The sequence below is a fragment of the Bufo gargarizans genome, chromosome 10 (assembly GCF_014858855.1).
Source record: "Bufo gargarizans isolate SCDJY-AF-19 chromosome 10, ASM1485885v1, whole genome shotgun sequence".
NCBI classification, from domain to species: Eukaryota; Metazoa; Chordata; class Amphibia; order Anura; family Bufonidae; genus Bufo; species Bufo gargarizans.
The window spans coordinates 77,213,953-77,502,310 of record NC_058089.1 but is presented as its reverse complement, the minus strand read 5'-3'; the positions used below and the strand labels follow the sequence as shown (position 1 = coordinate 77,502,310).

At 44.1% G+C, this 288,358-nt stretch overlaps 1 protein-coding gene across 4 annotated transcripts; it reads left to right on the top strand.

Moving 5' to 3' along the window:
• The first annotated feature begins 50,205 nt into the window (after positions 1-50,205).
• On the top strand, positions 50,206-174,686 carry EHBP1L1 (EH domain binding protein 1 like 1). 4 transcript variants are annotated; one of them, XM_044269617.1, is made up of 20 exons: positions 50,206-50,839; positions 107,240-107,297; positions 116,942-117,037; positions 119,820-119,873; positions 136,629-136,807; positions 138,983-139,122; positions 140,621-140,659; positions 140,786-140,845; positions 141,056-141,188; positions 146,399-151,724; positions 155,699-155,844; positions 156,560-156,608; positions 156,692-157,534; positions 157,626-157,689; positions 159,375-159,457; positions 168,604-168,724; positions 168,950-169,049; positions 169,414-169,487; positions 170,177-170,291; positions 170,378-174,686. In XM_044269617.1, exons 1-20 carry the CDS (start codon positions 50,736-50,738, stop codon positions 170,463-170,465), a joined length of 7,872 nt encoding a protein of 2,623 aa, XP_044125552.1. In that variant the 5' UTR covers positions 50,206-50,735; the 3' UTR covers positions 170,466-174,686. The 4 variants fall into 4 exon arrangements, with proteins under 4 accessions (XP_044125552.1, XP_044125550.1, XP_044125553.1 ...); XM_044269615.1 differs by having other exon boundaries at positions 140,936-141,188; XM_044269618.1 differs by lacking the exon at positions 140,621-140,659.
• Positions 174,687-288,358: the final 113,672 nt, after the last annotated feature.

Sequence of the window (288,358 nt, the reverse complement as noted above, 5' to 3'; positions counted from 1 at the left end):
ATTAATATAGCAGCTTAATTCGATGCATTGCATTGCATCAAGATACTGCACAGTTTTAGTGAATGCATTGTACTGCAGTAATATAGCAGTTTCATTTCACGCAGTGTATTACAATTGCAAATTGTCAGTAATAGTGCGCAGTGTGTTTGTAGAAGGGGAGGAACGTTTAATTGAGCCTCTGTCTTTAAATTACAGAAAAACACTTGAATTTTGTTATTTTCATTTAATAATTGATGTAGAAAATCTGTGACTTTTTATTTATAGGGTGGCGCAGGGCCAAGCCTAACCAGTTTGTCAGAAAACTGGTATAAGTTATACCTAAAATCTACACAAGCTCATGACTGCCATAGATTTCTGTTCAGGCTTGCTATCGCTTATACGTCTTGCTCCACATCCCATGTCGGACAGAAAACCGCAGCATGCTGCGGTTTGCTCTCCGGTATGAGGACGCAAACCAAACCAAACGAAATGCATTTTGGAGCATTCCGTTCTGTTCAGTTAAGTTTTGTCCTATAACGATTTCAACACCAGAAAATAGAAACGCTAGCGTGAAAGCAGCCTAAGCTGCACCACAATAATGAAGAGGCGTGTGCCTCTGATTGAGGGCAGAGTAAGACCATCATATAAAACATTGGTCTTAATAACTGTCCACCAAAGTCTTCAATATCTACATTCTCAAAAGTCCACCTGGTGCTTGATAATGCACCAGTGACTTCTTTTCTCTCTTCATTTTGTATCCTGTTTAGACACCGCACTTTGCTGATGTTGCTCATTGCACCAGTTTATTGCTATTAGGCTACATTCACACGTCAGTATTTTCCTATATCCCGATTTTCGGTCCGTTTTTTGTGGATCCGTTGTTCCTGAAAATGTTTCCGTATGTCATCCGTATGTCATCCGTTTTTTGCGGATCCGCAAAAAACGGAACCATGTATAAATTTCAATAATCAAATAAAGTTTTTGGATTTCTTTGAAAAAAAATTGAAAAAAAAATTAAAAAAAAAAAATTGTTATGTGTTTCCAGGAACGGATTCCGCAAAAAACGGATGACATACGGAATGACATCCGAATGTCTTCCGTTGTTTGCGGATCCATTGACTTTGTATTGTACCAGGATCCGAATTTTGCGGAAAAGAATAGGACATGTTTTATATTTAAACGGACATGCGGAACGGAACAACGGAAATGGACAGCACACATTGTGCTGTCCGATTTTTTCCAGGACCCATTGAAAATGAATGGTTCCAGATCTGGTCCTGATCTGTTCCGCAAAAAACGGAACAGATCAGGAAAGAAAAAACGGACGTGTGAATGGACCCTTACACTGGTTTTAATTTAAGAAGCTAGTTCATGCACCAGGTGAACTAGAATAGATTTTAATTCTGGCATAAGTTATAGTGAATCTTTTGGGTTGCAGGGGACCACACCTCCTCCACTAAGCCACTATTTTGTGAAAAAAATGAAAGAATTTACACATGGGGGAATTTACAAATTAAATTCTAGCAGAAATTGCAGCAAGAATCTTGCTTATATGCTTTGCACTGCTATTTAAGTGTTTTAGGCTGGGTTCACATGGGCTTTGTGGGAAAAGATGCAGGTGCGTTGCGGGAACATGCACAATTTTTCTGCGCGAATGTAAAGCGTTTTAATGCATTTTGCATGCGCGTGGGAAAAATCGGCATGTTTGGTACCCAGACCCGAACTTCTGTTTGGGATCAGTGTTGTGCAGATTTTATTATTTTCCTTCTAGCATGGTTATAAAATAAAAATTTAATAAAATTAAACTCACCTCATCCACTTGTTCGTACAGCCCGGCTTGTCTTCTTTCTTCTTCTTTCTTCTTCTTTCAGGACCTGGGGGGAAAAGGACCTCTGATGACATCACTGTGCTCATCACATGATGGTGATGGACCATGTGATGGATCATGGGATGAGCGCAGTGATGTCATCAAAGGTCCTTTAGCCAGGTCCTGAAGAAAGAAGAGGAGATCTGCTACGCGACCAAGTGGATGAGGTGAGTTAAATTTGTTTATTATTTTTAACCCCTCAATGGACATTTTACTAAGCATTCTGTATTAAGAATGCTATTATTTTCCCTTATAACCATGTTATAAGGGAAAATAATAAAGATTGGGACCCCATTCCGATCGTCACCTAGCAACCATGCATGAAAATCGCACCGCATCCGCACTTGCTTGCGGATGCTTGCGATTTTCACGCAGCCCCATTCACTTCTATAGGGCCTGCGTTGCGTGAAAAACGCACAATATAGAGCATGTGCAGGGATCAGGAAACAGGTACGCTGACACCACTTTAATGCAGTGGCTGGGTCAGGTGGATAATAGTCTGTATTTTGTTTGTGACGCCAATTTAAACGTGCGCAGAGTGCTATCACAGGGCCCTTCCAAGGTGTTATAATGCACATCCCAGGTTAGGAATGCCAGAGTGGTGCAATGTCCTATAATGTCTCTATAGGTGGTAGTAATTGTGTCAACGGTGTCTTTTAGCTGGGTACGGCTGGACTCCTGGCTCACTTGCAATAAATTGAGTGTAGTGATAGTAGGAGTAATAGAGGAATTTTGCAGCAGAAATTATGTCCAGACCTTTAGATGAATGTCAAACTTTTATTTACTGAAGATAACTTATATCCAAACAGTATGCAGCTTTGGTCTTTGGTCCCAGCAGGTTTTGGCAATCATTGGCAGGAATAAAAGCTTCTGCTTTATACTGTACCTTCTGCTTTGTGGACGCAGACTAGCTAAGGAGGAATGGCTTCTCCTAGGACTCTGGACTTGACTCAGTTATAGTCTCTGGGGATGCTTTATTCCTGGAACTGGAGGTTGTCTGCAACTTTCTGCTTCTTTTTATCCAGTTGAGCTGCAGGGCTCAGACTAGGAATTTGATCAAGTCTCAGAATGAGACTTGGTCCTTGCTGTCTTCCCTATGCAGGGGAAAATAGAACTAGATCTAACAGTTTTTTTCTCCCTTGCTGCAGGAAGATGGAATCCTCCACTTCTCTTCAGCAGAGGGGCAGAATAGAACAGGATTGTTCCACTCTAAATGGCCATAACATTAAAACTATCTCTACCAATGATGCTGCCACCTGCTGGTGGACCTGTAAAATTACAAGGAAACAATTGCATTTAAAGGGGTTATCCCACTTCGCATTTTCATACTTACCTGCTGCCAGCACGCCATTCATTTCCTGGATTCTGGCTGGGGGTGGGCTTCATCTTGATTAAAGTCTTCTGCCCGGCCGGGCCACACGCTGGACTGAATGTGCACACCACCGCGTATGCGCCATGGTGACTTATTCCTGGCCAGTATAGTACAGAGACGGCGTGTGTGTTCGCGGCTCTGTACTATTCTGGCCAGGAAGAAGTCACCATCGCGCATGCGTGGCAGCATGCGCATTCAGGACATTGAGCGGCCCAGCTGGGAGAAAAGAAGGAGTCTTCTGCGCAAACGCGGCCACCGAGATTCCGGAGAAGAGCGGTGACCGTAACCAGGGGAGACCGAATGACAACAATGAAGTAAGTGGGGATGAATTTTCTCCTAAACGGTGGGAATTGGTTAATCAAATATATTTACAAAAATGATCACTGTCAAATCATTAACAGATTTAACCCCTTTAACATGGTTTTACATGCACATTTGTGGAGACATAATACAAATTATATCTGATGACAATATAAAAGCTCTTAAAGGGCAGCAGTGGAGTAGAGGAGTGTAGTAACACAACTCTGGGGTGTTACATTCCCCCTTACTTTGAATCAAGTAGTCCTCGGCTTGTGCTGGGCATAAGAGGAATAAGCTCTGGGTTACCCAAATGAATACAAAGGGCTGCCTGAAATACACATAAGACATACAAAGACAAACATGAAACGGCTACCCTGAGGTTCCTGCCCACGTGAGTAGGGTGACCTAATTAACAGTTTCCCTCTCGGTATAACCAGTGAACTAAAGGTCTGCACTAAACAATCACTACTGACTGACTTTGAAGTATTTTGGATCTGAATACCAAAGAAAGCATGGGGGTGTCTTTACTAAGTAATCCCACCATGGTGTAATGAAATACTTGCAAATGGAAGGGTGGCTTTATCCTGTATTCCCTTCTCTGCATCAAAGTCAAAATCTAAGGCTTATAGCATGATCACTATGGTGACTATGGGTTGCAAAAAGGCTCTAAGGTGGAGGCGCCATACCTTAGGCAAAGGCACAGAAGAGGAAGTCATGAGCTTCTCCAAACGCTTCTGGCAGTTATAGGAGGAGGGCATAGTAATCTCATGGAACTCCTGGAAGACACACCAGGATGGGAGTTTAGTAGTCCCATTACCAATCCTGGCACATATAACAAACAGGAAGGAGGGGTATATTATTCCCCTAGCTGTTCCCGAAGCAGCGGGGTTACCCTTGCTGGACCTGCCTGGGACTTACCACTTGGTCCTACCTGGGTACCCGGGATATATGACTCCAGATGTAGGCCATTAGAATTAAGCGTCCGCAGATGCAGTCCGTATAAAGAGAACAGAGCTGTAAATCAAGGCACACAGAAGCAAGGTGTTACTGAACTAGCTAAAGGCAAAAGTTAGGGCAGTTTCACAAATAGTGCATAAATTCACATTGCGGCGTCTGTAAGAGTCCATACAATAGGCATGAGTACTTGAAAGTTACTCAACTTGTAAACATGTAAGCAAAATTAGTGTAAGATTGGAACAGTATAAGTCACAAAGAGCTCAGGTACACGTTTGAGTCCTTTCTTTTGGTGCAAGCTTGTAACGTTGCATAACTTGTAACAAGTAGAGAAAAAAACAATAGACAGTAGGCAATGTTTCTTACCAGTCAAAATGTGTCCATTGCTTGGCTCCCATTGTCTCAGTAGCTAAACACTGGTTTTAAAGAATTCTCGATAACGGGCAGGTGGTTTACCTTTATTGGTCTGTTGGAATCTCTGCAAGGGCAGTTCCGAGTCTCCAGGGGTAGAAGTAGAGTCCTAGACTTGTGCAGGAGGATCAGCTGTCTGACTTGGAGTAGTCTCAGCAACTGGCATCAGGACTCGAATTTGAGGTTGGAGTAACCACTGAAGGGGGTCAAGCATGGAAGGCAACTCTGTTGGAGTCTTACTTTCTGAAGACAATGGCAGCTCAGGTAATGTATCCTCTTCTTTTGGCTGCTGTCGAACAAGTTATAGGCATTTCTTGAGCCGGTTACAATGGACTCGCTGAGTACCTTTATCCTCTCTCTGGATTTCGTAGACCTCTGATGAGGGAATGGCCACTATTATATATGGCTCATGCTCCCAGTGACTATCCAGCTTGCTTACAGGGTTATTGTTTTTTAGCCAGACCTGGTCTCCAGGCTGTAAGGGCTCAGCATGCGCATGCATATCAAAGTCCTGTTTTAGTTTTTGTTGGGCCTTCTCTATTTTAGAGTCCACAATTTCTTTGGCGTCCTCTAGGTGCTTCTGATGCTCTTTAACCCACTCAGATTTGAGAAGGAGTGGTTTAGAGTCTGGTACAGGGACGTCAAGGGCAAGATCTGCAGGTAGACGGCCATGTCTTCCGAACATGAGGTAGTATGCAGTGTACCCAGTGGAGCAATAAGTTGTGTTGTTGTACAGGTACACTGGTTCAGGGAGGAGTAACGGCCATTCGGCCCTCTTGTGAGGCGGCACAGCCTTGAGCATGTTGATCAGTGTCTGGTTAATTTTTTCGCACAGCCCGTTCCCCTGAGTGTGGTATGCGGTAGTCCTCAGTTTTTTGCAGTTGTACAAGGCACAAAGTTCATAGAATAACTGAGACTCGAATGCAGATCCCTGATCTGTGAGTATCTTGTCAGGACACCCATATGGCAGAATGAAGCTCTTCCACATGGCAGTAGCTGTAGTTTTTGCAGTTAAGTCCTTTACAGGTACAGCCACAACAAACTTGGTATAGTGGTCTATGATTGTCAGAGCATAGACGTACCCAGATCTGCTGGGTTCCAGTTTCACGTGTTTGATTGTCACGAATTCAAGAGGACCTCTACTCACTATTGGATGAAGGGGGGCTCGCTGATCATGTCTTTCCCCTTTAGCCACAGCACAGGTGGGACACTGCTGACACCATGTTTCAATGTCACTTCTCATGCCAATTCAGTAGAAATGTCATCTGATGGTGACTTCCGTTTTTTGGGTTCCAAAGTGACCAGACCGGTTATGGTACATGTCCATCACCATCTTGGCATCTCTTCGGGGCACCACTATCTGGTGGAGGCGCTCATAGGTGACTGGATCAAGCATTCTCCTGAGGAGTAGGTCTCTTTATAGGAAGAGTAGTTTCCGATGTTGCCAGAGGCAAACTAGCTCTGAGTCAGCTCTCCGCCATCAGATTCTCTCCGTTATGCGTCTGCTGTAAAAAATAATCCAACAGTTCTCCAATGGCTCTGCTCTCTGATTGTAGTTTAATTATAGATCTCTTTCTCAACTGGAGGTGAGGGGTCACAGGTCTGTGGAAAACAAGCGACTTTAGAAGTCGGACGCCTAGTGTGTAAGGCCTCCTGCTGGGCAAATCGGGAGTAGAATATTGGCATTTCCACATCTTCCCACTGCTCATCGGTAGAAGCATTGTCATTAGATTTTCCAGTCCGGTACTTAATAGCGAAGTTGAAGTTCGTCAGTCTAGAGGCCCATCTTTGTTCTAGAGAGCTCCCAGACGTGCAGTGTTCAAGTAAGCTAGCGGATTATTGTTAGTGTAGACCGTGAAAGGTGTGGCAGCTAGGTAGTCCTTGAATTTCTCAGTTACAGCCCAGACCAAGGCTAGAAACTCCAGTTTGAACGAGCTGTAGTTATTGTCATTCTGCTCTGGCTCTCGTAAAGATCTGCTGGCATAGGGGATGACTCTTTCAATTCCAGCTTGTGTCTGAGATAATACAGCTTCCAAACCTTTCTTACTTGCATCAGTATAGAGGCAAAATGGTAGGCTGTAGTCATGGTAACCCAGGACTGGAGGTTCTGTAAGTTTTTTTTTCAACAGTTGGAAAGCAGCTTCTCTCTCTTCATTCCACTCCACCGGTATTTTGGAATTCTGACACCTTTAGGGTGACCTTTCACAAGCTCCTGGATAGGTTCCGCAATCTGAGCGAAGTACAGGATAAATCTCCGATAGTAACTTGCAAATCTGAGGAAGCTCTTGATCTCTTTGACCGTCTTGGGGGCCGGCCAGCTTTGTACTGCAGCTATCTTGTTGGGGTCCGGTCTCATGCCCTCTACACTCACAACATGTCCCAGATATTTCACTTGGGACTTTAGTAAGTGACACTTTGAAGGTTTCACTTTCAGTCCATGTTTGGTCAAAGTCTGGAACACTTCCGCCAAGTGCTGTAAATGCTCTTCGTAGGTCTTAGGATAGATGATCACATCGTCCAGGTACAGCAACACGGTCTCAAAGTTTTTGTGTCCAAGACATCTTTCCATGAGTCTCTGAAATGTCCCAGGGATGGTGCATAGCTCAAATGGTATGTAGTTGAACTCAAACAGACCCATTGGGGTGGCAAAAGCTGTTTTTTCTTTATCTTCTGATGCCATGGGGACTTACCATTAGCCACTGGTTAGATCCAGAGTTGAAAAGTAAGCAGCAGATCCCATAGCTGCCAGGGATTCTTCAATTCGTGGCAGGGGGTACGCATCCTTGTGCATAATGTTGTTGATCTTACGGTAGTCCACATAAAAATGGATGGTTCCATCCTTCTTCTTTACCAGGACTAAGGGGGTAGCCCAGGGGCTGTGACTATCCTGGATGACATTAGCTGTCTTCATATCCTGCACCCTCTTCTTCACCTGCTGGTACATGGCAGGAGGGACTGATCGGTAGAGATGGCCTTGCGGTTCACCTGGCAGTCGTTTCGCGGCGAACTTTGCGTGTTCGCGATTCGCCAAACATGCGAACATATGGAGAAATTTGCGCCTGTTTTACATTGTGAAGAACTTTGACCCATGACACATCCATCAGGTGGAACAGGACAGCCAATTGAGACATTTCAGCACATGGACGTACCCCCTACCTTATAAATAAACCTGATCTGGCCACCATTTTACATTCAGTGTTTTGCCAGTGTAGGGAGAGGTTGCTGTGTGGAGCAGGGACAGGCTGTTAGGGACACCAAACACTAGCTAATAGGGCCACAAAAGTCATTTCAAGCACTAGTATATATATACTTTCTATGTGGTAGTTGTGTGAAGTTCTGCTGCGATACTGCAGGTATATAGAGGGACAAGCGTTATTGGAACAAAAAATTTCTACTGGTGTGATATACCAGTCCCCCCAAAAAAAACTGATTTAAGCAGGGTGTTATATACCAATATACTTTCTTTATAGTGCATTTGGGTACTGTATAGTGCATTTGCGCATGCGCGTACGCGAAAATTATATTGCCAATATTTTGCATTGAAAACAAAAATGAATGGAGATCGCAAATTTGAATAATACATCTGGTATGTCACTGTCCATGTTGTGGGACTATTTGTGCACTTCTAGTAATTATTTATTGGCTGCAAATATGAGCTGAAGGTTTTTCAGGTTCGACTGCCATTAAAATGAATCGCGTGTGCGCGATCACGTTCGCGAACCGCCCCGGCAGATGTTCGTCTATCACTACTGGTCACGACCGCTAGAGGACACCAGGAGCTCAGGCCTCTTGAAGTGACCCCTGCTGCCACGCCACCTTACTCTGCTGCGACCTGTGCCTGCACCAGAAACATTTAGGCCTTTGTCCCTCCCCTGTGCACGGCCTAATTAATACACCCAAAAAAGGCAGTCATTTTCTCACTTCGCCACACAACGGCAAAGAATACTTTTTTTTGCCACTAATACAAGCCAAAAAAGGCTTTAGAACATAACTGCACCGCTGAATGGCAAATAATACTTTTCTTTGCCACTAATACACAACAAAAAAGGCTTTAGAACATATAACTGCGCTGCTGAATGACAAATAGTTTTTATTTGCCACTAATACACGCCAAAAAGGGCTGTAATTTTCTCACTTCACCAAACAGCGGCAAATAATACTTTCTTTTTGCCATTAATACATGCCAAAAAATGCTTTAGAACATATAACTGTACCGCTGAATGGCAAACAAGCCCTTTTTTTCTCCACTAATATACGCCAAAAAAGGCTTTAGAACCTACAGTATAACTGCACAGCACAAGGGCTAATAAGACGTATAAATATTTCCTAGTAATACACCCTGTTAATGGCTGTATGACACAGCACTTGCGCCCCAATAAAGAGAATGGTTTGCTGGAATTACAGAGGTATCATCTATTGCAAACCTTAAAGCAGCAGTATAATTGCAATTTGGATCCCCAGTCAGTGCAGCAAGGTGTACTAGGATTGTTCCTATTACCCAGGCTGTAAACTCCCCTATTGAACCCTGTTCTGCTTCAATACTGTGGAATAATTCCTCCCTATCCTTTCACTGAACTTCTATGCAGCAAAATAAAAGTTTTCAAGTCTTTCCTAGCACTGTCCCTAGCACCTCCTGACGTCTCTCCCTGCACTAAGTATACTGGAAAATGGCTGAATCTAAGATGGCGGAGGCTATTTATAGGGCTGTGACATCACAGGGCTGGCTGGCTGCTGATTGGCTGCATGCATGACATTGTGGGTAATCCCTCGTTCCCAGAGTTCTTTGCTCCATGTCCTAACATGTGCAGCAGCCATTTTAGGAAAAAAAATTATATTCTTTACCACAAAGCGTGAGGAAATTCGAATTCTGTGCGAATCAAATTTTTCCTGAAATTCAGATCGAATTCTGCTTTGTCAACTTCGATTTGCTCTTCTCTAGAGATCACCCATAATGCCGTGCAGATAGCCATTTAGCAGCTAGCCAGCCCCTATGATCTCACAGCCCTTTAAATGCCTCATCCTGCACGGTCTCCCCCATTTCCCTGTGAGCTGAGCTTAGGAAGAGATGTAACGAGCACTAGGGACAGTGTTGCTAAAAGATTTTGATTTTGGAATATTGGATAGGGAGACTGCAGGGACAGTGTTGGGAGAGTATTTATACACTGTAGGGAGAGCATAGGTAGAGTGCAGGGACATTGCAGGCTGTGTAATCTGAAGCTGAAGGGATCCATAGGAGACAGCACAGTTTGCATCAATCCCTATGTAGGGCACAGAGCTATCTAATTAAACAGTGTCCTCCTTGTTTAACCACCTCCGGACCGCCTAACGCAGATTCGCGTTCCGGAGGTGGCAGCCCTGCGCACAGTCACGCATATATGCGTCATCTCGCGAGACGCGAGATTTCCTGTGAACGCGCGCACACAGGCGCGCGCGCTCACAGGAACGGAAGGTAAGCGAGTGGATCTCCAGCCTGCCAGCGGCGATCGCTCGCTGGCAGGCTGGAGATCCGAATTTTTTAACCCCTAACAGGTATATTAGACGCTGTTTTCATAACAGCGTCTAATATACCTCCTACCTGGTCCTCTGGTGGTCCCTTTTGTTAGGATCGACCACCAGAGGACTCAGGTAGGTCAGTACAGTCGCACCAAACACCACACTACACTACACTACACCCCCCCGTCACTTATTAACCCCTTATAAACCCCTGATCACCCATGATCACCCCATATAAACTCCCTGATCACCCCCCTGTCATTGATCACCCCCCTGTCAGGCTCCGTTCAGACGTCCGTATGATTTTTACGGATCCACGGATACATGGATCGGATCCGCAAAACGCATACGGACGTCTAAATGGAGCCTTACAGGGGGGTGATCAATGACAGGCGGGTGATCACCCATATACACTCCCTGATCACCCCCTGTCATTGATCACCCCCCTGTCATTGATCACCCCCCTGTAAGGCTCCATTCAGACGTCCGCATGATTTTTACGGATCCATGGATACATGGATCGGATCCGCAAAACACATGCGGACGTCTGAATGGAGCCTTACAGGGGGGTGATCAATGACAGGCGGGTGATCACCCATATACACTCCCTAATCACCCCCTGTCATTGATCACCCCCCTGTCATTGATCACCCCCCTGTAAGGCTCCATTTAGACGTCCGCATGTGTTTTGTGGATCCGATCCATGTATCCATGGATCCGTAAAAATCATGCGGATGTCTGAATGGAGCCTTACAGGGGGGGTGATCAGTGACAGGGGGGTGATCACCCTGATCACCCTGATCACCCCCTGTCATTGATAACCCCCCTGTAAGGCTCCATTCAGACGTCCGCATGTGTTTTGTGGATCCGATCCATGTATCCATGGATCCGTAAAAAATCATGCGGATGTCTGAATGGAGCCTTACAGGGGGGGTGATCAGTGACAGGGGGGTGATCACCCTGATCACCCCCTGTCATTGATAACCCCCCTGTAAGGCTCCATTCAGACGTCCGCATGTGTTTTGTGGATCCGATCCATGTATCCATGGATCCGTAAAAAATCATGCGGATGTCTGAATGGAGCCTTACAGGGGGGGGGGTGATCAGTGACAGGGGGGTGATCACCCTGATCACCCCCTGTCATTGATAACCCCCCCTGTAAGGCTCCATTCAGACGTCCGCATGTGTTTTGTGGATCCGATCCATGTATCCATGGATCCGTAAAAAATCATGCGGATGTCTGAATGGAGCCTTACAGGGGGGTGATCAGTGACAGGGGGGTGATCACCCTGATCACCCCCTGTCATTGATAACCCCCCTGTAAGGCTCCATTCAGACGTCCGCATGTGTTTTGTGGATCCGATCCATGTATCCATGGATCCGTAAAAAATCATGCGGATGTCTGAATGGATCCTTACAGGGGGGGTGATCAGTGACAGGGGGGTGATCACCCTGATCACCCCCTGTCATTGATAACCCCCCTGTAAGGCTCCATTCAGACGTCCGCATGTGTTTTGTGGATCCGATCCATGTATCCATGGATCCGTAAAAAATCATGCGGATGTCTGAATGGATCCTTACAGGGGGGGTGATCAGTTACAGGGGGGTGATCACCCTGATCACCCCCTGTCATTGATAACCCCCCTGTAAGGCTCTATTCAGACGTCCGCATGTGTTTTGTGGATCCGATCCATGTATCCATGGATCCGTAAAAAATCATGCGGATGTCTGAATGGAGCCTTACAGGGGGGGTGATCAGTGACAGGGGGGTGATCACCCTGATCACCCTGATCACCCCCTGTCATTGATAACCCCCCTGTAAGGCTCCATTCAGACGTCCGCATGTGTTTTGTGTATCCGATCCATGTATCCGTAAAAAATCATGCGGATGTCTTGTTTGTTTTTGTTTTTGTTTTTTCTTACTAAGTCTCATATTCTACTAACTTGTGTCAAAAAATAAAATCTCACATGAACTCACCATACCCCTCACGGAATCCAAATGCGTAAACATTTTTAGACATTTATATTCCAGACTTCTTCTCACGCTTTAGGGCCCCTAAAAAGCCAGGGCAGTATAAATACCCCACATGTGACCCCATTTCGGAAAGAAGACACCCCAAGGTATTCGCTGAGGGGCATATTGAGTCCATGAAAGATTGAAATTTTTGTCCTAAGTTAGCGGAAAGTGAGACTTTGTGAGAAAAAAACAAAAAAAATCAATTTCCGCTAACTTATGCAAAAAATAAAAAATTTCTAGGAACTCGCCAGGCCCCTCATTGAATACCTTGGGGTGTCTTCTTTCCAAAGTGGGGTCACATGTGGGTTATTTATACTGCCCTGGCTTTTTAGGGGCCCGAAAGTGTGAGAAGAAGTCTGGGATCCAAATGTCTAAAAATGCCCTCCTAAAAGGAATTTGGGCCCCTTTGCGCATCTAGGCTGCAAAAAAGTGTCACACATCTGGTATCGACGTACTCAGGAGAAGAATTTTTTTATACAAAGTTGGCATTTGACCAAGATATTTTTCTCACCCAGCATGGGTATATGTAAAATGACACCTCAAAACACATTCCCCAACTTCTCCTGAGTACGGCGATACCAGATGTGTGACACTTTTTTGCTGCCAAGGTGGGCAAAGGGGCACATATTCCAAAGTGCACCTTTTGGATTTCACCGGTCATTTTTTACACATTTTGATTGCAAAGTTCTTCTCACACATTTGGGCCCCTAAATTGCCAGGGCAGTATAACTACGCCACAAGTGACCCCATTTTGGAAAGAAGACACCCCAAGGTATTCCGTAAGGGGCATGGCGAGTTCCTAGAATTTTTTATTTTTTGTCGCAAGTTAGTGGAATATGAGACTTTGTAAGAAAAAAATAAAAATAAAAAATCATCATCATTTTCCGCTAACTTGTGACAAAAAATAAAAAGTTCTATGAACTCACTATGCCCATCAGCGAATACCTTAGGGTGTCTACTTTCCGAAATGGGGTCATTTGTGGGGGTTTTCTACTGTTTGGGCATTGTAGAACCTCAGGAAACATGACAGGTGCTCAGAAAATCAGAGCTGCTTCAAAAAGCGGAAATTCACATTTTTGTACCATAGTTTGTAAATGCTATAACTTTTACCCAAACCATATTTTTTTTGCCCAAACATTTTTTTTTTATCAAAGACATGTAGAACAATAAATTTGGTGAAAAATGTATATATGGATGTCGTTTTTTTTGCAAAATTTTACAGCTGAAAGTGAAAAATGTCATTTTTTTGCAAAAAAATCGTTACATTTTGATTAATAACAAAAAAAGTAAAAATGTCAGCAGCAATAAAATACCACCAAATGAAAGCTCCATTAGTGAGAAGAAAAGGAGGTAAAATTCATTTGGGTGGTAAGTTGCATGACCGAGCGATAAACGGTGAAAGGAGTGTAGTGCCGAAGTGTAAAAAGTGCTCTGGTCATGAAGGGGGTTTCACCTAGCGGGGCTGAAGTGGTTAAAAGATAAGCAATTCTATTAAACCTTGCTTTATCCTACAAGTTTTGCATCATCTACAAAAACTGATACTTTACTATCCACAACATTATTGATAATTTGACCATATACAGATCCTTGTGGTACTGCTGACTTTAGTCCATTTTGAGCATGTGCCATTTACAATGACCCTTTGTTTTCTGTCCCATAACCAGTTCTTCACCCATGTGCATATATTATCTCCTAATCCCTACATTTGTAGCTTCAGCACAGGGCTCTTGTGTGGCACTGTATCAAATGATTTTCAAAATCCAGATATATCACATCTGCCCAGTGACCAACATCTAGATTTGCACTTGCCTCTGCACAGCATGTTTATTAGGCACAACCTGTTTTGCATGAATCCACGCTGTTACCATATGTTTATTCGCCGCTATATACTTTTTTAGCTCATCTCTTAGAATACCTTCAAATATTTTACATCTGAAGGCATTCTGACAGATGAACTGCAGGTATTAGGTATTAGAGGAAAAAAATGAATCTGTTCAGCATTTAGACTTCTGTCTGATTCTTTTTCTTCAGATGGCACGGCTACACTATTACAGTAATTCATATGACAATATAATAGACTCGGAGATAGCACAGGAAGGATTTGTATCTTCTCTCAGATCTCTAGTATCTTTATCTCCTGCAGAATATATTAATATATGCACCATAACGCTGACGCATTGCTGGCTCTGAGCTAGTCAGCTCCGACCTATAAGCTTGCTGTATAGAGCACTGGCGGTGAGTGACAGTGACAAAATTAGTGTCACCTCTAGGAATATCTTTCAGCTGTCAATGCCTATCAGTTCCCCTTTGATACATAATGACAATGACAGAGGGAGCAGTGTGACAGCTGAGGGAAGATAACATGGGGTGGGGGATATAGAAGGGCAGAGGGTGGAAGCACTTAACCCATTGTGCACTGCAGTGCTCTCTTGAGATGCCTGCCTTACATGTGTCCATTGCTAATAATAATTTGGACATTTGTGACTGAAATACAGTGCAAGCTATTTTAAAAGTGTCATTATGTGGATACATTGTTTGACATTTTACGCAAGTGGTTTAAGATGCCCCTTCTATATTTTTACTGGCCAGTGATGTCAGTTATAGAGCTCTGTTCACACTGGCATTTAGGTTGTGTGTGGCATCTAATGGGCAGAATAGTGTAGACCACTGTGCTCTTCAAAAAGGAAAAAATGCTGCAGTGGCGCGAATTCACTGATGGAAAGTGGAACTTCAAGTTGGATATTTTCTTTTTTTATGTAAAGTAAGCGCATGACCATATAAACAACACGTTTCGGGGACAGACAGTTCCCCTTCATCCCCCTCCCCTCTTCAGCAACTGTGCTCTTCAAGACACATTAAAAAGTAAATATCAGCTCACCACCATTGCTGTCCGAGGGTACTGGTCTGAAGGGGTATCCTGTGTGATGCCCAGATGAAAATCACTGAGCCAATTGCCAGGTATTCAGTGTCCAGAGCAATATGGATATTTCAGCACCAGCTATATATCCAATTAAAATCCACTTTTTGTAAGGCATCATGTTATGGTTTTCAAACCATGTTTGGGATCTTAAATAGTCAATCATTGAACACTTACAGCCATATGAGCCAATGACCCGTACAGGGTCTGAAATGCGTAAGCATTGTTGTTTGGGTATGGATGCACATTGTGACAGTTTTTTCCATGAAGCCAAAATAGAACTTGTTTAACCCTTTCAGGACCCTGCCATAATTCACCTTATGGACCAGGCCGTTTTGACATGTGTCACTTTATGTGGTAATATCTTTGGAATAGAGTTGAGCGAACACCTGGATGTTCGGGTTCGAGAAGTTCGGCCGAACATCCCGGAAATGTTCGGGTTCGGGATCCGAACCCGATCCGAACTTCGTCCCGAACCCGAACCCCATTGAAGTCAATGGGGACCCGAACTTTTCGGCACTAAAAAGGCTGTAAAACAGCCCAGGAAAGAGCTAGAGGGCTGCAAAAGGCAGCAACATGTAGGTAAATCCCCTGCAAACAAATGTGGATAGGGAAATGAATTAAAATAAAAATTAAATAAATAAAAATTAACCAAAATCAATTGGAGAGAGGTTCCATAGCAGAGAATCTGGCTTCCCGTCACCCACCACTGGAACAGTCCATTCTCAGATATTTAGGCCCCGGCACCCAGGCAGAGGAGAGAGGTCCCGTAACAGAGAATCTGTCTTCATGTCAGCAGAGAATTAGTCTGCATGTCATAGCAGAGAATGAGGCTTCACGTCAGCCACCACTGCAACAGTCCATTGGTATATATTTAGGCCCAGCACCCAGGCAGAGGAGGGAGGTCCCGTAACAGAGAATCTGTCTTCATGTCAGCAGAGAATTAGTCTGCATGTCATAGCAGAGAATGAGGCTTCACGTCAGCCACCACTGCAACAGTCCATTGGCATATATTTAGGCCCAGCACACACACAGGCAGAGGAGAGAGGTCCCGTAACAGAGAATCTGGCTTCATGTCAGCAGAGAATCAGTCTGCATGTCATAGCAGAGAATGAGGCTTCACGTCAGCCACCACTGCAACAGTCCATTGGCATATATTTAGGCCCAGCACACACACAGGCAGAGGAGAGAGGTCCCGTAACAGAGGATCTGGCTTCATGTCAGCAGAGAATCAGTCTGCATGTCATAGCAGAGAATCAGGCTTCACGTCAGCCACCACTGCAACAGTCCATTGTCATAAATTTAGGCCCAGCACCCAGGCAGAGGAGAGAGGTCCCGTAACAGACAATCTGGCTTCATGTCAGCAGAGAATTAGTCTGCATGTCATAGCAGAGAATGAGGCTTCACGTCAGCCACCACTGCAACAGTCCATTGGCATATATTTAGGCCTAGCACACAGGCAGAGGAGAGAGGTCCCGTAACAGACAATCTGGCTTCATGTCAGCAGAGAATCAGTCTGCATGTCATAGCAGAGAATGAGGCTTCACGTCACCCACCACTGCAACAGTCCATTGGCATATATTTAGGCCTAGCACACAGGCAGAGCAGAGAGGTCCCGTAACAGACAATCTGGCTTCATGACAGCAGAGAATCAGTCTGCATGTCATAGCAGAGAATGAGGCTTCACGTCACCCACCACTGCAACAGTCCATTGGCATATATTTAGGCCTAGCACACAGGCAGAGCAGAGAGGTCCCGTAACAGACGATCTGGCTTCATGTCAGCAGAGAATCAGTCTGCATGTCATAGCAGAGAATGAGGCTTCACGTCAGCCACCACTGCAACAGTCCATTGGCATATATTTAGGCCTAGCACACAGGCAGAGGAGAGAGGTCCCGTAACAGACAATCTGGCTTCATGTCAGCAGAGAATCAGTCTGCATGTCATAGCAGAGAATGAGGCTTCACGTCAGCCACCACTGCAACAGTCCATTGGCATATATTTAGGCCCAGCACCCAGGCAGAGGAGGGAGGTCCCGTAACAGACAATCTGGCTTCATGTCAGCAGAGAATCAGTCTGCATGTCATAGCAGAGAATGAGGCTTCACGTCACCCACCACTGCAACAGTCCATTGGCATATATTTAGGCCCAGCACCCAGGCAGAGGAGGGAGGTCCCGTAACAGAGAATCTGTCTTCATGTCAGCAGAGAATTAGTCTGCATGTCATAGCAGAGAATGAGGCTTCACGTCAGCCACCACTGCAACAGTCCATTGGCATATATTTAGGCCCAGCACCCAGGCAGAGGAGGGAGGTCCCGTAACAGAGAATCTGTCTTCATGTCAGCAGAGAATTAGTCTGCATGTCATAGCAGAGAATGAGGCTTCACGTCAGCCACCACTGCAACAGTCCATTGGCATATATTTAGGCCCAGCACACACACAGGCAGAGGAGAGAGGTCCCGTAACAGACAATCTGGCTTCATGTCAGCAGAGAATTAGTCTGCATGTCATAGCAGAGAATGAGGCTTCACGTCAGCCACCACTGCAACAGTCCATTGGCATATATTTAGGCCCAGCACACACACAGGCAGAGGAGAGAGGTCCCGTAACAGAGAATCTGTCTTCATGTCAGCAGAGAATTAGTCTGCATGTCATAGCAGAGAATGAGGCTTCACGTCAGCCACCACTGCAACAGTCCATTGGCATATATTTAGGCCCAGCACACACACAGGCAGAGGAGAGAGGTCCCGTAACAGACAATCTGGCTTCATGTCAGCAGAGAATTAGTCTGCATGTCATAGCAGAGAATGAGGCTTCACGTCAGCCACCACTGCAACAGTCCATTGGCATATATTTAGGCCCAGCACACACACAGGCAGAGGAGAGAGGTCCCGTAACAGAGAATCTGTCTTCATGTCAGCAGAGAATTAGTCTGCATGTCATAGCAGAGAATGAGGCTTCACGTCAGCCACCACTGCAACAGTCCATTGGCATATATTTAGGCCCAGCACACACACAGGCAGAGGAGAGAGGTCCCGTAACAGACAATCTGGCTTCATGTCAGCAGAGAATTAGTCTGCATGTCATAGCAGAGAATGAGGCTTCACGTCAGCCACCACTGCAACAGTCCATTGGCATATATTTAGGCCCAGCACACACACAGGCAGAGGAGAGAGGTCCCGTAACAGAGAATCTGTCTTCATGTCAGCAGAGAATTAGTCTGCATGTCATAGCAGAGAATCAGGCTTCACGTCACCCACCACTGCAACAGTCCATTGGCATATATTTAGGCCCAGCACCCAGGCAGAGGAGGGAGGTCCCGTAACAGAGAATCTGTCTTCATGTCAGCAGAGAATTAGTCTGCATGTCATAGCAGAGAATGAGGCTTCACGTCACCCACCACTGCAACAGTCCATTGGCATATATTTAGGCCTAGCACACAGGCAGAGGAGAGGTTCATTCAACTTTGGGTAGCCTCGCAATATAATGGTAAAATGAAAATAAAAATAGGATTGAATGAGGAAGTGCCCTGGAGTCCAATAATATATGGTTATGGGGAGGTAGTTAATGTCTAATCTGGACAAGGGACGGACAGGTCCTGTGGGATCCATGCCTGGTTCATTTTTATGAACGTCAGCTTGTCCACATTGGCTGTAGACAGGCGGCTGCGTTTGTCTGTAATGACGCCCCCTGCCGTGCTGAATACACGTTCAGACAAAACGCTGGCTGCCGGGCAGGCCAGCACCTCCAAGGCATAAAAGGCTAGCTCTGGCCACGTGGACAATTTAGAGACCCAGAAGTTGAATGGGGCCGAACCATCAGTCAGTACGTGGAGGGGTGTGCACACGTACTGTTCCACCATGTTAGTGAAATGTTGCCTCCTGCTAACACGTTGCGTATCAGGTGGTGGTGCAGTTAGCTGTGGCGTGTTGACAAAAGTTTTCCACATCTCTGCCATGCTAACCCTGCCCTCAGAGGAGCTGGCCGTGACACAGCTGCCTTGGCGACCTCTTGCTCCTCCTCTGCCTTGGCCTTGGGCTTCCACTTGTTCCCCTGTGACATTTGGGAATGCTCTCAGTAGCGCGTCTACCAACGTGCGCTTGTACTCGCGCATCTTCCTATCACGCTCCAGTGCAGGAAGTAAGGTGGGCACATTGTCTTTGTAGCGTGGATCCAGCAGGGTGGCAACCCAGTAGTCCGCACAGGTTAAAATGTGGGCAACTCTGCTGTCGTTGCGCAGGCACTGCAGCATGTAGTCGCTCATGTGTGCCAGGCTGCCCAGGGGTAAGGACAAGCTGTCCTCTGTGGGAGGCGTATCGTCATCGTCCTGCCTTTCCCCCCAGCCACGCACCAGTGATGGACCCGAGCTGCGTTGGGTGCCACCCCGCTGTGACCATGCTTCATCCTCATCCTCCTCCACCTCCTCCTCATCCTCGTCCTCCTCGTCCTCCAGTAGTGGGCCCTGGCTGGCCACATTTGTACCTGGCCTCTGCTGTTGCCAAAAACCTCCCTCTGAGTCACTTCGAAGAGACTGGCCTGAAAGTGCTAAAAATGACCCCTCTTCCTCCTCCTCCTCCTCCTCCTGGGCCACCTCCTCTTCCATCATCGCCCTAAGTGTTTTCTCAAGGAGACATAGAAGTGGTATTGTAACGCTGATAACGGTGTCATCGCCACTGGCCATGTTGGTGGAGTACTCGAAACAGCGCAACAGGGCACACAGGTCTCGCATGGAGGCCCAGTCATTGGTGGTGAAGTGGTGCTGTTCTGTAGTGCGACTGACCCGTGCGTGCTGCAGCTGAAACTCCACTATGGCCTGCTGCTGCTCGCACAGTCTGTCCAGCATGTGCAAGGTGGAGTTCCACCTGGTGGGCACGTCGCATATGAGGCGGTGAGCGGGAAGGCCGAAGTTACGCTGTAGCGCAATCAGGCGAGCAGCAGCAGGATGTGAACGCCGGAAGCGCGAACAGACGGCCCGCACTTTATGCAGCAGCTCTGACATGTCGGGGTAGTTGTGAATGAACTTCTGCACCACCAAATTCAGCACATGCGCCAAGCAAGGGATGTGCGTCAAATTGGCTAGTCCCAGAGCTGCAACGAGATTTCGCCCATTATCACACACCACCAGGCCGGGCTTGAGGCTCACCGGCAGCAACCACTCGTCGGTCTGTTGTTCTATACCCCGCCACAACTCCTGTGCGGTGTGGGGCCTGTCCCCCAAACATATGAGTTTCAGAATGGCCTGCTGACGTTTACCCCGGGCTGTGCTGAAGTTGGTGGTGAAGGTGTGTGGCTGACTGGATGAGCAGGTGGAAGAAGAGGAGGAGGAAGCCGAGAAGGAGGAGGTGGCAACAGGAGGCAAAGAATGTTGCCCTGCGATCCTTGGCGGCGGAAGGACGTGCGCCAAACAGCTCTCCGCCTGGGGCCCAGCTGCCACTACATTTACCCAGTGTGCAGTTAGGGAGATATAGCGTCCCTGGCCGTGCTTACTGGTCCACGTATCTGTGGTTAGGTGGACCTTGCCACAGATGGCGTTGCGCAGTGCACACTTGATTTTATCGGATACTTGGTTGTGCAGGGAAGGCACGGCTCTCTTGGAGAAGTAGTGCCGGCTGGGAACAACATACTGTGGGACAGCAAGCGACATGAGCTGTTTGAAGCTGTCTGTGTCCACCAGCCTAAATGACAGCATTTCATAGGCCAGTAGTTTAGAAATGCTGGCATTCAGGGCCAGGGATCGAGGGTGGCTAGGTGGGAATTTACGCTTTCTATCAAATGTTTGTGAGATGGAGAGCTGAACGCTGGCGTGTGACATGGTTGAGACGCTTGGTGACGGAGGTGGTGGTGGTGGTGTTGGTGGTACATCCCCTGTTTGCTGGGCGGCAGGTGCCAACGTTCCTCCAGAGGCGGAGGAAGAGGCCGAGGCGGCAGCAGCAGAATAGGCCGAGGCGGCAGCAGCAGAAGAGGTAGCAGGGGGAGCCTGAGTGACTTCCTTGGTTTTAAGGTGTTTACTCCACTGCAGTTCATGCTTTGCATGCAGGTGCCTGGTCATGCAGGTTGTGCTCAGGTTCAGAACGTTAATGCCTCGCTTCAGGCTCTGATGGCACAGCGTGCAAACCACTCGGGTCTTGTCGTCAGCACATTGTTTGAAGAAGTGCCATGCCAGGGAACTCCTTGAAGCTGCCTTTGGGGTGCTCGGTCCCAGATGGCGGCGGTCAGTAGCAGGCGGAGTCTCTTGGCGGCGGGTGTTCTGCTTTTGCCCACTGCTCCCTCTTTTGCTACGCTGTTGGCTCGGTCTCACCACTGCCTCTTCCTCCGAACTGTGAAAGTCAGTGGCACGACCTTCATTCCATGTGGGGTCTAGGACCTCATCGTCCCCTGCATCGTCTTCCACCCAGTCTTGATCCCTGACCTCCTGTTCAGTCTGCACACTGCAGAAAGACGCAGCAGTTGGCACCTGTGTTTCGTCATCATCAGAGACATGCTGAGGTGGTATTCCCATGTCCTCATCATCAGGAAACATAAGTGGTTGTGCGTCAGTGCATTCTATGTCTTTCACCGCTGGGGAAGGGCTAGGTGGATGCCCTTGGGAAACCCTGCCAGCGGAGTCTTCAAACAGCATAAGAGACTGCTGCATAACTTGAGGCTGAGACAGTTTCCCTGGTATGCATGGGGGTGATGTGACAGACTGATGGGGTTGGTTTTCAGGCGCCATCTGTGCGCTTTCTGCAGAAGACTGGGTGGGAGATAATGTGAACGTGCTGGATCCACTGTCGGCCACCCAATTGACTAATGCCTGTACCTGCTCAGGCCTTACCATCCTTAGAACGGCATTGGGCCCCACCATATATCGCTGTAAATTCTGGCGGCTACTGGGACCTGAGGTAGTTGGTACACTAGGACGTGTGGATGTGGCAGAACGGCCACGTCCTCTCCCAGCACCAGAGGGTCCACTAACACCACCACGACCATGTCCACGTCCGCGTCCCTTACTAGATGTTTTTCTCATTGTTATGGTTCACCACAACAACAAATATATTATTTGGCCCAATGTATTGTATTCAAATTCAGCGGGATATAAATTTGAGGCCTAGTATTTAGGCGCTGGGTGACCGGTATGGATTTAGTGACAGAATTAGACTTGGAAATGCACAGAAGCGTGTGTGTGAAGTTATTCTGAATGACCCTATGTGCACCTTCAATATGATCTACCCTTTTAGGGATAGATTTCAAATAGCTCTGATATAGCAGAAACGACTAAATTATGAAATTGCTAAATTGGGAATTGTATTTCAACCCAGAACAAAAAATGTGCTTTGACGGACACTAAATAACTTTCCCAGCCACAACAGGACAGCGGTAACGAGAGATTTAGCGGGATATAAATTTGAGGCCTAGTATTTAGGCGCTGGGTGACAGGTATGGGTTTAGTGACAGAATTAGATTTGGAAATGCACAGTAGCGGGTGTGTGAAGTTATTCTGAATGACCCTATGTGCACCTTGAATATTATATACCCTTTTAGGGATAGATTTCAAATAGCTCTGATATAGCAGAAACCACTAAATTATGAAATTGCTAAATTGGGAATTGTATTTCAACCCAGAACAAGAAATGTGCTTGAACGGACACTAAATAACTCGCCCAGCTACAGCACTAGGGACAGATTTAGCGGGATATAAATTTGAGGCCTAGTATTTAGGCGCTGGGTGACAGGTATGGGTTTAGTGCCAGAATTAGACTTGGAAATACACAGTAGCGGGTGTGTGTGAAGTTATTCTGAATGACCCAATGTGCACCTTGAATATTATATACCCTTTTAGGGATAGATTTCAAATAGCTCTGATATAGCAGAAACCACTAAATTATGAAATTGCTAAATTGGGAATTGTATTTCAACCCAGAACAAGAAATGTGCTTGAACGGACACTAAATAACTCGCCCAGCTACAGCACTAAGGACAGATTTAGCGGGATATAAATTTGAGGCCTAGTATTTAGGCGCTGGGTGACAGGTATGGGTTTAGTGACAGAATTTGACTTAGAAATACACAGTAGCGGGTGTGTGTGAAGTTATTCTGAATGACCCAATGTGCACCTTGAATATTATATACCCTTTTAGGGATAGATTTCAAATAGCTCTGATATAGCAGAAACCACTAAATTATGAAATTGCTAAATTGGGAATTGTATTTCAACCCAGAACAAGAAATGTGCTTGAACGGACACTAAATAACTCGCCCAGCTACAGCACTAAGGACAGATTTAGCGGGATATAAATTTGAGGCCTAGTATTTAGGCGCTGGGTGACAGGTATGGGTTTAGTGCCAGAATTAGACTTGGAAATACACAGTAGCGGGTGTGTGTGAAGTTATTCTGAATGACCCAATGTGCACCTTGAATATTATATACCCTTTTAGGGATAGATTTCAAATAGCTCTGATATAGCAGAAACCACTAAATTATGAAATTGCTAAATTGGGAATTGTATTTCAACCCAGAACAAGAAATGTGCTTGAACGGACACTAAATAACTCGCCCAGCTACAGCACTAGGGACAGATTTAGCTGGATATAAATTTGAGGCCTAGTATTTAGGCGCTGGGTGACAGGTATGGGTTTAGTGCCAGAATTAGACTTGGAAATACACAGTAGCGGGTGTGTGTGAAGTTATTCTGAATGACCCAATGTGCACCTTGAATATTATATACCCTTTTAGGGATAGATTTCAAATAGCTCTGATATAGCAGAAACCACTAAATTATGAAATTGCTAAATTGGGAATTGTATTTCAACCCAGAACAAGAAATGTGCTTGAACGGACACTAAATAACTCGCCCAGCTACAGCACTAGGGACAGATTTAGCTGGATATAAATTTGAGGCCTAGTATTTAGGCGCTGGGTGACAGGTATGGGTTTAGTGCCAGAATTAGACTTGGAAATACACAGTAGCGGGTGTGTGTGAAGTTATTCTGAATGACCCAATGTGCACCTTGAATATTATATACCCTTTTAGGGATAGATTTCAAATAGCTCTGATATAGCAGAAACCACTAAATTATGAAATTGCTAAATTGGGAATTGTATTTCAACCCAGAACAAGAAATGTGCTTGAACGGACACTAAATAACTCGCCCAGCTACAGCACTAACGACAGATTTAGCTGGATATGAATTTGAGGCCTAGTATTTAGGCGCTGGGTGACAGGTATGGGTTTAGTGACAGAATTAGACTTGGAAATGCACAGTAGCGGGTGTGTGAAGTTATTCTGAATGACCCTATGTGCACCTTGAATATTATATACCCTTTTAGGGATAGATTTCAAATAGCTCTGATACAGCAGAAACCACTAAATTTTTAAATTGCTAAATTGGGAATTGTATTTCAACCCAGAACAAAAAATGTGCTTTGACGGACACTAAATAACTTTCCCAGCCACAACAGGACAGCGGTAACGAGAGATTTAGCGGGATATAAATTTGAGGCCTAGTATTTAGGCGCTGGGTGACCGGTATGGATTTAGTGACAGAATTAGACTGGGATATGGCCAAAAAATAACCACACTATTGCTGGTTAAATGCACTTGGTGATGGGCGCAGCTTGCCCCTGATGTAGTATATGGCCAAAAAATGAACAGACTATTGCTGGTTAAATGCACTTGGTGTCACAGCTTGACCAACCACACTACTGAGGGTTAAATGCACTTGGTGACGGGCGCAGCTTGCCCCTGATGTAGTATATGGCCAAAAAATGAACAGACTATTGCTGGTTAAATGCACTTGGTGACGGGCGCAGCTTGCCCCTGATTTAGTATATGGCCAAAAAATGAACAGACTATTGCTGGTTAAATGCACTTGGTGTGATAGCTTGACCAACCACACTACTGAGGGTTAAATGCACTTGGTGACGGGCGCAGCTTGCCCCTGATGTAGTATATGGCCAAAAAATAAACAGACTATTGCTGGTTAAATGCACTTGGTGTGACAGCTTCACCCTGATGTAGGCTTTAGCCAAAAAACAAACGCACCATTGAGGGTTAAATGCACTTGGTGACAGGCGCAGCTTGCCCCTGATGTAGTATATGGCCAAAAAATAAACAGACTATTGCTGGTTAAATGCACTTGGTGTGACAGCTTCACCCTGATGTAGGCTTTAGCCAAAAAACAACCACACCATTGAGGGTTAAATGCACTTGGTCGCAGCTTGTGCTGGCGCACCACAAGACACAAAATGGCCGCCGATCACCCCAGAAAAATGTGACTGACAAACGGTCTGGGCAGCCTAAAAACAGTGAGCAATTGAGGATCAGCAGCTCAATGATCCACAGCTGCAGATCGATCAGTTAATCAAGTCCTTTGGAGGAGTTAATCTGCCTAATCTCGCCCTACTGTCGCAGCCGCAACCTCTCCCTACGCTAATCAGAGCAGAGTGACGGGCGGCGCTATGTGACTCCAGCTTAAATAGAGGCTGGGTCACATGGTGCTCTGGCCAATCACAGCCATGCCAATAGTAGGCATGGCTGTGATGGCCTCTTGGGGCAAGTAGTATGACGCTTGTTGATTGGCTGCTTTGCAGCCTTTCAAAAAGCGCCAAGAAAGCGTCACAAAAGCGCGAAGAAAGCGACGAACACCGAACCCGAACCCGGACTTTTACGAAAATGTCCGGGTTCGGGTCCGTGTCACGGACACCCCAAAATTCGGTACGAACCCGAACTATACAGTTCGAGTTCGCTCATCCCTACTTTGGAACGCTTTTACTTATCCAAGCCATTCTGAGATTGTTATCTTGTGATACATTGTACTTCATGATAGTGGTAAGTTTCAGTCAATATTTTTGTTTTATTTTTTTTATCTCAAATTTACCCAGAAATTTGAAACATTTGAAACTTTCCAATTTCTCTACTAGTGATACCTCATATAATAGTTATTACTTTACATTTCCCATATGTCATCATTTTGTGAATGCCATTTTATTTTTGGGCGACGTTAGAAGGCTTAGTTTAGAAGAAAATTTCCAAAACCCAATTATTAAGGACCAGTTCAGTTATGAAGTCACTTTGTGGGGTTTACATAGTAGAAACCACCTATAAATGACCTCATTTTAGAAACTACACCCCTCAAGGTATTCAAAACTGATTTTACAAACTTTGTTAACCCTTTAGATGTTCCACAAGAATTAAAGGAAAATGTAGATGAAATTTCAGAATTTCACTTTTTGGGCAGATTTTCTATTTTAATCCATTTTTTTTCGTTAACAAAGCAAGGGTTAACAGCCCAAAAAAATCTCAATATTTATTACCTGATTCTGTAGTTTACACCCCATTTGTGATTGTAAACCACTGTAAGGGTGCGCGACAGGGCGCAGAAGGAAAGGAATGCCATATGGTTTTTGGACGGCAGATTTCACTGGGATAATTTTAAGTTGCCATGTCACATTTGAAGACCCCCTGATACACCTCTAGAGTAGAAACTCCCAAAAAGTGACCCCATTTTTAAAACTACAGAATAAGGTGGCTTTGTTGGTACTATTTTAGGGTACATATGATTTTTGCTTGCTCTATATTACGCGTGTTGTAAGGTAAGGTTTTAGAACCGTTTTTATTTTTTGTTTTTTACAATGTTTATCTGACAAGTGAGATCATATGCTATTTTTATAGAGCAGGTTGTTACGGACGCGACAATACCAAATATGACAGCTTTATTTGGTTGGTTGTTTCAGTTTTACATAATAAAGCATTTTTGTGTCTCCATATTCTGAAAGACTTATGTTTTTTGGGGCCACTGTCTTTTGTAGAGTCTAATTTTTGTGGGATGAGCAGACAGTTTGATTGGTACTATTTTGAGGTGCGTATGACTTTTTGATCGTTTGGTAGTACACTTTTTGTGATGTAAGGTGAAAATTGCTTTTTTGACTTTTTTTTTTTACAGTGTTAACCTGAGGGGTTAGGTCATGTGATATTTTTATACAGCAGGTCGTTACGGACGCGGCGATACCCAATATGCTTAATCTTATTGAAGGCCCTGGTTGGGACCCTCGGGATAATTACAACAAGACACCAAACGGTCAACTAACCAAAAATAATCCCTTTAGGGGTCCTAACCTATTGTATATACAGTTGCAGGAAAAATTATGTGAACCCTTTGAAATTATATGGATTTCTGCACAAATTGGTAAAATGTGATCTGATCTTCATCTAAGTCACAACAATAGACAATCACAGTCTGCTTAAACTAATAACACACAAATAATTAAATCTTACCATGTTTTTATTGAACACACCATGTAAACATTCACAGTGCAGGTGGAAAATGTATGTGAACCCCTAGACTAATGACATCTCCAAGAGCTAATTGAAGTGAGGTGTCAGCCAACTGGATTCCAGTCAATGAGATGAGATTGGAGGTGTTGGTTACAGCTGCCCTGCCCTATAAAAAACACACACCAGTTCTGAGTTTGCTTTCACAAGAAGCATTGCCTGATGTGAATGATGCCTCAAACAAAAGAGCTCTCAGAAGACCTACGATTAAGAATTGTTGACTTGCATAAAGCTGGAAAGGGTTATAAAAGTATCTCCATCAGTCCACGGTAAGACAAATTGTATATAAATGGAGAAAGTTCAGCACTGCTGCTACTCTCCCTAGGAGTGGCCGTCCTGTAAAGATGACTGCAAGAGCACAGCACAGACTGCTCAATGAGGTGAAGAAGTATCCTAGAGTGTCAGCTAAAGACTTACAAAAGTCTCTGGCATATGCTAACATCCCTGTTAGCGAATCTACGATACGCAAAACACTAAACAAGAATGGATTTCATGGGAGGATACCACAGAGGAAGCCACTGCTGTCCAAAAAAAAAAACATTGCTGAATGTTTACAGTTTGCACAAGAGCACCTGGATGTTCCACAGCAGTACTGGCAAAATATTCTGTGGACAGATAAAACCAAAGTTCAGTTGTTTGGAAGAAACACACAACACTATGTGTGGAGAAAAAGAGGCACAGCATACCAACATCAAAACCTCATCCCAACTGTGAAGTATGGTGGTGGGGGCATCATGGTTTGGGGCTGCTTTGCTGCGTCAGGGCCTGGACGGATTGCTATTATCGTAGGAAAAATGAATTCCCAAGTTTATTAAGACATTTTGCAGGAGAACTTAAGGCCATCTGTCCACCAGCTGAAGCTCAACAGAAGATGGGTGTTGCAACAGGACAACGACCCAAAGCATAGAAGTAAATCAACAACAGAATGGATTAAACAGAAGAAAATATGCCTTCTGGAATGGCCCAGTCGGAGTCCTGACCTCAACCCGATTGAGATGCTGTGGCATGACCTCAAGAAAGTGATTCACACTAGACATCCCAAGAATATTGCTGAACTGAAACAGTTCTGTAAAGAGGAATGGTCAAGAATCACTCCTGACCGTTGTGCACGTCTGATCTGCAACTACAGGAAATGTTTGGTTGAAGTTATTGCTGCCAAAGGAGGTTCAACCAGTTATTAAATCCAAAGGTTCACATACTTTTTCCACCTGCACTGTGAATGTTTACATGGTGTGTTCAATAAAAACATGGTAACATTAAATTCTTTGTGTGTTATTAGTTTAAGCAGACTGTGATTGTCTATTGTTGTGACCTAAATGAAGATCAGATCACATTTTATGACCAATTTGTGCGGAAATCCATATCATTCCAAAGGGTTCACATACTTTTTCTGGCAACTGTAAATTAAACTACATCTTTATTTTATCATTTAAAACCTTACAAGTGTGAAAGATAGGAAAATCATGTGAAATTAAAACTATCAGAGGACTGTAGGACAGGGACACTACTGGTTGCTATTGGTTATCTGCAGGGATATCTGCGCATAGACTTTTTTGTGTGTTTAAATAAACACTAATTTTAGATTTAATTTATGTAATGTTATTATTAGTGTTTATCTACCCTTCCAGGGTACCCTGATCTCCCCTGACGAAGCCACATTAGTGGACGAAACATGTCGGTAGATGTGGCGTGGTGTGTTCTATTTTGGACAGAGGACATTTTAAACAGAGGACATCTTTTGTGTGTGTTTAACACTCTTTTTAGATTTAATTTATGTAATGTTATTATTATTATTAGTGTTTATCTACCCTTCCACTTCGTGAAATCTATTTGCATAATAATAAAGTGGGGGTGGATACACTAGACTATAAGCTATATTGTGCCTGAAATAAATGCTTTCAGTGCCATTGAATAGGTTTTTGCTCTTTAATCTCAATGTTGATCAATGTAACCACATTGTTGCTATCAGGTAGCTTCACTCTTCCTGTAAGCTACATTCACTTATCAGCTATCTTGTGAGTTCAGAATACACGCTGCTAAAGCTCACTCATCCACATTGCTCAGTTTAATACAATGTGGCTGACAATTCACACACACTGATACTTTGTATCTTTACTCCCTACACCGTTCAACAGTACAGGCACACTGATGTTTGAGTTCACCAAACATACATTCCTAGTTGCGCGATTGCCCTCACACTTTCCCTATAATCATAGATTTTTAATCCCTCTGTTGCCCTCTGTCTAAAATAGAACAAACCACGCCACCTCTACCGACATGTTTCGCCACTGATGTGGCTTCGTCAAGGGAGATCAGGGTACCTTGGGAGAGTAGATAAACACTAATAATAATAACATTACATAAATTAAATCTAAAAGTAGTGTTTATTTAAACACACAAAAAGTCTATGCGCAGATTTATTTATTTATTGCAATTATATAGCGCTACTATATTCCACAGCGCTTTACAGACATTAGCATCCAACTGTCCCCAATGGGGCACACAATCTAAGGTCCCTATCAGTATGTCTTGGGAGTGTGGGAGGAAATCCACGCAAACACAGGGATAACATACAAACTCCATGCAGATGTTGCCCTTGGTCGGATTTGAACCTAGGACCCCAGCACTGCAAGGCACCAGTGCTAACCACTGAGCCACCGTGCTGCAGATTCTTTTTGGTCAGTTGACCATTTGGTGTCTTGTGATACCTAATATGTATACTTTTTTTTATTTATTTGACGTATTTTTCGTCCCATAAGAAGCACCTAGGTTTTAAAGGAAAATAATAAGAAAAAAATATTTTTCATTAGATCTCAGGTCAGACCAGCAGTCAGAACCCCAATGTTAATCAGACCTCAGCTCACAGCCCCTATCAGACCCCCAATGTTAATAAGACCCCAGTAAGACCTCAGATCAGACCCCATTTAGACCTTAGATAAGAGCCCCATGCCTCTCATCAGCTCCCATATGCCTCATATCAGACCCCATTGCCTGTCATCAGCCACCATATGTGCCTGTCATCAGCCACCATATGTGCCTGTTATCAGCCACCATATGTGCCCGTTATCAGCCCCCATATGTGCCCATCATCAGCCCCCATGTGCCCGTCATCAGCCCCCATATGAGCCCGTCATCAGCCCCCATATGTGCCCCATTGCCTGTTAGCATTCCGAATGCCGCAGAAAACTTAAAATAAAAAACCCACTTACCTCTCCTGCTCCTGGATGCCGCCGCTCCTCAACGCCTGTCTTCCTCCTTCGTCTGCTGTGCAGTGAACTGGTGTGCACAGAGTGAGGTCACAGCGCACCCTTACACTGTGCGCAGCCTTCACAGTCGACAGCAGAGGACCAGAAAGCGGTGCGTACAGAGTACAGCAATAGATAAAGAAGCCACGGCACTCCAATGGATCAATTTCAATTCCTTTATTTGACCTTTTGTAGCGACGTTTCGACCAGACGGTCTTTATCAAGCTCACAATTGTGAACTTGATAAAGACTGTCTGGTCGAAACATCGCTACAAAAGGTGGAATAAAGGAATTGAAATTGATCCATTGGAGTACCGTGGCTTCTTTATCTATTGTTGGAAACTAAGGGAACCCCTGGACCGGGATCCAACGCTGCAGGCACCACCACAAACTGGAATACTGAACCAACAGTGAGTAGTGCTGGCCTATTACTATAGAGTAACGAGTACAAAGTCTTCACCGCTTCTCGGCCTCCGCTACTAATTAGCGCTTCCATAATGTTTGCCCGCCTCCTGCCCCTGGATTATGGCCCTTTAAGAACCATCTGGGGACATACTGTGGAGTTCTGAGGATATACTTGTTATGGGGTTATTGCATGTTTTGGGGTTCCTGTGATATGTTTTATAAAACTGTATTTCTCTGCCTTTGATAATTATATTACCCATTGTTTTCAGTAATCATATCACAGCCAGAGGGGAGGATTTTGTGTAGGAGTGTCTGTGTGTATTGTACAGATTGATTGGTTGTATTTCAAAACCCTGTGGGCTGTACTATGTTTGTGGATTGTGAATAAAAGAGGCTGTAGGCCCCAGGACAGGCGGTTCCTGTTTTTACCCTCAAGGTGAAGTGTCGTCTCATTCTTGGGGGAGGATTTATTGCATGCTGTCCCAGTTTGACTGCTAGGAGTGTAAACCTATTCGTATGGTTTCCTATTCAACTGTCTACAGCATTCATATGCTTGAAGAGGATTTATATGCTGCTTCGGTTCGGTGATTGTGGTGTCTGCCAGAGTGCTTGGAAACCTCAGGAAAACGCTAGGAGCATCCGTCAACGGAGGTACTCAGTCGGAGTGCCAGGTGATCCGTTACATTGGTGGCAGCAGTGGGATGGCGTCCTGGTGTGAGAGGAACAACACCCTGGAGACACAGGAATTATTATGGAGCGGCATAGAACCAGCGAGTCCCTGGACAACGCTCGAGGTAGGAAATGAATTTAACCGGAGGTTACAGAACCTCTTGGCACCACTGATCAAGCCAATAGGAGAGGCAACCAGGTTGGACTGCAGAGAGTGCACGACAAGAGATGTGGGAAGAAACCCTAGAAGGTGTCCAGCGTTGGCGAGGTGAGCGTCTTCCCAGCAAGGAGCAGCGGTTACAGGCCAGAGTGGCCCTACGGATACCTTTGCTGGGAGAACAGGCCCAGGAGGAATTGGTGATGCACCTTAATTCACTGGCATGGAGGGAACTGGGTCTCGATGATGCATACCAAGCGATACGTTGGTACGCGGTTCAGCGGGTTCCCGGAATGGCCAAATTTGACAAACCCGAGGGCAAGGATTATAATGGCCCTGGCTTATTATGGGGGACCTTTGCAGAACCGGATTTTGGGAGTGCGGCAGAGTCACGGCTTTGGGACATATTTGACTACAGAGAGGCCGTGCTGGATCTCCCTATGGCTGAAGACCTAAGACCAGACCTGATTGAACTAGCTGTCCAGGAATGGGAACTGGAGCAGGTCACCCTATACCCAGTCACCCTATACCCTGCAAGTACCACCAGAGCAGTGGGAGGTCGAACAGAATTATGCAGACTCATATAATCAAGTGACACCGCCTGTCTCTAACCTGATGGGGCTAATGGACTGTACACCATTAGGAGCGGTGAGTTTCGTTCCCCCTCCCCAACAACTAAGCCCGTCATCAGGAGACTTGCATTCGGTACCTCCTACTCCCCAACCAGCTCCAGAAATGAGGGACCTTATCGACTGGTCCTGGGAAGACCCACAGATGGCAGGTGGGGATGGAACTGCGGTCTCTCTACCGGCCCTACAGGGATGCTGGGCAGTTGGCCCAGATCCCCAGCGGCAGAATATTCCACCGGGAGGGGAGAGTCTCGTTCCCCCTCCCTAGCGGCAGCCTAGCCCACCCTTAGGAGAGGAGACAGTTGGTCCCTCTTCACAGCAGCCAAGTGAGTCCCAGGGAGCGGAAGGTACCGTCCTTGCTCCCCAGCCGCCTGATCAGCCCACCGTACATGCATGGCGCTGGTCCTTAAGTCATGTCCACCAGCGACGCACAGCGCGGGTCCTCTACGGGTTAATTGGAAATATAGTTGGCGCTGGAATATACCATATTGTTACCATATTGCTCTGCATTGTGCTATGCCAGGGTTTCTCAACTCCGGTCCTCGGGACCCACGTACCGGTCAGGATTTGAGAATGTTGTACAGAATGAATACCTGTGGGAAGTCCTAATGCATGGGCACTAATTATATTACCTGCTCAATACTAAGGAAATCCTGAAAACATGACTGGTAGGTGGGTCCCGAGGACCGGAGTAAACCCTGTGCTATGCTATCTGGCAACATAAAGCAGAAACTTGTTAGATTCCATATTACTCAATGAAATCCTACAGAACGCAATGATTTGCCAGTCTCATAGTTCCATATTTTATTCTTGATGGAACATGAAACACATATCACATGCTGAAAGTGAGACATCTTACCATTTAATGGAAAAATTATCTATTTAGAACTTGATGGCAGCAACACATCTCAAAAAGTTGTCACTGGGGCAACAAAAGGCTGAAAAAGTAAGTAGTGCTAAAAAAAACTGCTAGAGGAGCAATTTTCTACTAAGTCTTATGACTGGTATGAAAAGAGCATGTTAGAAAAATAAAGTCTTTAGGAAACAAAGTTGGACAGAGGCTCACCAATCTACGAAAAACTGTTCCTCAATGTAAAATTGTGAAGACAGCACTGGCATAATTCTGTTCTGGAAATGACGGCATGGGCTTAACAATACTTCCAGGAAACAGTGTCTGTGGGTACAGTCCACCATGCAATCCACCAATGAAAGTTAAAGCTGTGTCCTGCAAAGAAGAAGCCACATGTCAACATGATCCAGAAACACTGCTATCTTTAAAACAACATATGACCATCCAGACAATGAGGGACTTTTATTAAGCTAATTACGCCACTATTGTGGTGTAAAAAAAAGTTGCACATATTGGCACACATCATATGTGTGCCATAATTTGCAACTTTTTAGGCTTCCCATTACTTTTCCAAAGTGGCGTGAAAGAGGGTGGGGCTTAGTGAAAGAGGGTGGGGCTTCACGCTGCCCTGCCACATTTGCTATAAATTTCGCCAGAAAGTGGCGGAAGTTATAGCTGAAGTCTACGCCACGGCAAGACAGAGATGCGCCTGATTTGTTAAGAGGCTTCTGCCTCTTAATAAATTAGGAGGATCTCATGCCTGTGCAGGGAGATCAAGACTGGCGGATGGTTGCAGAAGTCTTGATATGTCTTTTTCAGGGAAGGCCTTGTGTATTTCAGCAAGACATTGCTAAACTATATACTGCATCCATAACATCATCATGGCTTCGCAAAAGCTGAGTCGGGGTACTGAACAGACTGCCTGCAGTCCAGACTTTTCACCAATAGAGAACATTTGGGCGACATCATGAAACGAAAAATCCAGCAAAGACCCAGGATTGTTGAGCAGCTAGAATCCTACATCAGACAAGAATGGGAGAACATTTCCCAAAATTCTAGCAATTCTTCTCCTCACTTCACATACATTTACAGCCTGCTGTTAGAAGAAAAGGGGATGCTACACAATGATAGACATGGCCATGGCCCAACTCATTGCTGCGATCAGGTTCTTAATGAGTTAAATGACATGCGGTCTATGATCTATTGTGAATAAAATATGGGTCTATGAGAAATCATTTAATTCTGTTTTTACATTTTGCGTAATGTCCCTACTTTTTTGGAATTGGGGTTATAAAGCAGATTATTCAGCTCTCTCATAATGGCAATGAACACAATTTTAAATTAGTTTCACACCTCTGGTGTGAAACTCCAGCATGGCTGTTCTGGCAGACAAGCGGAGAATCGGCTGGACACAAACCACAGCATGCATCGGTGTCACGCCGATTCTCTGTTGGTCTGCCGGAATGCGTACGGATGGGGCCAGCAGACATTTTGTTTGCATCCAGCAGTGTCAGATCCAGTGATTTCCGGGAGGCTGTTCTCTGCCAGAAATCACACCGGAGGTGTGGAAATAGCCTTAGAGTGGCTTTATACTCTTGGATATAATTTATGACTCAGCAGCTTGACCATTTGTTTGACTGTATCTACAGGTCATTTAAGAAGCATGTCTCTACATGTCATTAAGCAGAGCTATCAGTGGGCTGAGAGCTACACTTAAGATAGCGTGTCAACACCCAGGGCTGACAGCTCCTTTCTGTCTCAGCAAAAAGGATCCTCACTCCATGAACAGATTGCACGCCTTTCCGTTGCAGGTTGCTATTGGAAACTGCAGATTACTGCTGTCCCGATTTTTCACACACCGTGCTATCCTCAATAGAAAATAGTAGGGCACCAGCCTCCAATAGTAAAGTACGGCCGTGTTCACATATGCACTGGCAGAGGAACAGACTGCCGGAATTTACTGTATCCGGCGTGTATTCCGGCTTTCAACCAGATAAAAAATACTACATGGAGCATTTATTGTACGGCTGAAAGCTGGCATATATGCTAGAAACCAGCCGGATCCCATTACAGTCACCATTAACAATCGCCTGCCAAATTAGCCAGTGTGACATACAGTAGTAACATAGCTTATAAGGTTGAAAAAATACATCTGTCCATCCAGTTATCCGGCAAGTTGATCCAGAAGAAGGCAAAACAAAAAAAAAAGGTAGAAGCCAATTTGCTTTTAAACTTTTTCTTAGGACAAATTCATAGATTTCTTTCTTACAATTATTAAGTGTATAACAGAAATTGTATTCCAATAGAGGCTCATTCATACAACCGTATCTGTTTTGCGTCCGCAAATTGCATGGATAATGGTCAGCCCTATAATAGAAATGTCTATTCTTGTCTGCAATTGCAGACAAGAATAGGGCGTGTTCTATCTTTTTTTGCAGGGCCACGGAATGGAAGTATGTATGCTGTGGCAATGTGAACATTGAGGTATTGTTTCCCCAGGTTCCAGTCCAGGACTTAGGCTTGGTCTACAGGACGACATTTGTTGCGCAACATTTTGTTGCACTAATGTCGCGCAACAATTTTTATAATGGCAGTCTATGGTGTCGCACTGCAGCATGCAACATGCTGCAACTGCGATGCAACAGTCGCAGAAAATCCATTTGAGATGGATTTTTCTGCGACTATTGCGTCGCAGTCGCAGCATGTTGCATGTTGCAGTGCAACACCTTAGACTGCCATTATAAAAATTGTTGCGCGATATTGGTGCAACAAAATGTTGCACTACAAATGTTGTTGCGCAACAAATGTCGTCGTGTAGACCTAGCCTTAGGGCATGCTCATGTCCAGGGATCCTATTTAATCCTGCTACTGGATCTTGGGTTTGTCTCACTCTGAAGAGTCTGTGTGCAGCAGAGGCCTGGGAAGTCTCTGTACAGGTGGGCTCAGCCGAGCTGGCTGAGGGGCCACGGGGCTAGGTGTTAGCCTGAACTTTGGGGGGACTCCGTGAGATCTTGGAATCGACGGTCGCTAGGCCAGAGTCAGGAGGACTTCTGGGCCACAATCCCCCAAAAGGTACTGGACTTTGTTACAGCCTGGAAGTGCTGGATTGTTAGGCTGGGAAAAGCCGCATGTTCTTCCCGTGTGTGAACGGGGCTTTCAGTGAGGTAGGGAGTCCTCACGTTTAGTTAGAGCCCAGCCGGGCAGGTGTTTTATTTGTATTGTTTGTTTTGGTTTTGCTGAGGTGCCAAATAAAAGCAATGTTTGGCCCCTAGCCCTGTGGTCGATGAAGATCATTGTGAGAATGACCCCCGAATAAAAGGCGATCCCTTACAATGCGGACAGCGAATGGTGTGCTGTCTGCATCTTTTTCGGCCCCATTGAAATGAATGGGCCCTCATCTGTTGTGGAACAGATGCGGCACAAATGTACGGTCATCTGAATGAGCCCTAAATATGGCCTAAGCTCTAAGTAGCCTGATTACTTACATGGTAGTAATAAAAAGCCCAATGTTACCATTTTAGTACAGTATATTTGTTTTTACTAAATTATTGGCCCTTTATGAAGGCGTTTGAGTCACAGCCTGAGTTGTAGTCAGAACGTGGGCTTACTGACTCCACGGCCCTGGAAACAGCCAGCATGCCCTTTAGATGGCCATTGTCTCGGACAATGTGAGGAAGGAGAGGCCAACTAGGGGGATGTGCTGACAAGTTGTAGAGAGATAAGAAGTATAGATCCTTCTCTACCTGTATAACTGTACATGACACTAAAGGGGGGATAACACGGCTCCAGTGCATGTTATCACTTTCTCCTCCATATCAATCAGGGAAAATACTCTCTCTCTGACATGTAGGGAGTCTTTTTTTTTTCCAGAAAAGGAATGAGAAGATGGGAGATGAAAGCCTGCTCATCTAATCACCCCTTATACCCAATTAGGCCATTTACGAGTATTATGACCAAGACATTTATCAGCATCTGGATCGGGGTGTTAAATAAATTGCACTAGACCTAGATACTTGCACACTACAAACATCAATAAAGTTTACATTTTACATACCTGATCTTTAGTGTAAATTATGCTGACCACTTTTTCAATGATATCCATTCCACGCTACTGTAATAGCCATAATAAAACATTTCGCAAGACATAATTATCTATTACTGACAGATGGAAAAGATGATAAGATTTTTTTACAGTCAGAAAAGACCTTTTTGCTCACTCACTCGCCATCAATTATTATTTTCAATTGTTTTTAATTAGTTTTACATAAAAACCCAGTTTATCAGTTAAGTATAATACAGGGGATTCTTTGTACCCATCACCTGGAACCACCATGGTTTATCAGAACCAGAGTTCTAGCACTGTATTTCCAGTTCTGATAAATCACACTAGGTTCTAGTATAGTGTACATCATAGGCAAGCAATAAAGAACCCATATCACACCCATCTGAAGGTGGACATGGTATATGGTATATACTGCATGTACCGTATAACAGATTTGTGTATGACAGCCATATACTAATTGTGCTCTGTTTCAGTATTTTGTAGATCACATGCTTTTGTTTGGGATATTATATTTACATTGTTTTTTATGTGTAAAATTCAAGCTTGGATGTAAGATTTAGGTGTAAATGTTTGTTTTGGCACAAAGTTACATAATGGTAGAAATGGCTTGACAGTTTGTTAAGGCAACTGCATTATTAGGTTGTCTGCTTTCAGCTATAATACGAGAAAGATAAGAGAGAGATCTACAGTACAGACCAAAAGTTTGGACACACCTTCTCATTCAAAGAGTTTTCTTTATTTTCATGACTATGAAAATTGGAGATTCACACTGAAGGCATCAAAACTATGAATTAACACATGTGGAATTATATACATAACAAAAAAGTGTGAAACAACTGAAAATATGTCATATTCTAGGCTCTTCAAAGTAGCCACCTTTTGCTTTCATTACTGCTTTGCACACTCTTGGCATTCTCTTGATGAGCTTCAAGAGGTAGTCACCTGAAATGGTCTTCCAACAGTCTTGAAGGAGTTCCCAGAGATGCTTAGCACTTGTTGGCCCTTTTGCCTTCACTCTGCGGTCCAGTTCACCCCCAAACCATCTCGATTGGGTTCAGGTCCGGTGACTGTGGAGGCCAGGTCATCTGGCGCAGCACCTCATCACTCTCCTTCATGGTCAAATAGCCCTTACACAGCCTGGAGGTGTGTTTGGGGTCATTGTCCTGTTGAAAAATAAATGATGGTCCAACTAAACGCAAACCGGATGGAATAGCATGCCGCTGCAAAATGCTGTGGTAGCCATGCTGGTTCAGTATGCCTTCAATTTTGAAAAAATCCCCAACAGTGTCACCAGCAAAGCACCCCCACACCATCACACCTCCTCCTCCATGCTTCATGGTGGGAACCAGGCATGTAGAGTCCATCCGTTCAACTTTTCTGCGTCGCACAAAGACACGGTGGTTGGAACCAAAGATCTCAAATTTGGACTCATCAGACCAAAGCACAGATTTCCACTGGTCTAATGTCCATTCCTTGTGTTCTTTAGCCCAAACAAGTCTCTTCTGCTTGTTGCCTGTCCTTAGCAGTGGTTTCCTAGCAGATATTCTACCATGAAGGCCTGATTCACACAGTCTCCTCTTAACAGTTGTTCTAGAGATGTGTCTGCTGCTAGAACTCTGTGTGGCATTGACCTGGTCTCTAATCTGAGCTGCTGTTAACCTGCGATTTCTGAGGCTGGTGATTCGGATGAACTTGGTCTTCCTTTCCTGGGGCGGTCCGCTCGTGAGCCAGTTTCTTTGTAGCGCTTGATGGTTTTTGTGACTGCACTTGGGGACACTTTCAAAGTTTTCCCAATTTTTCGGACTGACTGACCTTCATTTCTTAAAGTAATGATGGCCACTCGTTTTTCTTTACTTAGCTGCTTTTTTCTTGCCATAATACAAATTCTAACAGTCTATTCAGTAGGACTATCAGCTGTGTATCCACCTGACTTCTCCACAACGCAACTGATGGTCCCAACCCCATTTATAAGGTAAGAAATCCAACTTATTATACCTGACAGGGCACACCTTTGAAGTGAAAACCATTTCAGATGACTACCTCTTGAAGCTCATGAAGAGAATGCCAAGAGTGTGCAAACCAGTAATCAAAGCAAAAGATGGCTACTTTGAAGAACCTAGAATATGACATATTTTCAGTTGTTTACTTTTTTGTTATGTATATAATTCCACATGTGTTAATTCATAGTTTTGATGCCTTCAGTGTGAATCTACAATTTTCATAGTCATGAAAATAAAGAAAACTCTTTGAATGAGAAGGTGTGTCCAAACTTTTGGTCTGTACTGTACATCTATCACTTCAGTTTCTTCAACAAGTACCAACAAATATTTAAACAGTAATGGTAATAAAGATAGGTACCCAATACGCTGAGGGAAGAAAACTTTTCACCCTGATACACAGGACCAGAAGAAGAAAATAACTCATTCAAAACATGAAGAGGGACGGTCATCTAATTTAAAGGTAATTAATCTATCTGAGGTGACATTGACAAAAAAACAAATTGAGGTACTAGGTCTTGGGTTGAGTTTCTGTCCCAGTACTAAATTGGATCATTTTACCTTAATAAAAGATCTACACTTATTCGGAAGGAAATTGGTTTTAATAGGCTTTTTAATAAGGAAATTGAAGCAAGGGACACTTTGGACTCGACACAGGAGCAAATGGCAGTGGAAGTTTTGGAGAGCCTCTAGGACGAACAACACTGCACATCGGATGGTGAGTACCCACATTCCTTATTACCCAAATCTACCAAATTTCACAACACCCTGAGATTTATTTATTTATTAGGTTGGTGTAAGCAGAAATTATGAATATACCAGGGGGCATTAGGAATGATAACCTGAACTCAGATCAGAGGGTAGCATTACAACAGCTACAAAAGATGAAGGATGTGATCTTCAAACCTTCTGATAAAGGTGGGAATGTGGTGGTATGTCCAGTTAAGATGTATGAGAAGAAGGTTTTAAGCCAACGGAGGGATCCATTATGTTATAAAAGATTAACTTTTAATACATTGTCTAGATTTATGGAAGAATTGTTGGGCATCCTGATGCAGGCAAAAGAAGATGGAATCATAGACGAGTGATGGCTGGCCTTGTGACAAATGAAAAAATATGGGGGATTCAGCCCGCACAACCCCTAGCAGGTGCAGATTGCTATGGCGAAATACATATACAAACGCAAAAACACAAAATGCAATCGCACTCTGCAACCAGCACTCTGCCCTGCCTTTATGCTGGATGTTGAATAAGGCATTGGTGTACATTTTGGCCAAAGCGTAATAAGCCACTCACCACGTCAAGGTCGCCCTAATGAGTGGTCCCTAACACTAGTTCCTACCTTTTATGAGCCATGACAGCCACACAAAGTCCAGGGAGCGCAGGTACAGCATGCACACCAAGCACACTCTGCTTTTAACCCCGTCCGGTGCCATTACAGCTTTCATCGGATCCAGGGATGCAAGTACCAACATGCATGCTGAGCCCACTATGTACTTCTCCTGGAGCCTAATGGCTACTGGTAGGTGCTATATAAGCAGACTCAGTTTTATACTGACTTTAAAACCAGCCTCCAGGGCATGGGGGGTTGGGGATTCAGCCCGCATGACCCCTAGCAGGTGCAGATTGCTATGGCGAAATACAGATACAAACGCAAAAACACAAAATGCAATCGCACTCTGCAACCAGCACTCTGCCCTGCCTTTATGCTGGATGTTGAATAAGGCATTGGTGTACATTTTGGCCAAAGCGTAATAAGCCACTCACCACGTCAAGGTCGCCTCAATGAGTGGTCCCTAACACTAGTTCCTACCTTTTATGGGCCATGACAGCCACACAAAGTCCAGGGAGCGTAGTATATATTGGAGGCGTGGCGATCTCCAAGCAGTCATGCACACCTGACCAGTTAGTATGCCCTGGAGGCTGGTTTTAAAGTCAGTATAAAACGGAGTCTGCTTATATAGCACCTACCAGTAGCCATTAGGCTCCAGGAGAAGTACATAGTGGGCTCAGCATGCATGTTGGTACTTGCATCCCTGGATCCGATGAAAGCTGTAATGGCACCGGACGGGGTTAAAAGCAGAGTGTGCTTGGCGTGCATGCTGTACCGGCGCTCCCTGGACTTTGTGTGGCTGTCATGGCCCATAAAAGGTAGGAACTAGTGTTAGGGACCACTCATTAGGGCAACCTTGACGTGGTGAGTGGCTTATTACGCTTTGGCCAAAATGTACACCAATGCCTTATTCAACATCCAGCATAAAGGCAAGGCAGAGTGCTGGTTGCAGAGTGCGATTGCATTTTGTGTTTTTGCGCTTGTGACAAATGAACCTATAATACCGGCTCTATACTTACTCCCAAAAATACATAGGAATATAAGCAGCCCCCAAGGTAGGGCTATTGTATCGGGAGTAGGGAGTATGATGGAACTATTGTGCCAGTTAATTGATTTCTATTTGAAACCCCTTGTAGAAACCATTCCTTCCTATACACAGTATAGCTCTGATCTATTGGGGAATATTAATGGCATTTATGTCCAATCTGATATGCTACTCGTAACATGCGATGTTTGAATCTTTATATCCGTCAATTAAACATGAGAATGGATTATGGCAGTATCAAGATTTTTATCGATGAGCAATCTGGACACCAAGACTTGTGAACTTTTGGTGAGTGCCACTAGATTCGGCTTAACCCACAATTTGTTTGTTTTCAAGGAAACGCAGATGACTCTTCTATCATACTGAGCAGTGACCTCAACATGGTGATGGACCCCTCCATTGACTCATCGACTGGTAAATCCTCGACTTCCTTAGTGTCCCAACTTCGACTTAAGAAAGACCTCTCGGCCCTTCACCTAGTAGACCTATGGTGGATGCTGCATCCAGGAGTCAGGGACTTTAGCTTCTATTCACAGGCCCATAACAGTTATAGCAGGCTAGACCACCTTTTAATTTCACAAAATTTACTAGACTCAGATCCACATTGCTTGATGGATGGGTTCCTTTGGTCTGACCATTCTCCCGTTTATGGGTTTTTAAGCCTCCGGTCTATAACCCACCTCCCATTTGTGCGAACGATTTGGCCTGTATGTCAGACATCCGAGCCGCCATCTCGGACTTCACCCTACACCACTAATTGGACCCTACCCCCCCCCCCCTCCGGTTAAATGGGAAGCGCTGAAATGAATACTCAGAGGCGTTGTTTATCTCCCATGGGTCAGACTTAAGAAAGAACGCGCTTTTAAACTCTCCTCATTGCTCACAGAATTAGATAGTAAAGAAGCCTTAAACAAAGCCTCCCCTACTGATCAGCTTAAAGCTGACGTATCCTCCAGATCCTAGATTAAAAAAAAAACACTTTGTCTCTGAGATCGAGTCAAATATGGCTTTTTTTATTATGGTTACAAAGGCGGGAAATGGCTAACTAGAGCTTTACACCCCTGTCTTTCCCAATCACATGTGTCGAACTTAAATACCTCTTCTGGGGGAATCGTGCACACCCCTTCTGAAATAACCTCTGAATTCCAAGCTTATTACAGGAAACTTTATAACCTCAATCCTGGGAGGGAGCCTGCTTCAGAATCGTATCTAACGGATACACGTAGTTATTTGCATCAGTTTGGTTCTGCACGTATTCCCACCGAAGATGCCTAGAGGAGGACTTCTCCCCCTCTGAACTCAAATGCATCATAACGGGCCTTAAGAATGGGAAGAGTCCGGGACCAGACGGTCTAACTTCTCGTTTTTACAAATTGCTGCGTGAAGAATTGTCCCCTATCATCCTTCAGGCCTTTAATTCCATCTCACAGGATACCCCTTTTCCATCTCAAACCCTGCAAGCCCACATTACTGTCATCCCTAAACCGGATAAAGACCCCTCCCAATGTGCCAATTATCGACTGATTTCCTTATTTAATGTGGACTTGAAAATTTACAACAAACTACTAGCTTTAAGACTTTCCCCACACATTCCCAAGTGTATACACAGGGAACAAGTTGGGTTTGTACCTGGTAGGGAGGCACAGGACAACACCCTAAAATCAATTGGCATAATAGCTAGATCTAGACACCCCGGGGGCTCCTCTGTGCCTCCTTTCAGTGGACGCAGAGAAGGCCTTTGATAGGGTTAATTGGCGTTTCCTATTACAAACCTTAGAATGTTTAGGACTGGGGTCTAAAATGATTAGCCGTATCATGGCGCTATATTCCTCGCCTTCAGCCCAAGTGCAGGTCAACAGTACACTATCGGCTTCATTTCATATAAGGAATGGGGCACGCCAAGGTTGCCCTCTATCCCCTTTCCTGTACATGCTAATGATGGAATCTCTAGCCAATGTCCTTCAGAATAATCTAACAATTAAAGGCATAAAAGTGGGGAATGTTGAACACAAACTTTCTCTTTTTATGGACGATCTTTTGATTTTTCTTTCCGACCCGAGGTTAGGGCTCCCTTCAGTACTTCGGAAATTTGAAAGATTTGGCCGTCTTAGTAATTTTAAAGTGAATATCCAGAAATCGGAAATCCTAAACATCTCCCTACCCCAACGAGAGGTTTCCCATATCAAAGATACATTTTCATTCAAGCTGGCTTCAAATTGCATCAAACACTTGGGAATATATCTCCCTACAAACCCTGCCCACCTTTTTAAACTAAACTATAAACCGCTGCTTTAATTTTTTGAAACAAATCTTCAGAAATGGTCCCCCCTACAAATTTCCTGATTTGGCAAAATCAACTCCCTTAGGCCCCTTTCACACGAGCGAGTATTCCGCGCGGATGCGATGCGTGAGTTGAACGCATTGCACCCGCACTGAATACCGACCCATTCATTTCTATGGGGCTGTTCACATAAGCAGTGATTTTCACGCATCACTTATGCGTTGCGTGAAAATCGCAGCATGCTCCTCTTTGTGCGTTGCGGTGCGATAATCCACGCAACGCAGGCCCCATAGAAGTGAATGGGGTTGCGTGAAAATTGCAAGCATCCGCAAGTACGGATGCGGTGCGATTTTCACGCACGGTTGCTAGGAGACGATCGGGATGGAGACCCGATCATTATTATTTTCCCTTATAACATGGTTATAAGGGAAAATAATAGCATTCTGAATACAGAATGCATAGTAAACTTGTGCTGGAAGGGTTAAAAAAAAATGTAACTCACCTTAATCCACTTGCTCGCGTAGCCCGGCATCTCCTTCTGTCTCCATCTGAGCTTTGTGCAGTAACAAGGACCTTGGGTGACGTCACAGTCATCACATGATCCATCACCATAGTAAAAGATCATGTGATGGATCATGTGATGACCGGAGTGACGTCATCACAGGTCCTGTACATGTATTTAATGCTCACCCCAGGTCCTATTCAACAAAGGAAACACAAGGAGATGCCGGGCTTCGCGATCAAGTGGACTAAGGTGAGTTACATTTTTTAAAAAAAAATTTAACCCTTCCAGCGCAATTTTACTATGCATTCTGTATTCAGAATGCTATTATTTTCCCTTATAACCATGTTATAAGGGAAAATAATACAATCTACAGAACATCGATCCTAAGCCTGAACTTCTGTGAAGAAGTTCAGGTTTGGGTACCAAACACGCGCGATTTTTCTCACGCGAGTGCAAAATGCATGACAATGTTTTGCACTCGCGCGGAAAAATCGCGGGTGTTCCCGCAACGCACCCGCACATTTTCCCGCAACGCCCGTGTGAAAGGGGCCTTAAAATGGACACTTTGCCCAAACTCCTATACCTGTTACAAACTGTCCCCTGTGATATTCCCTACACATTTTTCGCTCAACTTTGGAAATGGTCTGTTGGGCGCTGGGGAAATCGGGGACGGCTCACTAAAGGACCAGTTAAGTATAACTGGATTTGCCCCTGATTGGGAGAAAGAACTGGCAGTTTCCATAACTGCAGAACAATGGGGTAGATCTCTTCTATTTACTCACAAATCTACTGTATCTTGTTGCCTCCAGGAATTGAACTACAAAATCCTTACACGCTGGTATAGAACACCGGTAAAGTTACTTAGTTTTTATCCCTCTGTCCTTAACACCTGCTGGCGATGCCTAACGGCATTTGGGACAATGCTGGACATTTGGTGGGACTGCCCGGGAGTCTTTCCTTTATGGCAGGACATTTTTGCCTTGTACAATGCTCTATACCGATCGAATAGATCACCTTCCCCGTTGATAGCGTTATTATCTATTTATCCAGGAAGGATCCAACAAGTCAAGAGAGGTGCCCTCTGAACCTTCATGCAATCCATGAGACAGATAATTCTCCTTAATTGGAAGTCTACAGAGAATTACCTGGGTGTCTGCTATAGACGCCCTGGTTCGCATGGAAGAATTGGGAGCAGAGTCTCATAACCAATTGTCTGTTTTTACTCAGACTTGGGAACCCTGGTTACACTTTAGAAGCTCCTCCTGATTCTTGGATTGGCTTGCGAATGGCGTTATTTCCCCCTTGACGGCCTAGTGGCTTGCACACTGCATTTCTTCCTCCCTCCCCTCTCCTTCCTGCTGTGTCCCTGTTGTGCCCCCCCATTTCTTGTCTTGGTCTACCCACATGTTATGCTTGTTATTTGGACAATATAATGCATACTGAATGTTGACAAAATTCTGGTAGGATGTATCATCTTTCTTTCACTTGTGTTTTTTTTTTTTGCCCAATAAAATTGATTGAACCATAGATATACGTTGGTTAGCGATCATATGGCAGTGTAATGCTTCCACCGATTACCTGACCAACAAGCTTGTTCATCAGGAAATCATGATCTTTCATTATGCTTTTTAATCACAATCTGCTGCTGGCAAATAACTAGACAGCATTTCTATTGATCAGATTGGCGGGGGTGCCGGTAGTCAGGGCACCGCTGCCGATCAGCTGTTTGAATAGAAAGCAGCGCTCATACAAGCGCTGCCTTTCCTCTCTGTTTACCTGCTCGCCGCAGCAATTGCAGCGGAAAGCAGTGTCATTACAATTATGGCAACCTCATTAACTTCTGTGGGACGTCTCTGTCATATTCCCAGAACAGATGGGAGCTAATCGATTGAAATGAATGGGGACGCCATAGTTGTAATTACATTGCTTGCTGCTGCAATTGCTGCAGTGAGCAGGTAAACAATGAAGAGAAGGCAGCGCTTGTATAAGCACTGCTTTCTTTTCAAACAGCTGATCAGGGAGGGTGCCGGGTGTCGTCCCCTCATTGATCTTATATTGAGCAGAGGGAGTATTCTCATTCCTCAGCTTTGGTGACACCTGTTAACGGTGCAAAACTTTACTTGATGAAACAAATTGATTCTTAAAAATTGATTGGTTCATCTCTAATACCAATGAAAACTCATTATTATCCCGCAAAAAAACAAGTGCTCACACATTGCCATTGTGAAAAAATAAAAAAGTTATGGGTCTTGGAATGTAGCAACATGAAAACAAATTATGTTTTATTTCTATATAAAATGCACCTTGAGGCCGCTTGTTATTTAGGGATTCTTTCACCTTATAACTGTTTGTTTTTAATATTGATATTTAATAAATTCATTGCAAACTAGAATTTGTTTGTTTGTATTTTATCCTAAGGATACTTCACCATTCAGCAGGAGCGATGACGTCACCGCCTTGCGCCTGTTGTTGGGGAGAGCATGCGGTCCTTCATTTGTCGGGGGAATTGAATTAGTTGAGTGTTTAAAAAAATAAATAAAATTAACACACTGTAAAGAGGGCATAACTACTGCGTGGGGACACTATGGGTCCATAACTACTGCGTGGAGGCAATAAGGGGGCATAACTACTGTGTGGGGGCATAACTAATGTGTCGGGCACAAAGAGGACATAACTACTGTGTGGAGGCAGTAATGTGGAATAATAACTGTATGGGGGACACTAAGGGGATTAGATAAAGACATTGGGTGGACTTAGAGATGTGGCTTTGTGTCAAAAAGATTTGCTGTAGCGTGTCACTACTGTTGTCCATCCTTAGACTTTTCAAAAGTTGGGAAGTATGGGACAGGCCCAAGACACTCTGCTCCTAATGCTTTCTCTGCAACCCCTCCTTCTCCTTCACTTACAGGGCCCGGCGAGATGACGATACAGGAACCTAGTTGTGTCAATCAAGAAGTATAGGAGGGGGAACAGGAGTGCACAGAGTGGCTTGTTTCTGCCCTCAGTGCACTTAAAGTGTAACTACCATTTCACTACTAGTGTTGATCATGAATATTCGAATTGCGAATTTTAATCGCGAATATCGGCACTTCGAGAATTCGCGAATATTTCGAATATCGCAAAATATATTCGTAATTGCGAATATTTGATTTTTTGCATTTTTATGCGAAAATCTGTATGCAAATTTTATGTGCATTTTCGCAATTAAGAAAATAATGCCTGGAGATCATGAATTCGCGAATTCTCGAACATATGGCGAATATTCGCCCAAATATTCGCGAAATATCGCGAATTCAAATATTGCCCCTGCCGCTCATCACTATTCACTACCAAAAATGAAATTCCTAACATATGTGATGCTGAAGTTAAGATATTCATGAAGCTGCATTTTTCAGCTAATTTTACCTTTCTGATGTCTGTATTCAGCCCTTAGCAGCAATATTTATCTGTGCCTCTATTTCAGCAACTTCCTAACATGGCCTCTGCTTCTCTTCCTGTGATGATATTTGCCCTTCCTTGAGGCCATCCTGTATTTCCCTCACTTCCCATAAACCCTTGCTCCTCACATAAACTAGCAGGACCAATCAGAGCAGTGTGTATCCTCACATACAGCTAACCAGAGACAAGCCCTGTAATTACATTTAATCAGTAAGCATTTCTTTTAACCTCTTAATAGCCAGCTGTCCCTCATTCTCTTCCAGACTGACAGGGGGGGGGGGGGGGAGCTGCTTTAGCTGATTATATCTCTGGTATGTTACCAGCTAGAAATATGGGATGAGATTCCACGCTTTTTAGACAATACCAGAATGACATAAATCTTTTCAGTACAGGGGAAGATATCAATGATAGAAATTGGGATGCTGTGAATGAAGCTTAAAGTAAAAGCAGATTTTACGATTATTCCTGACTCTATTTCTAACAGTGATTTCTCCTATGTTGCTTGGACTGTCATTTGGATGTTCTTGTATGAAATACTGGACTGTCAGCTTTCAAACAAGACCAGTTGCATATTTCTAGCTGCTGCCATTGGGAAGATATCAGCATCTAAAGCAGCCCTCCCCCCTCCACTTTCTGCCTAAGCATAGCTCCAGGCTGTCCTCCCAGAGCTCAGCATATCCGTCTCTTGTTATAATACTGAGAAGACGGACTGCACATGGTAACGCTGTGAGATGAGAGCTGCTGAATAGGAAACTAGCATACATTTGTGGGAGTTGTTAGCAGGTAAAACAGAAAATGATCAAATTTTAAATCACAAAAGTACTTATACAGCAGGGTGTACTATACCATTAGGGAAAAAAAAATGAAACGGCAGTTACACTTCAACTATTCATTTGCATATGGATTAATAGTTTTCAAAAATGTATTAAAGGTTTTTCTAGAGAATGATGCAATGGATCACTAAGTGTTAGGTGTCATTACATTCAGCTGGGCTAGCACTACAAGACACTATGTATAATAGTGAATTTCCTTGAGACAGATTTGCTTGTCCTATTTATGTCTCAGATTGTATTAATAAGACAATGTTCTAAGCCATCTTACAACCAGTATGTCCACCATTACAACTCCCAGGATTAAAAGGGTTTTGCAGGATTTTTGAACTGATGACTAATGATGAGCAAAGTTTTGAAAAATTTTACTTGGCAGCTTCGCCATACATCGTCAAGAAATTCAATTCCTAGTAACATAGTATATAAGGCCGAAAAAAGACATTTGTCCATCCAGTTCGGCCTGTTATCCATTCTAAATTACTTTGTCATGAATGGCTTTTCATTGTCTGGAGGGGGCGCAATCATGGGGAATGGCGACTGCGTCGCCGCCTGTCATTTAACCCCTCAGATGCTGCGTCAAACGCTGATCAGGGCTTTTGAGACTTACATTCAGGTGCTTAGGGGGTTAATCCAGGGTTAAAAAAAAAATATATATATATATATATATATATATACATATATAAAATTGAGGATGAGCGAATCAGAAATTCAGTACCGCTTGGAACCGAAACCGCGACTTTTTTTTTTAGGCACAAACGCTCCAGAATCAGCGCCCAAAAATTCTGTGTAAACTTGCCCTTAATGGAAAGAGTGGTGCATGGGCATCATAAATATGGCGTTCAGCCCGGATGCAATGCTTTTCAATATATTTACACCAGGAGAAAATGCTGCTACATAGATATGGAAACAGCACATGAAATGACTGCTAAATATCTAACTGTGCCCAGTGCCTGCCTCTAATGATTTTCCATCCAGAGGAGCAAATTAAACAAAGTGTATGAACTGGTCTGCTGATTTATGATACTGGTGCAGGCGACGCAGACGGTTCTGTGTATACAGATAGATATATACAGTCACAGACACTCCCTCTGCCCTCCCTCCTCCTTCAAGTTTTACTTCTCCTAGCTGAGGGGAACAGGCTGTCTCTAACTCAGGGGGGTGAGATAAGAGACTAAAAAAACACATAAAGACACACAGAGCGAAAGAGACTGAGAGGAACTTCTAACCAGAGAGACACAGGGGTCAAAGAGACTGTCTAGAATCGCCCATTAGGCAAAGACGGGGAAGCTGTCAGAGGTAGACTGAAAGAGGCTTTACTACAGTGAAAGGGGCTGTCACTGACAGGCGAGGCTATTACAAGGAGGCACAGTGACTGTACTGTCTCTGACAGGCAAACACCCTGAAAAGTAAGGTAAAGTTTCAGCACAGACACCAGGATCTGCTCCTCTACTCAGAAGAGCCAGGACAAGGGGACAGGTTCAACAGACAAATGCTGTATTTTAAGAAAATGACAAGCACATGAACTGTGAGGCTGACTGAGAAAGCAACAGGAAGGGAGAGGCAAGAAGAGAGAGCTCAACTGAGTCACCAACAGCAAGGAAACATTTGTGTTCTGCACCCATAATCATGCTGGAGAGTGTCGGAGACTGTCACTGAAAGAGACAACCATGACTTCAGTATGGAAGAGACTTCAACGTACTGGCAAGAGAGCATCCCGCTTCCAGTTTGTGGCCTCTTACCAGGAACTGATATTAGAGTGCACCCAGAAATGGTGAGATGACCGCACTTTGACACATTATCTGAGAAGCCATAGTCCTGTGGTTCACAAATACTGCGCATGAAATATCTGTTGTGTGGAGCAATATGATACGCCTGAGCCTGTTTTGTGTGAGGTGAACGTGTGCCCTTGCTCTAGTTTCTCTGCCATGGAAATGGCAAAATGGACAGTCATTATCAAGCCAGTGTGTTCTATAATATGTGTCCATTTGTATCCGTCACATCCTGGTCTATGATGTAACAGCGACATGTGATGTCATTCCAAGTGTACAGCGACTATCACTAGATTGACCATACACAGACGTTTTACCAAGTTTCCGTCTATAAGGCTCCTTTTTATTGAGGGTCAATTTGTTGACCTTTTCTTGGGCCTCCGTTGTAGGTGTCAGATGTATAAGAGGATTGCTGTGATATGTTTTTTTATGGGACATGGTAACTTCGTGTTGTAGAAGGGTAACCCCAGTGATGGATGATGATAGTTCTGAGGCTGGCTGCAGCTTATCCTATAAAAATGATATGAAAAAGTAGATAGTACAAGGCGGTGTAGTCGCTTATATGTAATTAAATGCAAAATGGCCACCTCTGGTCATGTATCCCTAGGTTGACTGCTGTGTATGCTAGTCATGCTCGCCCGGTGATTATTTCACCACTGGGGGCACTACTACATTTGCTCTTGTTGTTATCTTCTCTGTCAACACAGCAGTCATTGCACCAACACACGCACCTTCTATGTAAAGTATAGACGGTGCCATCACACTCTTTACAATGGAGCACTTTATTAATATACAACACACATATGACCGACAAGTAAAGTTAATAGAAGTAGGCTATAAACAGATAGATGTCAGGCTGGAAATATAAACGATTGTCATATTACTTTGAACTTTATTTGTTGACCATCTTATCTTCAAACTATTCAAAGTCCTTTATTTACTCCAAATTCTGGAGGAGAACAGGTTTAGGTGACCTTTGTGTCCTTTGACCATTTTGTGGCCACCTTCTTAGGTCTCTGTGAGTAATCACCGAGAAAGCTGAAAACAAACGTGCTCTGGCATGGCCTCTGCTGCAGTCACACTGCCATCAGGAATGCAGTCCTTTTTTGGGGATTTTGAACTGTGTGAAATATTTAAGAATTTCCTTTACATTTTGCAAAATTACGAAATGCAGCTCTGAGCCTGGTACCTCATAAATCACCATAAAATGGGTTCTGTTAGATTTCCTGAAATGATATAACTGATTGTCACTATGTGGGGACATGTGGCAGCTCCCTAGACTGCAGCAGGTGACTGCATCCTAGAAGTAATATACTATAGCAGAGTCTGTAAGATGCTCGGAGACTTGGTGGTGGATCTTAAAGGGTGAAACTAGGGAGAAGTACACTTTTGCTTCCTTTATGTTAGGTTTCTGCCTTGTGGTTTCTTAAGAGCAGTGGTTCCTTTTTTCTGATTTACAGAAGCAGCTGAATATTTGCTTTGACTACCTCTCTTCATGGCCTACACGTGGTTATGCACCAAGGCCAGGGGTGAGGCTGCATACCTTGTACCCCTCATAGCCACTGCCAACCATGCAATGAGTTTCTACAACATGCAGCTTATCGTAAGTGACATTGGTAGATCATGTTGAAACGGCAAAGGGTGGCACTGCTTATAGCAACAAATGAGATGATTGCTTTCACTTTCCGAATTGCCCTTTTAAATTGATACTCTGGTAGGGGCTGGTGTGGCAACAAGGTTTTTTCGTCAGTTGTGGATCATACCATACGATAACATTTGTGCTGTCAGTCATGCTTGGAGTGCTGCCATGCTTTACAGTTTTAATCTTATATTAGGCACTAACGTTATGAATAGTAAAAAAGGATAGGGGAGGAAGAACATGGACACATTATAATAAATCGCCTTCCTCCCCATCAATAATCAGGAGTCATAAGCAGAAAGGGTAAAAACATGCATGCACTATAAATAATAGCTGTTTTTGAAGGCCAGAAAATAGAATCAGAGGAGCTTTCAAGAACCATTGAGGGTTTGGTCACACATTTAACTTTCCTGATGCCATTTTTAAAGCTAAAATCAGGAGTGAATAAAAAAAAAAAACGAGAAGTCATATCTGTCCTTTATACTTTCTCTCCTTTATGATCTACTCCCAATTTTGGCTTCAAAAACTTAATCAAGAAACCTGAACGTGTGAACTATACCCTGAGTAGGATTAATTCCCCACCACTAATCATTCCAAACTCTCAGGGTTACATACACTCCTTTGTATTTGTGTGCATTCTATAATGGCTTAAATATTGGCAGCCATGTATGCATGTCTGTGAACATGAAAGATATGAATAAGGCCAGAGCCTAAGGTTGGAAGTGTTGTCGTGGGACCTAAGGGTACACCCACATGATCAGGTTTCTGCATGCAGTTTTGGAAGCCAAAATCAGGAGTGGATTATAAAAGGAGAAAAAGTATAAAGGACAGATACCGCTTCTCTTCTTTCTTGAATTCACTCTTGATTTTGGACATCAAAACTACATGTAGAAGAAACCTGCTCATGTGGCCGTACCCTAATAGTACACCACCTTCAGGCTTGTGGCCTATAAACTGCAGCTCTAGCAATACAGCACGTATAATGTACGGTAATGGGCCTTCTACAGTATATCTTGCATCTTACTTCTTCAAACCTAGCAACTTTTGTGCCATAATTTCCTATGTCAGATTGCTACTTCCATTTATTGTGCAAGATTGCAAAAATTTAGCAGATATTGGGTAATCACCAGATTGATATTGCAGAGCGTGTGACCTAAAATGCATCAGCAAATGATTTCAGTCACTAGTGAAAGCGTACATGGCAAGATAGTAAAGAAAGTCGACACTGGCATGAAGAAAACGTTATGCAGCCATATGACCAATGCTGTTGAGATCTTGTTTAGTGTGCGCCTCTACGTGTATACTCCAAAGAGGAGATATAGTCAGCACTGGTGACCCAAAATAGTCAGAAAGTATGTGTCTCTGGGGCTATATGTGAGGGACTATGGGAGGCAATTACTAATCTATTTGCGCCCCTTTTGCTGAACCCAGACAACCCCTTTAAAGGGAACCTGTCACCGGGATTTTGTGTATAGAGCTGAGGACATGGGCTGCTAGATGGCCGCTAGCACATCCGCAATACCCAGTCCCCGTAGCTCTGTGTGCTTTTACTGTGGAAAAAAAACGATTTGATACATATGCAAATTAACCTGAGATGAGTCCTGTACGTGAGATGAGTCAGGGACAGGACTCAACTCAGGGTAATTTGCATATGTATCAAATCAGGTTTTTTACACAATAAAAGCACACAGAGCTATGGGGACTGGGTATTGCGGATGTGCTAGCGGCCATCTAGCAACCCATGTCCTCAGCTCTATACCCAAAATCCCGGTGACAGGTTCCCTTTAAGCTTGCCGCACAGCCTAACAGACGAAACACCAAACATATGTAATGGCCTGCGCCTCTACATAAATTTGGCACTTCCTTCAGCAGCGCAGAGGGACTTGAGACAGAGGTGGAAAACGTCAGTCTTAATAATTGTCCCCCTATGTTCTTGGGTCAGCAGCGCTGATTACCCCTCCTTTTTGCCCCTTGGAGGATATTGTTGCATAGGTGATGGTTTCACTATCTGATCGGGGGTGACTGCAGTTGATTACGACATATAAGCAGTTCCCAGTTCTTACCTGCTCAAGGTGCGAAATTATTTCTTATGTGTTGCTGGGGCTACTGCTCTATGTGGTACCATGCTTTTTTCCTCTGCTCTAGCTATATCTATGTGTATTGCCAGAGGATTGTTTTTTATCTTTGTAAGTACATGTAGAAGGAGCAATTTGTGTGTAGTCTATTTAATTAGCATATTCGTTACCAGGACCTTGCACTTAACAACAAGAAATTAACCCTGTAATTTCTGTTATAAAGTTGATGGCTGTCTCTGTCTTGTATACACATGCACTGGCTTCCTGTATGTGAATTAGGGCTTGTATTCATTGTTCCTCTGTCTGCAGCACTGCTAGGACTAATCCTCTACTGCTGTGTGAGATGCTGCAAACCATAGTCCTATTGCTAATCAGCTGCTCCTATCTATCTATCTATCTATCTATCTATACATATATATATATATATATATATATATATATAGATAGATCTTGCTGTTTCCTTTAGTCCTTGCATGTGCAATCAGTCTCTACAGATCTTGCTATGTCTCTCTAGTTTGCTAGAATCTGTAGAAAAACCATAATCCAGTCTGTCTGTTTCGTTATTGTTATTGTTCCTTACCTGTGCCTGTTCACTTTACTGTTCTGCTGCCCTGACCTTTGGATTGGTTCACGGATTAGCACCAACTCTGCCAGCCCTGGCCTCTGCCTATTTCCTGACTATGTGTTTTGCCTGTCCCATTGTTGCCATGTACCAGTGTCACTGATTCCTGTGGGTCAACAGCCAACCATGCCTGAGAGGTAGTGGCCTAGTGGCGTTCAGTAAAGTCCAGATCCCTGTATAGGGGTTAAAGGGTGAAACCCAGGGGACCGCCAGGATAATGCCCTTAGGTATAGCCCAAACTGATTGGTTGGTACAGTGGTTTTACAGCCATTGTCTGTAACAATGTCCCTGTCAAATGCAGCATTTTGTCTGTATATTTTCTGATCTAATGCTATTTCTGCCTGTCTTAAAACAGTCTGTATTTAGTTTGTCAGAATCTGGAAATACAGATATTTCCAGGTCTGTTTCCCATCTAGGGTCTTGTGGAACCTGGGTCTCCTTGGAACCTAGCCAGATTCTGACAACAAGAGCTGAGATACACTACTCCTATGTGAGTGGTTGCACAGAAAGGCCAGCAATAGCTTCAGTGATCTGTAGTGCTTGATATTAAACCAAGAAAGTTTGTTTCACTGAGAAAGGAAATGCTATATATAAATAGCTAATATAAGCAGTTGCATTCCACATTTAAAAAAGGACCTAGTCACTTTAATAGTATTTATCATTAAAGAAGTTGCCCACTTTGTGACAATCTGTACTTGTCAGAATAGTCCCCTGACAATATGATCAGAAAGTGTTCCCCGTTAAAGTCCTCAAGAAACCAATTGCAATCTGTGTGGAAACATCGGAGTAAGTGTTCATTTTTCTTGCAGTGCCTCCACAGGGCAAATTAAGCATTACACAGTGTCCATTGAAATCAATGAGTTGTCTCTAACTTCTGGAACCTTCCACATAGGTTGTCCTATTACAACAACGTATCCCCTATCCTGTGGATCAGTAGAACAGGGCCCTGTGTTTCCTACTTTGGATGAAACAACATACGCACATGCGCACTGCTGATACTTTTAACTCTTTGGGGCTGCAGGAGATAAAACATGACAGGGTACATGGAAATGAAGAAGCAGCTGTGATCTTAGAGCCAGGGAATGAGCAGTATACACCTCCTTGTGAGGAAAGTCTACCAGCCACAGCCATCACCTTTGCTCTATCTGTTATCTTGGTGTTTGTCTCCTTACGCCTTATTATATGCAGTGAACTTGTTTGTTCTCAAGGGCCAGGATTTAGATTCTTGTTACAGATACATGGAAAAATGAATGCCATGTATAGAATGAAATTAAGGCTAAGGCTAGTGTACTTACTTACTGCACCTCTATCAGTCACTTGACCCTTTGTCTAATGAATATGGTTCCCCGTTTTGACAAAGGATCTGTTGTGTGCACAGGTTTTATAAGAAGCTTGTAGTAAGTAAGACCTTGTTTAAGCACAACCGTGCACTGCATTTACAAGAAAATGACTAGAGAAAAGTAGACGTTATCTGATAACTATTAGGAACACTCTCGTATGTACTTAGGGACATGTTCAGGGTTTGTGTAGATGCCAGGGCTGTGGGCAATTTTCTAGATAACTATTTTAAATTCTGCTTGCAAATACCTTTTGATGAATGGAAAGGTGGTAGGATAATATAAATTCTTGTCTGGAAATACCCGCAAGGTATGTTTTAGGCCTCCTCCACTTGATACACTGCTACTATGTGTAATAGTTATTGGATAAGAGCATTTACAAAGTAACTAAAAACAATGGCGCACACTTACTGAATTGGGTTATATTCTGAGGCCAACGTTTGGTCAGATAATGTCACATCTCATTTTAGACAGATTTAATAACTGAGTTCCTTGCCAGCCACCTTTACGTGAAAGTGGGCATAAATGCCTTTCTTGTGACACATTTATTAAAGGTTTGGGCAGTTTTTTTGCCACAGATTTATTTTGCAATTTATACCAACTCTGCTTTGGTATGAAAATGTGCCTAGGTGTTTACCTTCTTGCAAAATGCATCAAATCTTGGTAGAAATTCTATCCGGGAGTATCTCAATGACAACCCAGATCAGCATGTCTTCATGAGAGATTAGGCTACTTTCACACCTGCACAGACGGATCTGCACCTCTAAATGCAAACGATGGTATCTATTCAGAACGGATCCGTCTGCATTCTATGTAAAAAAAAGTCCAAGTCTAATTGTTAGTCAGACGGATCCGTCCTGACTTTACATTGAAAGTCAATGGGGGACGGATCCGTTTGCAATTGCACCATATTGTGTCAACTTCAAACTGATCCGTCCCCATTGACTTACTGATCCGTTTGGCTCTGCACGGCCAGGCGGACACCAAAACGCTGCAAGCAGCGTTTTGGTGTCCGCCTCCAGAGCGGAATGGAGGTGGAACGGAGCCAAACTGATGCATTCTGAGCGGATTTGCATCCATTCAAAATGCATTGGGGCTAAACTGATCCGTTTGGGGCCGCTTGTGAGAGCCCTCAAACGGATCTTACAGGCGGACCCAGAAACGCTGGTGTGAAAGTAGCCTTAGGCAGAGTTCACACGAACGTGTGTGATCCGCGGGCCGCAATACACGGCCACAGTTCTGTGTGCATTCCGCATCACGGATGCGGACCCATTCACTTCAATGGGTCCGCAAATCCGGAATTGTGGAACAGCCGCACGGAACGGGACCCTACAGAGTGCTTCCGTGGGGTTGCGTCCCGTACTTCCGTTCCGCAAAAAGATGTTCTATCTTTTTGCGGAACAGGCGGATCGCGGACCCATTAAAGTGAATGGGTCCGCGATCCGATGCTGCTGACCTACGGCCGGCGATCGTGCATTGCGGTCAGCAATTTGCGGGCCACAGTACGGGCACGGGTCACACCCGTTCGTGTGAACTCTGCCTTAATTGTATCAAATAAGGAGGCAAAGTCTAGACAGGACCGGGGTGAGTCATTGGACGTCGTGTGTCCTGATTTTTCTAAAGCATTTGATATTATCTAACATAAAAGATTGGTAAATAAAATGGGAGTACGTGGACTGGGGGAAAAGTGTCCATGTTGGTATGTAAAGCTCAGTGATAGAAAACAGAGGGTGGGTATTAACGGTACATAGTGGGTCACTGTTACTAGTATTGTACCACACAGGTAATTTTGTCCCCCTCTTCTCAGGGGTGGGATTCAAATTTTTAACGACAATTTTCCTACCTAAGCAACATAATGCCCCCATGACGTCCTCATCACGCCGCCTGTGTCTTGGCAGGGCTGGGTTTAGACAAATAGTGGCCCTGTGTAAGTGCTGAAACCATTATACAATTATCACCACATAATACCACCATTGTTCCTGAATAAAAACCACTACACAAAGACCAGTATTAACACCATACAGTGACCAGCATGGTAGATGTTCGTTTTACACAGGTGCTCTGCAGACCATATAGCTGATAACAATGATATGCTGTTGCTTAAAGGTGACGCCTCTGATTGGAATTGTTTACCTTTCCCATATAATCCATTAGGCCCAGACACCATGACAGCGTCCTCCACCTATCACTTGTCTCTGCAGAATTTAAAACACAGACATCTTTCTTAGGTTTTCCAGCATCCTACCTTTTTATCAACCTACACACTCCCTAAGCTGCTGCTACCCCCATTTCTGTGTTAGTTACTGATCTCTTTTCCACTACGATTATAGCTGTTGTGTAGCTCCGTGCCCTCAAATAATGTACTCCAGATAATGTTACCATAAGTATAGTGTTCCATAGCCCCTAAAAATGTGCCACACAGCATTCTTTTAAACACTTGTGCCAGATAGTGCTCCTAATATAGTACTATCCAATAGATATAACAGGTAATAGTGCACCACACAGTAAATGTGTACCTCCATTTTGTACCACGAAGAAATAGTGCCACCATTTGTACCGCACACATGCCTTCATCCCAATAAAATCGGACTGTTTAATTTAAATCGTGGTGTAATTGTGCTCACCTTTATGCGATTACTCAGTAGTATTGTGCCAGTACACAGTAATAATGCTCAGCTTTGTGCTCTTGCATGCTAACTGTGCCCCCTACAAAGGAATAATGCTGGGTCTCTGACCCCTAGAAAATGATAAAGCAATAAATGTGGGTATTTTTATTCTGTGGGAGTAGAAAGGAAGCTATTACTATTTTGGGGCAGCAAGGTAATATTATTATTATTAGCAAAACCTTTGCCTAACAGCTTCCTATGTGTCCCTACACAATAAATGCCGCCTAATCGCAAACCGTTCTCTGTCACCATTTATAGTACCCTCTCACAAGCACATAGTGCCGTATCATGTTTATAGTGTTCCCTCACAATTTCACAGTGCCCCTCAAGTTTTAGTGCCCCTCACATTTATAGAGCTCTCTCACAAGCTCGTAGTGCCCTCACAATAATACTGTATAGTGCCCTGACAGAATGCAGTACATGTTTACTGATCCTGACCCCTTGATGAGTGGCATGCCTGAGGCATCTCCAGCTTCTGGAGTCAGGCACAGACGGAACAGTGCAGTGACGTCCTCAGTGCTTTTCCTTAGGCCTCTTTCACACGGCGAGTTTTCCGCGCGGGTGCAGTGCATGACGTGAACGCATTGCACCAGCCCTGAACCCTGACCCATTCATTTCATTGGGGCTGTGTACATGAGCGATGTTTTTCACACATCTCTTGTGCGTTGCGTGAAAATCGCAGCATGTTCTATATTCTGTGTTTTTCACGGCCCCATAGAAGTGAATGGGGCTGCGTGAAAATGGCATTGCATCCGCAAGCAAGTGGGGATGCAATGCGATTTTCACGGATGGTTGCTATGGAGACGATGTGAATAAATAGGGATGAGCCCCGGGACCCCATTAAAGTCCATTTACTTTATTCTCCATTATAACATGGTGTAAGCGAATGTCTGGAGTGGTAGTGGATGGATGATACGTACCACCGGGGGTCGTGGCCCTGGTGGAGTAAGAGCAGGGTGGGTGTCTGTTCCCCACGGACCACCACGGGTGGACGGGTCTCGGTTGTTGGTGTCAGTCTACACTGATCCTGGCAGGTTGGTTATCTCTGGCCTTAGTTGGGTAGGGAAGGAGTTAATCCTTCACTATGCTTGCTGGGTGTGGTCTGCCTGCTACACCCAGGGCTGTGAATATAGGTTTGATGCTCACTGAGTGTGGTCTCCTGCCTCACTGCAGGAAGCTGTACGGAAGGCTGATCGCACTGTCAGGCTGAGCTCTGTAGTCCGCTCGTCTAACAAAGACTGCCCAATTGCTGCAGGCTCAGCGAAGGACCAAAAGAAGGGATCCTGTGGCTGGAGCCAATCCCTTGTCCAGGCCGACACGTGGCCTGTCTAACTTGCACGAACTTGGACAAACCTGCCCCACTACAAGGTGGAGTACTGATCACGGATGTGAGAGACTGTGTGAACAGGCACCAAGACGCCTGCAGCGTTTGGGGCTCCGTTGTGGGAGGTGGGGTTTATGGACATTGCTGTTGTGTGAATTGCACAGTTTTGATGTGATGCACTGGAGTGAATAAAAGAGCACGGTTTGGACACAGCCTGTCTCCTGAGCCTCTATAGTGCCACCGCTACCATCTGCCTACCAGAGCCAACCCCCACAATGGTTATAATGGAAAATAATAGCATTCTTTAATACAGAATGCTAAGTAAAATGACCATTGAGGTTAAAAAAATTACTCGTCTCATCCACGTGATCGTCTTTTTTTCTTTTTCTTGCAGGCTCTGCAAAAGGACCTGCGCTGATGTCATCGCGCTCAATGTGTGGTGAGTGCGATGACGTCAGCGCCGGTCCTTTTGCAAGTCCTGCAAGAAGAAGAAAGAAGACGATAGCGGCTGCGCGATCATGTGAATGAGGTGAGTAATTTTCTTAAAGTATTTTTTAACCCTCAATGGTCATTTTACTTAGCATTCTGTATTAAAGAATGCTATTATTTTCTGTTCTAACCATGTTGTAATGGAAAATAATAAAATCTACAGAACACCAAACTTCAATGAAGAAGTCCGGGTTCGGGTCTAGGTACCAACATTCGGTTTTTATCACTCGCATGCAAAACGCCTTAAAACGCTTTGCACCCGTGCGGAAAAAACTTAACGCAATCGCAGACAAAACTGACTGAAATTGCATGCGCACTCATGCGGGTTTCCCGCAATGCACCCGCAACGCATCCGGACCTCTTCCTTGAGGCTCGTGTGAAAAGGGCCTTAGTCTTCTAGGATGCAGGCGTCATGTAGTCTGCGGCCTATGGGATGGCATTGCAGAGAGTTTGTGTCTTCCTGCTCTGCGATAGGAGTTGCCTCTGTCGGCGTCCCGAAGCTGCTGATACAATTGAAGGTGGAGCTCCCACCTCAAGTCGAAGCATTTTAACTAAAGGTGGGGACCCGGTTGACATTTTGCTTCTTTTCACACTTATCCAAACCAGTACTGTGTACAGTTCTGGGCTCCTGTGAACAACGCAGACATAGCAGAGCTGGAAAGGGTTCAGAGGAGGGCAACTAAAGTAATAACTGGGATGGGTGGACTACAGTACAGAGATCTATCCCGTCATCTATTCATCCCTCAGGACTGTGACGAGGGGACATCCTCTGCGTCTGGAGGAAAGAAGGTTTGTACACAAACGTAGAAGAGGATTCTTTACGGTAAGAGCAGTGAGACTATGGAACTCTCTGCCTGAGGAGGTGGTGATGGTGAGTACAATAAAGGAATTCAAGAGGGGCCTGGATGTATTTCTGGAGTGTAATAATATTACAGGATATAGCTACTAGAGAGGGGTCATTGATCCAGAAAGTTATTCTGATTGCCTGATTGGAGTCGGGAAGCCGCTATCTGTTTATGGGAAAGCTGCGAAGGAGTCGGTACACATAGCTGTCAGCCGAATGATCGTTTGGCCAACAGTTGCTCGATGTGTATTTTCACTCTGCCCATCGGGTGGCTCACGCCATTTAGTTCATGTATGTCTTAAAAATGGCTGAAATTGGATTCAGAAATGTCACATAACTGAGAAGCTTATAGAATTTTCCATTGCATGGCATCTTCGGTTATACAGCGATTTTTGTGGGCAGATTGATATCTTATTAAACTGTACTTTGTAAATGATGAACAGGCCTCGTCATAAATTAGCCGCGTCCTCCGGCAGTCCACGCACCTAAACAGAAATGTACTGCAGCTCAAAGCAACTGTGGATTTCTGGCTTCATTTGTGCATTTTACGGCAGTCAGTGACCTACCCTTCGCTGCAGGCCTGTGCTTCGTCATAAATTAGACAGTCCATGCCTCTAGACTGGAAAACTGGTGTAAAAGATTGCATTTGCCAGGCCCACCTACCCACCTTCATTACACCCCCTTTTTGGAAAGTGGCAAGTGCAGTGTAGAAACACTACTTGTGCCTAGATTTAGGTGCAATGGCATTCAAAAAGTCACAAAAACAAGGTTTCTAACTTTTTTACACCATAAAGCTGGCATGTGGGGAGCGATAAATTCACCCCATAATTTCCGTATTGACACTGTTCAGAGCATTCTTTTGTAGAATTTGCCGCTTTACAGGACAGAGTATAGGCACATCCATCTGTGAATGTGACCTCAGCGCTATATTGCTTTTTTGCAGTTCAGTCCATTCCTGTGGTGGATCCGATTATCCGAGGAAGGCTTAGACCTAAATGTCAGGTTATGATTGCTTTCATTAATTTTATGTTGATTTGAGTATTGCCTTTTCGAGTGTCGGGTTCTCTGTTAATATCTAATCTGGGCATCTGCCCTCAGAGTTTGGTGCATGAATCTGACTGACAAAAATTGCATGAGGAAAGTTACAAGTGAGATGCCTTTTACATGCTGCTGGCCACGGAGTAAGGCTAGGTCTACACGACGACAGTTGTCGTGCAACATTTTGTTGCACCAATGTCGCGCGACAATTTTTATAATGGCAGTCTATGGTGTCGCACTGCAACATGCGACATGCTGCGACATGTCGTCGTGTAGACCTAGCCTAATAGGTGGCGGTGAACAGTGATTGTAGTATCAGTTCTATGGCCGCTGCTATGTGGCAGGTACTACATTACATTGCACTGTAGCTGGCAGTACCTCAAAGGCAATTTAACTAGTACTATAACAGAAGGCTGGCATTAATGCACAGAAACACTGTATTTGACCCTACAGTATGGGACGTGGATGTGCGTGGATGTTACTGTATGAGTATTATTTGGAATATTGCATTATTACTGTATTGTGACATAATTTGGACACACATGTTGGTATTTCATGGATACTATATAATAGTATTATTTGGACCTAGTATGGCGCTATGATATGGGCAATCTATTACATGGGTACAGTAATTTCAGATTCACTTCCAGGTGAACACTGAACAAACATACATACACATTTCTTGCCCGCAGGAGTGAAGTGTACAGGATGTAGAAGAGCAATTGAAAGATTATGAGTCTTCCTTTTTGTTTTTAGATCCATTCATATTTTAGAATACAAAAAAATGTAGCAAAGATAAAAGTGTGAACTAGCACCAGGTATGTTATGCTGAAAGACACTAGGGATGGAATCCAGTACTGCCCAGTGAAATGCATGTGGATGGTCAGGTCCAGTGTCTGTGGCAGACGTTGGCTGACGGACTGCTAAAAGTGGACACTATTGTCATTGTATTCTTCATTTTCTTTATTTCCAAGAACTAAAGAGATTATCCAATGTAAAAAATGATAATCAGACATCATATAGGACATGACAATCTCTTTCTAACAAAGCTAGAACCAGCCCCGTACTGGTTACTAAATGTTTGATTACATGCAGTTACTAAAGCATTCAGATCCAGGTGCTGGTTTCAAAACTTCAAATATTTGTTGTGGGACAGCCCATTAAGACATTACAACCATACATCAGTGTAATCAGAGCAATCTATTTCGTACCCCACCCCAGCCCACTCCCTGGGATCTCTTCTGTTTATCTAGGTTTTGGGTAGCTACTCTACTATATATTCTTATAGTGCCTAAGTCCATAATACTCAGTGACAAAACTCCCCCATAGATTTAAATTTAGTATTCTATCCTATCACCAACTGGGGTTTAGGTTGATGATAAATCAGGTTCAGAAAATTCATAAACTGTCCCCAAATTCCATCCTGGGAAAAACTGTGAATGGTGAAAGTCTTCAGACATTATTGAACGCCTATTGTGCATCAGCCAGAAAACTTGCAGGACTCCTACTTCTTCTTTATCTCTACGCCTTTCTGTCTGGGTATCAAACCAGTCCATTGACGCCAGGACCCTCCTTAGTCTGCGTTCACATCTGTGTTATGAACTTCCGGACTCTGTTCTGGTCGCTCTGTCTGGCATATGTGCTGGCTTTTGGCCGGTCAGAAAATACTAAACGCAGCATTTTTGTCGGGATATTTGCCAGAAAGTGTCTGGATCCCCGCCGGACCTATTACTATTATATCTGTCTATAATTATATACTATGACTATTATATTGAATGGAGATCTGGCAGTGCACGGTGGTCGGCAGTCTGGTCCTCCACTGGAACAGACTACTGGAGTTTACAGATGTGAACACAGCCTTATGCTGCGTCCTATTCCTAACACAGCCATTCTGACAATTAGCCAAACTGTCTGCCAATATTTGGCTAATATAGTTAACATCTTGATTAATCAATGATATTGGCAGCAATGGATCGTTATTCTTTATCTCTCTTGTTAAACATCTTAATGACTTCCACTTCACTGGAAGTAATAGTTATCTCCCCATTCATCATTGTTCTGTCAACCTCAACTAAATCCCCCTAAAGATCTTGTTAACATTATCTTAATAAATTCCTTGACAAATCTCTCCTGGACTGGGGATTTATTGTTTGTCATCATCCAATGACCCCGGCTACTTCTTCTGCTGTTATTGGAGCACATGATGCATTAGATTGCTTAGATGTCAGTCTAGGTGCAGATATTTATTGTGCAGATGTAGAGGGCCACCGTCCTGCTCATACAACGCCAAATAAAAAAGATGAAGCACCCTCATTATTTCCTTAGGATCACTAGTTGTTTGACCTGGCTCATTCCTGATGCTTGGATATGGGATTACTGCATCGGCCTGTTTGCTAGCTTAGAACTCACCTTCCCTGGTTTGTTGCCGAGCCATAAGAGCCTTATTGATTGTTGATGGCTGTAAAACTATTGAAATTGTTAGAAAGTGGTTATTTTATAGTAACTTAAAGTTAAACATTGTATAGCACAGTAGCCTGATGACTTCATGTACGGAGCGTAGAGATGAGCAAATAGATTCTAAGCAAATCGCACAAAACGACGCCCATCATTTTACTTTGAAAATTCAGTACACTAGTGAGCGAAACAGGGCAGGGAAGACGGAGGATCCCACAACCCCAGGCGAGGCGTCCAACTGGGCCTGTTTTTTTTTTTTTTATATATGTGTATACACTGTCAACCATTTATTTGTTTTACTTAATTATATAGCGCTGACATTTTTCACAGTCCTTTACAGATATTATTACTGCCATCTCCAATGGGGCTCACAATCTAAGGTCCCCATCACTGTGTCTTTGGAGTGTGGGAGGGAACCAGAGTACCCGGAGGAATCCCACGCAAGTATCGATAGAACGTACAAACTCCATGCAAATGTTGTCCTTGGTTGGATTCAAACCCAGGACCCGCAAGGCACCAGTGCTAAGCACTGCACCAATGTATGTTGGAAAGGTTGTGATTTGGGTAGAATTGATTCAGACCTAATTAAATGTTCTGACTGATTTGTTAGAATCTGACCCAATGCAAATTCAGGAAATTAGCTCATCTTTAATGGGGTGGGTTTGGGTCACTGTATGGTGTTATCTACATAGGCATTTTGTAGCACTCTACAGTTTATTATTTTGTGGTATATGGTGGAAAGTGTTTGGAAATGTGAATTAACCAATGTATGGCTGTAATATTTGGACACAGTGCTTTATGCATGCTATGGTTATTTATAGCTTGGATAACTACAGAATATAGGGAAGGGGCACCCACAGAGGTTTTACATGGGACAACACCCAGAAAATGGCTGCTCTGTGGTTGGTTGCTGGCCTTTTCACCCGGTGACTGATGCAATGCACAGCTCTTTTTGAATTTTAAATACACAATTTTTGTTTTACATTTTTTTACTTTCTGTATGAACTATTAGGGAAAGCATAGTTCTTATCTTTACAAGGATCATATCCACTTCAATAGTTGTGGTGCGTTTTAATTTAGCCACAGACATCGGTCAGGCTGAAATCTATTTGTAGCACGTTCCATTGCCCGGTATTTCTAAACTGTGAGAATAAGCTAACTCTGGCATTTGTTGTCTTCTAAGGCCTTTTATCACAAAATCACATCTATCTGAAGAATGTTTCCTTTCCTTAGATTATCACACAGATGACTTTCATTAGAAAATGATCTACGTAGACATTGTAACAAATTCCATAAATATTTATACAAAAAAGCAGGCACCGTAAAATAAATAACCCAAACAGCATACAAAACACTACCTGAAAAACGTGTATATCATTGTCATAGATTGTATCGCATACATTCATATATCAAACACTGACCAGAATAACAACAATGAAATTCATCCATTTTTCATCGTGGTTTTTAATGGTCATGAAAAATAGATGCAAAGCAGCCATTAAAAAGGGACAAACTGCCAGAAAATGAATGTAAACATGGATGAAGAATGGCCGTGAAAAACTAACAGTTGGTCCATTTTTAATGCCCGTTTGTAGCCCGTAAATGTAGTAATAAAAAGAGAGCAACATTTGAAAAGTGGGGCCAGCAATATTGTCAAACCCACCCTCCTAACACAGCACAGACTCCTAATAAGGTCACACTAGTCAGACTAATAAAACTATACCTCCTGCCCCAGTATGGCTAGACCAGCTTACAATACTGTATAACAAATTGTGGGCAAGCTCCATAGGCCAAATTCTTAACGTGCAAAACATACACTAGAAATATTATAAAAAGGCTACATGCACATGGACGTTGTTTGTTTCTTTGTCCATTCCGTTTTTTTTGCGGATAGGATGTGGACCCATTAATTTCAATGGGTTTGCAAAAAATGCAGACAGCACACCATGTGCTGTCCGCGTCAGTATGTCCGTTCCGTAGTCCCGCAAAAAAAAATAGAACATGTCCTATTCTTGTCCGTTTTAGGAATTGTTACAATGGAGCCGCAAAAAAAAAAAAAATGGATGGCAAATTATGTCCATAATTTACGGACCGCAAAACATACGGTTGTGTGCATGTAGCCTAATGGTAATAAAAATGTGGCAAGAAATACAAATGTATCTAATAACGACATCTAAATTTCAAATGACCCCTATAAAGCGTGCAAAAAAGAGAAAGACGAGTACTGTAAGTTCTCAGTAGTAAACCTGGCATATAAAGTTATTTCAACTTGTACATGTACAGCTGAGAAATTCCACTTTGGATTTTGAAATCCCTATTCACATGTGTGGCATGGTGATTTATTGCACAATTGTGTGAAATCCGTGAATTAGATCTGTGACAAATCCACAATATCCAAACGAATGCTGTTTGGTCTAACTAAATCTGTCACTAGGACAGTCCTTTTTAACTTAGACCATCCAACATATTCCCTAAGGGTACTTTCACACTTGCGTTATTCTTTTCCAGTATTGAGTTCCGTCCTCGGGGCTTAATACCGGAAAAACTGATCAGTTTTATCCTAATACATTCTGAATGGAGAGCAGTATGTATCAGGATGTCTTCAGTTCAGTCACTTCTACGGTATTTGGCCAGACCTATAAAAATGTGAAAAAAATAAATACCGGATCCGTTTTTCTGGATGACACTAGAGAGACGGATCCGGTATTGCAATGCATTTATGAGACAAATCCAGATCCGTATACAAATGCTATCCGTTTGCATATGGATTTCCGGATCCGGCAGGCAGTTCAGTCGACGGAGGAACTGCCTGCCAGAATCCAACAACAAAAGTAAGAAATTCCCTAAGCAAAACACGCCTTTCAGAGGCCCACATGAAAGCATGCTTCTTTATACATTTGTTAGAGACAGTCGGTAAGATTTAAATGAAATGAGTTGGGTCGGTGTACGCCTTTACTGGAAATGTCTGTAGATACTGTGTATTTGTCACGGACGTACCAAGACACACGGACGTTCCTGCAACAGGTGGCAGGAGATCTTCCCAGTTAAAATCGCCGCCTTCCTCACCTCAACGCCGCCCCTGCAATCGTCCGGTCCCTCAGGTTATGCCTAGTGCGCACACGCGGGATCTGGCAGAGGGACCGGACGATTGCGGAGGCGGCGCTGAGGTGAGGAAGGCGGCGATTTCAACTGGGAAGGCGGCGCTGGGCACCAGACGGAGATGGGTGCAGCTGGGCACACTGTATGACGCGACGTTCCCTTGGACACCTTAGGTAGGTGAATGAAAGGTTATAAAAACCTGTTTTATGTGCTAATAGAGCCACAGGCAGATTTAATAAGGACCGTTTCGGATTCAGGTTATTAGTACGGACCTGGCCATATGTTTAGGTTATAGGCCAACAATGTCATGACAGAATCCTTTTAAGTAACTGTAACCTGATATCTGGCAATAAGAAAGGGCAGCTTTACACCCTTCAATAAGGCGTGTAGACTTGGGGAAAATTTTGGGTGCCAAATATATTAATCGTTGATCAACAAATTGCTCCCTGTAGGCGCAGTTGGTCTTGCAACTAAACAGGGTGCTGTCACTCAAAAACTATTTAGTACAGTGCAAAATGAACATTGTGACTGCAATTTTGACTTCAGCTCAAATATGGAAACATTTCCACATGTAAAGACATGTTGTGTGCTTTCTTCATGATATTTAGATATAGTTGAGCAAATGAACAAATCTCTGAGTCATACATCTTATCAACGCGTATGAAGGCTCCCTGAGGCTCTGTTTAATGGTACAAGATAGTAGGAAAGGGTAATGAAAAGCTAAATACATTGTTCATGTGTTCACAACCTTTGCTTGTACATTTGAAGTCTGTGGAGAGATTTATCAGTGCAGGTCTTGTTATCTCCTGCGCTGCCGGAGGATGCGCCTAATTTATGACGTGGCACAGGCACTGTCGTACATTAGGAGCATCCTCCTGCAGTCCGTGCACCTAAACAGAATATGACCGCTCTGCTGTAGATTTCTGGCTTCATTTCCTTTGGAAAACTGGCGTAATAGAAGATAAATTTGATGCAACGGCGGGCCATGTCCCCTTCTGACTCTTGCCGCACACAAAAAAACAACACTTGTGACTTATTTTTAAAAATCTACATTTAAAAAGATTTTCAGGCAGGACTCCCTGTCTGCCGAGCCTCTTGCATTCTGCAGCACACTACTGTTTGTAGCATTCCCCGATCATATTTCTTTTTTGTTTAACTTTATTCCATGATTCATGATCCGACTTCCGCTCTTTTAACAATTGTAATTTTTTTAAGCCCTTTTGGAAGACTGAAGAACTTCTCCTTGTAACTTCCTTCTGAGGAGAAAAACACATGGAAAGTTCCATTCTCTACAAACCTACAGATCTTTACTAGGGAAGGGAATGACAATTGTCAGTAGCGGAATAATTCTATCGCTCACAGACGTGCCCCAAAACTACTGTTAAGGTAAATGTATACAGCATGATTATCGGGAATGAATGTTAGTACAAACACTCGTTCCGATAATTGGTGCGTGTAAAGATGCCTCAGATCATCCAACGAACGAGCAAAATACTTGTTCATCGGGTGAAAAGATCTGTCATGCAGACACCAAAATCATCAATTCTGTAAACAGGAATCTGTATGAGGACGAGCGATCGCAGAAGCCATCACTCATCCCCATACAGTGAAGATGATTGCTGCGTGTAAATTCAGCTCTTTCCTCCACTGACGAGCAGGCCTTTATCAGGAAGGAAAGGCTCCTTCCCACTAATTGCCTTATAGTCCTTCACTTAAATAGCACCTTCTTATTTGGCCCTCTCTCTGTTAGTGTCCCTCAAAACTCTGTCCTGGAACCCCTACCGTCTTCATCTATACATTTTGCTTGGGACAGCTCATAGAATCCAATGGTTTTACATAGAACTATTGGGCTGAGGACACTAAAATCTACATTATTGGCACTGATGTTACCTGTCTGCTATCTTGAATTCCAGAGCATCTATCAACTGTGCTTGCTTTCTTCTCCTCCACATTTCTAAAACGTAACATGGAGAAAACTGATCTCTGCATTTTAATCTAATATGGCAGTGGATGTGGAACCACTGTGCCAACCAACGGATTTGACGTAGGGGAAAACCTAAAGGTGTTATCCTGGCAGCTCCCTGGTTATCACCCTTTAACCCCTATAACGAGATCTGAACTTCGCTGCAGGGGACGCACTAGGCCACTATGTCCTGGAGTTGTCTGTGTGGTTGGCTGCTGACTCACGGGGGTCAAAGAACACCAGTGCATAGCACCGAAGGGACAGGCAAAGCTTGTTGTCTGTAACAGGCCGAGGTAAGGGCAGGCAGAATATGTGAGTATGTGTGATTCAGGTGAGGGCAGGGAGCTCCGTGTCAATACAGTAGTCAGTCACAGGTCAGGTCAGTCAAACGAGAATCAGAGCCCGTCAGTACAGGGCCCAACAAACTGAATAGCATGCCTACCAGGGAATAGCAAGCTAGACAAACCTATTGCTCAGGCACCTTTGCCAGGCTGCTTGAGCAATAGGTTTGCCCAACTTACTAGTACCCCTGATTTGCCAGACATTGGCTAGTAAAAATTAGGGCATGAGTGCACTCTGGCCCTTTAACAGCTGGAGAGAGCAAGCACATCCTAAGGGTGGAAGGAAGAGGTCTTACCAGCAAGCACAACCGTTGTTCTGCCAGAGAGGAGGGAGCACAGGATGCTAGTGGCAAGAACCGATGCTGGTGGGTCTGTACCACTGGGGAAAGTGAAGTCCAGGTGGCCTGTGGCCATCTGAGGAAGCGGGACAGTGGCAGGCAGGTGCTGCCGACATGACAAGTCCCATCTCACTCAACCCTCTTACCAAAACTATTAGTCACAATTAATAGCTCCACTCTCTCCCAAGTCTCACAAGTCCACTGCCTTGGGGTAAAATTTGATTCCTTTGCCTTGTGTTTTTTTTATTTTTTATTTTTTTACTGAGAATTGAAGCCATTACCACCCTTCACTCAATTAAAAGGAATTTCTCATCAAGTTTATGTTGCCCATTCTGAGGGAAGCATAAAGTAGATCCTGATCCAAACTGTGTATCATTAACCAGTGCTCTTGCTGTAATTATCATAAAATCACACTTTATCTCCCATAGCTGAAGCCCAATGCTGGAGTCCTTTAAAATCTACGTTCCGGCAGGGGAGTCCTTGCATTCATGAGCTATCAGCTGAGCTCAGAACCACTCACCACCGATTGGCAGCTTTCTCCCTATCCCCTGTACAGGGAGAAAGCATAAACCTGGTGACAGCTTTCCTTTAATTCCCACCACCACCACCACCACCTCTTCTTCTCCCCTCTGTCAGTCCCTTCTCTGGCTTTTGCCTAGTAAATTTCCCGAAAATTGACTATGCATTCTCCATAGTCTGACCTCAACTGCTCAGTCTCTCCATTAAATCCCTGAATAGTCATGGTGGCATGAAACTGCCATATGGGCAACGTCTACCAGAGGGTTCTGTCTCCTATCATGTAGACTGTAAATCCTTGTGGACTGGTTCCCCTCTCCCTCTGCATTAGTCTGTCACTCATTTAGGTTATCGTACCTGATTTTTGTTTATATACAGTGTATGTGTATGTGTGTGTGTATATATATATTTATATATATATATATATATATATATATAAAAATTTCACAAATAATGCAGCAGCACAGTCAGAAATTGTGAACTGGGTGCAATTCCCCACAGAGGCCGGCCCTTCCTCCACGATATATACTTAACAAATGACGAGGCAGCACTTCATGCTTTAAGTGAACGGGTGAAGACCCCAAACTTTAATCCAAGCAACGTTTCGGCCTGCTCTATGAGGCCTTTATCAAGCTACATAACAGTGCATATGACAAGGTATATATACCCACAATTCAATACAAGTCAATTACAATCAGTGATTACACATGTCTTCAATCAAGTCACATGATCTCTAACTATATCGTCACATGATATTAGTGTGTGATAAATATTACAAATATACTCTTACAAGAGCGTACAAAAGTTACAAAAGTGATCATAGTAATATTAAAAACCGTGTGTACAGATATATTTATATACCTCTATTTTATTTAAATGAAGTTCGTGTCCATTTCGTGTATAGCTACACAGGGTGAACGCTATGCATAAGTGCTAAATGTGTATAGAGTTAAAATCATCTGTTATTGGTGCAGCTGTACCATATCACAAATTAAAAACAACAGTAAGGAGCTCACCACACATGGACGCATAGAACCGGCCGGCATTGGCGTCCCCCCGTCGGCGGTGCGCATGCGCCGGGTCAGACGTCTCTGGCCACGCCCCCGACGCCGCCGCACCCCCACGTGCTAACTCCATGGACCGCAGCGTCATCCAATGGAGCAACAGCAGCGAGGGGAGGGGGGCCAGGTCATGTGACTCGGCACCAGTCACACCGCAAACGGAGGCGTGTTCAGTAACCATAGTGATGTATACTATGTGTAAACCTGCGGATGATCGCAGAGACGCCAGGACATATACAAGTGCACAGAAGTCTAAATATCAGCGCAGTTTAGGATACGTGGGAATGGCCCAGGGGGAAGGCAATCAAACTCTGCCTGTTAGCCAAAAGCGATTGCATCATCCCCAACGGCCCCCACTAATATACCTACATTACGTGTGGTTACAATGGGACACACCCCTCCCATCTACCTGCACATAAAACAATGATGTGTATATAACGCCACCAGCTTCCAGGTGTGTGGCTAGTGAAATGACATACACCACCTCAACAAATTAAACCGCTGTAAAAAAAGTAGACATAATGTGCAACATGCAGCCCATCCAGGCACTCAGCCACCGTCCCGCAGGTCTCCACACGATGGTCACTTTTGCGTTCACATGTTTAAGGTCCATAGGCGGCTCAATCCAGTAAATAGACAAAGGATCATCAAGCTCATCCAAAGTGATCTAAAATGAATGAAATATGTATCAATATACAATAATTGTATTTACAAGAAAGCGAGCACTGTTATGTGTCCCCCACACCAGACAGAATGGTCGAGGACCCCCACGTTAATAAGTACTGTACACATTCATTACCCACATAGTTCCCATCTACATTCAGCATTGAGGCCATCAGACTTCAATGTATCTAACCTATGTATCCACATGATCTCACGTTGTTTTAGTAGTCTTTCCCTGTTACCTCCCCTTTTAAGTGGGGGGATATGATCTATCACCCTAAATTTGAGGTCCCTCTCTCTGTGCCCAGCCTCAACAAAGTGCTTCGGCACAGGGAGATCTCTCCTCTTTTGACGGATAGAGTACCTGTGATAATTCATTCTGGTCTTGACATCACAAATAGTTTCCCCTACATAAAAAAGATTGCAGGGGCAAGACAGAAGATAAATCACAAATGAGCTATCACAGGTCAAGAAATGTCGTATTTCAAATTGCGTCTTCAGTACTGGGTGTGTGAATTTCTCCCCTTTTAGCATATAGCTACAGTTAACACAGCCTAAACACGGATAGCATCCATATTTCTTACGACCTATGAAGGTCTGAACGGGGGCCTTACCTCCAACCACTTCTGCTTTAACTAGCTTGTCCCTCAGGCTATCAGCTCTCCTGTACGACATCAGAGGTGGCACGGAAAAATCCTTAACCTTTTTAAAGTTGCTACTGAGTATCGGCCAGTGATTTTTAATGGCACCTGCTATTTGATAGCTGTATATATAAACTGTATATATAAACCCTTTTCATATGTACAGTGTCCTAGAATTAATTGCACTTTTAAATAAATAATTATAATTCTATCATTTATGTCACCACTTTTAGCACTGTAGAATAGGCCTGGTTTATATTTCCTTCCCATCCCTTCAAGCATCTTTTATGTGTCTTCTATTACATCCCTTTTAGAAGCCTTTTACATAGATGTTTATATGTATACATTGGACCCAAATATTTAAACAGTGTGGACTGTGATGTTATGCAAGTCTTGCAAGTGTGGAATTGCATTATGGCATGCTGGATATACAGAACCAGCATATGGGTCTGATTAATGATACAGTGGTATATCTAGTGAGGGCAGACCCGGCAGCTTTTATGTAATGCAAATGTAGCAGTACTTTGTTATTTAACTGGGGCTGCATCATTTGTGCATCATGATGAGTTAAAGGAGTTGTCCCATCACAGCCTTTCATGGTCAAGATTGGAATAACTGCAGTAAGTGCTGACAGACTTACAGAAACTTCGGAGCTGCCGCACCTGGACCATAGGAAGCGGAGCGATGCTGCAGTGTTCTTGCTGACAGCAAGTGTGCTATGTCACTGTCTAAGTGCAGGTAGTCCCATTCTGCTCTCTCTTCTCTGTGTTCAGCAACTAAGAAACGCAGAGACAGAGGAAGTCAGTCAGGGATACATTTATGGAGGCAGGGGTGGGGTAGTGAGCTAAGAGTCAGGAGCCTCTTTATGTACACATTGTCATCTTCAGTGCTCAGTAGAATGCTGAAGATGGACACTCCTTAGCAATGCTCATTTAGAGGGTTGCTAAGAAGAATCTTACCCCTTGTTTTCTGGTAAAAAGAAACATCTTCCCCTTATAAAGTATATTACAAAAATGTTTAACATCCGTGTCCTACACTATATTAAAAATAAACTGCAATGGCTTTACAGGGATTCTCTGGGTTACAGATATTGATAACGTATCTGTCACGAGGGTGTCAAGAGCCACGTCTGACTCCGTTATACCCGGGGTCAGGAAGTCGCAGCGGGTGGCTGCGCGCTCTATGTCTAAAGATCACGGTGTTTCTTAGTGTTTGTTTTCTGTGTTTGCCTTGCTATCCTTTTTGTCTCACTCAGGGATCCGTAGCTTCTCCTCCTCAGCTGTTTCTTGTCTGCCACTCCCAACCTCCTTATATTCTCCTCTCACACTTCTCTTGTTGCCAGTTATAGAGCTTCCTGCCTGGACATCTATGCTGACCCACTGGAGCTGAGAATCTGGTTGTTGTTCCAGAGTGCTACCCTCCGGATCCCTGTTGGGCTTTTGTTGTCTCCTGTTGTTGCCCTCCTGGGATTATATGTTTAGTTTGTATTGTCTGTCCTCCCCTTGGTGTTTTCCTTTAGAGCTAGTGGTGCGGACTAGTGTTCCCACCGCCCTGTTCACTATCTAGGGCTCATCCTAGGGAAAGCCAGGGTTTTAGGCACGTGATCGGCGTACGGGTGAGGAACCCGTCTAGGGACGACAGGGCAGCCAGGCGCCAGTCGCAAGGTGAGTCAGGGGTCACCACCTTCCCTCTCACTAGGGCAGGGCCTCCCTCTTTTCCTCCCTCCGTGTCACGTATGTGACAGTTACGCCGATCGTGATATTATAACTGGCCCTTATTTTTTTTTGAGAAAAAAAAAAAATATATATATATAATTATTTTTTTTTTTTTCTCTACTTAGAATCCAATATGGATCCTATTGCTGCTTTGGCAAAACAGCTTCAAGGCCTGTCTTTGGAGGTGGCAGGATTGAAGGCGTCTGTCCTCCAACAGCAGCAGCAAATGCAGCAGACCGTAAGCCCAGCGGTTGCTATGGGTAACCAGGTTGTTACAGAACCCAAGGTTGTTCTTCCTGACAGATTCTCTGGGGGAAGGGACAAATTTGTGTTGTTCCGTGAGGCCTGCAAATTATATTTTAAGCTGCGCCCTTACTCCTCAGGTAATGAAGAACAGCGGGTGGGGATTGTTATTTCCCTGCTTCAGGGGGACCCGCAATCCTGGGCGTTCTCGTTACCCCCTGGTTCCCAGGCTCTCCGGTCAGTGGAGGGATTTTTTGGGGCTTTGGGTCTCATATATGATGACCCTGACCGTGTCGCCCTGGCTGAGTCGAAGTTACGGAGACTCCTTCAGGGAGATCGGCCAGCAGAGGAATATTGCTCAGAGTTCCGCAGGTGGGCTACGGATACTCAGTGGAACGACCCGGCTCTCAGGAGTCAGTTCTGCTCTGGGTTATCTGAAAGGGTTAAGGATGCGCTGGCGCTGTATGAGACCCCCCTTTCCCTTGATGCTGTTATGTCCCTCTCTATCAGGATAGATAGACGTCTTAGGGAGAGATCGAAAATTCCTGAGCAATCGGTAACCTCTCCCAAGCAGCAGTTAGTCTGTACTGACTTGGATGAGCCTATGCAGCTAGGAGGAACTTCTCGTCAGGTCCGTCCTCCTGAGGTTCGCCGTAGGTGGGGGGCTTGTTTTTTCTGTGGGGGGAAGGGTCATTTCATTAATGTCTGTCCCTCCTTTTCCCAAAAACAAAAGACCGTCGGAAAACTACTAACCCCAGGCTGTGCGGAGGATGTCAGCCGGGGGGTATACGTTTCCTCCATACGAACATCTCAATTTGTGTTGCCAGCGGTTATTGTTTTTGGTGTTAAGACGGAGTCTATTTCTTTTTTTCTAGACAGTGGTGCAGGGGTAAATTTGATAGATGCCCATTTTGCCCGCACTATGGGTTTGTCTCTCTGTACGCTGCAGAGACCCATTCCCATATTCGCTATTGACTCTGCTCCTCTGTCTCAGAGAAACCTCACTCACGTTGTCCATAACTTACATCTTCGGGTAGGGGACCACCATAAGGAGCGTCTTTCATGTTACGTTCTGGAGGGCCTTCCCTCTCCTGTGGTATTGGGTCTTCCCTGGTTGGTAGCGCACAATCCAGTGGTGGATTGGCAGGCCAGGGAGATATTGGAGTGGAGTGAGCATTGCAGAGAGAATTGCTTAAATAACAATTGCTTAATCGCCTCCATAGCTTCCCTACCTACATTTATTTCGGACTTTGAGGACGTTTTTTCTGAAAAGGGTTGTCAGAAGCTACCACCTCATCGTCCTTATGATTGCCCGGTTAACCTGATTCCCGGTGCAAAATTACCCAAGTCCAGGTTGTATAATCTTTCGGGTCCCGAGAGACAAGCCATGAAAGATTATATCTCCGAGAGTCTGGCCAAGGGACACATCAGACCCTCTTCTTCACCCGTGGCTGCAGGGTTTTTCTTTGTTAAAAAGAAAGATGGGGGCCTGCGTCCTTGCCTAGATTTCCGTGAGCTAAACCGGATAACCGTCCGAGACCCATACCCTCTTCCTCTCATTCCTGACCTTTTTAATCAGATTGCGGGTGCTAGGTGGTTCTCCAAACTTGATCTTAGGGGGGCCTACAATCTGATTCGTATCAAGGAAGGGGATGAGTGGAAGACAGCTTTTAACACCCCTGAGGGGCATTACGAAAATGTAGTCATGCCTTTCGGTCTGACCAATGCCCCTGCTGTCTTCCAACATTTCGTTAATGATATTTTTAGTCATCTCATCGGCAGGTTTGTAGTCATATACCTAGATGATATCTTAATTTATTCGGCTGATCTGAAAACACATGAAGTACATGTCAGGCAAGTACTGCAGGTCCTACGGACGAATAAATTATATGCGAAAATTGAAAAATGTGTCTTCGCCGTTCAGGAAATACAATTCCTGGGATATCTATTATCTGCTTCAGGTTTCCGTATGGATCCTGGGAAGGTCCAGGCAATTTTAGATTGGGATCTTCCTGAGAACCTTAAAGCTCTACAACGGTTTTTGGGTTTCGCAAATTTCTACAGAAAGTTTATTAAAAATTATTCAGTGATCGTTAAACCCCTTACTGACATGACTAGGAAGGGGACTGATTTTTCTAAATGGTCTGACGCCGCTAAAATTGCATTTTCCTCTCTAAAAGAGAGATTTACCTCGGCACCTGTCCTAATTCAACCTGATGTCTCCCAGCCTTTTATTGTTGAAGTTGATGCGTCGGAGGTGGGAGTGGGGGCTGTATTGTCTCAGGGTCCGTCTCCTGGCAAATGGCGTCCTTGCGCTTTCTTTTCCAAAAACTTATCTGCAGCAGAAAAGAACTATGATATTGGAAATAGGGAACTGTTGGCGATTAAACTGGCGTTTGAAGAGTGGCGTCACTTCTTAGAGGGAGCAATCCACCCCGTCACGGTAATTACGGATCACAAAAACCTTCTGTACCTAGAATCGGCTAAGCGTCTCACCCCTAGACAAGCTAGGTGGTCGCTATTCTTTACCAGATTTAACTTTGTAATCACCTATCGTCCTGGGGCAAAAAATACCAAGGCAGACGCATTGTCTCGTAGTTTCCCTGGAGGGGGTAATGTTAGTGATCCGGTACCTATTTTACAAAGAGGAGTGGTTGTCTCTGCTGTACACTCTGTTCTAGAGGGAAAGGTGTTAGAGGCCCAGGGGGACGCCCCAGCCTCTTGCCCCTCAGAGAAATTGTTTGTACCGTTAAACCTGCGTCTTGAGTTATTGAAGGAACATCATAATTCGGCACTTGCTGGGCACCCGGGTAGTAAAGCAACCTTGGAGCTATTGTCTCGTCGTTTTTGGTGGCCAAGGTTGCGTCAGGATGTAATAGATTTCGTGTCTACTTGTTCTACTTGTGCACGCGCGAAAGTCTCTCATACACGTCCAGCAGGGTCTTTATTGCCACTTTTCATCCCCAATAGACCATGGACACATCTATCAATGGATTTCATCACTGACTTACCTTTGTCTGCGGGTAAAACAGTTATCTTGGTAGTAGTAGACAGGTTTAGCAAAATGGTACACTTTATTGCGCTACCCGCACTTCCTAATGCTAAGACTCTTGCTCAGGTGTTTATCAGTGAAATCGTGAAGCTTCACGGGGTCCCTTCCGATGTGGTTTCGGATCGGGGAACCCAGTTTATTTCTAAGTTTTGGAAAGCTTTTTGTACCCGTTTAGGGGTACACTTATCCTTTTCCTCAGCTTTCCATCCTCAGTCGAATGGACAGACTGAGCATACCAACCAAAACCTAGAAACATATTTAAGGTGTTTTGCGTCTGAAAACCAAGAGGTGTGGTCATCATATTTACCGTTAGCCGAGTTTGCCATAAATAATCGCCGTCAGGAATCCACTGGCAAGTCACCATTTCTTGGTGCATACGGTTTTCATCCCCAATTTTGTACTTTCAAAGAGGGGGGGTCTTCTGGGGTTCCCGAAGAGGAACGGTTTTCTTCATCTCTTTCATCGGTATGGCAGAAGGTGCAAGCTAACTTGAAAAATGAGTGGTAAATACAAATGCATGGCCGATAAGAAACGGTCGCCAGGTCCGGACCTAGGAGTGAATGACTATGTGTGGTTGTCTACTAGGAATATTAAGTTGAAGGTTCCCTCTTGGAAACTGGGTCCTAGGTTCATTGGTCCTTAAAAAATTGTAGCCGTCATTAACCCTGTGGCTTTTCGCCTGGAGCTACCTCAGACTTTTAAGATCCATAACGTCTTCCATAAGTCGCTGCTCAAGAAGTATGTTCCACCTCTAGAACCATCACCGCTGCCACCTCCTCCTGTTGTTGTGGATGGTAATCTGGAGTTTCAAATATCCAGAATTGTTGATTCTCGTCGGGTCCGCCGCTCTCTTCAGTATCTGGTGCATTGGAGGGGTTACGGTCCCGAGGAAAGAATGTGGGTTCCAGCGTCAGAGGTAAACGCCAACAGGTTGATTCAGGCTTTCCATGCCTCTCATCCGGAGAGACCTGGTCCTGAGTGTCCGGAGGCCCCTCGTGAAAGGGGGGGTACTGTCACGAGGGTGTCAAGAGCCACGTCTGACTCCGTTATACCCGGGGTCAGGAAGTCGCAGCGGGTGGCTGCGCGCTCTATGTCTAAAGATCACGGTGTTTCTTAGTGTTTGTTTTCTGTGTTTGCCTTGCTATCCTTTTTGTCTCACTCAGGGATCCGTAGCTTCTCCTCCTCAGCTGTTTCTTGTCTGCCACTCCCAAACTCCTTATATTCTCCTCTCACACTTCTCTTGTTGCCAGTTATAGAGCTTCCTGCCTGGACATCTATGCTGACCCACTGGAGCTGAGAATCTGGTTGTTGTTCCAGAGTGCTACCCTCCGGATCCCTGTTGGGCTTTTGTTGTCTCCTGTTGTTGCCCTCCTGGGATTATATGTTTAGTTTGTATTGTCTGTCCTCCCCTTGGTGTTTTCCTTTAGAGCTAGTGGTGCGGACTAGTGTTCCCACCGCCCTGTTCACTATCTAGGGCTCATCCTAAGGAAAGCCAGGGTTTTAGGCACGTGATCGGCGTACGGGTGAGGAACCCGTCTAGGGACGACAGGGCAGCCAGGCGCCAGTCGCAAGGTGAGTCAGGGGTCACCACCTTCCCTCTCACTAGGGCAGGGCCTCCCTCTTTTCCTCCCTCCGTGTCACGTATGTGACAGTTACGCCGATCGTGATAGTATCTGCTAGATATGTCATCCATATCAGTAGAGGGTCTGAGACATGGCACCCTACTGGTCAGCTGCAGCACTGGACACTATACAGGGTATGGAGCTGGAGGCAGACACCTCCGTACACCGTGTAGTGGCTGTGACAAGTGTCCGCAGCTCAGCTCCTGTTCAAGTGAATAGGAGCTGAGCTTCAATAAAGCCGAGCTTTCTGCTTCGGCTCGATACACTCGTAGCTTCTGGCGTCACGGAAGCCAGAATCAACTGATCGATGGGGTACCAGGTCTTCGTCTCCCACCCATCTGATTCTGATGACTTATGAGGAGGATAGGTCATCAATATCTATAGTCCGGAGAACCCCATTAAGTTTATACTGTGTACATTTTAGACAGTAAGTATACCCAAATAACCTGTGTATTTAGCCAGTGGCAGTGGTGAACACTTCCTCTATATTACCTCCATACAACTTTCTACCGACTTACATTCATCTTAAGCAGAAATATGCAGTACATACAGGTTCATATTTACTAGTCTGGTATACTCCAATACAAGTGCAAATTCATTTTAGTCCCTCTTGTCATATCTCATTGCTGTCTAAATACATCATTCTGCATCCAGACTGTCACCATTGAGGCCATGTGTTTTTCCATGGCGTCTAGTGCACTTTGTACTTGGCTATGTGCATCGATGATGATTAAAATGTCAGAGTCTTATTTTTAAACTGTGGAACTTCTAGAGGTCCTCCCTAAAACACTTCAATAGACTGAAATCCATCTAATGTATAAGAATCATAGTATGTTCATAGTGAATACATATACAACTCGCACATAAAACTTTGTTCGAAAAGACTCTGAACATGACTCTGGTACCCATGTCATTTATATTATACCCTTTAATCCATGACATGGGCTAGGGATACTCTACTAGTCCGAGCAAAGGCCAGGCAAGTGAAGGTTCAAGCAGCAGTAATAACGTCATCTTGTGAACATTTTGCGAACCTCATAGAACTATTTAAAGAGGATCTTTCATGGGTTCAGACATTTTTAACTAAGTATCAGGATACGTAGGGCATGGTGCAGGGATCTAACTGCACTTACTATTTTTCTTGGGCGCCGCTCTGTTCACCTGCTGTGGCCCGTTGTATTCGCCCGCTTGGTATGCTAATTAATAGCATCGGAGCAATGAGGAGAAGATGCAGTCTTTCTCTGTAGGTGTCTCCTTCTTCCCTGGCTGTAGTGCAATGGCAGCTGAGAGCGTCCCAGCCAGGGAGAAAAAAAAACTCACCTTCTCCCTGGCCGTGACTCTCTCCACTGTGATTGGACCGCTCTACAGCCAGGGAAGAAGGAGACGCCCACGGAGAAAGACTCTGTCTCCTCCTCATTGCTCTGATGCTAAAATTACCATACCAGGCGGGAGAATACAACGGGGGAGAACGGAGCGGCGCCCAGGAAAAATAGTAACTGCAGTTAGATCTCTGCACTATGCCCTATGTATCCTGGTACTTAATTTATAATGTCTGGACCCATGAAAGGTCCTCTTTAAATTAAAAGTTTATGAGTATTTGTCAATTGTATAACCAGACCCCTAAATTAATTCAGAACCAATTCCACCCCACTCATTCAAACCTCAGATCAGACACCTAAACGTATTAAGAGCCCAGATAAGATCTCTAATAGCTACTTTTATTCTATTGGTCAGTACAATAACAGCAATACCAAATATGTATACGATTTTTAGACTCCACAAAAAGTTTTATAAAATAAAGTAACTTGTTTTTATTTTCCCATCAATGGAACAGTTTGAGAGCTTGTTTTTTGCAGGCTAATGTTTTCTTTTGCACAATTCTGGGGTACATACACATTCTTGATCACTTTTTGTTTTGTCGGGAGGGGGGGTGAACAAAAACTGAAATCCTGGCATTGTTTTGTTTTTTAAAATCTTTTATGATCTTTATCAAGCAATGTCATGATTTTATAGTTTCCACCTTTATGGATGTGACAATACTAGCTATTTTTTGCTGTTTATTTTTATTTTTGGACATAAGTATTTTTAAACATTTTATTATACACACATTTTTATTCCTACTAAAGGGATTTGAACCTCTGACACTTATTGCTGGTGTATTATATCTGTCATTGTTACACTGACAGGCAGCCTATTAGACCCTACCTCTGGCTTCCAGAATGGCAGTCTGAAGGACTTTGTTAGGACTGTGGCTGCCAAAGCACCACATGATCATATTGCAGGGGAGGGGGGAGGGGAATGTCAGTGACTCTGAGAAACCCTTTAGGGGTCCTGTCATGTAGGGGGTTAAACATCAGGGATTGGAGATGTGTCTGATCCCTGTGGGTGCAGTAGGACCCGGATCAGTTACAGACAGGGTCCTGTGGTGATTGTACACGATCAGAGTAATGTGAATGTACACAATTTTGTGTGAAGGGATTAAGTATGTAAGGCTTTCAAAAAGGGTTCAGGGCAGAAATGGTGTTAAAAAGAGGCTAAACAAGAGCACTGTATTTGGTTACACTGGGGCAGTATATCATGCAGCACTGACCAGAACCAAATACTACAGTGTAGGACAATATACTACCCCAGCAACACAAAATACCTCCCCAGAAGCTTCCCCTCTGTGGTGGCCAGCACCAGCTGCCATGTTCTCTGCTCCTCCCCCAGTTGTCCCTAAGATATGGAGACGGGGATTGAGGAGGTGAGATGAGGCTCACAGCAGCGAGCCAGCTTTACCAAACATACAGGAGAATACTGCAAAACATACCTCTCGCCTGTGCTGGGATTTACTGCTTCGAAGGTGAAGGTGAACGGCGGGGCAGAGAACCATTGACTCCTGTGCCATGCTGCGGTATTCAACTGCATTGCCGTCCTGAGGAAGGCGTTATAGCTGGATTTGCAGCAGCCGGCTAGGTGCATAAGTACCTGGCTCTCCCAGAATGTATTAACGCTGAGAGTGCCAGATTGTTATATATCCAGCCGGTGGCTGTTCGGGGAGGTTCGAGTGACTAATTGGACATCTATCCCCCAATTTCCTGGCACCCTAAGTACGTACCCTCAGGTGCTTAATGGTACATATGGCCCTATGGTAATGTGGCTCCTCACTATTGTAAGAGAAAAATAAAAAGGAAATACTATAAGGGCAGGCTAGATGGACCAGGGGTCTTTTTTTCCTGTTGGGGCAGATTTACTATTGAAAAGGCGCCAGTTTTGGGCAAACTTTGCCCAAAAAACTGATGTGCATTCTTTGCATCACATTTACCAACTGTTTTACTTACTTTTGTAAGTTTTTTTTACAGCTTTTCTGACAAGGAGGCATGGCACTGAGGGAAGCAGGTGTGACCTAAATGTGTTCCCGTACGCCAAAAAAGCACCACATTGTTGTGCATTTTTTAGGTAAAACTATGGCAAATTATATAGGTTGTGTAAACTTATGCGAGATTTTGCTTGGTGCATGGACACATTGTTTTGGTGCACAGACAGAACTGAAGCGTAAATCTGGTCCAGGATTTACAATACTCCATATTTACAAAGGTCTATGTGGCAGAATAGTAAATTTGTCTAATATTAACACTTTGATTCCTATTCTTAGACAATGCACCACTATTAGTAAATCTGCCCTATTGTCAGCATTTTAAAAGGCCATGTGCTTCAATGGTTTTTCTGGCATAGAGCATACTGCATTTTAATAAAAAAATGCCACTGACACCCAAAACACTTCTAAACCACCAAAAACATATGTACCAATTCTTATAAATCGCACCATAAGAAACCTCTAAAATAATGATATGTTATTGTTAATACAGAAGGAGGTATACTGGTATATACAGATTCTGCAGCATAGGTGTAGATGATTTCTGGTTAACTGGTTCTGGCACTCTGTTTTATCCCCATGCTGCGTTCTTGATATTGTATACTCTTGCCCTTTAAAAGCAGGAGCACTGAAAGGATGAGAATTTATCTGAATTTTAACATTCCTTTCAGAGCTTTACTGACCCATCAGCAGACAGCAACATGTCTGTACATGGGCACCTGTCCATGGGTTCAATGCTGCTGTATCATATTGGATCTATGCTGATGCATTTGAGTTATATATATATATATATATATATATTTATAGAAGGCGAGAGAGTTTATCTATCTATCTATTGTGGGGTTTCGCTCTGCTAGACAGGATTAGCGGACTCGGTATAGAGGCAACAACAAGTTCTTTAGATCAAACAGTTCAGTGTTTTATTCACACTTTAAATAAATAATAGCAGAGAGATTCTAGTGCCCACTTGATAGCCAGGCACTCTCTCTCCACTATACTATACCGGATCTCGGCTGGGGTGAGCTTACGGCTGAGGAAGACAACGGGATGCTCCTCAACGTTGACTTCCTTAGACAGTACAGCACCGAGGCATACTTCGGAGGCATCGGTCTGTACTATAAACTCTCTTTTAATGTCGGGCGTCACCAAAATCGGGGACCCGCACAGGGCCGACTTCAAAGCAGAGAAAGCCTCTTCCGCCCGATCATCCCAGCGAACCATCATTTACTTGTGTCCCTTCAAGAGTCCTGTCAAGGGCGAGGCTACAGTAGCAAAGTGGGGAACAAACTTTATATAATAGCCCACCGTTCCTTCCATAAAGTCACCACAGACTTTATTTGCCTAGTGGTGACAGGTCGGGGCCAATTCGGTATCGCCTCTATTTTGTTCACTTGGGCTTTGATGACTCCGCGCCCAATGACATACCCCAGGTACTTAGTCTCTTCTAACCCTATTTTGGGTTAGCGGTTAGGCCAGCTTTCCGAAGGGAGTCCACTACAGCCTGCACTTTGGGTAGGTGACTTTCCCATTCGGTACTGTGGTTGACAATATCGTCCAGGTAAGCCGAAGCGTACCGATGATGTGGACAAAGCACGATGTCCATTAGTCGCTCAAAAGTGGTGGGGGCGCCATGCAGACCAATGGGTAAGACCTTATATTGATACAGTACCTCATGCATGATGAAGGCAGTTTTCTTTTTGGCAGCCTCCGTTAAGTGCACTTTGTCCTAACATCTCGATGAGCTCATCCAACCGGGGCATGGGATACGCATCGAATTTGGAAACCTTGTTAAAGGGTTTCTACCACTTGCAGATCACATATTTGGTGATCAGACACTAGCGATCCGCTAGTGTCTGATGTAGCTTACAAGCTAATTATTACCTTAATCCGTTCGGCCCATACCTCAAAAAAAGCACTTATATCTTTATGCAAATGAGCCTCTAGGTGCTATGCAGGCGTTTTTCCAGCACCTAGAGGCTCCGTCTACCTTGCAGTTTGCCGCCCAGCGCCTCGCTCCAGCACGCCCATCTTCAACTCTATTCGATCCTCCCCCTGCTTCTGCCTTCCGAAATCTCGCGCCTGCGCCGTTCGTCGCGGCATTCGGCGCAGGCGCAGTCAATGTCTGACCGCTCCGTGCTCAGACATTTCCACTGCGCCTGCGCCGATGACATCGGCGCAGGCGCAGTGGAAATGTCTGAGCACGGAGCGGTCAGACATTGACTGCGCCTGCGCCGAATGCCTCCGAATGCCGCGACGAACGGCGCAGGCGCGGGATTTCTGAAGGCTGAAGCAGGGGGAGGATCGAATACGGTAAGAGATGGGCGTGCTGGAGCGAGGCGATGGGCGGCAAACTGCAAGGTAGACGGAGCCTCTAGGTGCTGGAAAAACGCCTGCATAGCACCTAGAGGCTCATTTGCATAAAGATATAAGTGCTTTTTTTGAGGTATGGGCCGAACGGATTAAGGTAATAATTAGCTTGTAAGCTACATCAGACACTAGCGGATCGCTAGTGTCTGATCACCAAATATGTGATATGCAAGTGGTAGAAACCCTTTAAGTTTGTCTCTCACTGCTGCAGATTAGCCTCCATGAGGGCCTTCACAACAGCCTCTATTTTGTTGTGGGGCACTGGTTGTAATACAGCTGGTTTAATGTACTACATACAACCGTGTCTGAAAAATGCAGAAACCCCAAAAAATCGGCGTTCATGCCAGCCTCATTGCTCATGCACACATCCTCCACCAATTGTGGGGTTTCGTTCTGGTAGACAGGATTAGTGGACGCAGTATAGAGGCAACAACAAGTTCTTGGGATCAAACACTTCAGTGTTTTATTCACAGTTTAGGGAAGTGACAAAACAAGCAGACAAACAAAAAGTCACCTTGCGGTGTTGGTGGTAATTCACACCATGCAGTAATTCTGCCTCAAAGAGTCCTTGACCATAGCAGCACCAACCTGTTTTCACGCCAAACAGGTAACAAGACTTCATCCAGACACAAGGCTCCCAGATCCCAACACAGAGACTTGGCCTCTGAGCCCAGCTGCCTATTTAAGGACAGCCAGGTTCTGCCAAAACCTGGACCGGAACTCACCTGGCTGTAAATCAGCCCAGCAGCACATGCTGGGAGGAAAATACCTATCTATATCTATACCTATCTATCTATTATCTATCTGTCTATTTATCTATTATCTATCTATCTGATGATGTATCCAGGATTCCGTTATGATGGCACAATGTATGGTCAGCAGGTGATGGTAGATGGATTTCATGATGATGTCACAATGTATGGGGAATGGATGATGATATTCAGTATTCCATTATGATGTCACAATATATTGGCAGAAGATGATGGTATCCAAGATTCAATTATAATGTGACAATGTATGGGCAGCAATAGACGATATCCAGCTTTTCATTATGGTGTCACAATTTATGTCAGTAGATAATGGTACCTAGGATTACATTATGATGTCACAATCTATGTGCAGGAGAACATGTTATCCAGGATTTCATTATGATGTCACAAGATATGGTCAGCAGGTGATAGTACATGGATTCCATTATGATGTCACAATCTATGTGCAGGAGAACATGTTATCCAGGATTTCATTATGATGTCACAAGATATGGTCAGCAGGTGATAGTACATGGATTCCATTATGATGTCACAATGTATGGACAGCAGGTGATGGTGTCCGGTATTCAATTATGATGTCACACTAAAAGATGGTGGTATCCAAAATTCCATTATGATGTGACAATGTATGGGCAGCAATAGATGATATTCAGCTTTTCATTTGGAGTCACAATGTATGTCAGTAGATGATGGTACCTAGGCTTCCATTAAGATATCACAATGTAAGGACAGTGGATGATATTACCAAGGATTCCATTATGATGTCACAATGTATGGGCTGCAGATGATTATATCCTGGATAGCGGACCAAGGCCAAGTACTTTCACTGAAATGAATATATTCTTTTTTAGACCTGGCGTGAACGGAGAAAAAGTTGCGACAGAATCTGGCATGTGCCAGAATCTGCGCCAGATATATGTCACAAAAGTGGTGTATGTCTGGTCATAAATGACCCCCATAGAGTCCTCATCACTATATATTTTTTTTGTACGGCACCCTGTTACCCCCCTGTCGGAGCTCAGAGCTGCATTGAAATGCTTTTGCATGAGTCCTCTCCACTATGTTAACACAGCACAGCAGTCCTGACTGTATATCTCAGTGCCCCTGGGGAATCGGGGGCAGTAGTAAAATAAAAAAAAATTAAGATCTGGACTCCCCTCAGTACTACTCATGTTTTACTGTAGATATTGGTCCAAAATCGGGGTGACAGGTTGCCTTTAAGCATTCTTTAAAGGGAGTCTGTTATCAAGACCCATCATAATTCATGGGGTTATTTATAACATACATAAATACATTGGGTATTTGATCATTTAAAAAGGATGCCTAAATAGCAGGCACATTCCTCAGTTAACCCTCTCAGCCAGTTAGAAATGCTAGGCAAGCTGACCTTCTTCCTTCTGACTTGTCTGGAGTGCCTACATGACAAGCACAGAGGCCTCATTAAAAGTTAGTAAACTGAAAAACGTGGAGAAAGCGCAACCAGGTTCAACCTTTCATCCTGGAAACAACCTCTATGAAGCCGTGGCCATTTGTCAGTTGACAGTTGCTAAGAATACATCCCTGGACAGATGCAATGCTATAGGGTAGGCGGAGGTAGCAGTCACACTTGGGCCAAGGGGACTGATTGGGCCTAAATGCCCCTCTGCCAAATCAGAAGGTCCACGAGCCTCAAGTTATGTCTCTGTCACTTGCTTACCCTTGTAGTGTAATTCAGTATGAAATATTCAGATCCCTTTAAAATCATTCAACAATCTTTACTTGTAAGATTAGACTTTGCAGTAAACACAGAACGGTCCTTCCCTAGGAACAAGGAATGTTCTAAACAGGACCAGAAGGCCCACAGGGGAACAGGTGAAGGTGGGCCCCTGAGTAAGGTGGGCCCCTAGCCGCCCACTCCCTGCACAAGTGGCACATGATACAGTAGACTGCAATGTACAGAAGCTCAACCAGCCTATATAAAAACTGGCTAGATTATTTAGCAAACTACTTAGTTTATTATTACTGAGAATATTTCTAGGCACAGAGGCAGGCCAGCCAGTATCCTCTTACCCCAGGACCTTCCATCGCGACGTCAGTGCAGGGACCCCCATAATCAATGATCTTGTAGTGTTTTGCTGCTGTCTGTCACTGTGTGGGCAGGTAATATTTACATGTATCTATGCAGTGGGCCCCCCGAATGAAATTTACTGGTGGCGCTAGGTACTCCAGCCGACACTGAATGAGGACTGGCTGTAGTGAAGAAGACGTGCTGTATATTACACGTCGCCGCTACACCCCATCATTGCCCTGAGCAGTAGTTGGAAAGACTTTCTTCAGCAGTTTTGAGCTATTGGATGAAACACTTTTTAGCACTCAAGTTATGTAATTTAGACCGGACTGATCCCTATGTTCATGGGGGGCATTTATCATAGACCAGCATTTTACACCGGTCTATTATATCCCCTGTGCTGCTGGAGGATGCGCCTAATTTCTGAAAAGGGGCACGCTTTGTCATAAAACAGGCACATCTACCTGCAGTACATGCACCCAAAGTGGATTTCACTCTTCTTTTGTGCCAGGAAAGTGGTGCCCCTAAATATTGGCACAATGACATTAAAAAGTCGCTAAGACAAGGTTTGCAACTTTTTTACGCCAGCAAACTGCAGTCGGGGGTAATGATACATTTTCCCCATGCCTTTTTTTAATACAGCATAGAATCCTGCTGTCCTTAGGAGCAGATGATTGACCCAATATGCTATTACTATTTTCTACAGATCCATCAGAGCAATCAAATCTCCTAATTTTACTGCCTCTAGGATATATAGTGCATGCAGATTATGAGTACCCAGATGCATACAGTACCTGTAGGACCATCGATATCCTGTGTGAGGATGTACAGCTCACACATGTACTATCCCTGTGACATCACCACTCTTAATATACTTCTTACAGATAGCATTGAGACATTGCATTCCTTACTGATCATACTGGCAGGTCACTGCAGCATAGGCCACATTACATGGCATATCACACATAACATATTAAAGTGCATGTCAGATAGTAATCATATTACTGGTGTTTTCACAGTGAGCAGTCACATAACAGTCCAGCCCCTCGACGTGGGCAGCACTGCCACAATAATGGGGTTAACAGTAGGTGGGACAGTGACGGCACATACTGTAGATGCAAAAGGATTTGGCTTCTTGTAAGAGGGAATGTAAGCATTTTTAACCATCTTAAAATAATGCTATTAATCCCATCTTTTACATCATTAAAAAATAAGATGAATAATAGTGGCCCCAGCATCTAACTTCGGGTACACCATTCAGAATAGGAATCATTTACAACCTCTCTCTGGATATGGTCTTTGAGACAGTTTCCATCCAATTACAAATTATACTTTCTAAACCTATATAATTTAATTTTACCCATGGCGTCTATGAGAAACAGCGTCAAATGCCTTTGTACATTTCAAAAACGCTACATCCACAGCCACCATATTGTTCCGACCTTTACTCATCTCTTCATAAAAGTAAATCAAATTCGTTTCCATGAGGATTTACTATCTCAGAAAGTAGGTGTTGCTGCAGATGGCTGCCTTCTCCAGTATCACCACTGGAGCAATAGCCTCCTTGAAGGGGTTGTCCTTGTTATTTTTTCTATAAGTTGAAACTGCCGGGGTGCTGCTTCTCCTTCCTCTCCCTGGGATGCAGCCAGTGATGTACTGTTGTAGCTGCAGCTGTGATGTTCTGTATACCGCTGCAGCCAATCACTGGCCTCAGCTGTGCACAGCCCAAGACCACTGAAGCCAGTTATTGCCTGCAGAGGTGTATGAAACTTCAACACTGCAGCTACAACAATATGTCACTGGCTGTACCCCGAGGGGAAGAAAGAGAAGCAGGGCTGGATCAGAGTCAGCTGGAAAGGTGTGGAAGTTCTAAAAAAAAAATATGTGGACACCCATGTTAAGGAAGCCACCAAAAAGCTGTCAGAGCCCTCTGCTAAAATGTGCACTGCTGTAGTTCCTCCCACTTTTTGTCTGCCTTGACTTTCATCAGGGCAGTGTGTGGAGGATGAGAGTAGTAGTGGTGGCTCTGTGCGTGGTGATAGTGCTCACAGTTCACGGTGGCAATCTTCACTCTGGCACTCCCGAAGGCCGCGCCGTGACTGGAGGGTGCAGCCTTTTTTTCCCTTGGGGCACACCCTGATCTTATGACTCTTGCCTGGTGGTAGTTGAGGTGCCTCTGATGATGAACAGTTTGGCAGGGTGTAAGGCAGGGGAACAGATGCAGAGAGTCGGCTGATGCATAATGAAATCAATGACTAGTCTGCAGGTTGCAATAAATAAAATCTTTCTTTACTGACTTGAAGATGGTAGCGTTAGTAGAAGACGACACAGTTCTAAAAAGGCACAGTTCTAAAGTATATCACAATGAAGGATTCTCCCAGTAGCAGTGTATAGGCAGCAACAATGATGGTAATAGTAGTACTCCCTGTCTCTCTTTTTAAGGATACTTTACAGTCTCTCAACAGAACCTCAGGCATGCAGTTAGGTTCTTATTAACTTCTTCTGCAAACTTCTCAAAGTGCCGAAGGCAATAATCCTTTCCGCTGCATTAATATAAACAAAGGAACACCACGCTGCCTGAATGTTGAATGGCTGGTTGGGTTCAGGACCTTCATATCTCCTTTTCTCAGGAGTATTCTGGTAAAGAAGTTGCTTTCTTAGCAGCTAAAGTCCCAGAAACAAAGGTTCTCTGAGCTTGGGCCTCCATTGCAGAAGCTTTCACTCACAGAGCTTTCTCTTGCTCTGCTCAAACTAGACTCTCCACTAACTAACCAGTGGGCAGACCACGTCCAACCTAGACAGTCTACCAATATATTAACCGTTTGGTTGCCTATACATTTCTATTAAGTATATAAGGCACAATAAATCCCAACTCAATAACCCTTTGCAGTAGACCCTCTGGTCTTCCTTTCCAGTCAGTCTATAACTGTAAATAATGCCACATTCATTCTGGTTGCCAAGTTTGTGCTACAAGAAGAGGTCAGATTGCTGCAGCCCATCGGACATACAGGGTCAGCCTGCAGAGTTTCCCATCCACACATGAGGCTCTACGGAGAGGCCCCCCAGGTGTGCAGCCATGGTGCTCTGCAGCTGCACAGACCTGAGGGACCGCCAACACCATGCCGTCCTTATGAAACCTCTCACACAACTGGAGAGAGGTTGGCTGGGCATGCTGTCTGAATAGTACGATTGGGGTATCCAGGCTAAAATGGCAGCTCCTAGTTTAGGCAACACTTGTGTTCTTCATACATCAGACAGAGTCCCTACAGTCTACCAATAGAATCCAAGCTCTTTGTCCAAAGAATAAGAAACAGAACTGGGGATAGTGAGAGAATTCCCTTCTTAAAGGGAATCTGTCACTACGAGTCTGGACTATTATCTGCAGTAATACATCAGGAGTTCAAATCACTCTCTTTTTATTTTCCTAAGGTCCCCAGGTTGCCCCCTGTCAGCCCTCTGGACTGAAATACACAGTTAGAACTGCTGTGCTAACATAATGGAGAGGACTCATGTGTGCATGCACAGAAGTCCTGACAATGTATTTGAGTGCAGCTCTGAGGGCAATAAGAACATTGCCTATATGCAGTTCTTACTCATGTATTACTGCAGATAGTCCTGAATCATGGTGACAGATTCCCTTTAAATTAAGTCTAGCGTGCTTCCATAGAACAATAGGTAAAACAAACTTCTGTGCTTAGGGTGAAAGCTTTCCCTCTTCTGATGATTGCATGCTTGGGTAGGAAAATATCATTAGATAGATCCCTGTATTGTCCCCTGAGGTGTCACTGAAGCTTCAAAAAACCTTTCATATATCATAGTGGTATATCAAAAGTTTTGATTGCTAGAATGAGAGAGACCCGCTCACATGGCTTCCCTTCTCTCCTCGCTGTAGGAGACAGGCTCAGTAGAAAGTCTATGGGCTGTCTCTATTACCTCTCAAGCAGCAAGGAGAGAGAGCACGTTATGTGAGTCTTTCTCTTTCCTCGATCGAGCAATCAGTGGGGGTCTCAGCACAATCAAAAGCTTTGATATGTTGCTATGACATATCAAAAGTTTTTTTTTTTAAGTTCACTGACACTTCGGCTACTTTCACACTGGCGTTTTGGCTTTCTGTTTCTGAGATCTGTTCAGGGTTCTCACAAGCGGTCCAAAACGGATCAGTTTTGCCCTAATGGAAAAGGATCCGCTCAGAATGCATCAGTTTGCCTCTGATCAGTCTCCATTCCGCTCTGGAGGCGGACACCAGCGTTTGTGTTTGTCTGATGAAGTGGAGCCAAACGTATCCATTCTGGCACACAATGTATGTCAATGGGGACGGATCAGTTTTCTCTAACACGATCTGGCACAATAGAAAACTGATCTGTCCCTCATTGACTTTCAATGGTGTTCAAGACGGATCCGTCATGGCTATAGAAGACATAGTACAACCGGATCCGTTCATGACGGATGCATGCAGCTGTATTATTGTAATGGAAGTGTTTTTGCAGATCCTTGACGGATCCGCAATAAACGCTAGTGTGAAAGTAGCCTTAATGTTCCCACTCAACCTTGGGGGGGGGGGGGGGCAATTCAGATATTTTGTTCTGTTGGGACATGTTACAGATAAGGCTGATCATACACATCAGATAGCTGGAGGAAGGGAGAAGGCCACTGCAAGACACCTGACGGCCCAATATTGATCAGGCAGCTGAAATGTAGCACCCTCATCTTCATCTGTCCTGACATTTGCTCTGGTTGCAGATTGGGAGGCGGTCAGGTTGTGCCCATACGTATTAGATGGTTAGCCATTCCTGCCAAATCCAGTTAGTTCATTTGATATCTAATGTGTATGGACAGCTAACATTGTGCTACTGACATGCACTTTTAAGTAAAAACTTTTTGCAGAATATTAAACATCTGCATGATTTCTTATGGGGGACCTGGCAGAGACGAGATATTCTAATTCCTATGCTGGAGATATGGGGAATGAGTAATTACAACATAGATTAACTTTGAAGCTGGTTTACGGTAGCGGTGTTACGCGGGATCAGCTGAGACTGGTAAATTTAGAAAAGCTAATTTTAATCTAACAAAGTCATCTCTGAGGAATGAAGACTGCAGTGGAAGTCTTCACTGGAAAATCACAGAAGAAAAGTCTCTACTGCCATAGAAAGTCTTCTCCTATACCGTACGCAACTCTGGACATGTCAGGGCTGTACAATATGATTCTTCTGCTTAGGCACTTATGGTTTCTGAGAATTATGCTGAGATATAGGATTGCGGTAATACAGATATTGTGTAAACCTGGTTTACTTCATTCTTTCTCATGCGGCTTGGTTTTTAACCTTCTAAATAAATATAGATGTCATTCCAGAGTGTTTTTAACTGTTCTTTGCCTTAGAATTTTGTTGATCAGCTTGTGGTGCATTCAGGTAACAATGGTACAACAAACCCCTTGCAGGCAATCCTAAATAAGATATCAGGATGGAGGTTTATCATGAGGGGAATTTTTAAAATTTCGTTTTGTAGGAGTTGGCGTTGCCATAATTTGGGCAAATTTATCAAATGTTGCACAGGCACTCCTGATTTCAGTAACTTTTTAAATGGTTTCACTTGATAAATTTGGCTTAAACCTCTAGTGACCAGCCTGTTTTGGGCCTTAAAGGGTTTCTGTCCTGGGAAAAATCGTTATGTAGCTGACTGACATCAGCGATGTGCTAATGTCAGCAGTACATAACAGTGTGTTTTATAACTCCCTGCCTGCCGCCGTTCTCTTAAAATAATGACTTTTATAATATGCTAATGAAGCCTCTAGGTGCTATGAGGGCGTTGCTGCAGCACCTAGAGGCTCGGCCTATTCACCTTTTGGCACGCCCACGTCCACTTGATTGACGTCCTTCTTCTCCGCATCGTCCTAATAATCCCGCTCCTGCGCCGTCCTGTTTAGTATTCGGTGCAGTGAGTGTAGGATGCTCGGCTGCTGCCAGGCAGGACTGTGGCGTAATCAGCGCAGGCGCAGTGAGGAAGCTGGCAGCAGCCGAGTGTCCTTCACTCCCTGTGCCTGCGCCGAATACTAAACGGGGCGGCGCAGGCGCAGGAATATGAGGACGATGCAGAGAAGAAGGACGTCAATCAAGTGAACGTGGTCGTGCCAAAAGGCGAGTAGACCGAGCCTCTAGGTGCTGCAGCAACACCCTCATAGGCTTAATTAGCATATTATAAAAGTCAGTTTTTTAAGAGAACGACGGCAGGCAGGGAGTTAACAAACATACTGGTATGTACTGCTGACATTAGCACATGGCTAATGTCAGTCAGCTACATAAAGATTTTTCCCATGACCGAAACCCTTTTAAATGGTTGCCCGCTTTTGTTATATTAATATAAATATCAGTTTAGTGGGGGACCATCTACCGGCATTTAAGGCCTATCATCAACTGTTTGAAGAGAATGCAGCGCTCTCATGAGCTTGCTGTTGATATTGCAGTGGCGAGCAGGTGTAATTACTCACATCACTGTGATGGCTCCATCCTAATCAAGTGAATAGGCTTGAACCAGCAGAAGTGCCGATCTAGGTCGTTAGAACAGGAGCGCGGCTGTAGTGCGAGACCCAAGCTCCCGGTGTCAGCTTCAAGTGAGACCCGTGCATCACTTACACTGAGCAACCATAAAAAGGCTCCTTAGTGACCGCAGTAAAAAAAGCATATTGGTGGTCACTATGGGGTTAAATAAGCTTGACAGGGGAAGTTGTTTTGTTATGTGTATAAGGTGTAGCACCATAGGTGTGTTGTCTTTTCTTTATCTATTGCCCACAAATCCCACTTATTCTGGTTTTATTACTGTAGGTAATATCAGTTTCATTATTTGAGCTAATAGGTTTGCATATATTCAATGGGTGGACTGGACCTACAGGAGATAATAATAATACAATTTATTTATATAGCGCCACCATATTCCGCAGCGCTTTACAAATTCATCGGGTTCAGGTACGAAACAAAACGAACTGGCTTATATGCAACTGAAACACTAGGAGTCAGGGCCCTGCTCACAAGAGCTTACAATCTATGAAGAATTGGGGCTGACACATACGGTAGTTTATTGTGATAAGTAGGATTTGAGCCATTATTGAACTGACAGGAGTGGTGCCGGCCGATCTGCTTCGGGTTTAGGACTACTAGAGGTTCGAGTTAAGACCAGAGGAGTTGGTGGGGGGAGGTTTACTCAGGGAATAGTGATTTTAGGTAGCTTGGTAAGCCTGCCTGAAAAGATGTGTTTTTAAGGCACGTTTGAAGGTGGAGAAGTTGTGGATTGACCTAGTATTCCGGGGCAGAGTATTCCAGTAGGTGCAGCTAGAGAAAAGTCTTGAAGACGGGAGTGAGAGGTACGTATTATGGAGGTTACTAATGTTAGGTCGTTAACAGAACGGAGAACACGAGTAGGGTGGTAGATGGAGATGAGGGAGGAGATGTATGGAGGTGCAGCACTGTGCAGAGCTTTGTGGGTGAGGGTGAGAAGTTTGAACTGTATTCTGTGGTGGACGGGCAACCAGTGAAGTGACTGGCACAGACTAGTGGCATCAGTGTAGCGGTTGGATGGATAGATGAGCCTGGCTGCAGCATTTAGGACAGACTGAAGGGGGGAGAGTTTAGTGATAGGGAGATCAGTACTGGATGCTTACTAAATTCCTCCATCATTTATATGATGCTATATTGTCTGTGTACACATATCCCTCTGCTAGTTTTTGACTAAACAACACCCTCACTCCTCCCTTCAGTATTTTCAATGTCACCAGACAGGGCTGCCCTCTCTCCCCAACACTTTTTGTTATATTTGTACAACCTCTTCTACAATAAAGATGAACATCCTCTCAGAATAAAGGCATATCCATACAAGGCTTTCTTATAGCGCCATCTGCAGATGAACTTTTCTTAATACTTTCAAACCCTGCAACCGCTTTCCCGAGACTTCAAGCACTATTGAAGTAGTTTAGAGAGCTCTTCAATGTCAAAGAAACCTCAATAAATAGGAAACAATTGACTTTAAAATCACTCACTTAAAACATCCCATATCAGTGGCCCAAGTCACACATAACTTATTAAGGAATAAAGCTCAGTACCTCCTGGAAAGACCTATATACTTCAACCCTTACTAGACTTTCATGGTTAGGAAGAAAAACCTAATCAAATCGATAATTCTCCCAAAAGTACCATGTCTAATGCAAGCCATGCCTACGCTCATCCTATGACTCTTTACAGAAACTTACACTTACCTATCTATGAGGTACCAAAAAAGCACAAATTAATAGTCAAATTCTTTCCCTCCCTAAATCTTTAGGTGGCATGAGTATTCCTGATTGGAGACGTTACTACAAATCCATTCACATTTCACATACCATAGACTAGATTAGACTAAAAGATAAACTTTGGAGATCCATAGAAGAGGATCTCTCACCAATTCCTCTTCGTGCCCTCCCATTCTAGAATAACAACCCAAAGTTACCAATTATATCACTATAGCCATACTAAAAGTATAGGAAACCTTGAGATTCTCCTTAACGGGGTTAACCCATCTTAGACAATGGGGGCATATCACTAGGATATGCCCCCATTGTCCAATAGGTGCGGGTCCCACCTCTGGGACCCGTACCTACAAGGAGAACAGAGCGGAGAAACTTGAAGAGGGCGCACTGCGCATGCGCAGCCGCCCTCCATTCATTTCTATGGAGCCTCCGAAAAATAGCAGAGCGTTGGCTCGGCCATTTCCATCTGGCCCATAGAAATGAATTGGAGCGGTGGCCGCGAATGCGTAGTGTGCTTTCATTCACTTCAATGGGAGAGGCAGGGAGCTGCGCCTGGTGGTGGACAGACCCCAGGAAACCCGGGGTCCTCCAGACACAAATCTCCCCGGCTCTGTTCTCCTTGTAGGTGCAGGTCCCAGAGGTGGGACCCGCACCTATCAGACAATGGGGGCATATCCTTGCGATATGCCCCCATCGTCTAAGATGAGATAACCCCTGTAAGTCCCCACCGCTCACCCCCAATGACTTTTAGAGATATATATGAATGTCAAATCACATAATTCATAGACTGCCCCTCTAATCAACATTTTATGAGATATTCCTCTCTCTAAAATAGTAGATATCTACTATGGTACACCCCAGGACCCACATCCAGCTCTCACAATGCTCTCCACATTGAATGCAGCTGAAGGCTCTGGTATCTCCTTATCAATTATCCATAACTACTAAAAGAGAATTTACTATGGTTTGAAAAACTTTCCACCCAAACCAATCCACCAAGACACCTGTTATCTGGGCTCCATAGCCACTTCCAGACATTAAAGGGGTTTCCTGACTTTATCATGTAGACAAAGTTAATACAAAGCACTTACTATTGTATTGTGATTTTCCATATTGCCTCCTTTGCTGGGTGGATATATTTTTCCATCAAATTATATACATAGCTCATTTCCAGGGGTTACGACCACCCTGCAATCCAGCAGCGTATGTACTAGGTGGCTGGGATGGGTGCTGCTGCGCATGCGTGCCTATGTGCACAGTCTTGGCCACCAGAGATGCTGGAGCTTTTTTCTATCGTGTGGAAGCATGGACACATCTGCTGGATTGCATCATATTATTCTTTACTTCATACTGACCTTGTATGAGCTGCTCAAAAATGTCACTCCAATGTTGTGGTTCAGATTATTTTCAGGCGTTTTTAGCTGGAAAAATATACAATAAATATCACTGCAACATAAAAAGAGTTATCACTATCATAGCACTGAGAGCTCAGGTGCATTTATTATACAGTAGATATAACTTTCCTGGTAACATAGGAATCTGTTTTAACCTGTCTAAGCTTGCAGATGAGCGTTCTGTGACTACGCCTGCGGCACTTTCACATTTGTCTACTTCATGTGAAGAATATTTACTGCGTATCTGAGATCTCACTCTCGAGGCCTCTTCAGTTAAATGTATAATGTACAGCAGAATGTAGAGGATGTGGGTTACCTTATTCTGCAGCTGATAACTGTGCGTGGTCAGTCCCATTTGGTGTAAATGCTGTGGATTTGTGGTAAAATAGCATGTGGATGGCATTTTAACAAATCTCATCCACGTGCTGTGGAAAATTTAACACCACTGAAAGCATCTCAAGGTTCATTTATGAACCTTTCTGGTGCAGATTGTGGTGCAAAGGTCCTTTGCGTTGCAATCTGAGACTTTTCCGCACTCACACCAGGTCTAAAAAAAAGGGGGCGTGGGTGGCAAAGGGGGCAGGCTGGCAGGCCTGTCTCATTTACCATTTTCTACTCCTGTTTAGGTGTAAAAAATGGTCTAAATTTAAGACAGTTCGGAAGCTGCCGTGGATCTGCCGTAGTTATGCACCTGGACGGCCATTTCCCTGCACAGTCATGGCCGTCCAGGTGCTGAACAGGTACCATGGATATAAGGTGACTTTCTATAGCACGGCACCTGGCTTGAGAAAATGGTGAAAGGTCTTGTTCTCATGATTGTGAGGTTCTCAGCAGTTGAACCCCATTGATGCACAACTGCACGAGTACTTATACTCTAAAAATACGAGAGACATATGAAGATACGTTTCTGTAAGTTGCCCTGTGAAAAGCAAACAGAAAGAGAAAACCACGCTGCTCAGAATAGGTATAAGTTTAGATTAGGAGTAAAAAAAGGAGTGTCTTTGCGATGTTATTCCTCAGTATCCTGCGTGGATTATCACAAAAGTTGATGCTCTAATCTCCTAGAGAACGGAAGAAATAGCCCGACATAGTGAAGTACTGCCAACTGAGTTTAAATACAAGGATTTATTCTACTCACAAGATCCATAAAACAACAATCATATAAAATGTGCACGTCCTCTCATCAAACGCCCGACCCGGGTTTCGCCTCCGCTTCGTCAGGGGCACCTGTGGACTCATCTAGATTGCTTCTTTTTCAAGGTAATGTGGGCGTTACCTCGATTCACATAATTATAATAAAGCAAAATTCCCCATATCAGTTATAAAATTCCAATACAAACATATTCACATACATAAAAACACATACTGCATTCAAAAACAATTTAAACTTTAAAATCCATGAAAATACCTCTGTCTCCTCCTCTTTTAGTCTATGGTTGATTACACCCATTCATCTTCTGCTCCATTATTCTCTCCTACACCACAAAGATTTTACCTACATTCCCCCACCGTCATCTCAGCTCCACTTATCGTTCACCACCCCAGTGTCAATATGGACTTTAGTTTTTACATTTTGCTACACTTATCCCCTTCTAATAGATATCCAAATATACATAACCCCACATGAAATATACATAACCCCATTTTCTTTTTTTATTGCATAAAATAACCCACATTATGATATCTATCTTGCAAGTGAGAAAATGTCACACCAACTTCCCCATATTGTTACCAAAGGTTTATATTTGCAGTCACAGATTCACAATTCTTGAATGTGCTGCATATCAATGGCAACCCCATATTTTATGTATATATTATACAGACAGGCCTTTATATCAAATTCAACATTCAAACCATCAGAGTACAAAGTCCCCAATTTATAGATCCATTCTTCTTCTTTTCTATGTATTCTATTCAATGGACCACCCCTCTCCAGTTATTATGGACCTGTTCAAGTCCAATAAACCTCAAACCTTCTTGGTTTCTGTTATGTATATATTTTTTTATGTGCGGAGACACTGTGTGTATCTAATCCTTTTTTTATATTTCGTATATGTTCTTGAATTCTGACTTTTAGTTTCCTAGTAGTCCGTTCTTCACACTGGAGGCCTCATGGACACTCCAGCATGTAGACAACACCCAGACGTTCACACGAGAGTTCTCCCATTATTTTAGGAGTGGTACCGTTGCTCCTAGAAACCACTGTCTGTTTTTTGCACAGTTTATTTGCTTTCAGACGATTCTTACATGGTAAACAAAAACCGCACCATGTGAAACAATGTTTATTAGTTTTACCAGATGTACAAGTTTATTCTTTAGATTAGGTGCTTTTTAAAAAAATAACTGTAGGATTTTTTGGGATAATATCTCCTAATATGGGGTCATTTTTAAGGGCAGACCAATTCTTTCTCATACCTTCCTTTATTTGCCCTGCATTATTTTGGAATTGTGTAATAAAACTCAAGCGAAAGTCTTTTTTTCCTTCTATTCATTTGCTGCATCTTAACCTGTTCCAAATGAACACTTTCCTCAGCCACCTTCTGTGAAACTCTATCTAGTTCTTCCTTCTTATAGCCTTTATCTAAAAACCTGTTTTTTATCATGTTACTCTGCTCCTCATAGTCATGCAAATTAGTGCAGTTTCTATATACTCTCTTAGGCTCCTTTCACACTGGAGTTGTGGTTTCCGTTTGTCAGATCCGTTCAGGGCTCTCGCAAGCGGTCCAAAACGGATCAGTTTTGCCCTAATGCATTCTGAATGGAAAAGGATCCGCTAAGAATGCATCAGATTGCCTCCGTCCAGTCTCCATTCCGCTCTGCAGCGTTTTGCTGTCCGCTTGACGAAACTGAGCCAAACGACACAATATGGCACAATAGAAAACTGAACCTTCCCCCTTTGACTTTCAATGGAGTTCATGACGGGTCCGTCTTGGCTATGTTACAGATTATACAAACGGATAATACAAACGTTGTATTATTGTAACAGATCAGTTTTTGCAGATCCATGACCGATTTACCCAAAAAGCGAGTGTGAAAGCAGCCTTAAACTGTCCCTTAGGGATATTCTTAATCCAAGGTTTGTAATGACAACTGGTCATGGAAATATATGCATTTGTGTCTGTAGGTTTAAAATATGTTTTTGTTTTTTATCTCCCTTCATCAACAAAAATGGTAAGGTTCAAAAAATCAACACACTTGCGGCTCACATTTCCTGTAAACCGCGATTTCCATTAGTTCGTATTGATATAACACTAAAATTCTTCTAGTCCCTCACAATCTCCTTTCCAAATCAGCAGGCAATCATCAATATGTCTTTTCCACATAATGAATTCTCCTTTTCTATCTTTTACCTAACCTTGGTTTTATAAAATCCTTGTATCTTGTTTTATCGCGGATCACTACCCCCCCTCCCTTATCAGCCGGCTTGATCACAATATGTTCATTTTTCTCTAGCGATTTTAACGCCTTCATTTCTTCATGGGTTAAGTTATAATGAACAGGTTGAGAATCAATTTTTACTAGTTCTTTCAAATGCCCTCTATAAAAAAAATGGATTTATCTTTGTTCTTTTCATTATAGGGTTCGAGGTAACCTATTTGGCTATATTGAGCTTTCTTATAAACCTATAATATCCCTGCGAGAAGATCTAGCTTTATGACCTTTGTAAGTCTACTTCAAGCCATTCCCTGCTATTAGGCATTCCCATTTCTGGAAGACTCCAGACTGTGCTGTTCTGAAGACCTGTTGACAGGAAATGACTGCATTAGTGAAATGTGTCACCCGTGACTCATTTCTGATAAGCTCTTGAATAGCTATTATTTTTGATTTGTGAATGGTATGTGTTCATATTCATTTTATATTGAGCTTTCACAGTTACAAGCGCTTTCTTACTGAGTGATATTCAGCATGTGGCGAAACATCTGGAATGTCAATTAAAGGGTTTATCACAAAAATCTCCTACAACTCTTCTTGCATGAAATGTGTAGGAGCCTACTGTCAATGTGTGGACAGGCACAGCCGTTCATCTGTACAGAGGGAATCTGTCACCAGTTTTACGCTGCACTATATGGGCAGGGCGCATTGCTATGAGTGGACTCTGGCACTTGGTTCCTGCTTTGTAGGAATTTTAACAAAAGGACTGGGAATAAAAACCATGTGATGCTATGTCTGAACCATGGTCTGTGTCACAAATGCATTCTGCCCTCAGATAGGGCAGCGTAAAACTGGTGACAGTCTCATTAAAATGAATGTACAGTATACAGAATAAGGGTCCATTCGCACATCCGCAAAATGGGTCCGTATCCGTTCCGCAATTTTGCGGAACGGGTGCGGACCCATTCATTTTCAATGGGGCCACAAAAGATGCACTTCCATTCTGCAGCCCCTCAAAAAAATAGAACATGCCCTATTCTTGTCCGCAGACACAGACAAGAATAGGGATTTCTATTATAGTGCCGGCCATGTGCGGTCCACAAAATGCGGAATGCGGAACAAAATGCGGATGTGTGAATGGACCCTAAAGTAGAGATGAGCAAATGGAGTCTAACAAATCGATTTGTCTCATTAGCCAGGATGCTTCATCTGTGGGTGGGCTGTCCTCTCAGGTGAAGAAGCGCCCACCTGCCGTATGATTGACAGGACGGGACATCACGTCCGGCCCAGTCAGTCTCCTGCCTATGCCGAAGCTTATACTGTGCACGTGTCACTACCTGGAAGTGTAAATTTGAGTTTCAGCAGCGGTGTAGCTAAGAGATAGTGTCAGGATGTCCGGCAGTGTCACTCGTATGGCAGGTGGGCTCTTCTTCATCTGTGGGGGGCTGTCTTGCTAATAAGACGAATTCATTAGAAGAGATTTGCTTATCTCTAATATAAAGCGATGTACCAGCGCAAACAATGAAGAGGACATCAACACAGCGTCTTCATTGTGAAAATTGTGCATTTAGATGCTGCAAGGAGCAGCTGACTGTCAGGAAGGAAGTGTTACTAAGTGGAGGTGAAGCTCTGCATTGCATGCAGCGATCACCTCCACGGTATGAGGATGAGCGATGGATACAGAATCATGGTTTGCCGGCTGCAGAGTTCTGTTTATAAAGATCTGCTGCCCGGGATCGATGATTGAGATGTCCGCACCTCAGATCATTTCACCCGATGATCCAGCCATTCACTCGGGTGATCTGTGGTAGCTTTAGACCAAGCATACTCAACCTGCGGCCCTCCAGCTGTTGCAAAACTACAACTCCCAGCATGCACAAACAACCTACAGCTATCAGCCTACAGCAGGGCATTGTGGGAGCTGTAGTTTTACAACAGCTGGAGGGGCGCAGGTTGAGCATGCCTGCTTTAGACGGACAGATTATCAGGAATGAGCATTCGTAGGAACATTTGTTCCCGATAATCTGCCCGAACATCAGGCCATGTAAATCCAGCTTAAAGGGAACCTGTCCTGTGTTTATCACCAAATTAAACAAACTAGCCCTTATTATAATTGCTAATTTTAATTGTATATTCCTCCCCCTTTTTTCACATTAGTAATATAGTACCTTTGCATTCCTTATTATTTATTTTCCTGCCAATTATTACAATGAACGAATGACATCACAAATCATGCCTCGTTTTTCTTTATCTTATTATCTACCGTTTTATTTTTTATTTTTCTTGTGGCTCCGAAGTACTCATTTCAAATCCCGTGCATGCATGCAGTAACGCCACTCTCCCGGTCTTCTTTCTTATATAACGGTCATGCGCCAGTTATTTTCCTTCCAGAAGCTTCAAGTTGTTATTTCATCACGCCAAATAACTCCCGCTTCTACTGGTTTACCGGAAGTGAGGATAGACCTCACCAAAACATAGCCGACGCAGTTTACTTTATGATGTTTGAATGGGCATCATTACACTAATCAGCACCACCTGCGGGCTTTTGAGTGTCTGAACAAGTGAATAGGGGAGTGGCTACAGTGCTGAATAGAAAAAATGCTGGACTCAAATCAAAGTTATGTGTCACGCTGGACTCGGCATGCAGCACGTGGCTATTATGAGGCTAACCGGTTGTCACACCACTACGTAATTAATTAAAGGTGCTTTTTAATAGTTAATAATTGTATATAATCAGTACAACACTTCAAATGCTGGATTTAGCTGGTTACTGTGCTGGCTGTCTTCAACAGCCTGTATCTCTGCAATTCTCTTTGGAGGAGCATTCTCAGGAGCAGGAGCTCTATAATGTGCTTCCTCTCCACACTGTAGCTCAACAGGAACTCTGGCTCCTGACAGGAAGCAGGACCAGCCCACTCCTACCAAGAGGGGAGGAACAGAGTGGTAAGCCCTGTTCCTTGTGTTAACCCTTGTCATCCATTTCCTTAACTGGAACATACGGCCAAATAAACAATAAAACATTACATAACAAATATATACATAATTATACACAATTGTAGTACTCCCAGGACTGCGGTACTACCAGTTGGATGAGCTATTACACACCTTCTGTAGAATGTATTTCCCCATAAACTTCAATGGGGGTTGTAAAAAAATGAACATAAAATCTGCATAAAAACCATGATAAATGGGGGTTTATGTGGTATTTTTATTGCAGTTTTGTGCTATTTTCATGTGGGCTTTCTGCTTACAAATCTGTACTGCACAATGCGGATTATGTTACTTTTTCTGTGTGGCAGAGCCTCAGCGTTATACAGTACCAGCAACAGGGGCATGGCTATAAGGGAAGCAGGGGAAGCTGCTTTGGGGCCTGACCTCAGCAGGGGCCCACTCAGGATGAGGACTAAAAGATGTTATTGTCAGGGCCCTATGAACATTGTTATACAATGACATTATATACAGTAACACTGTAGGAAACAGACTGAGGGGCTGCCGGGCCTTGTCTGAGAGATAGAGCTTGACTAACCACAGGAGTGGGGGTTGCACAGGAGGAGGGGGTGGCAAAGAGGTTTCTTGGGGGTGCCCGTTTTAAAAAGTTGCTCAGTCATTTCTAGTTATGCCCCAGACCAGCAAAGTGTGTGAAATTAGACAAATCTCATGTACACCTTGCAGATTAGCTCTGCGCGGAAATTGACCTGCCGTGCAAATTGGCTGAATTCAGCCGATCACTTGCCATTGTGCTCAAGCACCAGGGAGTCTGTTTTTATAAAAAACTGACTTCCTGGTCAGGCAGTTTAGTTGGTGGTATTGTTCATAAGAACGACCCCATGGACGACTGATCAGCCAATCATTATCTCAAATGTATGGCCAGCTTAAGACAGTCCCCTCCCTACCTCTGCAGCTCAATTATACCCCAGCTAATGAGCGGTATGTATACAGAGTCTTGGTCCTCTATGTATAGGTGGGTGAATGTCCTTCAGCATTCAAGAAAAGCATTTACAGAGTATAAAATATGACATTTTTAAACTTGGTGCAACCTTCTGAGGAGTTTACATCCTCTTAAAGGAAAGTGACATTTAATGCTAATGATTAGTATACTGTTCACATCATGATAGCACTAAGACGGTCACCTTGAAGTAAAAGCGTGATTGAAACCAAAGCCAGAAACGGCATGAGCCAGGTTATATTGTCCAATATCATTCAGAAGCGTGCCTGGGATGTTTCTACATTGGATTCATTAAACTTTACACCAGAAAATGTTTATCATGTTTTTCCTTCCTTTCTTCAAGTATATAGTGCTAATTGTCTTATTTTTGCAAGAAAATATTAAGGGAAAAACATTGCTGCTTTCTTCTAAAAACAGTGACGCACTTGTCCATGGTTTGAGTCTCGATTAAAATGATTGGGGCTGAGCTGTGATACCACACACAACCTGTAGACAGGTGTGGAGATGCTTCTGGAAGACAGCAGTAATATTGGTCTATTCTTGAACCTGTCACCCTTCTCCAAACCCCCTTCTCCTTTGCTTCTAGTCCCTGCTGGACCGGCACTGTGACATGATGTCCACTGCTTCCAGCTGCTGGCAATCGGTAACCTCAGTGGTGACTTGTGCATGGAATGTCAAACTTCTTGTCCAGCAGGGACTAGAAGAAGAGGAGAAGGGACCCTGGTGCTGGAAGCTGAACCCGGTGGAATTGGCGCACTGTATAACGTATTTTTGGAGCTCCTGATTCTCCCTCAACAGATGATTTCAAGGAAGAAAAGAATTGAGCGCTATGAAATATCACGCCTGATCTTTTGTTGTCCATGGAGATAATCTGTCACCAGAGGACTCTCATTGAAAATACATACACGCACGGCCAAACTGCGCCTGTATGTATATTTCGGAGTTGGGAGAGATAGCTGTTCAACGGGCAGCCATTGAAGGTGTATGCATGTCTTTAGTGTTGTTGGCAGATTTAATTAAAGTTTAATTTAATGGTTTATGCTTGTTTTTTTTATTAGTCTGCAAAGGCAGATACAGCCTTTGTCTACGTTCAGACCTGCGCATTCACTAATGGATTTTAAACTTTTCTTGCAGGCAACCGGACAAAATAGTGATTGTATGGACTCGCAGGAACAGAAGAGTCTGCTCCAAGGTATTGACGCAGTATCTTCCAGTAAACATTCCCTGTCTTCTCTCTCTAAATGTCAACACATTTCTTACAGCTCAATCCCTTGCTTGTTGCCCTAGCCTAGGTGGTTCTTATACATATTGAACGCTGCCCCTCAGTGGGCTTTGTTTTATATATTGTCTTTTCACTTATTTGATGCTATAATGTGTTATTTACCATGTATGACCTGTACTTTTTCTTTTTTTTACTAGCAATGTTTTACATTATGGTAAATGACTAATTTGACCATATCTTAGTTCCCCCTTGGGGAGGGGGGTGTATGTTCCTTATACTCTGTATCCTTGTTGCGCTTCCCCTTGATGCTTGTTCTCCTTTGCATTGTTATGCTTGTTGAAATTATTAAACTATAAACACGTACACTCGTCTTGGCCAAGGTTACATGTTTATTCTAATGGGGAGAGGGAATAAGCTGTTGCTACGTGCCACTGGAAGGAAGGATGTTGGGGATATTGAAATCAACACCCTCAATCCCTGTTTCCCCTGACAGTAGACATTGCTGTGGGAACAAATGGAAAAATGTCCAGCATTGGTGCCAATGAAGATTCTAAGGCTCAGATGGATATTAAAGTTGGCTTCATAACAACTAGAAGGAGAAGGTTTTGATACGGTATTGGTATTTTTGGAAGAAGTTGCCAATACAGTATAAAAGAAGGTTGGATTATAGTTCTAATATAGTTCTCCTAGTATTTAAGATATATGTGGTGGGTCTGCAGCTCCACCTGCTCCCTGCCCACAGAATGTCTCCTTTTCTGGTCATTTCTGAAAAGTGGCGCAAATACGTCCCCCATAGTCCTAATAAAGCCTCCTACTTCCATATCTGCTTGAAGAACTTTATTGTCCCTCCAGTGGCAGCGTGTCCAAATTCCTAATTTCCCTCTCTTTCTCTGTTGGATGAGTGGACATTGCAAGACACTGGACATTGTTGACTCGACACGAGGTGATAGTTGTCCGGCCTGAGGGGTGCAATGATGAGTTAGAGCTATAAGTAAAAATAGATTTTCATGCTGAACCCGGACATACCCCCATTTTCACCCCTGCAGCCCCCCTGACTTCAGCATTGGAGCAGTTCATGCTGTGATACTACTCTTCTTTGCCCTGGGCTAAATCGCGCAGGGCAAAGGCATTTTCTGGAGTTCCGTTGACGTACCGGCTCTCTATATGGCTGCCAGGAAGCCCGGTGACCTTACCAGCACTGATTGGCAGGCTTTAGCACTGCCCTAGCCTGTAAAACGGCTAGGGCAGTGCTAAAGCCGGCCCATCAGAGTCGGTGATGTGACCGAACACACTGCTGGGTGGACGCTTCCGCACAGCAGTGTGTTATTGTAAATAAAAGGGCCCTTGCCCTGCGCGATCTAGCACAGGGCAAGGGAGTGCATCGGAGTATGAAATGCTCTGATGCTAACATCAGGGGGGCTGCCCAGGTGAAATTATGGGTATGTCCGGGCACTGAACCCGGACAACCCCTTTAAGGACCCAAACATTCCCTAACTTTTTACATTTTCTATTCATATGTCCATATAAGGGTTAAATTTTTTCTGGGCAATTTGTATTTTTATCGGTACCATTTAATTTACCATATCTTGAACTGGAAAAGAAGAAAAAAATCTTTGGGGTGAAATTGTTTTTACAGTGTTCACTGTGCACTAAAAATAACATTGCAACTTTATTCTGTGGGTCAGTATGATTGTAGCAACACCAAGTTGCTTTATATTATAGAAATTTTTGAAAGAGGAGGCACAAATTATGTTTATTTTATATTGTTCTTTTATATGCAAAATTGAGAAAGGCGGTGGCTTGAATTTTTATTTTTTTTAACATAAAAAAAATGTTTATTGTAATTTCTTGTGTACCCCAGGGGACCTAAATATTCGTGTTGAGCGGCAGGGTCAATATTCGATTTCGCGAAATTTCGCAAATATATGGGCGAATATTCGTCATATATTTGTGAATTCGCGAATTTGCTATCTTCGTTTAAATTTTTTTTCATTACTAAAATCGCAATGTAAAATTTGCATTCAGATGCATGTCAGACCAATCGCTTTATATGCAGATAGAGTTTTATAAAATATTCGTGATTGTGAAAATCGCCACTTAGGTCTAAGTAGATATTACTGATTGGTGCACTAAGTATTGTTGTAACATCACAGCACTATGTCTGTAGCATGTATGTATGGACAGCACAGAAATATCTCTCACATGGACATTGCGCATCCATTCTCCTGCTGCACACTATATACACGCCACTGGGCTCCCTGGTGACCTGGCGCACCATTTGCCTCGGGTGCTTATCTTCCTCATCAGTGCTGCTGTCACCTGACAAGGGAGGTGGCACCCATTCTAAGTCACCCTCCTCTTCATCCCCTGTAATGTCAGACCCAAGGTCGACCAGTGGTTGACTGAGGGGAGCAGCAGACGTGGAGCCCCTGACCTGGCTCCGCTGTCCCCTCGCTGACAGCTGGGTCTGGCTAGGTGCGGGGGTTCTGTGTCTGAAACCACCCGCACCAGTTAGAAGGGATATCACTAGGGTACTGACGGGTGGTACCCCCTGCTCCTCCTCCTCCTCTATCCCTTCCAAAAGGTCCTGAGCATCCGGGCCAAGCTCTAGCTCACTCTCCTGCATTACCACCCCCACGATGTTCATCTCACTGTCGCTGTCAAACAGCATCAGGGTCCATTCTTGAGGGCTGGTCCTGCAGGAGGCGGAGGGCTGCTAGTGCTCAGAGCCGGGGAAGAGGACTCTGTGCCACTAGCTTGTGTCACGAATTGCACCACTGCCTCTGCATCTTGAGATGAAATGGGGCAGCTGCCAGGCCCAAAAAAAATCATGGATGAGGCGGACGCCCCTGCCACCTGCGACCGCCCCTTCATAAGTAGAGGAGCAGCCCCGTGCTGGCAGTGGTCCAGCACTGGAACCAACTCCCCTACCATGACCACGGCTGCCGACACGTCCACGTGCACTCATGATGTGTTTTTATATACAACAAAAATATATAAGGAAAATAATGAGGGAATTTGGGCAAACTTTATTGGGTTGGGGACAATGGGGCAAAAAAGGTAAAATAAAATATACATGAAACCCTAAAACAAAGAAAAATACTTTTTTTTTCACAGAAAAAAAGACGCTGACACTAATCGCTACTCACACGAAACCCTAAAACACTAACCCTAAAACACAGAAAAAGAGGGTTTTTTTGTTTTGTTTTTTTCACGGACAAAAGACGATGACACCAATCGCTACCAACACGAAACCCTAAAACACTAACCCTAAAACAAAGAAAAATACTTTTTTTTCATAGAAAAAAGACGCCGACACTAATCACTACCCACACAAAACCCTAAAACACAGAAAAAACTTTTTTTTTTTCACACACGAAGCAGACATCAAAAGCCTACACTATACTATATCTCTATCTAACCTACACTACGCCCTGCACTGGACCCTATCAGCTAGATTATTCACTATTTCAGCTACCTAACTAATGTACCTAACACCCTACACTGGAAACTATCAGCTACACTATTCACTCACTAACCTACACTGACTATCTACCACTACATATCTGGATTATATATATATGAACTAACTATATAATGTTCCTAACACCCTACACTGGAACCTATCAGCTACACTATTCACTCACTAACCTACACTATCTAACACTATTTGGATTATATATACATTGCCTCGCAAAAGTATTCAACCACCTTGACTTTTTTCGTATTCAATGTTTTGTTAATCTGAATTTTATGTGACGAATCAGAATACAATAGTCTAAGTTGGTGAAGTGAAATGAGAAAAATATATAAATAAAACTATTGTTTAGAAATAGAAAACAGAAAATTGGCATGTGCGTATGTGTTCACCCCCTTGTTAGGAAGCCCATAAAAACCTCTGGTGCAACCAATTACCTTTAGAAGTCACATAATTAGTGAAATGATGTCCACCTGTGTGCAATCTAAGTGTCACATGATCTGTCATTACATATACATACCTTTTTTGAAAGGCCCCAGAGGCTGCAACACCTAAGCAAGAGGCATCACTAACCAAACACTGCCATGAAGACCAAGGAACTCTCCAAACAAGTAAGGGACAATGTTGTGGATAAGTACAAGTCAGGGTTAGGTTATAAAAAAATATCCAAATCTTTGATGATCCCCAGGAGCACCATCAAATCTATCATAACCAAATGGAAAGAACATGGCACACAGCACAAAGACCTAAGGTAACCCTGGAGGTACTTCAGAGTTCCACAGCAGAGACTGGAGTATCTGTACATAGGATGAGAATAAGACGTGCGCTCCATAGAGTTCGGCTTTATGGCAGAGTGGCCAGAAGAAAGCCATTACTTTCAGCAAAAACAAAAAGGCATGTTGTGAGTTTGCGAAAAGGCATGTGGGAGACTCCCAAAATGTATGGAGGAAGGTGCTCTGGTCTGATGAGACTAAAATTGAACTTTTCAGCCATCAAAGAAAACACTATGTCTGGCGCAAACCCAACACATCACATCACCCAAAGAACACCATCCCCACACTGAAACATGGTGGTGGCAGCATCATGCTGTGGGGATATTTTTCAGCAGCCGGGACTGGGAAACTAGTCAAAATTGAGGGAAAGATGGATGGTGCTAAATACAGGGATATTCTTGAGCAAAACTTGTACCACTCTGTGCGTGATTTGAGGCTAGGACGGAGGTTCACCTTCTAGCAGGACAATGACCCCAAACACACTGCTAAAGCAACACTTGAGTGGTTTTATGGGAAAGATCTGGGCTTTTGGGCCTAGTCAAAGCCCAGATCTCAATCCAATAGAAAATCTGTGGTCAGACTTAAATATTGCTGTTCACAAGCGCAAACCATCCAACTTGAGGGAGCTGGGGCAGTTTTGCAAGGAGGAATGGGCAAAAATCCCAGTGGTAAGATGTGGCAAGCTCATAGAGACTTATCCAAAGCGACTTGGAGCTGTGATTGCCACAAAAGGTGGCTCTATAAAGTATTGACTTTAGGGGGGTGAATAGTTATACACATTGACTTTTTTTGTTATTTTGTCCTATTTGTTGTTTGCTTCACAATAAAATAAAAAACATCTTCAAAGTTGTGGGCATGTTCTGTAAATAAAATGATGCAAATACTCAAACAATCCATGTTAATTCCAGGTTGTGAGGCACCAAAATACGAAAAAAAGTCAAGGGGAGTGAACACTTTTGTAAGGCGCTGTATGAGGTTTGAGAAGTCACAGCAATTCAGCACAGCACGAAGATCACAATCCTCTCTCTCTCACAACTGCATGAAACAGCATAAAATGGCTGTGGGGAGTTTCTCTTATATAGTAAAGGGTAGGCAACTTTCCTATTGGTTGCTAGGGAAGTTGCTAAGCTCTTGCAGCCTTCTCATTGGCCCACAAGATAGAAGCAGGGAGGGATCATATGTACTGTGAAAAAAATAAAAATTACTTTTACTTGCCACAGGCATTTCTTATCACACAGTCCAGACCTTTATTTTAGTAACTATTCCTCATGCAATCCGAATTATTGAGTCTCTATGACTCTATGTTGTGCCATTCCTCTATTATTTCTATTAGAAGTATATGAATGAAATGCCAATTGTGTGTTACCAGTTGCACAATCTGACACTGGCACCACCGAATGGGCAGTGTCACACTATGCAGGGGCACACCTCCAACTGTTAACACCCAGTTGGCAATTCATTCATAAACTTCTAGTAGGAATAATAAGTGATTGCCATAAGATTGAGCCATAAGAATAGATGCTTTAGAATTTTAATTTAATGTTATACAATTATTTATTAAGCAGACATGTCAGGAGTGCTGACAGATCCTCTCTAAGGGTGAACAAAAATGTTAGACGGACACGTGATCTGAGAAAAGACGGTGCACTGTATGCTATCTGGTGCCACGGTGGAGTAGTCAATAACAGCTCCATACAAAGCTTGATTTGGCAGGTGGTTATTGGCAAGAGCTTCCTAACTCCGGGTGGTTTGTTTGACTTCAAGCCGTTTGGCCTGGGGAACGCTCCAACTACCGTTAGCGCCTCTGGAGCACTGTCTGGGGGACTTACATTTCCAGACTATAGTGTACTTGGATGGTATTATTGTGTATTCTGGATCCTTTGCCAAACACCTTCAGTACTGGGGCGACCTGTTTGTGCAACCGCAGTGCTTCAGGCTTACGTTGAAGTCTACAAAGTGCCATGCTTGACAGGATCCAGCCACAGAACCACATGATACTGTTTTCGGTGCAGAGTTAAATATTTTATGTTACACATATTTCAGGCACAGGATATTTGCTTATGCTTCATCCAAGAATTATAGCTCATGAATTTACTAGCAATTTGAAACGCTATAATTCTTGGATGAAGCATGCACAAATACCCTTTGTTTGAAAAACGTGTTTAATAAAAAATGGTTTCTGGATGCTGTAATAAACGGCGTGCGGTACTAATCTATCTGTTTATTGCCATGGGGGACAGCGCATGATAAAGTATCTGTGGCACGTGGTATCAGCTGGGGATGTTGACCCCGACCCAGACAAAGTGAAAGCTGTGGAGGAGTGGTGAGTTTTGTATGCGATTATGTTGCATTCTTCTGTTTTTTTCAGTGCGAGTGCAATGCATTTTACACGCGCGTGAGAAAAAACTGAATGTGGTACCCAGACCCAAACCCAGACTTCTTCACTGAAGTTCGGGTTTGGCTTAGGTATTATGTAGATTTTAATATTTTCCCATATAACATGGTTAAAAGGGAAAATAATAGCATTCTTAATGCAGAATGTTAAGTAAATTAGGGATGGAGGGGTTAAAAAACATCCACTTGTTCGCGCTGCCCGGCTTGTCTTCTTTCTTCTTCTTTGATGACCTGGGAGGAAAAGGACCTTTGGTGATGTCACTGCACTCATCACATGGTCCATCACTAAATGTCACCAAAGGTCCTTTTCCTCCCAGGTCATCAAAGTAGAAGACAGGAGAGAAGTCAGGCTGCGCGAACAAGTGGATGAGGTGAGTTTAATAATCTGTATTTTTTTAACTCCTCCATCCCTAATTTACTTAGCATTCTGTATTAAGAATGCTATTATTTTCCGTTATAACCATGTTATAAGGGAAAATAATAATGATCGGGTCCCCATCCTGATCGTCACCTAGAAACCATGCGTGAAAATCGCACTGCATCCGCACTTGCTTGCGGATGCTTGCAATTTTCACGCAGCCCCATTCACTTCTATGGGGCTTGCATTGCGTGAAAAACACACAAAATAGACCATGCTGTGATTTTCACGCAACGCACAAGTGATGCATGAAAATCACCGCTCATGTGCACAGCCCCATAGAAATGAATGGGTCTGGATTCAGTGCGGGTGCAATGCGTTCACCTCACGCATTGCACCCGCGCAGAAAACTCACCCGTGTGAAAGGGGCCTTACATATGCTTATCCCTGTCCTGGTAGGATACTACAATGTGATTTTTGGGGATTTGCCATAGTTTACTGCATCAGTTGCTCACTGGCCTTCCCTTGGACCAGAAGTCATTCAATTGGTGAGAGGTGGTAAGGCAATGGACAGATGGACAGCAAGCAGAATTTCAGCGACTGGTACTGGTCCCAATGTTGGCCTTTTTAGGCTACACTGTAACTTTCTAACTGAGCACTGATGCCGACCTTCAAGGACTGGTGCTGTCTTAGTGCAGAAGCAAGAAGAAGTGAAGAGAGTTATTGCTTATGGCGGTAGGAGATTACAACCTTTGGAATAGAACCTGGTCAGCTATAGTTCCTTCTGGCTTGAATTGCTGGCCATGTATGGGCCATGACAGAATGGTTTGCTGAGTACCAAGTTGGAAATCCTTAGGTGTACCTGTCCACTGCTAAACTGGTGGCACTGGTGCAGAGGTGGGTCACATGGCTAGTTCGGTTCAACTATGAAAATTGATGCCAGCTGGGAAAGAACAACAAAAAAGCTGACTTCATGTCTCACCACCCTGTAGAAAGTCTGAGATTGGAAGTAGATGACTGATGTTGAAAGGCAACCTGCACACACCTCTCTAGCTCTCAACTCTATCATAGCAAAAGTATAAACCAAGGATGAGTGGGCCGCAAAACGTATTACTGACCCGGAGCTAAACTGCATTTGGGAAGGAGTCCAATAAGAACAGTAGGAGGTGTTCCCCAAGGGCCATTGTTTCTGGTGATGGGTAGCTGGACTTAGGGGATCGTATCAGAGTGTTTGGCTCCCGAGAAAATATCACAACTTATGGGAACTAGTAGTTTCAATATCTGTGGTTGAAGAAGTTACTGATTTGTCCAAGATAGTTTGGGACACTGCCATGCTGTTATGCTAGTTTTCATTCCAGGGGCACAGACTGCCAGAGGTGCACTTAATTTATGAGGAGGCGCACTTTTAAAACACCATCCCATCATAAATTAGGAGCATCTTCCAGCAGCAACGCTAACAAAAAAGGAACGTAATAGACCTTTTCGACCAGTGCTGTACATGTAGATGGTGCCCGCTTTAAACAGCAGACACACGGGCCTAGTGTCTGTGGCCGGTGGTAATGCTGATCGCAGACTTTTAACCCTTCAGGTGCTGTGGTCAAACATGGGCAAAAAAAGTGAGCTTCCGGGTTTGTCCCGACTCCCCCTGGCCTCCTGAGTGACAAGAGGCTACAGCACATTACAGTGCCTTCTGTACTTTTCATTAATACCATTTTGGGGTTTGTATGACATTTGATTGCTTTTTATAAAATTTTTGGGTGGGACCAAAACGACTAATTGACCATTTGGGCATTTTTTTCGCCGTTTGTCGTATGAAATAAATATTTTAATATTTAAGTAGTAAGGGTGTTTTTGCATGCGGCAATGTCTGCATGCGGCGTGGCTTTTAAAATTTTTAATAAATAAAAATCTGGAAAGTGTGGCATGCATTTGTACTCAGCCCCTCTGAGTCAATAATTTCACTGCAATTTTTAGAAATAATTTTTTTTAAAAAATTCAAATCGCCCCCTTTCCCCAAAATGAAAATAAAAATACATAAATAAAAAATACACATCTTGGGCGTCACCGCGTGTGTAAAAACTCCTGTACTATTAAAATAAAAAAATATTTATTTCAAAAAGCATATGGCGAAATATAAAAAAAGTCAAAATGGTATCAATCAAAAGCTCAGATTGTCCTGCAAAATGACCCCTAAGGGCTCATGCACACGAATGTATTTTGTTTCCATGTCCGTTCTGTTTTTCTTCTGGATAGGATGCGGACCCATTTATTTCAATGGGTCCACAAGAAATGCGGACAGATGTGTGCTGTCTGCATCCGTATGTCTGTTTCCGTAACCCCACAAAAATTATAGAATATGTCCTATTCTTATCCGTTTTGCGGATAAGGAAGGGCATTGTTACAATGGATCCGCAAAAAAACAAACGGATGCAATACGAATTTCACATGGACATCACCCGTATTTTTTGCGGATCCGTGTTTTGTGGACTTCAAAATACATACAGTCGTGTGCATGAGCCCTAATACAGCTCTATACAAATGTACAAAAAAGTTATAGGGAGCAGAATATGTCCCTCTGTGACATTTGCCTTTTTAATACTGTTTTCTCCAGGCCCATAGCTGGCAGCCGGGGATCAAGGACCCTTTCCGTGGATCGGTCGTCTGGGCTGTTCCTGAAAATGTGGACATTACAGCAACACTATATAGAGTAAGTAATAATGCCAGTGAAAATAATTCAGGTAAAATAATTCTTAGAGCAACATCGATGCTAGAAAATTGGTGTAAAAATGTAATGACCATGTAGTGGTGGCTGCACACAGTGCAGCATCAAATCTGCGCCAAACAAATAAACACACAGAAACATTGTATAACATTTTTGGTGCATTTTTATAAATTTTTTAGTACTGATTTTGGTTCAGATTTTCTGTTTATGTAAATAATCCCAGAAGGTATGGAATCACAAACACAAATGACACGCAGCAAATGTTAAAATCCGCAGAACGGGTCAATTTCCGCACTTAAGAAAAAAAGAAAAGTGTACGTGAGATTTGTGAAATCTCGTTCACTTTGCTGTTACTGTATTACGCTGCTGTTTTTCCACACAAAATCTTTACAGAAAAAACTTACATAATCTGTGTGCAGCCATCCTACCACTAGTTTACAGATAAGGCTATGTTCACACCTGTGTCAAGCTTTCCAGCAGTTTTGATAGTAGAAATACCACAGCTTGCACAACTGTTCTTGCATTTAAACCTTGATACCTCCTTCACACAGGCAGGTTCAATGCGTGAGGTGAACGCATTGCAACCGCACTGTATCCGGACCCATTTATTTCTATAGGGCTGTGCACATGAGCGGTGATTTTCACGCATCACTTGTGCGTTGCGTGAAAATCGCAGCATGCTCTATATTGTGCGTTTTTTATGCAACACAGGCCCCATAGAAGTGAATGGGGCTGCGTGAAAATCACAAGCATCCGCAAGAAAGTGGCGATGTGGTGCAATTTTCACAATCGGGATGGGGACAATCGGGATGGGGACCCGATCTTTATTATTTTCCCTTATAACATGGTTATAAGGGAAAATAATAGCATTCTTAATACAGAATGCTAAGTAAATTAGAAATGGAGGGGTTAAAAAATAATAAAAAAATAATTAAACTCACTTTCTTCTTCTTTGATTACCTGTGAGGAAAAGGACCTTTGGTGACGTCACTGCACTCATCACATGGTCCATCACCATGGTGTTGTACCATGTGATGAGCGCAGTGATGTCACCAAAGGTCCTTTTCCTCGCAGGTCATCAAAGAAGAAGAAAGAAGACAAGCCGGGCAGCGCGAACAAGTGGAGTTTAATTATTTATTTTTTATTTTTTAACCCCTCCACCCCTAATTTAAAAATTTAAAATAATAAAATCTACGCAACACCTAACCCAAACCCGAACTTCTGTGAAGAAGTTCGGGTCTGGGTACCAAACATGTCGATTTTTCTCACACGCGTGCAAAACGCATTAAAATGCTTTGCACTCGCGCAGAAAAATTGCGCATTTTCCCGCAACGCACCTGCATCCTCTCCAGCCCTCACACGTGACGCCCGTGTGAAAGAAGCCTAAGGGAACCTATTATAAGCCAGCAGACATACCACTATTGCTTCTGTTATGAAGCCATATTGAAGACGTAAGCCTGATGTATGAGGAATAATCACAACAGCGTACAGCTAGCACTTTACAAAAAAATGAATAAAAGCAGTCTTAACTCCTTGGACTCGTAAATAGTTTGTTAGGCTGGCTTCACATCACAAATTCTCATCCTGAAAGAACGTTTGAGGGTTCACATCACCGAAAAATAAAGGAAAAAATGGATCCTGTATTTTAAGCATCCGTTATGCTCAGTTATGCGCATCTGGCATCTGTTTTAGCCATTTCCGTTATTTTATTAAAGTCCTGCATACTAAATGAATGGGACCACATCTGATCGGCAAAAAAAGCTGATCGGATGTGGACCAAAACCATGATTGTGTGCATGAGGCCTTATTTTGTTTTTGATTTTCCCTCCCCACCTTCATAAGCCGTAGCTTTTCAAGCTGTGTTTTTATGTAGCCATTTGAGGACTTGTATTTTGTGAGACAAGTTATATTTTTTAGTGGCTCAATTTAAGTTAATTGAAAAAAAAAAACGCTATTCTATCATTGTTTTGGGGTTTTTGCATTCACTGTGCGGTAATGCTGACACGTTACCCTTACTGTGCCCATCTGTACCACCACAGTGATACCAAATTCATATAGTTTTTCTTGTCCTTTACTAGTTAAAAAATATGTTAAATACTTACTTTGGCTGCTATTTTCTGACACCCATACCTTTTTTATATACCGTAGTTCTGTTAGGGCATATTTTTGCACGGCAAGCTGTTTTTATTTGTACCATATTGGGGTACATACAACTTTTTGATCACTTGCGTGAAATGTGCTTTTTTTCAAACACCAATTCAGACCTGAAAATACACTATGCTGCAATTTTACAAAATGCCAAACACACACACAAAATGCTCCACAATTGAAAAATGAATAAAATATGTGTGTGCACTACTTTTCATATTTCTCATAGACTTTCACCAAATGTCTGGAGTTTGCTTTTTTTCATTAAAACGCTTCAGGATAGGTAATCAATATCAAATTGGTGGGGAACAACTCCAGGCCCCTCCCCCATTGATCAGCTGTAAGAGGATGCAGCGCTCCATGAGTGCTTAGGCCCGGTGACATCACGTTCATTGGTCACATGACCTAGGCATCTCAGTCCCATTCACTTGAATGGGGCTGAGCTGCAGTACAAAGCATGGCCAATCCACGGCGCTATGCTTGGTAAACTGTGAGGATGCAGCTGCTCTCCCTGTCTCTCCTGAGGATAGACCATCACTATGAAAATCCCCAAAAACCTCTATAAATATAAATAAAATAAAATGGACAAATAACCCATGAATTAAATTCTTCTCTGCAGGACCCACACTCTGATCACTTTGAGGAGAAAGAATGGACATTTCAAGTTGAGGGGGTAAGTGTGACCCATCGCCTGGTGTATTAATTCCTGCTTCACGCTGTCTCCATGTCTTCATTGTCAGCCATTACTGATGACCCCTAATCCCTTCTGCTTGTGTAAGCTGGACGTACAGCAATGTAATTGTAATTGGAGCAGAGTTAATAATTATACCGCCTGAGGCAGAGCAGAAAGCCACGACAGAGGCATGTGAGATTAAGCATGGTGTGCTTGAGAAATTGCTGCTTGATTCATGTCAAGCCACGATATTCAGATTCGTTAATGTGCATTTTACAGGGCAGGGTAGTCATTTGTCTATGAAGCGTTTCCTGAGCGGCAGCAGCTGTACAGTGCGAGCAGTGCACTCAGCAGTGTAATGTGAGCGTATATCAAGCGGAAGAAAGTATCTTTCACAGGAAACTTCCTCATATGTCTCAAATACTGTGGAAATTTCTGCAGCAGCAAAATGGATCAGATTGTAAGTGATCTCATTCACACGCTGTGCACATTTATGTTATGCATATTACCCACGCATTTCACTCTTTGCAATGCACCAGATAAAATCTGAGGCAGATCCGCAGCAAAATCTGTGACAAATCCTCATGTAGATCAGTCCGATGTCACACAGATCTGTCCCATGTGGATGAATTTCACTGTTTTCCATCTGGATGGGATCCATTTTGCGACCATCCCATTAATTTCAATGGTTATATGCACATGACGGGGGTACGGGTTCCTCCTGCTCGACTCGCAATCCCCCGACCAACACTTCCTACACTAAACCACACTCCCCACCTGGACCCAAGTCACTTACACCACACTACTCTTCCGGACCTTCACCTTAAGAACCACACAGACACCAGGCTGGAATTAATTGGCCACAGCAGCCGTTTATTAAACAATACAAGTAAGATTTTTATAACAGTATATCACAATATATATAACAATATATATACCACCGCGGAGCCCTCCCATCCTCATTACCAAAGAACAACACTGACTTCAAGGACCTCCCCCTGCCACAGACCCGCAGACTTGACCCCTCAAGACTGCGCGTACCTCCACACACCAAGCGCAACCTCAATGCCGTCTTGCAGCACCAAGCTCCACATGTCGATTCCTACTCCATTCAGATGCACGCCATCTGCCCTCCAGAAGGCACCCACTCCGTTCTCCAGCTCCCTATGTCTCACCGCTACTGCCCCATTCCTAACCATAAACCGACCGATCGCTCAGTTCAACTTCACCCTTGCTCTATTCACTCCCTCAACCGAACGGGCCCCCCTCCAAACCTTCCTCGGAACAATATCCGACCACACCGTTATCAACCGCGGAAACAGGGCCCATAATCTCAACAAATCAAATTTCATATCACCCAGGATCTCCCGAAAAGGCCGTGCCGCCAAGTCGTTGCCGCCCACATGCAGCACCAAGATATCCGGCGCCCTATCCAATCTGACATATCGGTGTACCTCCGGCAGCACCCCACTCCATACCATCCCCCTTCGCCCTATCCACCTTACCACCGCCTCTGACCGCGGGAAACCAAGTTGTTCGCCGTCCGGCCGAATTGCTGTCCGTGCGGCTCCCAGAAAACATACGAATGCCCCAGTATCCATACCAGGGAAGGCTCCGCCCCTGAAACGAGAAATCAAATGAAACCATACAACCTCACCTAACTCATTCTAAACTTACAATACCCACAACACCTCACTCCACAGCCCCTTTTATTTACAAACCATTGACCCGGACATATGACCTCAAACGGACCGACTCCCAACGACCTATCCTTTTTATTACCTCGTCCCCTAAACTCCACTGAGCCACCTCGGTGGCCGCTCCAATCCAATTTAAAAGGGGTGGAATAACCCACCCCTTTTAAATCCAAACTAAGCAGACATCTATCAAAAACGGCAGTGAATTGGAACCGGGACAAAAAGGAGCCATCCTTATGCACTAATAATGGGCGACCCTCCAACTCCACTAACCCATAATCCCGCATACAACGAACCGGGCACATTGAGCAGCCCGGTACACTGAAGAACACCACTCTCCCTTCCACATCTGTTTTCAACCGCCAAATAACAAATTCCACCCGATCCTGACACAGCTCGACGTCCGATCTAAGCAAACCTCCCACCCACCGGGTCATCGGACAAACCTATTCTCTTATTAACCGCAATGCCCCAAAAAACTCCAACGAGAAGGCCAACTTCAACAACCTCCTCTCCCCTTCAGAACTACAAACCCCCCGTAACTGTTCCTCCAGTAATAACAGCAACTCAAATGATACCGGACGCCTACCATCCACCCGCACCCCCAACCCCCGCCAACCCTTCAAAGCTCTGGTGACTAAAAAGGATTTGGTAATGTCCCCCATCTTCCGCAACTTAAAGCCAAATGCCAACCCTGCCATGTACCGGTTAATCTTTACCACTGACCAGCCTTCATCCTTGCAATGCCCCAAAAAATGACAATAACGCCACCTCCCCGTCCTCAATCCCGCCTCCCAAACTACTTCACCACTCCTCCCAACATTTCCATGCTGCTAGATATGTTGCCCACGTACCTGGCGCCAATGAAGCCTGTACGAGCCTTGCTATGGTTCCTCCAGAATCTCTCACAACCCACTCGTACACCCCTACCTCTTCCGCTTGTGGGGCCAGCTGCCGGAAACTATCATACTGTAAACGAGAAAGAGCGTGAGCGATTTCGTTATTCACACCTGGTACATGCACCGCCACCACCCAAGCATTCAGTGCCAAACACTCTAACACCAATCGCTGAAGCAACTTTACTACCAACGGCGATGACGCAGATAGCCCATTTATTGCGTGCACCACCCCTAAGTTGTCACAGTGGAACCGCACCTTCTTATCCCGAAAAGCCTCCCCCCACAACAAAACTGCCAAGACAATGGTAAAAAGTTCTAGCAAAGCCAGGTTCCGCAACCAGCCTTTCTCGGCCCAACCTGTCGGCCAACTCCCTGCACACCACTGGCCTCCCCAATAAGACCCAAATCCCCCACTCCCTGCAGCATCCGAAAACAGTTCACACTCAAATGCATTCACCACATCATCCATAAACAGTGAGCGACCGTTTTACCGCTCTAAAAATGAACTCCACACCTGCAAGTCCGCTCGCAACTCCCTCCCCAAACTAATATAATGATGTGGTGAAGTCACGCCCACTGTTGCCCCAGCTAACCGTCTGCTAAACACCCTCCCCATAGGCATGCAAAGCTAAGCTTCCCCAAAAGGGACTGCAACTCCCGCAATTTAATTTTCCACAACCAAGCCGATCTCCCCACTTCCGCTTTCAAATCTTCCAACTTGTCCCGCGGCAGCCTACATTACATCATTTGCGCGTCGATGACAATCCCCAGGAAGCTCAACTCCACCACTGGACCCAGCGTTTTTTCCGTCGCCAACGGAACTCCGAAAGCCGCAAACACCTGAAACAACGTATGTAACAACAAAGCGCAAACGTTTTACTCCGGGGGGCCTATGCACAGAAAATCGTCTAGGTAATGAATGATGGAATCACACCCACTCTAAAAACGAACTAAACGCTTTGAAGTACGCGCATGACAACTAACACCCCATTGGCAAACAACAGTCCACAAAAAAAAAAAGTCCCAAAAACAGCCCAACAAGGGTAAACAGTCCGGATGTACTGGCAGTAACCTAAACGCCGCTTCAATGTCTGTCTTTGCCATTAACGCCCCCCCCCAGCCAACTTCTTCACCCATGCCACCACTGCGTCAAATGATGTATATACCACCGAACACAGGGCCGGATCAATACCATCATTGACCGATGAACCCAAGGACAGATAGTGAATAAGCCAAAACGTATTAGTCTCCTTTTTGGGAACCACCCCCAGCGGAGTCACGCACAAATTCTCAAATGGTGGAACAGCGAACAGACCCGCCATCCTGCCCAGCCCTACCTCCTTCCTTAGTTTCTCCGCCACCACATCCGAATGTTCCCTGGCCGACTGTAAGTTCCTTTCCAACAAAACCGCCTCCCCTGGTATAAACGGAATTTGAAATCCCTGGGAAAAACCCTCCCGTAACAAAACCGCTGCCTTCCTGTTCGGATATCTACTTAGAAAGGGCGGCATCCTTAGCCCTATTTTCCTACCGCCTTGGAAACACCGCAACACTCCATGGGATCCCGGCAACTGGAACACTCGTGCTTAAATTTGTACTTGGCTCCAAATCTGCAGTTCCCGTTGTTGAAAAAGAAACACAAACCCTTCGCTGATGCAACTAATCCTGATGATTGAGTCCCACCCCCGAATTCCCTGCGAAAGGACTGCCCCGGCCGTACAGGCGCCGTCACCTTCAACCACAGGGCTCTGTCCTTGTGGTCCCACCTTATTTCCGGGCGTACCACTTTCCATTGCCTGAACTGCTCGTCGTATTGCAGCCATGCCACCCCCATAAACCCAATACACCTCCCCAATCACGTCCAAATAGCAAAACTGGGCCTAGCAGCTCTCCGGCGCCCTCTCCCCAATCACGCTAGCCAGAATCGCAAACGCCTGTAGCCAGTTCTGAAAAGTTCTCGGTATCAGACGATATCTACGTTTTTCCTCCTCCTCCTTTTTTCCCTCCTCCTTCCGTGTCCTATCCAAATTAAATCTATCCAGCGGAAGTAGGGAAAATATTTCCACATACTCCCCTTTCCATATGCGGTCCTTAACATGCTGCTTCAAATTGGCCCCCAGCGGGCCCTTGAAACACACGTATACCTCCCCTTTTGCCCGATCATCTAACCGCACTGCATCGACCTCCGCCGCTCCCCCTGCCTGCGTCTGCACTGATACCCCCGAACTAGCCGGCCCCATCACACCCTTTTGCCAGATTGAGCCCCCTTGGGTCTCCCGCCACCCCCTAAGCCGGAAACGGGGATGCGCCCCCCATACCCCACGCCGCTAACAAACCCGCTAAACCCCCAAACATCTGCCCTACGCCTCTACCTAAATCCCTCTGGTATCCCTCTCCTCCCCCGTTACCTGCCCCCAACTGTGCTAAGGGTCCCTATGCGCACTCACCTGGCTGCTTGGGTGTTGTGACCCCATCAGCCAAAGGTCCTGAATCCAGAGGTCCGGTCCTCAGCATTGATGCCCCCTGTGCCGTCCAGGACTGTGCTGCACTCTGCTCCCTGGCTGAACTCCAGCCAGGAGCGTTATGGCTGCTCTCCACCACAAGGTCTTCAGAGGGGGCGGAGCTTCTACCAGACTGCTGTCCTGATGCTGGTGATGAAGGCCTGCTGCCTGGCTCCCCTTGGATGGCAACAGCCCTGTTCGTCCTGATTGCCTGGCCGTGCTGGCCCCTCCCCTTCCCATGGACAAGGGAAGGGGCCCGCCGGACCTGGTCCGGATCCCGTTTCACATCGATAAGTCGCAGAAGGTGACCGTGCCAGGCCACCTCGCGGGCTCCGCCTGTCTGCTGGATTCCTCCCACGCCGGGGACCACGGGAAGGAGTTTTCTTGGCCGATCCCTTGCATGGAGGGCCCTCTGGAGGGCTCCGTTTCCGGCACTGAGCCCGGGGGGGGGGGAAGGAATGTGGGCTGAAGCGCTCAGGCGGCCGAGACCGCCGCGGCCGGGGCGCAGGGGACTGAGGCAAAGCTGTAGCCAGAGCCGCTCTCCCCTAACAACTGGTGCAATTGCTCCTGGACCCAGCCGTGTCCCCGCACATCCGCCTCTGCTCTCAAATGCACAATGGCATCCTTCAGCTCCATCTTGCGCTGTCCACTTTCCCAATTTTTCTCTCCAAAATGGCCCCTTTCTCCCCAAAATGCCACCTATTTAACCCCTTAACCCCACCCCCACATTTAAACTAACCAATCCCTGACCCCCCCCCACCAACACCAGCCTCCCCCTTCCAACTCCTGGCCGAGGGGAACGAAGTGGAAAGGGGAGGAGAGGAGGGGCGGCCACTGAAACAAAGGGGTCCACCTGCACCCGACCCCCGTCATGTCGGCCTCCCCCTAAGACTCCACCTCTAGTCCGGCCGCATCTTGAACATCATTTTTCACTGATCATCTTTACATGTAGGAAAAAGTTGCAGGATGTTTACAGTATATTGTCTGTTTTTCACACAGTCCTTGCCCCATAGAAACCTCTCTCTCACACTTAACATAGTAACATAGTACATAAGGCCAAAAAAAGACATTTGTCCATCCAGTTCGGCCTGTTATCCTGCAAGTTGATCCAGAGGAAGGCAAAAAAAACTTGTGAGGTAGAAGCCAATTTTCCCCACTTTAGGGGAATAAAAAATTCCTTCCCGACTCCAATCAGGCAATCAGACTAACTCTCTGGATCAACGATCCCTCTCTAGTAGCTATAGCCTGTAATATTATTACACTCCAGAAATACATCCAGGCCCCTCTTGAATTCCATTGTCCATAGTCTCACTGCTCTTACTGTAAAGAATCCTTTTCTATGTTTGTGTACAAACCTTCTTTCCTCCAGACGCATAGGATGTCCCCTCGTCACAGTCCTGGGGATAAATAGATGATAGGATAGATCTCTGTGCTGACCCCTGATATATTTATACATAGTAATTAGATCTCCCCTCGGTCGTCTAAAGTGAATAACCCTAATTTTGACAATCTTTCAGGGTACTGTAGTTGCCACATTCCAATTATAACTTTAGTTGCTCTTCTCTGAACCCTCTCCAGCTCTGCTATGTCTGCCTTGTTTACAGGAGCCCAGAACTGTACACAGTACTCCATATGTGGTCTGACTAGCGATTTGTAAAGTGGTAGGACTATGTTCTTATCACGGGCATCTATGCCTCTTTTGATGCAACCAATTATCTTATTGGCCTTGGCAGCAGCCGCCTGACACTGGTTTTTAACGCTTAGTTTGCTGTTTATTAAAATTCCTAGATCCTTTTCCATGTCAATATTACTGAGTGTTTTGCCATTTAGTATGTACGGGTGACTTGCATTATTCCTTCCCATGTGCATAACCTTACATTTGTCAGTGTTAAACCTCATCGGCCACTTATCTGCCAAGCCTCCAATCTATCCAGATCCATCAGTAGTATACTGTCCTCTTCAGTGTTAATTGCTTTACACAGTTTAGTGTCATCTGCGAAAATTGATACTTTACTATGCAAGCCTTCTACAAGATCATTAATAAATATATTGAAGAGAATAGGGCCCACACAGATCTGTGGTTCTCCCGATTAAAATGCATTTTTTATTGTGGTTGATCAGAGGCTCCGTTCCTGAGTTATGACTCTTTTTCTTAATATGCAAATTATGCATTTGGTGCAATGAGGGCGTCACCATTGCTCTTGTTGCATTCTCTTATTAACCGCAATGCCCCAAAAAACTCCAACGAGAAGGCCAACTTCAACAACCTCCTCTCCCCTTCAGAACTACAAACCCCCCGTAACTGTTCCTCCAGTAATAACAGCAACTCAAATGATACCGGACGCCTACCATCCACCCGCACCCCCAACCCCCGCCAACCCTTCAAAGCTCTGGTGACTAAAAAGGATTTGGTAATGTCCCCCATCTTCCGCAACTTAAAGCCAAATGCCAACCCTGCCATGTACCGGTTAATCTTTACCACTGACCAGCCTTCATCCTTGCAATGCCCCAAAAAATGACAATAACGCCACCTCCCCGTCCTCAATCCCGCCTCCCAAACTACTTCACCACTCCTCCCAACATTTCCATGCTGCTAGATATGTTGCCCACGTACCTGGCGCCAATGAAGCCTGTACGAGCCTTGCTATGGTTCCTCCAGAATCTCTCACAACCCACTCGTACACCCCTACCTCTTCCGCTTGTGGGGCCAGCTGCCGGAAACTATCATACTGTAAACGAGAAAGAGCGTGAGCGATTTCGTTATTCACACCTGGTACATGCACCGCCACCACCCAAGCATTCAGTGCCAAACACTCTAACACCAATCGCTGAAGCAACTTTACTACCAACGGCGATGACGCAGATAGCCCATTTATTGCGTGCACCACCCCTAAGTTGTCACAGTGGAACCGCACCTTCTTATCCCGAAAAGCCTCCCCCCACAACAAAACTGCCAAGACAATGGTAAAAAGTTCTAGCAAAGCCAGGTTCCGCAACCAGCCTTTCTCGGCCCAACCTGTCGGCCAACTCCCTGCACACCACTGGCCTCCCCAATAAGACCCAAATCCCCCACTCCCTGCAGCATCCGAAAACAGTTCACACTCAAATGCATTCACCACATCATCCATAAACAGTGAGCGACCGTTTTACCGCTCTAAAAATGAACTCCACACCTGCAAGTCCGCTCGCAACTCCCTCCCCAAACTAATATAATGATGTGGTGAAGTCACGCCCACTGTTGCCCCAGCTAACCGTCTGCTAAACACCCTCCCCATAGGCATGCAAAGCTAAGCTTCCCCAAAAGGGACTGCAACTCCCGCAATTTAATTTTCCACAACCAAGCCGATCTCCCCACTTCCGCTTTCAAATCTTCCAACTTGTCCCGCGGCAGCCTACATTACATCATTTGCGCGTCGATGACAATCCCCAGGAAGCTCAACTCCACCACTGGACCCAGCGTTTTTTCCGTCGCCAACGGAACTCCGAAAGCCGCAAACACCTGAAACAACGTATGTAACAACAAAGCGCAAACGTTTTACTCCGGGGGGCCTATGCACAGAAAATCGTCTAGGTAATGAATGATGGAATCACACCCACTCTAAAAACGAACTAAACGCTTTGAAGTACGCGCATGACAACTAACACCCCATTGGCAAACAACAGTCCACAAAAAAAAAAAGTCCCAAAAACAGCCCAACAAGGGTAAACAGTCCGGATGTACTGGCAGTAACCTAAACGCCGCTTCAATGTCTGTCTTTGCCATTAACGCCCCCCCCCAGCCAACTTCTTCACCCATGCCACCACTGCGTCAAATGATGTATATACCACCGAACACAGGGCCGGATCAATACCATCATTGACCGATGAACCCAAGGACAGATAGTGAATAAGCCAAAACGTATTAGTCTCCTTTTTGGGAACCACCCCCAGCGGAGTCACGCACAAATTCTCAAATGGTGGAACAGCGAACAGACCCGCCATCCTGCCCAGCCCTACCTCCTTCCTTAGTTTCTCCGCCACCACATCCGAATGTTCCCTGGCCGACTGTAAGTTCCTTTCCAACAAAACCGCCTCCCCTGGTATAAACGGAATTTGAAATCCCTGGGAAAAACCCTCCCGTAACAAAACCGCTGCCTTCCTGTTCGGATATCTACTTAGAAAGGGCGGCATCCTTAGCCCTATTTTCCTACCGCCTTGGAAACACCGCAACACTCCATGGGATCCCGGCAACTGGAACACTCGTGCTTAAATTTGTACTTGGCTCCAAATCTGCAGTTCCCGTTGTTGAAAAAGAAACACAAACCCTTCGCTGATGCAACTAATCCTGATGATTGAGTCCCACCCCCGAATTCCCTGCGAAAGGACTGCCCCGGCCGTACAGGCGCCGTCACCTTCAACCACAGGGCTCTGTCCTTGTGGTCCCACCTTATTTCCGGGCGTACCACTTTCCATTGCCTGAACTGCTCGTCGTATTGCAGCCATGCCACCCCCATAAACCCAATACACCTCCCCAATCACGTCCAAATAGCAAAACTGGGCCTAGCAGCTCTCCGGCGCCCTCTCCCCAATCACGCTAGCCAGAATCGCAAACGCCTGTAGCCAGTTCTGAAAAGTTCTCGGTATCAGACGATATCTACGTTTTTCCTCCTCCTCCTTTTTTCCCTCCTCCTTCCGTGTCCTATCCAAATTAAATCTATCCAGCGGAAGTAGGGAAAATATTTCCACATACTCCCCTTTCCATATGCGGTCCTTAACATGCTGCTTCAAATTGGCCCCCAGCGGGCCCTTGAAACACACGTATACCTCCCCTTTTGCCCGATCATCTAACCGCACTGCATCGACCTCCGCCGCTCCCCCTGCCTGCGTCTGCACTGATACCCCCGAACTAGCCGGCCCCATCACACCCTTTTGCCAGATTGAGCCCCCTTGGGTCTCCCGCCACCCCCTAAGCCGGAAACGGGGATGCGCCCCCCATACCCCACGCCGCTAACAAACCCGCTAAACCCCCAAACATCTGCCCTACGCCTCTACCTAAATCCCTCTGGTATCCCTCTCCTCCCCCGTTACCTGCCCCCAACTGTGCTAAGGGTCCCTATGCGCACTCACCTGGCTGCTTGGGTGTTGTGACCCCATCAGCCAAAGGTCCTGAATCCAGAGGTCCGGTCCTCAGCATTGATGCCCCCTGTGCCGTCCAGGACTGTGCTGCACTCTGCTCCCTGGCTGAACTCCAGCCAGGAGCGTTATGGCTGCTCTCCACCACAAGGTCTTCAGAGGGGGCGGAGCTTCTACCAGACTGCTGTCCTGATGCTGGTGATGAAGGCCTGCTGCCTGGCTCCCCTTGGATGGCAACAGCCCTGTTCGTCCTGATTGCCTGGCCGTGCTGGCCCCTCCCCTTCCCATGGACAAGGGAAGGGGCCCGCCGGACCTGGTCCGGATCCCGTTTCACATCGATAAGTCGCAGAAGGTGACCGTGCCAGGCCACCTCGCGGGCTCCGCCTGTCTGCTGGATTCCTCCCACGCCGGGGACCACGGGAAGGAGTTTTCTTGGCCGATCCCTTGCATGGAGGGCCCTCTGGAGGGCTCCGTTTCCGGCACTGAGCCCGGGGGGGGGGGAAGGAATGTGGGCTGAAGCGCTCAGGCGGCCGAGACCGCCGCGGCCGGGGCGCAGGGGACTGAGGCAAAGCTGTAGCCAGAGCCGCTCTCCCCTAACAACTGGTGCAATTGCTCCTGGACCCAGCCGTGTCCCCGCACATCCGCCTCTGCTCTCAAATGCACAATGGCATCCTTCAGCTCCATCTTGCGCTGTCCACTTTCCCAATTTTTCTCTCCAAAATGGCCCCTTTCTCCCCAAAATGCCACCTATTTAACCCCTTAACCCCACCCCCACATTTAAACTAACCAATCCCTGACCCCCCCCCACCAACACCAGCCTCCCCCTTCCAACTCCTGGCCGAGGGGAACGAAGTGGAAAGGGGAGGAGAGGAGGGGCGGCCACTGAAACAAAGGGGTCCACCTGCACCCGACCCCCGTCATGTCGGCCTCCCCCTAAGACTCCACCTCTAGTCCGGCCGCATCTTGAACATCATTTTTCACTGATCATCTTTACATGTAGGAAAAAGTTGCAGGATGTTTACAGTATATTGTCTGTTTTTCACACAGTCCTTGCCCCATAGAAACCTCTCTCTCACACTTAACATAGTAACATAGTACATAAGGCCAAAAAAAGACATTTGTCCATCCAGTTCGGCCTGTTATCCTGCAAGTTGATCCAGAGGAAGGCAAAAAAAACTTGTGAGGTAGAAGCCAATTTTCCCCACTTTAGGGGAATAAAAAATTCCTTCCCGACTCCAATCAGGCAATCAGACTAACTCTCTGGATCAACGATCCCTCTCTAGTAGCTATAGCCTGTAATATTATTACACTCCAGAAATACATCCAGGCCCCTCTTGAATTCCATTGTCCATAGTCTCACTGCTCTTACTGTAAAGAATCCTTTTCTATGTTTGTGTACAAACCTTCTTTCCTCCAGACGCATAGGATGTCCCCTCGTCACAGTCCTGGGGATAAATAGATGATAGGATAGATCTCTGTGCTGACCCCTGATATATTTATACATAGTAATTAGATCTCCCCTCGGTCGTCTAAAGTGAATAACCCTAATTTTGACAATCTTTCAGGGTACTGTAGTTGCCACATTCCAATTATAACTTTAGTTGCTCTTCTCTGAACCCTCTCCAGCTCTGCTATGTCTGCCTTGTTTACAGGAGCCCAGAACTGTACACAGTACTCCATATGTGGTCTGACTAGCGATTTGTAAAGTGGTAGGACTATGTTCTTATCACGGGCATCTATGCCTCTTTTGATGCAACCAATTATCTTATTGGCCTTGGCAGCAGCCGCCTGACACTGGTTTTTAACGCTTAGTTTGCTGTTTATTAAAATTCCTAGATCCTTTTCCATGTCAATATTACTGAGTGTTTTGCCATTTAGTATGTACGGGTGACTTGCATTATTCCTTCCCATGTGCATAACCTTACATTTGTCAGTGTTAAACCTCATCGGCCACTTATCTGCCAAGCCTCCAATCTATCCAGATCCATCAGTAGTATACTGTCCTCTTCAGTGTTAATTGCTTTACACAGTTTAGTGTCATCTGCGAAAATTGATACTTTACTATGCAAGCCTTCTACAAGATCATTAATAAATATATTGAAGAGAATAGGGCCCACACAGATCTGTGGTTCTCCCGATTAAAATGCATTTTTTATTGTGGTTGATCAGAGGCTCCGTTCCTGAGTTATGACTCTTTTTCTTAATATGCAAATTATGCATTTGGTGCAATGAGGGCGTCACCATTGCTCTTGTTGCTCCCAAGCTCCATTCATTTGTGTGGCCCTTGCTGCTTTGCCACTGCCTGGCCCTGTCAATCAAAAGCTGCCAGGGAAAACTAAATCAGATAGTGCCAGAAGTAAATGCGGCTAATGAGTGGGCAATGCTTGGGTATAAATGTCCTCATTCTCAATCACTTCCTATTCTGTCAGTATATGCAAAAATGACAGATCCCTAAAGGAATAGTTACACATCTAGGCTGGACAACAGCTATTCTGCTTAATCATGGAGTGCTGAATGCACTGCTCTCGGTACTGCTGCATGAATTGGCATTCAGGGGTCTAGGAAGCTGTGTAACCGGTGGGAGCTGTAATGGTGGTGGTTCTGATTTAATAACTAGGCTGCAAGTTTGAGGCTTATGGCTATGGCGTCTGTTTTGAACAGTGCTTCTTAAAGGGGTTGTCTCACTTCAACAAATGGAATTATTCATGTAGAGAAAGTTAGTAAAAGCCACTTACTAATGTACTGTTATTATCCATATTGCTTCCTTTGCTGGCTGGATTCATTTTTCATTTTATACACTGCTTGTTCCCATGGTTACGACCACCCTGCAATCCATCAGTGGTGGTGGTGCTTGCACACTGTTGGAAAAAACACTAGCCTATGTGAGCTTTCATGGTCCCAGTCACCAGAGAGGCCGGTGCTTTTTCTTATAGTGTGCAAGTACGACCACCACTGATGGATTGGAGGGTGGTCATAACCATGGAAACGAGCAGTGCCTAATGTGATGGAAAAATGAATCCAGCCAGCAAATAATAACAATACATTAGTAAATGCCTTGTATTAAAGTTCTCTACATGATAAATGCCACTTGCTGAAGTGAGACAACCCCTTTAATGTGGACATACATACTAGAAAGAATTTGATGGTTGGACAGCAGTGAAACAATTATCTGATGAAGGTTCATCTCACAGACACAGCCATACACATTTTAGTTCATACTGGCCATTACAGTTGTCCAAACTGACTATACACATTCAATGAAACCGGGTGATGGATGAAAGATCTTTCTGGAAGCCTTCTTCCAAAAAAAGATCTTTCGTTCACAAACAATATTTCTTTGGACTGCAAATAGCGGTCTGCAATATACGGACACTGGCCGTGTGCGATCCATGCTGTGGATGCAGACCCATTGACTTGAATGGGTCCGCAATCCACAAAATATGGCAAAAAATAGGACTTGCCTTATCTTTTGCGGTGAGGAAGCACGGAGCCGAAAAGCCCACGAAAGCGCTTCAGAGTTTTTCCATGGGCCTCCGATCTGTGCCTCTGTCCTATCTTTGGCCATATCTTGTGAATTGCGGACCTATTCAAGTCTGCATTCGCAGTACAGAGTTCACACGGCCAGTGCCCGTATATTGCGGAACCACCATGTAGGGTCCTTTGCACCGCAATCTGTGACTTTTCCTCTCTCAAGCCAGGTCTAAAAAAGTTGGGCGGGGAAGGGGACGGGCCGGCATTTGCCAATTTCTACGCCTGTGTTAGGTGTAGAAAATGTTCTAAATGTAAGACAGCAATGAATATGTCTTACATTTAGAAGCGGCGGTGGATCCGCTGAAGTTTTGGAGCGGCCGGCGCCTGTTCATAACTCCGGCCCGATCTACTGCCAGCGCAGGGGTGTCTAAAACGCTGGTCTTCATAAATGTGCCCCTCGGTTTTTAGTTGAATACCACTGCGGCTTGTGTGGCCATGCGCTACATCACCAACCGCAGCCACACAGTTTTATCGTACCCTTACCTACTGAGGATTATGTAAGAGGCATAAGAATTTGCTTGATGTCATTCTTTGTGGTCTAGCACAGTGACTGTGTATAGGTGCAAATATATATTTCTATGCAGAGCAGTTGTAATACAAGCTGTAGAGCATCCATTTACCCTGATCTCAAGTGTTACTCTCTGGCCACTTAGAGGCACTCGGCACTTTATATGTGATTAATCATTCAACGCCTCAATCAGGTCTGAGCAACAAAACAGGATGATTTCTGCAGATGAACAGGACAATAACGTGAATGATCTGGAGAAGCGGATGACTCTGGAATAAATTAGTAGAAATAACTGCAACTCATCCGCAAGATCTGAACTTACCCTCAGGGAATTTTCCTATTAATTTACATATGATTGACATATTCAGGCTGATGTCACGCATAGGTTTTTTTGACATTTTTAATATTTTTCTGGTGCATTTTTTTGGCTGGTGTTTTTGCAGTGTTTCTTTTAGGCAAAAAAGCACACATTTCAGATGTTGCAGGAAGTCTAGGGAAGAAATAAAGGGTCTCTGTGATATATGTCAGACATATAGAGACATATCAGAAGTTTAGATTGGTGGGGTTCTGAGCACTGAGACCCCCACTGATCTCTAGAACACAGGGAGAGAAGCACGCACATATCGTGCTTTCTCTACTCGTTGAATGAGGCAGGCTCCATAGAAGTCTATGGGCCAGTCTAGGTCCTGTCCTGTCTGCGCAAAGAGAGAGTGTGATATGGGATATTCATGATAAAATGCGTAACAAATTGTGGGGTGAATTTTCCTCCTTTTACCCCTTGTCAAAATGATCATGGGCCTGAAGTGACATTTGATTTGAGATTTTTAAATGATATAAAATACCTGTTGAGTTAAAGTGCTCACTACACCCCTTGAAAGAGTCCTTGAAAGGTGTAGTTTCCAAAATGGGGGTCACTTTTGGGGGATTTCTACTGTAGGGGTACTCCAGTGTCTCTTCAAATGTGACATGGCTCCCAAAATTAATAAAATTAACCCTTCAACGTGCAATAAAGTAGTGAATTGATGGCTTTGCATAGTAGCAGTAGGTCCAAATATCCATAAATGTGCATGGTCCACAGTACCCTTGCTCCAGGACAACACATAAGTATACGCTTAAGGTTCATTTACATGCGCTAACTGAGCAGGCAGCTATCGGGAAAGAACTGTTCCTTTTTTATAATTGCCTGCTTCTCAGAGGAGGTAAGAACTGCATTCACACGCAGCAATCCCCTCTACTGTATGGCGATGAGTGATGGCTATTGTAATCGCTTGTCCGCATACAGTTTCTGGCAGCAGATCCCTGTTGACACAGCATGATCTACTGCCCATAAATGATGATTCAGGTGTCCTCTAAACGATGATTTCACCTGAGGAACGAGTGTTTACAAGAGCCAATCATCAGGAATAAGCTCTCGTACTAACATTCCTCCCCGATAATCGGCCAACAATTACCCCTTGTAAATCTGCCTTTAGACTAGACAACCTGAAGATACACCTAACTTCTCATCCAGAATCAGACACTTTGATAAAGCTGGTGAACCTTCACATGGTCTAGCCTATTTTTACCATGTCTAAATCTTGTCAATTCTTAGTAAGTCTGTCCAACTGTTTAAATTCAGAGGCTGGAAAGCCATAAAAGCCAAATACTTCAGACAGCTGAGAGTTTGTTCCTGTAGCCTCCAGTCTAAATAATCCAATGCAAGCAGAGACTCAGCAGTCATGTACCATTCGTACACACATCACCTCTGACCGGCAACATTCACATGAGTTTATACAGAATGTCATAACTTCCAGCCCCGTGAGGACCAGAAACTACAGCACTTTTGGAAAGTTGAGTGATTTTTTTTGTATACGTGAAGTTCTTTCCAGCGAGCTGTTCAATTTTTATTGATGTAAGACAACTCTTTTAAAGGGAACCTGCCACCAGGAAATTCTCTGTTTAACCAGGAACAATGCCTTGTAGGGCTAACTCGGCTGAATGCAATGATAACTTTCCTTTACCGATGCATTGCTTCATTCTGGAGAAAAAGTGACTGCACCAGGTTCCTGCATAGTCATCTCACCTCGCTCTACCAATCAAGAAGGAGAGGGAGGTGCTGGCAGAGACAACAGGAGGAGCAAGGGAGCACAGAGTGGCTTCTGTCTGCCCTCTGTGCACTTAACTGTTCATCTGAATATGGATTAAAATGACTTTTTCACCAGAATGAAGTAAAAAGTATAATTACATACATCTGGGCCAGTCCTACAAGGCTTTGTGCCCGGTCTAACACTGAATTCCCTTTAACGACCACAATATTGCTACATACCGTAGGAACTGCACATCAGCTATGTCTTTGTGTAAGCATCCCCTCAGACATTCGATTATTTTTGCCAGATTTCCTCAATTTTATTTAGTAGGTGAATAGTTTAAAAATGTAATAATACTTTTCTGTTTCATTGTATCCACTCTTGTTCTTCCGTCTTTGCCTTTTGTCTACCATTTTACTTACGCTCTTTCTCTCCATTAAGGAATCTCGAGGACACAAAAAGCTTCTGGCTGTGGCTCCTATTGACCTACGCAAATTTGCAGCTATTAATTCTGCTCCTCGAGAACTGAGGCTCACACTCACCCCACGTTCTGTAAAAGTTGTTTCTGCAACCCTCACCGTCAGTATTACCTGCACTTTATTGCGAGAAGGCAAAGCTACGTGAGTAGAATACATGTGGAAAAGCAACAGCTATTCATAGGGAAAAATGATTTAATTTTCACAATCAAGGTTTTGACTCGATGATGACACAGTGTCACCTGCAAGTCACAACTGTTCTCATTACTGGGACTTTCAGTGGTTCCCTAAGGGAAATACTGTTGTAAGACACCTTATGCTGGTCACAAATAACTTGGGAAACCTGGGAGTTGTGGTAATGCCATGACTGTACCCAATGAGTGCGCCTGTGGAACTCTGACCTTGGACATTGATGTTATATGATATTATGTATATTGAAATTGTCCACATTAACATGTGATATTACAGTAATAATTATACTGTATGATAAAATGATGTTCTTCCAAGTGGCCCAATGTTAGAGATGTCAGCAATATTACTAAGCATCCTAGGTATTAATATTGCACAGAACAGAAGTGCAGGATGATACATTAAGGAAATTAATTTGCTGTGATATAATTATTGCCTTCATTTTCTCCTTTCTACCTTGGAGAAATGAAGTAAACCTAAACCAATATGGCTTTTATTTTACCAACATGAACTTTTTAATGTATAGTGTCTGTAGTGGGAAATATATACCTACAGTATAGACAGTATATATAAACAATAAGTGAATTCTTTAGAAATAATGCAATAAAAAGTTACAGTGCAATAGGGATTTCTTTTCAGTACATGAAACACAAAGCATTATTTTATATGATGACCCTTTATGAATATTTTATGAAACTGTATTCATGAAATAAAGTTAAAATAAATGCAATGCAGACAGTAACCTTTAAATTAGAGCGGTAATAACACTAAGCTGATATCACCCGGCGAGAAGTCCCACAATCAGGGGCTGATAGAAGCAGTGTTATGTACAGTACTGACTTGTGGCCATCTTCTGCCAAAGTGTGATAAATCCTATTCAATAATAATGTCTGGGAACTGGAATCTGTGAAATCTGCATGACAGCTAAAACGTGTAGCATGCGTAGAGTTTGTTTCATAGCTTACCTACAGTCCTGAACGCCAATTTACCCTAAATATGAGCTGATATTGGATAGATAGTAACTCTTGTGTGAGCTGTCACATATTGATCACCTAACTTCTCAAAAACTAATATACTGTGCCCAAGAAATCGCTGAATATATGTTTAGGCATTTTCTACTGGTGATTTTTTTTCTCCCATTGCGTCTATCCGCTTCACGTTTCCTTATTACACCACTCACGTCAGTAACATCACTGAGGTGGACACACATGCTCAGTTCCATCCTTCAACTGCCAAGAGCCATATCCATTGTTAGAAGCTGTGGCAGTAATGGTCCCTTTTTTACAATGTAACAGGCAGTTATCGCAAATGACCTATGTATTCACAATAATTGATTGATGGTCAGATGAGGTGAGAGCTGCATTTACATGCAGTAATAATCTTCTCTGCATGTGGAACAATAATCGCTCGCTGCCGCGATCACTAATCCCCATACAGATATATTCTTTGTCAGTGTTTACACAACACAATCTGCTGCCCAAAAATGATGATTTGCGGTGATGGACGAAAGAGAAGTTCACCTAATGAACAAGTGTTTGCTCATTCATCAGGTGTTACACAGGGCTATAATTAGGAAAAGGCATTTCTACAATTACTCATTTCCTATAATTGACCCAATGATTGGTCCATGTAAAAGGCCCTTTATAGGGACAGAGCTGCTGCTAAAGGACACGCCTTCTGGGCAGCCATCTTGAAATAAGTCTAGCAGAGCAATGAATGATGAATGGGAAGATCTCTGTATTTATGTGAGGTATAGGACTGATTCTCATGTACTTTATGATGTCTGACTTTTATATTTGACATTAATCATAGAATAAACCGTATCATGGGGAGTGCCAAATACACATTAAGGATTGAAATTATTTATGGTTCCAGCAGTTGGACCTTCACTAAACAGACATTTATTGCATATCATATTGAAACATCATAAATGATATACAATGGAAACCCTTAAGAACTGTACTGACTGAGATGCAAGCTTCAGTTTGACAATGCTATGTTAGATATGGGATATGCTTGATGGATGAATAGATTAGATAGACAGAAAGACAAGACAATGCTTCTTTGAATTCAAAGTTGAGCTTAGCCATATTGTGATATAGAATCATTGTCTTTTTGACTGTACACCAGGGATGATGATATGCAGAGTATTGCCAGTCTCTTGAGTCTGAAACCATCAGACATTGCAGACCTTGATGACTTCAATGAAGAGGAAGAAGAGGACAAATTGCAAAGACAGAAACGCAATTCTCTTGGTTCAGCGCCTCGAGGTAACATCTGGATTCAGTTACTTAATTTCAGGTTTTCCTGAATATTTTATAATCAGAAAAAGAAAACTCTTCATGGTTTAGTAGCATCAATGTATAAGGTTTTACATTTAGCCCTTTGTGACACAAGTAGAAAGAATTAAAGTATAACAGATATATCCATTTTGGACTAAAATCGAAACCATCAGCATTGCTCTGTGTTTTGGGTTTCAAACATTTTTGCAGAAAAGACCTGAGTTTCTAAATTAATTCATGGCTGAGACTGGAATACCTGCCCATTGTAAGTTGTGGTCAGAGGAGGCTGTTGTGACAGACACACGGGAACTGCTGTGCTACGCAGTTTCCCTGACTCCCGTAGAAGTGAGTGGGAGTCACAGAAACAGAGTGGCTCTAGAGTTACCGAAACTACCGAAAGTAGCTTGCTGTTTTACTCTGTTTCTGTAACTCCTATTCACTTCTAGTTAAGTTGCAGAAATAGCATAGCACAACCTGGTCAACAGTTTCCTTAACCCTGGCCACCTATGGATGGGTTTTCCCAGGGTCGCTCCATTTTTAAGTAATTGCTCATGCAGGACTTACCCATAAGATTCAATAGGATATCTGTTTCAGAGGAGGACATAAAATTCAAAGGGCAGGAAACACACTGAAGTAGACATTAGGAAGCATTTGTGTTCTTGATAAGATGGTGGATTTTAACTTTTTTTTTTTTTTAAACTGGGTCCCTGTGCAGCTGCACAGGCTGCATGTGTGGTTTATACACCTGTGATCTAATTATTAGTTCTAAAGTCAACTTTACACTGCTAGACATTAGGGGCCATGGTTTATTAAGAACCAATTATTGTCTCTTGGGCCCACTGGAGGATCCTCTAATACTCTGGTGGTCTGAACCTGGATGTCAGTAGATGTTGGTGTTAAGCAGGTAATACACATGAGATAGCTGTAGGGAACAGCTATTTCTCTCAATTCTACCATGAACATATGTACATGTTTATTTTAATAGAGACGGGAAACTAGTCACTGACATCCTGAAATTCAAAATGCCCAATCCCCCTCCTTGCCAACAATGTAATGTAACAGAAGGGACTTTGGGTTTCCAGAGGCATCAGGGCTAGAGACTGCTACTGTATATCTGCACACCTTATAGCTATCCCACTGACTTTTATCTTGCGTGTTTTGCCAACCATTTCAGATACAAAAACAAAGAGTCTATTTAATATGAGCCATTGAATTGCACAGTTTGCCCACATATACATGTATGTATTTCCTGCAATGGACCTATACTTGCGATACACTGTGATACATGGGAAGAGCATAACGTGACACAGGATATTCTTATCTTTAGTGAGGGTTTCATATATAACATACATTTCCCTTTGCTGCAGTGCTATTACCTATATCAACATTTGGTTTTACATCTGTTGAACATAACCTTGGCTCCTTTATATTTTCCATCTTTCTCTCCACTCTTTGTTATACATTCTTTCTTCACTTTCCTCTTCAGGTTATCTTAAAAACATATTGTCTGACTACTTGTCGTCAGGTAAACACACTACTTGTTTTCTTGTGTCCTATAAATTGCCTCTCTATATTCCCTCTGTGTCTTCTTATGTTGTATTTTACACATGTGATTTTTGGTCAACTACTCTTTCACTGTCTTGTTTTATAGAGCCAGTTCGGGAGCTTAGTACTCTTGCAGAGGAAGAAGATGAAGCATCTCTTTCTACAAGTAAGTACATTTCTTTAAAATACTATAGTTTACTTCTACATCTCATTCTTTTTTTCTATATTACTTTCTATCTGTGTTTTCCTCTTTCAGAGATTACTTCTTCTCTTCGTGATACCTCAAGACCTTCTCTTACTAGTCCTCCTCCTGTCCCACCATTTTTTCCAAGAATAAATAAGAAACGTAAATCTGACAAAAGTTCTCTCATTACAGCCAAAAAAGAAAGCATTAAACCTTTAACTGATGGCAAACATAGCCACCATAACAATGAAAGGGAGAAACAGAAGCCTACAAGATCCATGGAAACATCTACAGGAATCCCTGCAATCACAAGCCAAGAGCAGAGGTCAGTAAAAAAAATAATAGTAAAGTCAGCAATACAAAACAATCATATTTACACACTATCGATCAACAACTACTATGAACTACTAAGATACACCCAATCCAACAAAACTAGTGCTATTGGGCCACTGTCCAACTCACTCTATTTCCTAGTGGCCGGGACTGTTAGCAATTGAGAACTTTTGAAGGACATATAGGCGGATAATTGATAAGTAAAAAAGACAGTGTACTTTCAAATTGCTTTTCAGTATCTGCTACTAAATGTTTGTACATAAGTAACAGCACTATTTCGGGCCATTATATGACTTGTATCCTGCATTCTTAACTTTTCGTTTGCAGGCTCAATTACTGATTCTCCGTTTCCTGAGCTAGTGGGTGGAGACTAGCTGTTATCATGTCTATGGAAAGGGAAATTCAATGAACAAAAGACATGTATACAAAATTTCATATAATAAATAGCTCAGATTACCGCAACCATTCATAACACTAATTCCATAGATTGATAGAAATTGAGTTCATGAAGTTTAAACCATCTAGATTTGTATGTTAATAAAAATTGAGTTTATGAAGTTTAAACCATCTAGATTTGTATGTTATTGCCAAATGCAATATCCTGAAGACTTCTTTATTTAGCACATGCCATATCTAATCATCCCCACATAGCAGAGGCTGTAAAACGTGGTCAGTTATAGGGAGGAGGGAAACCTCTCGGTATATTTTTGGTGACCCATAAAAAATAGGTAGCACAGGATGCTTTACCATAAGTGTGTCAATCTGATTTAATGTAAGTAAACTAAAGCTATATATTTGAAGATATTACAAGTAATTTTTAGATTCCTTGACAACCTCCTATAGATTGCGCAATCATGTAGGGTTTCATGCACCTGTTTGGAGTATAGCAGGGCATCCATAATGACCACTGACTCCCTTGTCAGACTTTTCATTAACTACATTTTATTTATTTCTCAGTTCCTCAAGGGCGGTACCTTAGTAGGATTTCTCTTATGCTTAGGCAAGTCATAGGTGGTATCATTCATACAAGCGTTCAACATTTTAAAGTCTCTCTCCCCTAGATCTTAAATGTATCCAGATCAATTACTCATGACTGTGTACAATAAAAGTGAGGGTTAGTCATTTTAAATACAGTATTATTATTTTTTTCTGAAGTCATCCCTTCCGACTGTAACTCCTATAACGATAGGCTCAGATCTGCATACAGAGGAATTCAATTAAATTCCTCTGTGAGAGCTTTTTTGACCATTTGACACCCTTGTGTACAGTGCTGTTTTAAATGTTTTAGACAGGTGTGAAAAAATATCCTTTTAAAATAGAAGTGTTAATAGTTAATTTTTATCAATTAACAAAATGAAAAGTGAATGAGCAAAAGAGAAATCTAAATCAGATCAATATTTAGTGTGACCAACTTTGTCTTCAAAACAGCATTAGTTCTTCCTTGCACACAGTTTTTTGAAGGAACACAGCAAGAAGGTTGTTCCAAACATCATTGAGAACTAACAGACAGTGGCGTACATACCAGGGTCGCAGGGGTCGCAGTTGCGACCGGGCCCGGCCGCCTGTGGACCCCTCCCCCAGGCCGCTGGCAGGGCTCCCGCTGTACTCACATGTAATGGAGCGCTCTGGTGGGGCCCGGCATGAAGTACAGTGGCAATTTCGGGCCCCATCAGAGCGCTCCATGCCACCATTACATGTATAATATGGGGGGTGGGGGGGCCGGAGGGTCAAGTAAGGGAGGGGGGGGGGGGAGCACGCACTCACACACACACGGCCGGCAGTTCCGTTTCTATAGTGAAGCAGGGAAACCTCTCTGCTCCCTGCTTCACTGATCTTCAGAGCTCAGGAGCTCCCCCTGCTGGCCCCAGATCGCGCTGCTGCCTGTCACTGTGGGAGGAGACCTAAAAACCTGGCAAGCTGCCTACTCTCATCAGGGAAGAAGGTAAGTATGTAAGAATTTTTTTTTCTAATGCTGCAGACTGGGGGCAGGGGGGCAAAGGGGCAGAGAGGCAGAGGGGCAGAGGGGGGGGGGGGGGATTGATGGGAACAACTAGAGTGAGGGGGCACAAAAGTTGGCATCTCTACTGAGGGGCACCTAATCTGCCATAACTAATTTGAGGGGGCACCTAATGTGGCATAACTACTGTGAGGGGGCACATATAAAGGCATAACTATGAGGGGGCACATATGAAGGCATAACTACTGTGACGGGGCATGTAAGGCTACTTTCACACTAGCGTTCGATCGGATCCGTTCTGAACGGATCCGATCATATTAATGCAGACGGAGGCTCCGTTCAGTACGGATCCGTCTGCATTAATAACTTAGAAAAAATTCTAAGTGTGAAAGCAGCCTGAGCGGATCCGTTCAGGCTTTCAATGTAAAGTCAATGGGGGACGGATCCGCTTGAAGATTGAGCCATATGGGCTCATCTTCAAGCGGATCCGTTCCCATTGACTTACATTGTAAGTCTGAACGGATCCGCTCGCCTCCGCACGGCCAGGCGGACAGCTGAACGCTGCAAGCAGCGTTCAGCTGTCCGCCTGTCCGTGCGGAGGCGAGCGGAGCGGAGGCTGAACGCCGCCAGACTGATGCAGTCTGAGCGGATCCGCTCCATTCAGACTGCATCAGGGCTGGACGGAGGCGTTCGGGTCCGCTCGTGAGCTCCTTCAAACGGAGCTCACGAGCGGACCGACGAACGCTAGTGTGAAAGGAGCCTAATCTGGCATAACCAATGTGAGGGGCACATATGTGAGCATATCTAATGTGAGGGGCACATAATCTGGCATAACCACTCTGAGGGGGCACATAACCGGGCATAAATACTGTGAAGGGGCACATAATCTGGCATTATTACTGTGAGAGGACACGTAATCTGGCATAACCACTCTGAGGGGGCACATATGTGGGCATATTTACTTTGAGGGGGCACATAACTGGGCATAAATACTGTGAGGGGCACATAATCTGGCATTACTACTGTAAGGGGCATATAATCTGGCGTTACTAGGTGAGGGGCACATAGTCTGGCATTAATACTGTGAGGGGGCACATAATCTGGCATTACTACTGTAAGGGGACACATATTTGGCATAACTACTATGAGGGGGCACATATCTGGGCATAATTACTGTGACGGGAACAAAGGTGGGCATAACTACTGTGAGGGGCCACAAGGTGGGCATTAGTACCGTGTGGTTGCACTTAGGGGAAATGTCCTAGATTACCCTGCTACACATTGGCATGGCTCAGTCTTACAGGCCAGCTGGTGATTTCACAGGGGCAGTCACCATCCCTTCCTTATGTGATTATTCTTTTTTTCTCACCACAGGGACCTTGTTCTGGATCCAGCGGACATCACGCCGACGCCAGCGACACCCTTGATGAGGTAGGACCAGATTTTATTAGGACTAGGTGAGTGTAGCCATGCATTGGGCTTAGGGCTCTTTAACACAAGCGGATCCCGTGCGAGGAATCCACTGCGTAAATGAGAGCCAAGCCCCGTTCCGGACAGCAGAGACACAGAGCATTAACATGACTGATTATGCTCCGTGCCTCTCTGTGATCTCTTTACTACAAAATCACAGAGACATAAAGTTGTCACCGTGATTTTGTAGTAAAAAGATCACAGTCAATCATGTCACTGCTCCGTGTCTCTGCTGTCTAGAATGGGGCTTGGCACTCAGTCACGCCGCGGATTAGCCGCACGGAAAGAGCCCTTAGTAAAAAAATCTGCCGGTTCTTTGAAAAAATGTTTGCACTGTGGCCCATAACACTATAGTTACACCACTGGTAGGGGAGGTAGTGGGGGGGGGGGGGGGGGCTAGGAGGCAGGTTGGGGGGGGGGGCGCGACGGGGAGGGGGCCCCATAGATCAGTTTCGCACCGGGGCCCCATGGATTGTGTGTACGCCACTGCTAACAGATATATGCTTTCTCAAATCTTTCTGCTTCTTCGTGTAATCTCAGACTTGATGTTGAGATCAGGGCTCTGTGGGGTCATATCATCACTTCCAGGATGCCTTGTTCTTGAAGACAGTTCTTATGGCATTGGCTATATGTTTGAGGTCATTGTTCTGCTGCAGAATAAACTTGGAGCCGATGCGATGACTACCTGATGGTATTTAATGATCAATAAGTATCTGCCTGTGTTTCTCAGCATTGAGGACCCCATTAATCCTGGCCAAATACCCAACTCCATTTACTAAAATTCAGCCCCAAACTTGCAAGGATTCTCACCAAGCTTCACTGTGTACTTCCAGAATTGAATTGAAGAATTGATGCTGTTTTGAAGGCAAAGGATTGTCGCACCAAATATTGAGATCTCTCTTTTGTTCATTCACTTTGCATTTTGTTAATTATAAAAATAAATTATGAACACTTCTATTTTTTAAATCATTCTTCCACACCTGCCTAATACTTTTGCACATTACTGTATATCTTCTTTTACTACATAAGAGGTGTCTAAATAGTTTAAATCTGCAGTCTCTATTTCTGAAGATGTATAGCTAACATGTCAACCAGTATGTTCTTATGTTTTAGTATGAACTTAGGCTAAACAACTTCAGTCTAGAAATATTCCCTTTGGTGTTCTCATGTAGTTCACAAAACTCCAGCCATAAGGAGAATTTTTTCAGACTCCAGAGATGTGTAAACATATTGAAAATCTTTTGTTTCATCTCAACTGTTTTCCTCATATGTAATATATATTTCTCAGTGCAATTGAACAAATCATATTCCACACTATTATGTTGAACATTTTTAATGTGAAGACCTCTTGGAATCATATTGCAGTTGACATACCTTTTCAAAGTATTGTGATCCAATCTTTAATCTTGTAGCGTTAAACCTTCAAAGAGATATTTACAGTCCACAAATACAGTCATTTGCAAAAATCTAAGTTAGTTTCAGCATGATGGCCTCATCACCTTTCTAACACTTTAATGTTGGAGGATAGGCCATTAATATCAGAATCCCGAAAAACCCCGTTAATGTGTTTTTCCTTGTTTTTGAAGTGTAAAGTAATGTCATGTAATTTATTATCGGCATGTATGTGGGTATTTCTCGAAAATGTGCATATTAAGTATGTACAGTAAAACTGCTAATTATACTAAGTAAAACCTACATATTAAATAAATGTTTTTATTACAATATATATATTTTACTGCTTATTCCAGTCTGTTACTTTTTTTATGTTTCCTTAGGAATAACGAGGTATGGAAGATCCGAGAAGCCACCCCTGACAATAAGCCACTTCTCAGTGACAGAGCCATGGAACAGCCAGAGTCAGCCCCTAGGGATGAGTATAGGGAGAAAATGCACAAAATGGGATGTCTACAAGATATGGGGCCAGTTGTTCATCAGGATGCAGCAATAAAGAAAAGAGATCACACAGTAATAATAACAGGAGATGAAACAGAGGTCCAGATACCTCAAATACCAAGTATACCGAAGAGGTCAAAAGCAGGCCATATAGTTGAGAGTGAGCAAGTTGCAAACAAACCAGTAGAAAACCCTCCTGAACCTCTTCCATTTTTGGATAAGGAAACTACATTGAGTAATCTTCCAGAAACAAAGATGCCACCAATATCATCTTTTAGCAAAAATGTAACTTTTCCCAAGGAATCACTTAATGCAGACAAGAGCCCAGATGAAATACCTGAAATGCCTGAGATTATAGTCAGGTCTGCAGAAAAAGATGTACAAATAACAAATGTACAAGAAACAGCAAGCCAGTCAGCTGACAGTGTGACAGCAATAGATGGCATGCAAAATTATCCAAAGGCAAATAATGTAGTGGATGCACAATATGTTTTTGTAGAAAATATTGTAGGAAAAGACAGAGTAGTCAACCTAGGTACACAAACAGAACCAGCAAGTGCTGGTGATAAAAGTTTGCCAAGAACAGATAGTAATATAAATGTGATGTCTCAGAATATCACAGAAAATATATATAACTTAGCTCAGGATACCAGTGATAATCAAGAGCTAAAAGAGCTAAACAAAAAACAAAAATTGTTTGAGAGAGAGGGCATAGAGGAGATTTCAATAAATATACAGGAGGCAGACGGAATAAAAAGCATAGTCAATGTAGAGAAAAAGGATGCATTAGAGAAAACAGATGTTGAAAGTAAGATTAGTGACTCACAAGACTTAATAGCCCAGAGAGATCAAGAAACTGTAAGTAGAGCTGAAGAGAAAGTGATTTTAGAAAAAGCATGCAAAACTGTAAAAGCAAGTGAAGTTATAGTTAGTGTACCTGATAGCGTAACAGAAAACATACTGTTGGTAGAACATCTAATGCAGGATCCAATATGTATTAAAGACACAGTTCCAGAAGATGCATCTTGTGCTACGGATGCAAGACTGCAAGGCCCAAGAGTCATAGAGGAACCAACAGACAATGATATGAAAGAAACTAGAGTAGAAAAAACACATGAAGATATATACAATCAAGAACACACAGATAATCCCATGTTTCAGAAAGAAGTCATTTCATTAAAGAGCGTCTCCCAGACTGAGCATACTCAAGATACTTCTGCTGAACAACTGAGCACACAACACCCCGTAACTATAGCAGAGAATGCAATGCAAGACATGCCAGTGCAAACATACAACAATGAAGTCCAAGACAAAAATAAGAAAAGGCAAGATGAGGCTGTGACTGCAGTGGACACTGAAAAGGATACACGAATCAAAGAGCCTACGGACAGAAGTGAAAATAGAGTGAGTGAACCTGAAAAAGTAGAGGAAAATACAAGACGGCTAGATGAGAGACTGTACCAAATGACAGATAAAGACAAAGATCTACAGGACATGACAGTGACTAGAGGTGACAGAGGGATAGAGACGGGCAGTTATGTTACACAAAGCTTAATAGAAGATATTCAAAGGGAAATAAGTAGGGACAATCAGAATGGGGTAGATAAGGTAGAGGCTATGATGCATAGAGCCGAGTATCAAACTGAGGTTCAGTCTGAAGGTATACAAACTTTTTCTGAACAGGTAGCAGAGAAGTACACTATAGGTGTGGTAGATAGTGGAGTAGAAGAAACTCCAAAGGAAGACGCTTTTACCAATAAAACACAGTATGTACTGGTATTGGAGCAACATGATATGGCAGTCAATGCTAAAAAGCTAGAACAGGAAGAAATTGATATTCAAGCAGAATGTGTTACTGAGGAAAAACAAGGCAGTGAGGCAGAAATATCTAAAGAAAATAACGTTGACAGAGTTACATTTGAACAACTTCAAGATATATTGGAAGAGAATATAATAGAGAAATATCAGGATCCTGATGATACAGTATTTGATCAGAATAAGGTTAGTGAAACGCATATGTTGACTAATGCCAGACTTGAAAAGCAAACAATTGGAGCCGAAAAGGAAAATGAGCAACTACTTGAAAACATCAATAGCACAAAAGAATCAGTAAATCTAATTAGCATTAAAGAGATATATCTTCAGTCCTTTGGACAGCCAGACATAGAACCATTGACAGTCAGAAATTCAACAAATCAAGAAGATAGTTTGGCTGTAGAAATAATTAATCTTTCCAGAGAAGAAGACAGACATAAAGAGACACAGGGTCAAGATAATTTATTGGAGAAATGTATTTTGACAAACAGTAGTATACCCACAGATGGAGAGAGAATTGGTAAAGCAACAGATTTAGCTAACATAGAAGATGTATATCTCAGAACACCAGAGATTGAAAAAACAGATGCGGCTGAGCATGTTATGGATCAAGAGAAGGGGGAATATTTATTACCTTGGAAAAACAGCAGGCTGGATGCAGTAGTAGTAACAAATGAGGAGCCTATGAATAGAAACGATGAGCATTATAGTTCTGGAATTTGTCCAATAAAGAGATTAGAAGAGGAAGCAGGTGAACCTAAATATATTGTCGATCAAGAAGAATTAAATACTTACCTTTTGATAGATGGTAGTCTAAATATGAAGGAAGTCTACCTTGGAACATCCAAGACTGAACAACAAGAAGTATTAGATCAAGACAAGGAGAACAATTCTTTTCAGAAAGATTCATTCCTTTGGACAAATGATAGGCTGGACATGGATGCATCATATGCAAAACTGGATCAAAAAGACAACATTCCGAATTCAAAAATGTGGGCAATAGAAAAATTAGAAGGGGAAGTAGATAGATCCATACAGATACCTGATCAAGATGATTTGAATACTTGCCTTTTGATAGATAGGAATCTTAATATAGAAGAAGTATACCTTGAGACAACCAAGATTGGGAAGACAAACTTATCTGAGCAAGTATTAGATCAGGAGAAGGAGAATGATATGTGTATTTGGACAAATAATAGGTTGGCTGTGGAAGCAGAAACAAATGAGGAGACTAGGGTAAAAGAAGATGAAGTTCATAATACAGGCATACGGACAATAGATAGATTAGTCGAGAGAGTGGATAGATCAGAAGTACTTGATCAAAAAAAATTGAATACTTGCATTTTGATAGAAGATAATCCTAATATGAAAGAGTTGTACCTTGGGGCAACCAAGATTGAGGAAACAAACATAAATAAGCAAGTACTGGCTCAAGACATGAAAGATAATGTATGCCCTTGGACAAATAGCATGCTGGATGTACAAGAAGCAAGAAACGAGGAGCATGTGAATGAGAAAGAAGAAGTTTATAGTACTGATATATGGACAATAGAAACTTTAGAAGAGGAAGCAAATGGGTCAAATGATGCTGATCAAGATGATTTTAATACATGTCTTTTGATAGACAGGAGCCTAAATATAGAAGAGGTGTACCTGGGAACAACCAACATCGAGAAAATAGGTATAGCTGAGCAAGTACTAGATGAAAAAAATGAGGGTGATTCATGCCTTTGGACAAATAATAGTCTGGCTGTGGAGACAACAACAAATCAGGAGAGTATAGCTACAAAATACATGGTTCTTGATACAGCTATTTGTACAGCAGAGAGGTTAGTAGAGAAAGCAAATGGATCAAAAGAGGTACCCAATCAAGATTTGAATACTTGCTTTTTGATAGATGAAAACATAAACATGGAAGATGTGTACCTTGGCACAGACAAGATTGAGAAAACAGTCTTAGCTAAGCAAGTATTAGATCAAAAGAAGGAGAAAGATTTCCACATTTGGACAAATATTAGGCTGGTAGAAGCTGCAGAAAAAAATGAGAAGCCTATGGGTGTAGCAGAAGTGGAAGCAAACGAGTTAATTCAAGGAGATCAAGAAGATTTGCAAACTTATCTTTTGATAGATGGTAGCCTAAATATGAAGCCTGTCAGAACTGAAACTCCAGAGTGTGAAGATCATGAAGGAGAAGAGACATGGTTCTGGGCAAATGAAGAGCTATCTAAGGAAACAGCTAGTAATGAAGTGGAAATAGATGAAAAATATAGAGTACAAAATGAACCTGAAGAATGTTTGCTTTCAAGAGGCAGCCTCTATGAAGCACTGCATTTAATTGAGAAAAATGATGGAGTAAGTGATAAAAACAGAGATGAGCAGCAGGAAAGTAAAGAGAGAAATGCAGATGAAAGAGATAGGTCTGAGGACAGTAAGCCTGTGGTAGAAAAGGTTGGAACACTACAGGACACAGACAATCGAAACAAACAACAGACACAACTGGAAAACCCACAACTAACTATCAAAAACAGGATAAGTAGTACAGAGACAGTAGAAGTAATAAACTCTGTGCTGGACTCAGAATTGGAAAAAGGTGAACTGAAAGAAAATGTAGAAAAGACAACAAAGACCAATGAGAACGTGAATCAGACCGCTGAACTGTCATTAGGTATGGAGGGAGAAGGATTAAAGGCAGTATCAGGAGAAGGTAAGAGAGATGGAATAGCAATGTATTTTCAGGACATGACAAGTGTTATGCCACACAAAGTACAGGAATTTAACCAAGCTAAAAATAGAACTGTGGAAAAAATAAGTCATGAGGATGATGCACAAACTGCTTCACTTACGGAAGGCAAAATAAAATCAGATATTAAGGAGTCAAAGAAAAGAGAAGATATAGAGGAGAGTGCAGTTGTGCCAGAAGAAATTACATTCATGGATGCTGAGTCAGAAGAAATCCTCCCAGAACTTCTATCACAAACAAAACAACCTTTTAGAACTGAAAAGGTGATAAAAATGTCAGCGGTTTCTGATGAATTTATACAGGTAAACAACCCCCCAAATACAACAGGCATGCAAGAAAATAATTTCCTACCAGAAGTAAAAGTGGAAAGACATAAACAGTCAGACTATGTAGATCAAGGCATCAAGAATGTGCTAGAGACAGTGGTGGAAGAAAATAAACTTTCCAGAAAAGACATAGAATCTTTAAACCAAGAGCATACCCCCAGTGAGACATGGCAAAACTATTCTTTAGATTATAGTTCATCAGGAGCTGAGAAAAACGAAGCTCACAAGTCAGAGTGCACATTTTCCGTATCCCCTCCTCAAACCCTTGGACAACAGAGGAGCAAAGAAAAGAAGAGACTGAGCCAAAGCACAGGGCAAGTAGGGGAGGTATGTGACAGTCTGTGACCTAGAAGAGGAAGAGACACTGCATGGGATGTGGTTAATACTGTGACAAGAGGAAGGAGAATGACTTTTTATGGGGTGAATACTATTGAGATACATGCTGAGCAATAAACATTCATGTGATGGCACTCTGCAGTTATAACATAATGGAGGAATTGTGTGGGAGATGGTTCATGGTGCAGTGCTCTTACTTGGTCTTCTAGGTTTACACAGCTACTGTTTAATTCACAGATTGAAAAAGAACAGGTTTTATCCAGTACTCTGAATAATTTATCACTATATATAAACAAGTAGAATTTTCTTTGGCGTGTAGGATAACATCCTTCCTTCTGTTTTCTTCACCGGTGCCTGTCATTTATTTACTGTTTTGTACCAATGAAATATTGGCTCCATCAAAACCCTTTATTAAGCCTATTACATTTTGAGCGACCAGCTGTGTACATTTTTGAATTAAACTAAGGAATGGACATGATGGCCAAAGATTGGACTCAAATGCCTCACCCTTTTTCTGAATTGCATGGCTGGGAGGTACAAGAGGAGGCTTTGTCTTCCAGAGGTTCATCTCCAGTTAACATCACGGAAAGACCTACAGTTTGTGGAGTTATACAAAACCTGACATTGGCATTGCGAACCAGTTGTTGCTCTTCCTAAATAGCAGAATTTTAAATAGCAAAAACAGTGAGCTGCAACTACTCTTTAATAAAGCATAATAGTGATGTTCATCTTGTAGAACCATTAGGAATTGCAGTAGATCATTCATTTATTTAACATAACATTCTTTGATGTTTGGATGAATTTTCTTTTATCTAGAACTAAAATTCCTGGTACCTGTTCACAGACCCTCCCGTTGTTCTGTACCTATCCATTATATAACTGCAGGGTGTCCATCACTCCCCATACTTTCTACCATATCCTTCTTCTTCTTCAACTTTCTGGAGCATTGTGTGTACTACAGAGTGTTTTCCCTTATCACTTACATGGCTATCACAAGGCATATTCAAAGCTTGTTAATTCTATTGACATTTTCCCATTGTCAGTTCAATAACCAGTACTAATATAATACTAATAAATATTCTTCACAAAAATAAATAAATGGAGTCATAGTGAGAATGCTCAGTTCAAGTTATAATATATGGCAACCAATTCATAATGTCAATATCAACTTAGTTTGTGATTCACAATTCCAATTCATCCCAAATAGTCCCCGAAGTACATGGGTAATGAGTTATTATCCACAATAAATCACTAATAAGCGTGCACTCCCAATGATAAATATTTTGCCAAATGTACATACTTTGTATAAAGTGCAAGTGCAACAAATATAAAGCTAGCTACCATCCATTCAACCCATAATGATATAATGGATACAGACATACCTCTCAAGCCTTAATGCAAAGTAGCTTCCTCAGGGGTTAAATATAAGTGGACTGGCTGCCTATTTACATATAACTTCTCCCCATATGCTCCCTATCGTTCCAGTCCCACAGTGCATGTGTCTAGATGTCCAGCATCACATCTTTGTCCTATTTCAGCAGTCAGAAGGCACTGAGCGTGCAAATCTTATTTCATGAATAAATGATTGCACTTATTAATGCACTATAATGTCATCACATGACAAGTGTAAATTAAAAATATATTACATGAATAAATTAGAGTGCATGATTTAAGTACAGTTGATGCATAAAATAAAATAATACATAAAATTGACTGCTGCACTATATACCAAATAGTTATATTGTTATTAGATCAATAGATGGATGAATCAAAAAAATTACACAGAATACCAGTCTTCATCAGTTGTTTTATAATCGAGCCATTAAATATCAGGAATTTTTTGTGAGGAATATAGCTTTTTTGCATCCTATTTGCATTATGAAGCGCATCTTTCAAATAGCTGTTCATTGTTTGTTGCTCCGGCTGTCTTCTGCACTACTACATGATCAGCAATATTATGCTGATTGATCTTTTCCTAAATATGACTGATTTGTAGTGTACACAGCTCAATTTAATCATTTCTCGACCACTAAAATCTGTACATTTCAAAGTTGTTATTTCTACTATCTCCCAGTTTTAGAGCAACACTGGACAATATTTATAATGTGATTTTGGCATAAGATGCACCCAAATTTGGCACATTTTGGCACATAAAGCTGTGTCAACTGTTCATGAAGCAATGCACCAAAAAGAATAATCCACTGCGCCTTGTTTGACACGTGGCATGGCTTAGCTGGAAAGTGGCATGGCATACTGGAAAAGAGTGTAGCTTAAGACGTGACCAAAAATCTTTGGCACAATTTAAGCCAACCAATAGACAAAAGTATTGAGCCATGCACGAACCTTATCATACAGCATGATAAGTTTGGTGCCTCTTTAGACTGCCCGTCTCAGCATATGCTGTCTACATTTTAGACCGGATTAGTAAATCTGCCTCAATAGGTTTTTTGGTGCTTACAATGTGCTGCATTAACTCTGATTGTAACGCTTTCCCCCGACTACCGCTGCAGTCTCGAACACTTTGTTTGTATAAGTGATATTGTTTCTGAGGATTTCGCTCCACAGCTTCTATTCAGCCCTGGACACAGCCTGAGTTCGGCTGGTGTCATGTTACCCTGCTCTAAGGGCTGCACGCATTACTCCCTGGGCAGGCTGGGTTAGGTCAGGTCACCTCGCTGACCAACCCTGGCTCTCCTGCTGGTATTTAAGTGGTTCAGCCCTTCTCCCAGACGCCTCAGTGTCAAGGTCCTAATCTTATGCTAAAGAGCTTGCTTACCACTCGTGTTCCTGCCTTCATGCTTAGTTCCTGGACTTCGTTTATCTCCTATCCCAGCCTGCTTGCATCACCTCTCCTGTTGCCAACCCGGATTGTCTGAGCTTGCTCCTGTGCCGCCTGCCTTGACCCTTTGCTCGTCTTGACTACGTCTCTGCATCATCCTCTGCTTCCTGTCTTGTTGCTCCTGGTCACGACCCTGCTTGGTTTACTACGTCTGTACTGTCGGTACCTTTGCTCCTGGCACAGTGGGTTCATATCCACTGTTCCGTGATACTGATATTGCAGTTACTTGTCCTCCACTGAGCTCTGCTCCATACTCAATAGTCCGATCCTTCTATTAATTCATAACACTAAGGGTGGAATCACACTGCCCGATCACCGATGGAAGATAACACATCCATCGGCACTCGTTTGCATACTGAATGTGGGAGGAACAATTGCTAGCACAGTCGTTCCACCCCCTTTTTATTCCATTCACTACCGGCAACACATCACTTATTTCACAGTAAGATGTGCTACGGATGATCGGGCATCTTTCATCCTGATGAAAAATGCAGATCAGCTGATGAATGAATGCTTGCTTGTTCATCGGCTTATCGGCAGCTCGATTATCAGTAACCAGTGTTAGTATTCCCCATAACTGACCTGAAATCGTGCAGTGTGATAGGACCTTTAGAGCTACTTCTGACTTCTATTTGTGTTTTCTGTTGTTGCCCTTACTTTTACTGATGCTTGATACCCTTTCTGCAGCGGCCACTGTAATTTAGGTTGTAATGAAGGTAACTCCTCTGGGATGCTGTTTAATTTATAAAATTATTGCTCACCAGTTAATGCTAGATTGGAGAACTGTAGTGTACAGTAGCTTCTTACTGACAGACATGTAGAATGTTTCTTTCCTGCTGCAATCCTGCAAAATATTCCAATTACCCTTAAACTGACAACTTGCATGTAGGTATGGGGCTATCTGTGGCTGTACTGGCAAATGCTAAGCTGTTGGTCTTGTGTTGGGGTCCTTTTGTATGATATAAAATTATTGTGAAGGAAACAGCTTGCTATATTATTAGTACCTTGGTACTAATATGTTCTGAACAGTTTCTACTTTTGTGATCTGAAGCCTCATTCATCCATTCATACATATTCATGTGTTTGGACCATGTATATTAATTTTTATTTCATTTTGTCTTTACAGGAAGCACCAAGCACAGATTCCCTTCTGCGCTGGTGCCAGGAAGTAACATCAGGGTATCGAGGTGTGCGTGTAAATAATTTCACCACATCATGGAGGAATGGTCTTGCCTTTTGCGCTATACTTCATCACTTCCACCCTGAAAGCATGTAAGATGGCAAAACTCCTTCTCTAGAAAAGTTACGGTCGAAGAACATTATTATATTTTTATTAAGGGGTTCATTCTTCATAGGAACTATGGATCCCTATAATGTTACTGCTGAAATTCAATATATTGCTATAGTTTGATATCTCAGGATATGCTGTAGCAGGTCTAACAAAAGAAGAGCTTGCATAAATGCTTCATCAGAATAGTTCTTTATGAGTAAATATTAGAGTTTATGGTTTTTCTGGCAAGTACAACCTGGTAATACGAGTCAAACTAATGTAATCAGGAGACTGAGAGGGTCAGCAACCCAAACAAGGTACATAAAATCAGATACAAATAGTGAAGGGAAACTAAGTGAACAGCAGCTACATGCAGGATAACAGTGCAGGATAACAGTGAGCACAGTATATTAATCATAATAACTGGCATTAGGAGACCACAGTTGAAAATATGGAATTTCTTCGATTGGCTTGGTGCCATCTTTCATCAAGGTCAGTGCCACTACAAAGAACACAGTGGCGGTGGACATTCAAAGGTTTCTGGAGTGTGCTAGGGTAAGGTTATTAGTTATTACCCAAAGTTGAATTGGAATAAAAGCTACATTTCACATGTTAAAAATACCACTGCAAAGAGTTTGAGTTGTTTATGACTATAAGTTCTATAAAGGGCATTTAATGGTGAACAGTCTCTCTAACATATATTTTGCTTTGTTACAGTAACTATGAAGTTCTGGATCCATTAAATGTAAAGGAAAATAACAAAAAGGTAAATTGCATGACTTCTTACTTAAAATATTAATATTTTGCACGTAAAAATGTGTTTGTCTCATTTTATACTTCTTCTTATAGGCCTATGATGGTTTTGCTGCTCTTGGGATACCACCTCTTCTCTCCCCATCAGACATGCTGCTTCGCCCTGTCCCGGACAAACTTATCATCCTTACATACATTTGCCAAATACGATCTCACTTTACAAGCAATACGCATCTTGATAATCTACCTACTTCCTCTCAGGCTGCTGCTCCTCCACAGGCACCTAATGATGTGAAAAAAACAGACCCTGTCTCTGAAATACCTGAGACGTTGAACGCTACTTCAAAGCAACAAAATGCTACATCCTTGAAAAACAGCATAACAAGAACCGCCTCTGAGGAACATATTGATCCACACTCTTTTACTAGAGAAAAGACCATGAAACAAACATTCTCTAGCATAGTCTCCGATGAGCATCAATTATCTCAGAGAGCAGAAGAGCATCCTTCTGTTGAGAATAAGAACAAAGAAAGAGCCACAAATGGGTCACAACAAGATGTGCCAATATATTCCCCAGTGGATAGTTTCCAAAGATACCCTGCTGAGGAAAAGAATACAATTGTATTTCAACCTGAAAAACAACTCACAAAGGTAACTGCTCCCCAGGAACAGGACATTGAGAATACTGAGGAACAAAAGAAGGCAAGCACTGGTGCTAAAGAGCACAATAATTCTGGGATGGTTCCACCACCTCGCGTTAAAAAGAGACTAAGCGTAAATGGGAGTTTATTAGAAATGAACCTGGATGAGGGGGAGTCTTCAGCATCCACTCCAGTTGCTCCTCCACGAAAGGGAGGAGGTTTAGGTCACCTGCGTGATGCTGACCTTGTGAAGAAAAGACGTTCTCTTATCCGATCACAGTCACTTTCTCAAGATGAGGTGAGCTTAATAGTCTGTTATTTTTCAGCACTATTTTTATTGGCCAATTTATAGTATTTATTCTCATTTTATGTTGTACCCTCCTCTACAGGAGACAGATATCACAGGAAAAATTCAGGAAACAAGTTCACGGCCTTCCTCTCAAGTTATCAGTGGTTAGTAGCATATACATTTCACTGCCTGATTCTTTATAATAGCTTTCATGTAGACTAATAAAAATGCAGTCAACTATTAGAACAAAGAGAAGAGCAATACAGAATACATCACATATATAGAGCTTTAGGGAGTCATTTATTAAGACCGGCGTTTTAGACGCCAAACTTAATAACCTCTGCGCTGGTGGTGGATCTGCTGAAATTATGTAGAGCTGCCCGCCTCCACATAACTTCGGCGAATCCACCGCCAGTCTAAATATACAGCCAGCTTCCTTGCTGGTGTAGATTTGGAACATTTTCTACTTGTAAAACAGGCGTAGAAAATCATAAGTGAGATGGGCCTTCCGGCCCTCCCTCTTCCCCGGCCACGCCACATCCCCTTTTTTTAGACCTGGCATGAGCTTGAAAAAGTTGCAGACTGTGGTGCAAATAACCTTTCACGCAATCTGTGATGGATATAAGCTAGAAAACTGGCCTATATCTGGTAGTAAATGAATCATCAGTCCAATCCCAAAACACTCTGAATTGTCACCAATAAAGTGTTATTTTTATCCAGTTCTCGACTGTCATCTGTCTGCAGTGCCACCGACAATCCCCCTTATCTTATTCAGCAGCTAACTTCACTTGTTGTGTTAGTTTCTTATTAAAAACGCTTCTTTCATGGACATTACTTACACCCTTGGGTAAGGCCACAGGTAGCAGATCCACTACAGACTTTGCACTGCAGAAAATCTGTATCTGGATTTAATTCACAGGGGCAAAAATCCTCACCAAATACTGTGAATTTTGCTGTGGATATTGGTATGGAAATGTTGCAGATTTACCACATATTTCACCCTCTGCATTGTAAAGATTGAAATCCACTGCCATACTCTTCATCTTTAGCTTTGTATTTTCATTTTTCCCATAATAAAGCATTTTGTAAGGAAAAATGCTTTAAAAAATAAATATAGAGACATAGAATGATGGCAGAAAAAGACCACATAGTACATCTAGTCATCCCATAAATTATCTGCTTTTTATCTTTAGATTACCATTTGGACCTATTGGGTTATTTAACTTTAAATATTCAAGTTCACCTACAAAATGGCCTCCAAAAACCCTAGAGCTGAGCTGAAATCCTATACCAAACTATGAGTTTCAAAGCCACCTTCTAAAGATGCTGAATGAAAATAATTATTCCAATAACCAGCCGTTATCCTTTATCTCTTTCAATCTATTTTCCCCATTTCAAATGTTTTCAATTCCAGTTTTTCTTTTTTCTATCCCTAAAAATGGATTTTTATTTGAATCTTTTTTACTCCTTTGAAAGGACTTGACATGGGATAGTATGATCACTGACATAATGCGGTGCTTTACTCCTATTTTGAAGTGTATCAGGCCTCTCAGTGTAAAACTGACATCAAGCCTAGTGCACCTGGCTGCAGTGGAAACTTATCAGCACCTCATGATCACGTTGCAGGGATGCCAATGGGGGGGGGGGGGGGTTGGCACTTGACCACTTAAATGCTGTGATCGCCATTTTCCACAGAATTAGAGGGGTTAAACAGCTGATACAACTCTGCACCACCCCCACACTGTACATGTATGCTGCTTTGCACCAGCTACAAGTGTTGTAGTTGTGATACACATTGTATACACATGTTTAAACCTTTGTTTTTCATCCCGTAAATGTCTTTTTACAGAACCATATCCTTCTGCCTCCACATCCTCTTCTTCCACTGTGGTTCCAACACCGGAAACACCAGTAAAAGAGGAAGAAACTGTGGTATGTTTAAAAACTGCTGTTATCATCGTTATGTTCTTTTATTTATATAACATTATACATTATTTCATGGCAATTTATCACTCACATCAGTTTCTTGGCAAGTCCTCCTGGCAGGCAGATCCCAGTGTCATGGCTGAGTCACAAGATACTAGTATAATCCAGAAATAGATATATCAGGCTAAGATCGAGTCCTCTTCTTGTTTTGTTGCTTCTGCATGTACTTAATGAGCACTCATCAGTAGGATTAACCCTATTAAACCAGGCAGATAGGGGGACTTAAAGTGGCCCTGGAAAAAAAAAACTAAAAGTGGTCCCATGTTGTAGATGGGGTCATACTGACAGAAGGCAAGCAACACAAGTAGGCAGGGCCAAGACATGTAGGCAGAGACAAGTAGGTAGGGCCAGCAACACCACAGTGCAGCATAAAATACCGCCCCAGCATAACCGAATACCACAGGGCTACACAAAATACTGCAATAGCTGAACCAATATCAGAGTGCAGAACAAAATACTGTTGCCCCAGCTGAGGTATTCAACTGGAGGGATGGCAATACAATTGTATTCAGGGAGGCACCTGCTGCCGCCAGCTAAGTGCATAGGTATCTGATGCTCCCAGCATTAATTAATGCTAAGTGCATCTGACTGTTTTGTTTCCGGCTGGCGGCCATGAAGAGGGCTGGAGTGGCCCACTGGGCGTTGGCCCAATAGTAAATTTCCCTGGTACCTGGCAAGATTGACCCTGCTAATTAGAGTGCTATATGTCTTGTGAAAATTGGTTACGTTATTTTCAAAGAAAAAAACTTACAAATTCGAACTTTACAGCATCTCGGTGTACTGAGGCCCTTGCTTGCATAAAGAATAAAACTCATTTTTCTCTGGAACACTACAACTGATTTTCACAGGACTAGTATTATTTTAATCAGCAGGATCAACCCTACAGGCAGTAGGCCTGGTTTAAAATCTAGCTGATCCAGGTGACAGGGGCACACATTTTTAATACCATATTTCTTTTCCAGTTGTGATACCATATGTGGTCAAGAAGTCAAGTTCTTAAACATTGTGTTATTCAATTTAAAAAATTGATGTAATATTTGGGTTACATAATTTTGGTTATGCTGGAGGCAAAATAATACAAAACTTCATTTTCTTATGTTCCAGTATTGTACAAAATAGACTATATTGCATCATATTAAATGTTATATACTGTACATTAGTGCAGAGCGAAGCATTCGATTTGCAATTTTGTCACGCTTCATGGTAACATCTGGTTTTCTTAAAATGGTGGCTGCACATTTTACAAAGAAGCGAAACTAATGGTACTTTCACACTAGTGGTTTTCTTTTCCGGCATTGAGTTCCATCCTAGGGGCTCCATACTGGAAAAGAACTGATCAGTTTTATTCTAATGCATTCTGAATGGAGAGCAATCCATTCAGGATGCATCAGGATGTCTTTAGTTCAGTCGTTTTGCCTCGCTGCGGTTTTATCTCCGTCCAAAATTCCCCAAAACTTGCCGGCATTTTTTCCCGTTGAAATGCATTAATGCCAAGTGTTCCCGCAAAACGGATCCGGCATAGTGGTCTACACATGCTAAGACCGCAAAAAATGTGAAAAAAAATGCCGGATCCGTTTTTCCGGATAACACTGGAGAGACGGATCCGGCACTTCAATGCATTTGTCAGACGGATCAGGATACTGATCCGTCGGACAAATGCCATCAGTTTACATACGTTTTGACAGATTCGGCCGCAAGTGTTAAAGTACGCTAAGTGTAGAGAGGACAAGCCCAGGAAAGCAAGATCACCAATAATGCCTTGCAGCCAACCAATCCACAGATAGTCATCCCCTGTGATGTCACATCCCTATGATACCCTCATCCCGCGCAGTCTCTTCCAATGTCCTGTGAGCTGAGCATAGGGAGAGATGGGGCAAGTGTTCATGTGCTAGTGACAGTGTTGCTAAAAACGATTAATAGACGAATATTGAACAGGGAGAGTGCAGAGAGATTTATTCTGCATCAGTTTTATTTATTCCTACATTTACTTATTCCAACATCAGCCAGAAACTAAGATATGTAATTCAATAACATTAAGAATGAAGCTTTTATTATTCCACTGCCAGCATGCCAACCAGTACTATCCAGTCCTCACCCCTTAGGGTGGCCAGGTCTTAATGATGACCATCCTCAACTTTTGCTGGCTTTACTTCTTCCAAATCACACTTCAAAGTCTCCATGTCCTAGAAAAGTCAGCAAGATACAGAGAGTAGAGATGGCCTTGTGGTTCACCCGACGGTCATTTTGCGGCGACCTTTGCTCGTTTGCGGTTTGCCGAACAGGCGAAACATATGGCGATGTCTACCAGCGCAATATTCTTAGCATTGTGAAGAACTTTGACCAATTGAGACGTTTCAGCACATGGACATGCTCCCTATCCTATAAATAAAACCGATCTGGCCACCATTTTACATTCTGTTTTTTGCCAGTGTAGGGAGAGGTTGCTGTGTGGAGCAGGGACAGGCTGTTAGGGACACCAAACACTAGCTAATAGGGCCACAAAAGTCCTTTTAAGGACTGGTATAGGTGTGCTATCGATAGGTGTGATATACAGAGGGGTGTGATATACTTATAATATACTTTCTAACATAGAAAGTATATTATAGTGCATTTGTATTGTGCAGCAGATTTGTGCGGTTCTGCTGCGATACTGTAGCTAGATAGAGGGACAAACGCTATTGGAATAAGTCATTGCAACTGGTGTGATATACCTGCTGCCCCCCCCCCCCCAAAAAAAATAAATAACTGATAGAGGGGTGTGATATACCTATAATATACCTTCTAACATAGAAAGTATATTATAGTGCAATTGTTTTGTGCAGCAGTTGTGTGCGGTTCTGCTGAGATACCGCAGCTAGATAGAGGGACAAACGCTATTCGAATAACAAATTTCAACTGGTGTAATATACCTGTTGCCCCCCAAAAAACTGATTAAGGGGTGCGATATACCTGCTTCCACAAAATACTAATTGAGGGGTGTGATACACCGGCTTCCACAAAATATTGATTGAGGGTGTGATACACTGGCTTCTACTGAATATAGATTGAGAGGTTTGATATACCAGCTTCCATCAAATATTCATTATTGGGTTCTATATACCTGTTTCCACAAAATACTGATACAGGGTATTGATATACCGATCTGGCTGCCATTTTACATTCTGTTTTTTGCCAGTGTAGGGAGAGGTTGCTGTGTGGATATTCCACCAAATATTGATTAAGGCCTGCGATACACCAGTTTCCACAAAATATTAATTAAGGGGTTTGATTTGCCAGCTTCAAGCAAATATTCATTATTGGGTTCTATATACCTGTTTCCACAAAATACTGATAGAGTGGATTGATATACCGGCTCCCACAAAATACTGATTGAGGCCTGCAATATACCTGCTTCCACAAATACTGCTCTTCTGTAGGGACTTTGTCACAGGGTCATTTTGAAAATGATGGGCAGAGGCAGGCCATTCCGCAAGAGTGGGAGGGCTCGGGCAGGTGCACCAGGCTGGGGCCTAAGTAGGAAGTTTGAGAAGGTGTGTGCGATTACGTCAAATAACCCACCAGTGTTGTTTGAGTGGCTCACTCAGCCTTCCGCTTCTGAACCCTCCTCACCCTCTGTATCTGCACCCTCCTTATCCTCTGTATCTGCACCCTCCTCACTCTCTGCTGTGTGCACCCCCAAAGACACCACCACCACCACCATAGCCCCTCCACTCAAGTCAGTGGTCTGACGACAGTACCCAGATCAGCCCAAGGAGGGTTGCACAGGAGGCAAAAAGCAGACTGCAAATGTATCTGAAGGGAGCCATCCATCATGCATGGTCACATCTGGTGCTCCCAGGATGCCAGCACATGGCTCTGCAGTGTGGGCTTTTTTTCATGTGTCAGCTGCTGACAGCAGTGTTGCCATCTGCAGCCTGTCCTGTCAACACATAAGTTGCGGTAAGCCCAACACTCACCTAGAGATGAGCGCCTTAAGAAGGCCTCCCATCAACGAGCCCAGTGGGAGCAACACCGTCAGAACCCACAAAGCCACACTTCCAGTGCTCCATGTCCTGCTTCTTCTCCCCATCCTCTCTTCTCCCATTTGTCCCCCACTCCACCTTCCACCGTACCGTCGTCGCGTTCATCTGGCAAAAGTCCCAAATGTTCGAACGTAAAATGTTGATGATGCCGGATAACCCTCTTGCCCAAAGGCTGACCGCCGGCTTGTCGGAACTGCTAGCCCACCAACTACTGCCATATAAACTGGTGGACACAGAGGCCTTTAGAAAATTTGTGGCCATTGGCATACCGCAATGGAAGGTCCCCGAAAGGAAATACTGTATTTCTCCCAGAAGGGCATCCCAGAGCTATATGGCCATGTTAAGCGGCAAGTGAATGTATCTCTCGCGCACAGTGTCGGTGCCAAGATACATCTGACCATAGACACGTGGTCTAGCAAACACGGGCAGGGAAGGTACATAACTTTTACTGCCCACTGGGTGAACCTTCGGATGGCTGTCAAGCCTGCAACCGTGGCACCCATGTGGATTTCGTGTTACCGCCACGGATTGCATGCAGGCTTGCCTCTTCTTCTTCTCCTCCTCCTACTCCATGCTCCATCTCCTCCTCAGCTGACTCCTCCTTTTCCACTGCTACCGCCTCTTCCGCTGCACCATCCCAGCTCAACAGAACCTATTCGATGTGCCAGATGGGACGTTGCCATGCTGTGCTGCGGCTGTTGTGCTTGGAAGCCAAGAGCACTCCTTTCAGCTCTGCAGTCACAGGCCAATCAGTGGCTAACCCTGCTCAATGACAATTGGTAAAGTGGTGTGTGACAACGGTGCCAATCTGCTGAACACGCTGAAACAGGGCAAAATGACACACGTGCCATGCATGGCAGACGTCCTGAACTTAGTCGTGTAGCGATTTGTTGCGGCAGGCCAGGAAAATCTCTATATTTAGAAGATCTTACTTGGCCATGGCTTGCCTTGCTGATGTTCAGTGGCGACACCACTTGCCCGTCAGATGTCTGATTTGTGACTGCCCGACACACTGGAACTCCACCTTGTATATGCTTGATAGGCTGCTCCAGCAAAAACGTGCCATTAACGACTACCTGTACGAACTCTGCGGCAGGACAGGTTCTGGAGAGCTTCTTTTTTTCACTGCGCCAGTGGATGTTCATGCGCGACGCATGCAGACTTCTGAGGCCATTGGATGAGATCACCAAACTGGCCAGTCACAGCCAGGGCACCATCAGTGACATCGTACCTTACGCCTTCTTTCTGGAGCGTGCATTGCGTCGTGTCATTGAGCAAGCCGTCGAGGAGCAGGAGCAGATAGATGAGGAGTGTCGCAATGCTGAATGAATTCCCAGGGGGGGCTACTCCATCTGAGACAAGTCAACAGGAGTCTGAAGAGGAGTCAGAGGAGGATAGTGCCTGGGAGGGGGGGAGCAAGAGGAGCAGGCTTTCAACTTTTCTGGGATCCCTGGTGTTGTCCGTGCATGGCGGGAGAAAACCAAGGACGACATTCTCCTGGGCGATAAGCAGTAGCCAGGGCGCTCCACGGCTTCCAATTTAGTGCAAATGAGGGCCTTTATGCTCCAGTGTTTGAAGAGGGACCCCTGTATATAAAGCATAAAGGGCAAGGACAAGTACTGAGTGCCAACATACTTAGACCCCTGGTACAAACACAAAATGGCGGACATGTTACCAGCATCACAGAGGGATGTCAGAATGCAGCACTTCCAGGCCTTGCTTCGAGAAATGCTGCATTCTGCTGTTGCGGGAACTGGCAGATGAAATTTCCACCCACAGAGAAACAGTTGCGGTACCAATCCTACAGCGCATGCAAGAAGAGGGTGGTTTGAATATGTGTTGGTCACTTCAGATATGAGATCATTCTTGCAGCCAACCGATCGACAGACGCCCTCTGGATCGAGCCTCAGGGAACGCCTGGACGGACATCGGACATGTGTCCGACTACATCGGGTTAATGGATGATGTGGACGCTCTGAGAAGCGAGGAACCCCTGGACTACTGGGTGTGCAGGCTTGACCTGTGGCCAGAGCTGGCACAATCGAGTGTCCTGTCTGAAGCATCGGCAATCGTAACCAATAAGCGCAACCGCCCATCTCACGCCAGTGTGTACTATCTCACATTTCTAAAAATGAGTGAGGCATGGATCTCTGAGGAATTCAACACCTGTGACGACCACGTTTAATTGAATTTCCTCATGCCATCCCACACATATGCCCAACCACCCAGAACAAATAATGGTCCCTGTCTTTTTTTAAATACAGTGGAATAAAAGGCCTTTTCTGTCCTGTGAATGCCTAATGTTTGGGGACACGGAGGAATTCAACACCTGTGACCACCATGTGTTATCAAATTTCAACTATTATCATTTGGGTTTTTTTCAAGAGGGGGGATTTTGTTAGCCATGTTTTTTTATCCAATTTTATATTTTTAGTTCTTTTAAAAATACAGGTCCTTCTAAAAAAATTAGCATATTATGATAAAGTTCATTATCTTCTGTAATGTACTGATAAACATTAGACTTTCATATATTTTAGATTCATTACACACCAACTGAAGCAGTTCAAGCCTTTTATTGTTTTAATATTGATGATTTTGGCATACAGCTCATGAAAACCCCAAATTCCTATCTAAAAAAATTTGCATATCATGAAAAGGTTCTCTAAACGAGCTATTAACCTAACCATCTGAATCAACTAATTAACTCTAAACACCTGCAAAAGATTCCTGAGGCTTTTAAAAACTACCAGCCTGGTTCATTACTCAAAACCGCAATCATGGGTAAGACTGCCGACCTGACTGCTGTCCAGAAGGCCATCATTGACACCCTCAAGCAAGAGGGTAAGACACAGAAAGAAATTTCTGAACGAATAGGCTGTTCCCAGAGTGCTGTATCAAGGCACCTCAGTGGGAAGTCTGTGGGAAGGAAAAAGTGTGGCAGAAAACGCTGCACAACGAGAAGAGGTGACTGGACCCTGAGGAAGATTATGGAGAAGGACCGATTCCAGACCTTGGGGGACCCGCGGAAGCAGTGGACTGAGTCTGGAGTAGAAACATCCAGAGTCACCGTGTACAGGCGTGTGCAGGAAATGGGCTACAGGTGCCGCATTCCCCTGGTCTAGCCACTTTTGAACCAGAAACAGCGGCAGAAGCATCTGACCTGGGCTACAGAGAAGCAGCATTGGACTGTTGCATGTCATTCGGAAATCAAGATGCCAGAGTCTGGAGGAAGACTGGGGAGAGGGAAATGCCAAAATGCCTGAAGTCCAATGTCAAGTACCCACAGTCAGTGATGGTCTGGGGTGCCATGTCAGCTGCTGGTGTTGGTCCACTGTGTTTTATCAAGGGCAGGGTCAATGCAGCTAGCTATCAGGAGATTTTGGAGCACTTCATGCTTCCATCTGCTGAAAAGCTTTATGGAGATGAAGATTTCATTTTTCAGCACGACCTGGCACCTGCTCACAGTGCCAAAACCACTGGTAAATGGTTTACTGACCATGGTATTACTGTGCTCAATTGGCCTGCCAACTCCCCTGACCTGAACCCTATAGAGAATCTGTGGGATATTGGGAAGAGAAAGTTGAGAGACGCAAGACCCAACACTCTGGATGAGCTTAAGGCCGCTATCGAAGCATCCTGGGCCTCCATAACACCTCAGCAGTGCCACAGGCTGATTGCCTCCATGCCACGCCGCATTGAAGCAGTCATTTCTGCAAAAGGATTCCCGACCAAGTATTGAGTGCATAACTGAACATAATTATTTGAAGGTTGACTTTTTTTGTATTAAAAACCCTTTTCTTTTATTGGTCGGATGAAATATGCAATTTTTTTTAGATCAATAAAATCATCAATATTAAAACAATAAAAGGCTTGAACTACTTCAGTTGTGTGTAATGAATCTAAAATATATGAAAGTCTAATGTTTATCAGTACATTACAGAAAATAATGAACTTTATCACAATATGCAATTTTTTTTAGAAGGACCTGTATGTACTTGACATGTGTTTGTACTGTCCTGCAGTAAAATTGATATCCCTTGACCGTCTAATATAACTTCATCAACATAATCACTTGATCTTTTCTGTACAGTGAATGCATAATTTTTGGGGCCTGTAATCTAACTGGCCAACAGTAAAATTGTTATACGGTGACCGCCTAATGTACCTCCAGCCACATTATCAATTGTTCTTTTCTGTACGGTGAATAAATAAATTTTGGGGCCTGTAGTCCTCTGGCCTACAGTAAAATTGATATCCATTAACCGTCTAATATACCTCCAGCCACATAATCACTTGATGTTTTCTAAATGGTAAATGCCTAATGTTTGGAGCCTGTACTCCCATGGTTTAAAATTCTTTAAAAATTGGCTCCAGCAGGGCACATTTTTGAGAGTTTCCCTTTTAAGATGCATAAAAATGGCCCCTGATTAAAATACATATTTTTTGTGGGAATTTTTGCAACTTATTCCCCTTTGGTATGTCACTTTCCGTGTTGTGGGACAATTTGTCCACTTCTAGTAAATATTTGGTGGCTGCAAATATGACCTGAATGTTTTTCAGGTTCGCCTGCCATTAAAGTGAATGAGGCCCGCCACGAACTTGCGGGTGGGTACAGCTCCTGTTTAACAGATCAAATTTCTTGTTGAACTTTGACAAAGCTGCAAAGTCGACTTTTTCAAAACTCATCTCTACTGTACATACTTTCCCAACATAGGAGTTGATAAATTCAGGGCATCTAAGCCCTAACCCTGGGAACACCACCAAACCCTAAGTGACCCTCCATTTATGGCTACTGCTTACATAAGCCTCACCCATTTTTGGCGTGAGACTGTGTCTGAAAATTAGGGACAGTCCCTGCAAATACAGGGCTGTTGGTAACCATGCATATATCATATAATATTCTCCATTAGACACACAGAAACAGTCATTCTAGAAGGCTACATACAATTTGATATTAGAAATACCATGGGGCATACTGCGGTATTTTAGGGTACTTTATTTATTTATGTACTGCCATAAATGCATCACCAACTACCTGTACTAATCTGTGATGCATTGTATTGTTCTCAGGTCCTTAAGGACACCAGCCAGTATGTCACCTCTGAGCTTGCTGCCCTGGAACATCAGCAGGAAGAAATTGACTCAAGAGCAGCCATAGTAGAGAAGGACCTCCGACGCCTAATGGAAAGTGGTATAGAATTATAACCCGCATTTTCTTTACATTGTGTGTTATTTTTGTGCATAAAATACAGTTATAAACAAAAGGAACAACATAAATCATCAGTCAAAGCAATAACATAAATTCACATTTAGGCCCAAAGAAGATATGATCTTATTAAACCTCCAGGAAACCAAAAGGGGGCAGCAGATATTCTTTTTCTTTGAAAATGTAACCTTTCCAACATTCATTTCCCAGGTAATGACAAAGACACTGAGGAGGCTTTGATTCAGGAATGGTTCACACTGGTGAATCAAAAGAATGCATTAATCCGCAGACAAGATGAACTACAGTTGATGTGAGTATAGGAAGCAAAACAGGCAACCACATTACTATGGGACTCAAAATACACTGTGTACTAATGCACTAATGCTGCTATGAGCATGCTGTCTGCAAAAAGTCCAGAACATAAAATTATGGCCAGTGGCCCCTGTTCTCAGTGTGAGCTCCAGAGTCATGCAGGGCCATGGTAAATGATTATTGCAGCATACCCCTTTATGACACATTCTAGAGCTAATTATTATGCTTGTGAGCCCCATTGGCGACAGCATGATGCTAATGTCTGAAAAGTGCTGTGGAATATAGTATCGCTATATAAATGAGTAAAATAAATAAATGATGCACTATAGAAAATATATACTGATTGGATTTTTGGGTTTAAGGGCAGAGGAGCAGGACCTAGAAAGGCGCTTTGAACTCTTGAGTAGAGACCTGCGAGCGTTGCTGTGCACAGATGGTGAGTATGGGAAATATGCAAGTTTTTTACATTTTCATATTATTAAGTGTTTTAGACACTTTTCTGACCTTTTTACACCTCAACCAAAAAGTAGGTGTGGCTTAGTTGAAAAGGGACACCACATTGAAGGAAAGTGGGTGTGGCTTAGATGCTACTCTGTGCACAAAATATGCACAAAATAAAATACACCAACATTTTTGGAATAAAAGTAAGCCAACTTAGCCTATGACTTAGTGCAACTCTGCTCTCTTTCAACTGAATTGATGCTGCAGTACTCTGGACTAGAAATAGTCCACCATATAGTTTACAGCATCGGCGGCTGCCCTGAAATAGCTGAACGATGGGGATAGGTCACCAACAGCTATCAAAAACCCCTTTAAATGTTTGTTTTCCTTAAGGCTGCCCAGCTTACAGTTATATCGCACGCGAAGCGAGAAACATTTTTTTATTTGTGAATCTGAAATCCTAAAATCATATGTAGTGAGTTCTGCATAATAAGCTGGTAGACATGATAGTATGTGTGGTACAATAGTAATTTTTGGGCTTTCCATTATATCATTGAATGTTCTACCAGATCTTAAATGGAAAGTGTTCATATCTGAACAAGTCATTGATACATTACTGTACTGTATTACTTACATTGTTGTATGAAGCTGATGGTGTACCTTCTTTTATTATCTTTTATACAGAGAGCTTAAAAAGTGAAGCTCAGAAGCGGAGGGAAAAGCTCTTACTTGATGAGCTTGTATCTCTTGTAGACCAACGAGATGGTCTGGTGAGAGATCTTCATATCAAAGAGATAAAGTATGTATCTGTGCCTTTAAATATTATCTCATCATTCTCATATTTCAACCAGTGTGACATTTGGTTTTTGTGATAATTTGTTGCAGGGCTGTAGAGGAAGATGAACTCATAGAAAGAGGTCTTGAGCAGAGGAGGAGAAAGCTGAGCAAAAAGGAAAAATGTCGGATCAGTTGAAGTGATGGGGGGCCAAAGACAATTTGAACAGCTTAAATATGTGCAATGCTTATCACAAACTTTTCTATATTACAAGAAACTTCACCAAACACATATGGTAAAAATATTTGAAACATAATATTTAATGCATGCCACCAGGCTAAAGAAGAATCCATACCAAGATGCTGAGATCCTTTCCAAGCACTATCCACCTTCCTTGTTCCTGTATATTTCTATTTGCTGCTAGAGATCTATAGAGAATGATATTTAACTGTGTGAAAATATTTTATATGCGTTGAGCGCTGCTCTACATTAGTGTTAATAGTTTGAGTGTGTAAAATAATCTATGGTAACAATAGAAATATCAGTAAACATCTTAAATCTACTGCTAAACCAGTTCAGTTCCACCAGGAGGACAATAATCCACTCAAGGCTATGAAAAATAAGGAACCATGTTACCTACATCATTAGGAATGGATGCACAATCAAGATGTTATTTTCAAATAGTCTTCAGAAGAAGGTGGTCTTATTTTTATAGTTCTCTACAATATAAAACCCATTGATCTTTATGATGAGTGTCTATGAGTGCACAATATCAAGACTTTCTCTATTGACTTTTCTCAAGTGCCTTAATGGACTTTAACTTATGGACATGGAGACAGACTTCAGTTTATAATTTGTGAGCTCAGGATATAAAACATATGCAGGCCTGGCAGTGGCATATAGCGGAGAGAGGTTCTCCACTCTCTAAAGAGATCATTATAGTGCTGGGTTTCGCCATCTACAACAAAAGATTCTGATGTGTATGTTCCTGCCATACTCTATCCATGACATCTATTTCTTACTCCTTTATTTGCTAAAACTGTTGTTTATTTGGAAAGGGAAGGCTTTACATGTTTACTCCACCAAGTATCTAGGGGGATATGACCAAGAGGCAAGGCTCACTCTTTTAAAGGGCCCATAGCAGCCATATTATCTGCCATTCTGGTATATATGCTGGTTCTACTATGACATTTGTAATTCAGTAATTTTGTCCCACAAACAAAGGTTTTTGTTTACATGAAGACAAGTATCTTTGAAAGCTTGTGTTACTTACCTACTGCCATGGTCTTTTATTTTCATATCCCTATTCTGTTCCTTACATAGGAGATTGGATAATTACAATTTTGTTCTGTTTCTTCTGCACATATGTGTTTTCTGATGAAATTACTGAATTAATAGAAAACTCCTACATACAGTATATGTATATATATTACAAGACCTTTCTGTTGATTTTCCTGCTTACACTATATCTAAGATGCCATCTATTCTGCTACCTTAAACACATGAAAAAAATACAAAAAAAGGAGCAGGCAGTGTCCTCAGAATATTTATTTTTGTGAATTCCAAAAAACACAGCTGATCATTTTTGAAATTTACATTTTCTGTCAGTATTATATAATATGCTTGATTTTTTGAGTGCCTGACGTTACTTGGAACATGATTAATCTATGTACAAATTCAAGAACGTAACAGCAGATGCCTCAGAGGGAGAGACTGTAATATGTATCAAAACTGTATTTCAGAAGATCCTCACTCTGTAAAATGCTAGGTTCACACGTGTGGCATAGAACACCCTGCTGGAGCTCTCTGCAACAGCATTGCCGGGTGTTACCTCAATGCCAGCCAGCCCCATTGGCTGTAAGGCCATCTGCACGTGATGTGGGTGATTTTCATGCAGATTTATGTGTGTTTCTGCAACATGTCTGAAATCTGAAGCTAAAACCGCAAACATAATTGACAATGCTGTGGATTGGGAATTTTTTTGTAATCTCATACACTTTGCTGGTACTATACTATGTTGCAATTCTTCAGCAGAGGAATCCATGCGGAAAAAACATGTCTATTCCGCACTGTGTGCAGGTGGCTTAATGGGGTCCATGAAATATATCGGGGTTCGTCCAGACAGTAATAACATCTGGCAGTGTGGGATCCACAGAGCTCAGGCAGACTTTTCCTGCTGAAACTATTCCGCTAGTGTGAAAGAAGCCTAACACAGTTTATTCTGTAGTTGAATATGTCAGATATGTCAGATATGCCAAAATGTTGCTTTCTTGGAAATATAAATTCCCCTTTTTTTATTTTTTACAGACATTACCTTGGCTTACTGTTATTAATATAGTATACAGTATAATGTTTCAGTCAAGTAAATCAGGGATAGTTTTGTTAAAGTGGTTTCCAGGACTAACATATTGATGACTTGTCAGTCATCAATATCTGATTGGTGGGGTTAGGACATCTGTGCCGTTCCCCTACAGGGCTGAAAAGAGTTCCATACACTGTATAGTGGCTGTGCTTGGTATTGCAGCCCAGTTCTATTCACTTGAATGTGACTGATTGACATGATGTCACCTGAGCACCATGGCACCTTCTAACAGTTGACTGGAGAGGTTGCCAAGAGTCAGACCCCACTCATGAGATATTGATAACCTATGCTAAAAAAGTCACCAATGTACAGTATAAATCCTGCAAAATCTGTCTAAAACAGCTTTGCTTCAAAAATAGGCCATAGGCTGATCACATACAGGGCAGACGTAATTGAGTAAGCAATATTTTGACTACATAGTAACTGTAGAGATACAAGCTTGTTGGCTGAGGATTTAAAGCATTAATGGAGTTGGCCACTTTGTTGTGACATTTCTAAAACACCATAAACTTTTGTGTTTTGGCACAGAAAACTGTAATCTCATTTACCCACCTAACCACCTTCCCATATAAACCCCCTTCTGTGCAGTTGCTGAATGTGTTAGGCACATGCGCAGTGCTTAGACAGAAGAGAGAACAGCCAGAGAAGTCATTATGAGGGTAACTCACGTGGCTGCCACCATCTTCAGAGCTATAGATACAGAAACCACCACCATCCAGTGTTTTCAAACTGTATCCATGGGCAGCAGGAACGCTGGAACTGAAGAACTGAATGAGATTTTGGAGGGAAATGTATTTTCCCCCTACACTGGTTTTTGGACATAGAAAAGTTGCAAACCCCCTAAATCTCTGTTTCTATGTTGCCCTTTTAGGCGTGGTGAGAGAGTGGGTACATTTATAATTTCTGCCTGGTTTATGGCGTAAATGATTATAAAAATCTACGCCAGCTATGGGCCCGTGTAGATTTTAGTTTAGGTGCACAGACTGTCAGAGGATGCACCTAACTTATGATGAGGTGCATCCCTCATCATAAACATCATAAATTAAGCATATCTTCTGCTGACAGATGCCATAATAAAGACCAGTGTATAGCACCAGCCTTTGATACATTTTCCCCTAAAAGTTTTCTCTGCCAGGACAGAAGTTTATGGCATTTTAGAAATATCACTAGAAAGCCAACACTTATAAAGGGATTGTAGGGCCTAAATGAAAAGTTAAATCAAGAGTTGATTTCAGGAAATGGGAGGTGTAAATAAAAAATTAAAAAAGTTCCGTGCTATAGCCCACATCCCTGCCATTTGTGGTCCCAGCAAGATTGAAAGTCATGATGCTCCGAAATGGGACTTCACATGAAAACTGCAGCCAATGTCTGGCCTCAGCGGTCATGTGTACAAGAATGGTACGTGACTGCTGAGCCTCTGTGGTTACATGCTGTTTTGGCACACATGACCATGAGGCTAGTCATTGGCTGCAGAGGTAATGTGAATGGCACCAGAACATCATGACTTTTGATCCGGATGGGACTGCGGAAAGAAAGAAGCGGCAGAGCTACAATAATTCAACCTTAAACTCAATCTTTATTACAGGATTACATTAAAATACAAAATACCCCTATTAATGTGGAGACGAGATGCAACAAGGGGGCTTGGCAACACACAATATCAGGCAAAACGTAACTCATACGGAACCAAACTGGAATAGTGTAATCATGTAATAAAGATTGGTTTACGGGGGAATTATTGTAGCTCTTTCGCTTCTTTCTTTTCATTTTAATTAATTAGTATGCAGCGCAAAGCCAGATTATGGTGAAGTCACAATTTAAAGGACTATTAGCTGTATAATTTTTTTTATAAACACCAAATGATTAGTAAAATGAAATAATATAAAAGTTGTCCCCAAGGATGTCCATAGCTTTTAACTATGTTCTTCACTTTTATTGGCATAGCTTTGCACGACATTATTTGGTAAATGTTATTGTCATGGTACGAGGAAATACTTGCTGCATTGCTTGATGTGTTGAATAAATGCAATAAAATAAATCATGGAAATTAGAAAATATTCATATTTGTCTTTGGCAAATTGTATATCTCCTAATGTTTAATGAATGGAAAGAGGGACACATCAGGCACTGAGTGATTGTTAAGCCAGTCCCTGCTCAAGCACACCCCCTCCATTCCTTCTGAATGCAACAGAAATAAAATAGTTATGTTCCCTCAGATTCCATATAAAGAAATTATTTCCATACACATGCTGTGTAACACAGACTGTACGTCATCTGTTCCTCTGGGGCCTTAATGGAAACATGATGATGTCAACAGTAATATACAGAGCAGAACTTGGCAAAGAAAACGCTGAAGAATCCAGCTTCCTAATACTTGGGAATTCTATTTAGCAAAAGGGATAAAACCTGTACAGAAAAGACTAGCAGAGTCTGCACGTTTCGGATGATTGAATTCAAATCCTTGCTCCTGACATAATGCTGCATTGCACATACAGGTGAAACTCGAAAAATTAGAATATTGTGCAAAGTTCATTTATTTCAGTGATGCAACTTACAGTAAAAGATGAAACTAACATATCAGATAGACTCATTACATGCAAAGCAAGATATTTCAAGCCTTTATTTGTTATCATTTGGATGATTATGGCTTACAGCTTATGAAACCACAAAGTCACAATTTTGAGGTCCCCTTTGCTCAGGGGGTGTGGATTAATTAGCTGACTAGAGTGTGACACTTTGATCCTAGAATATTGAACTCCTTTTCCCAATATTCTAATTTTAAGTTGCATTAATGTAACTCCTTTTAAATTGCATTACTAAAATAAATACATTTTTGCACAATATTCAAATTTTTCGAGTTTCACCTGTATATAATGCTAAACAGCCAATGAAAGTGCATAAACCAGTAACATAGAAAAAAATGGACTGAATAATATTGAATAAGCAGAAATATGCAATAAATATCATAAATTAACAACTATCCTTCAAAAATACAATACAAAAATTAGACACAAAAACATATGACCCACATATCACCCACCTAATTATGTAAAATGGAATCATGTCAAGTAACTGGAACATCCAGAAGGATTCTCTAGTCCAGGGGTACTCAACTGGCGGACCGCGGTCCAAATACGGACTGCGGCCGCCAGTTGTCCGGACCCCGGCCATCCTTCAGAGCGCTCCTCCTCTCCTGCACACTCTGGTACGTGCAGGAGGAGGAGCTTACCGGCGCACTTCCTCCTGTCCCAGGGGCGCAGTGAGAGACGGCTCCCTCCACATGGAGGCACCAGCGCTTTCATCCGGCACCTGCACGTGGAGGGAGCTTTCTCCCTCAGTGCGCTCCCAGGTCTCTCCTCCCCTGCAGCAGCGGCAGCACGTAAGGGAGCTTCAAGTTCCAAAGGACACTTACGTGCTGCTGGAGAGGGGAGGGAAATCACCACTGCCACCAATAAAATAAATGTCACATTTGGGAAGGAAGGGGGGCGTGGAGAGGGCTACAAAGAGGAACATGTCACTGACTGCAGGAAAGGACTCCAGTCAGTGTCGTGTTCCCATCTCTCCTGGGCCATCTTCCTTAAAATGAAAGGTAACCTGATTAAATAAAGTGATAAAGCCCCATCAAACCATGATAGTTTTGTTCCGCATCCAATTCCCATTATTGGGGCATTGGATGCGGACCCCTTAGTTTTAATGGAGCGGAAAAAGATGCAGACAGCACACAGTGTGCTGTCTGCATCTCTTGTGGCCCCATTGTAAATAAGGGGTCCGCATCCAATCCCCCAATAATGGGAATTGGATGCGGAACAAAACTATCATATGTCTGTTCTGTGGCTTGGGTTGCCACCCGGCCAGTAGTTCACCAGCAAGGCTGGTATTTTAGTTCCCTTGCCGGTGCCAGAATTTTCCTTTTAAGGACTGTTAGGGTACTTTCACACTTGCGGCAGGACGGATCCGACAGGCTGTTCACCCTGTCAGATCCGACCTGCCGCTATTTCGTCGGACTGCCACTCCCCATTGACTATAGCGGGAGTGGAGCTATGGCGCAGCACAGCATTGATCGCCACACTGAAAAGTTGGACATGCAGGACTTTTAGTCCAGCAATCTCTGGCCGTGCTGTGCCGTAGCTCCGCCCCCTGCCCCTATTACAGTCAATGGGGACGGAGCGGCAGTACACGGGCACTTGCGGCATGGTGGATCCGGCGGGCTGTTCACCTGCCAGAACAGCCTGCCGGATAGCCATGCCACAGGTATGAAACTACTCTAAAAGACATTAAAAATTATTTGGTTATCCCCTTGCAGGGGAAAAAAAAAACTGTGATAAAACTTAATAACAAAGAAAGTGTCACAGAAAATTGAGTCATGTAAAAAAAAAAAAAAACTCCAAAATTATTTTGGCATCCCAAAAAATAAAAGTGGCCCATTACACCACCAAATCGCTAAATCACCAAAAAGTGTCTGGCCATTAAATGGGCTGTGGGGGGGCGTGGCTTGCTCATGGCCGAGTGAGACGTGCGTCGCTGCAGCTCTCCCGCCATTCCAGCATATTCAGCTATTTCCACGCTATAAACTCTGCTTTCACCTGACCGACATGGGCAGAAAAACAGCCAAGAACACTGCGGACACCGACCAGCAGGGTGACGGAGCCGACATCCAGAAATTCTTCGGTTCCCAGTCGAGCATAACGGGACAGCAGGGAGCTCCCAAGATGGCCGCCGACACCTCCACGGCGCTTCCAGATCGCGGCTCCCGCTCGGCCCCCTCAGATACTCACTCCAGGAGTCCTTCCTCGTGCACCTCCGATATCGGATGGGATCTGCAAGCACAACTGAGAGCCTTACCTACAAAGGAGGACTTGGAACATTCGGTCTCCCACCTCGAGCAGAGCTACAAAACGGAGATGGAGGTACTGAAGGGGGAGATTGTTCACTTGGGTCACCGGGTGGAGGCCTCTGAGAAAACGCAGGAGGCTGTCTTCGAGCACCTTGCAGACCACCAGCAGGTGCTTTCTGCTCACTCCTTGCAGATCTCCCAGATTTTATCTCATATTGACGACATTGACAATCGTCACCGGAGAAATAACCTCCGGATAAGGGGGCTGCCAGAATCCGTTACGCCGGCTGACTTGGAAGCCTCTGTTCAGGCGTTATTCAGCTCTCTGCTAAAGGGCTCAAACTATACCCCCATCGAGCTGGATCGGGTCCATAGGGCCCTAGGGCCTAAATCAGCAGACTCTAACAGACTGCGGGACATTGTGTGCCGGGTGCATTTTTTCAGAATCAAGGAAGACTTTATGAGGGCAGCGCGTCAGTCCTAGGACCTGTTCTATCAAGGGGCCCAGATTCAGATCCTGCCTGACATCATATACCACTGGGGCTTTCCGTTTTAGCTACATGCCAGGAAGGACGGCAAGACGGCGACGTTCCGAGACCTGGAGGATCTCCCTAAATTCCTTGAGACTTTCTCGCTGCCCAAGGTTTCCCTCCCAGATTGGCCAGTGTTGCCATCCCCTGCACAGCTGCCAGATAGAGTACAGTGGACACAAGTTTCTCCGCGGTCCGCAAAGCCAAAGAAGACGCCGTGATATCCGCGTCCACTCTCCCTATGTTGGACTATCCTCTGTCCACTTCTTAAGTGGGCCTCTGCACCCGTTTTGTATTCTTTGGGCCCACGTATTCAGTCTTTCTGCCCAATGTTCCAGCTAGTCAAATTTCACTGTTTTCGGTTATCATTTATACTCCTCTGCAAGTGTTTCCTGCAGTATTGTTAATACTGGCCGTGCCCTGGCTCCCATTTTGGGGCTAGTACATGGGCAGTACTATGTTTACTATAATAGCTTTATACCGGTTTTGCGTTCATTATGAATGGCGGGAGGGTGCCTGCTCACCCTGGGCTTCCACCGCTCCTTCCTGTTTGTTTGGCAGAGACTCCCCTGAGATGCTGAATTCTCAGGCTGCTTGCCACTGGTTACTGCCTTATGTGCTAATTGTTAGTCTATATATTGTCCACCCTGTCTTGTCCTGTCTCCCTTGCTGTTCTTTCCCTCCCCCTTCCTTTCCTGACACTGATGCACTTAGGTTTCTCAAACCTACTTCCCTCAATGGCGTCTGTTAGATTCAGTTCCTATAATGTGAATGGATTTAATGAAACTGCTAAGCGCAATCAAATTTTGTATAGCATGCATAAACAAAAGGCCTCGATAGCTCTTTTGCAGGAGACTCACTTTAAAACTGGGCATGTGCCCTCCTGCAAAAATAGATATTACACGACCTGGTCGCATTGTACACATTCCGAGTCCAAATCTCGGGGCATGTCCATTGCTGTTCATAAATCAGTACCTTGTGAAATTTTAGACACAGTTTCTGATGTTTCTGGCCATTTCCTCTTCGTTAAGGTTTTCCTATCGTCTAGAATCCTGATAATTGCTAACATTTACTTTCCTAATGCAGGGCACTCTCGTTTTGCCTCTAAAATGTTCTCCACCTTAATTGATTTTGCAGATGGTCTGCCGATCATCCTGGGAGGAGATATTAACTTTCCCCTGGATGTGTCCCTGGATGCCTCCTCTGGTAGGTCCTCTATTTCCCCTGGGGTGTCCCGTGGCTTCAAGAGACATCTCCGATCCCTTAAACTGATAGACGTATGGCGCATTTTATTTCCTACCACGAAAGACTACACGTTCTTTTCTGCATCTCACAACACATATCACCGCCTGGACTATATATTTATCTCCCACTCCTTACTCGACTCGCGCCCAGTCGCAGGAATTAAACCTGCATTATTTTCAGACCACTCCATGACATGGGTGGCCCTTGACATTGGTGACCCCTCCAGGTCATTTGGTTCCTGGAAACTCAATGACAACATACTTAGAGATCCTGTCTGCGCTGCTGACATATGATCCGCCCTCACTGACTTTGCCTTAAACCACAAATCCGACCCTTCTAGTCCGACTATTCAGTGGGAAGCCCTGAAGTGTGTGATTAGAGGCAGATTCATCCTACACGCTTCCAGACTTAAGAAAATTAGAGCTGAGGAAGTTAAATCGTTATTGATGAAACTGGCGGACCTGGAGCAGAAACATAAGGGGTCACCTTCAAATGAGGCTTTCCAGGAGCTCTGTGAGACTCGCACAGCTCTCAGGAAAATAATCGATCAAAAGTATCTGGGTGCTAGGGATAGGTTGCAAAAACTCTTCTATGATCACGGTGATAAAAGCGGCAGACTGTTGGCGAGAATGTTGCAGCCCAAATCGAACGCTTCTTATATCCCTTCCCTAAATCGCAGGTTGGGAGGACGAATACACGCGACAGGGGACATACTCCAAGAATTCCGCTCCTATTATGAAGAATTGTATAACATTAAGGGGAAGTTCGCGGATTTACCCATGGAAGCTAAAACTAAAAAGATCAAGAACTATATGTCCGCCTTGCTTGGCCCTACATTATTCGCTGAGCAGAGGGAAGAATTAGAAGGTGAGATAACGGAAATGGAGGTTCATAAAACAATTAAGGGTTTGACGGTCGTTAAAAGCCCAGGACCAGACTGCTTTACGCCTCGCTTTTACAAGAACTTTCTGGACGAGATCTCATCCCCCTTTGCTAGAATGTGCAATTCCTTGGCGGATGGCTCGTCTTTCCCTCCCCAGGCTTTGATGGCCCACATATGTGTTATACTGAAACCGGGGAAAGACACACTAGTATGTAGCAACTATCGTCCTATTTCTCTGATCAACGTAGACGTGAAGAGCTACGCAAAAATATTATCAGATCGAATGAAGCCGCTTATACCATCTTTGATTCATGTGGATCAGACGGGCTTTGTCCCGGGAAGGGAAACACGTGACAACACCATCCGTACCATGGCCATCATTGACCATGCTAGCAAGAGGGGATCTCCTCTGTGTCTTTTGTCGATCGACGCAGAGAAGGCGTTCGATCGAGTAGATTGGTCCTTTCTATCTGAATCCCTTAAAGTGTTCGGTTTCGGCCCTGGCATGTTTGATAGAATTCTGGCATTGTACCATGACCCTAGCACCCAGGTCCGAGTCAACGGATCATTATCGACTCCCTTCCGTATCCATAATGGCACCAGAAAAGGGTGTCCACTTTCCCCTCTGCTATACATTATGGTTATGGAATTTCTAGCCAGAGCTCTGAGGGCCAATGAATCCATCAGGGGCCTAAGCACGGGTGATTTGGAGTCAAAGATTGCCATCTATGCAGATGACCTCCTTATCTACTGCACAGATCCGCTGGTCAGCTTCCCTAACATTCTGAAGGAATTTTCGACCTTTGTTGACCTCAGCAACTTTAAAGTGAACCTCCACAAGTCTGAGGTCTTTAATATTACCTTGCCCCAGGAATTGGCCAATAGTTTACAGTCTTCTTTTCCCTTTCGCTGGGCTCACGGCCACATAGCTTATTTAGGTACGGCCATTCCCTCTGATTTAGCTAGTCTCTTCTCCTTGAATTTCATTCCCCTTATTGAGGAAGTCCGTAGGGATTTGAAGGTCTGGAGGGGATTGCCTTGTCTTGGTTTGGTAGGATACACACACTTAAAATGAATATTCTCCCTCGTATCTTATACCTTTTTCGCACCATCCCAATACCCCTCTCGAACACCTTTTTCAGGACTCTGAGATCTATGTTCCTTAGATTTATCTGGGCAGGATCTTCCCCTAGGATGGGGATGAGATTTTTGGTGCGCAGCAGGCCGAGGGGAGGCGTGGGGGTCCCGGATTTACCAAACTACCATAAAGCGGCAACCCTTTCATACATATTGGATTGGTTCCACAGCGGGCAATCTAAAACATGGGTCCAGCTTGAGAAACAGGTGGTGGGGTACCCAACCCAAAATCTACTCTGGATCTCTAAATCCAAGAGACCCTCGCGACTCCCCCTACTGACTTTGGGTATCCTGAAAATCTGGGATAGAATAGCAATACCATTAGGTCTCACTCGGTCCCCCAGCCCTATGACCCCCCTTCTTAACAATCCTGACTTCCCTTTGGGAATGGATCATACGTCATTTCTGGGTTTGGTCCTCGCAGAAAATCCTACTGTATCTAGGATGTACTGTATGGTTCTGGTGAGGGGATCCCTTCAGCCGCTTTCCTCCTTCCCGGGGGGGCATCTAAAGGGGCATGGCTTAAGTACATCAGCTTAAGAGACTTCTTGTCCTCCTTAGGCCCCAATAACACTCTATCTAGAGACCTTCCCCCTTTGAGGCGCTGTGCACCCAAACATCCCCCCCCCCCCCCACACACACACATTTAGTGTCTCTGGTTTACGGGCTACTCCAGGGGAAAGATGATACCATCTCTGACTTACCCTTTGTAAGGGCTTGGAAAAGAGAATTAGGGAAATCTTTCCCTTCTGACCTATGGGAGAAGGCATTCGAGTTTTCTCATAAGTCCTCTATAAGCTGCAGTCTCCAGGAGAAGAATTTTAAGATTATGTCCAGATGGTACAGGACCCCGGTTCTGCTGCACTCTTTCTTTTCTTCCTGCCCTAGCTCTTGCTGGAGATGTGGTCGTGAGGAGGGCAACATGTCCCATATCTGGTGGTTCTGCAGCAAAATCACTCCTTTTTGGGAAGCTATTAATCTGTTTGACATGGTTAGCGGTAGCTCCTCCAGATGGACTCCTGAGGGCGCTTTGCTCTCCATGTTTTCTAGCTCAATCTCTGCTCTGAAAAAGGGTCTTCTGAGATTCTTTGTTCAAGCAGCACGCCTGGTTATCCCTAGATTCTGAAAATCCACATCCGCCCCTCTCCCTAGGGACTGGCTCATCACTTTTGAAAAAATCTACAGAATGGAGGAGCTCTGGGCGGAGGACATGGGTGACTCCACAAAGTTTTTTAAAAATTTGGACTCCTTGGATCCTGTTCAAGGGATCTCCTGATTTTATCACGTGGCTGAATAGAGATGTCGCCAGTTCCTAGGGAGACTGCACCTTCCATGCAGAATTCCATTCTCTTTGCCTGCATCAATAGTTGCGCCTAAGTTAGGGAGTATTCCACCTGCGTTCCGTACGCCTTGGGAATTATTCTACATTGTCTCTTCTACTTGTATTGTCAGGGATTCCCCTCCTCCTTCCCCTTCTTCCCCTATGTGGTCCTGCCTTTCTTTTATTTGTTTTTTTGTTGTGTAGTATAAGTTGGAGCTTTCTATCCTCTCCACCCGTAACTGGGATTATGAGATACCTTTACAATGGAAGCTGGGATCACAAGTTATATTTCCCCATCTATGTCTTTAAAATGTATTTGCTTACATTAAATGTGATCACCTGTATGTACACTACTATTGTACACAGCCTCGACTTGGAATCTGGCTGTTTCTCATTGTAATGTGCTTATATTGGCTCTTACTAATAAAAGAATTTGAACAACATTAAATGGGCTGTTCAGTTTGAATAAGAAACCAGACAACATTTAAGAATAGGATGCAATAAAGAACAGAGCAGTACCTACCTAGAAAATCCAGCACTGCTGTTCTGGTTCTCCCTACTAGGCTCTGTTTACTTGGGTGAAACAGCAACTTCACAAGTGACCGCTGCAGCCAAGAGGCCAGCTTGGCTGCAGTGATCACATGTTATGGACATGACATCACCATCGCATCCTGAGAGAACAGAACCCAGATTGGAAAACTTGAGCGGCAGTTATAGAGTTGCAGGGTAAGTACCATTCTATTCTTTATTCAGGCTAATCTTCAGTGTTGTCCGGATACTTTCTGAAACCAGACCTTTTTTTATTTGGTTCATTGGAGATGTTTAAAAAGCAGTATGCTCCAAGTCATACTTTTTGACATTTTTGACATATCCGTTGTAATAGAAATGTAAGAACATAAAAAAACAAAAAAATTTGTGAAAAACACGTGAAATCCATGAGATTCATGAACCAAAAATAAAAACCACTATAAGCAAGTGTGTATTTTTAATGGAGACCTTAGTGTACTATTATCTCATTCTGTTGCAATATTTAAAGATCATCAAAATTTTATTTTTAGGTCATATCATCCAGCCCTAGGCTTATGAGGGAGAGAATGTAGCCTAAGATAGAACACCAACGCTCAGACAGAAGGAGAAGGAAAGTTTCAGAGTAGCACACTAAAAACAATTATAAATCTGAATGTACAAACCGGATTCCAAAAAAGTTGGGACACTAAACAAATTGTGAATAAAAACTGAATGCAATGATGTGGAGATGGGAAATGTCAATATTTTATTTGTAATAGAACGTAGATAACAGATCAAACGTTTAATCCGTGTAAATGTATCATTTTAAAGGAAAAATACGTTGATTCAAATTTTCACGGTGTCAACAAATCCCCAAAAAGTTGGGACAAGTAGCAATAAGAGGCTGGAAAAAGTAAATTTGAGCATAACGAAGAGCTGGAAGACCAATTAACACTAATTAGGTCAATTGACAACATGATTGGGTATAAAAAAAGCTTCTCAGAGTAGCAGTGTCTCTCAGAAGCCAAGATGGGTAGAGGATCACCAATTCCCACAATGTTGGCAGAGAGATAGTTGAGCAATATCAGAAAGGTGTTACTCAGTAAAAAATTGCAAAGACTTTGCATCTATCATCTGAACAAGAAGCGATGGAATATCGATGGAATATCCCCGTCATGAACAGTAGCAACATGTAGAGTTGCTGCTGAGACGGTTCTATTTTTGTAACGCGGTATAATCTGATATGTTTCCTGATTCTACAACACCCATATTGTAATTGACATAAAGTGTGTGTTATCAGGTATAGGGCATAAGTCATGTTGCAATTTAAATATTGTGCTATTTTGAAAATGCTGTTTTTGGCCATAGATTGGATATTTTGTGTGACCTGCATATGGCTACAACAAATACACCTGGAATGCCCACATTTACAACTACCTTTACACTGCAGCCAGGCAGGTTTAGTAGCTGGACAATCAATGTAATGACTTTGCAAAGACAAATGGCCTAATAGGGGGGAAAAAAACTCCTATTGTGTAGTTTGGAGAGGGAATAAAAAATGAGGGTAATAGACTGTTCCACAAAAATAAAGTTGTTTTTTTGTGGAACATTTTCTCAGTTTAATGAATTCCCCCTTGAACTGGGGATTGGGGACATATTGCAGCAATAGATAGGTAGTAATATCACTTAACATTTCCAGATTTTTGCAGTTTATAAATCTCTGTATCTAATAAGACCACAGTCCCCCTTTTATCTGCCTGTCTGATGAAATATCTTGCCTACCACTGCTCAGCATCCTAACCCTGGAACTAGTAGAGCTTCTGGGGATGGGCTCGCTGCACGCTACACATGTGGATATACACTCACCTAAAGAATTATTAGGAACACCTGTTCTATTTCTCATTAATGCGATTATCTAGTCAACCAATCACATGGCAGTTGCTTCAATGCATGTAGGGTTGTGGTCCTGGTCAAGACAATCTCCTGAACACCAAACTGAATGTCAGAATGGGAAAGAAAGGTGATTTAAGCAATTTTGAGCGTGGCATGGTTGTTGGTGCCAGACGGGCCAGTCCGAGTATTTCACAATCTGCTCAGTTACTGGGATTTTCACGCACAACCATTTTTTTAGGGTTTACAAAGAATAGTGTGAAAAGGGAAAAACATCCAGTATGCGGCAGTCCTGTGGGCGAAAATGCCTTGTTGATGCTAGAGGTCAGAGGAGAATGGGCCGACTGATTCAAGCAGATGCCACAACACGCACAACCTTGAGGCGGATGGGCTACAACAGCAGAAGACCCCACCGGGTACCACTCATCTCCACTACAAATAGGAAAAAGAGGCTACAATTTGCACGAGCTCACCAAAATTGGACTGTTGAAGACTGGAAAAATGGTTTCTTGAACATGACAATGAGTTCACTGTACTAAAATGGCCCCCACAGTCACCAGATCTCAACCCAATAGAGCATCTTTGGGATGTGGTGGAACGGGAGCTTCGTGCCCTGGATGTGCATCCCTCAAATCTCCATCAACTGCAAGATGCTATCATATCAATATGGGCCAACATTTCTAAAGAATACTATCAGCACCTTGTTGAATCAATGCCACGTAGAATTAAGGCAGTTCTGAAGGCACAAGGGGGTCCAACACCGTATTAGTATGGTGTTCCTAATAATTCTTTAGGTGAGTGTAGGTGTCCACTGTAATGCAGACTTGATGTTAGTCTGAACGAGCGATGGTTTACGTAGGTAGTGGTGTTTGACCTGTTGTACCTCACCTTGTAGCAGTGTCTGTAAAGTTGTATTTCGCTAATCACTCTGCTGCTTTGTCTCTCAAGCATTTTCTTGATGCAGTATTACATTGTTCTCACAGGAGAACAATATCTGGTTCCTGATTTTCCCTCACAGGTAAATAAGATACGGTTCCTGGGAGTGGGAGCTCCGGCATGTTCTTCCTCACTCCTCCACTATCCGAACAGGAACTCTCCCTCTCCTCTCTCTAGCTAGACTGACACTCCCCCTTCTGGCAGGAAGTAGGACTAGTAGGACACATACTAAGAAGGGAAGAACAGGGTGGTTATCCATGATCCTGCCAACCATTACCTCCACTACTGGAATAAATGGTCCATATAATGAAAATATATTACATTACAATACATTACAAAAACATTTGTGGATACCAGGTCTGGGGTACTGCAAGTTCACCATCACCACCTCCTCAGGCAGAGAGTTCCATAGTCTCACTACTCTTGCCGCAAAGAATCCTCTTCTATGTTTGTGTACAAACCTCCTTTCCTCTAGACGCAGAGGATGTCCTGGCTCACAAGCTCCATTCTAGTTCACGCCTAAGATGTTGAATAGGGTGATGACAGGTCTCTGTGCAGGCTGGTCATGTTCTTCCACACCAAACTCACTCAATCATTCCTTTATGGACCTTGCTTTGTGTACTGGGGAATAGTCATACTACAAAAAAAGGACATTCCCCAAATGTTAAAAAAAAAGTTGGAAGCGTACAATTGTCCAAAATGTCTTGTTATGATAAAGCAGTAAGATTTCCCTTCACTGGAACTAAGGGGCTTAGGCCAGCCCCTGAAATACAACCCTATAGGATTATCCCTTTTCCACCAAATTTTACAGTTGAAAACAAACAAAATATGATGGGGGAAACAACTGTGAACCAAGAGGTGACATATAACTAGGATCATTTTTTTTTCAGATTTTGTTATGTTGCGGCCTTGTGCCAAAATAAAAAAAATAATAAAATGTTTTTCCTCATAAATCTAAATTCCGTTACGTTGGTGTTCCCAGGTGCTATTGTTCTGAGCACATCAGCGTTGACTTCTTGTCGGAGCGATTTGGGGGCTTGGGCTATGTCATAGTATGGCTATTCGCTGGAGCCACTACTCCATGTGCCCTGGAGCTGGTTTCTTGTGAGTGTGAATGTTGCCATTGTATTTGTATGTCTTCCCTGTTCAGTATGGCCTGGATTAATAACTTCTTGCTTCCTGTGTGTGTTTGTGTGCCTTGTAGAGGTTAATGCCCCTGTCTGGTCATGTGCAACTGCGTGTGTTTTGGGCCAATAAGCCCGGCTATATGCTAAGTCTGTCCTGCCCCATGGCTGAGCAACAACAGCAGTGTCTGTATCAGCTTCTGCTGTTCTGTTTGCCTGTCCAGTTCTTGCCAGTCTGATCTGTGTCCTTTGTTGTGTGTATCCTGACCAGGGGAGGGCTGGCAGCCTTAGTCCTGGGGGGAGGGGGGGAATCCAGTTAAGCGGCCCATTTTTAGCCCTGCCCATTATTAAAAGCCCCTCCTACATACAATAGGCCACTCCCAACAAACACTGAAGTTCTATTGTTGAGGCCTGTCTCTACACATCATAAGGAGAGGGGAGGACCTGCCTGCTTCACATTATACAATAGACAGCCAGCTACAGCCAGGAAGCTCCTCCACTCTGCTCCCTCCCCCAAACCTGCTCAAGGCCTGTGGTCCCCCCCCCCCACCATCTGCCACCCGCCCGTGGCCTGCTGCCCCCTTTGGCCATCCTCACCCAGCTCTGAAACCTCGTTCTGCAAATGGCAGGGGAAGGCGCCAGAGCATCTCCTCTCCTACATAGCGCCCCATACCTCTTACATCCAGTGATGTCCCCTTTGTTGTAGACGTTCTCTTTCCTCATCTTCTCCATTCAGGCCAGACCACCATGATGATTTTTAAGCCATCTCCCGTATCTGCAGAGATTGACAAACAGAAATTAGTTTCCCACATTTTCATCATCTTCACATCTTCTGAACACCCTTTCCTGTAACCCTCAATACTATACTGCAGAAACAATTCTTGGCACACAGTGCTCTAAAAAATAACTGCGCCCAGACACTAATAGTATAAAGATAATGTCCCACAAAAATAATTGTGCTAAGCTGATACTATGCCAGGGTGCCCCCCAAAGTAACAGTGCTCCCCAAAATCCCACCAATAGAAATAATTATCTGCCAGAGCACACTTAGTAGTAATAGTGCCCCTATAGTGCCCATACTAGTAATCATGTTTCTCATAGCCCCCCAGTAGTAGTAAAGCTCCCCATAATACTCCCTAGTAGTAATAATTCTCCCTATAATATGACAGTGCATGAAATACCCCTGCTTAGTGCCAGCAGTTGAGCTAATGTCCCCATAATGTATGCCAGTATAAAATACCCCTATATAGTGCCTCAGTAAATGCCCTCTTAGTGCTCCTCTCCACCTTCCCCATAGTGTCCCCCATAATATGCCAGTAAAGAAATGACCCTTCTTAGTGCCCTCAGCAGATGTCCCTAAAGTGCTCCTCTCCCCCATAATGTTCCAGTAAAAATTGCCCCTTCTTAGTGCCACTATATGCCCCAATAGTGCTCCACTCCCCCATAGTGCCCCAAATAATGCCCCATAGTGCCACTCTCCCCTATAGTGCCTCCCATAATGTGCCAGTAAAAAATGCCCCCTTAGTGCCACCAAATGCCATAGTGCCCTCCATAATGTGCCAATAAAAAAGGCCCCTTTAGAGCCCCCACTTCCCCATAGTGCCCCCAAATAATGCCCCTATAGTGACACTAGATGCCCCATGGTGCCTCTCGCCCCTATAGTGCCCCCATAATGTTCCAATAATTAAAAAAAGCCCCTTTAGAGCTCCCAGCTCCCCCCATAGTGCCAGCTCCCCCATAGTGCTAGCTCCCCCCATAGTGCCAGCCCCCCATAGTGCCAGCCCCCCCATGGTGCCAGCTCCCCCCATAGTGCCAGCCCCCCAATAGTGCCAGCCCCCCATAGTGCCAGCCCTCTTCCCCTTATAGTGCCAGCTCCCCCATAGTGCCAGCCCCCCCATAGTGCCAGCTCCCCATAGTGCCATCCCCCCATAGTGCCAGTTCCCCCCATAGTGCCAGCTCCCCCCATAGTGCCAGCCCCCCATAGTGCCAGCTCCCCCCATAGTGCCAGCCCCCCATAGTGCCAGCCCTCTTCCCCCTATAGTGCCAGCTCCCCCATAGTGCCAGCCCCCCCCATAGTGCCAGCTCCCTCCATAGTGCCAGCTCCCCCCGCAAAGAAAAAAAACAAAACACTAATACTTACCTTCTTCAGCAGCGATGCGATGCAGGCCTCCTCCGGCCTGTGTACCTGCTGTGTGCTGCCCGGCTCAGGCGGCGCGATGATAATGACGTCATCACGCTGCCTGAGCCGGCCTCTGATAGGCTGCAGGCATTAGTACCTGCGGCCTATCAGAAGAACAGGGGAGGGAGATGCCTCTCCCTCCCCTGCCCCACAGCACAGCCATCTGTATCGCTGTCCTGAGGACAGTGATACAGATGAATATGGAGATGAGCGCTTCCACAATGGAAGCGCTCATCTCCTACTGCCCGCCTCCACCACCGCCGCCACAATTATATCTAGGGCCGCGCCACCTGTGGTTATAGGCGGTGCGGCCCTGAGTAATAAAAAAAAAATATTATTTGTTAAAGACAGCCCGGTGGCCGTTTTTTTAGGGCGGCCTGGGGGGCAATTGCCTCCCTGCCCCCTGGCCCAGCCCGCCCCTGATCCTGACCCATCCTGAATTCCTGCTGTAATCCGTCTGTGTTCCCTGCTTTTCTGGTCTCAGTTTACTTCTGTTCATGTTTTAGTCGCCCAGTCTGGTATTTCAGCTCAGTTTCCTGGCTACATGTGTTTTCTATGTGGACTCTTGAGACACGTATTACTTTTTAGTGTCTCTCTGGGTTGTGCCTGAGGTTTTGGTTTGTTCTGTAGTTCCTGAGCCTCCAGGTGCTTGCACCAGAGTTCCTAAGTCTGATTGTCAGCTGCATAGTTTACCAAGGTCATCCCAGGAGATAGCAGACTGGTCGCTAACCCACAGTGAAGTCTGCATCCTTGCACAGGGGTTAAAGGGTGAATATCCCATGCCAGTGTCTCTCATCTACCCAATGTGCGTTGCCGAATGGCTGACGAACACGTGAGTGTGAGGTGGGAGTATCCTTGGGGATGGGCAAGTGTACTCCATGCAGGAAAACAATGCAGACGCCACACAGGTGATCTTATTCTATTTTAATTAAATTTGGGGGTATATATAGAGCAACTATCCCACTGTCCCACACTTCCCCTGACAAAGCCATTCAGCAGTTCTATCATACTCATGGCTTGCTTTTCGCTTTGATATGCATTGTGAGCTTTGAGATCTTAGACAGGGATGTGTCTTTCCACATTGTTTTCAATTAAGAGATTTTGCCACAGGTAGACTCCAATCAACTTGTAGAAACATCTCAACAATGTTCAAGAGAAATGGGAGGCCCCCAAGTTAAATTTCGAGCGTCATAGCAAAAGGTCTGAATACTTAGAATCATGCAAAATGTTAGTTTTTCCTTTTTAATAGATTTGCAAAAATTTCTAAAATTCTGTATTCACAGAATACATTTCTTATTATGGAATGTTGAGTGCAGATTAATGAGAGATAAATTGATTGGAGCCTCCACAGACATAAGGTATAAGACAGGGGTGGCCAACCCGTGGCTCTCTTTGCCACTTCAAGTGTGGCTCTAGTGGTGGAGATGGGAAGCAGCCGGGAGGGAAAGGGGAGCGGCTCTGGCCACTGCACCCCCAACGAATGTAATTAACAAATTAATTGAAGTATAGGAGCAGGGGGGGCCGGCAGCGGTATCACATACCCGGCACCCGGCCTCAATAACAGGGCATGCGATCCGCCGAACCATGGAATTTAACCCCTCAGGTGCCACACCTGAGGGGTTAATTGCCGCGGTTCGGCGGATCGCATGCCCTGTTATTGAAGCCGGGTATGTGATAGCACCGCTAGCACCCCCTACTTCCTATACTTGAATTAATGTGTTTATTACATTCATTGGTGGCGCATTGCACCCTCCACACCAGTATTATAAATTATATTCATTGGTGGCGCAGTGCCCCCCCCAAGTATTAGTATCATTGGTGGCAGTGACCACAGGGTCCCCTCCCCCTCTTCATTGGTGGCAGTTCCGATCGAAGCCCCAGCAGTGTAATCCTGGGGCTAAGATCTGTTACCATGGCAGCCAGGACGCTACTGAAGCCCTGGCTGCCATGGTAAGCTCCCTGCTGCTGTGTGTACTATGCACAGGACAGCAGGGAGGGTGTGAAGTCCTATTCACCCTAAAAGAGCTCTATTAGGGTGAATAGGACAAGGGTTCTAGCCCCTAAGGGGGCTAATAGTAAGTAAAAAACAAAACAAAAAAACAAACACCAAAATACAAAAAGTTTAAATCTCTCCCTTTCCCAGTTTTTCATATAAAATTTACAAACAACAAAATATAAACATATTACATGTTGCCATGCCCGAAAAAGTGTGAACTATTAAAATATAAAAAAAATAAAAAATCCTATGTGATGAACTCCGTAACTGCGCCATGTATAGCTTGTGGCTCCTGGTTGTCATACGTTTTTTTTTCTGGCTCTTTGTGTCTGTAAGGTTGGCTACCCCTAGTATAAGGGATAGATCTGCCCCTGTTCTGTGTTTACAGCTGTACCTGGTTTTGGCTCACATTCACTGACAGAAATCACTGACCAAACCCTGACATGTGAATAAGGGTTCATTCACACATCTGCAACTGTTTTGCACATTGCGGATCTGCAAAACACGGACACCAGCCATGTTTGTTCCACGGTATGCGGACCGCACATGGCCAGCGCTATAATAGAAATGCCATTTTTTTCTGTGGCAGCGGACAAGAATAGGACATGTTCTACTTTTTTTGCGGGGTTGCGGAACGGAAGTGCGGATGCGGATTGGGAATGGGTCCGCACTGAAAATGAATGGGTCTGCACTCATTCCGCAAAATTGCGGAACAGATGCAGACCCATTTTGCAGATGTGTGAATAGACCCTTAAAGGGTTTCTACCACTTGCATATCACATATTTGGTGATCAGACACTAGCGATCCGCTAGTGTCTGATGTAGCTTACAAGCTAATTATTACCTTAATCCGTTCGGCCCATACCTCAAAAAAAGCACTTATATCTTTATGCAAATGAGCCTCTAGGTGCTATGCAGGCGTTTTTCCAGCACCTAGAGGCTCCGTCTACCTTGCAGTTTGCCGCCCATCGCCTCGCTCCAGCACGCCCATCTTCAACTCTATTCGATCCTCCCCCTGCTTCTGCCTTCCGAAATCTCGCGCCTGTGCCGTTCGTCGCGGCATTCGGCGCAGGCGCAGTCAATGTCTGACCGCTCCGTGCTCAGACATTTCCACTGCGCCTGCGCCGATGACATCGGCGCAGGCGCAGTGGAAATGTCTGAGCACGGAGCGGTCAGACATTGACTGCGCCTGCGCCGAATGCCTCCGAATGCCGCGACGAACGGCGCAGGCGCGGGATTTCTGAAGGCTGAAGCAGGGGGGGGATCGAATACGGTAAGAGATGGGCGTGCTGGAGCGAGGCGATGGGCGGCAAACTGCAAGGTAGACGGAGCCTCTAGGTGCTGGAAAAACGCCTGCATAGCACCTAGAGGCTCATTTGCATAAAGATATAAGTGCTTTTTTTGAGGTATGGGCCGAACGGATTAAGGTAATAATTAGCTTGTAAGCTACATCAGACACTAGCGGATCGCTAGTGTCTGATCACCAAATATGTGATATGCAAGTGGTAGAAACCCTTTAAGCATAATAGTAAACTGGCTCTATACATAGTGTGAACGGTATATAGACAGTTGTGGCAGTTGACAGCCCAAAAGCCTTTTACTGTTGGCTTCTTCTGGAGTACTCAGACCGTTGAAGGGAGACTCATAAACAAGTCTTAGCCTCACTATACCAGGGATGGCCAACCTGCGGCTCTCCAGCTGTTGCAAAACTACAACTCCCAGCATGCAAAGACTGCCTACCGCTATTAGCCTACAGCAGGGCATGGTGGGAATTGTAGTTTTACAACAGCTGGAGAGCCGCAGGTTGGCCAGCCGTGCACTATATCATCAGGACATTTGCAGGTCTAAAAAGGGTTGTCCAATCCTTTTTTAATGACAGATTATCTATCCTCAGGATAAGCCTGGCTATCAATATCTGATCGATAGTCTGACACCCTGCACACCCGCTAATTAGCTGTTCAGGAGTAGCTCTGACACCAGAAGTATGCACAGGAACTACACAGCTCCATCCATTGTGTAGTGGACGGAGGTGATTACTGCGGTGCTGCTCCTGCTAAAGTAAATGGAAACAGTGCTGCAGTAACCAGCTCTGTCCACTGCACAATGTATGGAGCGGTGTAGTTCTAGTGCCTACTTGCAGTGCTGGAGCTACTCTTGATTAGCTGATCAGTAGAGGTGTGAGGTGTCAGACTGCCAATCAGATAGTCACAGAGACACATCCCTTATTTCATCCCTATTGCTTTTGCTTCAACCCTCCTTGGGTAATGCCTCCTTCCTCCTACACCTCAGAATTACCGTACTTATTATTTCTTTTAGATAACTTTCCATGTAAGAAAATTGTTCATCAAATCTGGTCTTTTGTTGACCGACTGTTAGCCTGCTATAGGGGGTTGTTTAGTTTCATGATATTGATGACCTATAGTCAGGAAATGTCAGTGGGGGTCCAACCTGGCATCTCTGCCAAAAAAGGGGACAGGCCTGTATAATACCAATTATTTTTCTATCCTAACGCATATGACCCCAAACCGGAAGTGACGTAATTCCCGCCACTCCTCATGTGCAATTTAAGTGGGGACACATATCCCATGTACAGTACAGACCAAAAGTTTGGACACATCTTCTCATTCAAAGAGTTTTCTTTATTTTTATGACTATGAAAATTGTAGATTCACACTGAAGGCATCAAAACTATGAATTAACACATGTGGAATTATATACATAACAAAAAAGTGTGAAACAACTGAAAATATGTCATATTTTAGGTTCTTCAAAGTAGCCACCTTTTGCTTTGATTACTGCTTTGCACACTCTTGGCATTCTCTTGATGAGCTTCAAGAGGTAGTCACCTGAAATTGTCTTCCAACAGTCTTGAAGGAGTTCCCAGAGATGCTTAGCACTTGTTGTCCCTTTTGCCTTCACTCTGCGGTCCAGCTCACCCCAAACCATCTCGATTGGGTTCAGGTCCGGTGACTGTGGAGGCCAGGTCATCTGGCGCAGCACCCCATCAATCTCCTTCATGGTCAAATAGCCCTTTCACAGCCTGGAGGTGTGTTTGGGGTCATTGTCCTGTTGAAAAATAAATGATGGTCCAACTAAACGCAAACCAGATGGAATAGCATGCCACTGCAAGATGCTGTGTTAGCCATGCTGGTTCAGTATGCCTTCAATTTTGAATAAATCCCCAACAGTGTCACCAGCAAAGCACCCCCACACCATCACACTTCCTCCTCCATGCTTCACGGTGGGAACCAGGCATGTAGAGTCCATCCGTTCACCTTTTCTGCGTCGCACAAAGACGCGGTGGTTGGAACCAAAGATCTCAAATTTGGACTCATCAGACCAAAGCACAGATTTCCACTGGTCTAATGTCAATTCATTGTGTTCTTTAGCCCAAACAAGTCTCTTCTGCTTGTTGCCTGTCCTTAGCAGTGGTTTCCTAGCAGATATTCTACCATGAAGGCCTGATTCACACAGTCTCCTCTTAACAGTTGTTCTAGAGATGTGTCTGCTGCTAGAACTCTGTGTGGCATTGACCTGGTCTCTAATCTGAGCTGCTGTTAACCTGCGATTTCTGAGGCTAGTGACTCGGATGAACTTATCCTCCACAGCAGAGGTGACTCTTGGTCTTCCTTTCCTGGGGCGGTCCGCATGTGAGCCAGTTTCTTTGCAGCGCTTGATGGTTTTTGTGACTGCACTTGGGGACACTTTCAGTTTTCCCAATTTTTCGGACTGACTGACCTTCATTTCTTAAAGTAATGATGGCCACTCATTTTTCTTTACTTAGCTGCTTTTTTCTTGCCATAATACAAATTCTAAGTCTATTCAATAGGACTATCAGCTGTGTAGCCACCTGACTTCTCCACAACGCAACTGATGGTCCCAACCCCATTTATAAGGCAAGAAATCCCACTTATTAAACCTGACAGGGCACACCAGTGAAGTGAAAATCATTTCAGGTGACTACCTCTTGAAGCTCATCAAGAGAATGCCAAGAGTGTGCAAAGCAGTAATCAAAGCAAAAGGTGGCTACTTTGAAGAACCTAGAATATGACATATTTTCAGTTGTTTCACAATTTTTTGTTATGTATATAATTCCACATGTGTTAATTCATAGTTTTCATGCCTTCAGTGTGAATCTACAATTTTCATAATCATGAAAATAAAGAAAACTCTTTTAATGAGAAGGTGTGTCCAAACTTTTGGTCTGTACTGTATATATAAGACCCACAATTAACCCCTTAAGGTCTCAGCCCTATTGGTGATTAAGGACTTGGCCATTTTTTGCAAATCTGACTAGTGTCACTTTAAGTGCTGATAACTTTAAAACGCTTTGACTTATCCAGGCCATTCTGAAATAGTTTTTTCGTCACATAATGTACTTCATGACACTGGTAAAATGAAGTTAAAAAAATTCTTTTTTTTTTAATAAAAAAAAGACCAAATTTACCAATTTTCTTTTAAAAATTGCAAATTTCCAAGTTTCAATTTCCCTACTTCTATAATACATAGTAATACCTCCAAAAATAGTTATTACTTTACATTCCCCATATGTCTACTTCATGTTTGGATCATTTTGGGAATGATATTTTATTTTTTGGGGATGTTACAATGCTTAGAAGTTTAGAAGCAAATCTTGAAATTTTTCAGAAATTTTTAAAAACCCAATTTTTAGGGACCAGTTCAGGTCTGAAGTCACTTTGCGAGGCTTACATAATAGAAACCACCCAAAAATGACCCCATTCTATAAACTACACCCCTTAAGGTATTCAAAACTGATTTTACAAACTTTGTTAACCCTTTAGGTGTTCCACAAGAATTAATGGAAAATTGAGATCCAATTTCAAAATTTCAGTTTTTGGGCAAATAATTAATAATTTTTTTACAGTTACAAAGGAAGGGTTAACAGCCAAATCAAACTCAATATTTATGGCCCTGATTCTGTAGTTTACAGAAACACCTCATATGTGGTCATAAACCGCTGTACGGGCACACGGCAGGGCGCAGAAGGAAAGGAATGCCATACGGTTTTTGGAAGGCAGGTTTTGCTGGACTGTTTTTTTTTATACCATGTCCCATTTGAAGCCCCCCTGATGCACCCCTAGAGTAGAAACTCCATAAAAGTGACCCCATCTAAGAAACTTCACCCCTCAAGGTATTCAAAACTGATTTTACTAATGTTGTTAACCCTTTAGGTGTTCCACAAGAATTAATGGAAAATAGTGATACAATTTCAAAATGTAACTTTTTGGGCAGATTTTCCATTTGAATAATTTTTTTCCAGTTACAAAGCAAGGGTTAACAGCCAAACAAAACTCAAAATTTATGGCCCTGATTCTGTAGTTTACAGAAACACCCCATATGTGGTCGTAAACAGCTGTACGGGCACACGGCAGGGCACAGAAGGAAAGGAATGCCATGCGTTTTTTGGAAGGCAGATTTTGCTGGACTTTTTTTTTACACCATGTCCCATTTGAAGCCCCCCTGATGCATCCCTAGAGTAGAAACTCCGAAAAAGTAGCCCTATTTTAGAAACTATGGGATAGGGTGGCAGTATTGTTGGTACTAGTTTAGGGTACATATGATTTTTGGTTGCTCTATATTACACTTTTTGTGAGGCAAGATAACAAGAAATAGCTGTTTTGGCACCGTTTTTATTTTTTGTTATTTACAACATTCATCTGACAGGTTAGACCATGTGATATTTTTATAGACCAGGTTGTTACGGATGCGGCGATACCTAATATGTATACTTTTATTTATGTAAGTTTTACACAATGATTTCTTTTTTGAAGCAAAAAAATCATGTTTTAGTGTTTCCATAGTCCAGAGTAGGGATGAGCGAACTCGAACTGTATAGTTCGGGTTCGTACCGAATTTTGGGGTGTCCGTGACACGGACCCGAACCCGGACATTTTCGTAAAAGTCCGGGTTCGGGTTCGGTGTTCGTCGCTTTCTTCGCGCTTTTGTGACGCTTTCTTGGCGCTTTTTGAAAGGCTGCAAAGCAGCCAATCAACAAGCGTCATACTACTTGCCCCAAGAGGCCATCACAGCCATGCCTACTATTGGCATGGCTGTGATTGGCCAGAGCACCATGTGACCCAGCCTCTATTTAAGCTGGAGTCACATAGCGCCGCCCGTCACTCTGCTCTGATTAGCGTAGGGAGAGGTTGCGGCTGCGACAGTAGGGCGAGATTAGGCAGATTAACTCCTCCAAAGGACTTGATTAACTGATCGATCTGCAGCTGTGGATCATTGAGCTGCTGATCCTCAATTGCTCACTGTTTTTAGGCTGCACAGACCGTTTGTCAGTCTCATTTTTCTGGGGTGATCGGCGGCCATTTTGTGTCTTGTGGTGCGCCAGCACAAGCTGCGACCAAGTGCATTTAACCCTCAATGGTGTGGTTGTTTTTTGGCTAAAGCCTACATCAGGGTGAAGCTGTCACACCAAGTGCATTTAACCAGCAATAGTCTGTTCATTTTTTGGCCATATACAAAATCAGGGGCAAGCTGCGCCTGTCACCAAGTGCATTTAACCCTCAATGGTGTGGTTGTTTTTTGGCTAAAGCCTACATCAGGGTGAAGCTGTCACACCAAGTGCATTTAACCAGCAATAGTCTGTTCATTTTTTGGCCATATACAAAATCAGGGGCAAGCTGCGCCTGTCACCAAGTGCATTTAACCCTCAATGGTGTGGTTGTTTTTTGGCTAAAGCCTACATCAGGGTGAAGCTGTCACACCAAGTGCATTTAACCAGCAATAGTCTGTTCATTTTTTGGCCATATACAAAATCAGGGGCAAGCTGCGCCTGTCACCAAGTGCATTTAACCCTCAATGGTGTGGTTGTTTTTTGGCTAAAGCCTACATCAGGGTGAAGCTGTCACACCAAGTGCATTTAACCAGCAATAGTCTGTTCATTTTTTGGCCATATCCCAGTCTAATTCTGTCACTAAATCCATACCGGTCACCCAGCGCCTAAATACTAGGCCTCAAATTTATATCCAGCTAAATCTGTCCCTAGTGCTGTAGCTGGGCGAGTTATTTAGTGTCCGTTCAAGCACATTTCTTGTTCTGGGTTGAAATACAATTCCCAATTTAGCAATTTCATAATTTAGTGGTTCCTGCTATATCAGAGCTCTTTGAAATCTATCCCAAAAAGGGTATATAATATTGAAGGTGCACATAGGGTCATTCAGAGTAACTTCACACACACCCGCTACAGTGTATTTCCAAGTCTAATTCTGTCACTAAATCCATACCGGTGACCCAGCGCCTAAATACTAGGCCTCAAATTTAATTCCCTCTAAATCTCTCGTTACCCACCGCTGTACTGTTGTTGCTGGGCAAGATATTTAGTGTCCGTCAAAGCACATTTTTTGTTCTGGGTTGAAGTACAATTCCCAATTTAGCAATTTCATAATTTAGTGGTTTCTGCTATATCAGAGCTATTTGAAATCTATCCCAAAAAGGGTATATAATATTGAAGGTGCACATAGGGTCATTCAGAATAACTTCACACACACCCGCTACTGTGTATTTCCAAGTCTAATTCTGTCACTAAACCCATACCTGTCACCCAGCGCCTAAATACTAGGCCTCAAATTTAAATCCCTCTAAATCTCTCGTTACCGTTGTCCTGTTGTAGCTGGGAAAGTTATTTAGTGCCCGTCAAAGCACATTTTTTGTTCTGGGTTGAAGTACAATTCCCAATTTAGCAATTTCATAATTTAGTGGTTCCTGCTATATCAGAGCTATTTGAAATCTATCCCAAAAAGGGTATATAATATTGAAGGTGCACATAGGGTCATTCAGAATAACTTCACACACACGCTTCTGTGCATTTCCAAGTCTAATTCTGTCACTAAATCCATACCGGTGACCCAGCGCCTAAATACTAGGCCTCAAATTTAATTCCCTCTAAATCTCTCGTTACCCACCGCTGTACTGTTGTTGCTGGGCAAGATATTTAGTGTCCGTCAAAGCACATTTTTTGTTCTGGGTTGAAGTACAATTCCCAATTTAGCAATTTCATAATTTAGTGGTTTCTGCTATATCAGAGCTATTTGAAATCTATCCCAAAAAGGGTATATAATATTGAAGGTGCACATAGGGTCATTCAGAATAACTTCACACACACCCGCTACTGTGTATTTCCAAGTCTAATTCTGTCACTAAACCCATACCTGTCACCCAGCGCCTAAATACTAGGCCTCAAATTTAAATCCCTCTAAATCTCTCGTTACCGTTGTCCTGTTGTAGCTGGGAAAGTTATTTAGTGCCCGTCAAAGCACATTTTTTGTTCTGGGTTGAAGTACAATTCCCAATTTAGCAATTTCATAATTTAGTGGTTCCTGCTATATCAGAGCTATTTGAAATCTATCCCAAAAAGGGTATATAATATTGAAGGTGCACATAGGGTCATTCAGAATAACTTCACACACACGCTTCTGTGCATTTCCAAGTCTAATTCTGTCACTAAATCCATACCGGTGACCCAGCGCCTAAATACTAGGCCTCAAATTTAATTCCCTCTAAATCTCTCGTTACCCACCGCTGTACTGTTGTTGCTGGGCAAGATATTTAGTGTCCGTCAAAGCACATTTTTTGTTCTGGGTTGAAGTACAATTCCCAATTTAGCAATTTCATAATTTAGTGGTTTCTGCTATATCAGAGCTATTTGAAATCTATCCCTAAAAGGGTATATAATATTGAAGGTGCACATAGGGTCATTCAGAATAACTTCACACACACCCGCTACTGTGTATTTCCAAGTCTAATTCTGTCACTAAATCCATACCGGTGACCCAGCGCCTAAATACTAGGCCTCAAATTTAATTCCCTCTAAATCTCTCGTTACCCACCGCTGTACTGTTGTTGCTGGGCAAGATATTTAGTGTCCGTCAAAGCACATTTTTTGTTCTGGGTTGAAGTACAATTCCCAATTTAGCAATTTCATAATTTAGTGGTTTCTGCTATATCAGAGCTATTTGAAATCTATCCCTAAAAGGGTATATAATATTCAAGGTGCACATTGGGTCATTCAGAATAACTTCACACACACACGCTTCTGTGCATTTCCAAGTCTATTTCTGTCACTAAATCCATACCGGTCACCCAGCGCCTAAATACTAGGCCTCAAACGCAGCCGCCTGTCTACAGCCAATGTGGACAAGCTGACGTTCATAAAAATGAACCAGGCATGGATCCCACAGGATCTGTCCGTCCCTTGTCCAGATTAGACATTAACTACCTCCCCTTAACCATATATTATTGGACTCCAGGGCACTTCCTCATTCAATCCTATTTTTATTTTCATTTTACCATTATATTGCGAGGCTACCCAAAGTTGAATGAACCTCTCCTCTGTCTGGGTGCCGGGGCCTAAATATATGCCAATGGACTGTTCCAATGTTGGGTGATGTGAAGCCTGATTCTCTGCTATGACATGCAGACTGATTCTCTGCTGACATGAAGCCAGATCCTCTGTTACGGGACCTCTCTCCTCTGCCTGTGTGCTGGGCCTAAATTTATGAAAATGGACTCTTACAGTGGTGGGTGACGTGAAGCCTGATTCTCTGCTATGATATGAAGACTGATTCTCTGCTGACATGAAGCCAGATTGTCTGTTACGGGACCTCTCTCCTCTGCCTGGGTGCTGGGCCTAAATATATGCCAATGGACTGTTGCAGTGGTGGCTGACGTGAAGCCTCATTCTCTGCTATGACATGCAGACTGATTCTCTGCTGACATGAAGCCAGATTGTCTGTTACGGGACCTCTCTCCTCTGCCTGGGTGCTGGGTAGTGTTGAGCGCGAATATTCGAAAAGCAAATTTTTTTCGCGAATATCGCAACTTCGCGATTTCGCGAATATTTCGAATATAGTGCTATATATTCGTAAAAACGAATATTCGTTTTTTGTTTTTTCCCCCCCCCACAAAATTACAGTACACATATAATTGATTGTTTCCCAAAGGTCCAACAGCTCAGATCTTACTCACATTGCCTAGAAAGTGATTGAGGCGCGAATCTTCGTAAGGCGATTTTATTAGCGCACATGCGAATATCGGCACGTCCCAGAACAGAGGCAAAGGGCTTTGCATTCATACATTAGTGAATTGAGTTGCGAATCTTCGTAAGGCGATATTATTAGCGCACATGCGAATATCGGCACGTCCCAGAACAGAGGCAAAGGGCTTTGCATTCATACATTAGTGAATTGAGTTGCGAATCTTCGTAAGGCGATTTTATTAGCGCACATGCGAATATCGGCACGTCCCAGAACAGAGGCAAAGGGCTTTGCATTCATACATTAGTGAATTGAGTTGCGAATCTTCGTAAGGCGATTTTATTAGCGCACATGCGAATATCTACACTTGTCCCAGAACAGAGGCAAAGGGCTTTGCATTCATACATTAGTGATTGAATTGAGCTGCGAATCTTCGTAAGGCGATTTTATTAACGCAAATGCAAATATCTACACTTGTCCCCAGAACAGAGAGGCAAAGGCCTGTGCATTCATATAGTATAGCACCATATTCGCGAATACGTAGAACTTCGTAAAATTTGATTAACGAAAATTCGTATTTTTTATTTTACTTTCCACCTTACAGATTACATTGATCTGTACTCTGTCAACTACTGTCATCACCCCCCACTGTATCTCGATTGATTCCCAAAAGTCTCACATTCCCTAGAAAGTGATTGAGGTGCGAATCTTCGTAAGGCGATTTTATTAGCGCACATGCGAATATCTACACTTGTCCCAGAACAGAGGCAAAGGGCATTGCATTCATACATTAGTGATTGAATTGAGTTGCGAATCTTCGTAAGGCGATTTCATTAGCGCACATGTGAATTTTGCATAGCATATGTATTATGCGATGCGAAAATTCGAATTATCGCATATGCGAAATAATAACGAATTTGAATAATCGCGAATATTTTACGAATATTCTTTCGAATATTCACAAAATTTCGCGAATTCGAATATGGGACATGCCGCTCAACACTAGTGCTGGGCCTAAATTTATGACAATGGACTGTTGCAGTGGTGGGTGACGTGAAGCCTGATTCTCTGCTATGACATGCAGACTGATTCTCTGCTGACATGAAGCCAGATTGTCTGTTACGGGACCTCTCTCCTCTGCCTGGGTGCTGGGCCTAAATATATGCCAATGGACTGTTGCAGTGGTGGCTGACGTGAAGCCTCATTCTCTGCTATGACATGCAGACTAATTCTCTGCTGACATGAAGACAGATTCTCTGTTACGGGACCTCTCTCCTCTGCCTGGGTGCCGGGGCCTAAATATCTGAGAATGGACTGTTCCAGTGGTGGGTGACGGGAAGCCAGATTCTCTGCTATGGAACCTCTCTCCAATTGATTTTGGTTAATTTTTATTTATTTAATTTTTATTTTTATTCATTTCCCTATCCACATTTGTTTGCAGGGGATTTACCTACATGTTGCTGCCTTTTGCAGCCCTCTAGCTCTTTCCTGGGCTGTTTTACAGCCTTTTTAGTGCCGAAAAGTTCGGGTCCCCATTGACTTCAATGGGGTTCGGGTTCGGGACGAAGTTCGGATCGGGTTCGGATCCCGAACCCGAACATTTCCGGGATGTTCGGCCGAACTTCTCGAACCCGAACATCCAGGTGTTCGCTCAACTCTAGTCCAGAGCCATCATTTTTTCAGTTTTTGGGTTATTACCTTGGGTAGGGTATGATTTTTGCAGGATGAGATGATGGTTTTATTGGCACTATTTTGAGGTGCGTGTGACTTTTTGATCGCTTGCTATTACACTTTTTGTGATGTAAGGTGACAAAAAATTGTTTATTTAGCACAGTTTTTATTTTACATTTTTTACGGTGTTCATTTGAGGGGTTAGTTCATGTGATATTTTTATAGAGCCAGTCAATACGGATGCGGCGATACCTAATATGTATACTTTTTTTAAATGTAAGTTTTACACAATAATATCATTTTTGAAACAAAAAAAAATCATGTTTTAGTGTCTCCATATTCTGAGAGCCATAGTTTTTTCAGTTTTTGGGCGATTATCTTAGGTAGGATATAATTTTTTGCTGGATGAGATGTCGGTTTGATTGGCACTATTTTGGGGTGCATATGACGTTTTGATCGCTTGCTATCTTGCTATTACACTTTTTGTGATGTAAGGTGACCAAAAATGGTTTATTTAGCACAGTTTTTATTTTTTACGGTGTTCATATGAGGGGTTAGGTCATGTGATATTTGTATAGAGCCGGTTGATACGAATGTGGCGATACCAAATATGTATACTTTTTTTTATTTATGTAAGTTTTACACAATAACAGCTTTTTTTAAAACAAAAAAAATGATGTTTTAGTGTCTCAATATTCTGAGCCATAGTTTTTTTAATTTTTGGGCGATTGTTTCAGGTAGGGGCTAATTTTTTGTGGGATGAGGTGACGGTTAGATTGGTACTATTTTGGTGGGCAAACGCCTTTTTGATCGCTTACTGTTGTACTTTTTGTGATGACACAAAAATGGTTTATTTAGCACAGTTTTATTTTTTTAATTTTTTACGGTGTTCATCTGAGAGGTTAGGTCATGTAATATGTTTAATGAGCCAGTCGATACGGACGCGGTGATACCAAATATGTATTCCCCCCCCCCCTATTTTTTACCAATTTTTTTTACTTTATTTGGGGAAAATTACGTTTTTGTTTATTCTTACTTGAAACTTTAAATTTTTGGGGGGGAAAACTTTTTTTTATCAACTTTTTTTTCACTTTATTTTTTGTCCCACTTTGGGACTTGAACTTTGGGGGGTATATTTCTTTACGATGCATTCCAATACTTCTGTATTGGAATGCATTGGCTATATGAGTAATACTGTGTGTACTACTCATACAGCTTCCGGGGCCTGTGAGATCCAGGGGGCTCTTCACCGGAAAGCAGCGCAATGCCTTCCTTCGACATTGCGCTGCCTCCCAGGCCATCGGGCCCCCCCCCCCACAGCCACATGGGGACCCGATGGCACCGCCGCCCGCCGAATAAGGTAAAAGCCGCAAAACGCAGGTCTGAATTGACCTGCGGTTTGCGGCGATCGCCTATACGGGGGGATCACGGGACCCCCCCCCGACGTTGATTTCAGCGGGCATCCTGTTCCTATTAACCCCCCCGCGCCGCAAATGTAAATTTAAACTTAGGACTTACCGGTATGCCCTGAATCCTTAAGGACTTGGGAAACAGGGCGTACCGGTACGCCCTTAGTCCTTAAGGGGTTAAAGCACACCTTATACATCTATGACTTTATTATTGTATATTCTGTATGTATATTGATTGCTCCTGAAGAAGGAGGTATGTGGTAACACCCCTGAAATGCATTGAGCCTTGATACCAATAAAGGGAATTTTCCAGAAGTACCATCTATGGTGACTGCAGTTCTTCCTTAGATTCTACAAGCGATCCAGGCGGAGGAGTGGAGCCTATGGGTGTCTTGAGCTCACTGGCATACCGCCCATATAGGCAGACTAGGCAGTTGCCATAGGCGGCCTGTGAATGTGAAGGGCCCAGCCAGGCTAAATGGCCCCACCCCCTTTCCAACCTAATTCCACAGCTCCCTTCCTCCTGGCCCCTGCAGCTGCTGCCATCTGCCCAAGATACCGAGCTGGTCAATAAGCAGGGAGATACTCTGTTCCCTGCACTGCTTATTAACCAGCTGAATTTTCGGGGCCATGACCTGATCTGTCCTCCAGTCCTCACTCCATCCAGCATCATTACAGCAGCAGAGCTCCATTACAGAGAGGGGCCAGCAACTTCAGCAGAGCTTCCCTGCCCTCACCTCCTCCTGACCAGTTACCTGCAGAGGTAGGGATTAACTCTTCCAGGGACCAAACTGAGCCGATACAGACCCGGCAGACAGTGAGCTCACTACAATAATCATAGGTGACTGCTGTGTCTGCTGGCTGAGGCTAGGTGTGTCATATATGTGTAGCATATATGTTTTAGTGTCTCCATATTCTGAGCCATAGTTTTTTTTATTTTTTGGGTGATTGTCTCAGGTAGGGGCTAATTTTTTGTGGGATGAGGTGACGGTTGGATTGGTACTATTTTGGTGGGCAAAAATAGGAGTGCTGGTGTGTGTTTATATACCGTGTATGTATATTTACAGTTTTCTTTGTTTAGTTGGATTACTTTAATCTCTCTGTATTGTTGAAACGGAGATGAAATAACCTTTTATTAAAAATGTTACAAAAAACCACATGCTTTCAAAGGGTGTCCTAATTTTTTCACATGACTGTATATATGACAATTAACGACGTGTGGAGACATGCGGGACGACGTCAGACGGCCTGGGATTGTTACATGGTTGCACATTATGTCCAATATTGTCTTATAATGTACAAATGTATTTATGGTGTATGCGTTTTACTGACCACACACCTGAGGGTCAGTGACTTGACATACACAATATCTTAATACGTGTAGGTTGATGGGAGGAGTGTGTCCCATTATAGCCACACTTCATGAGGTGGATGGTGATGGCCAAGGGGGACGATATAATTGCTTGGGCTATAGGCTAAGCTTGATTTTCCTCCCCCCTGGCTGTTTCCAAATACGTTTTTCCTTTTGGATTTGTGCACATGTATTCGCTCTGGCCGCGTTGGGCTCGTCCGCTTGTCCAAACATGTTTACATCCCCATGGTTACAGTTTGGTCCCGCCTGTGGTGTGACGTGCGCTGAGCCACATGGTCTGGCCTCCCTCCCCTCGCAGCTGCGACTCCTACGTGCGTTCCGGTGGATGACGCTGCGGTCCATTGGAGCGTGACGTGGGTGCGCGGCGCCTTCGGGGGCGTGGCCAGAGGCGTCTGGTCCGGCGCATGTGCACCGCCGACGGGGGGACGCCAACTCTGGCAGCATGGGGATGTCGATATGTAATGTCTATACGTGGTGAGCTCCGTCCGATTTTTAATAAGGTACAGCTGCAAGGGCAGCAGATGATTTTAACCCTTTATGCACTCAGCACTGTATAACTTTTCACTGTACATGAGGGGCATGGATCCTCTATATATTATATATGCACTTGAATAGCTTTGCACATTGCTCTTGTTGTGATAGTAATATGAACACATTGATGTGCTCTAGTAAGAGTAAAATATAATGTTTATTATGCACGAACACCATGTGACGATGTAGTCCTAGGTCATGTGACTAGATTGAAAACAGGTGTAATCACTGATTGTCATTCATTTGTATTGGAGTGTGGGTATATATACCCAGTTATTTGCACTGTTATGTAGCTTGATAAAGGCCTCATTGAGCAGGCCGAAACGTCGCTTGGATTAAAGTTTGGGGTCTTCACCCGTACACCAAAAGCTGGAAGTGCTGCCTCGTTATTTCATCTTTATATATATACTGTATATATTCACTGCTTACTGACTACACAGCAGTCTCCATATGCTTCCTAACCTACCACTCACAGACACATGATTGAAATTCCAGGAATTCAGTATTTTTCCCTTCATTGCCCTATTACGGATAGCGTATTTCTAATAGGGCAATAAGAGACAGAGACTGAACCCTCTATATATATTTGTATAGATTCATATATAGAGAGAAAGAATGAGATCTCTCTCTCTCTCTCAATATATATATATATATATATATATATATATATATATTATTTATCAAACTGGTGTAAAGTAGAACTGGCTTAGTTGCCCATAGCAACCAATCAGATTCCGCCTTTCATATTGGAGAGCTCCTTTGGAAAATTAAAGGAGGAATCTGACTAAGCCAATTCTACTTTACACCAGTTTTTTTTTACCGTTTCCTGCTCTGCTATGTAGATGTGTAGCACAGTGATCACCTTTTGGTGTCAGTGTCTGCATCCTCTTCAGTGTGATCTTGCACATTCTCTAGATCAGAGATGCTCAACCTGTGGCCCTCCAGCTGTTGAAAAACTACAAATCCTGTCATGCTCTGCTGTAGGGCCACAGGTTGAGCATCCCTGATCTAGATTGTAGTGGCAGTGCAGTGTAATTACAGCCTCCTCTCCCATTCAAGTGAATGGGATGAACAGGTGTAATTACACTGTACCGACACTACAAGAGAAAAGACATGCAGGTAAACATTGAAGAGGATGCAATGCTTGTACGAGTGGTGGCGATGCCTCTCTGTGCCAGTTATGGCATTTGCAGCTCAATTACCACCTATTCTTCACAGGGACAACATTGACCTATCAGTCACCTGGACATGCTGACTAATCCCTAAATAATCTAAAATAATTGTAATTGAGCTAAGGTTTTAGAAAATAGATTGAATAAATCCTCCAGTGCCTTATTTACATTAATCTTTACAAATCTCTTTGGAACCAAATGTTTTTGTGCGTCTAGATTATGCTAACACCCAGATTTATGGAAAGGCAATCCTCTTAGGTAGTCTAAAGCTAACATAATGCAGCCAAGTATCCAATGCATGATGCCTAAGAAAATGTGTCTGCCTCCTTGAAATTGAAATTCATATTACTTGATTGCAGGAAGACAATTAGATTGTGCAGAATGTAGTTTTTCTATAAAAAGAGTGACTTGTTTTGGAAGAAGTCTATAAGAAGACATATTTTATTGCATGACTAAAGTTGTTAAAGAACATCAGTCAGCATGGTCAATCATAATAAACCAGGCATATTGGGTTGCTCATGCTAATTAAATTGATACCTTTTTTTTTTTTTTGCTAAGATGTCTTTACTTTTATTGTTATACAAATTGGCCATTTTGAGCCCTGAGGGGCTAGTTGTAGTGCTAGGAGCAGTAGAAAAAACAAGATCAGTGTGCTCACCTGGCTATAATGTGAAAGGAGGCACGGACAAGCCGGGAGCCTGGGCGTCAGGGTAGACATCCAAAAAAAGCTGAAGAAAAGTCCAGCTTCCAAACAATCGTGGCAACTTTATTATTTCAGTGCATTAAAAACCAAAAAGACAGTCCATGTCTACGCATTTCGGATCTAGTAGTGTTGATCCTTATTCATGACAAAGGAGCACCGTTACTGCTACGAACCTGTGCTCAGTACACTCCCCTCCTCTTTGACAGGATAGACCTCTTATCTTATCTAGTGTTTTAGCAAAATCATGTATTCCACATTCCAATAATGTGCTGTCGAAAATATGTGGAAGTCAGCACTTATTGGTGGCAGCAGTGCTTCTGGACAAGGGAGGCAGGGCTGCACGAGGAGGAGAGAATACTGACCTTTCCATGCTCCCAACAGCTGCACTCCTCCTCTGTCTGTGCAGCTGCCAGTCCACCGGGAAGTGGAGGTGAATTTTTTTTTTAGGGTGCATTAGGAGTAGATTCCAGTCCAGGGCTCCTCCGCTTATCATTTGCTCGATGCACATAGAGATAACTAGGAGCGGCACACTATATGTGCAGGGTCTTCTCTCCTGAACATAGATGCCCAACGGCATAGGTAGGTTTAGAGTAGGACCTGCATGACTTAGACCACATTGGGGCAGGTAGGTGAGCACAGATGTGTGGTGTAACGGATCTCCTGGCACCCCGACCGGGTACCTCCGTCGATAGATGCTCCTAGTGCTTTCCGAGGACTCCAAGTTCTCCACTTGACACCGTACGCACTGCAGACCCCACAAACCGCCGAAGCTTGGTTGAGGTCTCGCCATCTCCTACCCACCCTGGACCTACGACAAGGCTCCAGGCTCCAGTGGGCGAACCTCTCCTCAATCCAGAGAGCAGAAACAGCTCTTACATGAGCTAGTAGTTATGCCAGGGGAGTATAGCAAATCTTCAGCGTATAGCAATCCCCCAGTGTCGATCAGTTACCCAAACACCAGCCTCAACATGGTAAAGGGTAAAACAGGAACTCTTTATTTGGACACACAAGCATTGATTTATACACATCTTCCAACAAGGTTACCATCCACAGGGTTTTGTAAAAACAGCCAATCACATGCATTTCCAGTATTGAAACCTTCCCAGCAATTGTACACAAAATCCCCTTCCCTCTGTCTGTAACACAATCAACAAAATACAATGAGCATTGTCTGTGATGCAATTAACTAACACACTGGCATTGTCTGAGACGCAATTAACTAACACACTGGCATTGTCTGAGACGCAATCAACAAAATACAATTACCAAACGTAATGGGCTAACTTAATCACTCACAGACAGAAAACACACATTTTTCCCAAAACACAGAAAACACCTCAAAACCCTACATATCCCCATAATGTATACAGTAAAGTGAACAACATATCCAAAAATCACCCAGATCCAAGCAGGGGTTCCTGAATTCCATGGAAGTCACATTTGGCCGGCCGCAAGCATGGCTTTCCTGCCCAAAACAGTTCCACAGATTTAAGCTGTCCGGCCGGGCTGTCTTCTCCTTCAAAGTTAGTATATGGGCCATAATCCTGAGGCAAGAGGCTGGCAAACAGGCCCCTCCAAAAACCCAGTGGCGAGGTTGGTTTCGTCACATGTGGATATCAGATATTATCCAATATTATCATATCAGAGTGAGGGCTTAGTCCCTATGTAATGTTTACATCTATTGTATTGCATTATTATCTATTTTCTGTGATTTTTTTTCATATATGTAGCCATGGACATCCACATTTTTATTTAGGGGTAGTTAGGGAAAACTAGGGAGAGTTTACCTCACCCCAGCCTCAACAGTCTGGGATACTACCCCCTTCTCATTTGCATTCTTTTTTATTAGCCTTGATTTACTTTGATACTATTGTGTTATTTTTATTGTCTAATGTGTAATTGTTGTGGGCCCTAATTTTTATTTTGAATATATCTAATGGTGGTCCTATATTGAACAGTTTTATTATTACCTAATAAAGGTTATGTTTTAAGCCCCATGTATTCAATCGTAAATGTTTTAAGTGAGCGTGGTGTGTCTATATTCTAATATAAAATACATTTTGAATAAAAATTTAATCTGTTTGAGCTCAGTGATTACATTTTGTTCGGCCAAACATTTATGTGTATTCAATGGGGAGAGAGAAGAAAGCCACTGCCAGACACATTTGGTGGTATCTTATCTTGTGGGAGAACAAAAAGATCTGGCAAAAGCATTCACTTTGCCCCATCATTCTCTCGCCCAACACCATCTGTTGGGTGATAGCAGGATGATCTCCATACACAGTAGACTGTCGACTGAATCTGCTGTTCTGGGTGGGTTTGACTGACAATACACTAATGTGTATTGGCGCCTCTTGGGTCCATTCACACGTCCGTTGTGTATTGCGGATCCGCAATACACCAGGCTGGCACCCCTATAAAATTGGACATAGTTAAATTCCTTACTACAGTATTCATATAAAAGAAAGGTTTTAATAACATTACAGGATACCATTTTGATTGTAATAGGATTATTACAGGTGATCTATTTAAATCATTTGCAGTTTTGCAGGATTTTTATTCATAATTTTTTGGGGGAAAACCAGGTATCATTTTATTTTCACTTCCCACATACTTGCTACTTTGGGTTGGTCTATCACATAAAATCCCAATAAAATACATTTAAATTTGTGGGAACAATGTGAAAAAAATTGGAAAGTCCAAGAGGTATGAATACTTTTTCAATAAACTGCAAACAACTGACTGTATGTATTAAATACATGGAATAGCATAAAAAGCGTCTAGGATAGTTTAGGGATCCTGTCAAGCAGGACCAGGATGACAGGAAGGTGAGGGTAGGCACCCATCTTGGGCGCCACCTCGCTACCCTTAATGGAGGATCAATCATGGCCGTATTTTAATGTAACAATGCAAGATGTCACAATCACATCACTGTGACCTCCTGCGCTGGGTCTCGCGTGATTACTTCAGTGCACGAGACCCAGCGCAGAAGCGGTGAGTTTATTGGGACAGGCTGTGGCCTGCATTGCAGATGGTGGAGGGGGAACAGGAGTAAGATAAGTGTGTGTATGTGTTTTAATTACTAAAAGTCACTGCTACTGGGAGCACTAAGGGGGTGGCGGATGGAAGCATTATATGTACCTGTATTTTAACTAATACTACGGGGGGGGAGGGCCTTATTTACTCAGGGCACCATTATATTTAAGTGGCACTACAGAAGGGGGCATTAAATACTGGTACTAGGAGTGAAACTACAGGGGGGAATTATCTACTGGCACTACATGGGGCATTATATACAGTGCCTTGAAAAGGTAATCAAACCCCTTGAACTTTTCCATATTTTTTCACGTTACACCCACAAACTTAAAGGGAACCTGTCATCAACTTTATTCTGCTCATGCTAAAGGCAGAATAAAGTAGATACAGGTGAGTTGATTTCAGCGGTCTGTCATTTATAAGTTAAAAGTAAAAGAGATGTCGCAAGCATAAAATTTTCAGTTTGCGAACGGCGAACGCAAATTTACGCAAATGCTCGCGAATGGGCAAACCGGGCGAACCGCCATAGACTTCAATAGGCAGGCGAATTTTAAAACCCACAGGGACTCTTTCTGGCCAGAATAGTGATGGAAAAGTTGTTTCAAGGGGACTAACACCTGGACTGTAGCATGCCGGAAGGGGGATCCATGGCAAAATTCCCATGGAAAATTACGTAGTTGACGCAGAGTCGGGTTTTAATACATAAAGGGCATAAATCACATAACATTCCTAAATTGTTTGGAATAACGTGCTTTAAAACATCCAGTGTGTGTATACGATCAGGTATGATGTTGTATCGATCAGGTAGTGTAAGGGTTACGCCCGGCTCACAGTGACAGACCAAACTATGACAGACCAAACTCCCCGTTTAACGCATCGCAAACAACCGCAAAGAGTTGTCAATAGTTGACACACTCATGACATACATTTTATTCCTCTATGCATCAATCTTGGTGTAGTGATGACTGTGCTCGTGCGCACGTTCGGGAGATTGCAGGCGATGGCGGTTTTTAAAAGCCTATGGTCGTGCTGAGGTAGTTCAGTGACAGTTAAGTGACCCAGAGAACAATGATTCTGCAGTGTGGGCCCATTGTTGGCCTAGTAGGCTTTAATGATCACCTTAGATCAGTGGTGGCGAACCTATGGCACTGGTGCCAGAGGCGGCACTCAGAGCCCTGTCTGTGAGCACCCGCACCCTGGAAAAAGTCTAAGGCATACCAATATGCCTTAGACTTTACCTGCCACTCATCAGCGCAGGGGGCACTATGTACAGCACAAGCAGCGCACTAAATGTAGGCAGGTTATTATAGCCAAATGATAAAGTACATAGAAGATGTACTATATTGGACTGTAGTATTCAGGGTAAATTGCCGTGTTGGCACTTTGCGATAAATAAGTGGGTTTTTGGTTGAAGTTTGGCACTCGGTCTCTAAAAGGTTCACCATCACTGCCTTAGATGATCACAAAGAAAATTAATGTTTTTTCTATGAAAAATTATCCAGCCGATCGCTTTTGGTCTGTTCACAATGAAGCAACGACCTTATCATCTGGGGTGTGCCAACATTGCCAACACACTCATAGGGATGATTGCTTCATTGTGATACGCAATCCCCTTCACCACGACAAGGTAACGATCACAAAGGGGAATTGACACATGTATGTGCCTTTTTTTTGTTTTGTTTTTGCAGCCACAGTGCAGCACCAGAGGCCAGAAAAAAAAAGGCATGTACACATGCCTGAAAAATGAGGTATTGTTGCAGCCGCTGCTGTAGCAGCAACTGGAAAAATTGATGTTTTCCAGGCAGAAAGTGTACTAAAACATTGCGGCTTGAACCCTAGTTGGTGGCGGAGAAGTCACGCAAGTCATCCGGCATGCAGAGATTAAATACAGCAGCAAGGGGACCATTTTTAGTCCAAGGCATCTCATCAGGCCTTTGTTAGTCAAATGCATCCCCCACTGTCAGTCCCTTCGAGATCCATGCAAATTGGGATAGCTCAGGAAACTGGTCAAGCCTGCATACCCAGTAGTCAAGGGGTTTATTGCTCCTCAGAGTGTCGATATCTGCAGTTAAGGCGAGGTAGTCTGCTACCTGTCAGTCGAGTTGTTCTCTGAGGGTGGACCCCGAAGGGCTGTGCTGATGCATAGGATTTAAAAAGCTCTGCATGTCCTCCATCAACAACACATCTGTAAAGCGTCCTGTCCTTGCCGGCGTGTTCGTGGTAGGAGGAGGATTACTTTCACCTCTTCCCCTGTTAGATTCCCGTTGTGCTGTGACATCAGCCTTATACGCTGTGTAAAGCATACTTTTTAACTTGTTTTAGAACTGCTGCATCCTTTCCGACTTCCGGTAATTCGATAACATTTCAGCCACTTTCTGCTTATACCGGGGGTCTAGTAGCATGGCCACACAGTACAGGTCGTTCTTCTTCAGCCTTTTTATACGAGAATCCCTCAACAGGCATGACAGCATGAAAGACCCCATTTGCACAAGGTTGGATGCCGAGCTACTCATGTCCCGTTCCTCGTCCTCACTAATCTCATTGAAGGTCTGTTCTTCCCCCCAGCCACGTAGAACACCACGGGTCTCAGATAGGTGACAGCGAGCACCCTGGGATGCCTGCTGTGGTTGGTCTTCCTCCTCCTCAAAGCCACATTCCTCCTCTGACTCCTCTTCCTCAGACTCCTCTTCCAGCGTTGCCGCAGGTCCAGCAAGCGATGATAATAAGGCTGTTTCTGGTGGTAATGGTGACCACAACTCTTCCTCTTCACGCTCATCTACCGCCTGATCCAGCACTCTTCGCAGGGCACGCTCCAGGAATAAAACAAATAGGATGAGGTCGCTGATGGTGCCTTCGGTGCGACTGACTAGGTTTGTCACCTCCTCAAAAGGACGCATGAGCCTACAGGCATTGCGCATGAGCGTCCAGTAACGTGGCAATACCCAGCTCCGCAGAGGCTGTCCTAGCACCCCAGTCATACAAATACTCGTTGATGGCTTTTTCTTGTTGGAGCAGGTGGTCAAACATTAGGAGTGTTGAATTCCAACGTGTCGGGCTGTCGCAAATCAAGCGCCTCACTGGCATGTTGTTTCGCCGCTGAATATCGGAAAAGTGCGCCATGGCCGCGTAGGAACGCCTGAAATGGCCACACACCTTCCTGGCCTGCTTGAGGATGTCCTGTAAGTTTAGGTACTTATACACAAAGCGTTGTACGATCAGATTCAGCACATGTGCCATGCACGGCACATGTGTCAACTTGCCGAAATTCAATGCTGCCAACAAATTGCTTCTGTTGTCACACACCACTTTGCCGATCTCCAGTTGGTGCGGGGTCAGCCACTGATCCACCTGTGCATTCAGGGCGGACAGGAGTGCTGGTCCGGTGTGACTCTCTGCTTTAAGGCAAGTCAACCCCAAGACGGCGTGACACTGTCGTATCCAGGATGTGGAATAGCCCCTGGGGAGCTGGGGGGGTGTAGTTGATGTGTAACAAGACACAGCAGCACAAGAGGACCCAGCCGAGGAGGTTAATCAAAGAGGTGGCAGCAGGCCTGCCTGCAAGTCGTGGCGGTGTCACCAACTCCGCTGCAGAGCCACGCATTCCATGCTTGGCAGCCATCAGCAGGATTACCCAATGCACAGTGTACGTGATATACCTGCCCTGACCGTGCTTTGCAGACCAGGTATCAGTGGTCAGATGGACCCTTGCCCCAACACTGTGTGCCAGACATGGCATGACTTCCTTTTCCACAATAGAGTACAGGTTGGGGATTGCCTTTTGTGAAAAAGAAATTCAGCCGGGTACCTTCCACTGCAGTGTCCCAATAGCAAATTTTTTTTTGAAGGCCTCAGACTCCACCAGCTTGTATGGTAAAAGCTGGCGGGCTAAGAGTTCCGACAAGCCAGCTGTCAGACGCCGGGCAAGGGGGTGACTCTGTGACATTGGCTGATTGGTGTGCTGTCTGGCTGACCCCGGGTGCTGATACATGCTGTCTGACTGTGCCACTAGCTCCTTGCGACGACCTCCCCCTGCTTCCAACTCGTCTCCTCCTTCTTTCTGTCTCCCCATCTGAACTCTCCCCCTGTTCTTCTTCTCTTCGAGCGGGCACCCACGTAACATCCATTGACACATCGTCATCATCAACTGCTTCACTTGTATCTGACAACTCAGCAAAGGAAGCAGCAGCGGGTACAACATCATCATCATCACACCGTACGTCCATGTGTGTAATGCTGCCTGACTGAGACATATCCCTGTTATCTACATCCTCTGGCAATAATGGTTGCACATCACTCATTTCTTCCAACTGATGTGTAAATAACTTCTCTCACAGATCAAGTGAAGCAGCTGTGGTGCTAGTGTTGGTGGTGACGGCGGGCGGGCGAGTGGTAACTTGAGAGGTGCCCGAAGCTGAGCTGGAGGAGGATGGTGCATCAAGGTTCCGAGCGGAAACTGTAGAAGATTGGGTGTCCTGTGTAAGCCAGTCAACTATGTCCTCAGAATTTTTCGAGTTCAGGGTACGTGCCCTCTGAACACTGGGCATTAGTCTAGGGCCAAAGGGAATCACAGCACCTGCCTGTCATTTTTTTTTCAGATTAGTGGTACTATGCTTGGAAGGTACTGTGCCACCCTATATAAGTGGTGGGCAGTGGGCACAGTACAGTCTGTGGGCCTGACACTCACTGGCAGGCAACTGCTATTATATTACAGAGGAAAAATGTAATGAATTTTTTAACAGCAAGGTGCTGTGCCACCCTATAAGAGTGGTGGGCAGTGGGCACAGTAGAGTCTGTGGGCCTGACACTCACTGGCAGGCAACTGCAGTTATATTACAGAGGAGAAATTAAATGACTTTTTTATCTGCAAGGTACTGTGCCACCCTATATGAGTGGTGGGCAGTGGGCACAGTACAGTCTGTGGGCCTGACACACACTGGCAGGCAACTGCAATTATATTACAGAGAAAAAAAATATGACTTTTTTTTATCTGCAAGGTACTGTGCCACCCTATATGAGTGGTGGGCAGTGGGCACAGTACAGTCTGTGGGCCTGACACACACTGGCAGGCAACTGCAATTATATAACAGAGGAAAAATTAAACAACTTTTTTATCTGCAAGGTACTGTGCCACCCTATATGAGTGGTGTGCACACAGTACAGTCTGTGGGCCTGTGGCCTCTCACACACGGGCAGGCAACTGCAGTATATATATAGAAAAAATAAAATAAAAGCAGACTGATGCACCAGCCCTAAAAGGGGCTTTTTGGGGTGCTGTCAGGATGCTGTCCTAACAGCAGATGAGTCTTTGAGGACTGGAGTGGACACTGGCCGAGCTAACGATTTCCCTATTAATTCAGCAGCAGCAGCACTCTTCCTGCTCTAACACTGCAGCTTCAGAATGAATCTAAGAGGGCTGCCGTCCTTGCTTTTTTAGAGGAGATGGGAGGGTCTGGGAGGGAGGGTATGCTGATTGGCTGGAATGTGTCTGCTAACTGTGAGGTACAGGGTCAAAGTTTGGTCAATGATGACGTATAGGGGGCGGACCGAACATCGCCCACCGCAGCTAACACGAACAATCGATGTTCGCAGGCGAATAGTTCGGGACATCTCTAAAAAGTAAGTGATTTCAATTTATTTTATTGGGATTTTATGTGACAGACCAACACAAAGTATCAAGTATGTGTGAAGTGAAAATAAAATGATACATTCTTTTCAAAATTTAAAACAAATAAAAATCTGTAAAGTGTGGTGTGCATTTATATTCAGCCCCTTGTACTCTGATACCCCTAACGCTGGGTTCAGACCTGAGCGTTCGGGATGTCGCGCTCTGTATGCGCGATTGTACCGGCGTTTGCAATCGCGCATACAGAGACAAGCGAACGCCCATTGTCGCACGTTCCCGGAAGTCTATGTATGGGAACGCGCGACAAGACGCCCCAAAGAAGCTCATGTACTTCTTGGGGCGTCGGGCATTTTACAGCGCGATCGTACACGCTGTAAAACGCCCAGGTGAGAACCATTCCCATAGAGAATCATTGGTTTCCCCTTGTTGAGCGTTTTACAGCGAGTAGGAACGCGCTGTAAAACGCTCAGGTGTGAACCCAGCCTAAATCAAATCCAGTGTGACCAATTGCCTTCAGAAGTCACCTAATTAGTAAATAGAGTCCACCTGTTTGTAATTTATTCCCAGTGTAACTACAGCTGTTCTGTGAAGTCCTCAGAGGTTTGTTAGTAAACGTTAATGATCAAAAAGCATTATGAAAGCCAAGGAACACACCAGAAAGGTCAAGGATAAAGTTGTTCAGAAGTGTACAGCAGGTTAAGTTATCAAATAAATATCCATTCTTTTCAATGGTGCTAAGCCGCGCCCAGACCAGTAATAGTAATCGTGACGTCACTGGCCTGTGGGAAACAACAAGAAGGCCGCTGCACTACTGCCAGAACTGCTGCCTTCTCAAACAGCTGATCAGTGGGGGTCCCAGGTGTCAGACCCGGCCTATCAAATATCCAGAGGATAGATCATCAGTAATAAAAAGGTACAGAACCCCTGTAAGTTTGTGGGTGTAACATGAAATTTTTTTGAAAAGTTCAAGGGGCATGAATACTTTTTCAAGGAACTATATATATACTGGCACTATGCACAGGGGGCATATTGGCATTAAAGGAGGAACATTACAGTTAGGTCCATATATATTTGGACAGAGACAAAAAAAATCTAATTTTTGTTCTGTACATTACCACAATGGATTTTTAACAAAAATATTCAGATGCAGTTGAAGTTCAGACTTTTAGCTTTAATTCAGTGGGTTGAACAAAATGATTGCATAAAAATGTGAGGAACTAAAACATTTTTAAAACTCAATCCCTTCATTTCAGGGGTTCAAAAGTAATTGGACAAATTAAATAATTGTAAATAAAATGTTAATTTCTAATGTTGGAAATTACTGCCTGAAGTCTTGAACTCATGGACATTACCAGACGCTATGTTTCCTCCTGTTTAATGCTCGGCCAGGCCTTTACTGCAGCGGTTTTCAGTTGCTGTATGTTTGTGGGCTTTTCTGTCAGAAGTTTAGTCTTTAACAAGTGAAATGCTCTATTGGGCTCAGATCAGGTGACTGACTTGGCTATTCAAGAATATTCGACTTCTTTGCTTTAATAAACTCCAGGGTTGCTTTGGCTTTATGTTTTGGGTCATTGTCCATCTGCATTATTAAAACGCAGACCAATCAGTTTGGCTGCATTATGCTGGCTTTGAGCACACAGTAAGTCTCTGAAAACCCCAGAATTCATCCGGCTGCTTTTTTCCTATATCACATCATCAATAAACACTAGGGACCCAGTGCCACTGGCAGCCATGCATGCCCAAGCCATCACACTGCCTCCGCCGTGTTTTACAGATGACGTGGTATGCTTTGGATCATGAGCTGTACCATGCCTTTGCCATACTTTTTTCTTTCCATCATTCTGGTAGAGGTTGATCTTAGTTTCATCTGTCCAAATAATGTTCTTCCAGAAGTGTGCTGGTTTTTTAAGATTTTTTTTTTAGCAAAGTCCAATCTAGTCTTCTTATTCTTGAGGGTTATGAGTGGCTTGCACCGTGCAGTGAACCCTCTGTATTTATTTTCATGCAATCTTCTCTTTATGGTAGATTTGGATATTGATACGCCTATATCCTGGAGAGTGTTGTTCACTTGGTTGGCTGTTGTGAAGGGGTTTCTCTTCACCATGGTAATTATTCGGCGATCATCCACCACTGTTGTCTTCCATGGGCATCCAGGTCTTTTTGCATTGTTGAGGTCACCAGTGCTTTCTTTATTTCTCAGGATGTACCAAACTGTAGATTTTTCCACTCCTAATAGTGTGGCAATTTCTCAGATGTTTTTTTCTGTTTTCGCAGATGAAGGATGGCTTGTTTCACCTGCATGGAGAACTCCTTTGACCGCATGTTTACTTCTCAGCAAAATCTTCAAAATGCAGGCACCACACCTCAAATCAACTCCAGGCCTTTTATGAGCTTAATTGAGAATGAAATAATGAAGGAATTGCCCACATCTGCCCATGAAACAGCCTTTGAGTCAATTGTCCTATTACTTTTGGTCCCTTTAAAAACAGGGTGCCACATGTAAAGGAGCTGAAACTCCTAAACCCTTCATCCAATTGTAATGTGGATACCCTCAAATGAAAGCTAAAAGTCTGGACTTTATGTCCATGTCCATTATATAACTATATCTTGAATATGTTTTAGTAAACAGGTAATAACAACAACATTTGTTTCAAAGTGTCTAAATATATATGGGCCTAACTGTATATACTGGTACTATGAGGGGAGGTATTATCTATCGCCTTTACAGCGGGGTCATTATCTACTGGCATGACCATGGGAGCATTATATATACTGGCACTATGGGGGGTGGAGAAGCATTTTATACTGGAACTATGGGAGGGATTATAGATGATGAGGGGCAGGAAGGGCTTTATATATACTGGGGACACTATGGTTATATTATTACTACTGGAGATACTGTAGGGGCATTATAATGATTGGGCACATTATGGAAGGCATTTCTACTAATGGGGGCACTCTTGTGGAGTATTATCACTATAGGGGGCACTCTTACTATTGAGTGCAGTCCGGGAGCACTATTACTACGGGGGACTATCTGTATGGCACTGACAGTATAGTGTTTGTGGGCATGGGGGAGCACCGCGGGCACAGTATTGGAAGTAGCAGCAGACTTATATTGACTTGCATAAATTTGGCTGATCTGGGGTCTGTATAAATTTGGGGTGTGAGTTCTGAAATCTACTATGTGTACCATATAGTATCACTTGTGTCTTCTTATGTGTTAGAGGGAGCTACACCTCTGACCAAAGACGTCTGCCCATGATGGTCTGGGCCGAAGGAAAAGAAAAGGAATGCTGAAATCCGTGGAGACATTCACTGTAAGTCACTGGATCTGTCTTTGACAGTTTTTTTTTTTTTTTAAATGTGTTTTAATATCTTCATTAGGAAGTAGGGTCACTTTAAATTGATTTGGATGGGGGCGGGGTACAATTTGCCTGCTACACATAGGACGCCGAAAAACCTCATTCCGGCCCTGCTGTCATAGGACAAGTCACTCACAATTATGTAAATGATGTTCAGATATTATTTTTATTCCTTCCAACCATCCTGGATCTGGTGGAATAATCCCAGATTTCAGTTTCTGTCCTGCGATACCAATACGGTTGAGTTATGTCCTGAGGGAGCAGAGTCAATCGGATGCAATGGTGAACTTCACTCTTCCAGCCAGTGCTTCCCCAGTAGATGCCATGCGGTGATCTTATTGCGCCTGCTGGGCTGCAGTAGGCTAGGGCTAAATGTCGACATGTGTCGCACGACAAAAAGGGAACAACTACACTGCAACATGTGTCGCAGGGCATTTATTATAATGGTAGTCTATACACTGGGAAATGTACTGATGAATGGAAAGTATACCACAGCACTCTCAAAACTTCAGCATTTCAATATTTATTCACCAATTCTCAGCGGCGTTTCGACCAGTGTGGTCTTTTTCAAGCGGGCACCACCACTACAAAATCCGACTGTTGTGCTGCTGCACCCTTCTTCTTTACACTGGGAAATGTGACATGTTGTGACTGTGACACGACAGTCGCACAGAAATCCAATTAATTTTTTGCGACTATCACAGTTGCAGCCTTTCGCAGTGCGACACCATAGACCATTACAATAAATGTCACACGACATTGGTGTGACATGAATGTCGCACGACACATGTTGCGTGTAGCCCTAGCCTAAGAGAGAGCACAGGCTGGAGATGATGATCAAGTCCATGTCCCAGCCTGTATGCTCTTGTACTCAGCCCAGCAAGTGCAATGATGTCACTTCATCCCACCTGCTGCTGCATCCCACCATTCTCTGTTCAATGGGGAAATAAATATTATTTTTTATTTTAATAACAATACAAGTTTATCTGCTGTACAAGGGCATTTCTATGCGTGTGGGGGTACTAAGGGACATATTTACTGTGCTAGGGGATAGATAAATACTGTGAATGAGGGCATTGAATGAGGGCATTGAGGGGGTATATCTACTGTATGGAGCCAATAAAGGGGGCATAGCTACTGTGTGGGGGCACTAAGGAGGCATAACTACTTTAATTGGCTGTCCCGCGGTCCCAGTACAGGGGAGGTATATCCCGCTCTCAGGCAGTTGTCCCTGCTTCAGCAGAGACAGTTGCCTGTAATGATGAAGCAGAGAGTGGTCAGCTTTATGAAGGGGTATTTTATACTTGCAAATTATGGGGGACACTGAGGGCATCTACTGGAGCATTTTATACTGGTACATTATGGGGGGCACTAGGAGGAAGGAGGGTATGGAGCACTATGGGGTCATTTACTAGGGGCACTATATAGGGGTATTTTATACTGGCACATTATGGGGGCACTATGGGGACATTAGCTCAACTGGGGGCATTACAAGGGGGTATTTTTTGCACTGTCACATTATAAGGAGAATTATTTCTACTGGGGGGGGGGGGCATTATGGTGGGCTTTATTACTCCCCTATGGTATGAGCCCCCTAGTAGCAGCACCATCCTCTCCCTGCTCTGCTATCCCTCTGCCCCTTCTCCAAATCCTTATTATGAAATCTTTCTCATTAGGATAAAGCACATCAGCTCCGCCGAGCCCCCGGCCAAAGTGTGGAAGTGATGTCCGAGATCCCCAAGGGCTAAGCCAAGTAACTGTGAGTGTTCATGTGAAATATGATTGTTATACACATATAGCCTACACGGTGTAGTCTGTTCTATAAGCACCATTGTTTTGTGGCGGCGGACAGAAAATAATCTGAAACTGCCCCTCCCGAGACCATGCTCTGGATCCGCCACTGAGTGGAACTTGTCTATCCATTCTGGTCCTCTCTAGAGAGGGAGGAGTTTTAGTTAGTGAGAGTCAGTCTAGCTTACCCCCTTTTTGGGGAAGCAGCAGGCCCTCGCCTCTGTTGGACTAGCCTGCAGTAGTTCAGTTTAGAGTGCACCCTGTAAGAGGAAGGCTGTGCCAGCCAGCAGAGCCTCTCTGCTTGGTCCAGAGGCCTAAGCTGAGTGCCACCAGAGTCAGGAAGAAAGATTCCCTGAATAAAGACAGAGATAAATACAAAGATACAGATCCAGACAAAGACAGAGTCAGACTACAGAAAGCTAAGTTGCAGCCTACAGCAGAAAGTAGAGAGGAAAAGTTCCTATTTAATCCAGCCAGCATATCAGAGCTGAAAGAGTGCAGATGTAGCAGAGCTGAATATGTTTGCCTGCCGGCACTTATGCCAGAATCTGCTGATAAGAAAAAGTTGGAAGATTTTTCTCTGATGCAAGTTTATTCAAGTAAAGTTGTTTCAACTCCAATAAACGTCTGGACTCAATTCATTCTGCAAATCCCTCAACTATTATCCCTGCCATGGACGACCACGCTTGGGGTTCTGGATAATTAGGTGCACCATGAAAAGTGCAAATCCACACCTAAAGCGACACCATAGGCAACCCTTACACCACTCTGGCATTCCTACAACTGGGTTCCACTTTCACCTTCTACATAGGGGGTCCTAGTCCCTCGTTGCTGAAATGCAACTGGCGCCATGACAAAAACACTAAAAACTCACATAACACCTGTAGAAGAGACCCCTGGCCCATGCCACCAGTAGTCGATTGCATCAATTTTGGTGTCACACTCACAAACAGGATTCGGACAGTGCAAATCTGTGTGCCTACACTGTACAGCTTATTTACAAGTATATCTTTAAAAATGACTTTGACACGTTTACTGCGGAGTGACCTGCGCAAAACGCTGCGCGCCGGCCCCGAAGAGTTAATCTGCCATTTTTACATGTAATAGAAACATAGAATGTGTACCCCAGCATGTAATGGCGCAGCTTCTTCATGACCAAACGGAGCAGGAGTTCCAGCTAAAGTGGGAAACTCTAGCCCCGCCCACCGTGAGCGATGTTACTGTATGCATAGAGGAAGTGAAAGCTCCTCCCTTCCAGCTCCTCCTTTCTCTCCAGTTTTAGCCTGCGCAAAAGATTGCAAGATGGTGACGGAGCAACACCAGAAGGAGGCTACCCCAAAGCCTACTTAAGAGGAGATACTCAGCTCCCTGCTCCATCATTCCTCCACCCTGCTGGCACTCCACACTGCCAGCAGTCAGCCTCTGCTCCTTCTCCTCCTACACAGACCATAGCAGCCAGCTGCTGCTGGGGACTGAGGTGAGTATGAAACTTTTTTTTTAACTTTCTGTGAAGGCACAATCTTGGGCATATTACTGTGAGGGGGAACAATCCTGGGCATATTACTGTGAGGTGGAACAATCCTGGGCATATTACTGTAAGGGGGCACAGCTTGGCATATTACTGTGAGGGGGCACAACAATTCTGGGCATATTACTGTGAGGGGGAACAATCCTGGGCATATTACTGGGAGGAGGCACAACTGGGCATATTACTGGGAGGGGACATATATCAGGGCACATAACTGGGCATATTACTGTGAGGTGGCACATATCTGAGCATCACTACTTTGAGGGGACACATATCAAGGCATCGCTACTTTGAGAGGGCACATATCAAGGCATTGCTACTGTGAAGGGGCATATATCTGGGCATAATCTGTGAAGGGGCACAATGCTAGCATAATTACTATGAGGTAGCATAAAGGGGGCATTTAGGGGACTGGGTGGGATTAGGTGTTTAGTTATATTTTGAGCAGAGTTGGAGGAGTGGCCTAGTGCAGAGAAAATTTACCACGGCACGCTTCGCACACCACACATAGTGTCCCTCTTTTCAAAAGTTGGGAGGTATGCATTAAAGGAGCATAAATATTGTGTGGGGACATTAGGGGAACATAGCTATGTTGTGGGGGCTTTAAAAGAATATAACTACTGTGTGGGGCACCAAGAGTCATGGGTGGAATTAGGCGTGTATTGATAGGCAATTGGGTGGAGTTAGAGGGGAAAAAATTTGCTGATAATGTCCTTCCTTGGCCATATTAAAAGTTAGGAGGTATGATTAGTTTACCCCTACTTTAGTGTTTGTCAAACTATTGTAAAAAATAAGTTAGTACTATATGTAGAGTGTGATAAAAATACATAGGTTTGTAGCAGCAAAGTAGAAAATAAAAAAAATTCTTTATAGTGGTGGTGCCAGCAGTGGTGTACGCCAGTCTGATGCCCCCCCTATATCGCATGTAATTTGTAAGAAAACAGCAGCACTCACTTGTCTTCAAGTCTTCATAATTTAATCACCAACACAATGACTATACTGGTCGAAACGTCGCATTGTGATAGTGATTAAATTAAATTATGAAGACTTGAAGACAAGTGAGTGCTGCTGTTTTCTTACATATACATGGTATGTAGAGAGTGTTGTCACCTCCTTTCTTGTGCTATTTGCAGAGAGATGTGTATTTACAGTATATTTCAAGTTCCTAGGTAAAAAAGTAATAGTTATGTCATCTTTTTATTTGTTAACATATATACACATTATCCTTCAAGTTCAATCATGTAGAAGAATAAGCAAGATTTGCTGTCCAAGTTAAATGGCTGAGAGGCTACTCTTGCTCTTGGTGTCATCAAAGACATCTTGCTGATGAATTTGCACACTACCAAGATACTCTGGCCAGTTTTCTGGTATGATGACCAACACTGTTCCAACACCAATAGCCAAGATCCCCATCAACTTCCCAGTAGAAGGAACTTCCAACTGTTGATTCATAGCTGAGAAAACAAAGGAATAAAACCAAATTTATACATCACTGACTAATGATACATTGATGGTCTGTCTTCATTCCTGGACAAGTTGAGAAGATTAAAACTGAACCTTTCTTCTTAATTAAAATAAGAGATCTGAAAGTGCATTGTTCTTTAGTAGTATATTAGTAGTATATTCAATAAAATTCTCTGCAGGAGCCATATATAGGTATATGCAGCATTAGTATATCATATGCTACTAAGAAACAAGAGCAGCTTTATCTCTTGGAGAGTGGACTCAACTTCTATGGTAGAGTTTTCTCAGGTATACTCTATGCAGAGTCTTTATAAAGAACAAGTAAATGAGCTTTTGTGAATGGTGGATCCTGTGTTATCTATATATACTGTAGGTGATAATTTGTCATTGTAATCTTGCCTCTGAGGATACAATAACTTCTGAAAAGTAATCTGTACAGACCAAGAAGTTCCAAGAATGCACTGGCGCTCCTGTGAGTTCTGTCGCTTTCTCACAGCTTTTCCTATTTCAGGAACGACACATTCATCATTCACATGGCCTAGGTGCATACCACCGATACCAAGCACAGCCGCTATACAATGTATGGCGCTGTGCTTGGTAAACACAGAGAAGGTGGCAGCACACACAGCTGTTCATGGGGGTCCCGGGTGTCGGACCTCCACTGATCAGATACTGATGACCTATCCAGAGGATAGCTCTACAGTTATAAGATCTTGGAAAACCCTTTTAAATATAGATCATGAAACAGAAAATGACAAATAACATCCCCAAAAATTCTTAAAAAATACGCTATCATAAAAATTTAATTAAACAATGGGTCATTTTCTGATGACACATTCCCTTTAATTTGCCAGTGAAACATACCATTTATAGAGCCCCTCCTGATGAAGCAATAAAGCGAAACGTGCGTCGAGTAGCGCACGCCATACCGAGCCAGCCCACACTCATACAGCGCTGAACATAAAGACCTTGATCGGCCTGACCTGATACACCGCAGCACTAGATGATATAACTTAGAAGCTATATGGTGACGGTTGCCACATCGGAAATACCATCTGATCAATAATTAAGTTGGGATAGCTGTAAGCATAGCCAGAGCCAGCTAATTGATATTGTATGCTGACCTGGGCGCCTCTGCACAGCTTTCCAACAGCAATATAGTTGTACATATAGCAAATACCAACTGCAAATAAGTGATATTAATGTGGACTGTCTTGCATGGCACTCTGTATGATCTCTGCATTCATGTGTTTTTTTGTATATGTCTTTTATGTCATTTAATAATAATAAAAAAAAAACTATTTTAAGGGATATTACATGGTACCGATTTCTCTTTAGTTGATACATTTATAACGCACTAATGAATCAAATATACTGGCCTAAAATAATCACGTAACAAGCTATTACAAAGGACTGAGGGAGCTGAGATGATAAACTGTTGTATATGAAATGTAAATGGACAGTGCAGGTCGCCATTGTTTTATCCATTATCCTTTGATTCTTTACTCTGGCTCATCGGTGACACATCGAATCATTTGGGTATTATTTGTTCTTATTCTGTGAGAATATTGTGCTTTAACCAAAGGTATACACTATGGGATCATCTAAGGTGTAGATCGTGGTAGGTTCCCCTTCAAAGAAATGACCACAGATTGTAACAGTTGACCAAATGACTTTTCTATCAAAGGCTAATTTTACACTAGACACAAAGCCTTAGGCAGGCTGTTCCAGCATAGAATATCGGGAATCGGCCAGACAATAATGATCTTTATTTATATTGCTCCAACATATTCCTAAGCACTTTACAATCAGGGGGTTCATTTACAAACAGTCATAAATAACATAGCAACAAACAAGTCAGCAATTTAAACAAGAGAAATGAGAGACCTGATCGCAAGACCTTATATAAGCTATAAGAAGATAGGGTCAGCACAGACTGTAGTAAGTGATTGATTTGTACAATAGTCTGGCCACCTTAACACAATAGGGGAGTAGATATAAGGCTACATGAGACAGGCACCAGATGATATCTGTAGCGCTTCTGAGTGCATGGGATGTGGTTAGATTAGTGGTGTGATAGACTAACTTAAAAAGATGTGTTTTTAGGGAGCGCCTAAAACTGTGGATTTTGTGAATTAACCTAATTGCTTGAGGTAGGGCATTCCTGAGAACTGGTGCAGCTCAGAAGTCTTGGAGACGGGAGTCAGAGGTTTGGATTGTGGTGGATATCAGTTGTAAGTCATTGTTTGAATGTAGAGAATGGGTAGGATGGTAGACAGAAATGAGGGAAGGAATGTAGGGTGGTGCAGCACCGTGGAAAGCATTGTAGGTGAGTATGGGAAGTTTAATTTGAATCCTGTACTTCCTCTAAGGGTAAACCAATGCAATGACTGGCACAGGGCGGAGGCATTGGAGTAGCGGTTAGACATATAGATGAGCCTGGCTGCTGAATTCATGACAGATTTGAAAGGAGAGAATCTGGTGAGGACCAATAAGTAATGAGTTACAGTAATCAAGATGGGAATGAATTATGATCACAAAGAGTGTCTGTTGTTTCCATAGTAGGAACGGGGCAGATTCTAGAGTTGCTTTTGAGGTGCAGGTGGCATAAGCGGGCAAGCTATTGACTATAGGGGGTAAAGTAAAGATCAGTATCAACATAACACCAAGTCAGTGGGTGTGCTGCCTAGGCATGATGGTAGTGCCACACACTGAAAGGGAGATATCAGATTTAGATAGGTTAGTAGATGGAAAAAACACCAATAGTACTGTTTTTGAAAGATTCAGTTTCATATAGCAAGAGAATATGATGTTAGAGACTGCGGACAGACAGTCACTAGTGTTTTGCAATACAGCAAGGGTGATGTATGAAGTGTATAGTTGGTTGTCATCGGCATAGAGACTGTAGTAAACTCCCACATAGAAGAGGGGTAACGTACCTCAGTGTAATTTGCCTTCCAGGTGGAGATCCAATACAAGCATATATTCAAATAGAGGAGCGACTATAGGAAAGATTCATTCTAGGACCTGATAGCATCCATTGATCTCCTCCTTTGACTATTAGTGAATACTGAGATCGATTGACAATATTTTCTACATGAGCTTATGAACTTAAAGCAACCTATGAAATATTGGTATCTATTGTCCATTACTCTATAGACATTTCCTAGGTACGAAATCAATTTCACTTTTCTACAAATTTCTTTTTGGACTCTTTTTATGGACCTTTTTTTGGAGTATATTAACTTTTTTGGGAGTATATTAATAACTTTCTCTGGAGCTTATTAACTTGCTGGTGGATAATTTTAAACCACAGATGGACACTTAATATATTTTTCTATTTATTGATGAACAGTTTTTTTTATATATACAAGCATCAATTGACAACCTTAACTAAGACACCTATTATATTGCTACTAATTTATATTAATATATTGCTATTAATTTATTTATACACTTATTTATAAACTCAGGCACGTATATTGAGTACACACATCACAAGTTTTATTAATACTACACAGACTAGTGAGATTTATCCATATCATCCGACAGAGACATTTTTTTAAATCCCCCCATCTTTATAATCTAAATAAAATATATTGTTATATCCCACTTGCTGCGTGTGCCGTCCATTCATTCCAATTTTTAGAATGTGTTAATAGTTGATGGGGTACCTCAACAACCTGGGGCAGAGTTGATGTTTCCCCATTTTATGTTCAACCAAAATATACTATATCGAGTAAACCAGCTGCTGGGTGAACCCATTGAACAGCTGGTGCCGCGGGCTTATCAAAAACTTGTGTTAGAGTTAGCCCACCAACATGTTCTTGAGTGTCATCTAGGACTGCAGAAAACACAGGACCAGATACTACAACGGTTTTACTGGCCCAGTGTGTTTAGAGAAGTGGATGACTTTTGTAAGTCTTGCCCAACCTTCCAAACAACAAGCCCCCAGCACCTGTTCCGCAGTCCCTTAGTGCTGCTCCCAATTATTGAGACTCCATTTGAAAGAATCGCTATAGATCTCATAGACCCAGTACCGAAGTCCTCTAGAGGGCACCAACATATTTTGGTAGTCCTAGACTACGCCACACGGTACCCAGAGGCGGTGCCACTGCGACATACTGCACATTGGCCAAACTAATAGCAAAAGAGTTAATAGAGATGTTCTCCAGAGTGGGGCTACCTAAAGAGGTTCTGATTAACCAGAGGACCCCTTTTATGTCCAACGTCATGCGGGAACTCTGTGAGTTGCTGAACATTAAACAGATACGGACGTCGGTCTATCACCCGCAAACTGAGCCTAGTAGAAAGGTTTAATAAAACGTTAAAAACCATGTTAAAACGAGTAGTGTCTAAGGATGGGAAGGACTGGGACCTCCTTCTGCCCTATCTTATGTTTGCAGTGCGAGAAGTGCCCCAGGCCTCTACTGGGTTCTTGCCCTTCGAACTTCTATATGGCAGACATTCACGTGGTCTGTTGGATATAGCCAAAGAGGCGTGGGAGCAACAACCCACACCATATAAAAGCGTTATTGAATATGTTACCCAGAACGTATGGAAACTGTGTTGCTGCTGGTAAAGGAACATATGGAGGCAGCTCAGCGAGCTCAAAGTCGGGTGTATAATCGGCAGGCTCGGAACCGGATCTTTAACCCGGGAGATTGGGTTTTGGTTCTGGTACAGACTGTGGACAGTAAGTTATTGGCTATGTGACAGGGACCCTACGCGGTACTCAAAAAGGTTGGGGAAGTAAACTACAAGGTACACCACCCAGGGCGGCGAAAGCCAGAGCAGGTGTACCATGTGAATTTGCTCAAACCTTGGAAAGATAGGGAGACTAGTATTGACGATGGCCCGCAGCCGAGTTTTCTAGGAGGAGAGGTTACGGCCCCTTAGTCTGATGTAAGGAAAGTGGTTGCCACAGTGAAGATTGCTGACAGCCTCTCCTTTAAACATACTCATGAGGCCAGGGAGTTCGTCAGTAGGTACATGGACATGTTCTCAGACCTCCCTGGACACACTTCTATAATCCATGACATTGTCACTGAGCCTCAGGCCAAAATCCGGTTGAAACCATACCAGAAACCTGAGGCTCGGCGACAAGCCATCTCGGAGGAAGTGCAGCTAATGCTGAAACTAGATGTCATTGAGGAGTCCAAAAGTGAGTTGGCCAGTCCGATAGTCTTAATATCAAAGGTGGATGGGTCGTTACGATTCTGCAACGATTTCTGGAAATGAAAAGAAATCTCCAAGTTCGATGTGTATCCCATGCCCCGGGTAGACAAGCTGGTTGAGAGGTTAGGACAAGCCCGGTATTTTTCTGTTTTGGATCTCACCAAAGGGTACTGGCAGGTACCCCTAACGGAGGCTGCGAAAGAGAAAACTACCTTCATCACACAGGAGGGGCTATACCAGTATAAGGTGTTACCCTGTTGGTGTGCATGGCGCCCCTGACACTTTCCAAAGGCTAATGGACATTGTGCTGTGACAACATGGTCGGTATGCTTTGGCTTATCTGGACAATATTGTCATCCACAGTACCGACTGGAAAAGTCACCTGCCCAGGCTGTAGTAGACAGTGCAGGCTGTAGTAGACTCCCTTCGAAACTAACCGCTAATCCCAAAAAATGCGCAATGGGGTTAGAGGAGACAAAATACCTGGGGTCATTGGGCATGGAGTGATCAAACCCCAATTAAACAAAATAGAGGCGATAAGAAATTGGCCCCGACCTGTCACCAGTAAAACAAGTAAAGTCATTTCTAGGAATGATAGGCTATTACATGAGATTTATTCCCCACTTTGCTACTGTAGCCGCGCTATTTATAGGGTTATTGAAGGTACGCAAGTCAGTGATGGTTCAGTCAACGGGGAGGAGCATCCCATTGTCTTCCTAAGCCGCAAGCTCACCCCAGCCGAGACCAGGTACAGTATAGTGGAGAGAGAGTGCCTGGCTATCAAGGAAGCGCTCGAGTCTCTCCGCTATTATTTGTTGGGGAGAACATTCCGCCTGGTGACTGATCACTCCCCTCTCAAGTGGATGAGCCAGGCCAAAGAGAGAAATGCCCGAATCACTAGGTGGTTCCTGTCCTTACAAAACTTTAAAGGATAACTGTCATATTTTATTTTATTTTATTTACTTTTTTATTAGAGCTAGGCATGCATGCATGAGTTAGTCTGTCAATGATTGCCAAAAGATCTGTAATTACCTTATAATAATAGCTTTCATTAATGTCACCTGTCCCTTTCCACTGCTCCATTAAAAGAATGTTGCTATGGCTCATCTGTCTCCAGGCTAGGAAGACAGAGGGGCGTTCCTTCACACTGCATGCCTGCATTAGGCTTCAGAGTGAGGAGGCATGTCTCTCAGTAATCCAATCTGATTGGCTGGCAGGAAGCTGCTGGCTACAGCAAATTTGTATGTGACCTGAGGGAATGCAGTTTTGGCCTCAGAGAACTGGCAGAGGAGCCATCTTGAGAAGATCCTCATAATGTAGGATTCAAAACAGCCGTAACTAAGGGGAAAACTCAAGGAAAGCTGTGGTAAGTGAAGAAACTAAAGATTACTTTATGCATAATGCTGCTGCAGCAGTAACATATGCAAAAATAGATTTTTTTGATGAAAATATTATAGTTATCCTTTAAGTTTTCTATAGAACACAGGGCAGGCAGATTGCACTGTACACTGTACATTGGATGGCATGTGTTCACCCCCTCAGGGTTGAAAAAAGGGTAAGAAGGTGCAAGGAATCATCAAGGATGATAGTTACGTGTAACCGAGGTGGAATAAGAGCAGTTGCTGTTTGACACCTTGATACTTAGTATGGCTATAATAGCTGATCCGGGACGGCTCTTACCGGGAGTAGTCAAAGTGCTGGGTGGGTGACCACTCCCCATGTTCTGGCCCGGGTTTTGCCAGGCATAAAAACCAGCCAACACTTCCAGGTGGAGAGGATTACCTCTGCCTGACAGTGGAGCTCAGGAGGTCTGTGTACTGTGATCTGAGGGCTGTGTTGGGATCTGCGGCTTTAGTCAGGCTGGAGGGCTCAGACCCCTGTGAGGGCGAACAGGCCGCCTAACACCTGCCTATGGACTTGACAAGGTAGAACTTCCAACAGGGTGTGAAGTAACACCCCGGGTAAAAGGTGACTTTTGTATATGAACTTATTATGTGTGTGAACGATCACCAAGAAACTTGTGTTTTTGTTTTCCTTTCATGTGTGAATAAACACTGATGTTTTGAACCAAGAACTTGTACTTTGCCTCTGTGCTGCACCTGCTAATCCTAACTACCAGAGCGAATCCCCACAGTATATAACATCCTCTAGTCTCTTAGGACTCTTTAGGAATTTTTAGGAAAATATGTTACCAGTATCTTTTTTCATAAATTTTTAATGAATTTTTGCTTTTTCTCTCCCCCTCCTCTGAACCTAAGCTTTTGAATGCAATGACAGCAATAGTAATTCATGTCAGAGTGACACTGACATACTTAGCTATGGGTAAATGCGCGTTCGATGGCATTAACAAAAATGGCTATCCAGTAATCATCAGACTGCTTGATGTCAATGATACGCCTTTCAGTGTGTAAGCAAGCAAGCAAGGTTGCCATTCTGGTCAGCGTGCCAGGAGATGATAGAATGTTGTGACCAGTGTCATCATCAGGGATGAGCAAATCAACTTCGGATGCTTCATTAAGCCTGCAATTATAAGCAGGCTTTCACAATAATGGCAGGTACAATGTTCTTTGCAAGATATTCAGAGGGTAAAAACACTTACAGACCAGGCTGCACCTTTCCTCAGAAATCCTGTGCACTATTCCTCAGAACTCCTGGCTGTCTTTATCCCAAGGCCCGTATGCCCTAATGCTGGCTTTATCCTTGGTAGAAAACATCCTCAGGTATATATCCCTTGCTTTAGGTAAATAATCCTTCTGCCCTTCAGCTCCTCTCAGGTTGGCTGGAATACTATTCTGCTCTGCTCTGCTCTCTGGTTATGGGAACTGCAGGTTTCTCTCAGGAGGTAAACTCTTCCTCTGGTAACAATCTTCTGAGCTAACTCTGGGTCAATATCCTCAGGCAGGCCGGACTGCATCCACTAGCCTCCTGGTGGCAACTAGAAGCCTGGGCTGTCTAGCTGCATGTCAGGAGGAGGCCCTCAGCTTCTCTCAAGCTAAGGTGCACTCTCACTTCTGTCTTCACACAGACTCCTGACTACACAGAATACCTCCTCCCTGTCTGGGCCTCACTATATCTACTAGGGGCTCCCTATCTCCCTCTAGTGTCTAGGATGCTTAACTATGCCTTAATAGGCCTGCTACACACATCACAGGGAAGAATACACATAAAAGCATATAAGAATAAATTAAAATGGACCGTTAAATATACCGCCACTGTCCCTCAGGAGTAGGAGAACTGTGTGGCCCAATTGACCCTTGTGTAGTGCCCACATTTACCTAGTGGGACACTACACTTGTACAAAGCTAGAGGCAGCCAAACTTGGCTTAACTCTGGCATGTTTTGGGCTTAATGCACCCACAGTGTCAGTGGTATCACCAGATCCTGAAGCAGATATGCCCCTGGCATTTTTTGGGGGAGGCATGTCCCCTCTGCTCTTTATTGCTACTGCTCCCACCACCCCTCTCTTCTGATGTTACCTCTTTCTCCTCCTCAGAACCCTGATCCGGCCCTCAGGTCCTGTCTGACACACAATCATCGGAGTCCTCACCCTCCATGCAACTTTTATCAGACTCTGATATATCATGGTGGGCTATTATATCAGATGTTTTCACTGAGATTTAAAACTGTATCCTCTGGATTATAAAACATGTGTTATATAATTTAATTGAGTTTAAGGTACTTTCACATTAGCGGCAGGGGACTCTGGCAGGCTATTCCGGGGGGTGAACAGCCTGTCGGATCTGTCCTGCCGCTAGTTCACATGTGCCCCCGGACTGCCACTTCATTCCCATTGACTATAATGGGGCAGGGGCAGAGTTCCGGCGGTGGCAAGGCAGTGCACGGCGAGAGGCAGCTGGACTAAAAGTACTGCATGCAGTACTTTTAGTCCGGCTGCCTCTCACCATGTGCTGCCGTGCCGCCGCCTGAACTCCGCCCCCACCCCCATTAGGGTCCCCTGCCGCTAGTGTGAAACTAGCCTTATTCCCCCACACCAACACTTGAGAGAGTCGTATTTCTGTTCAAATGGGAAAAACAAAAGAAATGTTTTTAAGGTTCTGCAGTGGCTATAGTTGTGTTATAAGGCAGGAACTGCTGCAAGAATGTGCTTCCTAGCACATCCAGCCTAAGATGCTCATTTGTCACTCTCTGGAAATGAACTCTCTGAAAGTTTTTTTTGACTTTCACTATTCTACACAATTCTTCTTTCTAGCCTTTCTCTCCAATGTCCCTCACACTAGAATAGAAGCTTGATTGTGACTGTACACTAAGATTGCTTTCTGTCAGACATTGCATAGACCCATCCACTCTCATTCACAATCCAACACACAATGACATTCTTCTCATTATGCAAGGGCACCTCCTTGTCTGCTGCAGCACTGATTGGCTCATCCAGGCTGTCTGTCAGCCTTTGAGCCAATCACTTCCTCTCAGGGTCTTGTGAGCATCCTTCTTCTTCCTCCCTCGTTCTTTTTTCCACTGACATGTACATTAAAATGGTTCTGTGCACCGTTTTACTGGATCAGTCCGAAGCGAAGCTGAAAAGCTTTGGGAAACACATTTTTAGGAAGTTTGAAACTAACCTAGTTCATTACTAACTGATTCTCTCATCTCTATTGCACAGATCTTTTAAGGACCCGCCACAGCATTTCAATTGGGTTGAGGTCTGGACTTTGACTGGCCAATTGCAAACATCTTGATTATTTTCTTTTTTCAGCCATTCTGTTGTAGATTTACTGGTGTGCTTAGGGACACTGTTTTGTTGCCTGACCCAGTTTTGGCCAAGCATCAGTTTTTGGATAGATGGCCTCACAGTTGACTCTAAAATACATAGGAGTTAACGACTTAATGACTGCAGGGTCCCCAGGTCATGTGGCTATAAAACAAGTTCAAATCATCACCTCTTCGCCACCATGCTTGACAGTTAGTATGAGGTGTGCTGATATGCTGTGTTTGGTTTTCATGATCCATGACATTGTTGATGTCACTGTAGTCCCTACTCACAAATGTGGTGGCTTCTTTAAAGGGTCTAAATACACATGTATCCCTGATGAGCTGCTACTAATGGAGCTGAAAATAACACATGCTCAATTATTAACTGTAGAGAAGGTCTGGCATATGCAAAGTGTAATTCTAATAGGTTAAAACGTTGCAGATCAAGAGGTGTAAAGTCAGGCTGTTCTGTCTTGCAAGTCCAGGAGGGTGTTCTTAGCCACAAACGAAAAGCTGAAATGCGCATACACTCTCCTGGACACGGTCAGCAGTGATGGCCAGTTTGCAGTGTTCGCCTGCGAACACATGCGGGCTGCCATTTTGACTCACCCGGCCGGCGATGCACAGGTAAGCCCTTACCTGTGCCTGTGCCGCGAGCCGGTCTGAAATCAAATGTGGTCACGGGGAGCAGGCAGTTCCGAGAACAGCCGTCGGGGGCCTTCATCGAGCTGTTCTAGGAAATGCCTGCACCCGGTGAGCGCATTTGATTTCAGACCAGCTCGCGGCCCAGGTAAGGGCTTACCTGTGCATCGCCGGCCGGGTGAGTCAAAATGGCAGTCCGCATGTGTTAGCAGGCGAACACTGCAAACTGGCCATCACTGCTGACCATGTCCAGGAGAGTGTATGCGGATTTCAGCTTTTCGTTTGTGGCTAAGAACAACCTCGTAGGGTACGTAGGACCACTTTTTCAAGTCTAAATTAATAATAATAATAACAACAGGGAATTGGTACATAAAAGGGGAAAGAGAAGGTATAAATGCTTGGTACACAGAAGGGGAACTAGAGCTAGAATATATTATTATTAGGATAATTTGTTTGTATGAGGACAATTCCATAAACATAATTAGTGCCTATATGTAAATACATGTCACCGTAAATAAAGTATAAATAATTAAATAGATAAATGTGAGACAGTAATATATGGAGTAATATATGGAACTTAGCCGTAAATTAAAAACAAAAGGTACAATTGGTTAAAATGGGGACCGCATAGATATATATATATATATATATTTTAAAACTAAATTATAAGCTGACATTAATTTATTTATTCATTTATTTTAGCACCAAGGGTGCAGACACACACTTTCATCATGCAGCCTTTTTATCCATACGTAATTTACTTTTTGTGTGTTACGTTTTGTTTTATTATCTATAATCTTATATATCTATGCGGTCCCCATTTTAACCAATTTTACATTTTGTTCTCAATTTATGGCTACGTTTACATAGGAAAACCCCAAAATGCATTGTCCTAAACCAAAAATAAAAGAAAACTACAATCATTTTTGATATTTAGCATTTGGTTGTGTCCTGTGCCTCACACTATCCACTGCAAACTCGACTACCACGGTCCATCCACACTTCATGTCAATAGAAGTAAGGCAATGCTTCAGTTTACACCTATGGAATATGAGAAGGGGAGTGGAAGAAACGATCTGTCTTGTTTCTGCTGTGGATAGGGGATTTCCTTTGAGGAGAACATGTACTGTCCCCGGCCATAATAGCTATTCCAAGTCAATGGTGGCATGTACTTTGCCACACAGCAACATGTTCATGCCATCAGTTATATAAAGGCAGTGGAATGTACTAAGTGGTATGGCAGTGACTGCATCACCAGCAACTTAACCAGAGATTTACTGGGAGCGTATTGTGGTTTCCTGCCCACACATTCCATTATGGATGACTGATGATGGAGCAGAGGATAAGAAGGAGTAGACAGAGCAAAAGAAGAAGTAGCTAATGATAGTGACAATGATGATGATGGCAGCAATGAAACTGTACTGCTTGTGGATGTGGTCTGGCTACTAGAATAATAATGGGGAGAAGAAGGACAGGCTTACTCACATTGCTGGCAAGTGATGCTGCTTCATGTGCTGAAGGAGATCTGTAGTTCCTAAATTTGTGCTTGAATAGCCACATTGTATTTGTTACCTGTGGAGCTTGTACACTGCAATGGTTTTGCTGGCTGGCACTGTGGAGAAAAATTCCCACATCCGGAACACCTGCACAAAACCATCACTAGCTATACTCACATTTCTGCCACGACCACTACGACCAGGGGCATAGCTATAGGAAGTGCAGAGGTAGCAGTCACTACTGGGCCCAGGAGACTGAGGGGGCCCAAAGACCCTTGTGGTGCATAAGAAGACACCAGTATTATAGAAAGTGCATGCTGGTCAAGTTATACCTCTGGCTGGAGAATTTGGCATGGGGAGGGTCGGTGCCATTTCAATTTTTGCCTCAGGCAGCATGAAGGCTATGTGCTTCCCTGCCCCTGGCCACAAAGCACAGAGGAAAGGGGGCCCAAGCTGCATCAGGGCACATGAGCCTTTAGCTACACCCTCTGGATACAACCACCCGTGCTGGCCTAGGTCTGACAGCTCTTGTGCCTGTGGCTCTGCTCTGTGGCTCTGCCTGTGGCTCTGCTCCACATCTACTTGAACCTCGTCCTCTATGCAGTCTAAAAGCTGTCAATTCTTATACAACTCAACAGGAAAACTTGCATATCTTTCATAGCACCCAGGGTGTTGTTTATTCTTAGAAGACAATAGAGCACCCCACAAGGAGGAGGCAATTAAAACAGAGATGATAGAAATGAAAGAGTTGTCTCTGGACTCAAAAATAAGAAACAGAAGCAGGAGAAATGCACTGAACCCTGGCTCAAAGGCAACTCCACTGCCACCCTCCATTACGCTCACCTCATTTGAAGTACACTCTGTTCGCATCTACTCTCCCTCCAACCTTCAAGTAGCAGTCATTTACTGCCCTCCAGGCCCAGCCACCATCTTTCTTGACCACTTTAACACCTGACTACTACACTTTCTTTCTGCCGACATCCCCACTATCATCATGGGTGACTTCAACATCCCTATTGACACATGTCACTCTCTTCCTCCTTTGGCATATCACAGTGGTCTTCAGCTCCCACCCACAGAGATGGTCACACTCTGGATCTAATCTTTACCCGCCTCTGCTCCCTATCTAACCTTTCTAATTCGCCTCTCCCCTTATCCGACCACAAATTACTCACCTTCTCTTCATTGGTCTCTTCTGCAGCTCCCCCAGTCCACACACTAGCACACCCCCGCAGGAACCTCAAACATCTCGACTTTTGCTTGCTTTCTGACTCTCTTCTCCCACTATTCTACCATCTGTTGCCTCCAAGACCCAGAAGCTGCTACCACCCTATATAATACCACATTAAGTACAGCTTTGGACACTGTTGCCCCCCTCACACACAACAAAATCCGGAAAATCAACAGACAACCCTGGCACACCAACCTGACCAAAAAACTCAGACAAGCTTCCAGGGCTGCTGAGCGGCGATGGAAGAAATCCCAGTCAAAAGATCATTTCACCGCATACAAGCAATCCCTCCTCATATTCAAATCCTCACTCGCTGATGCAAAACAGGCCTACTTCTCATCTCTCATATCTTCTCTGTCACACAGCCCTAAACAACTTTTTAGCGCTTTTAACCTTTCTTCGTCCCCCAGCGCCCCCACCCTCTCCTCTCTTCTCAGCTGAGGACTTTGCCAAATATTTCAAACAAAAGATAGTCCACATCAGAGAAAGCTTTACTACACAGTCCCCACAGACCCTCTACACAACTGCTCGGTCCTTTTCTCCCAAAACCCGCTTCTCTACTATTACAGAAGAAAAACTCTCCACTCTACTCTCCAAATCTCATCTGACCACCTGTGCACTTGACCCAATCCCATCCCACCTCATCCCTAACCTTACTGCAGTGTTTATCCCAGCCCTAACTCATCTCTTCAACCTATCACTAAACTCTGGTGTCTTCCCCTCTGCTTTTAAACATGCTACCATTACACCCATCTTCAAAAAGCCTTCACTTGACCCATCTTCCTTGTCCAGTTATCGCCCCATATCACTTCTTCCGTATGCCTCAAAGCTACTTGAACAACATGTCAGAACTGTTCTCCCACCTCTCCTCCTGCTCCCTCTTTGACCGCCTACAATCTGGCTTCCGACCCCACCACTCGACCGAGACTGCCCTTACCAAAGTCACCAAGACCTACTGACAGCCAAAACCAAGAAACAATACTCTGTCCTCCTTCTCCTTGACCTGTCCTCTGCCTTCGACACTGTTGACCACTCCTTTTTGTTGCAAACTCTCTCATCTCTTGGCATCATATACCTGGCCCTCTCCTGGATCACATCATACCTCACAGACTGGACGTTTAGCGTCTCCCACTCCCGCACCACCTCCTCGTCTAATTACCTCTCTGTTTGTGTCCCGCAAGGCTCTGTCCTAGGACCCCTGCTCTTCTCTATCTACACTTTTTGCCTGGGACAGCTCATAGAGTCCCATGGCTTTCAGTATCACTCCTACGCTGACGACACACAAATCTACCTCTCTGGTCCAGACATCACCACCTTACTATCAAGAATCCTACAATGTCTATCTTCTACATCATACTTCTTCGCCTCTCGCTTTCTTAAACTTAACATGGATAAGACAGAATTCATAATCTTTCCCCCATCTTGTTCAACCCCCCCAACAGACCTGTCTATCATGATCAATGGCTGCACACTCTCCCCAGTCAACAAAGCCCGCTGCCTTGGAGTGACCTTGGATTCTGCCCTTTCCTTCCGACAGCACATCCAAGCCCTTTCCACCACCTGCCGCCTCCAACTCAAAAACATCTCCCGCATCCGTGCTTTCCTTAACTTTGAATCTGCGAAAATACTTGTACATGCCCTCATTATCTCCCGCCTAGACTACTGCAACATTCTCCTCTGTGACCTTCCATCCAGCACTCTCGCACCCCTCCAATCTATCCTCAACTCTGCTGCCCGACTAATCCACCTCTCACTCTATTACTCCTCTGCCTCTCCCCTTTGCCAATCCCTTCACTGGCTCCCCATTGCCCAACTAATTCACTTCTAAGTACTTAAAAATAGATACATGGCCGTCCAAAACCTATCCCCTCCCTACATCTCTGAGGTACCCCCACACGCACTCTCCGATCCTCACAAGACCTCCTTCTCTCCTCCCCTCTTATTGCCTCTTCCCACAATCAACTCCAGGATTTCTCCCGTGCATCCCCCATACTCTGGAACTCGCTACCCCAATATATCAGACTCTCACCTACAGTGGAATCCTTCAAAATAAACCTGAAAACCCACCTCTTCAGACAAGCCTACAATCAGTGACCCTGCTGCCTCTATACCGCCATGACCAACTTAACCTGCACCTACTGTGTCCTTCTCCCATACCATGTAGATTGTAAGCCCTCACGGGCAGGGCCCTCTCTCCTTCTGTACCAATTTGTAGCTCATTTTGTTTATGATTAGTGCAATTGTCTGCATTATGTATGTACAGCGCTATGGAATGAATGGCGCTTTAATAATAAATAATAATAAAAGGCACAGTGACTCAGAGGTAACATAAACATTATACTGCTTTGCTGCTATTCCGTCTACAATATCATCTACTTTCTGCTCAATAATAATCCATTGCCTATCGAAAGTGAGGAAAAACACTGTTATGCTACTACTGGCCAGATGACTCATCGCAACTGTGCTGCTGCTTAAATTACAGCCACCTCATATTCTCGCTATTGCTGATATCACTGAGGGCCTTCATTTTACATTACCCATCCTATTGCTACTCCTTCATTTAGCAGACATTTTAAGCCCATTTAAAAATCAGAAGTCACACTTTATTAACCACCCTGCTTCTACCCTCCTTTTAAAAGTGGGCTGGTCCTGCTTCCTGCCAGGAGAGGGAGTTCTTGGCAGGACAGTGAGGAGGAAACGGGCATGTCCAATTTCTCCTACTCAAAGGGGGACCAAAAGAACCAATTCTCCTGTGAGACAACTACTCCAGAGATACTGTATAATACCAGTAAACCTAAAAAGCTACAGCGTGATATAGACAGCAGAGTAAGCAGCAAGCCACAGCTTTACAGACCCTGTTGCAGGTGAGGGACTACAGTTCAGACACCCATCACCTAAATAACATCCAGGCCAGACAAACTCACAGCCTGCATTACACAGTGGGCACCTATATCCACAAGTGCAGGTTAATAGCTGTTAGCCAGAAGTTCAACGGAGAGAGACATCAGCAAGACAGCACATTAAACTGTCACTTTGCCAGCCTCCATACAGTATCTCGTCATCTGGGGACAGAAATTGCAATTTGTACCAACTACTTCTGGATGTTCTACAAGTTATACTTTGCACTAAGTAAAGAGAGATTTTTAATCTTTTACTTGTGGCCTGAATCTTTAAATCACCTTTCCACTGCACTGATCCCCTGGGAACAAGGATCTGTTGGAGTGCACCGTGACTCAACATCTTATCAGGGCCACTAGCACTTCCATCCTCTGCCTCGGCTCTCCAGGTTCTTGCTGCACTAGCTGTTATCAAATTAGCAGCTGGATATCAAAGAGACCATATTCTGTTCTTGCACAATACTTTTTTGTTGCTGTCTGCCCCTGTGCAAGCTACTGTGATAGTAGTTATGCTGCTGTCACTTCACAATGATATTCCCTCAGGTGTACTGTAGTGACTAGGGATGAATGAACCCAAACTTTACAGGTTCGGGTACGGTGCTCGGGCGGTGTCGGAATTCTGTTATGGGAAAATTTAGTTTTGATTCATCATAATAGAACTTTGTGGCCAAGCATAACAGATCCATCATGTTTCCGTTATGCAGGCCTTTGTTTTCCGTTATATGCTGCCCTTAGACTTCTATTATGATGGAATGCAAAATGGAATGCCTATTAAAGGCTTCCATTTTGAATTCTGCCCACGAATTCTGTTATAATGGAATCCTTAACGGAATTCCTACACCATCCGAACACCAAACACGAACCTGTAAAGTTCGGGTTCGCTCATCCCTAGTAGTGACTCAACAATTGTGTTTCAAACAGATACTCTGCTGTGACCTCACAAGTGGGTTCCAGACAGGAAGAAGGTGTTTTAGTACAGTAAGCAGGCATGATGTCATATTTGTGTTTACTGAAGGTCACCTACAGTACTGTGACATCACCATGGTGCTTATGTTAGGTAAGCTACTGTGACAGTACAACTAGTTTCAGCGAGACAAGCCCAGAGATAGACACACCATATGTTGTATAGAAATAGCAATTATAAATCAAGGAGCCCATATATTGTTCTCTCACATTAACCCTCTATAGTTTATGTCTATCCCTTTATCATTAATCATGTGTGTCCATACCTGTGGAATAAATAACTTGAGTTATGCACACAAAATACTGTTTGTATTACACCTGTGCTAGCTTTAAAGCATTACTGTAAGATCTCTGACTACTGCTGATCTATCTTACAGTAAGGAGATAGAAAATATTAAAATAAATGAAGAGGTTCTTAAGCTTATTACATGTTTATGCTTTGTCTAAATGTATAAATTGAGCTCAACTGAGGGCATTAATGGCTCATCATCTACTGATCAGTGAGGACTGTGAGAGTGCCAGCCCGGAAATGGATTGATATTCAGAGCAAGATAGATAGATAGATAGATAGATAGAGAGTGACTATCCTGAGGCATACTGAAAAAGATATTTCTCCTAATTAGAGAGTGAATGGATGTCACGAGGGTGTCAAGAGCCACGTCTGACTCCGTTATACCCGGGGTCAGGAAGTCGCAGCGGGTGGCTGCGCGCTCTATGTCTAAAGATCACGGTGTTTCTTAGTGTTTGTTTTCTGTGTTTGCCTTGCTATCCTTTTTGTCTCACTCAGGGATCCGTAGCTTCTCCTCCTCAGCTGTTTCTTGTCTGCCACTCCCAACCTCCTTATATTCTCCTCTCACACTTCTCTTGTTGCCAGTTATAGAGCTTCCTGCCTGGACATCTATGCTGACCCACTGGAGCTGAGAATCTGTTTGTTGTTCCAGAGTGCTTCCCTCCGGATCCCTGTTGGGCTTTTGTTGTCTCCTGTTGTTGCCCTCCTGGGATTATATGTTTAGTTTGTATTGTCTGTCCTCCCCTTGGTGTTTTCCTTTAGAGCTAGTGGTGCGGACTAGTGTTCCCACCGCCCTGTTCACTATCTAGGGCTCATCCTAGGGAAAGCCAGGGTTTTAGGCACGTGATCGGCGTACGGGTGAGGAACCCGTCTAGGGACGACAGGGCAGCCAGGTGCCAGACGCAAGGTGAGTCAGGGGTCACCACCTTCCCTCTCACTAGGGCAGGGCCTCCCTCTTTTCCTCCCTCCGTGTCACGTATGTGACAGTTACGCCGATCGTGATAATGGACTTGTGAGGCACAAGAATATGATTTTTCTCTTGGCATTTTGTAGTAGATTGTTTAAGAGTTAGGGCTGTTTCCATTGCAGGGATCACGCTCTATTCTAGACTTGCAGGAATGCATGGCATTATCATGATTTATAATGCTTTGTGCCTTTACTTGACCTTAGTGATACAGAATCATACTGACATAAAGCTGTCACTATGATTCTACACAATTATGTAGCTACAAGTCAGGAAATTTAACCCTTACACTGCTTACCTACTGCTAATGTGACAGTTATCTCATTAGTGAGGCAGTGTAATGGTTAAATCCTGATTTTTTGCTGCAGCTGACAAAAGTAAGTGATAAGGAGACATCACAGCAGTCAGATTAGGAGAAAGGCTAAAGCAGTATTTGACCCATATGTATGTTGCCAACTAGCTGATAAAATGTATGCTTGTGCCACGGAGGGAAGGGAAGAGTGCAGCCCTGGACTCCACCCGCACCTCTGACCCTACCTACTTGCACGACACGTCCTATATGACGGCGTACAACTTGGTGGCGGTCCCTAACTTAAATACATGCAGGAACCTAAAAGCAAAGGAAAACCGTGAACAGAGTCGGGGAAGCAAAAGTCAAAAACCATGAGGTCTCGCAGTACACAGGGAAAACACAATAGCAAGGTCACAAACAAAGCCGAGGTCGGAAGCCAAGAGGTCACGTCAAATACAAATGGAGGTAGCGAGGTCGAGGTCACAAACAAAGCCGAGGTCAAAACAAGCATGGTCTGGCTATATAAAGCAGGCTGGTGAGGGTAACTAGACCAATCGCAGGCAACCTGTGGCCAGCAGGTTGCCTGTTAAAATAGCCCTGACTGGTGAGTCACATGACGTGGCAAGCGTCACGTGACTCACATTACACAGCCCAACACAGCCGAGCACCGATTCATCATTATTGGCGCTTGGCTCCCCTGCTGCTCGTATGTCTAGGGGAACACCGGCCGCGCACAGGAGGCGTGCGCGGCCGGGTCCTCCCCGCCCCCTGGTCCCCATGGAGACGAGGACGCCGGGCGTGTCCTTGGTCCTGCACACAGACGGGATGCTGGCGGAACTGCAAGAAGAAAGCGTGTCGCCGACTTTCCGTTACAGCTTGTCACACAGCACACCATTCCATATTCCATACACTAACATGAACATACTAAAACTTCTCAGTATAACATAAAAAAAAAATATTACTACAGAGTAAAGGTGGCAATACCCCGAGAAAGAATTAGTGCTTGTTCAGATAAACAAAGTCAATGCATTATTTATGGTCCACTCACAGATGATGTTCTGCGTCCTATCTGTTTTTCTTGCAGACCGACTCACTGAATTAATTTTGATGTACCATCCATTGATTGAGATGACTTTGGACTTGTGCATCAGGTTTACTTGCACCTGTGTCAAAGTTGCCTTAAAAAAGGCATTTAAAAGTGAACTCAGTTTTACCTGGTTTGCTTCAAATTTTGTGATGTGGTTATTTCTGATGCATTTTTTTCTAGGTTAAAAATGTAACATAAATGTATTTCACTTGTATTAACGGCATGGCCAATAACCGCATCACAAAACCAAGGCAATCACAGTAAAAGCAAGTGCATTTTCAACACCCTTTTTAAGCCATGGTCAAATGTATTTTATGAATGTATTATCTATCCTCAAGTCAATAGGCTTTAGCCGAACTAATAGGGGGTGTGAGCACTAAACATGCCTAGGGCAGCATACATTCTAAATACAGCCCTGGCCACAAGGACCCACAGAGTTACAGGGCAACTTCTAGTAAAGTAACTAACACCCATAGCAATAAAGTAAGATAGGCTGATAATTCGTAGTCCTTTTGCACAACCCAGCTTGGTGGTAACTCTTGCAGAGATCAAGGTCCCCATCCTTACTGCAAGAACCTCTTAGGCTACTTTCACACTAGCGTTCGGGGCTCCGCTTGTGAGTTCCGTTTGAAGGCTCTCACAAGCGGCCCCGAACGGATCCGTACAGCCCCAATGCATTCTGAGTGGATGCGGATCCGCTCAGAATGCATCAGTTTGGCACCGTTTGGCCTCCGCTCCGCTCAGCAGGCGGACACCTGAACGCTGCTTGCAGCGTTTTCGTGTCCGCCTGGCCGTGCGGAGCCAAACGGATCCGTCCAGACTTACAATGCAAGTCAATGGGGACGGATCCGTTTGACGTTGACACAATATGGTGCAATTTCAAACGGATCCGTCCCCCATTGACTTTCAATGCAAAGTCAGGAGTCCCCATCAGATCGGAGTTTTCTCCGATCTGATGGTATATTTTAACTTGAAGCGTCCCCATCACCATGGGAACGCCTCTATGTTAGAATATACCATCGGATTTGAGTTACATCGTAAACCTCAGATCCGACAGTATATTCTAACACAGAGGCGTTCCCATGGTGATGGGGACGCTTCATGTTAGAATATACTGAGAACTGTGTGCATGACTGCCCCCTGCTGCCTGGCAGATGCTGCCAAGCAGCAGGGGGCAGACCCCCCTCCTCCTGTAATTAACTTATTGGTGGCCAGTGCGGCCCCCCCCCCCTCCCTCCCCAGTATTAAATATTACCAGTGCGGCGGCCTCCCCCTCCCTCCCTCCCCAGTATTAAATATGACCAGTGCGGCCTCCCCCTCCCTCCCTCCCCAGTATTAAATATTACCAGTGCGGCCCCCTCCCTCTATATTTATTGGTGGCCGGCCAGTGCGGATTCCAAGTATTATGACCAGTGTGGCCTCCCCTCTCCCCCCCCCCCCTAATTAAAATCACCCCCCCCCCATCATTGGTGGCAGCGGAGAGTACCGATCGGAGTCCCAGTTTAAATCGCTGGGGCTCCGATCGGTTACCATGGCAACCAAGACGCTATTGCAGTCTTGGTTGCCATGGTTACTTAGCAATAAATACAAGCATTATACTTACCTGAAGAGCTGCGATGTCTGACCGGCCGGGCGCTCCTCCTACTGGTAAGTGACAGGTCTGTGCTATAGGCAATGCGCCGCACAGACCTTTCACTTACCAGTAGGAGGAGCTCCCGGCCGGTCAGACATCGCAGCTCTTCAGGTAAGTATAATGCTTGTATTTATTGCCAAGTAACCATGGCAGCCAAGACTGCAATAGCGTCTTGGTTGCCATGGTAACCGATCGGAGCCCCAGCGATTTAAACTGGGACTCCGATCGGTACTCTCCGCTGCCACCAATGATGGGGGGGGGGGGTGATTTTAATTAGGGGGGGAGAGGGGAGGCCGCACTGCTCACAATACTTGGAATCCGCACTGGCCCGGCCACCAATAAATATAGAGGGAGGGGGCCGCACTGGTCATATTTAATACTGGGGAGGGAGGGGGAGGCCGCACTGGTCATATTTAATACTGGGGAGGGAGGGGGGGCCGCACTGGCCACCAATAAGTTAAATACAGGAGGGGGGGGGGTCTGCCCCCTGCTGCCTGGCAGCATCTGCCAGGCAGCAGTCGTGTACACAGTTCTCAGTATATTCTAACATGAAGCGTCCCCATCACCATGGGAACGCTTCTGTGTTTAGAATATACTGTCGGATCTGAGTTTTCCGAAGTGAAAAATCAGATCTGAAATAAAGTTATGCAAACGGATCCGTTCTGAACGGATGCAAGCGTTTGCATTATAGGAGCGGATCCGTCTGTGCAGACACCAGACGGATCCGCTCCTAACGCAAGTGTGAAAGTAGCCTTAATCAAGTCATACCCCTATTCAAAAAGTATTTTAGCCAACCAAGGTCTGTGTCATTCTTAGCTGAACCTCTCTTACACACATATCCAGCTTAATTGGTTGACTTGTATGAGTAGATTGTCGCAGAATAGCCTGCAATAAAGAAATGAGCTGTAATTACCTAACCTCCAGCTCAGCCACTCCAGTGAATTTCTTCTGTAAGCACATCTCTGTTTTTTATTGCAGACTATTCCCAAGGATTGTGTAGTTTTTCTTGCTGAAACCAGACAATCCTTTTAATATATGATGACAACTCCTCACATACTGTATCTAATAAATTGTGGTCAGATTCTAAGCCATATTTCACACAGTTGTTGATGCCGTTTTTTGATCCAAAGCCAGAAGAAGTTTAAAAGGACTGGGAAAGATAAAGTAAGCAATTATTCTTCTCCTTCCTGATGCATCCAATTCTCACTTTCTCTCTAAAAACTGCATTGGAACTTGCATTAGTGAAACCAGCCAAAATGTAAATTCACACCCAGCAGAATTTTCTGCTGCATGCTGTAACAACCCCTTTCAGATGTACTTAAGTTGATTAAATTTCTATAACCAATCTGCTGTGTGTACATACCTGTATGTGGCTCCAAAGATTAAAAAAAGGGCAGTAGAGAAGAAATGCAATGTTTTTTTAGGGAACAACTTGCTTACCTGTTGTAACAGCAACACTCAGATAGACACCTAGAGACACTCCGGAAGAGGGTAAGAACTGGCTTCCTGTTTTCTCCATGAGTTGAAATACTAAAGACAATAAGATAAAAGAGAATAAAACATTTCCAGATAGAAGCTTTATGGTTTGCTAATCTTCCACAAACTTATGTTAAGCCTCAGGGGCCAGCAGAGTTGCTCTGGAGTCCTGGACAATATCTGCATATAGTTTGTATGCACTCTGACAGGTTTTGTTCTACTAAATTGGCTCTGGTGTGTATGTCAGAGACTTAATACAGATGAGCTCTACTGGGAACAGATACTAATCTTCATAGTTTGAACAAGTCATAAAGTACAATACCAAAGGTTATTATAAGATAACATTAAAATTACATACACTGCAATACAAAAGTACTACAGTGTATTGTACAAGTGATCGAATGATTTTAAGTCCCAAGACTAAAAAAGGGACAAAAATGTAATAAAGTTTTTTAACAATTATGTAAAAACACAAATATTACTTTGCTTTTTGCCAGGTATATTAACCCCTTCCAGATGCAGCCAGTTTTCACCTCTCTGACCAAGCCTAATTTTACAAATGTGATGTGTACTTCTTTGCGACATATTGTACTTCTTGTTAATTATACATTTGGGTTTCCATAAATCCAAAATATATGGAAGCTCTGGAAAAATTAGCTATTTTTTTAAAATTTGAATTTCTCTGCTTTTGACAAATAATGATAATATTGAAAATAATTCTTAATTAACATTCATCATAGGTTGACTTTATTTTGGCATACTTTTGTAATTGTATTTTAATTTTTTAGGATAGTAGAAGGCTTAGAATTTTAGAAGTATTCACATTTTCAAGAAACTGTCCAAAACTGAAGGGCTCATTCAGTTTTGAAGTGATTTTGAGGGGCTTACTTAATAGAAACCAACCATAAATGAAACTACCCCCTCAAATTATTCAAAACTGATTTTAGAAACATTGTTAAGGTTTTCGGTGTTCCATAAGAATTAGTCAAAATTAAGGTGAAATTTAAGAATTTCAGGGGACATTTATTAAGATTGGCGTTTTTTCACACCAGTCTCACGTGCTTCTGCGCTGCTAGAGGAAGCTCCTATGTTATGCAGAGATCCCATGCAACAGACTTAACTCTATGTCAGCACTCTTACTGGCATCAATTTAAGCCATTTTCCACACCAAAAACCAGCTTGATAAATGAGCTGAGCCTGGCGGCCCACGCAAATATGATGGTAACTTGATGCACTGCGATGATAAGGTATGCAGTGACTGGAGTCGATTTTAGTATTCTTCTATGCCAAAACTGGTGTCGAAGAATTTTTTTGCGCAAGTTCTGTTGGTGCATTTTTATGATAAATGTGGCCCAATATTGATTACTCTGATTCTGAAGTTTAAAGAAACATCTCAGTTGTGGTGGTGAACTGCTGTGTGGGAACACAGGAGGGCTCAGAAGGAAAGGAGCACCATACATGCCCTTTTGGAGGGCAGATTTTACTGGAATGGTTTTCTGGCCCCATGTTGCATTTGAAGAGACCCTGAGGTGTCCCTACAGTAAAAACCCACAAAAAGTGACCATATTTAGGAAACTTCCCTCCTCAAGGAATTTTGATCCAGTGGGCATTTTCCAGAAATGAGTCTGTAGTGGATGGTGGAAAGTGAATATGTAAGCTGTGTGGCTTACATCAGACTGTAATAAGGTGGTAAAATTACAGGGTGCATAAAGAACAAGATTAATAATCCAGTGGGACACTTTGTAGAAATCCTTTATGCAGAGGACAGTTTTTCCAGGGCAGGTTTCACAGTGATAAATTATGTCCTTTTAAAACCCTCTTTTGGAAAACATTCTGAGTCTTTTTTGGAGGCCTTCTCTTTCTTGATGTTTGGAGGACTTCACCAGTGAAATGTTGCACTGGTGCAATACAGGAACTATAACTTCCAGAAGTACCGGGGCCTCCCTTTCCTGGATTTGAAGAACTAGAACCACTAATGACCATCTCTTTAAAATGAAGGAATATTCCTGTCTTGCTTGAAAATTGAAATAACATGTAAGCATTTTACAGCGCCATCTGCACAATCTGCATGGCCAGCTTTTTGTACCACATAGTCCAGCTACAGCACTTCATCTGAAAGCTCAACCCCATCCATGTAAGCATTGTAGTTCAGGAATGCAGCCTGGCTTGGGGGTAGTGGTACATTGTACAGGGGCATGGGAATTGCTGTTAGAGTGAACTGTGGTCACTACAAGGACATCTCCCTTAACCACCAATATGTTCTCATTGCAGAGAGCCATGCTGCCTTTTATTATTATTTTTTTTAAGTATAACTTATATTTTCAATTAGCATTGGAAGAGTACAACAAACGCCAGAAAGATAAGCATACAGTCGTTCGATCACAATAAGGCCAGTGGTATTCAGTGCACAGAATCAATAGTCCAGTAATAATAAAAGTAATTAAAAATCAAGTGTCACTATATACAAAAAATGAAAAAAGAATATTGGCATTGCAAGTCAATACATTGCATATATCTAACCATACTGTACATACACCAAACATTCACTCCCCCACAGGACCAAAAAAGGAAACCCTATTCATTCAAGGTAACACCGTTTGGGCATTAATAGACAGATCCTATATTTTAAGAAACCGATCAGGGATCCCTCTATGTTCATAGACAAGCTTATAAAGTCCTAAATCAGAATTAACTAATTGTATCAAATGTTGCATACCAGGAATCTTGGGGGTCTTCCAGTTGAGAAGGATTGTTTTCCTTGCATAAAAGTGTCATGGTCTTACCTTCTTACTGTTCTCCTTCGTTTGACATGTGCTGGCGGCCATCTTGGTTTCTGGGTTTCTTGTAGCCTCCCACCCTGCGGCTTCTCCTTCCCACTGGGAGGAGCTGGATGCCTAGCTCATATATATAGGAGGTCTGTGGCTTCAGTTCCTTGCTTGGTCCTCCTGTGTTCACATGCTTCTAAGACTGCTGCTGCTTCTGGTTCCTGATCCTGGCCTCGTCTGACTACCCCGTTGGTTCCTGATCCTGGCTTCGTCTGACTACCCTGCTGGTTCCTGATCCAGGCTTCGTCTGACTACCCTTCTGGTTCCTGACCTTGTCTACGCAAGACCCTGCTTCGGTTTAGCCATCCGTTTGGACTTTTGCTTACAGCTTGATTTTCAATAAAGCCTTCTTATTTCCACTTATATCTTGTTGTACATCTGGTTCATGGTTCCATGACATTAGGACCAAGCCATGAATTTTGACGGTACAGGGCCATCCTCGCTACCTACGCTGGTTGCCAGACTTGATCAGCAGGATCACCTGTTGGGTCGGTTCGCTGTGGCGTTGCAAACCCTGCTTGAACGCACGGCTCATTTCGCTTCCGTTGCCGATGGGTCGGTTGTCGCTCCTGGGCCCGCTCCTACTGCCGCTCCGGTTGTGGCGCCAGAGTCTACCCCGACACCTGTTGCTGCGCCTGCGGTGTCTCGGGGTATGACCGGTTCTGCCCCCCTTCCACAGCGCTTTGGGGGAGAGCCAGCTCAGTGCCGAGGTTTCCTTAACCAGGTGGGCATTTATTTCGAGTTGCTGCCACATGCCTTTCCTACTGAGAGATCAAAGGTGGGCTTCTTGATCTCGCTGCTCTCGGACAAGGCCTTGGCCTGGGCCAGCCCTTTATGGGAGAACAACAATCCGGTGGTTGCCGAGTTTTCCGGTTTTGTTGCTTCTCTTCGGAAGGTATTCGATGTGCCGGCTCGTGCTGCCTCTGCTGCGAAGCTCCTTATGTCCATCAGACAGGGTTCACGATCCGTAGCTGAATACGCCATTGAGTTTCGTACCCTGGCAGCAGAGGTGGGCTGGAATAATGAGGCTCTGGTCGCTGCTTTCTCTCATGGTCTCTCGGATGCCTTGAAGGATGAGGTTGCAGCTAAGGACCTACCAGTGGAGCTCGAGTCTCTTATTTCTTTCCTGATTTTGATTGACACCAGACTCAGGGAGAGACCTTCCTTTAAGGAGAGCCTGCGGAGGCCTTCTAACAGATTGGCGCCTACGTTTGCTGTCCCACCCGTGCCTCCCTCTCCTCCCACGCCTCCTGGGGATGACTCGTCTGGGGGTGAACCCATGCAGCTGGGGTTTACTCGCCTGTCCGAGGGGGAGAGGGTACTCCGGAGACGCGAGGGCCGATGCATGTACTGTGGTCTCGGTGGGCATTTTCGGTTGGCATGTCCGAACCGTCCGGGAAACGCTCGCACCTGAGATCCTGTCGGGGGCAGATCTTGGGTGGAGTCTCCTCGTCCCCGGTTTCCCGTGTTGACAAACCACTGATCACTGTTGTCCTCTCCTGGGTCGGGGGCTCGGTGACGACCCAGGCGTTGGTGGACTCTGGTGCTGGTGGTTTGTTCATTGATAGTGTGTTCGCTGCCGCCAATTCCATTCCTCTGCAGCCTCGAGGTTCCCCACTGGCTCTTGAGGCGATAGACGGCAGACCCCTTCTGCCGCCACACGTGACTCTTGAGACCCTTCCAGTGGGGATAGCCATTGGTGCCGTTCACAGAGAGTCGGTCTGTCTCCAGGTGATTTCGTCTCCACACTACTCGGTGGTCTTGGGGTACCCCTGGCTCCAGAAGCATAATCCGACTTTCGATTGGAGATCGGCCGAGATCCTCTCGTGGTCACCGCAGTGTGGGGCTAGTTGCATCCATGGGCCTGTCAAGTTGCTGTGTACTTCCTCGGACTCTCTGTTGCCTCCTGAATACGAAGAGTACCGGGATGTATTCGATAAGGTGCGCGCGGTTGCCCTACCTCCGCACCGCCCATACGATTGTGCCATAGAGTTACAATCTGGTGCCGTTCCTCCTCGTGGCAAAGTCTATCCACTGTCGGTAGCGGAGAATGAGGCCATGGAGGAGTACGTGAGGGAGGCACTTTCACGCGGACACATTCGCAAATCCTCGTCCCCGGCAGGGGCTGGATTTTTCTTTGTGAAAAAGAAGGGCGGTGAGTTGAGGCCTTGCATCGATTACAGGGGTCTCAATCGCATCACGATCAAGAACGCTTACCCGATACCCTTGATTTCTGAGCTGTTCGATCGCCTCAAAGGGGCCACGGTCTTTACCAAACTCGACCTGAGGGCGGCATATAACCTGGTAAGGATCAAGGCGGGCGATGAGTGGAAGACCGCGTTTAACACCAGGACCGGTCATTATGAATCCTTGGTTATGCCCTTTGGGTTGTGCAATGCGCCCGCAGTCTTCCAGGAATTCATCAACGATGTTTTCCGTGACCTGTTGCAGCAGTGTGTGGTGGTCTATTTGGATGACATCTTGGTATATTCTGAATCCATGGAGGCCCACATTATGGATGTCAGACGAGTGTTGCAACGGTTACGAGAGAACAGGCTGTTCGGTAAGCTTGAGAAATGCGAATTTCACCGATCCCAGGTAACCTTCTTAGGTTACATCATTTCCGCTGAGGGGTTCTCCATGGATCCTGAGAAGGTTTCGGCTGTCTTACAGTGGCCCCAGCCCAGTGGTCTCCGTGCCCTGCAGCGCTTTTTGGGCTTCGCCAATTATTATCGGAAGTTCATCAGGGACTTTTCTATGCTAGCCAAGCCTCTCACGGATCTGACCAGGAAGGGCAGTAATTTCCAGGTCTGGCCGCTCGAGGCCATCCGAGCTTTTGAGGCTCTAAAGTCCGCCTTTGTGTCGGCTCCGATTCTGTCGCATCCCAACCCTGGGTTGCCCTTTGTCCTCGAGGTGGACGCGTCTGAGACGGGAGTAGGCGCCCTTCTGTCTCAGCGTAGAACACCAGAGGGTCCTCTGCTTCCTTGTGGGTTTTACTCCCGGAAACTGTCTTCCGCGGAGTGCAACTATCAGATTGGTGACAGGGAGTTATTGGCCATCGTGCAGGCCCTTAAAGAATGGAGGCACTTGCTCGAGGGTTCGGTGGTTCCGGTTCTCATCCTGACGGACCACAAGAATCTGACCTACCTTTCTGAGGCCAAGAGATTGACACCACGTCAGGCCAGATGGGCTCTGTTCTTGTCACGTTTTAATTACGTGGTCTCCTACCTACCCGGTTCCAAGAACATGAGAGCGGATGCCTTATCACGGCAGTACTCCGAGCTGTCCGGGGAGGAGTCGATTCCGACTTCGGTCATACCTCCGAATCAGATCCTGGCCGCCATTCGCACCAGCCTGACCTCTCCCCTGGGTGAGCAGATTTTGGCGGCTCAATCTGGTGCTCCCTCTGGGAGACCCAACGGCAGGTGTTTTGTGCCTGAGGAGTTGCGCACTCGGTTGTTGCGAACCTACCATAACTCCAAGGCCGCGGGGCATCCTGGAAAGAATCAGCTGTCCTGGGCTGTTTCACGTCTGTTCTGGTGGCCTTCTCTACGTTCCGACATCGCCGCATATGTAGCGGCATGCTCCGTTTGTGCCCAGAGTAAGTCCCCTCGGCACCTTCCGTTGGGCCTTTTCAACCCATAGCCACCGGGGAGCGCCCATGGTCACACCTGGGGATGGATTTCATTGTGGACCTCCCTGCATCCCGAGGCCATACGGTCATTCTCATGATTGTGGATCGGTTTTCCAAAATGTGCCACTGTGTTCCTCTCAAGAAGTTACCCTCTGCACAAGAGTTGGCCACGATTTTCGCCAGGGAGGTCTTCCGGTTGCACGGTTTGCCCAAGGAGATTGTGTCGGATCGGGGGAGTCAGTTTGTGTCCAGGTTCTGGCGCGCCTTTTGCTCCCAGTTGGGGATTCATCTCTCTTTCTCCTCGGCCTACCACCCTCAGTCCAATGGGGCCGCAGAACGATCCAATCAGGCCTTGGAGCAATTCCTTCGTTGCTATGTCTCCGATCACCAAGACAATTGGGTTGACCTCCTGCCTTGGGCTGAGTTTGCCAGGAACACGGCGGTGAACTCTTCCTCTGGGACGTCTCCCTTCATGGCCAATTATGGGTTCCAACCTGCCGTGTTACCGGAGGTATTCTCTCCCCAGGATATTCCGGCTGTGGAGGATCACCTTTCCGTCCTACGTGCTTCTTGGGTACAGATCCAGAGGTCCCTTGAGGTCTCTGCGCAGCGCCAGAGACTCCAGGCTGATCGCAGACGAGCGCCCGCTCCTTCCTACCAGGTCGGAGACCGTGTATGGTTGTACACCCGCAACCTCAACCTTCGAGTGCCCACTCCCAAGCTGGCGCCTCGCTTTGTTGGTCCCTTCCGAGTGCTTCGCAGGGTAAACCCGGTAGCCTATGCCCTTGCGCTTCCTCCTGGCATGCGGATCTCCAACGTGTTTCATGTCTCCCTGTTGAAGCCATTGGTGTGTAATCGTTTCACTTCCTCGGTTCCTCGGCCCCGTCCGGTCCAAGTGGGCAATCATGAGGAATATGAGGTGAGCAATATCCTGGACTCACGCCTGGTCCGCGGTCGGTTGCAGTTTTTGGTCCATTGGCGTGGTTATGGTCCAGAGGAGCGTTCCTGGGTTCCCTCCGCAGATGTCCATGCTCCTGCTTTGCTCCGAGCCTTCCACGCACGCTTCCCTCAGAAACCGTTCCTTACTCCGCGGAGGAGGGGCCCTTGAGGGGGAGGTACTGTCATGGTCTTACCTTCTTACTGTTCTCCTTCGTTTGACATGTGCTGGCGGCCATCTTGGTTTCTGGGTTTCTTGTAGCCTCCCACCCTGCGGCTTCTCCTTCCCACTGGGAGGAGCTGGATGCCTAGCTCATATATATAGGAGGTCTGTGGCTTCAGTTCCTTGCTTGGTCCTCCTGTGTTCACATGCTTCTAAGACTGCTGCTGCTTCTGGTTCCTGATCCTGGCCTCGTCTGACTACCCCGTTGGTTCCTGATCCTGGCTTCATCTGACTACCCTGCTGGTTCCTGATCCAGGCTTCGTCTGACTACCCTTCTGGTTCCTGACCTCTGTCTACGCAAGACCCTGCTTCGGTTTAGCCATCCGTTTGGACTTTTGCTTACAGCTTGATTTTCAATAAAGCCTTCTTATTTCCACTTATATCTTGTTGTACGTCTGGTTCATGGTTCCATGACAAAAAGAGAAGGAGCCTATACAGTTTCCTACCATACCAGAAATGACGTCATTAACCAGCCCCAAAAGACTCGTCATAGGAGTACAGCCATCCGGAAAACCAATCTTAGCATTTACATAAGAGTTAACCTCCCTCCAAAAGCCTTGTAAAATGGGGCATTGCCACACCACATGAAAGAAGTGTCCACTATCGTTTCCACACCGCGTACAATGAGGCCTAGGCAATTTATGCATTTTAAATAATCTATCAGGAGTATAGTATACTCTATGTAGCCATGTCAACTGAATAAGTTGATCTCTGGCACTAATAACTGTGGATCTCCACGTGTAGCTCAGTTCCTTCATATGGGCAGCTTCTAAATTATCTATATCTTGCTGCCATTTGACAAAATATTTATAGAGTGAAGAATCCTGTTCAGTCAGTAATGTTGCATAAAGAGTCGATACCGGTTTGGATAATCTAGTTCTCCTTATCACTGCCTCAACAGGATTGAATTCCAGCTTCAATGGGCCCCTACCAAACTGAGTAGTAGAAGCATGCCAGAGCTGAAAGTATCTAAAAAGACAATGCTGAGGCAGGTTGAATTCTTGCTTCAAACTAGTAAAAGATCTAAATAGACCCTTTTAATGAAGTAGTATAAGATACCGCAAGCCTCTCTGAGGCCAGAATTAGAATTCCGGCAAAGAGAACAACTCTGGTAGATTACCATTTCTCCATAACTGCAGATATGGCGACCATCTCTCTCCCTCCCTGTCAGTCATATGCACATTCACCCGCTTAGTCCAGACCGCCACTGTAGCAGCCATAGTGGGAGTGCAGAGATATGTTAAGCAGGCCCCTTTCCTATACACCAGATTTGTGAGGGCTTCATAAGAGCCTACCAAAGTCGCTTCTAGCACCACTGCTGGATTACCCGCGTCTGCCCTAATCCACCAAGCTGCAAAGCTCAACTGTACTGCAGCATAATAGATGGCGAGAAGGAAATGCTAGGCCCCTCCGTACATATGCCACCTGAAGGGTTGATCTCTCTATTCTAGGACATAGTTTACACCATAGAAAGGGGAGATTAATTTATCCATAGTAGCAAAATGTTTCTGGGGTAATGCTAATGGAGCCGCCCTATAGAGATATAACAGCTTTGGCAGGAGAATCATTTTTACAATATTAAAACGCCTAATCAAGGTCAGAGGCCAATTCTCCCATGCCTCAATTTTTCTAGTTATATATTTTATGGTGGGAACTACATTAAGTTGATAAAACCTTACAGCCGCCCTATGAGTACAGACAAGGGCTCCATTATCAATGCAAAGAGCAAGGGGCAAAGGGGACATTCCTGTCTGGTCCCCATGCCCAAAGGAGCTGCAGCCAGCGAATAAACTCCCAGGAAATCTCATTCTTTAAAGTGTCGCCCACAATCCCACTCCAGAGTCAAGAGCGCCAAGTATACAAGCGCCTCAAATATATGTCTGTGGACTTCCCCAGCATGAAACCCGACTGATCCATCCCCACCACCGATAGGATCACATCTCTCAAACCCAATGCCAATACTTTTGCTAGGATTTTAACATCCAGGTTGAGAAGTGAGATAGGTCTATATGAACTACACTGGTCCGGAGGTCTGCCCGGCTTGTGGATCACCACAATGGTTGCCTCAGAAAAGTAAGGAGGTAGAGAGCCGTGTTCAAATGCATATTCAAAAAGCTTCCAAAGTCTGGCAGCATGAACCTTAGGACGAATCTTGCACCATTCAGCTGGAAAGCCATCCAGACCAGGTGCGTTCCTCTCCGCCAGAGATCCAATAGCTTCCTCAATCTCGGCCTTCGTGATATGTGCCGCCAAGGAATCTCAATCCATCCATGTAAGAGTGGGAAGTGGGATTCCATCTAGAAAACAGGCTATATTTGCTGGTGTGCAAGTGATTTTAAAGGCATATAAATCTGAATAGTAGGAGGCAAATTGGCAACACACCTCCCAAGGCTCAACCACCGCGTGCTCTGGTCATTCACAACACTAGCTACCACCGTTTGGGGGGGGTCTCTGAGCGGGCTAAATAGGCCAAGGCTGTACCATTCTTACCTCCGTCTGAGAAGACTGTGTGTCTCTGAGCCAGAAGTATAGTCAGTGAGATGCAAACAGAATAGACATTGAGCTTCAAGCCAGATACTTTGCTTTTCCTCACTCAGATCTTGTAGAAACTCCTGTTCCCTGTCAGAGACTGCAGCCTCCAACTTAGTCTGCGTTATCCACAATTTGTTTCTGTGTAACAATATAGCATGAATTAATATCCCCCTCATCACAGATTTGAAGGCATCCCATTCTAGTAAAGGGTTTGTTATCTTTCAAACAGTGTTCCATAGCTTCATGAAAACTACTCACCACTGGGAGAACATCTAACCACATCAGATTCAACCGACACCATCTAGTAGGAGGGGTCAGCGGCTGAGAAAGAATCCAGAGGAGGGGGCATGATCCGAAATACCCCTGGGCAGATAATCACTAGATCTGACATAGGGTAGGAGGTCCCTACATATAAACGCTAAATTAATACGGGACATAGAGCCAGTAGAAGATGAGTAACATGAGAATTGCGCAGAGGTAGGATGCTGGCGACGCCATATCTCTGTTAGCCCATGAGCCTCTGCCCAATGCCTCTGCCCAATGCAGAATAGATTTATTATGTGAAGATATCCCGTAGCGAGTCCAGAGTCACATTACAATCACCCACAATAATATAGGGAATAGCTGGGAACATTGCCACTTTACTCATAATTAGAGTTGAGCGAACACCTGGATGTTCGGGTTCGAGAAGTTCGGCCGAACATCCCGGAAATGTTCGGGTTCGGGATCCGAACCCGATCCGAACTTCGTCCCGAACCCGAACCCCATTGAAGTCAATGGGGACCCGAACTTTTCGGCACTAAAAAGGCTGTAAAACAGCCCAGGAAAGAGCTAGAGGGCTGCAAAAGGCAGCAACATGTAGGTAAATCCCCTGCAAACAAATGTGGATAGGGAAATGAATTAAAATAAAAATTAAATAAATAAAAATTAACCAAAATCAATTGGAGAGAGGTTCCATAGCAGAGAATCTGGCTTCCCGTCACCCACCACTGGAACAGTCCATTCTCAGATATTTAGGCCCCGGCACCCAGGCAGAGGAGAGAGGTCCCGTAACAGAGAATCTGTCTTCATGTCAGCAGAGAATTAGTCTGCATGTCATAGCAGAGAATGAGGCTTCACGTCAGCCACCACTGCAACAGTCCATTGGCATATATTTAGGCCCAGCACCCAGGCAGAGGAGGGAGGTCCCGTAACAGAGAATCTGTCTTCATGTCAGCAGAGAATTAGTCTGCATGTCATAGCAGAGAATGAGGCTTCACGTCAGCCACCACTGCAACAGTCCATTGGCATATATTTAGGCCCAGCACACACACAGGCAGAGGAGAGAGGTCCCGTAACAGAGAATCTGGCTTCATGTCAGCAGAGAATCAGTCTGCATGTCATAGCAGAGAATGAGGCTTCACGTCAGCCACCACTGCAACAGTCCATTGGCATATATTTAGGCCCAGCACACACACAGGCAGAGGAGAGAGGTCCCGTAACAGAGAATCTGGCTTCATGTCAGCAGAGAATCAGTCTGCATGTCATAGCAGAGAATGAGGCTTCACGTCAGCCACCACTGCAACAGTCCATTGGCATATATTTAGGCCCAGCACACACACAGGCAGAGGAGAGAGGTCCCGTAACAGAGAATCTGTCTTCATGTCAGCAGAGAATTAGTCTGCATGTCATAGCAGAGAATGAGGCTTCACGTCAGCCACCACTGCAACAGTCCATTGGCATATATTTAGGCCCAGCACACACACAGGCAGAGGAGAGAGGTCCCGTAACAGAGAATCTGGCTTCATGTCAGCAGAGAATCAGTCTGCATGTCATAGCAGAGAATGAGGCTTCACGTCAGCCACCACTGCAACAGTCCATTGGCATATATTTAGGCCCAGCACACACACAGGCAGAGGAGAGAGGTCCCGTAACAGAGAATCTGGCTTCATGTCAGCAGAGAATCAGTCTGCATGTCATAGCAGAGAATGAGGCTTCACGTCAGCCACCACTGCAACAGTCCATTGGCATATATTTAGGCCCAGCACACACACAGGCAGAGGAGAGAGGTCCCGTAACAGAGAATCTGGCTTCATGTCAGCAGAGAATCAGTCTGCATGTCATAGCAGAGAATGAGGCTTCACGTCAGCCACCACTGCAACAGTCCATTGGCATATATTTAGGCCCAGCACCCAGGCAGAGGAGGGAGGTCCCGTAACAGAGAATCTGTCTTCATGTCAGCAGAGAATTAGTCTGCATGTCATAGCAGAGAATGAGGCTTCACGTCAGCCACCACTGCAACAGTCCATTGGCATATATTTAGGCCCAGCACCCAGGCAGAGGAGGGAGGTCCCGTAACAGAGAATCTGTCTTCATGTCAGCAGAGAATTAGTCTGCATGTCATAGCAGAGAATGAGGCTTCACGTCAGCCACCACTGCAACAGTCCATTGGCATATTTTTAGGCCCAGCACACACACAGGCAGAGGAGAGAGGTCCCGTAACAGACAATCTGGCTTCATGTCAGCAGAGAATCAGTCTGCATGTCATAGCAGAGAATGAGGCTTCACGTCACCCACCACTGCAACAGTCCATTGGCATATATTTAGGCCTAGCACACAGGCAGAGCAGAGAGGTCCCGTAACAGACAATCTGGCTTCATGACAGCAGAGAATCAGTCTGCATGTCATAGCAGAGAATGAGGCTTCACGTCACCCACCACTGCAACAGTCCATTGGCATATATTTAGGCCTAGCACACAGGCAGAGCAGAGAGGTCCCGTAACAGACGATCTGGCTTCATGTCAGCAGAGAATCAGTCTGCATGTCATAGCAGAGAATGAGGCTTCACGTCACCCACCACTGCAACAGTCCATTGGCATATATTTAGGCCTAGCACACAGGCAGAGCAGAGAGGTCCCGTAACAGACAATCTGGCTTCATGTCAGCAGAGAATCAGTCTGCATGTCATAGCAGAGAATCAGGCTTCACGTCAGCCACCACTGCAACAGTCCATTGTCATAAATTTAGGCCCAGCACCCAGGCAGAGGAGAGAGGTCCCGTAACAGACAATCTGGCTTCATGTCAGCAGAGAATTAGTCTGCATGTCATAGCAGAGAATCAGGCTTCATGTCAGCCACCACTGCAACAGTCCATTGGCATATATTTAGGCCTAGCACACAGGCAGAGGAGAGGTTCATTCAACTTTGGGTAGCCTCGCAATATAATGGTAAAATGAAAATAAAAATAGGATTGAATGAGGAAGTGCCCTGGAGTCCAATAATATATGGTTATGGGGAGGTAGTTAATGTCTAATCTGGACAAGGGACGGACAGGTCCTGTGGGATCCATGCCTGGTTCATTTTTATGAACGTCAGCTTGTCCACATTGGCTGTAGACAGGCGGCTGCGTTTGTCTGTAATGACGCCCCCTGCCGTGCTGAATACACGTTCAGACAAAACGCTGGCTGCCGGGCAGGCCAGCACCTCCAAGGCATAAAAGGCTAGCTCTGGCCACGTGGACAATTTAGAGACCCAGAAGTTGAATGGGGCCGAACCATCAGTCAGTACGTGGAGGGGTGTGCACACGTACTGTTCCACCATGTTAGTGAAATGTTGCCTCCTGCTAACACGTTGCGTATCAGGTGGTGGTGCAGTTAGCTGTGGCGTGTTGACAAAAGTTTTCCACATCTCTGCCATGCTAACCCTGCCCTCAGAGGAGCTGGCCGTGACACAGCTGCCTTGGCGACCTCTTGCTCCTCCTCTGCCTTGGCCTTGGGCTTCCACTTGTTCCCCTGTGACATTTGGGAATGCTCTCAGTAGCGCGTCTACCAACGTGCGCTTGTACTCGCGCATCTTCCTATCACGCTCCAGTGCAGGAAGTAAGGTGGGCACATTGTCTTTGTAGCGTGGATCCAGCAGGGTGGCAACCCAGTAGTCCGCACAGGTTAAAATGTGGGCAACTCTGCTGTCGTTGCGCAGGCTCATGTGTGCCAGGCTGCCCAGGGGTAAGGACAAGCTGTCCTCTGTGGGAGGCGTATCGTCATCGTCCTGCCTTTCCCCCCAGCCACGCACCAGTGATGGACCCGAGCTGCGTTGGGTGCCACCCCGCTGTGACCATGCTTCATCCTCATCCTCCTCCACCTCCTCCTCATCCTCGTCCTCCTCGTCCTCCAGTAGTGGGCCCTGGCTGGCCACATTTGTACCTGGCCTCTGCTGTTGCCAAAAACCTCCCTCTGAGTCACTTCGAAGAGACTGGCCTGAAAGTGCTAAAAATGACCCCTCTTCCTCCTCCTCCTCCTCCTGGGCCACCTCCTCTTCCATCATCGCCCTAAGTGTTTTCTCAAGGAGACATAGAAGTGGTATTGTAACGCTGATAACGGTGTCATCGCCACTGGCCATGTTGGTGGAGTACTCGAAACAGCGCAACAGGGCACACAGGTCTCGCATGGAGGCCCAGTCATTGGTGGTGAAGTGGTGCTGTTCTGTAGTGCGACTGACCCGTGCGTGCTGCAGCTGAAACTCCACTATGGCCTGCTGCTGCTCGCACAGTCTGTCCAGCATGTGCAAGGTGGAGTTCCACCTGGTGGGCACGTCGCATATGAGGCGGTGAGCGGGAAGGCCGAAGTTACGCTGTAGCGCAGACAGGCGAGCAGCAGCAGGATGTGAACGCCGGAAGCGCGAACAGACGGCCCGCACTTTATGCAGCAGCTCTGACATGTCGGGGTAGTTGTGAATGAACTTCTGCACCACCAAATTCAGCACATGCGCCAAGCAAGGGATGTGCGTCAAATTGGCTAGTCCCAGAGCTGCAACGAGATTTCGCCCATTATCACACACCACCAGGCCGGGCTTGAGGCTCACCGGCAGCAACCACTCGTCGGTCTGTTGTTCAATACCCCGTCACAACTCCTGTGCGGTGTGGGGCCTGTCCCCCAAACATATGAGTTTCAGAATGGCCTGCTGACGTTTACCCCGGGCTGTGCTGAAGTTGGTGGTGAAGGTGTGTGGCTGACTGGATGAGCAGGTGGAAGAAGAGGAGGAGGAAGCCGAGAAGGAGGAGGTGGCAACAGGAGGCAAAGAATGTTGCCCTGCGATCCTTGGCGGCGGAAGGACGTGCGCCAAACAGCTCTCCGCCTGGGGCCCAGCTGCCACTACATTTACCCAGTGTGCAGTTAGGGAGATATAGCGTCCCTGGCCGTGCTTACTGGTCCACGTATCTGTGGTTAGGTGGACCTTGCTACAGATGGCGTTGCGCAGTGCACACTTGATTTTATCGGATACTTGGTTGTGCAGGGAAGGCACGGCTCTCTTGGAGAAGTAGTGCCGGCTGGGAACAACATACTGTGGGACAGCAAGCGACATGAGCTGTTTGAAGCTGTCTGTGTCCACCAGCCTAAATGACAGCATTTCATAGGCCAGTAGTTTAGAAATGCTGGCATTCAGGGCCAGGGATCGAGGGTGGCTAGGTGGGAATTTACGCTTTCTATCAAATGTTTGTGAGATGGAGAGCTGAACGCTGGCGTGTGACATGGTTGAGACGCTTGGTGACGGAGGTGGTGGTGGTGGTGTTGGTGGTACATCCCCTGTTTGCTGGGCGGCAGGTGCCAACGTTCCTCCAGAGGCGGAGGAAGAGGCCGAGGCGGCAGCAGCAGAATAGGCCGAGGCGGCAGCAGCAGAAGAGGTAGCAGGGGGAGCCTGAGTGACTTCCTTGGTTTTAAGGTGTTTACTCCACTGCAGTTCATGCTTTGCATGCAGGTGCCTGGTCATGCAGGTTGTGCTCAGGTTCAGAACGTTAATGCCTCGCTTCAGGCTCTGATGGCACAGCGTGCAAACCACTCGGGTCTTGTCGTCAGCACATTGTTTGAAGAAGTGCCATGCCAGGGAACTCCTTGAAGCTGCCTTTGGGGTGCTCGGTCCCAGATGGCGGCGGTCAGTAGCAGGCGGAGTCTCTTGGCGGCGGGTGTTCTGCTTTTGCCCACTGCTCCCTCTTTTGCTACGCTGTTGGCTCGGTCTCACCACTGCCTCTTCCTCCGAACTGTGAAAGTCAGTGGCACGACCTTCATTCCATGTGGGGTCTAGGACCTCATCGTCCCCTGCATCGTCTTCCACCCAGTCTTGATCCCTGACCTCCTGTTCAGTCTGCACACTGCAGAAAGACGCAGCAGTTGGCACCTGTGTTTCGTCATCATCAGAGACATGCTGAGGTGGTATTCCCATGTCCTCATCATCAGGAAACATAAGTGGTTGTGCGTCAGTGCATTCTATGTCTTTCACCGCTGGGGAAGGGCTAGGTGGATGCCCTTGGGAAACCCTGCCAGCGGAGTCTTCAAACAGCATAAGAGACTGCTGCATAACTTGAGGCTGAGACAGTTTCCCTGGTATGCATGGGGGTGATGTGACAGACTGATGGGGTTGGTTTTCAGGCGCCATCTGTGCGCTTTCTGCAGAAGACTGGGTGGGAGATAATGTGAACGTGCTGGATCCACTGTCGGCCACCCAATTGACTAATGCCTGTACCTGCTCAGGCCTTACCATCCTTAGAACGGCATTGGGCCCCACCATATATCGCTGTAAATTCTGGCGGCTACTGGGACCTGAGGTAGTTGGTACACTAGGACGTGTGGATGTGGCAGAACGGCCACGTCCTCTCCCAGCACCAGAGGGTCCACTAACACCACCACGACCATGTCCACGTCCGCGTCCCTTACTAGATGTTTTTCTCATTGTTATGGTTCACCACAACAACAAATATATTATTTGGCCCAATGTATTGTATTCAAATTCAGCGGGATATAAATTTGAGGCCTAGTATTTAGGCGCTGGGTGACCGGTATGGATTTAGTGACAGAATTAGACTTGGAAATGCACAGAAGCGTGTGTGTGTGAAGTTATTCTGAATGACCCAATGTGCACCTTGAATATTATATACCCTTTTAGGGATAGATTTCAAATAGCTCTGATATAGCAGAAACCACTAAATTATGAAATTGCTAAATTGGGAATTGTATTTCAACCCAGAACAAAAAATGTGCTTTGACGGACACTAAATAACTTTCCCAGCCACAACAGGACAGCGTTAACGAGAGATTTAGCAGGATATAAATTTGAGGCCTAGTATTTAGGCGCTGGGTGACAGGTATGGGTTTAGTGACAGAATTAGACTTGGAAATACACAGTAGCGGGTGTGTGTGAAGTTATTCTGAATGACCCAATGTGCACCTTGAATATTATATACCCTTTTAGGGATAGATTTCAAATAGCTCTGATATAGCAGAAACCACTAAATTATGAAATTGCTAAATTGGGAATTGTATTTCAACCCAGAACAAGAAATGTGCTTGAACGGACACTAAATAACTCGCCCAGCTACAGCACTAAGGACAGATTTAGCTGGATATAAATTTGAGGCCTAGTATTTAGGCGCTGGGTGACAGGTATGGGTTTAGTGACAGAATTAGACTTGGAAATGCACAGTAGCGGGTGTGTGAAGTTATTCTGAATGTCCCTATGTGCACCTTCAATATGATCTACCCTTTTAGGGATAGATTTCAAATAGCTCTGATATAGCAGAAACCACTAAATTATGAAATTGCTAAATTGGGAATTGTATTTCAACCCAGAACAAGAAATGTGCTTGAACGGACACTAAATAACTCGCCCAGCTACAGCACTAAGGACAGATTTAGCTGGATATAAATTTGAGGCCTAGTATTTAGGCGCTGGGTGACAGGTATGGGTTTAGTGACAGAATTAGACTTGGAAATACACAGTAGCGGGTGTGTGTGAAGTTATTCTGAATGACCCAATGTGCACCTTGAATATTATATACCCTTTTAGGGATAGATTTCAAATAGCTCTGATATAGCAGAAACCACTAAATTATGAAATTGCTAAATTGGGAATTGTATTTCAACCCAGAACAAGAAATGTGCTTGAACGGACACTAAATAACTCGCCCAGCTACAGCACTAAGGACAGATTTAGCTGGATATAAATTTGAGGCCTAGTATTTAGGCGCTGGGTGACAGGTATGGGTTTAGTGACAGAATTAGACTTGGAAATGCACAGTAGCGGGTGTGTGAAGTTATTCTGAATGTCCCTATGTGCACCTTCAATATGATCTACCCTTTTAGGGATAGATTTCAAATAGCTCTGATATAGCAGAAACCACTAAATTATGAAATTGCTAAATTGGGAATTGTATTTCAACCCAGAACAAGAAATGTGCTTGAACGGACACTAAATAACTCGCCCAGCTACAGCACTAACGACAGATTTAGCTGGATATGAATTTGAGGCCTAGTATTTAGGCGCTGGGTGACAGGTATGGGTTTAGTGACAGAATTAGACTTGGAAATGCACAGTAGCGGGTGTGTGAAGTTATTCTGAATGACCCTATGTGCACCTTGAATATTATATACCCTTTTAGGGATAGATTTCAAATAGCTCTGATACAGCAGAAACCACTAAATTTTTAAATTGCTAAATTGGGAATTGTATTTCAACCCAGAACAAAAAATGTGCTTTGACGGACACTAAATAACTTTCCCAGCCACAACAGGACAGCGGTAACGAGAGATTTAGCGGGATATAAATTTGAGGCCTAGTATTTAGGCGCTGGGTGACCGGTATGGATTTAGTGACAGAATTAGACTGGGATATGGCCAAAAAATAACCACACTATTGCTGGTTAAATGCACTTGGTGATGGGCGCAGCTTGCCCCTGATGTAGTATATGGCCAAAAAATGAACAGACTATTGCTGGTTAAATGCACTTGGTGTCACAGCTTGACCAACCACACTACTGAGGGTTAAATGCACTTGGTGACGGGCGCAGCTTGCCCCTGATGTAGTATATGGCCAAAAAATGAACAGACTATTGCTGGTTAAATGCACTTGGTGACGGGCGCAGCTTGCCCCTGATTTAGTATATGGCCAAAAAATGAACAGACTATTGCTGGTTAAATGCACTTGGTGTGATAGCTTGACCAACCACACTACTGAGGGTTAAATGCACTTGGTGACGGGCGCAGCTTGCCCCTGATGTAGTATATGGCCAAAAAATAAACAGACTATTGCTGGTTAAATGCACTTGGTGTGACAGCTTCACCCTGATGTAGGCTTTAGCCAAAAAACAAACGCACCATTGAGGGTTAAATGCACTTGGTGACAGGCGCAGCTTGCCCCTGATGTAGTATATGGCCAAAAAATAAACAGACTATTGCTGGTTAAATGCACTTGGTGTGACAGCTTCACCCTGATGTAGGCTTTAGCCAAAAAACAACCACACCATTGAGGGTTAAATGCACTTGGTCGCAGCTTGTGCTGGCGCACCACAAGACACAAAATGGCCGCCGATCACCCCAGAAAAATGTGACTGACAAACGGTCTGGGCAGCCTAAAAACAGTGAGCAATTGAGGATCAGCAGCTCAATGATCCACAGCTGCAGATCGATCAGTTAATCAAGTCCTTTGGAGGAGTTAATCTGCCTAATCTCGCCCTACTGTCGCAGCCGCAACCTCTCCCTACGCTAATCAGAGCAGAGTGACGGGCGGCGCTATGTGACTCCAGCTTAAATAGAGGCTGGGTCACATGGTGCTCTGGCCAATCACAGCCATGCCAATAGTAGGCATGGCTGTGATGGCCTCTTGGGGCAAGTAGTATGACGCTTGTTGATTGGCTGCTTTGCAGCCTTTCAAAAAGCGCCAAGAAAGCGTCACAAAAGCGCGAAGAAAGCGACGAACACCGAACCCGAACCCGGACTTTTACGAAAATGTCCGGGTTCGGGTCCGTGTCACGGACACCCCAAAATTCGGTACGAACCCGAACTATACAGTTCGAGTTCGCTCATCCCTACTCATAATGCAATATAGTATTCTCCTATTGAATAAAGGTGGAATATAGAGGCCTATGATTAGGTACTGCAGCCCTCTAATACTGGAAAGTAAGAGGACATAGCACCCAGACACATCAGTTTGAACTGATAAAAGTTGAAAAGGAAGACTCTTTGCAATTAAAATGGAGACTCCTCTCGCATAGTTAGAGTACACTGCGTGGTAAATAGACCCCACCCAGGGACGTTTAAGAGCCAAGACCTTATGAACCCGTAAATGTGCTTCCTGTAGGATAACTATATCGGGACTATAATCTTTTAGGTAGTTAAAGACTAGAGAACTTGTAATCTTGTTATTAAGACCCCAGATGTTCCACAGTAACAGTTTAGCTGACGACATATATCCACCACAAAAACATAGTCAAACCCTTGAGTACCGTGGAGGAGCACTCACACACATCATAGCAAGCAACCATAGAACCAGAACCCACCCACTCCCACTCCGCCCAAACCTCACCAACATGGTCGAGCCTTAAACCCTAACTAAACAACGTAGGCCTCTCGTACCCCTTAGCAAACCGTGTATTAATGCTGTAAAGCCTCGGCAGGTAAATAATATACCAACTCTTCAAACAGGCAGTTTGTACATTGCAAAATGTAATAATCCAGCAATCTGCAAAAAATGTTTAGTCCCAAAACAGTGACCTGAAAATCTGAATGTTAGTCAAACAATACAAGAAATCAAAATTCTCTCATTGCTACTCCGTAGCCATCCGTAGTAATTCAGCAGCGGGGCCTCATATCCGGGCGTCTTTCAATCTAATCTGTTGCTGCCTCTGGAGTCTCGAAGAACTGGACAGTGTCTCCATCTTGAACCTGCAGCCTAGGGGGTTATATCATAGCATATTTTATATTCCGTTCTTGGAGATGGGCTCGGACTTCAGTAAACTGCCTCCTCCTCTTCTGAACCTCCGGAGTAAAGTCCGGGTAGAAGGATAACCGCGTGTTCCCATAGGTGATGTTGCCTTTCTGGCAGGCAGCTAGCAGTATTGCTTCATGGTCTCTATAGTCCAGGACCTTCATAATAAATGGTCTATCCCGGGGCCCCCGCAGGTAGCAGCTTGGAGGGGATTCTGTGCGCTAGTTCGATAACGAAGCAGTTTAATAGGACAATCGGTTGTAGAATGTCTCTGATTAGTTGCTCCGCAAAGATATCCAGTGTAGAGCCTTCAGCACGCTCCGGCAGCCCTAAAATATGAATATTGTTCTGTCTGTTACGATTCTCAGCATCCCCAGCTTTAGCTTGTAGCGTTTTAACCTGTTTCTGTAGTTGCCTAGTGGCAGTCTCACTGTAATGTCTTCCACATCCCTTAATCTGCGTTCCACCTCACTGGTTCTTTCCCGGATCTTATCAAAATCATGGAGTAAACAGTTGAGGTCGGACTGGATATGATCTATTTTGGTAGTGAGAGCAGCTTGACATGCAGCGATTCCCTTCATAATTTGAGCAGTTTCTACTGAAGTCTCCACAGGAGGAGTTCCTTTGTCCTCTTGCTCCGTTTGGCTCATGGCATCCATAAATGCCTTCACTTAGGGCGGGATGACAAGTGTGTAGGCTTTGTAGCCCATATAAATGCTCTTCAGCCACTTAAATAGGAGACTACAGAAAGGCAAGTATGGTTCTTCACAGCAACCTGTGCTTGAAAATGGCCCCCAAAATGCTATCAATTAAGAGCTGACAATAGTCTTGCAACAGGCCAGTGGTATTTAGATTTATCAAGGGTGGCGCCCAGCAGCAGAACTAGCAAGAGAGGCCAGCTTATTCAGGAGAAGAATAAAATATTGCAGAATAGCAGCTAAACGCAGGGGTCTCTGACAGCCCAGCAGTGAACAGCAGGTCTAGCAGGAAAAGAGACATCCGATAAGTCTTAGGGGTCTCCCCCTGCCTGCGCCTTATACACAGCAGCTCACCCTGATCAGGCCGTGCAGAGTGTCAGAGGCGATCACTGTTGTTAGAATCCAAGGTGGCGCATGCGTCGTGTCTCCCTCACTGCAACTGCCACCGTCTGCAGGCACTGCGGTCCCCACTGAACACCTGACTGGTGGAGCTAGGATGACATATAAGGTGCCGGGCTCAGCGCCTCTGTCATGGACATTCCCGGGACAGGTGGCAGGAGATTGGTGAGACTGGCAACACGAGGTTTGATCTGACATGTTTTCCGTTTGGACATCTGTGTTGTTTCTGGTGCTTGCCACACCTTCTTTCCCCAGGTGTGGCTATTATGGTCATTTAACCTTCTCTATTTATTGTCTTTTCTCCCACTAAGCTATGCGGTTTATAGTTTCTGTTGGAGTTCTGGATAGCTGGTGTCTGGATCTCGGCTGAGTTCCTGATGCTGCCATAGCCACTTGAAGTTAAGTGTTTTCTTTCCCTTTTGTATTTTGTTTGGGTTATTTTGTGTGTTGCATTTCCCTGTCATTTGTATAAAGGCCTGAAGGAAAATCCTGTTCGTCCTTCATTTCAGGTTGTCTCATTCCTGACATTAGTACCAGGGTCCTATAGGGTAAGTTAAAACACTAGGTATTCCGGTGTATGAACTCACCTACCTCTGGGGTCTGTTCATACTTGGCAATTAGTAAGGACTTTGGTTAGTGTTTTACTAGGAGGTGGCCTTATTCCCTCACCCCTTTTGTAGCTGGCCAGCTAAGACCTGTCCCAGGTTGCTAGTATAGCTTATATGTGTATACAGCTAGACCTGCTAATAACCATAATACAGTTCCTATGTTTATGTGTTAAAGACAAAAGCTTCTCATACAGCAAGAGGTTTGACCAATCACAGCCAGCCTGTCTTGGAATTCCCCTAGCAGGAGCTGCTGGAATCATTACTCACCAGAGAGAGAAGCTAAACAGACAAACAGTTCTAGTCAGAGTCCAGTTTTATGGGAACAAAATGCCAAAATAGGTATTTAAAACAGTTATATAATGTTCCTACTGTTAGTATTCAGTTTAGAACTGTATACTGTACCAGTTATACAGTTGCAAGAAAAAGTATGTCTATTGTTGTGACTTAGATGAAGATCAGATCACATTTTACGACCAATTTGTGCAGAAATCCATATCATTCCAAAGGGTTCACATACTTTTTCTTGCAATTGTATGTGTGTTTACTTACAGTTCCACCAATTGTAAATACAAATACAAGTTCAATTGCAACCATATAATTGCAAATACAAATTGCAAATTCAAATTTCCAGCACACAAACCAGATTCCATACAAATTGCATACAAACTGCGAACTGCTCATACCAGATCATAAGCAATTGCATACTTCATACTGCAAACCAAGTTGAGTAAGCAGAACTATTAGTTAGACCTCAGATATACCTCTCAGAGAGGTCATAAAGTACTTAAATAACTTAAAGTGAGAGTACAGATACTCAAGAGAGAAATATATCCACCATTTTATGTTGAATGACAAGATTGAACAGTTGAACCACCATCTTAATCATATCGCCATTTTGTGAAATCTTTTCAACACGTGCTATGTACATGGACTATCTGCTGCGGAGACGGCATTGTTATATATAAAGAAAAGTTGAAGTTAATAAAGAAGTTATTTCAAGCATTTAGTGTGCTCTTTTAACCTACTGTTTCCATAGAACGGCGCTAGAGGAATTACAGAGTAATAGACAGTCTGGTTAGACTAAAAGTCAGAGATATAAAAATTCTTCTAATGCCACAGCGCATAAGGCACTTCATAGTGCTGTGCCTGCCACAGTGGAACTATTGCCCTCAGAGGGTGAAGCGATAGCGCTCCTCAACTTGCACAGTAAAGAGAGCATTAGAGCAGCAGAGGCCAGCATATACCATGGCTCAACAACTTTTCCCTGAGTGAGCAAGCAAAGACATCTCAGCGGAGCTACCATAAAGTCCATAGAACGTGTGCATTAGTCAAACTGCAGCCGACTCTCAAAGTGGCAAAACGGCAAAGGCAAAATAGTCAGAGAAAGAGCGCTAACCCTCCTGCGTTTCCAGTTGACAAGTTATTCTACCTTTAGAAATATGTTGGTGGAAAAGCCAAGCAAGTTCTTGAAGGTAACTTCTATAGAAAAGATGAAGACGTCTACAAGCAAACTTGGGAAAAATTGAATGCAAGATAAGGTCATCCTTTCTTAGTACAAAAAGCCTTTAGAGAGAAAGTGAATAACTGGCCTAAAATAGGTCCTAAAGAATACTTCAGACTCCAAAAGTTTGGTGACTTTCTGCAAGCATGCAGCAATGCTATCCCACATGTTCAAGGACTGGAAGTACTGAACGACTATCTAAAAAAACACAGGATGCTAACTAAGCTACCTGAATAAATGGTTTCTAGATGGAATTGCTATGTGACTAAACAGTTAGATCTAGGTAAGAACTTCCCAAGTTAAAAAAATTTCTCTGAGTTAGTCAATAAGGAAGCACGGACAGCATGTAATCCAGTAACATCATCTTATGTCTTAAAATCCTTAGAAGAAAGGCCTGCAAGAGAGACATTATATGCAAGAGCAACTAGCTTTGCAACCAACACAGCAGCTAAAGGTCCAGACACCTTCGAGGCAAGTCAAAAGTCGAAGAGAGACAGAACCAACACATCTTCAGACTACCTTTAAGTGTATGTTCTGTGGAGAGAACCACTCCATACACAAGTACCAACAATTGAAGGAGAAGTCCCCAGATGAAAAGAAAACATTTGTAATGGATAACCAACTGTGTTTCGGATGTCTAAGAAAAGGCCATGTTACTAAGGAGTGTAAGACAAAGGCCACATGCAGCGTTCGCAAAGGACGCCATCCTACACCACTACATGAAGAACGTTCAAAAAATAAAATAAAACTCAATACCTAAAGATTTTGAGGAAGGAAAGTATCGGTATTCTCTTGCAGAGTGAGGGAAGGAGAAAGCAATGGCACATCAGTTGTTGTACCAGTGTGCATATTAAATCCTAAAAGGAGGAACAAGAAGGTATACGCCGATGCGCTACTGGATGCCCAGAGTGACGTTACCTTCATTGATCAAGAAATCTGCAAGAAATTACAAGTGGCTACAGAACCAGTGATGCTCAAACTCACTACAATGACAGGAAGAGACACATTAGTGAACAGTCAAAGGGTCAAAGGAGTGAGAGTTAGAGGACTTCATTCAACCTGCACATTAGATCTACCTCCAACTTATACAAAAGACTATAAAACAGCCAATGAATTGGAGCACCTGTCATATCTCAGGAAATGTTCCCGCTGAAGGAGTTTGGTTTTGGACTGTTGATAGGCTACAATTGTGCCTAAGCATTGGTACCACGAAAGGTAATCACAGGAGGAAAGGATGAACCCTACGCTGTTCAAACTGATCTAGGATGGGGTGTTGTTGGAGGCAAACAGCAGATCATAAACTCAAGACAGGTGACAGGTTTGTGTCATCGAATATCTGTCCAAGAGTAACCTACTGTAAGTCCAGCAAAAGGAATCAAGATTCTTGAATCTGACTTTGCAGATATAAGTTCTAAAGAAAAGAGTGTATCCCAAGAAAACATAAAGTTCGTACACACTCTAGAAGAAAATATTCAGCAGAATAAACAAGGTCATCTTGAAATGCCCTTATCTTTTAGAGAACGACCTCTTCTGCCAAATAACAGAAATCTTGCCCTAGCCAGATTGAAATGTTTGAAGAAAAGGATCGGAGAAGGTGGTTACTGGATTGTGAAACTAAGCAACGTTATAGCAAATTGAGATGTCGCGAACATAAAAGTTTCAGTTCGTGAACGGCGAACATGAATTTCCTCAAATGTTTGCGAACGGGCGAACTGAGCGAACCGCCATAGACTTCAATAGGCAGGCGAATTTTAAAACCCACAGTCCCCCCAAAAGTTGTTTCAAGGGGACTAACACCTGGACTGTGGCATGCATGCCAGAGGGGGATCCATGGCAAAACTCCCATGAAAAATTACATAGTTGACGCAGAGTTGGGTTTTAGTCCATAGAGGGCATAAATCACCTAACAATCCTAAATTCTTTTGAACAACATGGTTTAAAACATCCAGTGTGTGTATACGATCAGGTATGATGTTGTATTGATCAGGTAGTGTAAGGGTTACGCCCGCTTTACAGACATTGACAGACCTAACTCCCCTTTTAATGCACCGCAAACGACCTCAAACAGTCCATTTGCCCAACCGCAAACTGTACATTTGCACAAGGTTGGATACCAAGCTAGCCATGTCCCGTTGATGTCATTTAAGTTTTTTTCCTCCACCCAGCCACGTACAACACCAAGGGTCCCCGAAAGGTGAATTGAATAGATTTTTCGAACGGGGAGATGGTTAAAAAAACGCTGGCTCCCTCCCTTTTGTTTGAATCCACTGTCACTGCGTCTGCGCCGTGCAATTTACTCTCACACCCGATATGAGTGTTATTTTCTGTAGTTCTCTTCTCATCAGTTTAATCCCTGTTACGTCCCCAATCTGGGGTCCATTTATTGAATAGATTTTTCGAGCGGAGAGATGGTTAAAAAAACGCTGGCTCCCTCCCCTTTGTTTTAATCCACGGTCACTGCGTCTGCGCCATGCAATTTACTGTCACACCCGATATAAGTGGTATTTTCTGTAGTACTATTCTCATCAGTTTAATCCCTGTTACGTCCCTTATCAGGACGTGTATTGAATGGATTTTAGACAACTGCAAACAGTTGTCAAAAGTTGACAAACTCCTTGTAGGAATGTGATTTTGTTACTTCCAATTTGGGGCACTGCGCGTGCGCCGTGCAATGTACTCTGCCACATGGTATGAGTGGTGTGTTAACTAGTACTATTCTTATCAGTTTAATCCCTGTTACGTCCCCTATCCGGGGACTTGTTTTGAATTGATTTTAGGAATCGGGAGAAGGAAAAAGCAGCTTGGTCGGTCCTCTTACTCCCAAGTTGGGGCACTGCACGTGCACAGAGCAATGTGCTGTGACACCCTATATGAGTGGTGTCTTAACTAGTACTATTCCTATCAGTTTAATCCCTGTTACGTCCCATATCAGGGATTGCCTTTTGTGAAAAAAAATTTAGGCCGGGTACCTTCGACTGCCTTCACAGTGACAGACCAAACTCTGATACACCAAACTGAATTGATTTTAGGAACCGGGAGATGGAAAAAGCAGCTTGGTCGGTCCTCTTACTCCCAAGTTGGGGCACTGCGCATGCACAGAGCAATGTGCTGTGACACCCTATATGAGTGGTGTCTTAACTAGTACTATTCCTATCCGTTTAATCCCTGTTACGTCTGGGGACGTGTGTCGAATTGATTAACCATTGTCGAATTAACAAACCATTATGACATCCTGAAATAATTTAGTTCTGAGCTCTGTACTTGCTTTGTATTGGAATTGATGGGGATTTTTTAAATTGTCTGCATTATTTCTAATAAACTATTAAGAGACTTTATTCTGATTTTTTTATTTTATGTATTAAAAACCCATACAACTTAAAAAATGATCCAGCCGATCGCTTTTGGTCTGATCATAATGAAGCAACGGCCTTATCATCTGGTGTATGGCAACATTGCCAGCACACTCATAGAGGTGATGATCGCTTTATTGTGATACGCAAGCCCCTTCACCACAACAAGGTAACGATCACGAAGGGGAATTGACACTTGTATGTACACATGCCTGAAAAATAATGGTATTGTTCCTGCCGCTGTTGTAGCAGCGGCTGGAAAAATTGATGTTTTCTAGGCAGAAAGGTGACTAAAACATTGCGGCTTGAACCCTAGTTGGTGGTGGAGAATTCATGAAAGTCATCCGATATGCAGACATTAAATACAGCAGCGTGGGGACCATTTTGAGGCCAAGGCATGTCATTGGGCCTTTTGTTAGTCAAACGTATCCCCCACTGTCAGTCCCTTCGGGATTCATGCCTCATTCATCTTAATGAAGGTGAGGTAATCAACACTTTTTTGACCGAGGCGACTTCTCTTGTCAGTGACAATACCACCTGCTGCACTGAAGGTCCTTTCTAACAGGACACTTGAAGCGGGGCAGGCCAGAAGTTCTATCACAAACTGGGATAGCTCAGGCCACAGGTCAAGCCTGAACACCCAGTAGTCAAGGGGTTTATCGCTCCTCAGAGTGTCGATATCTGCAGTTAAGGCGAGGTAGTCTGCTACCTGTTGGTCGAGTCATTCTCTAAGGCTGTATCCCGAAGGGCTGTGGCGATGTGTAGGACGAAAAAAGCTCTGCATGTCCTCCATCAACAACACATCTGTAAAGCGTCCTGTCCTTGCCGCCGTGGTCGTGGTAGGAGGAGGATTACTTTCACCTCTTCCCCAGTTAGATTCCCATTGCGCTGTGACATCCCCCTTATAAGCTGTGTAAAGCATATTTTTTTGTTTGGTTTTGAACTGCTGCATCCTTTCCGACTTTCGGTAATTTGGTAACATTTCCGCCACTTTCTGCCTATACCGGGAATCTAGTAGCGTGGCCACCCAGAACAGGTCGTTCTCCTTCATCCTTTTTATACAAGGGTCCCTCAACAGACATGACAGCATGAAAGACCCCATTTGCACAAGGTTGGATGCTGAGCTACTCATTTCCCGTTCCTCGTCCTCAGTGATGTCATTGACGGTCTTTTCTTACCCCCAGCCACGTACAACACCACGGGTCCCAGATAGGTGACAACAACGAGCACCCTGGGATGCCTGCTGTGGTTGGTCTTCCTCCTCCTCAAAGCCACATTCCTCCTCTGACTCCTCTTCCTCATACTCCTCTTCCAGCGTTGCCACAGGTCCGGCAAGCGATGATGACAAGGCTGTTTCTGGTGGTGATGGTGACCACAACTCTTCCTCTTCCTCTTCACGCTCATCTACAGCCTGATCCAGCACTCTTCGCAGGGCACGCTCCAGGAAGATGGTGCCTTCGGTGCGACTGACTAGGTTTGTCACCTCCTCAAAAGGATGCATGAACCTTCAGGCATTGAGCATGAGCGTCCAATAACGTGGCAAAAAAATTCCCAGCTCTTCGGAGCTGTCCTAGCACCCCAGTCATACAAATACTCGTTGACAGCTTTTTCTTGTCTGAGCAGGCGGTCGAACATTCGTAGTGTTGAATTCCAACGTGTTGGGCTGTCGCAAATCAAGCGCCTCGCTGGCATGTTGTTTCGCCGCTGAATATCGGAAAAGTGCGCCATGGCCGTGTAGGAACACCTTAAATGGCCAGACACCTTCCTAGCCTGCTTGAGGATGTCCTGTAAGCCTGGGTACTTAGACACAAAGCGCTGTACAATGAGATTCAACACATGTGCCATGCACGGCACATGTGACAACTTGCCCAAATTCAATGCCGCCAACAAATTGCTTCCATTGTCACACACCACTGCCGATCTCCAGTTGGTGCGGGGTCAGCCACTGATCCACCTGTGCGTTCAGGGCAGACAGGAGTGCTGGTCCGGTGTGGCTCTCTGCTTTCAGGCAAGTCAACCCCAAGACAGCGTGACACTGTCGTATCCGGGATGTGGAATAGCCCCTGGGGAGCTGGGGGAATTCAGTTGATGTGCAGCCAGACGCCACAGCAGAAGAGGACTCAGCCGAGGAGGTTATGGAAGAGGATGGAGTAGGAGGAGTAGAGGAGGTGGCAGTAGGCCTGCCTGCAAGTCGTGGCAGTGTCACCAACTCCGCTGCAGAGCCACGCATTCCATGCTTGTCAGCCGTCAGCAGGTTGACCCAATGCGCAGTGTACGTGATATGCCTGCCCTGACCGTGCTTTGCAGACCAGGTATCAGATGGACCCTTGCCCCAACACTGTATGCCAGAGATGCCATGACTTCCTTTTCAATAACAGAGTAGAGGTTTGGGATTGACTTTTTTTAAAAGAAATTCGTCTGGGTACCTTCCACTGTGGTGTCCCAATAGCGACAAACTTTTTTGAAGGCCTCAGACTCCACCAGCTGGTATGGTAAAAGCTGGCGGGATAAGAGTCCCGTCAAGCCAGCTGTCAGACGCCGGGCAAGGGGGTGACTCTGTGACATTGGCTTCTTACGCTCAAACATTTACTTGACAGACACCTGACTGTGGGCAGATGAGATGGAACTGCTCAAGGTGAAAGGCGGAGTGGTGGGTGGTTGAGAGGGGGCAAGGAGGACAGCAGTGGTTGACGTGGCTGAAGATGCTGGACCAGGAGGAGGATGGTGGCTTTGAGTTTGTGTGCTGCTTGTACTCATGTGTTGATCCCATTGGCGTTTGTGATGTGAGATCATGTGCCTTCGCAAAGCAGTTGTAACGAGGTGGGTGTTGGACTTCCCACGACTCAGTTTCTTTTGACAAATGGCATTGCTGTTATCAGAGGCAGACACACAAAAAAAATGCCACACTGCTGAGCTTTGCAATGACGGCATTCTGGTGGTGGCAACAGCATGCGTTGATTGGCGTGCTGTCTGGTGCCGATACATGCTGTCTGACTGTGCCACTAGCTCCTTGCGACGACCTCCCCCTGCTTCCAACTCTTCTCCTCCTTCTCTCTGACTCCCCTTCTGAACTTTCCCCCTCTTCTTCTTCTCTTCGAGCAGGCACCCACGTGCCATCCACGGACACATTGTCATCATCAACCACTTCACTTGTATCTGACACCTCAGCAAAGGAAGCAGCAGTGGGTACAACATTATCATCATCATCACACTGTACGTCCATGTGTGTAATCCTGCCTGACTGAGACATATACCTGTTATCTACATCCTCTGGCAATAATGGTTGCACATCACTAATTTCATCCAACTGATGTGTAAATAACTCCTCTGATGGATCAAGTAAAGCGGCTGTGGTGGTAGTAGTGGTGGTGGCGGCGGGCGGGAGAGTGGTAACTTGAGAGCAGGTGACCGAAGCTGAGCTGAAGGAGGATGGTGCGTCAAAGTTCTTAGCGGAAGCTGTTGAAGATTGGGTGTCCTGTGTAAGCCAGTCAACTATGTCCTCAGAATTTTTTGGGTTCAGGGTACATGGCTTCTGAACACTGGGCATTATTCCAGGGCCCGTGGAAATCACAGCACCACGACCACGATGGCCCCTGCGGGGTGGCCTGCCTCTGCCTGTCATTTTTTTTTAGATAAGTGGTACTATGCGTGCATGGTACTGTGCCACCCTATATAAGTGGTGGGCAGTGGGCACAGTACAGTCTGTGTGGGCCTGACACACACTGGCTTGCAACTGCGATTATATCACAGAGAAAAAATAAATTGACTTTAGTTTTATCTGCAAGGTATTGTGACACCCTGTAAAGGTATAAGTGGTGGCCTGGCCAGTGGCCAAAGTACAGTCTGTGGGCCAGACACTCACTGGCTTGCAGATGCGATTATATTTATTACAGAGAAAAAATAAATTGACTTTAGTTTTATCTGCAAGGTATTGTGACACCCTGTAACGGTATGAGTGGTGGCCTAGCCAGTGGCCACAGTACAGTCTGTGGGCCAGACACTCATTGGCTTGCAACTGCGATTATATTTATTACAGAGAAAAAAATAATGACTTTAGTTTTATCTGCAAGGTATTGTGACACCCTGTAATGGTATGAGTGGTGGCCTGGCCAGTGGCCACAGTACAGTCTGTGTGGGACAAACACTCACTGGCTTGCAGATGGGATTATATTTATTACAAAGAAACAAATAAATTGACTTTAGTTTTATCTGCAAGGTATTGTGACACCCTGTAACGGTATGAGTGGTGGCCTGGCCAGTGGCCACAGTACAGTCTGTTGACCAGACACTCACTGGCTTGCAACTGCGATTATATCACAGGAACAAAATAAATTTACTTTAGTTTTATCTGCAAGGTATTGTGACACCCTGTAATGGTATGAGTGGTGGCCTGGCCAGTGGCCACAGTACAGTCTGTGGGCCAGACACTCACTGGCTTGCAACTGCGATTATATTTATTACATAGAAATAATTAATTTACTTTAGTTTTATCTGCAAGGTATTGTGACACACTGTAACGGTATGAGTGGTGGCCTGGCCAGTGGCCACAGTACAGTCTGTGGGCCAGACACTCACTTGCAACTGCGATTATATTTATTACAGAGAAAAAATAAATTGACTTTAGTTTTATCTGCAAGGTATTGTGACACGCTGTATGAATGGTGTGCACACAGTACAGACTGTGAGCCTGCAGCCTCTCACTGTCTGGCAACTGCGATTATATTTAAAAATAAATAATAAATTGACTTTTTTTTATCTGCAAGGTACTGTGACACCCTATATGAGTGGTGTGCACACAGTACAGTCTGTGGGCCTGCAGCCTCTCACACACGGGCAGGCAACGGCAATATATATATATATATATATATATATAAAAAAAGCTGACTGATGTACCAGCCCTAAAAAGGGCTTTTTGGGGTGCTGTCAGGTCGCTGTCCTTACAGCAGATGAGTCTGTGGACACAGAACACTGCCCTAGCTATCGATTTACCTATTAAATCAGCAGCAGCTACACTGTTTCTCCTCTCACTAAGAATGCAGCTTCCGAATGAATCTAAAATGGATGCTATCCAGGAGGTGGGAGTGTCTGGGAGGGAGGGTCTGCTGCTGATTGGCTGGAATGTGTCTGGTGACTGTGAGGTACAGGGTCAAAGTTTGCTCAATAATGATATATAGGGGGCGGACCGAACATTGCATATGTTCGCCCGCCGTGGCGAACGCGAACAAGCCATGTTTGCCGTGAACTGTTCGCCGACGAATAGTTCGGGACACCACTAATAGCAAAGTGTATAAGTAAATGTATCGTCTGCAGAAATGCACATAGACCTACCGAAGAGCAAAGAATGGCAGATTTACCGGCAGATCGTGTAAACCCATCACCACCATTTCTTTATAGCGGAATGGATTGTTTTGGCCTATTCATCACCAAACAGAACCGCAAGGAGTACAAGAAATATGGACTAATATTTACATGTCTGTTTTCCAAAGTGATTCACCTGGAAATGTTAGAAGATACAGTACAGGCCAAAAGTTTGGACATACCTTCTCAAAGAGTTTTCTTTATTTTCATGACTGTGAAAATTGTAGATTCACACTGAATGCATCAAAACTATGAATTAACACATGTGGAATTATATACATAACAAAAAAGTGTGAAACAACTGAAAATATGTCATATTCTAGGTTCTTCAAAGTAGCCACCTTTTGCTTTGATTACTGCTTTGCACACTTTTGGCATTCTCTTGATGAGCTTCAAGAGGTAGTCACCTGAAATGGTTTTCACTTCACAGGTGTGCCCTGTCAGGTTTAATAAGTGAGATTTCTTGCCTTATAAATGGGGTTGGGACCATCAGTTGTGTTGTGGAGAAGTCAGGTGGATACACAGCTGATAGTCCTACTGAATAGACTGTTAGAATTTGTATTATGGCAAGAAAAAAGCAGCTAAGTAAAGAAAAACTAGTGGCCATCATTACTTTAAGAAATGAAGGTCAGTCAGTCTGAAAAATTGGGAAAAATTTGAAAGTTTCCCCAAGTGCAGTCACAAAAACCATCAAGCGCTACAAAGAAACTGGCTCACATGCGGACCGCCCCAGGAAAGGAAGACTAAGAGTCACCTCTGCTCAGGGGTCAAGTCCTGGGAAAAAAAGTGTGGGAACTCACCCAAGATCCACTGCAACCCCCCCCCCCCCCTCCAAAAAATAAAAAAGCACAGAAAATCTAGCATGCTGTAATTTGTGCCGCTGCGGACTAAAAAAATAAATAAAAAAAATAACACTTTTAGAAAAGTTTGTCCTGGGATTCGATCTCATGACCTCTACACAGCAGAAGCAAGGCATATGCCCTCACAGCTATGAAAGCTGTCTAGCTTGTTACTTTAAAAAAAAAAAATATAAGACTTCTACTGTAGGTAACTTTGCCCACTGTGTATGGATGTAGCAGAGCTGGGTGTGTTGGGGCAGCTGTCATGTGTATGGTTGTACACTAGGTATCAGTACACTAGGTATCAGTAGAAGTATCAGGAAAAAAAAACAAAACACTTTTAGAAAAGTTTGTCCTGGGATTCGAACTCATGACCTCTACACATTACAGGCAAGGCATTTACCCTCACAGCCATAAAAGCTGTTAAAGTAGTTGCTTAAAAAAAAAAAAAACTAAGACTTCCACTTATACCTAGTGTACTGATACCTAGTGTACAACCATACACGTGACAGCTGCCCCAACACACCCAGCTCTGCTACATCCTTACACAGTGGGCAGCTGTCATGTGTATGGTTGTACACTAGGTATCAGTAAACTAGGTATCAGTAGAAGTCTTATAAAAAAAAAAAACACTTTTAGAAAAGTTTGCCTTGGGATTCGAACTCATGACCTCTACACATCAGAGGCAAGGCATTTACCCTCACAGCCATAAAAGCTGTCTATGTAGCTGCTTAAAAAAAAAAAAATAAGACTTCTACTTATACCTAGTGTACTGATACCTAGTGTACAACCATACACATGACAGCTGCCCCAACACACCCAGCTCTGCTACATCCATACACAGTGGGCAGCTGTCATGTGTATGGTTGTACACTAGGTATCAGTACACTAGGTATAAGTAGAAGTCTTATATTTTTTTTTTTTTTTTTTTTTTTTTTTTTTTTTAAAGCAACTACCTAGACAGCTTTCATGGCTGTGAGGTTAAATGCCTTCCTCTGATGTGTAGAGGTCGTGAGTTCGAATCCCAGGACAAACTTTTCTAAAAGACATTCTAAATGATCTCGTAGTGAAGGAGATTATGTCATTAGGGGGTGGGGCGCCATGAGAGGAGTCGCAGGCAGCGGCACCGCACAGACAGCTTCCTCTCAACTGAAGCTGCCCCTCCTCCCTTAGCCTGCCCTGCACAGTGCGCTCTGTCTCCCCCTGTGAATCTGATTCAGCCTGACTTGAGGCTGAAAGGGAACGGCGTTCCTGCCATGAAAAAAGTGCAGGAACGCCGTTCCCATGCGTTCCCCCTCCACTCGACCCCTGCCTCTGCTGCGAGGGATAAGTTCATCCGAGTCACCAGCCTCAGAAATTGCAGGTTAACAGCAGCTCAGATTAGAGACCAGGTCAATGCCACACAGAGTTCTAGCAGCAGACACATCTCTAGAACAACTGTTGAGAGGAGACTGTGTGAATCAGGCCTTCATGGTAGAATATCTGCTAGGAAACCACTGCTAAGGACAGACAACAAGCAGAAGAGACTTGTTTGGGCTAAAGAACACAAGGAATGGACATTAGACCAGTGGAAATCTGTGCTTTGGTCTGATGAGTCCAAATTTGAGATCTTTTGTTCCAACCACCGTGTCTTTGTGCGACGGAGGTGAACGGATGGACTCTACATGCCTGGTTCCCACCGTGAAGCATGGAGGAGGAGGTGTGATGGTGTGGGGGTGCTTTGCTGGTGACACTGTTGGGGATTTATTCAAAATTGAAGGCATACTGAACCAGCATGGATACCACAGCATCTTGCAGCGGCATGCTATTCCATCCGGTTTGCGTTTAGTTGGACCATCATTTATTTTTCAACAGGACAATGACCCCAAACACACCTCCAGGCTGTGTAAGGGCTATTTGACCATGAAGGAGAGTGATGGGGTTCTGCGCCAGATGACCTGGCCTCCACAGTCACCGGACCTGAACCAAATCGAGATGGTTTGGGGTGAGCTGGACCGCAGAGTGAAGGTAAAAGGGCCAACAAGTGCTAAGCATCTCTGGGAACTCCTTCAAGACTGTTGGAAGACCATTTCAGGCGACTACCTCTTGAAGCTCATCAAGAGAATGCCAAGAGTGGGCAAAGCAGTAATCAAAGCAAAGGGTGGCTACTTTGAAGAACCTAGAATATGACATTTTCAGTTGTTTCACATTTTGTTATGTAAATTCCACATGTGTTAATTCATAGTTTTGATGCCTTCAGTGTGAATCTCCAATTTTCATAGTCATGAAAATAAAGAAAACTCTTTGAATGAGAAGGTGTGTCCAAACTTTTGGTCTGTACTGTATGTCTGGAAGATCAGAATGAATGGGAAAGGTTTATGAACGACTGTGGTTTGAAAGCAGTAGAATTTATTATACGGATACGAAGGAAAAAAACTCAAGCAAATTAATGATAATGTAGAATAATTACAAGGATTACTGAAACCGTATAAAGACTTAAAAGAATATATGGAATTGAGCAGTAAATGTCAAATGAACTTGGTAACAGTGGAGAAAGAAATTAAAAACAAAAAAACTGAAGTATAGGAAAGTATGTGATGAGTATGAAAATGATAAGATTTATAAATGGAAAAATAATAAGGAAGGCACACAACTTATAAAAAAGAGGAAAGGGCTAGCGTAAATACATGTAATATACACACAGAGTGGAAAAGTCGGGGATCAGAAAAACTTGGTGAATTTGAAAAACAGGATATCCAATCCCTGCAATGGTATTGAAGGTACAAATAAATGGACTCACTATAATGGAAATATGGAGGGTCAACCATGTAGAATGTGGAGGGAACCCTATCAGACTTATCAGCATACAGGATATAGACCATATAATGGGGGCGGAAGGCATTATAGATCAAGTTATAATCACCCCCAACAAGGGATGAATAGACCATCATACAGACCACCTTATCACCAATATGGGAATAATTACCAACAACAGTATTACAATGCAGGATATAGTGAGGGCAGAAGAAACTACCAACAGAGATACCAAAATGAGAGATACAATCTACTAACATAGAGATACAGATGCAAATAGAAGCACCAATTAATGAACAAAATTTTCCCCACAAGATGACAGAGGGAGTCCAAAGGGAAGAGAGAGAGGACCGACTACAGAGAGAATACGAAGTAAGGGAGAGTATTATTCAACAGGGAACCCCACAAAAAAGATGCCTCTTAGAGGAAAGAGAGGGGGTAAAAAACATGGGGAAATAGGAATTTTTCACCTCAGTAGTCATACCTTGTCTGAACAGGAACTGAAAGTGTTGGGAAAGGGATTAAAGTTTGCGCCAACTAAAGGGTTAAATAAATTCCAAGCATTTATAAATATTCATAAATACATTAGAAAACTAAATGTGGCAAAATATTATATTAATAACCAATCTGGGATACTGAAGAATGCACAACAGGAAGGAGACATAATTTATACGCAGTTAAAAGAAGAATCTAACTTTTACCCTAAAAACTAAGAAAATGAGTGTGTGAATGCATTCAAAAGAGGTCTATTAACTGAGATAGAGAAAATGGATACAAAACCATGTAGGTACAATATGACCAAAGGAGAAAAGGAAGCCTTAAGAGGTTTGGAGAATAACCATAAAATAATTATTAAGCCAGCTGATAAAGGGGGGAAGGTAGTTGTGATGGATGCCAAAAAATATGAGGCAGAACTAAGAACATTACTATCAAATAAGGAAACATATTTGATGTTAAAGAAAAACCTGTTAGTGGAGTACAAAAAGAAATTACGGAGTGTGCTACGAAGGGGATACAAGGAAGAAATTATAAATAAAAAAGAATATGAGTATTTATTGATTAAAGCACCTGTTACCCCGGTTATATACCAACTTCCAGAAATCCATAAAAATCCAACAGACCCCCCCAGGGAGACCTATTGTCTCTGGAATAAATTCCCTCACAAGTAGGGTGACAGAATACATCAACCATTTCTTACAGAAGTACGTAGTGGAAACCCCATCCTACCTTAAAGATACGAACAGCGTCATCGAATTAGTTAAAAGTTTGGACATGTGTAGTGATAATATCTGGTTAGGGACGCTTGATGTGACATCCCTATGCACAATTATCCCGAAAGATCTTGGACTAAAAGCTATCAGAGAAGTACTAAATAATGATAGACAGATGACCCAGAGACAAGGGGAGTTTTTTGTGGATTGTGTTGAATTCTGTCTGGAACACAATTACTTCTGGTTTGACAGGGATTTTTACTTACAGAGGATCGGGACGGCGATGGGGGCGAATTTTGTAATAATTCATAGACAAGTTAAACTGTAACAACTGGAACCTGAAATTCACCAGCAGTGTCAGTCAGGTTGCGGTGTATTTTCTCGATTTTACCATCTATATTGAGAATGGCAAATTTCATCAGAAAACCTTTTTAAAGGGAACCTGTCACCGGGATTTTGGGTATAGAGCTGAGGACATGGGTTGCTAGATGGCCGCTAGCACATCCGCAATACCCAGTCCCTATAGCGCTGCGTGCTTTTATTGTGTAAAAAAAACGATTTAATACATATGCAAATTAACCTGAGATGAGTCCTGTCACTGACTCATCTCACGTACAGGACTCATCTCAGGTTAATTTGCATATGTATAAAATCGTTTTTTTTTACACAATAAAAGCACACAGAGCTATGAGGACTGGATATTGTGGATGTGCTAGCGGCCATCTAGCAACCCATGTCCTCAGCTCTATACCCAAAATCTCGTTGACAGGTTCCCTTTAAACACACAGATGTTAATGGATATATTGCCATTAACAGTTGCCACTTTAGTCCTTGGTTAACCAACATCCCCAAAGGACAGATCGGGAGAATCCACCGCAACTGTTCAAATGTTCCGGTTTTCAGGGATCAAAGCAAGATAATTCAGAGTAGGTTTGTGGAAAAGGGGTATTCTGAGGATCAGCTAATTAGATGTAGTAAAGAAGTGGAAGAAACAGCCAAAGGGGAAAAATAAAATAAAAACAAAGAAAGTATGGATTTTAGATTTGCCTTCATGACCCAGTATACAGTGCATTCAGGGTTAATAAAAAGAGCAATTAAAAAGAACTGGACCACACAAAAAAATTACCCAGTGATAGGCAAAGAGATCCCAGATTGTCCAAAGATCATTTTTAAGAAGGCTCCGAATATCCGTAACCATTTAGTTCGCAGTGCGATCTTAGACGAAAAGGAAGGAAGGAAAAAGAAAGATCAATTCACATGGTGCGGTTTCTGTGCGGCTTGTAGGAACAGGGAGAGGAAAGATAGAAAACAAAAAATTATAGAGATCCATTCCAACAATAGAAATACAGATCTAAAAATCAAGGGGGAAATCACTTGTGAGAATGTTGGCATGGTATATATGCTGGAGTGTCTGTGTGGCCTCCAGTATATTGGGCGTACCACAAGAAAATTAAAAATTTGCATGCAGGAACATATTAGAAATATAAAAAAAGGGGTTGGAGACGCATGTTTTTTTTTTTTTGCATTTTAAAAACATCCATCAGAAAATCCCGAAAGGATTAATATTTGCCAGGATATTGAACTAGTAAAGGGGAATTGGAGGGGAGGAGATTTTACAGAAAAAATTGACAAGTGCGAAGCAAGGTGGATCTATGAAATGAATATGCTACAACCAGGGGGACTTAATGTGGAGTTTGATCTGAAAGCATGTCTAACGCTGGGTTCAGAACTGAGCGTTCGGGATGTCGCGCTCTGTATGCGTGATTGTACCGGCGTTTGCAATCGCGCATACAGAGACAAGCGAACGTCCATTGTCGCGCGTTCCCGGAAGTCTATGTACGGGAACGCGCGACAAGACGCCCCAAAAAAGCTCATGTACTTCTTGGGGCGTCGGGCGTTTTACAGCGCGATCGTACGCGCTGTAAAACGCTCAGGTGAGAACCATTCCCATAGGGAATCATTGGTTATTGCCTGTTGAGCGTTTTACAGCGCGTAGGAACGCGCTGTAAAACGCTCAGGTCTGAACCCAGCCTTAAAAGTGGGTAATACATACTGGGAAGGATAAGAAAAGTGATGAGAAATTGTTTGGTGCATTATGAATGGAAGAATAAGAAAAGTGTGATGGTGCAGTGATAAAGAGATAGATGATTTATGATCGTGCCGTGGCAAAGAGATAGATATCTGATTATCTATGTTTGATGGTTTGTAGTAGACAGGAATATTGGATTAGAGATTTAGATATCCGCGAACTGTGTGACTGTTTTTTGCCCAAGATTATCCACAGGTGAAGCAGGGGGGAGGGTGTAGGATATAGGACTTGTGGGAAGGCCAAAGGAGCGAAACCCTGGTCGGGCTGTAAGAGGACACGAGAGTTTTATCTATTTATATTTTATGCGATTTTATAAGGAGTTTTGTGAGCATAATAAATCTATTTATATTTGCCTGTGACTTATGGTACTTCACTGTGGCGAGGAACTCCTTCCATTTGTAGGATTACCACCGCAGCAAAGATACAAAACGGAGAAAGGACAACAGATTTTCATTCACCTGATGTGCCCTTATTCCGCTTGTGTTTGTGAGTAGAGATGGCTTTGCGGTTCTCCCGGAGGTCGTTTTGCGGCGAACTTTGCATGTTCGCGATTCGCCGAACATGCGAACATATGGAGATATTCGCGTCCGCCATATTCTTTTACATTGTGAAGAACTTTGACCCATGACACATGCAGTGGTACAGGACAGCCAATTGAGACGTTTCAGCACATGGACTATTGGCATGGCTGTGATTGGCCAACTGCAGCATGTGACCCAGCCTTTATTTAAGCTGGAGTCACGTAGCGCCGCCCGTCACTCTGCTCGGATTAGTGTACTGGGGAGAAAAAAAACCCATCTGTTTCATATAGTGCACATCTAGGATTAGACGTGCATAAGTGAGTGTCACATTTAGGCCAGAAATACAGCTTTTTGCTTACTGGGGTGAACAAAC

What these genes read in the sequence shown, in the direction of transcription:
- EHBP1L1 (XM_044269615.1), top strand. Translation starts at nt 50,736, where the DNA reads ATGACTTCAGTATGGAAGAGACTTCAACGTACTGGCAAGAGAGCATCC. An exon ending in TAAAGGAAAATAACAAAAAG is followed by an intron (nt 156,609 to 156,691) that starts GTAAATTGCATG and finishes TTCTTCTTATAG; the next exon opens with GCCTATGATGGTTTTGCTGC. An exon ending in CAAGATGAACTACAGTTGAT is followed by an intron (nt 169,050 to 169,413) that starts GTGAGTATAGGA and finishes TTTGGGTTTAAG; the next exon opens with GGCAGAGGAGCAGGACCTAG.